This window comes from Astyanax mexicanus, chromosome 1, assembly GCF_023375975.1.
Source record: "Astyanax mexicanus isolate ESR-SI-001 chromosome 1, AstMex3_surface, whole genome shotgun sequence".
Lineage (NCBI taxonomy): Eukaryota > Metazoa > Chordata > Actinopteri > Characiformes > Acestrorhamphidae > Astyanax > Astyanax mexicanus.
In genome coordinates, this window is record NC_064408.1 from 50,283,114 (window position 1) to 50,571,471 (window position 288,358).

Sequence of the window (288,358 nt, forward strand, 5' to 3'; positions counted from 1 at the left end):
TAAAAAGAGTTTATTTCAGGTAATTTTTAAGAATTTCTATTGGTCCATTCATCAATAAATTTTGGCACAGTGTAAGGGACAGTTTGTTCAAATTATGTAGTAAACTAAAAATCGATAAAAATAGAGATAAGTGTTTTTCATAGGACAGCGACGATATACTGAATTACCACAATACAAAAATGCTGCCACTGTCTCTGGCCAAACCTTTCTGTGGTCAGGTGATTATGAACATACATGAAATAAGATTTAGCTCATTTAGAAAGGTCTTTTCTGTCTTCTCAGTCCAAATTTTTGAGATTTTGTCATAGAGAAAAAAATACATTACAACTTTAAGAAAGCTCAAGCAAGCAAAAGATGATTTGACAAAAGTAAAGCTGTTTCAGTGTGTATTGTATCTAGAATCTAATTGCACTTAATTGACTGGGCAGTCCATAGAACATTCATAAACCATAGAAATCCTGACAACTAAATGTAATTGCTCAGACTCAGACTGACTGCAAAATGAGAGCTGAGTAAGAACTGCATTCTAATTATTCTGAAATTGTGGCTCTTTGACAACATTCCTGAGTCTGCACTTCTACTGGACTGGCTAAACAGCCTGCAGAACGAAACCTGTCCTGTTCCAGAAAGAGGTTTTCTACACAACTACTTTGTAACATATGTTGTCAGCTGTTCAACACAAACATTAAAAAAAACATTATAATGGAAAACATTATAAAATGTCATCCTCATACTGCCAAAGAGGGCATTGTACCATGTAAGTAATCAGTGTTTACATAGCGCTGAGTGCCCTTGTTAAGGACATGCTCAGAGATCTGTATGAGAGTCAGTGGACTTACCAACAAATACTCTTTACTTTAATCCTTGTTTAGGTCAATTTTTAATCACGTAGCATGATAATATACTGCAACAAGAGGGGAGAACATACTGAACCATGTATACACAAACACAATGAAAGTACAAGCCTAACCTGGACTTAGAAGTCAGTCAAAATCACTAACAAAGTAAAGCTAGAGGGAGTGGTTTAAGGGCTCATTTATACTTCCTTTGCATATGAAAATGATAGGGTCTATTTCAATTGTTGTAACCATCACAGCCCACAAACTTCTTTGCATTGCCAATTTACGTTGGCACAGAAGTAATCTATTCAATAGAGCAGTTCCTGTACCAAGCATGTTAACAGTGGAGGAGCTTCTGATAATGTACTTTCTACAGAAAAGATGAAAATACAGAAGAATTAGTTTAGTAAGCTTGACCCTTGACCTACACACAGAGGAGAATCCAATTATGAGAAAGAGTTATGGAGCCAACTGCAAGTTTTTCTCCTCTTTGCATCTTCTCTGAAGTGTGGCAACATGGAGCCTTAAAACCAATCTCTCAATGACCTAAAAACAAAGATTGTTCAACATCATGGTTTAGAGGAAGGATATAAAAAGCTCTCAGAGATTTCAGCTGTCAGTTTCCACTGTGAGGATCATAGTGAGTGAGTTAAGACCTGAAGTGACAGACCATGAAAAATCTCAGATAATCAGAGGAGAAGGATGGTGAGAACAGTTAGTCAACCACAGATCAGGTCCAAAGACCTACATCATCATCTTACTGCAGATGGAGTGTCTGTGCATCATTCAACTATTCAGCGCACTTTACACAAGGAGAGGATGTATAGGACAGAAATGCAGAAGAAGCCTTTTCTGAGCACACGCCACAAACAGAGTCACTTGAGGTATGCTAAAGCTAAAGCACATTTAGACATTAAGTCAGATGTATTTTAAAAATGAAGTGCTGTAGACTGATGAATCTAAAATTGAGTTATTTGGAGGGCGGTTATTTATGCATGGTGGAAAAAAACAGCATTCCAATACAAACACTTTACTGATCTTCACAGTAAAATGTGATGGTGGTTCATCATGCTGTTGGGCTGTGTGATCAGTGCAGGTACTGGAATCTTGTTAAAGTTGAGGGTCTCTAGATTACAGTCAATATCAGCAGATTCTTCAGAACAATGTTGAAGAATCAGTGAGAAAGTTGAAGTTGCTCCGGGGCTGGATACTTCAACAAGACAACGACCCTAAACTCTAAACTCTGCTCTGAATCTACTAAAGCATTCATGCAGAGGGACAAGTACAACGTTCTGAAATGATCATCTCAGTCCTCAGACCTTAATATTATTAAAATCTGTGGTGTGATTTAAAGCAGGCTGTTCATGATCAGAAATCATCAAATCTGACTGAACTGGAGATGATTTATAAAGAAAAATGATCCAAAATACCTTCAACCAGAAGCAAGACTCTCATTGGAAGCTATAGGAAGAGATAGAGGCTGTTATTTCTGCAAAAGGAGGAGCTACTAAATATTGATGTAATTTTTCTGTTGGGGTGCACAAATTTAATTAGTCTAATTAGTTTAAAGAATTATTGCACACTTTCTGTAAATCCTATAAACTTCATTTCACTTCTCAAATATCACTGTGTTCATCTGCTATATGATATATTTAACTCAAATTGCTGATCCAATCAACCAATGATTTATAATTATTATTATTTTTTTAATTATCAGGGGAGCCCAAACTTTTTCATACCACTTTACATCCTATGTTGTGTTGTGGGTTGGATTATTATTGTGGAGGCAGCTTATATCCATGTTTTGTTGCTGTGTAGTAAAGCTCATGAAGATCCTGACTTACATAAAAGCTTGTTAGGCTTGCTTTCTTAAATCCCCTATTAAGCTATTACAAACAATGCGATGTGCAAGGTTATATGTTCAGAATGCTCACAGCTGTTATCAAAGGGCTTGTTAACAGCTAATATGTTCCTTGTTCAAAACCTGCAATATGCCTTTAGAACAGATGGTAAAGCAGCACCAAAGGGCAACCAGGACCAACACCAATATCCGCATACAGAAATTCAAGGCCTGCTATGCAATACATATATTCAAAAACATCTCCAAGACAATGACCACAGGAGATAGCATCACCTCACTGCCCTCAACAGCTTCTATGCTCATTTTGAACCCTGGAACACAGAGACAGCAGTGAGAGTAACAGCTCCTCCTGGCAGCAAAGCACAGTCTGTGACTGCAGCTGATGAAAAGAGAGAGCTGTGAAGGCAGAACTTCGGCCCTGGCAGCTTTCCAGGTTGTGAGCTCAAAGAGTGTGCCAATAAATACCTAATGTCTTCACAGACATCTTCAGCATCGTCCTGACACAGAAGACAGTTTTGACCCTTTTAAATCTGCCCTAATCAATTTATTGTCAAAGAAGACTTATGATGATGAGTCTTCTTCACTACAGGTGTTCAAGGCCATTTGTGGAGACGTTTGGAGGTGCAACGCAGGGAACTTCAAGCTTTAAAAGGCCATGTATGTGGTGGAAAGTATGGTAGCCTCAAAACACTTAATGGCATCTAGAGTAAGGGCCATAATTATTAACGGTAAAAAGTATACATGTATTCTTTTTCATGTATCTAGATTAATGAACAGTTTCTTCCCATAGACAATTCAACTACTGAACAGCTCAGCACATTGTTCACTACTAAATTACATGAATATTACTATTCCTCATATTAGGGCTATTCAGCTCTGGAAAAAATTTAAGAGACCATTTCAGTTTCTGAATCAGTTTCTCCAATTTTGCTATTTATAGATTTATGTTTGAGTAAAATGAACACTGTTGTTTTATTCTGTAAACTACAGACATTTCACCTAAATTCCAAATAAAAATATTGTAATTTAAAGCATTTATTTGCAGAAAATGAGAAATGGCTGAAATAACAAAAAAAGAAGCATAACTTTCAGACCTCAAATAACGCAAAGAAAACAAGTTCATATTTATAAAGTTTTAACCTGTTTTTTAATCGCAGTTTTTTTTTTTTTTTTTTGCATCTTGGCATGTTCTTCTCCAGCAGTGTTACACACTACTTTTGAATAATGTTATGCCATGGTCAAAAATAGTGAAAAAGATTCAGCGCTTTAAATCTCAAATAATACAACAAAATCAAGTTCATAATTATTAAACAAACAAAAAAAAAAGATAATGGCTTTCATGCAGCTTGGTAATTTATGGGAAATGACTACTTCCTGTCCCATGACTTTTGGCATGTCAATGTATATCCAGGACCTTTTTTTTTTTAAACATCACTCACATTATCATAGTGTTTTTACCCTCACAGTTCTGACAATTCCTAACAAAGGCTTTTAAGGCCATGCTTCACAGTGAGAGGTCAATGGAGTACCACCACTGGGCACACTTTCACATTATCACTTCACAGTGTCTTATTACTGGCCTCATTCAAACCAAGAGCAGTTAACAGCCTTTTTATTAAAAAGTTTCAAAAAAATAAATTACAACCAAAATTTGCCATTTGGTGTCAAACTTGTGAAATTGAAAAGTGTGATGATAAGCACGTGGGCAGTGGTAATTTATAACAGTGTTGGGAGGGCAGGGAAAGTCATTTCAAGTTGGAGACAAAGAGGACACAGAAGAAGACGACGAGGGAACTTATTTCATCCACCACTGATCAAATTCCCCTTTGATGTCAGCGTGATTTAAGAGCTAATGAATATTTCTTTTAGCGTATTCTCATCATACGCCGTAATGAGCTTCTAACAACACATGAATCATAGTGCCTGAGTTTGGATGTTTCATATTCAGAAACATCGTTTCTCTAGGACAGCTAAAGTGGATGCTGAAACGCTCGGCACTCGGCGAGAGCCCTTCAGCGATCTGATTGTGTCATTCGAGTCTGATCAAACGAGAGCCGTGCTAGTTAATGCCAGCTCTGAATCACAATGTGATCATTTTTTAATCAAAGGTCAACAGCAGATATGCAGAATTATTCAGTCAGACGAGATTGTGATTGGTGTGATGGGGATTTAAGACTGGAGGAGAGATCTTCACAAAACCATCCAACACAGTTACACCACCAGCATGACTCATGAGTATAAATTAATCAAATGTGGATGACTAGGGTGAGTCAGTCACTTACATCACGTACATTAACCAAAATGTTTTATTCCTGCATTGATTATATTCTTTAGTAAAATGAATGGTTCTATCTAGGTTGGATATAGGAGTGGACATAGTCAAGGAATCATACAATATAAAACTGGCCTTGAAATCTTTAAACTACAGTAAATGCTGTGTTTGGGGGGGAAAGAAGGACAGGGAGTGATTCTTTAATTTGTGTGTATTGAATTAAGGACAAGTGAAACCTCTCCATTCTGAACAACCTTAGAAAATGTGAGCCCATTCCATATATACACGTTTGCACAGATATATACGGTTCTTCTGTGTGTACTTGAGGAGTAAAATTTTGGCAATTTAGAAAAAAGGCCTTGATTTTGCATGAAAGAATAAGAAAATCCTTTGGAATTACTTATAAAATAAAGATTTATGAGTCATTTCGAAGGAATGTTATAGTAAAACACAATGTAAATAAAGAGAGAACACAAATAGTGTGCACAATGCAGGCTAGAAAAAGTAAGTAGTGGTGGTTTTTTTTTTTTCTTAAACTAAAAGAAAAACCCACAGAACCTTTAAAATGTTTGTAAATTTCTTACTGCACTTCTTCATTTTAACTCATAAAGTCCCTAAGTGACGTATACAGATTTTTCCAAGAGCATCACACAGCAGCGTGTGAATGTGCTTGGAATGCTGGGAATTTGGAGACTGGAAAAAAACAAACAAAAAAAAAAACAAACAAAAAAAAGATCAAACTCAGTTACACACACTTTTTTTTTAAACTGTGTTTTTAAAATGTAAATTTCCAATACGACGCATAGGTATAAAAAATCAAATGTAGACTACTTGGGTGAGTCAGTCACTTGTATATTAACCAAAATGCTTTATTTCTGTATTAACTATATCATCGCTGTCCAATGAAAAACACTTATCTCCAAAACAGCAACTTTATAGGAGAGAGAAAAAAACCTTGTAAACTTTCAATGGAAGTCAATATAAAAACCGTTTATTTCAGATTATTCTGAAGAGTTTCTATTGGTCCGTTCATCAATAAATTTTGGCACAGTGTAAGGGACAGTTTGTCTGTTCAAATTATGCAGTAAACGACGATATACTCACATATAAACAGGTTCTTTAGTTAAAAAAAAGTTACATGGTTTTACATGGTATGGTTTTACATAGGTCAAGGGTGTTGAACTCAACCACATGAAGGACCATATTAAAAAAGGTAGGCACTTGTAGACCTTGAAATATTACCTTAAAGTATTAAAAAATATTAAAATGATCTATATGCATAACAATAGGCTATAGGTACATGTTAAATGTCCTCAGGAGGTAGATCCTTTAAAAGTATAGTATATTTGATTGAACAAGGCACCTTTTAATTTGCATTTTGGAAAGAACTTGCTAAAAAAAGTCACTTAACCACTAGGTGCAACTGCTTTTTGTGGGAGGTTGATCCAAATGCACATCATTTGCAGTGCATGCTGGGGATTGTAGTGCAGTGGATTTTAAAACAGGCTAATATTAATAGAATAATAAACACAGGGGACCTGAGACCTAAATCACATGATTCTCAGGGGTATTATTTCCACGCTACAATCATGCTTTTCCAGTGTGCAGTAATAAAATAGAAGATAACGTCTAACAATTTAATTGCACATTGCACCAGTAAGAGCAGAGTGTGAAGGTTCAATTAGCAGGGTAAGAGCACAGTTTTGCTCAAAATATTACAATGCAAACAACATCATGGGTGACATACCAGAGTTCAAAAGAGGACATATTGTTGGGGCACGTTTTGCTGGCGCATCTGTGACCAAGACAGCAAGTCTTTGTGATGTATCAAGAGCCACGGTATCCAGGCTAATGTCAGCAAACCACCAAGAAGGACCAACCACATCAAACAGGATTAACTGTGGATGCTGTAAGAGGAAGCTGTCTGAAAGGGATGTTCGGGTGCTAACCCGGATTGTATCCAAAAAACATAAAACCACGGCTGCTCAAATCACGACAGAATTCTATGTGCATCTCCACTCTCCTGTTTCCACCAGAACTGTCCGTCGGGACAGTAAATTATTGTGGTCTAAAACCAGGTGTTTCAGTTCCATTGTCCAACCCCTGTATATATACTCTATAAAAAGAGATTTTTTTCCAAGCTGATGAAGGGAAATCTTCATGCGTAGGCGACCGAGAGAGGCCAGAAAATATTTCATGACGTTGAAAGACAAATGGGGGAAGTTGTTGATTTAGAAAGGAAAGGAAGTAAAAGCAGAGATACATCATACTTAAGGGCTTTCCACATTATAAATGCTTTATATCAAAGCCATTATTGCTTTTTTATGGCGTCATACTTTTAATGCCATACAACTAAAGCAACAAACTTGACGGGGGCGGACGTCTCTCCCTGCCCTTTTTTTCCTCGTGTTGAAATCAGACATTAGCCTAAAGGGAACGTGGAGCCTCCTGATTTCTGTGACATTTAGATTGATGGGCAGACAGATATGGATGAGTACTTTGAATCTTCTCGTTCTGTCTCTTCCTCTCTCTCCTCACACAATGCAGCGGTAATAACTCACATTAATATTGCTGCTGGGGTTATAATCGTGTTATCTGGTCAACACTGAAAAAGACACAAAATTAAGATAAATGAGGGGAAGCCAATCTCAATTTTCCAGTAAAGCTAAAATTATGGCAGATAAATCAGGAACATGTGCCTTCAACCTGAGAGAGAGAGAGAGAGAGAGAGAGAGAATACTTAAATAGGGAATCAGAGATAGAATGGAAACTAAATCAAACTAGGAAAAAGTTCAGAACATTCACTTACATTTCTCCAGTAGTGTACAGTACTTTCTCTGTCCATTGTTAACTAGTCATGCAACTGATGAGATGCCCCAGTAGGGGTTCCATCCCAAGCCAGCAAAGCAAGAACCACTGCAAGGTCGTGATCTGATGCAACAATAATGTTACCAACTGATATAACAAGTTCTTTTTCACTAGGTGGAAGAACCTTTCTATACTGCGTCACATGAATATTTTATACAGCTCTACAGTAGTTGGATACAGGACAGGACATTGTGTATGAATCATAAAAAAAAATCATACGGGTCTTTAAATTCATAAGCTAAATGTTTTCATTTGGAGAAAAATGTGTAGCAATGGTTTAACAAGTTCTTTGTCTACTAAATAAATGAATCTGAAATGAAACAAATAAGATGAAGTTGAAGTGTAGACTTTTTTAGGTTTAATTCAAGGGGATGAACAAAAATAGGCTACAAAGTGTTTAGGAATTCCAACCATTTTTCTATAAAGCCTCCTCATTTCAGGGGCTCAAAAGTAATTGGACAAATTAACTTTATCATAAATAAGTGACTGCCTGAAGTCTGGAAAACCCATGAACATCACCAAACTCTAGGTTTCATCCTTTATGATGCTTTTCCAGGTCTTTACTGCAGCATCTTCCTTTGTTGTTGGTTTCTTGATCTTTCTTCCTTTAGTTTTGTCTTAAACAAGACAAGACTTAATGCTGCTTGTTTAGGTTCAGATATGGTGATTGATTCGAACACAGCTGAATATTCCACTTCTTTACCATTAAAAAAACCTCCTGGGTTGCTTTTGTAGTATGTTTTGGGTCATTGTCCGTCTGTACTGTTCAGCTCTGTCTAATCAATCTAACTGAATTTGGTTGAATCTGAGCAGAAAGTAAATCCCTGTAAACACTACAGAATTCATCTTCTGCTTCTGTCTTCTGTCACATCTTCAATAAACACTAGAGATCCAGTGCCACAGGAAGCCATGCACGCTCATACTACCACCACCATGTTTTACAGAGGAAGTGATTAGCTTTGTGTCGAGCCGTTCCAAGCCTTCTCCATACTTTCCTCTTCTCATCATTCTGGTACAGATTGATCTTAGTTCCACCTGTCCAAAGAATGTGTTCTTCAGATGTTTTCTTGGTAAAGTTTACTCTGGTCTTTCTATTAATGGTTTTCAGCTTGTGGTGAAGCCTCTGCATTTGCTCTCATAAAGTCTACTCTTTCTGGTAGACTTCTGGGAGACACTGATACTTCTACTGCCTGCAGAGTGTTCTTACATTGGTGGGAAGTTGTGAAGGATTTTTCTTTACCGTGGAAAGGGTTCTTCAATCATCCACCTGACCACCATCTTCTGTAGATGTCCAGGATTTTTTGAGTTTCTAAGTTCATCACTGTGCTCTTTTTTTATCAGAATGTACAAAACTGTTGATTTGGCCTCTCCTAATATTTCTGATATCTCTCTGATGTATTTCTTAATTTTTTCTTAGGCTAATGATGGTCTGTTTCACTTCTATTGAGAGCTTATTTAATGTTCTCCTCTGTTTTTTTTTTATCCTGAACTAAATGTGTGCTACAGAGATGAACAGTACCTCTGCCTATACTTGTCTATAACTGTGAAACAATCAGACCACACTTTCTAGAAAAGTAGGTATTCCAAGAGGTTTACTGACTTTTTTTTGCCACTGTAGTACTTTGTTAAAATAAGTCAGTGTCTTTGCGGAAACTTTATGGGGTTTTTAATATGATACTGAGGAGAAACCCCTCGGGGTGCATCCAAAATATACCTCCAGGTAAAGTTTTTTTTTTTTTTTTTTTAAAGAAAGTATTTTCTAAAGCACCTTAAGGGGTTCCTCCACATTTGTAAAATGAAGAAGCCCATGACCTAAGGAACTGATACTTTTAACAGTGTACAATACCTGCATAATTTCTGAGAGAACTCATATGATCACATACTGGTACATTACCAGGGAAATACACTGATGTGTAGATTTCAGCCTGTTAAAAATAAATGTAAACAGTTCAGCTTTGCCATTAGAATGACATTTGTACAAATCTAAAGAGAGAATACACTAAAATTACTGTTGTGGCCACCAGAGGTGTTGAGCAATGAAATACAAATACTTTGTTTCCTCACCTAAGATTCAAATTTGATTATCTATACCTTAATGGAGTAACTCATTTTGAGATTTTTACACATTCATCTGAACTTTCTACTTCTTACATTTAAAAAATAACCTGTTTCATTTCAGCTTGTTTTCAGTCTGGCTTTTTATTCTTAAAAAAAACCCTATTTAGATGAATTTCTCCATTCAGATAAAATGAATGTAATTGTGGTTGAGTGAGAATTATAAACATATACCATTCTCACACCCTATTGGACTATACACGATCCACCACACCTGCACATAAACATAGCACGAACATAGCAGACGTATGTAGCCTAGTATGAAGATGATCCGTGTAGAGATATATAACATTATTGCTGAAGTATATTTTCAGCTTATATATTTTCTTTATTTCTCTTCACTAATGTATATAACCATTCTTCTAGGTAGACTCCTCCTATGGCTGTGTATGTCTAGAGTATGTTTAATTGTTTCCAGATGTATACCATAATACCCTATTTAAGCAGCTCCCCAAGACAGGGGAGGGAAGAGCAGCAGAAACATTATCTCTCTCCAGGGCAGGCCTAAGACCGCCTTGAAGATATTGTCTTAGTATTTGTAATAAATAATAATCTAAATAATAATCTAAATAATGTAAATAATAATCTTCCTCACTTTCAAGCATCTTCCCAGCAAAGAGACAGCGATAAACGGCAGTTGTCATCATGGCTTTTGTTCTTAATGGTATTTAACTCTTACATTACTTTTACTTTTATACTTTAAGTAGTTTTAAAACCAATACTTTTACACTTTTACTTAAATAAAAACCTTGTGTTGATACTTTAACTTCTACAGAAGTATTTTAAACCCTAAGTATCTATACTTTTACCTATAGAGTAATGAATGTGAATACTTTTCACAGTGGTGGTCACTTTAGCACAAAAAGATGAGACAGCAAACAGCTTTGTGCAAGAAGAAACAAACAAATAAAACCTGGACTTGAGGTGCAAACCTCCACATGGCTTCTTTTAACACTGCAAAGGTTTCACTCAAACTACCTTAAATGGTGCAAAGGTTCTATTCAGACAGTTGTACGAGGAACAGGACGTAACTGCTGCAGCATTGATGTGTAATGGAAACTGGACAGCCTAGTGTTGTCAGACATGTCTGCAGTAGCCTATAGTACCAACCAAGACGCGTGGTGTGTGGAATACAAACTAAAACTAGGCTATCTAAACGGATCATTACACAGAACCTGTGAGTCATTCTCTAGCAGCATTTAAAGCTGCAGACTTAAGCTGTATTAAGCATTAATGGCGCGATCAATTAAAGCAACAGTGTTGGCTTTTGGAGAAGAGCTGTTCAATTCTAATTGAAACGTTAAAAGAAAATGATCTTATAGGATTGGATCGTGCTGAAAAGCCGTCAGATTTGTGACACTCAGCAATTGAAAATGCCGGAAAGAGCTTTTAATCGGGGCTCCCCGCCATCGGCTGCCACAAGCATCTCATCAAAGACAGTCCACATCACTAATGGCCTCTTAATGACATGGGTGTGTAACCTTGAAAAAGCACGGGAGTGAAGAGATAAGAGCTGGGTGAAGCAATGAGAGGGAGGGGAAAACATTAAATGAAAGCTAGAGAAGCTTGAAATCTTAATCAATAGACAATTGCTCCAGGTTTAGCGCAGGATTGCCTGGGACAGCAAAACGACGCATTAAACCCAGGTGTGTTTGTCCAACACATTTCTATGGGACTGTTTCATTTGCACTTTGAGGAACAGGCCACTTTGGCGGCAGTAATGGTTCATTCAACATCTCCTGTGCGGAAGACAAACAGTAATTGTACAAGGGACAGCAGCCTCTTACACTGACTTCTGGAGCCTCTAACCGATTTCACAAACACTTCAGAGGCAATGAAAACTATTTCTAGCTTGTGTTAAAGCTAGAAGATCAAAGTAAAAATAGATTTACACAATTTAATGTGATCTGTCAAATGAGTTAATCTATGAACAACATTCTTGCACCGAGGAATCAGATGTTTTTTTTTTTTTTTTCAAGACAGCCTTCTACATTCTGTGCTGACAATAGACTTAACATTCCAGAACTGAAGATAGAAAAAAAGAAAAGTTTGGGGATGAACGGTGCTGGGAACACTGTGTAAGAGACTTTAATTGTCTTGCATTGACATTTATTTTGGTCATCGGATCAGAATCTAATAAACACATTAAGTTTGGTTTGATAGGTCATGAATTAATCTTGGTCTCCTGTATGCAGCAGGATGTGGATCTGAAAATGAAGAATATTGATGAGGAAATGAGCAAAGTGAGCAAAGTGTCCTCAATAATAAAACATACTGTTCTGTAAGTTGGCATGAAGCCCTTGAGGACCGGTTTAAGAAACATTGCTTTGTAGCGTGTTAAACAAAAATATCTATGAAGGCCTAAATAAGTAAGATTTCACAATACTCATACATTTTACATTCACATTTCACTATTTTTTGTTGTTGTCATTGTTTATTACTAAAAACAAAATGCTTAAGGAATAAATATTGACTTTATTTACTGAATACATGATCTACTCTGGAAGATCTGACCCCACAATTTGAGGCACTATGCAAAATTATGTACAGTATATACAGTATAAACTAACATGCACGGTTCCTTACACTCACTTTTTAATAGCAGACAGTGTGAACCCAAAATTTCACTTTTTGTCTATTCTTCTTTGCATTCTTCTTTGTATTCTTCTAGATCATATAGCTTAAAGCCTCCATGTGAATTTAGTAGAAGAGGCATTTCATTAAAATACATTGTAATGAAAGATAAAAAAAAGTAGCCAGTTATTGTAAAACAATTGTGTTTGCCCTTTAAAATCACAAAACAGAACCTATCCAAACGTCCTTTACAAAGTTTACATACCTTTGTAGTTTTGGCATAAACACACACACATGTTCAAAGTTGACACACGTGTGTAAATGGCTACTAAAGTTAACCATCTTTATCTGTGATCTGTTTGCTACTAATCAGGCTGTGTAAATAACACCTCAATGAGTTTCTGGGATCCTGACAGACTCCTGCATGTTTCCGCTACTGACGTTGTTGGATTATGAGCCACAAGCAAAGCAAAATAATCAGCAAAGGATCAGCAGGAAAAGATACTCAAGAATGTTAATCAGCAGTGTTCAAACTGTAAGTAAAAAGTTTAAATTAAGGGGTTCTTATACTGCCCTCACCAAGAGTACCTCTTCTTAAATTAAGCATTAAAAGTTGAATAACGCCTTTATTGTTAACACAGATTCAGTATATAACCCCTTAACAGGCCAGGGTTTTTGTCAATTGATATTTTACCATTAAATCTTGAGGATTTCTATTCAAGCATTCATAAAAAAGCTTTGATGTTTGATAAGGAACATTACTGGAAAGCAAATTTGTTTAAGTAAATGTCAAAATATAATGAATAAAATCATAATATTGGTTCATGTCCTCCAAACCTTTAGTTTCATTTTTGTTTGTCTAGTTTTTACATCTATTTTGCAGAATTTGGGTTTGATTTCTGTTACTGAAGTGGAGTAAAGAGAAAAACAGGCAGCTTCTCTAAATGTCCTGTAGGAGATTTCAAAGTCCTCAGAATGTGAATAAGTTATTTTACTGCAGAGAAAAAGGGTTTTGTATCACCTGCACCTGTAGCCCATATATGGGACAAGGCATTTTAAGGGGATAAACTGGACAGGGAACAAAAAGAGTAAAACTGAAACAAACTAACAGAAAAACAGTGCTTAAACAGTCACGCTAGACATGTAGATTAAATACAGGCATTTATTTTCAATTAAATACACATTCTTAAATCTGTATTTATGCAATGACTCATTCCAACCATATATAATTGCTTGATCAGAAGCTTAAGACAAAGTCAATTTAAAGGAACCACTACTCTAAATTACAAAGGACAGGCAGTACAATTCTGTTGAAACAACATTTTGGAGAAATGAGACCAATATTCTACATTTTGACAGGAGTCAACAAGGCATATAATGAAAAGTACACCACACACTACTGTCAAACACTGATGTTTAGGGGATATGTGAGCTAAAAAGACACAATGAACTTGGCCAAAACTAATCGCAAATTGAATACAACATTTTTATCAAAAATTTATCCAAAGTGAAACTTTGCACTCATCAGCCTGGAAGCTGAGTACTGAACACACTTGGATGTTCCAACTTGACAATGCTTCAAAACACAAGGCAGAATCAAGTGAAGAGAAGGTTCTGGAGCGGCTGTCTCAGTCTCCTGACCTCATGAGTCTCATGAATATCACTGAGCTACTTTGGAGAGATCTGAAAACACGCAATTCATGCAAGAAAGCACAAGAATTTAGAGGAATTGGAGGCATTTTGCCAAAATGAATGGGCAGATTTGCTATCTGAAAAAAGTGCCTCATCCACAATGTGATGTCATCATTATGATTAAAAAAGGGCAAGTACTAGGGGTGTGATAAGACACTAATATCACGAGACGAGACACGATACAGATGAGATACAATACAATTTTAAAGGAATTTGACAAAATTACACAAATCAAACACAAACTTAAACTGGTTTCTCTCACACATTGATTCTATAAGAAATAGAAATAAGAATAAGATATATAAAAATAAAACTTTTCTAGGTCTTATATAGTGCAAACAATAAGTGCAAACCACAACCAGTCATATTAAGACTATGGTTTGTGATTTTTTCACCTAAATCTCTTGTAATTTAACTATGCATAACCATAACCAGTCATATTAAGACTATGCTTGAAGTGCAAACAGAGACAGAACATGTTTTTAAATACAGTACAGAGCTAAGGGATTAGTACACCTGCCTATGAAACAGTCACGTGTAGGATTTACTTACAGTATTTACATATGGTTTGTGTCTTGTTGGTCACTCTGTTACCGTGTATTGTTTCCACTGGAGCGAAAATGCAGCCAGATATACAACTTAAAAGTAGCAGAAGCATCTTCTATACAAATACCCCAATTTTCCTCTACTGCTGAGAGCTGCTCTCACTGCTCAGCCGACACACTCGCTGCTATCGCTACTGGGTTGCCAGATCCCTCTTGAAAAGTCCACACTAAACTGTTTTTTTTTCCCCGAGAGACAGGTTTAAGCTTGACGAGAAATATAGTCATGTTTTAATCTCGCAAGATCTCGTCGCACCCCTAGCAAATACTATTGCTTGATAATAAATGGCTTCACCCAAACACTAAACACTGTGTTATCATTCAAATTCTCTGACAAATAGCCAAAAAAAATCACTAATTCTACCAGGATATGTAAACTATGTAAACTGTATATTTTTCATTTGTCAGTTCAGGTAGTTTTCCATATGATGGAGTTCTGAGGGAAGATGGGTTTGGAATGAGACAGTTATGCTGTAGAGCTGCTCTGACGGCTCGTGTTCATTATTCAGTCTCAGCACACTTTCTCCCAACTTCTTTCCTTTAAGGACAATTTCATGCCACTTTTTCATGTGATACTGCTCGGTAAAAGCGGTTGGAGAGAATTTAGGCGGCACTCCTCAGGCGCTCACTTGATGAGCTATCAAAGTAAAATGAAGCGGGAGTAAATTAGTATCCCATAACTTGGGGGGAGGTAAGTAAAAGTGGGAAGAAACCTTTTAGAAGGAACCTGAGGTGGACATTAAAATCTGAGAGTGCACAGTCAGGAACGGCACATTAAATGATACATTTTTACCTGAAACCTTTTGCAAAAACTCACAAACAACAAAGTCAGAGAAATAAATACACTTAGCGTGGTGCTAGCGCACGTAGCATTCATTAACTGACTAGCTGAGTGAATATATATGAGTGGATTGTGCCTTGAAGGCTCCTGATTGCATTATGTTACGTTAGTGATAAATGTGAACATTCATTTTTCTGTTGGTAAAAGTATAGATACTTGAGTTTAAAAAATGTCGGAAGCAGCTGAAGTATTAACTTTAGCTTTTTACTCAAGTAAGTGTCATAATAACTGTAATATTATATTAAAATGTTAATGTTAAATAAATAAGGATGCACTAGGCTGACTGTTTTAGTGCATATATGCCAACTGAAAATGGATGCATTTTAAGACCATGTACAAGGGTTGGACCACAGTAATTCATTGTGGTGAAGGACAGTTCTGGTGGAAACAGGAGAGCTGAGATGCACATTGAATTCTGTCGTGATTTGGGCAGCCGTGGTTTTATGTTTTTTGGATACAATCCAGGTTAGCACCCGAACATCCCTTTCAGACAGCTTTCTCTTGCGTCCACAGTTAATCCTGTTGGATGTGGTTCGTACTTCTTGGTGGTATGCTGACATTACCCTGGATACCGTGGCTCTTGATACATCACAAAGACTTGCTGTCTTGGTCACAGATGCTCCAGCAAGACGTGCACCAACAATTTGTCGTCTTTTGAACTCTGTTCTTTCACCCATAATGTTGTGTGCATTGCAATATTTTGAGCAAAACTGTGCTTTTACCCTACTAATTGAACCTTCACACTCTGCTCTTACTGGTGCAATGTGCAATTAGTGAAGATTGGCCAGCAGGCTGCTCCAATGTAGCCATGAAACCTCCCACACTAAAATGACAGGTGTATCAGTTTCATTGTCCAACCCCGGTAAATATATTATGATATATGAAGCTTTGTTGGTAAATTTCACTCGAGTTCTCTTGGAGTGTGGGGGGCGTGACGTGTGCAGGTGTGAAGGATCGAGTGTAAACCAATAGGGTGTGGGAATGGTATGTTTATACTTCTCTACATCCAATCACAATCAGATTCACTCTTTCTAGATGGAGAGATTTATCTGTACAGAGTCATTTTAAACAATGAAATGCCGTTATACGAATACCTTTATTGTCATTAGGATACAATATGAGAAGACTAAATAGAATAAAAAATAAATAAATCAGTTAAAAATGTAATAAATACATATGCATGATAACTGCGAGGTTACAATTACAAACAATATACCCAAACAAACAGTCCGATGATATTCAAGTGTAATATTCTCATTCCAGCTGGAAGAGTCCCCAAGTTACTGATAGACATTACTAACAGTTTCTGGGGTCTGATTAAGAATTTCAATCACCATTGGGTAAAAGCTATTCCTTAAAGTGGCATTCTGTATATTATTTAGTTTCTAAACTGAAAGCAGACGCATTTCTGAGTGGAGAAGTGATAAAATATTGTGTTTAATGGTATCAGTCTGCTGGAACAACCATCCCTGCTAAGCCAAATATATATTCATTCTAAAAACCTGGGTGTCGGGTCTGGGTGCACATGTACAGTTTTACTGAATACGAGCGTCTGGTGGAGCGACGGAGACTTCAGAAGAGGAAACTCAGAGCTCAGTAGCTTATTCACTCACAGTAAAAACAAAGAAATGAATGAATGAGTGAAGTTTCTGACTGAGCGCACTCTCTCTCGCTCTCTCTGACTGAACATAACCTGGAATCGGATTCATTCACTCTGAAAGAAGACCGCATCACACTCACCCAGTTCAAAATGTGCAATTACCCATTCTCACCAGAGAGGACCCTAAATCCCAAAACTTACTGACATCAGCTCTAATCTAGCAGTGAATGTAAATAAGCTTGAATGAAACAGGAGTAACTAGGCTATTTAAAAAAATATAATTAAGAAGTAAAAAATTCAGATAATAGTGTGAAAATGTTAGGAGTATCTAAAAAGTGTCTAAAAATTATTATCTAAGTAATATTTACTCCAGTAAAGTATGGATAGCCAAAATTTCTACTTAAATAAAGAAACAAATTTGTATTTTGCTTCTTTACATCTTATTAAATAACATTATAATCAAGCAAATTTTTAGGATGGAACATAGTGAAGGATTAAGTTTGGTAAAGGTCACATAAATTGAGATGAAAATGGAGCTGGACGTTTCCTCCTATAAGAGAAAACTGATAAGACTCTGAACTCATCAAAAATAAACAGGAAATCTCACAAAATGTCGCTTTCATTTTGAGTCAAAATGAGTGGCGCTTGATGTCATTAATCCACCCCAGCACAATTTCAGTCTGCATATTTGTGCCATAATTAGGAGCCGAGAACCATTCCTTATAATTATCAGCAAAGTCACCCAGTAATATTACAGGGGAGGGATCTCTTAAATAATGGTTGTAATTAAGCTCGATTTCAGGAGATCAGGGCAACGTCTCCATGCATAACTAATTACACACAGCTTTCAGATCACTGCAGTATATAATATTCATAACTCCTCTCTCAGATATTAGAAAATGAATTTCCATCTCTCTGATAATAACCGGGGGGATATCAAATATAGTCTTCATATTATTTTGCGGTCTCAACTGTTTCTTCTGTCAGTATTCACAGAGCATTCAGAGATATTGCTCTATGATCATATGTGTCGAAGCCTATGTTCACACAGCAGGTACAGGGACTCAAATCAGATCTTTTGCATCATATAGAACACAGATGTGTCATTTATTTGTGTGACAGTGTAAACAGCAAAAACACACTGAATCTGATATTCAGTGATATGTCAGTGATAATCTGACACTGTGATTTAGGCCATGGTATTGAAATTTGATACATATCTGATTTGTGGCAACAGCCAGATCAGAACTTGTGTAATTTCTATGTCAAAGAGAAGGGGACAAAAAAAAAAGGTTGGGAGGAAGGAAAAACGGACGACAGCAATGAGGGAGGGTTTCAGTGATGATAGTGAGGTAACAAACCTCATAAATGAATTGGGGGATATCTCTGTTATCTCTAATCATAAAAGAAGGCCTTTTTATGAAATGTCTGAACACAGTTACAGGATCTGGCAAAAGCATCAATGGAAAATACCAAGCTTAAAAGCTATATTTAAAGATGTCAAAGATGCAAAACAAAGCAGTGTCCATGACTGAAGGTCCATGAACAGGATTTTTTCAGAGTAAGCTATCATGCTCTATGCTCCTGTGATTCTGGCAAGGATGAAACTGAAACTTCACATGAAGCCCATGTTGTTTTATGCATGAGCATCAGCTACAGCTCTGGAGAAAAATAAATAAATAAGAAAGCACTTAATGATGATGTTTTTCTTTGATTTGACCAAATTAAAAACCTCTGGAAAATAATCAAGAGGAATTTTTGCCCCAGGAGTGATATAAATTTATCCAAAAGCAGTGTGTAAGACTGGTGGAGGAGAACATGCCAAGATGCATGAAAACTGTGATTAAAAACCAGGGTTATTCCACCAAATATTGATTTCTGAACTCTTAAATCTTTATCAAATGAACTTGTTATCTTTGCATTATTTGAGGTCTGAAAGCTCTGCTTCTTTTTGTTATTTCAGCCATTTCTCATTTTCTGCAAATAAAGGCTGTAAATGACAATATTTTTCATTTGGAATTTGTCCGTAGTGACAGATATGGGTCAGATTAAAAAGATTAATTAGACATATAAATAAGATTTTAGACCTTTTTTAAAAACTCAATAAATATAATTTAAGACCTCAAAATGTAGTCAGTGTACTGATTTTTTTTATTGGCATTCAATGGGTTTCTTTTAACAGTGCAAACCAGCATATATTTGGAATATAACACATAATGTTGCTAGCTAGCCGCTAATGTTAGCTAGCTCTCTGCTAACCTTAGTTCTCTCCTTGGTAACGAAGCTAGCTAGCCACTAATGTTAGCTAGCTTTCCGCTAACATTAGTTCTTTTCCCGGATTACATGTTTATGGTGAGCAACTGTGTTTTCCCACCGGCATTAAACGCACTGTTTGAAAATTTTGTACCTACTGCAAATTTACAGTCAATTTAGGACAATTTAAAACTTTTTAAGGACCCGCGGGAACCCTGTAAATGATCGCTCAGAATTTACTTTTAAAATAAACTGTAACTTGCGTCTCAACTCACTGTAGGCAGAACCGTGCCTCAGTCTAAAGCATCAAACCCTCCTCAGATTCACTCCTACGTGTTCTGTACTTACAGGTATTGGGAGATTGACAGCTTACAGTGCTAATATCGCTCCAGCGCCGACACCCACTGTAAATTCTCTCGCTGCTTAACGGAGAGCAGTCATTCCGTCAGTGCTAATTCAGTGCGTGTGTCATAGCTTCACATCAGCACCTACAGGAACGAGCCCACCGGCTTCCCCATAAATAACACGCATGCTGTTATAAAACACGGCCATAACACAACTCAGAGAGAACGAGACCTCCATCAGCAAGGTCACATCCAAGATCAACGACACAGCAGCAACAGCCAGTGACCCCTCTGGACACAGAGAAGCGCTTTCAAAAGTAGCCTCATGGTCATGTGGTGCCCTCAGCCGTTTACTGCAGGTCCTATAGGCTCTCATGTCTATAATACCTCTTCAGCAGTGCCAGTCAACATACAGCCATCACGAGCTCTGCAGACGTGTCTGAATTCAGGGGAACGTGTCTGACTGCTTGTGCATCCTGTGTGTGGAGGATGAAGACAGCTGTTGTAAAGTGAATAATGCTCTATATTAATGCCAAATTAATGAGTTTAGAATAGGATGGGATGTCCAACAAGCTCTTATGTATGATGTTAAGGATTTTACATACAGTAAATGGCTTTTGGCATGTGATTTATGTTTTGCAATACTGCATTCATTTTTTTTTTATCATTTTTGTTTAAAGTATTAATTAGATTACATGTAAGGATATAAACAAAAATTACTCTATAATTAGACCCCACCCCAGCTATCCACCAACGTCAATAGACCTTAATTTCAGGTTGAATGTTGTTCATCAGATCAACATTAGATGACCAAAAAATATAATAAACAAACATCAGGATACCATATAATACTGTTACGTGCCTGCAGAGACTGTTCTGATTGGATAAAAAGTAACCTTTTTTTTTTACTCAGATTTTTTAAAATATGACAGTTTGCCAGAAATGTTATTAAAGCAACCGTATTACTCTTTTTGCTTATATCATCACAATATATTGTGATATACTGAATCGTAAACTCTGTATTGTAATATGTATCATATTCCAGGGAGACCCAGCACTCCTAAAAGTGAAAGCAAAAAGTTGCGTTTTTTGGTTTCTTAACAGAAGTGTGTCTCTGGTAAGCTATTCAAATAAAATATTCAAATCTTAGAAAGTAGATCGTAAAACAGAATTTTAAGAACGAAAATACAGTGCTGTCCCCTTGCCCAGCGAATGATAATTCACTTTCTCTCCGCTAAGCGTGTGTTGGACACAAAAGCACACAAAATTACATTGTGTGTGCATGTCTGGGTGTGGGCAGTCAGTCAACCCACAAAAAGGGAAGTAAAAAGGGAAGGTTCAGGTGAAAGTGTACGGTAAAAAAAAATTAATTAATGAACGTGAGCAGAATTACTGAAATAAAAACACGTCAAAATGTGCTCTCAACAGCTTAATCTTCTATATATTCTATTTCAGATGACACAATCACCCCTCTTGGGAACTGTCCTTCAATTCATTTACACTATGTTAGGGGTGTAACAGTACAGAGGCTGGGCATTCTGTTCTCACCTACTATCATCTTGAGAGGCTCCATCCTTTGGATCTTGTTAAAACAAATGAGAGCAAGAGAGAGAGAGACAAGCGCCTAACCCTGCGTTCACACTGGAAAACGACAGGCGATCATTCGTGTCCTACGGCAGGGCCCGATTTTAGCACAGCGAAAATTAGTTCTGCATTACGTTCATTGGTTCCACAAGTCTATAGACTGCCTGACTGTACAGTGTATTCTGCGTGCGTTTATGTAAACGAACCATGACCCCGTAACGTGACGGTTCGTAAAGAATACACATACCCTTACACCCCTAGTACATGTTTTAAAAGGAGGGCAGTGGGAGTGGGTTAGTTGGGTGCTCAGTACTATTAAACCCTTGATCATAGAAATCATCCATTTCATATAAGTTCATGCCAAACCACAACCATCTTCAAACACTTGTGATTCTTACCTTAGATCCACTGTATTTTGTAGGTTTAGGACTATGAAACTAGACAATGGTTAATAGGTCTCAGTCCATATTTTTTTAATTCAGTTTAAAATGTCTAGTTGTAGTCTCTAGTATGAATGAATGTCCTGTGGGCTCCGGTGATTCGGTGTAAGGCTGCTTTAGTCCTGTGGAGGAGTGAATTGGGAGGAATGATAGAATTGTGGGTCTTGCTCATGAATATTCATACTTGTCAAACATGTCGCCTCTGATTGGCTAACTGCACTGCGACGCCAGGAGGCAGCGAGACACACAACAGTTAGAAACAGTTAGTTTTTACACTAATAACAGTCTTTACAATGCCATGTGTTACTTTACAACACGTTATACCCTGCTAAGTGCAGTTCAGCTACTGACCTAATCTTAGAGTCTCTGTTAAACACGAAATTCACAGGAGATCCTATGTAAACCTAGTTACTTACACACAGAGGTGGGTAGTCCAGGTCCAGAAAGTAAAAATCTACCCTGGATTTTTACTTTTAACCAACTAAAAAGAACTGTTCTAAAAATACACACCTACCTATCTCTATTCTACTTCGCTGGTGGTGTTCCATAGACAAATTCTATTTATTTGTTCATTCCTTAGCTCTGAATTACTGGGTTAAGCGTATAACACTGATGTGATATTTGCACAAATAACACAGGAATGAACTGCCATGCTGTTCCAAGCTCTGTAAGCTCCTGTCTGACAAGACGACGTCACTGTCGGCTTCAGCGCTGTCTGTGGGCGGTCGCAGGTCAAGGTGGGCGTGGCCATGAATACTAATTCACGGGTTGCCGTAGACACGAGTGCTTTTCCTGATCGACTCGTTTTTCTGAGTATTTTCTTTATTTTATTAGCTACTGCAGACAATGGAGGCTGAGGAAAAGTTTCATATGCAGCATCATATACAACAAGAAACAGTGGATTTTAGCATAAGCAGACCTTTAAAGATTTCTGTGCAGCTGGGATTCTAAATGTCATTATTAAAAAACTCTATTTTAGAAATATGTGAACGAACGTTCTCAGGAGGTGGGGAAGTACTTTTGAACTGAGCTTCCCAAACACTGCTTCAATCTCAAAACAGAGCTATGAAAATATGACCATAATCACAACTAGCATCTCGTATACTCGGCCGATTTAGTACACCCAGCGGGGTTCCACGCCCCACCGAGAAACTCCCATTTCTGCCAGAGATGATCAACGTTTACTACGGCGGAAAAGGAGAGAAAAGAGCGCGCTCACTGCCTCTGCTTAGCTGTTCCCGCAACTCCATTCCAATCTGTCTCTTTTCACGCTGACACGTCATTAATTCACACCGCAATTTACTGTCAGGACCCAGTTTCGGTTCATTGTTCATGCTCTGATCAAGATCATCCCACTCCACTTTCTGACAACTCGCGTTGTAAATGTCGCACAGAGCGCAGGTTGTTTACATCGTTGTAAATTTCCCAAACGCATTACACTGGATGCGGCGCGACCACAGAACAAAGAGGGATGGATTATTTTTTCATAAATCCTGACATCAATTAGAATGCAGCTCGTATTCCTCGGGAGGTAGCTTGTTCCCGACACCGCTAGTAATGAGCTTTTAATGTTTTCATACGGACTGAAAATTGCTCCTCAGTAATTAAGAAGTAGTCATGCTATGATGGAATACCTTTAACATTTAACATGAAAGAATGAAAAAAAAAAAAAAACACACACACACACAAACAGGAAGGCATTTTGGGTAAAACAAGTTCTTATTTTTAAAGTCTTTGTCGTTTTCTTTAAAAACATAATTAAAAGGTAACTGGTGATTGGATGGTTCTCACATACACACAAACTACTTTTTCACTGCAGGAACAAATTGTTATTAAAACCACATCAGAGCAGATTTATGAAGAGCCTGCCCACTTGACTAAGCTACAGGATGCTGGAGAGAGCTTATGAATAATTCCTCCATGAACGGGGGGTGAAAAAAGCTAAACCACTTGTCCAGAATATTTCTTCAATTTTAGAAAATAAATTGAAAATTCATTAAAAGAACAAAAAAAAAAGAAGCATATTTTTACATTTCCACATCAGTAGGAATTAAGTAAAGGATTTAGCATTACTGCTACTGTGAGCTGACTGACTGATTGATGAGCTGATGCTGGAGTTATCACAAAAGCATGTGTAGAATGAGTAGAGTTGAAATTAAAATTAAAACAGAAATAAAATCATAAAACATATACAAACTCAGATTTTGCTCAATAGCTCCATATGAGCCCATTCATTCATTTTGAACTCACTCTGGAGCGCCATCTGGTTGCCTGATAAACCCAGAAGAGATTCTTAAATGGGTTTTCAGCCACACATCACCACCGGCCTCATCCTACACCGAAGCGTTAGCAAGGCCCAGCTAACTAATCAGTGGATCCAAATGTCATTAAGCACTCCCACCATACTTCCTTGTCCCCAAGTACGATTAGCTAGCAATGCTGAGAAAACCAGGCCCAACCCTGGTTTATCCTCTGTGCTCAGAACAGTTGTGCTCTTGGTCTTTAAATAAGTGCTGGTATCTGGGATTACTGGGTGTTTCAGATCTTTCAAATATTAGATATCTTTGATAATATCTAAATGGCCCAGCAGGGGTTGATCAAGTTTCTACAAGTGTCCAAAAAGCTTGCTGTGGATCCCAGCTAAATCCAGAAGCATCCTGAAGTAGTGATGGGAATTCCCGCTCTTTCTAGGGAGCCGGTTCTTCTGGCTCAGCTCACTAGGAAAAGCCGTCTTTTTTGGCTCCTTACATTTTTTGGTTGCTTAAATCAAGTTATTATTACTAAATTCTGTGTAAAATGAATTACTAGTGTAAAAACATACATGATGTGTATTATTTATTTGGCTTTATTTATACAAAAATACATACCAAAAAAAAAATGTGTATATTATTTGTAAATGTGCCATACATTATATATACTTAAAACAGGTGATGTTTTTTGAGGGGTCTTTGAGGGGTTGATTCTGTTTCTGTTATGATCTGCCCTGTTTTGGAAGAGAGGACAGATGTTGCTACAATACAGAGTTTATGTGATATCATATATGTAAGACGTGGGTAGATTGAGCACTACCCTTCCATGTTGAATGCTCCTATTGTCAATCAGAATGTGAATCAGTATCACACTTTTATTTTTTTAATGTTTCACTGTATCTAAATTATAGACTTTTCTTCTTTCTTTTTAAAGAAAACTAACATCTCTGTGAATATGTTTTTTTTCATACTTTGATCTTAATATAGAGTATATTATTCATAATATTATTTTATTAAGTAAATACATCGTTGAAAATACTTGACTTCAATACCAACATTTTATATCTTCTTACTTGACTTTACTTCACTTTTAAAATTCTTTAGAGTTGCTAAGAATAAGAAATACCTAAAAAGTGTAGGAATTTGTGATGAGCTTTCACTGGCTTCTCGTTAATATTTCTCTATTTTTATATATTTTTTTCTTCCTTAATGTATATTTTTATGCTGTCTTCTATTGTGGTTTATATGTATCATCTTGAAACTTTAAATTAAATTAAATTTATACTTTTTAATTGGTCGAGATTCACACTGTTTAACTGTAACTAATAAACCATGTTTATCCAGTGCTCAAAAAAGAGCACTCCCCTTCCCGTCGTTCTTAGAGCCGGATTGTTCCCGACTGGCCCATCACTGTCCTGAAGCTTTCTCAGCTGCCTCTGTTGTTCTCCTGTGCTGTCCTGCAATGTCCTGAAGGCAGCAGGAACTGCAGAGTTAGGAGAGTTTTATTAGTTTTTATGTTTAAAGGTTGTCACCATGGGCTTGACAAAAACAGCCTTTCATCAAGACGACATTACGACCATCATAAACCCTCCTTGCACTCGAAATGCTTTCAATGTTTAATCATAGAAAAAATAAAGAAATAAAAGCTATAGCCTTCCTCTCCAAGGTTGTCTGCCTTTAAATCAACAAACGCCTCTGTGTGCCAAGGTCAGGGGAGAAAAGCATTTAGGGGGCACCTTTGGTGCCATTTCCATCCGAGCCAAAGTGCTTGGTGAGCATGTGAGCTGAATAAAGCTGGGATTCAGATCCCAGGTCTTGTGGGACGCTATTGTGCAGTCTGACAGTGATCTATGGCCCAAAGGGAAAAGGAGAGCTGAAGACCTAATGTTGTGTTGAGTCTGCATAAAGCTTTCAGGAAAACAGCTCTATTTGAGAGGAGCTACAAGGAGGATTTGTGTATCTCATTTCTTTCAGTGATCACTCTGTGACCTTACAGGCAACTCTGAACTTGCATCTGAGCTCTTCTGTAGCTCTCAGTCAACAGAGCCGAAAAGAAAAGGAAAAAAAAAAAAAAGTATGGGTGCACTAAATATTTGGCAACCAAAAAATTATACTAGAAAACGTTTTTCTTTTGGTGTTTGGTCAAGTAAGTAAAGAGACATAATAATGTATTAAGTCATACTGCAGTGCAGGAATCCATCCACACTCCCTCTCCTTGCTTCTCTATAGAAGCCGACAAGTGGCAAGTTTAAGTTCATTTTTACAGTTTATTTACTTGCACAAATTACATGAAATAATTTATCATTTACGATCACTTATCACACATAGGCTACATTTACATTACCACAATGAATTGACTCAAATCCGATTTTGAGTCTCAATGTGGTTCAGATCTGATTTTTTTATGGCTGTGTGAACGTGATTTTTTCAAATCAGATTTGAGTCACTTCTATATGTTATCCTAAATCGGATACGTATCTAAACAATGTACATGCGGCATGAATGTGAACGGTCAAATCGGAATACGTGCTTTTCTCTTGTACCCACACATCTCTCGGTGCAGCAAAAACAGCAAAAGCAAACCGCCTAGTCATTTTTCACCTCCTCGACCTGAACATGTACTTCAGATCAGCTGTTTACTCTCCACTCCAGCAAAAGATGCTCCACATATGAGCTGCTAACGGATTCATTTCCCTTTATAAAGCTACGAGTCGTCTCTTAAATATGACATTTTTTGTTGTTGGTGAAGAAGGCAACGTTTATACACATTATCAATGTGCGCATGTAAGACGTTTCAGGGATAGATTTATTTACATTACACACAGATAGAGATTATTTACATTTGTAAATGTGAACAGTCAAGATAGCCGAATCCGATCTGAGCAAAAAAAAAAAAAATAATAATTTAAGCAATGCGGCTTATAATGTGAACATAGCATTTGTATCCTTTTACTGCCACTTCAAAAATGGACTGTTTTCCAGCTAAAAGATATGAGCTGTGCAGGGCTAGGATAGTAAGCCCTGCACAGCCGGGGCCCCCTGACCTCAAGGGCCCTTTTCTTTGTATTATTTTAGGTCTGAAAGCTCTGCATCTTTTTGTTTTTTTCAGCTATTTCTAATTTTCTGTAAATAAATGTTTTAAATGACGCTATTTTTTATTTGGAATTTGGAAGAAATGTTGTCCGTAGTTTATAGAATAAAACAACAATGTTCACTTTACTCAAACATAAACCTATAAATAGCAAAATCAGAGAAACTGATTCAGAAACTAAAGTGATCTCTTATTTCTTTTCAGAGCTGTATGATGAATTTTTAACTTAAAAAAACACTTAAAGCCTTTTTGCCTAACTTTTGCCTAAAATAAAGAATGGCCCACACTATGAGATGGAAGACATAAAGAAGCTGTGCTATGAAGTGCAGCTAAAGACCAGACACTATTCTGTTTGATTTTTCTTTACATTTAGTTCATTACTGTTTCTGAACTATTAAACTAAACTTAATTATGGCATGCATGTGTGATACATTATTAAATTCATATAGCTAAACCTTATTCTGCACAGTGTTTAGCATTCAGGTTTCTGCCTTTGGCCAAATGTTTCATTTTGTACAGTTTCGGTTTCACAAAAAAATTCAATAAAAAAAAAAAAAAAATCACTTACTGTACAAGCAGGACAACAAAACTACAGAGTTGATAGTAAATGTGATTTTTGCAGCTGGACTCTTTGCTTGCTATTGTCTCTTCACATGAGGACCACAGAAGTGCCCATGCTCGTAATGCAAGCAAAACACACTCCTGAGCTCAGTGATAGCTAACAACATCGATCCACTACAATCACAGTAGAGGATTACTGAATGATGCTTTCAGGCATGACAAAAAGTCTTTTCAGCTGGTAAACAGATTGAATAACACTTTGCAGGATGTGTCACAGGTGACTATAAACAGATGAATACACAAGCACCACCTCTCCACGAGGGATCGCCAGGAGATGCAAATATTCTTGAGTTTAAAAGCCTGTACAGAAGATTAAACTTGAGATAAACATACACCAGAGTGATATAGAAGAATAGGAACTGCTTATCTAATGCTCTTCATCCTCTTCCATTTCATCTGTAAACATGAGGGCATGTGCATATTGCATATGGCTGCTACTGGATCAGTTATCATGACTCTACTCATGTTGGGCAGAACATACATCAATATAGTTCATAGCATATTAAAGCAGCAGTCCTTATGATTTTTTTCTTTAGTGAGGAAGGAGAAATATTGAAATATATGGGGTCAATGTACAGTATGTGCTTCTGCAATCACACCTGCAAGGCCCAATAGGTTTATTTGAAAAACAAACATGCTACTGCTAACTATAATTACCAAAATTCATAGGATCAGATTATAAAAGTCAAACACATATATACAGCTCTGGAAAAAAAATAAGAAACCACTTAAAATGAGTTTCTTTGATTTTACCAAATTGAAAACCTCTGAAATACAATCAACTTGAATATGGATGATCACAAGCCATCAAACCAAACTGAACTGCTTACATTTCTGCACCAGGAGTGGCATAATGTTATCCAAAAGCAGTGTGCAAGACTGGTGGAGGAGAACATGCCAAGCTGCATGAAAAATGTGATTAAAAACCAGGGTTATTCCACCAAATTTTGATTTCTGAACTCTTGAAACTTGAATATGAATATGAACTTGTTTTCTGTGCATTATTTGAGATCTGAAAGCTCTGCATCTTTTTTATTATTTCAGCCATTTCCTATTTTCTGCAAATAAATGCTCTAAATGAAAATATTTTTATTTGGAAGAAATGTTGTCCGTAGTTTAAAGAATAAAACAACAATGTTTGTTTTACTCGAATATAAATAGAAAAATCAGAGAAACTGGTTCAGAAACTGAATTGGTCTCTTAATTTTCTTTTCAGAGCTGTAGTTCTAGTAGAGATTAGATATGAAAGGGCATATAAAGCCATTTCTAAGGCAATAACACTCAGGTAAACCACAATAAGAGTCAAACAGAGTGTGGTGAACAAATAGTTATATTTAAACTGAGAAAACCTCAAACAGAATTTGTTTCATACATGCTAAAAATGTTCTTTAGCATCTTCTATTAGGGTAACAAATTTCTACAATTAGAACATTATACGAGTAGTCAAACTTGGTGGTGTTGTTGCAATGGTGAAGAAATGATAGCTTTAGTAACTGTTACCAGAAGACTCTAATCCTACGCTCATTTTCACTAGTTTCTACCTTACTTTAAAGACTACTTACACACCTACATTGCCGTTTGCCAACTAAACGCTAAATCTTTTCCCTCCTTTTTCCCCATTGTTACCAGTTTAAAAGGGTTAAGTAGATGCAGAGGTGTGCATGTAAAGAATAATCTTACAAGATCAGGGCCTACAATGTTGTCATCACTTAAGAGTTTAACTCTCAATCAATTGTAATTGTTAAATTCTTGTAATGGTTTAATTTGTTTTTCTTCTTGTATGCTTGCCTGTGAAGACTTCCTTTTAGCAATGAAAAAATCAACATAAGCGGTGCCACTCCTGACCAATCACCTGTCCTTAACATTTACACACCCACTCTACTGCTTTCAGATGCCCGTATTTTTTTAATTTCTACCAAGTCTTTCTTCTTGCACATTTACCTTGAGATTAATCTGGTGGTATATAATTTAGATCAAGTGCATTGTTATAGTTGATAAAATCATGGATTCTGTTCCCTAACACAAAGTTTTTATCCCATTTTCTCCTCAATTTACAAGGCCAATTACCCAACCCACTCATAGTAATGCCCCAACACCAGGAGGGTAAAAGGACTAGTAGCACATGCCTCCTCCGATACATGTGAAGTCAGCCACCGCCTCTTTTTAAACTTCTGCTGATGCAGCATTGCCGAGTAGCATCACAGTGCGCTCAGAGGAAAGCGCAGCGACTCGGTTCTGATACATCAGCTCACAGTGCCTTGTGCTGATCGACATCACCCTTTGGAGTGAGGTAAGGAGAGAGCATCATCTACCCACCCAGAGAGAGAAAGGCCATTTGTGCTCTCTCGGGGCTCCAGCAGCTGATGGCAAACTACATGACCGAGATTCGAACCGGCGATCTCCTGATCATAGTGGCAGCATCTTAGTCTGCTGGACCACTTGGAGGCCCACCAACACAAAATCCTGCAGGGAATGATCAATAATTGATCATAAACTGAAATATAACTGGGCTATATATGCAAAGGCATCCACTTGAGTAAGTCAATCTCAACAGAACAGCTCAAATGATTTAAAGCAATCCTGCAAAATGTTAACTGCAATTAATGTTGGAATATGGAAGAGGGAATACAAACTAAGGAAATCCTGAGGCACACATACTTTTTATTTTTTCTTTGTAGATGTAAATAGTCTTTTAACAGTCTTTCGTTTGAAAGCTATTGTTCAATGTATTGCTCTGTTAAAAGCGTGGAACCAAAACAACAAAACCTGCGACTCTGCACCGTAGCATTTCACAAACTAAAGGCAAACTATGTTTAGCCCAGTGTGTCAGAAAACATTCATTCAGTAATAAATTCAGTCAGTAATAGCTTTTTTTTTGCTGAGAGCTTCAAAACATTAGGTTTTAATTATTTTCCACTCGTTAATTCACAGCTGTGACTGCCAATAATGTGGAATGGAGCCGCAGCTTGAGCGGCGATCTGAAAAATGAGACAAGCACTCTTTCTGAAGTGAAAACGAAAGCAAATAGCACGAGGAATTGCAATAACACCAGGGAACAATCATACAAACTGACAGCACACTAACAGTGGAAATTGAATCAAACAAAAGAGAGTAGTATTGCCAGTGAAGCCTGTGAGCTAGCACCCATTCAATGTGAAGCAGCATTCCCCGCACATTATCCAAGCACACAAGAGCCTCAAGCTGCCCCTGGAGGTGAGTGTTGTTTTTTTTTTTTTTTATATTCATAGTTCCTCCCTGGATGGCTGGGGACAGGATATGAGAGATGCAGAGATGACAGAAGGAAAGGCAGGCTCGCTGGGGCCGAGACAATGCGCTGATGATGGCTATCAGCAGGTGTACAGGCGCCGGGAGCCCGGGTCAGGAACCGAGGGAGCAGCGGCAGCAGCAGAGGCGGTAGCGGCAGGAGGACAAGCCCGGCGCTGTGATTCATGGCTTCCTATCATTCAGCAGAAGCGACATTATTGCCCACACAAATATCTCGACATGTCAGTCCAGCATCACCCTTTTTACGAGGTGCTCACGCTCCAGGAAGCAGAGGAGAGGGGGAGGGGGAAAGGCAGGAAGGAGGAGAAGAAGAGATGAATGCTGAAAATGCTGAAAACTAAAAAAAAAAATAATAATAATAAGATTTATAAAATAAATTATGAGCAAAAAAATGTTTCCCAAGAGAGACGTGTGGAGGATAAGAATCAGGGCCATCAAAATAATAATAATAATAATAATAATAATAATAAAATACTAAATAATTACTAATAAAAAAAATACTGTGACAGAGTTCCAAGGTCATTAGATGTACTGTTGACAGGGAGATGAGTAGATGCAGAGATGTGCACGTAAAATCTGCTGTCATCTTTTTCATGAAGTAGGGCGTCCTACTTGCAACTTGCAACTCTACTTGTCTTAGTTGTTGGAGCCCCTGCAATATTTACATTGGTCCCAGGAAAATATGTGGACATTTAGGTCACATTAAAGATTTAAAGTTTTTTTTATACTTATTTTTTAAATGTACAGACTTCAAATCAGTACACACATTTTTTTTTTCAGTAATAGTTAGATTAGAATGTATATTAGTTGAAAGTATATTAATTTTAATGATAGTTCATTACATGGCTTATTACTGTGACAGAATACATGAGCAGCACCAGGCGGATTTTTTATTTATTTTTTATTTTTTTGATATTCCCGCCTCAAGAATGCAGATTGCTAAGACCTTCATGGCCAATATTCCTATGCAATAAAAAAGTGATTTAATACACTGGATATTTACTATTAGCTGCTTATAATAAGAGGAAACCATTATAATAAATAGATGTTTAACAAAACTATATGCACATTTGAAATGTAAATAAAATGTTGGGGAAAAAAAAAATAGTAAAGATAAAAAAAATGAAAGCTAGGGCAAATTCAAGCTATTCCTCAATAGATAACACTTCAGGTTAGCGCAAGGTCAGTGCAATTTTTTTTTTTTAGAAACAATAGGGTGCAATTTTAGGCACAATTTGCGTCAATGGAGAGATCTAAGGGTTAAAAACTCCAGCAGCACTGCTGTATCTAATCTTATTGTACCAGCACATCACACAGTAACACCTCATACACCACCAGCACCATGCCAGTGTCCCTGCCGTGTTTTACTGTCTCTTGGCAAGCACCAAACACATCCGATTGTCAGACACAGAAGCGTGAACACGTTTACACTGCTTTAGACTCCAGTGGAGGCGTGCTTTACACTTCTGCATCCAGTGCTTTGCACTGCATTTGCTGATAAAAGGCTTGGCTGCAGGTGCTCGGCCATGGAAACCCATTCCATGAAGCTCTCTACGCACTGTTGATAAACTAGTCTCAGTCCTGCAGTGACACTGAGGCGTCTGCAGCAGCGCTCCTGTGTCTGATCTAATCTTACCAGCACAACACACACACTAACACACCACCATTATGTCAGTGTCACTGCAGTGCTGAGAATGAATGTATGCACCTTTTTTCATTGTGCACACTTTCATGAGCTAGTTTCTACTACCCTTATGTAACAATTGCTGGTTATTTCATTTCAGATGGTTTCAGATCGTATCATATTTAAAGTAAGTGCAGTCTGAAGTAGCTACTGCTGTGAACACTGATCATAAAGTAGCTAGCTATGCTAACCCAGCATCCCAACAGGCTATTTAACGACATACGGAGCAGTTTTTTTCTTTTAGCACAGCTAGATAGCTAGCTTTTGAAAACAACACAAAAAGATTGTTGTAAAGAACCATATATTTCAGACCACTGCCTTTCAAAGAAGACAACCTGGGTACATGGAAAAAGCATTATATCTAATAAATACATAAATATATTAAATGCATTCATCTGCTGTTGGTGTTTTACGGAAGGGACACCAACAACAGGACATTAGCGAGCCTGTCAGGTATGTATTTAGCTTATAAGAGCTAATGTAAGAACCTCCCTATGCTCCAAATGTTGATAGGCCCTAGTACCAGTTCAAACGCAGATGTTACTAAAATAAAATGTGTTTGTGAATAATATATTGTCCCAGAAACTATTGCGATAAACGATAGTCATTTAAAGACCATTTAAATAATGATAATAAAACAGTGTAACAAAGCAGTCATACCCTTTTAAAGACAACAACGTTGTAATTACCGTATTTTTCGGACTATAAGGCGCACCGTATTATAAGACGCACTATCAAAGAACGCCTATTTTCTGCTATTTTTCCATACATAGGGCGCATCGCATTATAAGGCGCGTTAAGTGACACTAGAAAGGGTGCCTATATCAAAGTGAACAGGGGTGGCGCCATGTTTCCCTTCCCCCACCGGGGGTGGTCGCTTGCCGGTGGAGCGTCTCAGTATATATAAATCTAGCTCTTTCAAAGTCAAACGAGTGCTGGATATTAATCTACACAGATTCCTCTCCTGAAAACTGTTTATTTGGGTGAGTAACGTGCTTCAGTTTATTTACAGTAAGCTTAGATTTCCAGATGTCCACTAAGGCTTGCTGCACCAGCGTTAGCATAGCTATCCGCTAGCACGCTAGCTAGTCACCTAAACTAGTAAAGTTAACCCAAACTTAAACGACAGCGTTACACTGAGTAATCCTGCGTGTTCTGGTAAGACAGTGAGATATTAGCTAGCGATTCGTCCCCCGTAGCTTGTTTTAACACGGCAAACAAGCAGATTACAGGCTGATAAAACTCACCTCTGAGAGAGTTAGCGCTTAGCATCTAGCTAATGCTAGCCAGGCAAAGCAGCACAGACTTACAGGCTGATAACTCACCTCTGAACGGTGAACGCTTAGCGATTAGCATCTAACTCTAATAATACTGCTCCAGCAGTATTAAAAGTGCTAAATTTAGAAAATACTGATCTCTGAACAGTGAAAAAGCTAGCTAGCTAAGCGGTTAGCATCTAGCTAATGCTATTGCTGCTCTGCACGGAGTGTGTGTTTACTGCTCCTTACACCTGACGGGTAAAATTTAGATAATACTGATCTCTGAACAGTGAATAAGCTAGCTAATGCTATTTGCTGCTCCAGCCTCGGAGCTGCACGGCTCTGGACTCTGTATAGCACTGAAACTCTGTATAACGCTGCACGGAGTGTGTGTTTACTGCTCCTTACAACCTGACGAGTAAAATTTAGATAATACTGATCTCAGTGAATAAGCTAGCTAGCTTAGCAGTTAGCATCTAGCTAATGCTATTGCTGCTCAGCCTCGGAGCTGCACGGCTCTGGACTCTGTATAGCACTGAAACTCTCTATAACGCTGCACGGAGTGTGTGTTTACTGCTCCTTACAACCTGACGAGTAAAATCCATACAAAAGGCGCACCGTATTATAAGACGCACTGTCAATTTTTGTGAAAATTAAAAGTTTTTAAGTGCGCCTTATAGTCCGAAAAATACGGTAATTATAGTTTGATATATATATATATATATATAAGTAAATATATAAAGGATGTGCTTGTGAAACTTGGTTTGGTTTTCCAAAGAGATCGAAAATGGGTGGAAAACAAAACCCTGAAAAGGTGCACAAAAAAAGGCGGGAAACAGAACAAAGGAGATGCCACAAAATGACATGTACAGACAAAAGACAGCTTTCAGCTTCAAATAAACCAAACTAAAACACAATCAAATTCAAAACAGATTGAGCACAGCTCAGTCATCTAGTTTTTGCTTACTTTTGAGATCTTTTATATCTTTTTTTATGGCTTTCTTTTCAGATCTGTTTGCTTTATTTTGTGAGCACTTATTTTTCCCCTCTGTTGCCCAGCTCCCCTGCTAGTTGCCAGTGGTGCAGCACTGCCCATTACACCGGAAACTATTGTTGGTAAAAATGTGGCGAACAGGTTAAAATGTTTATTAAAATTATTGAGGTGATGTCCATTTACGGTATGATATGTTGATTTGAATGTAATTATCGTTACATAACCAGAGAGTATTTCTTCGTCCTAGAACCTATTGCTCTGGTTCTCGAATATTTTGTTTTACATACCAAACCAGCATATACAAACCAAGTGACCTTTTTTTTTCCAGACCATTAATGTGTTGATTTTAACTGACTTCTCCAAAAAAAAAAAAAAAAAAAAAAAAAACACCACAGCAATAAGTAGAGGGCAACACGTCAAGCCTACCATCAGTCTGAGTATCATTTTGTTCATAACATTTAATTACCTAACCTAAATAATTTCATTAAAAGATCTACGATTATTAAATAGTGTTTAATATTTAAAACATTTTGAGGTCATTGCACATCTCATTTAACCAGATAAAGAGGGGAGACATTGGAGATGCTATGAAAAGATGTTAAAAAAATGTTAAAGCAGGTCAACGCATGGCTTCTTTATCAGTGAGTGATCTCAATCAGCCTTAAGAGAGTAATCTCACAATTTAGATTAATGGGGAGATTTAGAGTTTAATCATGTTATGATCAATTTCACACTAGCCTATTAGCTGTGGGGCTAAAAATGACACAACAAAAGCATGTTGATCATTGTAGAACATGTGAAGAGTGCTGCTGATTGGATGCCTCCTGGACTGGAGTATGGCTCTACCATGGCTTTAAGAAGCTGCATTCCCCTATAGAATGTACTGTAGATGTTCACATCACTTCACAAGGAGGGAACATACACTATTACTATCGCTGGGTCCAGACCAGCAAGACTGTGGGGCCAGAACGGCATTGAGTTTTCTGTTCAAGAACCAGTGATTTTGCGGTTGAAAAGCATAGAACCATTCGGGAACTTGCCACTAGCACCGGCATCATGACGAAGGAAAAGCGCCCAAAAGTAGCCAAAACTATTTGCTCCCATCTTCCTTTGCACATTTAGAAACTAGAGCGACATCACATTCTTAATTCATAGGGTTTCATACAATTACGGCACACCTTTTGCAGCTATAACAGTTTTAACTCTTCTTTAAAGGCTTTCCACAAGGTTTAAAAGTGTGTTTATGTTTTTTTTTTTAACCATTCTTCAAGAAGTACATTTGTGAGGTCAGACATTGATGTTGGACGAGAAGGTCTGGCTCACAGTCTCCACTCCACTTAACCCGAAATGTGTTCAATCTGGTTAAGTTCTTCCACACCAAACTCCCTCATTCATGTTTTTATGGATCACTGGTGAGCGGTAACCTTGGAATAGGAAGAGGCCATCCTCAAACTTTTCCCGCAAAGTTGGAAGTTTGAAATTACCCAAAATCTCTTAGTATGATGCAGCACTAGGAGTTTCACTGGAAATAAGACGTTGATTATCCCCCCTCCACCAAACTTTACACAAGGCAGTCACAAACACAGTACTGTTGTCCTGGCAACCACCAAACACAGACCAGTCCATCAGATTCCTAGACTAAGAATCCAGTGGTCCAGTGGTAGCGTGCCCATGTGTCCGTTGAAGTGATTGAAACACCCAAATTAAATTATTTGAATGAGTGAGTGAATTATTTTTGCAATAAAAAAACCTGCAGAAGAAACTGAAGTGTATTTTTCTCATGAATGACATTCTGAATTCTTTTCCCCCTTTATAAATGACATTTATATGAAAATTATTATGTTACAAATGAATAAATGAAGTTACACTAATAGAGCGGCTTTCTAGAAACCCAAGGACACTTTAACATCATGTTTTACACACAACCACTAGTGAAAAGCAGCGGCCAATCACGTAGAGCTTACTCTCTACCGGAAACGTCCATCCACCTGGAGGACTGCATCAAGCACTGAGGAGCTGAGCCAGGACAGAGTGTTTGGGTTTACAGTCATATATACATCCACCAGGAAAATTTTGAATATCCAATTAATCCAATCTTCATATTATTGGACTGTGGGAGGAAACCAGAGGACGAAACCCACACAGACATGGGGAGAAGATGGACTACACCATGTACTTGATCACACCAATAGACACTATATTTAGATATTAAAGACACATATTTATAAGAGAAACAACCACACTGGTTTATTTGTCATTGACAGGACTTTTTCTCTTTCAAATGTCACATCAGAACAGGATGGGAACTTTTTTTCTCGTAGCTTTGCTACAGGAGACATGTCCATTAAGTCTTTAAACTTGTACAGACCTTTTGTCAATCTGTAGTCGGTCACTTCACTTCTCTAAATCCCACAGTCTGATTGTAATCTCACTTTGACAGGGTGAAGGTGCCACTAGGGATTAAAAGTACTCTGGGAAGAGAAGCTCTGAGCTGAGGTCCCTGCGGTACTCGTGGGATTAAAAAGTGCTCCGATTCTCCACAAGTACAGAGCAAAAAGGGGAAATTCGTCCGACAGAGGGAGGACATATCTCTCCAGCTGGGCCTGGAGGTCCCTGTGCTCGGTCTCCGCTCCTCTTCCCGGCCTGACTACAGCAAGCTGCTCCAGGAGCCTGAAAAGGTAGATAGAGTTCTCATACCTGCTCCAGTGAACCTGCTGCTGCTGCTGTCCATCACTGGAACCCTGCAAAACAACACATCACATTTTAATGGGGGTCAGCTGAGTTCACAAAGTACTTAAGGTTACAGCTCGAAAACAAGTAAGAACATTTTTTTTTAACCAAGAGACGACAGACAGCAATGTCTTAGCATAGAACATAAAGGTGAGTGAAGGGTGCACAGTGTCAAATCAACAGAGTGTTAAATTAACACCATGAGTGTAGCTCTGGGCCCTATTTTAGTGGTCTATAGCAGGGCTGATTTAGGTGATTTTCATTGTGACTTTGCTGTCGTAACGACGGAAAAAGTATGCCTTGCGTGGCTCGAAACATGCAATAGGCACTAATAAAAAGTTTTTTTTTTTTTTTTTTGCAATAAACAAATCATGTGTAAAAGCCTGATACGCTTTGACTTACGCTCTAGTGCATTGCTATTTTAAGGGCGCAGTTAGCTGGAGGTGTCAAACGCTTCTCAGCAGAGGATACTGACCTGCTCATTCATGCTTGTTCATTCTGTTTAATGTCGATATAAAAGTTTGCATAGCTGCCAACAGGTACGCACTATGGGTTTGTGCCTGTATGTGCATTGAGGAAGTGCCTGTTTACAATTCACTGGCAAGATGGCAATGTCATGTTGTCTAAGTTGTATTTAGTCAGTGGCGCACCTGTGTTTTCTTTTTTTTTTATAGTTTTATTTCTAGTTTTTTTTTTATTCCATTTTCTCCCAATTTACACAGCCAATTACAATGACAAATCATTAGGACTCCCCCTAACACAAGTAACACCTACCCACCCAGAGAGAGAGCAAGGCCAATTGTGCTCTTTAAGGGCTCTGGAGGCTGATGGCAAGCTACATGAACAGGATTCAAACAGGCGCTCTAATATTACTAATATAGATAGTAATATGCCAGAAATTCACCTGAACACACCTCACATCCAGAGCACCACACCCATCAGTGTAGATATATTCATAAGCAGAATTGCTATTTAAACAACGCAAGCAACTGAAACGGTCTCTTAATTTAACTGTTCCTGTAAAACCTGAGGTAAAATCCTGCTCATATCAAAACGAGAAAAAACAGCACTTTAATTTACTTTTAAAAGTACTTTCAAAAAGTCTGTCATTTGACATCCATTTTCTTCTGAAAATAAATTGCAACAGAAGTTACATTTCTCTCAGCTCTTTTTTTGTCAGTTCTACACAGATTGACCATTTCACTCAAAGCCATGGGAGCCCCGTGCAGCAAGCCGCTGCTCCCGGGGTTACTGCCTCTGTAAAGTGAAAGTCTGCAACATGAATAAATGTAAATCGGGACAGGCAGTGCTTATCAATCAGGACAGCGACTGCTGGAAGGGGAAACCAGTCAACTGGCTTGCATGTGACGGGTAAGTACCCATCTACATACTCTCCAGTCCCAGACTATTATCAAATGTCCTCTCTTACCAAAAAACTGAGAGTGTTTGCTGCTTCCGTGTAGGCCACTCATGCCCCCCTCCTCCGCCACCAGATAAGAAGTGATGGAAAAAGCAGGAGGAGATTAGGCTTCAAAGCCTGGAACTGAAGAGTACCACAACAGATGTTACTGGCTCTGCTCAGAGTGCCCCGAAGCTGGGCGAGAGAGCGCTGCAAAAAGCTACCGGCAACAAAAGACGCTGAGAGAAATTCAGGCCTAATGGTTTCAAGGGCATCCTGCACATTCAGAGTTAATATTTGATAGGTCCACCTGTTCCAGCTGTAAAGCAAAGGTGGCTGAACATGGCGGGGAAAGCTCTTTATGGGTGTCACTGCGCTGACTGCAGAGAACCGTAAAAGAATGATGTAAAACCAAATTCGTAAAATTTGGGCCGTGTAAAGCCAGCATTGATTCAGGGGATCGAGGACACAAGGCCTGGTGAAGGTGACAAGAAAAACGACCCGGCAATGATGCTCAACGTCGTGTGTAATTGCTCCAGCGAGAGACAGAGGAAACAACAAAACCACTAAAGGGGGGAAAAAAGAGGTTTGAGTTGAAGTTAGGCCTGTCATGATACGATTTTTTTGTGGACGATTTATTGTCCCACGAATTAATGCAATACACGATATTTTAGTAATTTTAAGACTATTAAATGCCACTGACATAATTATAACTATATATATATATATATATATATATTATATTTTTACTTAATTAAGTCCACACTGTGTGTATGGAGTCACAGTTATTGAAGCATGGCTGGCTTAAATACTGTTTACTAGGGGTGTCACGATTCGATTTTATTTCAGATTTTAGAGTCACGATTCGATTCGATTCTCGATTTTCTTTTTTTACAGCAGAGAGGCCTATGCCAGTTTTAGATTAGTCTGTGGTCAGTCATTGGTTTGATTCATCAAATTTACAATGTCTTATTTCAAAAGGTGGGCTTGATATAAGTGATGCAAAGTGATACAAGTGATACACCACATTAGGCACTAATGGTCAATTTTAAATAATTTAATTAAGTGGCTTTTTTTGGTAGCAGCAGTGTGCACTATTAAAACAGCAATGTGCAACATAACAAAATACATAATAAAAAAATACAGGAACAGTCATGTACAAAATAATAGAACAATTAGAGCCTTCACAATCTGAACTCTATCCTACTATAACAGTTAAACATGAAAAATAAGACTAAGAATGACAAGTTTTTTCTTTAATAAAAATATATTATTGACTTTATCTGAGAGAAAGACGTTCCTTAGGGTACCAAAACTATTAACATATTTGAGGCTAGACAAAACAACTGTTATTTTTACATTTTCAAGTTTTTCTTTAAAGAGATGAGAATGTCCACGTTCTCTGGAGAATGTCCGAGGCGTCGGCTATGGTGTGCTGCGCCATTTGCGTAGCGTGCTCGCGTAGCTTAGAGGGAGGTATCGTCGATCATCTTTTTGACTTCGATGCTCGAAAGCATGACATAATTTCGATCAATTACGATAAAATATCAAAATCGTGACACCCCTACTGTTTACTGTTATATATGTGAACAAACATACAAAAAACACAATGGTTGATATCACGATTATCAAAAATGATTAAGTTCATATTCATTTATTGTACGATAAATCGATATTGCAATTATTGCGACAGGCCTAGGTGAACTTAATGTTTGATTATATCAAGAGAATCAAAGCTACACCGATCGTGAAAATGTGGTGAAAGTGTAAAGGTGGGCTGAGTGATATGGAGAGCGTATCTATTTAGGTTAGATCATTGGACGAGTGTATGCTTATTTGGGTTAGATGTGTGTGTGCGTGTGTGTGTGTGAGCTGGAGGATGCAGGCTGCTGCTGCACTGCTTGTTAGCAGCAGCTTTCGTCTCAGCCCTCCAGAGGTGTGACAGCATGTGACATACTTTCCTTGGCAACAATGCCCACCAGCCTAGGGATCCCTACACACATCTTCTTCCCCTAACCCTTCTCCTCCCCCCCCTCTCTCTCTATCTTCCTCTCTATCTCTTTAGCTCTCTTGCTCTCTGTCTCTCTGTACCCTCAGCCTCTCTAGCTGTTTCTCTTCTTTTCACTGTCTCTCTTTGTCTTTCTAGCTTTCTTTTCCTCTCTCCTTTCCTGTTTAGTTCTTTCTTTCACTATCTCTCTCTCTCTATTTTCACTCTCCCTCCTATCCTGCCCTCCACCGCCTATCTATCTATCTATCTTCACTGACTTGAAAAAGCATTCATACCACTTGAACTTTTTCACCTTTTGTCACCTTATAATTACAAACATAAATGCATTTTATAGAGAGTTTAATTGATAGACAAATACAAAGTATTGCAAAATTGTAAAGAGGAATAAAAATGATACATGGTTTTCAAAATATTTGTCAAATAAAAATCTAAAAAGTGTAATGTGCAAAAGTATTCATCCCGCATTTATTTTGAACCCTCACTTAAAAATCCAGTGCAGTCAACTGCCTTCAAAAGTCACTATTTAGTTTCAGTATTAGTACAGCTGTTCTGTGAAGGCCCCAGTGGTTTGTTCGGAACCAGGCATGTGGAACCCATCCGTTCACCTCTTCTTCTCAAATTTGGACTTATCAGACCAAAGCATAGATTTCCACTGGTCTAATGTCCATTCCTTGTGTTTCTTGGCCCAAACAAATCTCTTTTGCTTGTCTTGCCATAATATGAATTTTAACAGTTGTCCAATAGGGCTGTCAGCAGTATAGTAACCTGACTTCTGAACAATGCAACTGATGGTCCAAACCACATTAATAAAGCAAAAAATTCCACTAGTTAACCCTGATAAGGCACACCTGGAAATTATTTCAGGTGACCACCTCTTGAAGCTCATTGAGAGAATGCCAAGAGTGTGCAAAGCAGTAATCAGAGCAAAGGGTGGCTATTTTTAGGAAACTAGAATATAAAACATGTTTTTAGTTATTTCACCTTTTTTTGTTAAGTACATAAAACTCCAGGTGTTCATTCATAGTTGTGATGCCTTCAGTGAGAATCTACAATGTAAACTGTCATGAAAACGCACTGAATGAGAAGGTGTGTCCAAACTTTTGGCCTGTACTGTATATATAAATATATATAAATATAAATATAATATGGAAGTTCAGCTTGTCATGCCACTGCTGGCAGTTTTTGGAGCATAACCTCTCTGCAAGGGCAGGAGAAAAGATTTATGAAAAAAGTTTCCACAGCTTCCTCTTGCATAACAGGACCAAACTTTTGAGTGTTTTTTTACACCTCTTCTCTAACTTATTCAACACACAATATAAACACAGGGCCGGTATGAATAAGACTGTCCATCTTGTAAAATGCTGAATCCTCAGCATTCCTAAAATCCCGGCTGGCTTCAGCATCTTTCTTTTCCTTCGTCATTTTCCCTGCCCACCAGTTTAGTTCACTGTAAGTCTTTATAAGGGTCCCATGATGGCTGTGTCAGTATAGTGCAAAGGTAATTATAAAGAGCAAGACCCTCCAGAGCTTGAGTTCTGACTCTGCTCTCTTCCCAAGAGCTGCATGATTACAGAACAGTGCTTAAAGAACAAGCTACTAAAGCGTGGAATACACAATGTGTAGCACAACAGAGTGGAAAAAAAACAAACATCAGAAAAATCCCATAAAGACAAAAGTACGCTGAGAAGACAATTTTGAAGCTGAAATGTCATTTTATCTAAATCTGGGCGTCCTGGGGCGAGCAGCAATAAGATCTCAGCCTGGGCTTCAGCAGGACTGGTGGGACTTGGGGGGGGTGTGAGGAGAAAATGAAAGGGAACAGAAGGCAAATAATCAGCAGTGTATGGAGACGGCGAGAGATTGGAAGGAAGGAGAGTGAACGAGAGAGTCAGACAGACCAAGAAGGAGGAAAGAGGAAAAAGAGAGAGAAGGTAAGAAGTCTGTGGGTCGTAGTCTGGAAAGGCTTCATTGATCTCTAGGGAACGCTGATGACTCGTGCTGCAGGACAGCGAGACAATACGCTTCTGATTGATCACAGCTCTGTTCTGATGATGCCTGGCTAGAACCAGGTCTTTGATTAGTTGAAGGGTCTGTACCTCCTCAAACTTCTCTGTTAGATATGAACGATATGGAATCTATGGGACTGTTCAACATGTCTGGATAAAGGATTGCAATAATGTAAGTTATACAACATACAGTGCCTCCAAATAATACTCAGGTTTACATATTTGGAGTTAAATTAGCATTGTGACATTTGGACTGTAGATCAGCCTGGACATGTGAAATGCACTTCAGCAAAAAAGAATTTTATTTCTTTGTAGAGCTTAGATTGTCTGCCCAAACCCGACCTGACCCGAGGCCTGACCTGAAATTTCCACCACATTCCTCGGGCCGGGTCTGAGATGTAGGCATCTGTTTTTTAATTGTATTTTTATTTTTAAATAAAGCTCTGGTGTGATAATCACAATGTTGCTAAGTAATCAATTATTATTGTTAACGAAAACGAACCAAATACAAAAAACTGAAAGTGAAAAGAATAATTTATTTATAAGCGCTGTTTTCACTCCCACAGTTGTACAGCGGGGGGTGTTGTGCCGATTCTGTCCGCAAAGCGAGAGTCGGATTCAGCAGGGAGTAGGATTCGGCACAACAGCGGCAGCGCGCCGGCACCTCGCGGTCCGCGGTGTTAGTTGTAAGCGATTGCGCTAGCCGCAAAATACGACAGAAAACACTGAGAGAGCTGCAGAATTATGTATGGAACTAGAATATGAGCACGAGGAGATAAAAGAGAAACAGGAGTGAGAACTTTTACCTGTATCTCATATAGGGTTGCAGCGGTAACCGGTTTCACGGTATACCATGGTATTAAAATGCACGGTTATCATACCGTGTGTGTTTGCTTATTACCGGTAAAATGCAAGCCAGCGGAGAAACTCACCCGCGCATGCGCAACTCTGCTCCGCTTCAGCTGCTCAGCACACAGCGGTGAGAACGGCAGAACGTGCATCAGACTAAACAAATCTCCGTCCGTCTAAAAAAAGGCTAAACTAAAATCAGCAGTGTGGGACTATTTCGGAGACCCGCCGAACGCACCCGAGGATGGTTATCCGATTTGTAATCAATGTGGCCGTAAAGTCACGGCTAAAGGTGGACATCCGTCAAACCTGTTCTCCCATCTCCGAGAACACCACCCCGCCGTGCAGCGCAAAGTATGTGTTTAGTTTATAATTTTAATCTGAACCTAAATAAAATCTCTTTGTAGTCGTGCACAACCCAAAAGCGCTGAGTTATCCGAAATTTGGGCACGTGGGTACAGGCGTGAAGTGCGTGCTACGACGGATTCACGTGTCCGTGTAAAGGTCCTGGCCGGACTGGATGTGAAAGACGCCATTCATTTACATGCGTTCATTTTCAAATTCTGACGTGCCTGTTTTTCATATGTTAAAACCAGACTCGGTGTGAACGCCTTAACATAGAAATCTCTATTGTGAGAATCATGTCAGAAATAAATCCCCTCTTTCTGCAGTATCTGGTTATATACCAACTTGGCAGTAAAACGGACGTTTACAACAGTTGTTGATCAGACACTGACCCAGGCTCAGTTTATCAGATATTAAATAATTTAAACTTAAATAATTGTACTGAATATTTTAAATACAGGATCTTTACTTTTTAGAGTACATGTAATGTGTGTAACATGTGTGTGTGTGTGTGTGTATATATATATATTGTGGCGTGGAAGAGGAAGGAAGACCCGTGAGACTCATGCTGAATGCTCAACAGCTCCTTTATTGAACCAGCTTGCCACTCACTTACAGCCTTTAACAAGACTAGGAGAGCTAAAACCAAACCCCACAGAGCTCAAATAGCCAAAGGCCACCAACCCAGCTGTGTGTCTCCCAGATGGCAGATCCAGAGTGGTGCCCACCCTCTCTGCATAACCCCTCCCAAGGGAGATGCCCCACCCCTGTCATCCTCGCACACAGGAGAACAGAAACCTGCCTGCAGGCAGCCACACACACAACCCAGAGCCGCCACAATATATATATATATATATATATATATATATATATATATATATATATATATTTTTTTTTTTTTTTTTTTTTTATATACACTCTTAATGCCCTTAAGAGTAGTGGAAAAAACTAATTTCCTTCACCTAATGGTGTACAGTTTATTTTTTTTTAAGGAGACATTATCTGTATAGTTGTTCCAGGTTTCTACAATAAATAGTTAATTGAACAAAAAACCTTTGTTGTAATTTCTTTAAGGGTCAGTTTAATAATATATGTAACAAACTGTGATACCGTGATAACCGTTATACCGCTGTATTTTCTGAGACGGTTATCATACCGTGAAAATCTCATACCGTTGCAACCCTAATCTCATACCAGAACACACAAATCTCTTTCTCTCTCTGTCTCTCTCTCTCTCGCACGTGAACTCCTCCGCATTTGACTTGCAGCACTGTGTGTAGCTGTTCTTAAAAATAATTTTGATTAAATAATAGTTCTATGCTTCTATGTTACAGTGTTAATTAAAATAATTCTGATCATATTTCGCAAATTCACACAGCCCGAAAACAGACAGTTTATGGGGCGGGTCGGGCTCGGGCTCATAATGACAGTTTATGGTTCGGGATCTAAGCTCTATTTCTTTGTTTATTGTTTTTTTTTTTAATTGTGAAAAGTTTATTCAGAGGGTCAATTATTATTTAACCCCTCAAACCACCAGAATTCTGTTTGGCTCCCTCAGGCGAGCCCGTAAGGTACCGTTACTTTCAAAGCGCCATGTCAAGGCTCGTCTACAGTTTGCTTATGATCACCTGGAGGACTCTGAGGCGAGACTGGTTCAAGGTTCTCTGGTCTGATGAAACCAAGTTTAAGGTCTTTGGTGCCAACCACACCCGTGACGTTTGGCGACAAGATGGCACTGCATACGACCCCAAGAATACCATTCCTACAGTCAAGCATGGTGGTGGCAGCATCATGCTGTGGGGCTGATTCTCAGCCAAGGGGCCTGGCCACAGCCTACCTGGAGATTTTGGCCAAGAATCCGTTCCTCCATCAAGGATCTTAAGATGGGTCGTCATTTTATCTTCCAGCAAGACAACGACCCCAAGCACACAGCCAAGAAAACCAAGGCCTGGTTTAAGAGGGAAGAGATCAATTTTTTTCAGTGGCCTAGTCAGTCTCCTGACCTTAACCCAATTTAAAACTTGTGGAAAGAGCTCAAGATTAAAGTCCACATGAGATACTCAAAGAACCTAGACAACTTGGAGAAGATCTGCATGAAGGAGTGAGCCAAGATTAATCCAGAGACCTGTGCCGGCCTGATCAGCTCTTAGGAACAAAGCTATAATTGCAAACAAGGGTTTTTCCACAAAATAATATCCACCGTTGGGGTTGAATAATAATGTATCCAAATATTTATGTTAAAATGTATTATAATTTATCTGAGCAACTTTTTATAATATTTTTTGCTTATAATATTGAGGCAACTTTTAATTAATGCTGCTCTTGTTCAAAGTTTAAAGGCTCTAACTTGTTAAGTTTGCAAAATCTGCAGGGGGTTGAATTAGGGCTGGGCAATATTATATCGTATACAATATATCGTGACACAGAAATATCATGATATTAAAAATCCATATCGTGATAATAGGGCTGTTCTGTCTTAAAAGTAGTCTATTATTCAGTGTGAAGCTTTAGGTGTATTTATTGTATAATTGTTTTAGTTTGCAGTTTATATGCATGCACTAAATATTCTGCAATATTATTTGCTGCATTATATTATTTTATGCTATATTATTTATTTTGCCACATTATGATTATACTGACTATACTGTGGACATACTATTATACTATATTCCTGAAATGAATAAATTATTTTAATTTTCCTGTATTGCCAAGTATACCGTTATCGCAAAAATACCCTGAAATATCGTGATATTATTTTAGAGCCATATCGCCCAACCTTGGTTGAATACTACTTGGAGGCACTTTATAGAGACATAGACGTGGGCTGGCAAGACATTTAATCTGGCAACAAAAAATAAATTATACTATCCTTTTATTTTCACAAAAATTGGCAGAACGCCAGATAATCCGGTGCACTTTATGTATAAATTCTAGCAGTCAGGTATTAAGGAGCACTCCACTGTGGACAATCCTCTAGCTGGTTCCTCAGTCTACACCCCGCTAGCACTGCCGTTAGCGGCTAATGCTAATGCTGCTGCACCCAGCCTTAGTGTTGGAGAATCTTCACTGAAAACTCACCCTTAAACAAAATTGTGGAAATCTAAGCTTACTGTTAATAAACGGAAGCACTTTACTTACCTAAATAAACAGTTTTCAGGAGAGAAATCTGTGTAGATTAACATCCAGCGCTCATTTGACTTTAGAAGGGAAACATGGCGACACTCTTTCTCACTTCGATGTAGGCATCTTTAATAGTTTCATTTAATGCACCTTATAATTTGGTTTGCCTTATGTATGAAAACACTCGTCTAAACAATGCACAAATCAGTATTTTATTTTGGCAAGCAATGTCAAAACAAAAAAGTGGCAGCAACAGGTAAATCCAAGTTACGTCTTTGGTAACATGTCTTTGTCCAAACCAAGCGTAATTGATTATTATTGATTTGGTACACTGGTCAATGTAAAAAAAAAAAAAAAAAAAAAAAAAAAAAAAAAATTCTTGATTCTCACTTTGCAATTGTCTCTAAAATGAAAATATCTACATTTTACATGCTTTGTTTAGAGTTAAACAAGTAGCACACAGCGGAACTGATGTAAGAACGGCAGTTTTTCTGTAGAGCTAGGTGAGGCCCTGCTAACACTGATGTGTTGAGCAGCCCAGTGGACATTTTATGTCTCATTTGACAAGATTATTGAGAACATAAACCAACCGGTGTAGCACCCAAGCAAGTAAAACTTTCCAGTCTGTAACTGTTATTAAATTAAAACAAAATCAAAAGTTATATAGTGAACACCACTGTACTCAGAGAAATCACTTTTAAACCTGCATCTAAAAAGTCACCAAGGGTTAAAAAAAAGAATGGATGTCAAAGCATTTTTTATTGAAACAATCCATAGTTTTCTCATGTCTGGTGAGTTCAGAATGCATAGTAGCAGGAAAAGGAATATCATTTCCAGAGCTATTACAAAACAAACAACCATAACTCAACAATCCTCAAGGTGAGAATAGAAAGCAAAAGACTTCAGAACTAAAAAAAAAAAAAAAACAGGCAATGGTACTACTGCATAATTCACTAAGACACATGGTGTGGAAAACATCAGTTTAAAGCTATAATAGACTTTGCTGTAACTGTTGTCCATTTCATCTGTGCAGGATAACTAATTCACAGAGAATTTTAATCTTGTCTGGAGGGCATCAGTGCAGTCTGTGGGATGGTATTGACAGATTAATTTGCCACTTTTTTTTGAGTCTGTCTGTGTACTTGAAATAAAATTAAATCCTTTTGCAACTCAGTAAAAATAATAAAAGAATTAGACACATTTTCCAACATGTCAGAAAGCCTTTATTAAAAACAGCACTGGAGTTAACACAGCTGAATGCTGTATTAAAGAGATAAAACAGGTCTTCTAGACTATACTATATCTGTACTGTTCAGGAAAACAGGCTATAACAAAACCTTAACCTGGAAAAATATAAATAAGATGAAGCACAGGGAGATGACACTCCTAGAGATTTATCCTTTATCCAGGTCTGGACAGGGAACAGTTTCCAAATCTCATCACAAGTGCACAGAACTGGATCTCCATCTTTGGTAGCTCTTACACGCGTGAACAAATGTTTTCCTCCATGAAGCTGAATAAATCTCCCCTGCAAACATGTCTAACTGATGAGAACCTGCAGGCAGCGCTCAGACACCTGACCACCTCGCTGGAGCCTGATATTAATCAGTGGGTGTCAGAATGGTGCTGCATTAACTCCCATTGACAGAGAATATTCGTTAACACTTTATAATACAGCTTGCGTTTTAGAGGGTAAGTACCATGTACTTACAGAGTAAGAACTGTAGAAAACTGTACACTTCATAATACAGCCCACTCCCTGCTGTTTCTGAGTAATTACTGAGTAAAGTACTGTGTACTGATAGAGTAAGAACAGTTTAAATCAGTTGAGGTGTGGGTTTATTAACCATTAATATAAAACCTTGTGGTTTTATAAAACCAAAAAGTTTAGGGAAATTGCAGGTTCTCCTGTGCTTTATTGGTATGCACATTTAAGTACGAGTAGGAGCCCATAAGTATTTTGTATTTACTGATTTATAAAGAACAGTTACACTATAAGGGTTGGAAAAATACAAGGTAAGTTTCATAAAGTTACCTAGTTGTTTTACTTTTACAGTTGTTTTACGTACAGTTAAAATACCTGTAGGACCTGGTAGGTATTTTGAATGTACTGGTTCAATGACAGTAGTAAAAGGAACTTACCCTCTAAAACACGGGCTGTATTATAAAGTGTTACCGAATATTCTTGTGAGTTCCTGATGCAATTTTAACAACAGCATGCTAGCATACATAGATAAAAAATCGAATGTATACTAATTAGTGGACCTCTAGTAAAGATGTCTATGTGAAATTAGGTACTTGGTAAAAAGAGGTTGCTCACTCTTGCCGAAATTCACTATAGTAAACGTTACTGCAATGCAAAGCAGGAATCATAAGCTAACATTGCTACACAGTTGCACTTCTGAATATACCACTAATAAAAGGTCATCTTATCTAAGAACATCTTCACACCTGCAGTTTTTAGAATGTGATTCATTTTCAGGTTTTTCACACTTTTGGATGTGGACCTAAACAGGGGAGACTATATTCTCTCAGGCCCACGCGAATCCAGACATTAAAATATATATATATAAAAAGAGGTTTTTGTCTCAGATTTGGACTTTTGTCCACATGAAAACAGTGTTTTTGCTCACTGACAATGGAGCTTTTTAAAATAAGCCTGAAACATGCTTCTATTCTCTCTGCAATTTGCAGATTAATAACATGTTCACAAGTAACATTTAATGTAACTCATATTATCAAACACAGCAGAAGCACCAAAATGCGCTGCATGTAGTGTTTTTTTTCGATCCACCTGTCCGGAGGTACAGTACCATTCCCGCGAACACAGATTCTGGACCAGGCCTGGACCAACAAGCACCTGTTTTTTTTTTTTTTTTTTTAAGAGAATCCCTTGTGTCTTTAAGTAAAATATTAACCGTTATGAGATCGCCTGTGGATGATGACATGTGGATTACTTATGACAGTGATAAACACTGTTAAATGGTTGAGTAATGTCTGAATTAATTATAAATTGATGCTAATTGTGGAACAGTGCATTTTGAGTAGGTTTTTTTTTTTTTTTTTTTTAAGAAAAATAATGTTATCACCAGGAGGTTAGCTCAATTAAATTAAATTTAAAACGGCTGATGACAATAATGAGCTTGATGAGACAATGGGGGAAGCTGTTACGTTTACATTTTCCTGATATACTAAAAAAATATATATAAATAAATAAATGCATTTCTTTGTGCCCTCAGTGAAACTGTACAGTATTTATTTCAAACTGTGACATACATTTATTGTCTTATGTTTTTTTTATTTTTTTTTTATAAAACCAAATGGATTCCTGCCTGAGGGTTTCTCTTTTTTTTATCCAACTATGTATGCTTATTTTATTAATTATATCATTTATCAAGGGTGGGTCATAATAATGTGCATAAAGCAGTATCTCTGGCAATCGATCCAAAAACTGCTCAATGTTTTCATGCTAGTTGAGTGTTGTTTTGGGTCTCGTGGCCATGGCTACTGAACAGCCAATTAGCAATTCCAGCTCCAACACTTCAGCCCAATGTGAAGTGTCTATTGTCCACTGTTTAATTTGCCAAGAGACATGCTTACAGCTAAATATTCCTAGCAAGCAGTACATTCATATCATTCGTCCATTTTGGCTAAAGTGTGCTGCTAGTGGAACAGCAGCTGCTTAACTGACAAATGACCTTTTGGTGATTGATAAGTCCACGTTCCCGATGTCTGAGATATAAACACGTTCCGGTAAAGCTATTCATGAACCGTATCAGAGTTCAGTGTTTGTTTTGACCCTATGAGTCACAAAATGCTTTAACGTTCTGGAAAACCTTTCGGAAAGAACATCAGCACCTGTCTCAGTGAGGCAGCAGTAGGAAATACTGCCACTGACATTTAGTACATTCCACACAGTGTGGAACATAAACTGAGATCAGGGTTATAAATTTGAGTTTGTGCACTGCTGGAAAAAACATTGAGCAGATTAGGGTGATGACGCAGTTCGTCAGTGAACTTTAACTTGCATTGGTTCAACGTTCTATAAAATCTAAAAAAAAAAAAAAAAAAAGTTACACTATATAATGTTTACCTTCCAGAAGTGAATAAAGTGTAACAAGTATTTAACTTTCGATGAGATTTCAGAACAGAATTGAGATCATGCTAATGTATAGCCTAAAATGCTCAGTGTTTTACTGTGGTGTTAATTGGCTGCCTAGCACGTCCTTTCTAAACTGTATGACTCTGTTATCTGTGAAAACGAAATATGACAACCAGCATCTGGAGATAAAAAATTATAACAGATATTAAAAATATTGGCTGTAACCAAAAATAGCTAAATCAATATAATTTTTTTTTATCAGGTTTTCATTCATTTTTTTTACCATGAAATAATGAAATAGCTTATTTGTAATTTTCTGGATTTTTAAAGCAAAAAAACGAATAAAAAAAATTGACATTTGACACAAATTTGACACCACAATTTTTTTTTTTTGATGATGATACATATTGTGATATTAAACAATGTAGGACCTGTAACGTCAACAGCCCTGCCACTACCTGCACACTGTCTCATGTCAGATATCTGGACCAACCGAGAGCTGAGTCAGTACTTTAGAGTCAGCCAAGCACCCAAAACCCAAAGAAAACAGCAAAACAACAATAATCGTTGCAAATAAAAGCAGCATTTTGGCTATAACTGGAAATATCTATGCAAAACTGTGCCAGACTGAGGTGCACAGCTTTCGACAGGCTGTCAGCCCAGCACGTGCCCAGCCATGTGGAGATAATGTGGTTATCTTTGTTTATGCCCGCTCCCCCTCACCCTGTTTCTCCGGCAGCAGCAGCCTGTCACTCACACAGACACAGAGACAGCGCTGTTCACTCTGAAAATGACAACGTGTATCTATTTCTACTTTTTGTGTCAAGAATCAAAACATTGCAACACGATGTGTTCGACTTAATTGTTACCTGACATCACACGTCCTGTGATGATGTACAATGCTTAAATGATATATCGTGCAGCCGCAATACAAAGCTCTTAATAAATTATGTCAAGTAAAGTTTCATTTATGTGAGTACTGCATAAAAATGAACTTAAACCTGCCGTTTGTAGGCTCCCTGCTGGCGGTCTCCCTCAGTCCCTGCTCTGAATATACAGCAGCGTTCCAAGCAATTTTAGGAGGATGAGGATGAAATGTGGTTTTCTAGCTCTCACCTGTAAAACTGTCCATTTCTCATTTAGAATAAACACTAAAATAAAAAGACTTAAAATAGATATTGCCATTGTTCAGTACAGACTATTAATTCTTTTCACAAACTCGTCTTAACACTGAAATAGTTTTTTTTGCCATTTCAGCTGAATACTTTGGGTTGCCAAATATTCAGTTTATCCCTAATAGTATCTGATTAGAAAAGATTAGGAATGAAGGGAGGACCAGGGATGACCGCATTTAGTACTATTCCTTAAAAGGAGCCACTAAATCCTACGCCATATTTTTTTCCATTAATAGCTGAAATGTGTTCCTTTGAAGTACACAACCATACCAAACATAGCAGTCCTGCTTAAAAATTGTAGACACAATTCCTAACCTTTATAAAATACTTTTATTGTGGTCATTTTTGCCTCTGGGTAGCACCCTCTCACAGGTTCAACTGTGCTATAGGTGAGGATGATGTGTTTGTGTACTTTGGTACAAGGACACATTAAAATATGCAGATCAATCAATCAATCAATCAATCCATAATACCCCAAACATCGCCTGACGTCCAAACATCTGCATCTCACCGCTATTGAAGTCACAATGCTGCTGCTGCTGCACCTCAGCTCTGCTCTAAACCCATACATCACCCACTGCCCCATCCCTTTTTTTTAATCCTTTTTCACATTTGATCTGTGGGTGGAATCATCACAAATCAGGGGGTTGAGTGCCCCTTTAAGACAAAGTAACAGTACCCTTAAAAATTAGCATGGCACATGTTTACATCAGGGTAAAACACTAAAACACATGCAATCTGCCCTTGAGCTGAACCTTGGCTGATCAGCAGACACTTGTGTGAGCTCCGATTTACAGAGAACTGCTGATTGTGGCAGTCTGGTCTGGCATCATTCCAACACGCTGTACATTCTCTGTAGATACAGCGTGCAGGATGATGCACGAAGGCGAAGAAACCCCTGACCTCTTAAGTTTACGATGGTACGATGGGAATATGATGAAAAGGAGAAGACGCAGGAGAAGAGGCAGAAGGGCCGAGGCCTGAGTGGCGCTAACGCCGGTACATCACTACGGGCTTACTGCTAAATCACTCAATCACAGCCCACTATATTTGGAGGAGCGAGGAGAGCGATATGAGAGAGAGCAAAAGCAATATAGAGAGAAAATGATTTATTTTCCCCAACACGGCCTGCCTCTTTTTTTTAGACCCAGGGAGACACAGAGGGAGGGAGAGAGAGAGAAACGGAGAGAAATAAACAGAGAGAGAAAAGGCAGGTGTCAAGAGTAAGAGCTAAGGTTAATCTTGTTCACTCCTCTTGCATATTCCCACCACTTTCATTTGCGAGCCGGTTGCGCTGTGCGTGCCTGGAAGATTCTATTTGATGCTCCACAAAAACAGGGAAAATCAGTGAAAAGGGGGCAGATGACACAACCGCTCCAAGTGGTGTTAAAGCCCTCGCGGAGAGGCGCGGTGCTCCGCAGGCCGCCGGTGCTGCATGGGGGCGGACCTCTCTTTCGCTGCAGAATTAATGCTCATCTAAATGCATAGGCTGTCTATTGTGCCCACGAGCATAGTGTCCCAATGTCCCAGCGCAGGGAGGGCCGCCGTATGCTCTGCTTCTGCTGTCTTTAGTAGGCCAGCGAGAGGAGGAGGAGATCACTGGCCTGATACGCTGCAAACTAGGACACGCAGCGCTTGTTCACTTCATACCCATCAGGAAAAAAAAGGCAGCTCAAACATGGCCTTGACCCTGAGCGACAGAGGTTCCCTGAAAATTGGAGGTACATTTTGGAATCATTCCCATGTCTCCTGAGCCACTCGCTGACTGCTGTTTGTTCCAGGACAACAGGGTCAAAAGGGGTAACTATGAGCAGTAGGCTGGATGGTCATAAGAATTATTTCCTTCAACCTTTCCCCCCCCCCCAAACATGACCATTTCTGAAGTCAGTTTATTCAGTTACGTACATTATCTAGCCACCAATGAGCAAAATAAAATTACCAAGTACCACCTACACACCCACTTCACAGGAACACATTTACCACACACATGCTTATACACAGTAAGCTAGACATGTAATCCACACATAAACATGCCATATCTTTGCTGATTGTTCGGTGGTTATTGTTTCTGGTTAATGCCAGACATTTCAAGTTTCCCGGAAGACACTGGAGTCTACAGCATATCAATAATGGCTCCCTGATGCCTGCAAGCCAGATAAAATCTCCCGTTATCTAGCACATGCACGCATGTAGGAAAAAAAAGAGTGCCAAACAATGAACTACAGTGTTTACTACCTTATTCCTCTATTAACTGTAATGTAGAAACTGTTATGAACTGTTTGTGACAGTTGATTGCTAGAACATATCCTGTGGTGTTCCACAGGGTTATACTCTAGGACCAATCAAACTAACGTTAATAATCATAAAACTGTAGTATATGTAGTCTTTTATATTTTAATGCAAAGAGATTTTTTCTGAGGTCATTTACTTAAGTGTACCACCTTGGGATGCTTCAACTACCACCAGTGGTACCTGTACCACAGTTTGAGGTCCACTGCCCTAGAATAATAATATACAAGTTGAGTTACCTCAGAACCGAATTTCAAGAGATGGACCCAGCCCTGGTCTCCTGCTCCCCAGCCCTGTTTATATAAATTTGCCAGTGTTAACTAAACACTGTTATTAATATAGTGTCCATTTTAACACTTACAGGATCCTCTTTTAGTGATTTATAGCAGTGTGCCGCTTGCAGCTTGATTACAGTATCAATGTGTCTTTGCTATTATAATGACGGGAAAAGTATGCTTTTCCTGGGCATAACGTGCAGTCATTTTTTTTCCGAGTTTCACCTGCTATTCCCTTTAAGAGCCAGGTGCGCTCTGACTTTGGCGCACTGCTATTTTAATGGCCGCATCCATCACTTATCAGCAGAGGATTCTGACCTGCACATTCAAGCTGTAAAGGTTCGCAAGAACGTAATTTAATTAATATAATATTGACCTATATTTTGTGTTAATTTAGTGTCCTTGTACGTTTTCTTAATTGGTTTTCCAATCCTAATCCTGCAGTAGAAAAATAGAGAATGACCCTTTTTCCTATTTTGAATGATTTAAATATTACTAAATCAAGAAAAAGCAACCAAAATTAAACTTAATAAAAAAAATATATATGAGCAAATAAAAATAAAATAGCAAACTTTTTTATTTTTTGTTCCTTATTGTGGCTAAGTAGGTGCTAGGCTGCAGATTTTAGCACAAAGTAAAAGTTGTAACACTGGGGCAGTTATTCTGGTAGCATGGACTATAAATCTAAGATGAGTGTATTGGACCAGTTGTCCACTGTAGACCTGTTTCTGCACTTCATAAGTGCTTCAATCGCCAGTCACTACTGAGCAAGCAGCGGAAAGTTGCTTTAAGTGATGCCAATAATCTATGTTTATGTCAATGAAGAACAATGAATGTAAAAAGATAACCTGGCAAAGAACCTTCATATTAAGTAATGGATTTTACAAAATCTCTCGTTGGTTCATGGAACCAAAAGTGGTTCTTTTACCACTCTGCCACATTCTTAGATAAAAATCTAATAACTGACGCCCACAAAGCAGGAGAAGGTCAATTGCTCAGTACATAATGCAGTTAAGAAATGGCAGTTAACAAGAATGACTGTGGTCAAGCTGAGGTCTGAAAGTCCAAGATAACAGAATACCAGCCTTTGAAAAAGTGTGATGCTAACAAGGTAGTAGTGAACATGCAAAATGTTATAATTATTTTTTTTTAGGTCTTTTTCTTAATTTTTAACTCTTAAATTATTTTTTTCAATTCTTAAAAGCAGTACTTAATTATTCAAAAAAATCTGACTCGAACCGGCCCGAGACTGTGGATGTTCTGTCCGAGCCCAACCCAATTGTTTGACATTTCTTTTGCATTTTTTTTTTTTTTTTTTTTTTTTTTTTTAGCAAAACATGAAATATCTCTTATTCAATTTAATGAAATGGCCTTTAGCCACTTAGCTAAACAAAAAGGATGTTACACTTTAGTCTTTACCTTGTTTTAAAGACATGTGTAGAGTCAAGCCATGGGTTACAGCACATATAAAATACAAGGGAAGCAAACAGGAAAGGAAGATTTGTAGAAATATAGGAATGTAGCTAGAAACAAAAGTTCTTCATCTCATATAGCACAGTAAATTGCTTGGATTTTCATTGAGTTTAAGATGCTTGTGATCTTATTTTGAAACTCTGCATGTGATGAAGACAAACTATCCTTCTCATATTTATTAAAAAGTTTTAGCTGCTGGGACACCACCGATCCATCATCTCGCCTGTAGTCATGCCCACACTAAAGATGGATGCGGGTAATGGGGTAATTTTCCTGGGGAAAATTGGGCAGAAGGAGCATGAAAAAACGTCTTACTTTCAGCATCCGACAAATGAAAAATTTCATTTGGTGTGCAAGAGATCATCAGTAATACATGTGTCGTTATGAACATATCGCACGAATAAACAACACTTGTTATAAGATGAATTTCTCTCGGGTACACTAATATACAGTATCTCTTATAAGGCAGTCTGATGCTTTATGTAGGACTAAATACTGATTAATCTAAATAGTGTTTAACCATGGGCAACAGCTGACCGGCTCACATACTGTAGCTAAAAGTGATGGGTCTGAGGAATGGCAATCACCTTGGAAGAGACAAAGGAAACAAGAGTTATATACTAAAAAAAATAAATAAATACTTTAATGGTCCCCAAGACTACCTTGCCTGGCAGGAAGTGTTGGAGACATCCATTCGGCCCAAAAATACACACCTCTGACGACTTCAAACAGTACTCGCTGGTGTGGCACCAAACCAATGACTCACACTGACAAGACCTGTAAACAACTGAATGGCCCTGACCCAGCTGCCTTACATTGTTAAAGCAACACAGTGTAGGAGTTCTATTTTCCCCTCCGGTGTCTACAGAACAAACCTACTCCTGCTAAGGGTCCAGATTTAGTGCCACGGCTTTGTCCTTGTGGTAAGTGTTTAAATTTCACTTGGTCCTCGTGCTTCATACCGCCTTGAACGCACTGATGATGACACTCAGTGATGGATCCACATGCCATCATTCTTACTTCCCTCACACAGTAGTGGCTATTTGTTCGCGTGGTGACTGTTCATCCTTGCGTTGATTTAGACGGTGAAGGAAGAACGAGGCTGAGGAGTTCCATATTTCTTCTCCACTGTTGCCCACAGACGAGGTTGTTCTTGAGGCTCTGGATTTATAGTGCTTTCGCGGAGGCTACATATACAAAGCAATACAGAATTAGTCCTTCAGCCGTTCACACACAGAACCTTCTCCAGAAATATATAATCACTGCCGACGCCGACTTGCTGACTTTATCTTTCACAGCTCAAAACACAAGCTGTAGACCTTGTATTTATGAAAAACAGTACAAAAAAAAGGAAAAAGGGACCGTCTAAACGGTGGAGCAGACTCGCTGCAGACTTGGCAATTCAAGCCCATGGGACTGAGTGTTTGAAGGCTTGAAGCTCTGATAATGAATGAAATGCAGCTGATAAGAGTCCCGCCTCTGTCCGAAATGTCCCCGCTTTGGTCTCACTCCAGAAGAGCAAACAACTTCCACGAATTGATTTTTCTCCGGCGGCACTGTTTTTCAAGGCATCTTTTTTTCTTCTTGCACCCCAAGAGTGATATGCTCACGATACAGAGATTTACAGGACAGAAAATCGATTCCATCTCTTCCAAGAGCGCATTGGCAGAGCGTTATCTGTCATGATCCAATCGCAAGCGTGGAGGTTTGTTTCTGCCATTAAAGAGACCAGAAAATATGACGCGCTTTCAAGAAAAAAATCCATCAAAAGCAATATTAAATGAGTTTCAGATGTTTTAGAGCATGCTCACTACTGTAAACATTTATTTTTTTAAACCAGGATGCTGCTAGTAAGCAAGAGCTTGTGTGAAACCCAGTGCCTCGCCGAACTCCAAGCTCGGGGACACGAAGTCAGCGGGTAGGTAGTGAACGAGGGAAAAAAAAAAATGCAGGGAATCCAGCAGTTCAAAGGGTGAGTTTTTATTTACAGTGCGTGCGAAAAAATACAAACAAAAACTGTGAAAAAACAAAAATAAACGCAGTTAAAATTCCTGACTAGTTTCAGTACAGGTAAGTTAAACTAAGGCTGCAAGGCCATAGGTTCCAAACTCAGTGCCAGCTCAACCCTCCCCTGTGCCCCCTCTCAGCATCAGGTCAGTCATAACTGAGCCAGCCCCCCAACCAAAGCTTACCCAGTCCCCCTTAACCAATTAGCTCCACCCCTAATTTAATGGATTACACCATTTCTATACCTACAGGGGAAAACGGCTAGACTACAGAGGTTCAAAACATAACAGACATGAAGAAATTATAACTATTTACATAAGGCCTTAATAAAGAGAATGAATTTATAAATGTCGACATGAACATATATCAATGCTAACATTACTGTTTTTGATATATTATCTTTTTAGGATTACTCCCTGAGGTAGCCAAGGGCCCTTCAGCTTGCCCCAGACACAAAAAAAAAAGGTATAACAGGTAAGTAATACAGGCAAGTATCTACGCTGGTGATGAAGACGACTATTGTCTTCATCACATAGCCTAAATAATAAGTCCTATGCGAGTTCCTACCATATATTTGCCTATTTAAAGTGTTTTACAATAAAATACAAAAACAAACAGATTTGCACAATGAAAGACATCACATGTTTATAGATAATTATTTTCCTGTTTTAACCCCGGCTAGTAGGAACCCAAGAGGTTAAGAATTCAGTTCTGCTGCATCTGTAATTCCGCCTCAATCGATAATGAAATAGAGAGGGTTTTCCCCAGAGTTGAACAGTTCAGTCCTGACAAAATGTAGCAAAATGTATATTTAAACAGAAACGCTGCTCCTGTGAACACTATTACGTAGACCAAGCTGTAGTGGCAGCATTGTTACAGGTAACACCCAGTCAATTAACAAAACCTTAAGACAAAACCCTTTGTTTAACACAGAAACCAAAGCAAAATGGTGCACACTCTACATGTTTCAAATGTTGACACCTCCTATATAGTAACAGCAAAACTGAAAAAGTCTCCTTTCAACCCTGTTGTCCTGACACAGTGATTTCATTTTTTGTGGAGCTAGAAATTAAGAGTCTCAGCCAGCAATCTAAGCTAACACTAGCATTATAATCTGGTCTAATGTGCTGTCAGTGCTAGCTTTGCTTTAACATTAAACAGCTATTGCAGTTTAATGTTTTATTTTGTATTTACAGTCAATGTAAATCAGAAGAAAAAACAATTGGATAAAGGAGCAGGAAATGATGGCAGGCAATCAGGAGGAGTAGTCGCTTTCTGCTACAGCACTTGAAGGTAGAAGTGGAGGAGAGGAAAAGGTCTTTGGTTCCAGGAATTAGACAATATGCAGTTTAAGCACTTGTATTGGTAGGGTGGTGGACATGCATCATGATTTAAATATCAATATGAACAATATAAAAGCTGCACAAAAACTGAACGTTCAGAGAGGATGTCTGTACCTACAAACTTCTAATTAATTAATTCACCAGTTCATATAATGTAATGTAATGCATGAAAGAGAGTAATGCTTTGAATAATGTATATTAAATATTGAAACTGTGTTTAGAAAGTCCTATCCTCTGCCAAAACTATTAAGCTGATAAAAATATATTTAGGTTTTTCAGAAAACCACATGACTTGGAGCAAATCAAATATTTTACCAGTTAGCAAAAACAACTGGAACTTACAAAACTCCTAAATTCACACTTACAAATATTAAACATTTAAAAAATACATTTATTTGCTAACAGATCTAAAAGTGGCTGGAGATCCCCAAAGGACCTGATGAACAGCTGCTGACAGGGATGCTTGGATTTCTCTGCTTGCTCTATTGCCTCTATGTGACTAAAAACCTGACTAAATGAACAATGATGATGATAAATTCCAGATATAATTTATAATGTCACTGACAAGACATCTCACATTAATCTCTAGTTTTTAATGGTTAAATCTTAGCACTTCTGTGTGAGATTATGCTCTTTTTTAGATTATTACACGGTGTCAAGCTGAGGAGGATGAGTTTTCTCTATTGCTTTTTCTTTTTGTTCTGCTCTAAGGGAGTGTTCTTTGCCAAAGTGTCATCCTTGGTTTGCTAGTCTGGGGCTTGGACCTGATCTCTGCTAATGTCTAGCCCACGCTCAGGATAATCACGCTGGTTTTGAGGCAGATTTGCTCTTCCTTGCAAGTCTCTCGATTTCAGGGTGATACTGGTGAATAGTGATCTTTCCTTTAGTGTGTGGAGTAGGGCTGGGTCTTGAAATTCAATACCAAAAGGACACTGACCGAAATGCCTTGGTACTACAGAGTACTAAAAGGTGTATAAAAAAAAAAAAAAAAAAAAAAAAAAAAAAAAGTCGTCCCTGTTTAAAAAAAATTGCATAAATGCGCCAAAGGCTTAGAGAGAACGAAGCCCGGTACAAACAACTTCAACAGCGCTGAAATCTCTCTCAACTCATTACTGCTGTCTCTCACACACTCACGCTGTCTTTCTTTCCCCTCTCTCTTGCTCACTTGCAGTCTTCCCCTCTCTCTCTCTCTCACTCTCTCTCTACCTTCTGATATTATAATACAACAAAAAACGTCTGCCAGACCTAAACCACACTATTATTACACTATTATTATATAATAATATAATAAATATAATCTAATGCTGACATTTCTTAAAAAGAACTCTTGAAAACTGAAATGCATCCAGTAATATTCTTAGTGGGAAAATATTACTAGTTTAATCAGTTAAAGTAAAGTAAAGTTAAAGCTGTTAAATAAATATATTATGTGAGAATGATTACCGTATTTTGTATTTTTTTGTAATATGCTTAACATAACAAAACACATTTTCCAGGTTGATGTCAGGTTGATTAAATTGGGTAATGAAATTTATATCTCACCTTAAGACCAAGACTGCACCATTTAGCAGTTTTTGCTGTTGGATGCTGCTGTATTGATACAATATATAGACTTTACGAGTAAGTGTCTTCCTTTTTATCTTAATTTATAACACACTGTCTATAAAGTACTCTTTTGTAAACGTAAAATTAAAACAAACTGCTGGGGGAGATTTTTAATTATACCTGGTAGACCACCAAGTCTACTCCTGTCAGACAAGCTTTTATTCTTGTGAAAGATGAGAAAAGGTAAGGCTTGCTTCTTCCTCATGCTGAAAAATGATTAACTTTAATTTAACGGCTGTTTTGAATGGAAATGAAAACAAATAAAGAGTGTTCTCTGATGTTTGCACAGCACTATTTTAATTGGAGCCAGCTTTGTCTGGACATGTATAATAAGCACAAAGGAGGCTTTTCTTCACAACTGGACATCAGCAAGAGCACAGATATAATTATAGACAAAATATTATTATCTGTGACTAATTAAGTGAGTAAAAACTCTACTAAGTCTCCAAAAGGCACATTTCTTTAATATAGACATTGACATAAGAAGTAATGCATTTCTGCTAAACCTGGCATGTAGTTATGTCTGAGGCTACTTTAGGGCAGTATAACCTTTTGTTGATGTAAATGCTGAGTTTGTGCACTTCTGTATGTCCAAGTCCACTTGTGTGTGTGTGCAATTGGTGGGGGTGTACAAGCACTGAGCGTGCACGACACACCTGCTTAGCTAAGATAGCAATAAACGTCTGACGGCTGACCGTTGTCAGGATTTTAATCAATCAGTTAGTGGAGCACCTGTGTTTTCTGTTGCCACGGTACCAATAAACTCAGTCTCTATTTTCAAGTCGCAGCTGCAAGGTGTAAAAGTACAACAGTAGGCAGGGTGTGAGATAACAATGAGCATGGAAACACGACTTGCGCAGGGTGTTAGACAGGCAGTGGGGTGATTAAGATGATTGAGGCCCATTGGCTACATTTTGAATGGACCTCTTATCCTAAACACTTTTACACACACACACACATAAAAAAATAATAATGCTATTTATATTAATGACGTCAATCCCTTAAAAAAATATCTGTTTAGAATTGTATGAATCACAAGAATATTCTGTGATTAATCATAATTAAAGTCATGATTTATTTTTTAGACATATCTCAGGGTAGTTTTGATGATTTTTAAATTGGAATATTTTAATATGCGGAGTTTAACTAAGTGCTTTAATAGAGGGAAGAAATGCTAGTGTTTCTTACCTCTAACAGGTAATGGTACAATTAGGATAATTCCCTCATTTTTCCTAAAAAAAAAATAAATAAATACATGTTCAAACTTTTTTTAATGTTACTTTTGAAAGACCAACATATAAAACTCAATAGTTTTACATAACACTGAAACATAACATTGCAATTTTGTTTTAGTTTTGTTTTTGCAGGGGGTGGTTGCAAATATGTTGATGACACTAATTAAGCCAAGCTGAAGAAGTTTCATACTAAAAAAAATACTTTTAACATTTTTTCCAGATCTTCAACCTTTAAAACGGGCCAATTTGACCCCTAACATAACAGGAGGGTTAACCGGGCATAAAGGGTTAAAAGCAGCCATGAGCACGAGAGGTCTCTGACTGAAGCGTGAAGCTAGGCGAGGCAGGTGAGGCAAGATAGGGAGGGTTGGGGCAGTTAGGTGAAATTTAATTAATTAAAAAAAGAAATGTCCAGGAATGTCTCTGCCAAATGTCAACACCCCCTTGCTCTGCCTGGTTGACAGATTTATTGCCAATCAAGCATAAACAGGACCAGCTGTGATGCCAGCTTTACGCAAACCAGGAGTGTGCAGGATCTACAGACCCAGCTTCAAATGTGCCACAAGATGACATACATCTTGTATCCAGACTAGAAGTGACCTGGACGAGTAACAGATCCCCCCACTTTTTAACTTTACAGTGTTTCCCAGTAAACTTAAACGTTCACTCTGACATGATAATCACTTACACATATCAGCATCACATTCACACATTTATTTATTAATTAATAAGTAATAGAACAGCGCTGGCTTATCAGATTTTTCTCTGTACTGAGCAGAACTCATACTCTATCTTGTTCAAGTAAGTGAAACTTAACTTTTTCAGTTTTACTTATATTTTATTTTTGGATAAAAATTTAAAACCATGCATCTATTTTTAATGGCCGCTGCGATAAGGAAAAGGAAAAATGCTAACAAATATGACCTTAAAGCAACGTAGCATTACGTTCCTTAGTATAAGGGCCGAGTCAAGCATAATTTCCCACACTGCACCACTGCTCAGATACTGTACATTCATCTCCATTGGACACCTGTACCATAACAGAGGTTGCACCAATGACACAGCTAAAAGTGCACTAAAGCTACAGTACAGCAGTGCTCCAGTTCCCTGTTTGTCATTGTAAGGCTCGGTTAGTGTGTAAATGCTCTTTAAAACACTATCTACCTTGTCCGCACTAAAAAAAAAAAAACAATCTTGTTCTAATCTTAGCACTTTGTTCACCACGTTTCCCAGTACATATCTGGCTGCTAAGGAAGTGTTTATCCTCATGTTGCAGGTTGTATGCTTCCCATGAACTCTGGGGTCAGGATGTCCTTTACAGAGTCCTTCAACCCTACAGGCCACAACTTAAATTTCCAAGCTGCTATATTGCTTAGACATGACCACAAAGGATTTCTGGAAAAGTAGGCTGTGTTGCACAGACCTGTCAAAATACATTTTCCTCTATTAAACCCAATCATTGCTGGAAGAGGCAAGGTGGCAAATATTGCCTTCTTGGTTTGTGTGGCTTTCTTTTTTTATTACTGTTTTAATTTGCTATGTCACTTCAAGCTTTTCTCAGAGTGCTTTACACCATGTATGTTTAGTCTTACAGTTTTCACTGCAATGTAGTAGCTTGTTTTGTAGTTGAAGCTAACACCAATGTTGGATTAGATTTTATTGAACAAAACAGAAAAAGGGCTGCAACAGCTAATCAATGTTGCCGATAACACTGATAAAAGAAAAGGTAGCCAATAAATCACATCATAGATTAATTGGCTTAAAGATATTTACATGATTCATTTGTGTTCATGTGGCTAAAAGAGGATAATGTCAAGGCCTGTTACAATAACTACTTTTTGGGTGATATATAATCCCAGAAATAAATACATTAAGCAATCTGTCATTTTTACTCATATAATGATAATAAAAAATTGCACAATGATGCAATTACGCCCTTTGGAGTGCTTGTTAAAACGTTCAGTAATGCTTTAAAATAAGGATCACAATTTTGTATGCTTAAGAGCGTTGGAAACGATAATGAATTTATGTGTGTTGTATTGTAAAGTGTTAGCAAAGAAAAAAAAAGCAAACATTTACTTATTAAGAATGTTTAAACATTAGAATTAATGTTTAAATATCCTAAATAAATAAAACACAATAACATAATAATAATAATAATAATAATAATAATAATAATAATAATAATAGTAATCTAGATACTGTATTTCTTACACTATATTCTAAATATTATATGCCATATTATAAAGCGCACTATCAATAAACGTCTATTTTCTGGTTTGTTTTTATACATTATAAGGCGCAAAAGGATTATAAGTAGCATTTTATGCAACACTAGTAACTGGTAGTAGGAACAGGAGCGTCACCAAGTTTTCATTCTATTTCAGCAATGTAAAGCTAAATTAAGCAAACAACTGTAATTCCTAAAAAATAACATTTCAGACGAATCAGAGAATTTAGATTTAAATCTACACAGATTTAATAACTGTTTATTTGGGTGAGCAAAGCGCTTCCGTTTATTTACAGTAAGCTTTCCAGTAAGATTTCCAGATTTCCACTAAAGCTGGAGCATTAGCATTAGCAGGTAACCACTAGTGGCTAAAACACTGAGTGTTTCATAAAGCCAGGGAGATATTAGCTAGTGGTTCGTCCAACACAGCTTATTTTAACACGGTAAACACGCACACTACACTCCGATAATACTCACCTCTGAACAGCAAAAGAGCTAGCGCTGTGGTTAGCGGCTAATGCTAATGCTGCTCCAGCAGTGCTAGCCGGGGTTACCAGCAGGCTACAGGCCGATAATACTCACCTCTGGACGTTCAAAAAGCTAGCACTTGGCGCGATTAGAAGCTAATGCTAATACTGCTCCAGTCTCAGTGCTGGAGAGCTAAACTGAAACTCCTGGATAGCGCTGCACTTCAGCAGAGCGGCTTTACTGCTCCTTACAACCTGACTGATAAAATTCATACATAAAACGCACTGGATCAAAAGGTGCACTGACAATTTTTGGGAAAATTAAAGGATTTTAAGTGTGCCTTATAGTGTGAAAAATATGGTAAATTGACACCCCAGCTCATTTACATAAATTAATCACTTTTTATTAAGTAAATACAATGGCCAATAATAAGGTCAGCAAGAATCATGTTCAAATGTCCAAATATTTTAAGATAAATAATTTTAATAATAATAGTGACCGTCTAGTAATGTAATTTTTATCCCTGTTAGATTTCATTAGATTATGACTGAACAAAAAAAACATACTTTATTTTCTTTATAGATACATAAAAAATACCAAAATAATAATATAAATAAGCTGTAGACGCAGTATACTTCATAACACTGCTTTGTCTGGGTGCATTATTGCTTAGTTGCATTATTTCTTTGTTTATGCTAAATTAATATTTTGTGGGTGGTGCAGAAGATCTGTAGCTGTGCCCTTGATGGAAGACCTCTTTTTGTTTGTTTGTTTGTTGTTTTCTGCAAAATATGAGAATATTTGAGAGCTGACAAATCTATTATTTATCAATTCATTCACATAATCAAAGAAATGAATTTCAAACTATTAATTTCTGCATCTATTAAAGAGAGCACCGGTTCATCAGTTTGGTAGGAAATTGGCTTCAAATAACAGAAGAAAAGTGAGGCAATTGACATTGACCATCCAGCTGCAACCTACATGGCTGAATAATTCCAGCAATATAGTCAACAGCTAACCGCATAAACAGCTGAGGCTGCACCACTCGACACAGTGTCCTGAAAGACACAGCCATAAATAGGAGCGTACAGTGTCAGGATCCTGTTACTAGAAATGAGTAACATCAGTGCTGAGAGGACAGTATTTGAAGAAATGCTGGCTCCATTCAATAATCAGTATGAGACACTGGCAATTCTAAAGCTATAAAATAATACCAGAGCAGTAATATTACAGGACTTTAGGTCAGCCAGCTTAATAGCTTTGACCACACACACGGTCTCCCGTCAATACCATGCCGTACACGTTGCTCACAAGTCATTATCTGGCTATGGATTAGAAACAAAAGGGCAAATGTCAAACCATTATTCATCCAAGTGCGGCACAAAGAGATGCTGGCAAACGATGCTCAATACACGTGAAAAACCAAAATCACCTGCACCACAGAAATATCACAACACCTGTGTGAGAGCTCTAGTGGCCATAGCTAAAGAGTGCTCTGGTTACAAACCAAATACAGCCATTAGCAAAGTGCTGTACAGACTGGTGAACTGGTAAAGTCTGTCAAGTCTGTAATGTTTTTATAGTTGGAATAATAGAAAATTCTTTATTACACAGTACATTCTGATTAGGGTATTTAGACCAATGTGATTTGTCAGACATGTTGGTCTGGCATAGTCTTAGAGTGATCTCACACCTGACCAGAATCCGCACCAAGGTTTGTGTCTTACTTTTGTGTTACTTTTGTTTATATTTGGTTAGTATACTGGTATTGGTTAGTTTTGGTTTCACACTGCAGTTCAGTAAGTGGACTATAGAATTTTACTATATTTGCTGAATGTTAGTTTACATTACATTACATTACATTACATTTGGCAGACGCTTTTGTCCAAAGCGACTTACAATAGTCAAGTACAAAAGTAATAGAAGTTACTTGCCTGCTTTGCCAGGTGTTGTGACAAATTCTAGCTCTCAGACTCCTATTTGCGTACATCTTGGCTCCACAGCAGAATAATGGTAAAAGATTCTCCTCAGATTCCTTTTATTTTCTGTTTATGAATAAGGGTTAATCTACTGTACAGCAAATAAATAAACTCCCAATCTAAGCATTTGTGTTCATACTGCTGCATGACACGCCTGGCCACAAAGGGGAGTCGGATTTCAGCACAACAACATTGGAATCTGTTAGTGGATGCAGATTTAAAACTACTGATTAAACAATATATTTCTATAACTACACTAGAGTTGGGCGGTATGACGGTATTTCGGTATACCACGGTATTTAAATATGGTAACAGTATTGTAAAATAGTGACGGTATAATAACCACGTGACGTGCCAAACCTGAACTTTGAAAAACGGACGTTTAAGACATTCTGCGCATCCACAATGAAAGAGCAGTAGGAGGGGTAAGCAGTTGGATCTCCCTGATTGGTTATGGGGTGTGGATTCTCACTGAGGAGATCATACAGCAAAAACTCAATAAACTCTACAGGTTTCACTAATTTTCACCAAAATTATCGCCACAAATAGCCACATTCGTGCTGAAGTGACAATAAATCCCTAACAACTAACCAACCACTGAAATGATCAGATTCATCAGTTTATCCTGCAGCATGGGGTGTTCAGTGTGAGTTACTCAAAGTTACAGCTGTTTCCTTAAATATTCCTCATCTCCTGTTTCTCTACAAAACAGTTTTTTTTTGTCACTCGCGCTCATATTCTAATACCGTACAGAATTCTGCAGTTTCCTCAGAGTTTTCTGTCATTATTTCGCAGCTAGCTCGAGCGCTGTAAATATAAGCAATTCCGCGGACCGCGAGGCGCTGCGTGCTGCACCGCGCTGCCGACATCTGAACCCCGGCTCCCCTTCGCGAGCAGAAACGGCACAACCCCACCCGCTGTTAAGCTGCTGTAGTGGATACAGCGCTCATAAATAAATTAACAAACACAAAAATTAGGGTATTCAATCTGTAATTTCAGTTCGTTTTTATTTTTTACTTTTAATTTTCTTTTTATTAGTTTCAGTTAAGGGGAACTTTCACTTTCAGTTTTCGTTATTTCGTTCGTTTTCGTTAACAGTAATACGTTGTTATATGGTGATTATCAGGCCGTAGCTTTATATAAAATAAAAATAGTATTAAAAAACAGATGACTATTTCCTGGAGCCTGGACTGACCCGAGATTTTCCATTACTTTCCTCGGGCCGGGTCTCTTCCGGGCTGAGAAATAAAAATCAAAGTATCCTGCTATTTAAAAGAATGGAAAATTTAATAACAATAATAATATAGTTCTGCATACTAGAGTTTAGATTGTCTGCCTGAACCCGAGCGTGAACGCGAGACTGAACCCGAGCGTGAACGCGAGACTGAACCGGAGCGTGAACGCGAGACTGAACCCGAGCGTGAACGCGAGACTGAACCCGAGCGTGAACGCGAGACTGAACCGGAGCGTGAACGCGAGACTGAACCGGAGCGTGAACGCGAGACTGAACCGGAGCGTGAACGCGAGACTGAACCCGAGCGTGAACGCGAGACTGAACCCGAGCGTGAACGCGAGACTGAACCGGAGCGTGAACGCGAGACTGAACCGGAGCGTGAACGCGAGACTGAACCGGAGCGTGAACGCGAGACTGAACCCGAGCGTGAACGCGAGACTGAACCCGAGCGTGAACGCGAGACTGAACCCGAGCGTGAACGCGAGACTGAACCGGAGCGTGAACGCGAGACTGAACCGGAGCGTGAACGCGAGACTGAACCGGAGCGTGAACGCGAGACTGAACGCGATCTCATCCGCGCGTTTAAAGCTCCGCAGCATTTAATAAAAACAAATTAATAGATATAAAATAGGAAAATAACTAAGTAAACTTAGCTCAAAATGGTAAAAGAAATATAATCTAACGAATTCTAAAATAACAAAAAATAAATAGTGTACACACAGGTACAAAAATAAAATAATATACATAAAAAAATCATCCGCGCGTTTAAAGCTCTGCAGCATCTAATAAAAACAGAAAAATAGATATGAAATAGGAAGGTAACTAACGAAAGCTCAAAATGCTAAAGGAAATATAATCTAAAGAATTCTAAAATATCAAAACACACAGGTACAAAAATAAAATAATATAAATAATACAAATTAGGACTGCATGATTATATGTCCACAGTCATCGCGATGTGCGCGTGAACAATAGTCACATTGCAGGACATGTGATGTCACTTAAGGCAATTAAGTAAAATACGTCACACGTTGCAATGTTTGAATTTTTGACACAAGAAGTAGATACACAGCGCTGTCTCTATGTCTGTGTGAGTAACAGGCTGCTGCTGTCTGAGAAGTGTGAGGGGGAGGGGAAGTGCGAGGGGGTAACACAAGGTAAGCACATGGCCTCTATCCACATGGTTGGGCATGTGCTTGTAAATGCGCGTATTGAAAGCTGTGCACCTTAAATGTTCAGTTACAGCTGAATTCACACCTTTAATCCCTCTTATTTATCTTTTAAAACATACATTTTTAAAAAATGTCTAATTAAGAGAATGATTACTGTTGTTTTGCTGTTTTTCTCAGGGTTTTGACTCAGCTCTTGATTGGTCCAGGCGCAAGACAGTGTGCGGATGTGGGCGGGGCTGCTGTCGTCATAGGCCCTGCATTGTTTTATATCGCGATATATATTGCCAAAAAATACATTTGCAATGTTATTTTTTTTCCAATATCGTGCAGCCCTAATACAAATGCCACAAATGCAAATGCAAAAAAAAAAAGGTTGACAGGACAACAGACTGGACATGTCAATTTCCCACACTATTAAAAATAAAGTTTTAAATAGTTCTTTAATAGATTTTAATATAAAACACTGTTTCTGAACCATGTTCTAAAGCCTGCACTGTGCATACACTGCCCCCCGCCCCCCCTACATCCATAGAGAATACACATAATGCCATGTGTCATTCACACATGTGTCAGACAGAGTACTAAAACAACCAAACAAGATGCCAAGATCAGTTCCTGTGTGCCCTGAGCATTGAAGAACCTTGCTGAGTTCACAGTCATTCTCTCTCTAGATGCATTTTGTTTAACACACAGGAGGAACACAGGTAAGAGTGGTAGAAGGAAATGAGACATCCAGTCACAAGCTACTCATCCCTAAGCCTCCTTCTAGAAACAGCAAAGCAAACTGTTAAATTTACATGGGAGCAACAAACGAAAGTCAAGATTGAAACCTGTCTTGGGAGAAAACTCAGAATAAGATAGCCCTCCTCAGGCATGGTGGCAGACAAACACGCTGCTTTCCTCATAATGGCACCAGTTGCACCAAGAAATCTCTGTAAATGCGCCGCCAGCATGCCCCAAGAGTGTTTTGAGAATGACAGGTAATGTCTAAATGTCATAAAAAAAATCCAGCTGAAGCCTGAGTTTCTCATTGCTTTCAGACAGGTGTAGGCTAATGTCTTAGCTCCTGGTTTGATTGATGGATTAATTAACAAAACGGGCTCTCTCTATCTTACACCCTGAGCAAGGTGCGTCGTGATGCTCATTGCTATCTTACACTCAGTCAACAGTCTATTCTCATACTTTTTGAATATACAGCTCTGAGAAAGAATAAGAGACCACTTAAAGTTTCTTTGATTTTACTAAAGTGAAAGTCTCTGGAATATAATCAAGAGAAAGATGGATGATCACAAGCCATCAAACCAAACTGAACTGCTAGAATTTTTGCACCAGGAGTAAAGGCATAAATTATCCAAAAGCAGTGTGTAAGACTGGTGGAGGAAAACATGCCAAGATGAAAACTTGGGTTAAATAAATAGATTCCAAGTACTGATTTCTGAACTTTTTATATGAACTTGTTTTCTTCGCATTATTTGAGATCTGAAAGCTCTGCATCTTTTTGTTATTTCAGCTATTTCTCATTTTCTGCAAATAAATGCTCTAAATGACTCTTTTTAATTGTAGGAGAAATGTCCATAGTTTATAGAATAAAACAACAATGTTTATTTGACTCAAACATATACCTATAAATAGCAAAATCACAATCAAGTCTCTTAATTTTTTCCAGAGCTGTATATAAGCAAATGGCTGTGTTGGCAACAAAAAGCACAGGTGCTCTGCTGACTGCTTTAAACCCTGACAACAGTCAACCATCAGCCATTTATTGCTATCTTGGCAACACAAGTGAACCGCACAATCCCAACACTTATACACCCCTGTTCAATACCATTGTTAAAAGAAAGACATAAGAAGTGTTGTTTGCAGTTTGCCAAAAGCCATGTAGGGGACACAGTAAACATGTGGTAGAAGGTTCTGTGGTCAAATGAGACCAAAGTTAAACTTCTTGGTCTAAACGCAAAGAGTCTCTTTTGGAAAAGTAACACTGCTCATCACCCTGAACACAGAATCTCCACTGTGAAACATGGTGGTGGCAGCATCATGCTGTAGAGATGCTTTTCTTCAGCAGGGGCAGGGAAGCTGATCAGAGTTGATTGAAAGATGGATGAAGTTAAATACAGGGCAATCCTGGAATAAAACCTCATTGTTAATTCCACTTCACAATTATGTTCTACTTCTTGTTGGTCTGTCACTTAAAGCTGATGTCTGTAAGTTGTGGGATTTGGGAGTTTGAGGGTCCTCTCTGGTGAGAATGGGTAATTGCACTGAGCATGCGGAAGAATCATTTTAAACTGGGCGGGTGTGATGCGGTCTCTTTTTAGAGCAGATGAATCCGATTCCAGGTTATGTTAGTCAGAGAGAGAACATGCTTAGTGAGAAACTTCACTCCTTTGTTTCTTTGTTTTTACTATGAGTGAATGAGCTACTGAGCTCTGAGTTTCCTCTTCTGAAGTCTCCATTGCTCCACCAGCTGCTCGCGTTCAGTAAATATGAACTGAATCCTCTTTCAGAGGCTGTGCATGTGACGTAAGCACGTAAAGACGCGTAGCGTGGCCAGAAGAACTCCTGCTAAATGCGATCCGACACCCCAGTTTTTACAATGAATATATTTGGCTTAGCAGGGATGGTCATTTCAGCACACTGCTATCATTAAACACAATATTTTATCCCTTCTCCACTCAGAAATGCTTCTGCTTTCAGTTTAGAAACAAAATAATTTGGACTGCCACTTTAATAAAATACAATAAAATACATTTAAGCTTGTGGTTGTAAGGTGACAAAATGTGAAAAAGTTCAAGAGGTGTAAATCAGGTGCCAATATTCTTTCCTTCCTCTTGGCTTTAACTGTGAAATGTGGCAGTTTGTGAGAAACTCCCCTAAGGGCTGTTGCTTAGGACTCGATTATTATGCATAATCTGTTGTTAATTGCATGTTTATTTTGTCAGTGCAGATAGTGAGGTTTGAGGGCTTTGATGATCATTAATGATTAACGACAGAAAAATTAGTAAAAAAAATGTAATTGTGTGGAGTCTCTCATGTTTAACAAATTGCAATTAACCTACAGGAGAAACAATACCCTTATTTCACAGTGATGTCACCACAGAGCTCCCCTGTGGCCTGTAGTAAATGTGATTATCAGTTATAGTGAATAACAGCTTCAGGCATGTTGTCAGACAGCTCTGTTACAGAGTGACAGAATCTGCTGTTGCACGGTAATGAAATGTAGTTGTAGAAGGTAGTGTTCAATATCCCATAATATCCTCATTAATTCTAACAGTGCTTTATACAGGGATCCAGCATTTACAATACAGAAAACTTGGATCTATTCTTTGATCAGGGTTAGGATAAAAAAGGATGTTTTTGTTTTTGGAATATAGAATCATTTGGAATTTAAAAAAATGTGTGTAAGCAAAATGCTCCAGTAAAAAGCCTGTCACAGTTACCGTATTTTTCACACTATAAGGTGCACTTAAAATCCTTACATTTTCAAAAAAATCGCCAGTGCGTCTTATAATCTGGCCTCCGCTGAAGTGCAGCTTTATACTGGAGTTTCAGTTTATTTCTCATGCATCGAGACTTGAGACTGGAGCAAAATTAGCATTAGCTGCTAACCGTGCTAAGTGCTAACTCTTTCAGAGGTGAGTATTATCGGCCTGTGCCTTGCTGCTAACCCTGGCAAGCACTGCAGGGGCAATATTAGCATTAAACGCTAGGTCTTTCGATGTTCAGAGGGGAGTATTATCGGGCTGTAGCTTAATGTTATCTCGGCTAGCACTACTGGAGCAGCTTTAGCATTAGTCACTAAACGCTCTAAGCGCTATATCTTTCACTGTTCAGGAGGTGAGTATTTTGGACTGTAACCTGCATGTTTACCGTGTTAAAACAAGCTACATGGAACGATCCACTAGAAAAAAAATAGACCAGAAAATAGACGTTTACTGATCGTGCGCCTTATAGTGTGAAAAATTACGGTACGCAAGGCATGTTCCAACAAGATCCAAAAGAATGGCAGCCTCTCATGATGACAGTATGAGAATGAGATTACTCATGTGGGCTGTTAAATAAATACATTGTGTAAGAATAATGATCACTTTTTTATTTTTTGGTTAGAATTTAGAAAAGGTACTGAAAAAAAGTATTGTGTGGATATCGGTATCTAACCGGTTCTGGTATTAGGGGTGGGCGATATGGCCCTAAAATAATATCACGATATTTTATGGTATTTTTGCGATAACGATACTCTTGCCGATATGACAAAACACTGAATTTAAAAAAACATATTTCAAGGATACACTACTTCAACAAGATGAAAAAAGATGAAAAATGCTATTATAGCATATTATATGATATTGAACACCCCAAACTAAGACAATAAAAACATACAAGAATTGTATTTGATTTGTAACTGAAGTCAATGATCCAGAATGTCATGATACTAATAATGCACGCCAAATATCTCCATGTATCCAGTAAGTAAAGTAAGATAAATGATACTGGACAGATATAATCTGTCTCTAGTAGATATATTATGGGAAACGAGAACAGTGTGAATTTTTATTTTGCTAAAAACAGCAAAAAATAGTATCCTGATGTGATAATTAGGGGTGGGTGATGTGGCAAAACATTTTAGGGTATAATATCGTTCACGATATACAAAAATGTCGACAATATTATGGTGTACGAAATGACCCCAACTGGTATCAAACATTTTTTAACGGTATCCAGCCCTAAGTATGAGTAAACCCTAAATGACAAAGATTTAAGATTAGGTCATAAACAGCACATTTTCTACCATTAAAGTGTGTTAACTTAGAAGACAGCTTGAAAGATCAGTGTAGACATATCATGCATGTCTAGTTTGTCACCTACACAACAATTCTCCCTTTAAATACTAGTACTTATTACACATACCAGTAATTTCACAATGAGTGTCTTTTTTTCATTTGGTGGCAGAGGGTTCATCTTTTATTCATAATGGGAAATGTATTACTTGGAAAAAGTCAATACATTCACCTAGAGAGGTCTGACTACTGGAAAATTAGATTTTTTTCTCCTAAGAGAATTAGTGAGCACTAGCATATAGCAGCAGACTCGGCTTTTGTCCTCCCATCCACAAAAGTGTGTGGGGAAAAAAAATAAAAAAATAATAAACAGAACAGCTCCTCACATATATCAATATAACGTCCGATAAATTACAACCCTTAACTTCTGTTAAAACTTTTCCATGATAAAGTTTACACACCCCACACCCTCTACATCTCCTTCCTTTATCTTTTTAAAGCTGACCTCCAGCCCAATATCCCAGAGCCAGTGTTGGGCACGTTACTTTGAAAAAGTAATTAGTTATAGTTACTCGTTACTTCTCCAAAAAAGTAACTGAGTTACTAACGGAGTTACTCCACTATAAAAGTAATTAGTTACCAGTAAAAGTAACTATCGCGTTACTTTTATTATTTGCCCGTCAAAAAAAAAGGAAATCAATTATGCATTTACTATTATTATTAGAAAAATAACAAATGAAAATGAACCCAAAATGTTGACAAAAATATTCAAAAAAATAAAACGAAATTCTCCACACAACCAAAGAAAATTACTAAAACTTGTAATACTGAAAAAAACCCGGAAAAAACGGAAAAACGCGTCTGGGGATGAAATTAAACAAACCAAGCCACACTCAAAGGAAATATGTATATATAATCATTATGAGCCCGACCCGATCCGACCCATAAACTGTCTGTTTTCGGGCTGATTGAATGAGCGGAATATAATCAGAATTATGTTAATTAACACTGTAACATAGAAGCATAGAACTATTATTTAATTTAAATGATTTTTAAGAACAGCTACACACAATGCTGCAAGTCAAACGCGGAGGCGTTCACGTGCGCCCAGAGCTACGTGATCTCCTGTTTCTCTTTCATCTGCCTGGCGCTCATATTGTAATCCCATTCATAATTCTGCAGTTTCTCAGTGTTTTCTGTTGTATTTTGCGGCTAGCGCGAGCGCTTTACACAAGAACTAACGGACCACGAGGTGCCGCGCGCTCGGCACAACAACTCCCGCTGTACAACTCCGCTTATAAATAAATTAAACACAAAAATGAGGGTATTCTATCAGTAATTTCAGTTCGTTTTAGTTAGTTTTATAAACACAAAATATCGTTCGAGATAGTTATGTTTTTCCTTTTAATTACCGTTTTTATTAGATTCAGTTAACACAAATGTTTTTCACTTTCAGTTTTTTATATTTCGTTCGCTTTAGTGAACAATAATAATTGGTTACTTAGCAACATTGTGATTATCACACCAGAGCTTTATATAAAATAAAAATAGGAGCCCGATTTCGGGTCGGTCCTCGGGTCAGGTCGGGTTCGGGCAGAGAATCTAAGCTCTAAAAGAGAAAGCAGCAGCACCACAAAAACCGGAGCAGCTAAAAAGAGTTTAACATCCATAATTCGGAACTTGGCCTGTCCACGGCAATCACTGAATTAATTAGAGCACGCAAATAGTCACAAATGTGCCTCACTTCACCATGCCAAACCACGTAAACCTACAGGCACAGCGGCCAGAAGCTCAAGTTCACCGGAAAGAGGAGGGGTTAACCAGGGCAAAGCAAAGTTAAAACAAACAAAAAAAAAAGTTAATAGAGCAGCTAAAGTAACGTGCAGTAACGGGGTGTCGGAAATGGTAACGGCGTTATAGTTACAGTCAGAGTAATTAGTTAGATTACTCGTTACTGAAAAAAAGTAACGGCGTTACTCCCAACACTGCCCAGAGTTCACAAGATTGGTCTTTAACTCGTGTGGATGATACAAACATGTTTTCCATTTAGATGATCTCATGGTAAAAGCACTTTCAAAGTGAAATAAAGGAAAAATAATTAACTTTAAGTATGCCCAACACGATTTAATTTACTAGCACATTAACATTTCTAATAGAAAATGCAGAAAACCTTCTGCTAGAGTCTATAGAAACAGTTCTATACTCTCTTGTGTGTCTTGTGTGGCACCTTTATTTGCTTTAAATGTGTTTTAAAGTCCTCGGGTGTCTCTGTGCTGAACATTAAACTGTAATTAAAATGACTTGCCTGCCAATGTGTGCATCACACAGCTAAGCCTTGAACATTTTCAAAATATCTTTTAAATCAGAGCCTAAAAGCAAGCTTAACTGTCCCATATTGAATGAATATTCAGTACCAGTAAAGGTATGAACACCTTAAATTTAGTTTAGCTTTTAATAGCATGTGTGGTGCAGACACAGAATAAAAACAGAAACTCTGCGTTAGGTAGAAGGTGTGGCAGCAAATAAAGTCTGGTGCAGCCAGAGACTGTAAAAAAAGATGGACGCGTGTTGCCGTTCCCATTCATTCAATGAAAATGGAGCCAAAATCTTCCGGTATGTTGGCGATCCTGAAACCCGAGTCTGCGCAGTAGAGACCAGAGGAGGGAGAAAGACTGTGGAGAGAAGCCTACTCATTTAAATAACCCCGCCCCTGAGGGCTGCTTCCACAGAGATCACACAGTCTATGGTCCTGCCCATACAGTCATTGGTCTCACCACGGCTAGGTGTAACCCAGCCCTTTTACAATAACCACACCTTTTTTGAATAGAGCTGAATAACGTTTTAAAAAACGAATTCTGTGGAGATATAAATATTTAACAATATAAGCAGAGGTTACACTAGCTGTTCCATTTAAATAATGGAGGTAGAATTACAGTATATTAGAAAAAAACGTGATTGAAAGTTGTCTGTTTTGCCATTGAAACCTATGGGTATGGGGTGGGGTTACACAGCTTTCTGAAACCGAACAGCAGGGGGCGCCCTACCTGTGGTGGCTTCACTTTTGAGAGACGATGCTCTGTCCAGCTATACACAGTCTATGGGTGCAGCTGATGTGTAGGGTTAAATAAAGTTCACATCATTTAAAACTGTTTGTTCCACATTTGGCCGAGACTCAACACGACCAATCACAGAGGAGCTTCATACTTTCTATACATTGCAGGTACACATATACAGTCACTCCATCAAGAGCACCTGGTGGACCAAGCATCTAATAAGGCCTAGCTCCTAATAAGAACACACTCTTTTCTAGTTAAGACTGGACAGAGAATTGTGTACAGTGCTGACGTGTAGGAATAATAAATAGATAATACGGCAATCATTTTTTTTGTCAAAAAAATATTTTCTAACTCAAAACAACATCCGCTATCGTAATGAACATCAATGTGTCAATGTGAGAGCTCATGTTAAGCTTATTTTTTACAAAAGCAGGGAAACATAATATACATTCTGTCGCTGTCCAACTAAAACATGCATCTTCAAAACAGCAACTTCACATGAGAGAGAAAAAAATAACCTTCTTAACTTACAATGGAAGTCAATGTAAAAAGAGTTTATTTCAGGTCATTTTGGAGAATTTCTATCAGGTTTCATTCACTTTTTGAATAACAATTTTCATGATTTTTCATGAATTTTCCATGCCTTCATGGCAAATTTTCTTGACCATACGAATTTTAGATAATCAGCACAGACATGCAAAATTAAACTAAAACTATAATCAAAATGAATTATAGTAGGCCTGAAATTAATCTTTTTGACATTTAAGGGCTCCATTGTGTAGCACTAAATGATTGAATGAACTCTGAGCTGACGTATTTGTTAGATCAAAATAGATTGTGTGTCAATAAACAGAAACACAAAGATTTGTAGACCAAATTTCTATGACTTTTTCCAAAACTTTCTGGGTACCTTTCTTTTTCCAAAACTTGTCCAGGCCTGAAAATTTTCAAATTCCATGACTTTTCCAGGTTTTTCAAGACCATACAAACCTTGTTCTATTGGTCCAATCATCAGGAAATGTTGACACAGTGTAAGGGACAGTTTGTGTTTAAATTATGTAGTAAGCTAAAAATCTACAAAAATGGAGAGAGTTGTTTTTCATTGGAAAGAGATGAAATACACTGCCTGGCCAAAATAAGTTTCATTTAGTCAGGTCTAGGCTCAGCAAGTGCTGAAAGAATGAGGTCAGCTGACTATCTGAATATACTGAATATAGATCAGGTTATTCCATTAATGGATTTTTTCTTCCCTGATGACACGGGGATATTCCAAGATGATAATGCCAGGATTCATGGGGCTGGGATTGTGAAATAGAGGTTTTCACACATGGATTGTTCCAGACCTTGTGCTGGATGTGCTGGAGAAGACTTTGTGCAGTGGTCAGACTCTACCATCATCAACGCTGCAAGATCTTGGTAAAAAAAATTATGCAACCCTGGATTAAAGTAAATCTTGACATTGCAGAAGCTTATTGAAACAATGCCACAGTGAACGTATGCCGCAATCAAAGCTAAAGACAGTATTTATTTATATATTTATATATTTATATTTATTTATCTATCTATCTATCTACATCAGTGCTTTGGGCTACAGTAACATAAAACAAGACAAACAAAGTAATTATACTTATTTCTTTATGTCTGATTAAGTCCTTACATGTTTCCCAGCTGCCCTTCACATTATTCACTTTATCTCTGAATGGTCATAATGCTTTGGCTGGTGTATAAGAGGCCAGTATGTTCATCAAGTTTACAGGATCCCAGCTTACAGACACTGACTGTAAGAGTTTCTGAGATTTATATGACTAACTGTGCCACCACTCAGAGAGCTAGAGTAAAGAGAGAGAGAGAGGGAGAGAAAACCCTGGGAGAAACATAACAACAGAGCTGCTTAATCCCCCACTTTAGTCTCTTAAGGCGACACTAATCAAACAACTTTATTCCCTCTTGCTGCTGAAGTCCTTAATGAGACCTGCCCACTTCTCCATCCTCCATCACTTTGATCACCATTATTTAACAGCCGGACGCAATCTTCTTTACTGCACTCGACCTGATCTTCCATCACATGCTGCGCAGTCCACAATTCATAAGCACATCCACAATAATGTTTTTTCTGCCTCTGAGTTTCTGTGTGAAATACTTAGAAAAGTGCAAAATGTTACTGTAGTTATGAATCATACAGGAATAACCTTTTTTTTTTTTATAAATAGTCTTATTATTCTAAAACTTCCTGATTCGGGTTGTAAATTAATGCAATAAAACCTATAAAAAGCTTCTGCATTTTAAATAGTTTTAACCTGCAAGTACCTTTAAGAAATAAAGAATGGCTAATCAATTGATTGGTAAAAACATTTACTAATATAAAGTAGCAGCAAATATTTCTAACAAATAACTGTTTAAAAATATGGTAGAGAAACTGCTCGGTTTTCATCTCAAAAGTAACGGGAGATTTCTTTTTGAAGAATCAGAAAATATCAGAGATAAAATTGTGTACAGTGCTGACGGGTACAAATTGTCTTGCCTTATTTGTCAACAATTTTATTTTTCAGGGAAAATATTTATGAGCCTCAATGTCTTTGTAAAGGAGCTCATGTTAAGACACTTCTTTTTACAAAGGCAGCGAAATAGATCATCTCTGTTCAATGAAAAACATGTATCTCCAAAACAGCAACTTTACAGGAGAAGGATAAAACCTTTTCAACTTTGTGAAAAATGTGATATTCATCTGAAATTTTCACGCTAGTGGTGGGAGGTTGATCAAACTAATTTGATTTAAATTTAATTTTAAATCAAAATTTAAATGGTGCTGTAAAAATTTAAAATAAAATAAAATTTTATATTATATAAAAAAAAAAAAAAAAAAAAAAAACAAGATTATTTTTTTACAATATTGACCAGCTCTAATTCACGCTCCTGAACTGACATGCAAGCAAATGCTTCAAGCTAAGTTTTGGCTTAATCTTTTTCAGCATCATCGAGCTATCAGGTAGTCCCAATGTCTGACAGCAGGGCTCATCACAGGTTTCATGTTCAAGGACATCCATCGGAATTCCAGATGGAGGAACATAATTCTTTACTACAGAGAAGTGCTTTACACCTCTGTATCCAATGATCTGAATTGCGCTCTGTGCTCTGTAAACCATGTTTCCAGTCACTTACACTTTGTTATAATACCACTGACAGCTGACTGTGGAAAAGTTAGCAGCGAGGAAATTTCACAAAGTTGTATCCTATCACGAAGTTGTACCATGCTATAAGCAGATTCATTTGGGATAATAAAAAGCCCAGATTGAAATTCTCCACTCTTCTAAAACCTAAACATCTAGGGGGTGTATCCCTGCCAAATTTAAGTTTATACTTTTGGGCAGCTCAGGTAAAACAGATGTGTAGTTGGTTTTCTAACAGACAGGACTCAGTATGGGTCAGTATCTAAACATTTCTTTGCCATCCAAGATCCTTAACTTCTCTACCCTTTGTTTATAACTTTGATAAAATATCATATCTCTCTGATAATTTTGCCGTGTACAATACGCTGCTTTCTTGGAGAGATGCTAGAAAATATATGAAAATCCCTAATTGTATCTCTTTATGGTCACCACTCACCCTGAATCCAGACCTACCCTCTCAGCTTAGGGACACTGGTCTTAATAATTGGAAATTAGGGGCATAGAGGATTTTTCTAGTTTATTTACAGCAGAGGTTTTAAACTCATTTGAACAACTCAAAGCACAGATTGGACTTCCCAACACTGAGCTTTATAAATTCTTTCAAATCACACATTTTATCCAGTCCTGTCAGAAAAGCGGCAAATTTAGATTTCAACTTAACGAATTAGAGAAACAAATTACTTTGTACAAAGTTGTACCATGCTGGATTTCACTGAGCTCTTGAGAGCGACCCATTCTTTCACTAATGTTTGTAGAAGCAGACTGCATGCTTTAGTAAGGGTGGGCGATATAGCTCTTAAATAATATCACAATATTTGTTTATGGTATTTTCGTGATAACAATACTCTTGGTGATATGACAAAACATGAATAATAAAAAAAAAACTACTGCAACAAAATGAAAATTAAATTGTATTACTGCATATGATATGATATGGCTCACCCCTAACTTAGATATTAAAAAAATACATGAATTTTATCAGATTTGTAACAGAAGTCAATCATCCAGAATTCCATGATACTAATTATGCACTCCAAATATCTCCATATATCCAGGATTAAAGTAAAATAAATGATACTGTTCAGATATAATCTGTCTGCAGTAGCATTCATTGGGCTGGAATTGTAAAAGAGTGATTCAGCGAGCATGAGATCATCATTTTCACACATGATGAGGATTGTTCACCACAGAGTTCAGATCTTAACCTCATTGAGAATCTTTGGGATGTGCTGGAGACAACTTTGTGCAGTGGTCAGACTCTACCATCATCAATGCTACTGCAAGATCTTGGTGAAAAATTAACGCAACACTGGATTGAAATAAATCTCGTGACGTTGCAGAAGATTATTGAAATAATGCCACGGTGAATGTGTGCCGCAATCAAAGCTAAAGACAGTCCAATTAAATATTACAGCGTGACCTTTTTTGGCCAGGCAGTGTACATTTATTACAAGCAAACTCTTGTTTGGCTTAATAGTAGATATGTAATGGGAAATGAGAACATTGTGAATTTTTCTTTTGCTAAAAACAGCAAAAAAGTAGTACTCTGATGTGATAATTAGTGGTGGGTGATATGGTTCGATATTTCAGGGTATAGTATCGTTCACGATATTCAAAAATGTTAATGATATTATTGTGTACGATACAATATGGCACACTTGTTTTAATACACCTGTGGCCATGAAATTGACTGGAACACCAGAATTCAATTATTTGAATGGATGTCAGATTCAACATGATTTTTGCTGTTTCTACTGCCACACAGAAAACACAGCTGTGTCACATATGATGAAAAGGAGAGAGAGAGAGAGAGAGAGAAAGCTCAGTGTGATGCTTGCTCAATCAACCATCTAAGCATCATCTAAGTGCTCAGAACCTTTTGAGAAACCCACCCCAGATTTAGGCCACTTTTAGCTGTTGTGTGAACGTAGCCTAGGTTCCTCAATGTTTTACTACCTTTGATCTGAGGAAGCTTTTCTATGTCACTGTCAACTTTGGCGTTTTTAATAAAAAAACATCTGAATCAATAGATAAAGATAAAGCCATAAATAGAGGTTTATTAACACAGTTTATTAAAAGCTTTGCTTATTATTAGCATTTGCATCAGAATCAAATAAATACAATGTCTAGGAATATAGGCTATGAGAACTCTCTGTATGCTGTAGGTACTCCTGAAGGTTTATGCAAAGGTGGTGTCTACCTACTGATGATTTTCTTGGTTGTATGTAAAAAAGCTGTCATGATATGCTGGCTTCAGATGAATCCTCCAACTGAGGACCTATTTATAGGAACTGTCACCTATATACCATAGATCCACAGAAAAGAAGATTCACTCTTCATTTACAGAAAGACAAGGGGGAAACAAGAAGTAAGACACTTCTATTCAGGACAAAAAAATAGATAAGGGTAACCCCTCCATCCTCAACTGTCCTCCCTTCCTTTAAATTAGGCATTACTGTTGAAATCTCAGTGTAAGATACTGTACCAGAATCAGTTCTTCACTGATTACTGATACCAGGTGAGACCGTGGTATCAGTATCCTATGTTACAGCCTGCGCAATATACGTCACAATGCTCATTGCTATCTTACAACAGTATAGTTTCACACCTTCGATCAGATTGCCGCATTAAATAACGAAATACAGCTCTCAATTCTTTACATTGGTTTTAGCCACATGTTTCACCAGCAAGGATTGAATTTGAGGATAAACATACTGGTAACAAGAGAAAAGAAAGCCATGTAAACCAGAGTAAAGAGTCAATTCTGAATTCTGAAGAAAGAAACCACTGTAATAACAAGCAGAATTTGTATCGGTTAACCAATGAAACAACAGCAAAAAGGCAAAGGTTACAGGTAGGTTTGCCACCTTTCAGAAATGAATATAAGGAACGCCTTCCAAAAGAACTGAAAAATACAAAGATATATATATATATATATATATATATATATATATATATATATATATATATATATATATATATATATATATATATAGAGAGAGAGAGAGAGAGAGAGAGAGAGAGAGATACACACAGCTCTGTAAAATATTGAGAGCACTTCAGTTTCTGAATCAGTTTTTTCTGATTTTGCTATATATAGGTATATGTTTGAGTAAAATGAACATTGTTGTTTTATTCTATAAACTACGGACAACATTTCTCCCAAATTCCAAATAAAAATATTGTCATTTAGAACATTTATTTACAGAAAATGAGAAAATAACCTCAAATAATGCAAAGAAAACAAGTTAAAATTCATAAAGTTATAAGATTTTACAAATAAATATTTTGTGGAATAACCCTGGTTTTTAATCACTGTTTTCATGCATCTTGGCCTGTTCTCCTCCACCAGTCTTACACACTGCTTTTGGATAACTTTATGCCACTCCTGGTGCACAAATTTAAGCAGTTCTGCTTTGTTTGATGTCTTGTGATCATCCATCTTCCTCTTGATTATATTCCAGAGGTTTTCAACTTGGTAAATCAAAAGACACTCATCATTTTGAATTGGTCTCTTAATTTTTTTTATATTTATTTATGGACATTTATGGAAGTAAAGAATAAATCACTTCGCATGTTAGTTCAATATGGGACGCAACATAGAATTGCCAGATAAAGTACATTCTGCATTTTACAGGACAAGTGGCAACCCTGGTTACAAGGCAAGGGTTACAGTATCACAATTCACTGTTTGATAAAGAATTTGAGAGCAGAAATAAAAAGCACTATGTTCTGGAACACCAGATTGGAAACTGCAGAGCCACAGAGGTCTGGAATCTCTTTTTTTATGGATGACTGATACCAACTCTAAAAAAGTGAAGGAAAGATGATCCAAACCATACAATGTGCAATAGTCACATTGCAGGATGTGCAATGCCACTTAAAGCAAATAAATCAAACATGTCATGTTGCAATGTTTTCATTCTTGACACAAGAAGTAGATGCACAGTGCTGTCTCTGTGTTTGTGTGAGTGACAGGCTGATGCTGCCTGAGTAGCACAAAGGGGAGGGGGAGCGCGATTGCAAGGGGGTAACTGCATGAACTCCATCCACATGTGTGGGCACGTGCTTGTAAAAGCACGTGTTGAAAGCTGTGCCCCTCAGTTCAGCACAGTTTGGAGCAGATATTTCCATTTACAAATCCCAGAAAAATAAACGCTCGTATTTACCATTTAAAAAGCCATTTAAATGCCTGTTTAAAAGCCCGATTACTGTTGATCTGCTGTTTTCCTTGGGTTTTGAGTGCACGGCGCTGACTCATCTCTTGATTGGTCCAGACGCGAGACAGTGCTCGGGTGGGGGCGGGGCTGGTGACGTCATGGGCCCTGCATTGTTTAATACTGCGATATATATTGCCAAAAAAAAAAAACATTTGCAACGTAAAATTTCTCCAATATCGTGCAGCCCTAATACATACATTGATCTTATATGCACGCATTCCTTCTACTTATTGATCATTAATCCAGCTGGAACTGGCTAACGCAGCTAAAGTTCGCTTATATGCAGGCGGAATACGTGACATTACAGTTCAAACGGTTCAATAACTGGCCGAGGGGGCGGGGCATACGCGCTTTCTCACCGCTTTCCTCCCGTAGAGTCTCCTTGTCCTTCGCCCTTCAATTATTCCCTCAAATCAATTTCACTGCTTCATCATCTGCTCCCATGTTGACTCTGATGTTCTTAATGGCATCGGCAAAACACTCAACACTCTAAAAAGACGTGGAGCCAGGAGACGCGGACCCCGCTGAATGATTGCATCCCCACACAATCTGACACTCCAAGAGTTTGTCTGGAAAAATGTGTCTCACTTAGTTTTTTCTTCTTCTATACCTTGAAGTTCATCTTTGGGCGAGATAAAGCCGGATGGCAGTGAAGCATTACTGCTCTGAGAAAGGGGACGCTATTTCTTTTTCTCCCCTTGAAATGTCAGAACCCCACCGACCACTCCATTGCAGAACCACCGCGGACCTGAGCAGAGTTCAAAGCAGAGCTTAGCGCTGCAGATAAAGTGAGGACTGCTGACCCTGGCGTTTGACTTGGAAATGGAGGTGTTTTATGGGTTTGTGCAGAGAAGAGACAGGCACACTGTTCAGAACACTGAGATTACTGCAAATCTAACAGCTCTCTGTCTCTCCAGTCCTCAGAGAGGCTACATAAACAACTTATTGGGTGTCAAACACACACACACACATAAATACACACATATGCACTTTGGAGTGCACTTAATTGAAGAAGAATACACTTACTGCTGGATGGTATACCTGTATTTCCAGTAGAGTGGTTTTAATTTTACTTTTAATTACTTTTTCATGTACCACCACCATACTGCATCATGACACAGAAAAAAAAACAGTTTTATCGCTTCAACAGGGAGCAAATGATATTATTATCACTGGAAGATCAATGGAACAGCACAGCAGAGGAACAGCATGCTAGTTAGTGTTAACCAGGTTAGCATAGCAAATTCTCTGTTAGCAAACAGCTGGGAGAGTCTCTCCTGTTATTTAATTTTTTTTTTTACGACCCCGGGAACGGTCCATAGCACCAACCACAGATCAACATCCAGCGCTCTTTTGACTTTAAAAGAAAGTGGCTTTCTTAAGAATTACAGGTTTGTTTACTTAGCTTAGCTTAGCGACATTCCTGCTACTTACTAGCAATATATAAAGCACCTTATAATCTGGTGCACCTTATATTTTACAAAAAATACGGTTGATTTTCTTATCTGGAAGCATTTAAAATGTTGAAAATTATACAGTAAATTAAGTTTGTGATAAAAACTGTTTCCTTTAACAGCATATAATAATTTTGCTGTTAACAATTTTTTAATGTTAAAATAAATGCAGTTATGTTTTTTAAAGTAGTCTAATACTTGCTGTGATAGAAAAAAATATGGCAGTCTTTTATTGTACAGTAAAAGTAGTTTGTAATGTCCTGCATATGCTTGGACTAAAAGCATGTCAGTGAATAAGCAATGTACGTATTGATAGATCACTTATGTCAATTTAATTATGCGTGTCTCACAGCAAGTGGAACATTTCAGCACTACAGTGAGAGCTTGAGAGTTTAAAGCATGATACTCCATATTTATGGGCTTATATACAACTCTGGATTTAAAACACCCAGAAAGTGTGACGGAGCTCTCAGTACTGCTTGAAAAAACAAAGCTGATCTGTCGTAAGTGCTACAGTCAAAATAAACTCTTTGAGGCTTTCACTATCCTTTAAAACTGAATTTTTCAGAATGTCTGCATAATTAAATGGCTGAGATGTAAACAAGTCATTCAGAGTATTTTAATGAGAACTACTGCGTTCTGTAGAAACTTACTGAGTTAGAATTGTTCACAGTGATGGAGATTTTAGAAAATCATTATATTAAATAGTTATGAATGCTTTGCCTGATTCCACAGACATTGTTTTGAAATAGTTTTAAGACGAGAATTTTTTTAATCAACTCAAGGTGGAAAGGTATATTTAGGCCATTCTAAGGCAAAAGTTTTTTTTTTTACTTTTGATTCTTTTTTACTATAAATTATAAACTATAGTTTTTGACACATGGGAAAGAACGACTGCACTGTATTAAGGAGAGGATGACTGGGGTCATGTATTGTGAGATTTTGGGGAACAACCTCCTTCCCTCAGTTAGAGCATTGAAGACGGGTCGTGGCTGGGTTTTTCAACATGACAATGACCCAAAGCACACAGCCAGGATAACCAAGGAGTGGCTTGGAGTAAAAGTGTTACTATTTAAAAGTTTAAGAAAAAAATTGGGACACTTCCCATCAGATACTTTAATTTAAGCATCCCTTTATTAACTTCTGTCATATAAAACAGTATTCATCAGTCCTGATCTGATATGAAAGTTGATCAGAATCCACCTGTGTGTAATCAGGTGATAGCCTCAGAGTTCTGTTTAAAGCACAGAGAGCATCATGAAGGCCAAGGAACACACCAGGCAGGTCCGAGATACTGTTGTGGAGAAGTTTAGAAGTCAGATTTGGCTACAAAAAGATTTCCTAAGCTTAAAACATCTCACAGAGCTCTGTGCAAGCGATCATATTGAAATGAAAGGAGAATCATACCAAAATCAGACCACCCTGTCGTCCCTCTAAACTTTCAGCTCCAACAAGAAAAAGACTGATCAGAGATGCAGCCTAGAGGCCCATGATCACTCTGGATGAACTGCAGAGATTTACAGCTGAGGTGGGGGCTCAGTTGTACACTGCACAAATCTGGCCTTTATGGAAGAGTGGCAAAAAGAAAGCCATTTCTCAAAGATATCCATAAAAAGTATCATTTAAAGTTTGCCACAAGCCACCTGGAAGACACACCAAACATGTGGAAGAAGGTGCTCTGGTCAGATGAAACAAAAATCAAACATTTTAGCCACAATTCAAAACGTTATGTTTGGCGTAAAAGCAACACAGCTCATCACCCTGAAACACACCATCCCTACTGTGAAACATGGTGGTGGCAGCATCATGGTTTGGGCCTGCTTTTCTTTAGTTAAAATTGTTTCCTAGTTCAAATTCATGGGAAGATGGATGGAGCCAAATACAGGACCATTCTGGAAGAAAACCTGTTGTAGACCTGAGACTGGGACTGAGATTTGTCTTCCAACAAGACAATGATCCAAAACATAAAGCAAAATCTACAATGAAATGATTCACAAATAAACGTATCCAGGTGTTAGAATGGCCAAGTCAAAGTCCAGACCTGAATCCAATGGAGAATCTGTGGAAAAAGCTGAAAACTGCTGCCGTTTAAAAAACGCTTTCATCTATTACTAAGAAAAAGGCAAAAATATCAGTCTCTCAATATCAATCTCTCAACTGATAGAGACAAACCCCAAGCGACTTGCAGCTGTGATCGCAGTAAAAGGTGGTGCTACAAAGTATTAACGCAAGGGGGCAGAATAATATTGCACGCCCCACTTTTCAGTTTTTTATTTCTAAAAAAATGCTTAAACTATCCAATACATTTCATTCCACTTCTCTGATAACAGAGTGTAATCTGATAACACTGCCCAGATCTTCTGGCAAATAAAATGCTCATGTTTTTGCTGTAGAAAATGCAACCCGAAGTATGAAGTATGAAGTCTGAAGATCAGAATTATCCCAAAACATTTCACTGGATGACAGTTAACTTTTCAACATTATGGTATGAGGCAGCACTTTTCCAGAATATGAATTCAATTGTGCATGATGGTACAAACAGCTCTTTCTAAGCGATGGAATTATTCACACCCACAGTGTTTAGCTTTAATCAGCTCAAAAAGCTCCAGTTGTCTACTGAAATACATTATTCAGCATCTCTAAACATTAAAATCTTACACTCTTACTGAGTTTAATTTTTCTGCTAGAGCTCTGCAACAATTTACTGCAAAACAACACAGCCACAAACTGTTCAACCTCATGCTTCTTCTAGACAGATCTTCACAGAGGCCTACTAATAGGCTATAAGATCTCGATCCATCTTGGCCTTAGCTGTTTACTTGCAAATTGGAAACAGTTTTGGAGTTTCATAAGTGGGATCATGCAAGGGGTGAGAAGAAAGGCATACGCCAGACTGTTGAAAAGAAATCAGGAGAGAATGGGTCTGTGGAAGCACTGTCGCGATTGTCTGAAGAGAAATATAGTGGGCAGTGCAGCCGTTGCCCTTTTATGGCTCCCGTTTCCACCATCCTCTCTCCCCTGGCCTCCAGCCTTCGACGAGCTCTGCATGTCTGATAAGCCTCATTTAAGATGCTGCAGCCAAACGTAGGCAAATACACAGACTTCCTCATCCCTGACACCTAGCACAACCACACGGTATGGTCATTAAAAAAAAAAAAAAAAAAAGGGAGAAAGGAAAGAAGCTATAGTTTGCTGAGGGACAGTTGGTCAATGAGAGAGAAAAAAAAAGAGAAAAAGACAGACAGCAATTGGAGGGGGGGTGGTGGTGTTTGCTATTGTTTTACAAAAGCTCCTGTCAAAGGAAAGGGCAGCGCTGTTTGTAATAATTACTTCATTAATCCAGGCAGACGGACAGATTTCATATACCCACAAAACCACTGGCCCGACGTGAACTAAAACACAGATCAATCATTATTAATTCACATATCAGCAGAATAATGCAACGTAACAATGTAATACTGATACTTGTTTTAATCCTCATTCAATTTTGTTAGAAGACCAGGCAATTTGTAAACCTGTCATGTCTTCACAACCAAGTATTGGATTAAACAATGCTATAAGGCTGCACATTATACACAGTCAAATGCAGTGTTTTTATAACGTTGTTCGACATTTAAACACCAAAAATAAAAAAAAACCCTGATAGGATTTGTGATTTGCAAAATGATTTGACTAACGTATCTCTTTTAAATAAATGTTAATTGTTCAATTGTAAAGGTTAATTTACAACAGTACAAATATTAAGAGCACATAGGTGGTGCAATACTTCATATAAAAAAGGTTTACTGAGTATATCATAGTTCTTCAAGAGGAAGAAACCATTCGCAGGTGCCAAGCCTTAGACCAGGGGGTGCTTATTCCTGGTGCTAGAGATCTACCACTCTGAATATACAATCCCATTCAAAAGTGTTCTAACATTGAGGTCAATCACATTATTTCAGCTGCAAACTAAAACATGAATTTGACATTAAAAGATGAATATGAGACAAAAGATGCACATTTCAGCTATTAATTTAAATTCTGGATTTTTCTTGTGAACAAAAGTATTGAAATATGTGACTGTCAGGTGTGTTCTGTTGCCCAGGTGTGTCCTGATACATTAATTATTCAAACAATAAAAAGCGCTAAATGTCTACACTCAGTTTCAGATTTGGGTTTTATCTGTGCAGACTGTGCATTTATAGTTAAAGCAGTAACCTGAAACAAGAAAACATGAAAACCAGAGAGCTGTCTATGAGTAAAAAAAAAACAAGCAACTGTGAAGCTGAGAGATGGAAGATCAGATCAATCAAGCATTGCACAAATATTGTTCATAGCCAGAACAACATTATGGAAAGTCCTGAAGAAGAAAGACGTCACTGGTGTACTAGGTAACAGATGTTAAACAGGAGTTAGACCAAGGACAACCACAGCAGTTGATTAAAGAAACATTTTGACCCCCAAACAACATCAGCAACAACCTCCAGAGGGCGGGAATGAAGGTATCACAATCTACTGTTCACAGAAGACTTAATGAACAAAAGTACAGAGGCTTCACCAGAAGAAGAAAACCACTAATGATCAAGAAAAACACGCCTGTGGACTGATTATGGACTGATAAGACAAAGATTAACCTTCACCAATGTGATGTGATGATCAGCTGTGAAACACAGGGGAGGTAGTGTCATGATTTGGGCTTGCATAGCTTCTTCTGGGATGGGTTCAATACTCTTCATTAATGTATAATGAACTCAGAAGTCTACAGAAACATTTTGTCTGTGAATTTAAATAGAGATTAAACTAAATTGATTGAGAGATTATTCATCATGCAGCAAGATAATGACCCAAAACACACTGCAGCCTGGAAAAGCATCACAGAAGAAGAATGCAGAAGGTTAGTGATTACAGAAATTATCCAGTTACTGCAAGCAAGGATTTGCAGCTAATAGTAAGTCTTATACTCTTTAATTTACATACTTTTCAGGTTCAGACAGAAAATGCTATATTTAACTGTAATTCAGATGTAAATACCTGGAAATAAAAGCTAAAATGTTGATCTTTTGTCTTTTGTTCATCTTTTAATGTGAAACCCAATTGAATTCAGTCTAAAGCAGATATAAAGGGATCAGTCTCATTGTTCCAATACTTTTAGAAGGGACTGTATCATATCTAACACACACACACACACACCTGAGCCTAAAATGTCTTTAAAAGCCTTTAATACCTGGATCGGGTTTGTGAGTTAGCAGAGTGGTGGATCTCCAGAACCAGGATTGAGCACCCCTGACTGACAATATGGGGCCGTTTCCTGCTTCTTAATGTGTTACACCATATGCAAAAAAGTACAACACTATTTATTAGAGATGGGACGATCGATCGGCAGTGTATCGGTATCGGCCGAGTGTATGGTATCGGCGATTGGCTGATATTCCTCTGATTTAGCCGATCCGATTCAGGAGTTTAGGGTTAGACAGTTAAGCAGTGCTGTGAGTGGATGAACTGCTCACTTACAAGAAGCTGCAGTTCCTCACCCAACCACTAGTCGGAGCGGCAGCACAAGCCCTCACTCAGTTCTACAGCCCAGCCACGGGCTGCACTCCAGCCAGTCTGGAGCGTTTTTTACACTTTTCTTAAGTTCATCTGTATAGGAAAAAAAGGTTTTAACCCCACTAACCGGATAATACAGCTCTCTACAGTTCATCTTTCAGCCCAACCAGTGAGTCAAGCAGCTGGGTTAGCTCACAAGCTAACAGCAGCAGTTTAGAGCTGCCGTCACGGAGTCACTGCTCGGATTACATTATAAACAGGTCAGTTAGCGCTGCTAACCTCTGAATTATAACTACGGAGTTTAGTGGAGACGGCCGCCAGGTTAGACTGTTGAAGGCTACTGAAGACTATTAAAGGCTATTGGAGGTTATTGAAAAGGTTATTGGGGGCAGAAATCAGTACAGGCTGGTTAAATAAGTGATTCACGTCCTCGTCCCTCGCTGCAGAGAATACACAGCGCTGTCACAGATTCGTGCTGTACTGTTTATTAACATCAGAAACAGTTTTCGTTCTTTTCAACTATTTGTGAATTTAGTTAAAAGTTTTATTGCTGTAATGTTACTTACTAAAAATATGGAGTTTAAATCAGGTCCGCGCTCGTAATTACAGTTTATGAGGGAGGGCAGAGTCAGGCTGGATTTTTTTGCCCAATCTAAGCTCTAGCTAGAGCATTAGATTAACGTTACTGTTGTTCTTACTAAAATATTGTATTATTATCTATTTATTAACAGTAAATGAGATATATTAAGCAATAAGCTGACTCCAAATACAGGCTGAGGCGGCTGATGTTGGGATACACATTCCTGCGGTATTGACATATAAATATAAAAATTTTGGTGTCTAATAAATATTTATATTTATTTATTATAACATATCTCTCTCGAAAAGCGTTTATTTTGGTCAGTAACACTCTTCTGTTTATTTTCTATCAGTGTAAATTACCAGTGTTTGCTTAGGCGTGGATGTAATTAGGGGAATCTGTACCAGGTTTGCCTGGCACCTGTGTGGCATTATTGTGGCATTTGGCCCCGCCCAAGATCGGTATCGGCGATCGGCCGATCGAGATGAAAGACGATCGCCGATCAGAATCGGCCCCAAAAACACGGATCGGTCCATCTCTACTATTTATTGATCTTTTATTTTTGAGAATTGATACAGTATTGCAAAACTGTCAAAATTGCAAAATTGTGCTTCTTTGATATTTTGACAAGACATTATTTTTAATAAATCCCTTATTAGTTATACATTGGGGAAATTCAACCTTCGCCCTTAACACATCCGTGCAGTTAACACAATCATATACACTAGTGAGTACATTCAGAAAATACATTGATAATTGATAATCCGATGATCTAACCACTGGGCCACCACTGCCCATAATTGAGTCTTATACAAGAAAAAAGAAGCCCTTTTGCTTCTAATCAGTTTAGCTCCAGTTTGTAAGTCAGTTGAGGTAGTCAAGTTTTTTTTAAGAGGACAAAACAATTGATGGTTATTAAAAATCAGTTGCCTAATGTTAGTTTAAAGCCTAGGCTTTTTAGGCACAGGAAATATCTCCACCTTTAAAGTACTTTTACAGGCTAGTGAGCTTGTAATTGGCTCACTTCAAGCCTCACTTGTATGAAGCATGTCTTGCACTTCTTAATGATGTGTCTGCTGCAGTAACTCATGTCCTGATAATGACAAAATGAGATCATGTCATGTTGCCCTACAAAGAGATATTAAACATCTTCTCTTTTGCCATCCATGTATCATTGCTTGGGTGCAAAAGCAGGTCTAGCTCTGTCAATGATGCTACATGAATATACAATCGGTATGAGATATATAAGCAATTAAAAATAGCTATATTTAAAACCTAGTTAATTGGATACCTGCTTTACATTCACACAATTAATACAATTTAACATGTCATACGTTATTTGACAGCAGCGTGTGGTAAAAATGGCACATAACCACCTTTTTATACTAAAACCAATCTTCTTTGCACTTAGTTCTTCTGCATTTTTTTGCTTATTATAATTTTATTTCTAATTTTATTCCATTTTCTCACCAATTTACAAGGTCAGTTACCCAACCCACTCATTAGGACTCCACCTATTACTAGTGATGCCCCAACACCAGAAGTATGAAGACTAGCACATGCCCCCTCCGATACATGGAAAGTCAGACTTCGCCTCTTTTTGAACTGTGAGCAGCATCACAGTTCGCTCAGAGGAAAACACAGTGACTCGGTTCTGATACATCAGCTCACAGACGCAGCCTTGTGCTGAGCAGCATCACCATTTGGAGTGATGTGGGGAGAGAGAGCGTCATCTACCCACCCAGAGAGAGCAAAGCCAATTGTGCTTTCTCAGGGCTCTGACAGCTGATGTCAAGCTGCCTAATTGGGATTCAAACCAGTGATCCCCCGATCATGGTAGCAGTGCTAAGCCCGCTGGACCACTCAGAGCCCCTCTTCTGCATTTTTAATTCGGTCTGTTTTTAATTGAAACATTTACCAAATACATATATCTAGAAGTAACACAACACCATGCTCACACTGAAACACTATATTGTCCAACAGAAGTAATTTCACAGCTCACACACATTGTTAGTTAGTGGATATCTGATCCACAGTTTCACAATAGCAGTATCTAGTACATCAAATAGTATTCACCTGAATTTGTGTGCAGAATATATATCTAAAGGCACAAGTTACTGGACTTTGTCTCTAAAGGGCTTCGACGTGCTGAAGATAAAAGACCACATGGGGTGCCAGTGTTGTCAGCATATAACAAGAAAGTACATCTCCAGTGCCCAGAAGCCATCAAAACACTCAGATGGATACATTCAGCCTGACAACACACCGTGTCATCAGGTACATATCATCACCAAATGGTGGCAGGAACCTGACAGCAAATTGTCACTGCTGTAGTGGCTTCTGTCCAATTTGACACAACAGTGCAAAGCAATCATTTCTACATGCTACAACGTGCATGCACAACACATCCGGCATCTTCCAGAACTCATACCCAAGAAAAGGCATACTGTCCTTAATGCTAAATGTGGCATAAAACCCTCTAGCTGCTTAGCGTACACTGATAAAAACAACAAAAATCATCTTGTTTATCTTGTTAAATGTGTTTAAGCTTTTTTTTATTCAGGGACTGTGTGCTAAAGTGTTAGCTGCATTTCTGATTTAGAAGACTAATGCACCTTGTGCAGGTAAGAGAATAAAGACTTTAACAACACTAACCAGATCATCTCTCAAGAGTGTATCTTTCAGGCCATACAGTGAGTAGCTATTAGCACAGCAACACACCAGTGCTTATAATTCTCGATTAGTGGATCAAGTTTAAAGATGAAATACGAAACACAAACTCTAATGAAAAACACTGATCTATACTACTGTTTTTGTCCTTTTTGGGAGTGATACAGTGAACATAAAATCACTATATACTATATAATAAATAGGGCACTGTTTCAGAACCAGCTCATATCAGTGATAATTACTTGTGTTATTTCTTTATTTAACGGATGTATTTTTTCATTTTCAACTGTATTCATTCACAGATCATAATCTTATCTCAGTGGGATCATCCTGAGGATGTTTAGACGTGGCTTTTTAGGGGGTTAAGTGAAATTTGAATGTGATACGATCATCAAACTGCATGCTAATTTTACACTCTAAGGCGCACCGGATTATAAGGCGCATTGTGCGACACTAGGAAGGAACAGGGGTGTCACCATGTTTTCCTTTTGATTTGCAAAGCTCAGCTAAGTAAACCAAACTATAATTCCTAAAAAAACAAAAAAAAAAAAAAAACATTTTCTTTCAGTGCTGGATGTTAATCTACACAGATTTCTCTCACTAAGGCTAGCCGTGGTTAGCGGCTAATGCCCTCCAACAGCGCTACACTAAAGAATTCTAAGTGTATCCTAAGATATCAGCTAGTGGTTCGTCCCACATCGCTTGTTTTAACACGGTAAACGTGCAGACTACAGGCCAATAATACGTAGCTCTGAATGGCAAAAAAGCTAGTGTTTGGCATGGTTAGCTTCAGCGGAGTGGCTTTACTGTTCCTTACAACCTGACTGGTAAAATTTATATGTAAAGTGCACCAGATTATAAGGCGCACTGATGATTTTTGAGAAAATTATTTAATGTTTTACTCATTGTTTCAAATTAAAGAGTTGGAAAAGAGTCCTGGGGATTCTGCTGTTGAAGTAATTAGTGTTAGTGTGTGCTTGAGCATTGAGCACATAGTTAGTAGAGGATTGTGTAAAACTGTCACGAGACTGGTGTAACCCTGACCTGACAGGATTTTCACTCTTGCGTTAAAAAGGCAAGGGAATACACAACATTTTATTAAGGAAGAAATTAGGCATGCTATGAAATCAGGAATTCATTTGAAACATTTAACACCTGGATAAGTACCCTTAATGTTGCATCTGTGATTACTAACTTAAATACTGTAGACTCCAAATAACAGTCTGTTCTTTTTTTATCCTACAAAACAAAACAGAATCCTACTGTTAGCTAATTGTGAAGTGTGCTGGGGGCCTAATCAGTCCCGGAGCATGGATCATGTTACTTAAAGTCATTACCTAAAGTGTATTTATAATCTTTACAATCTTCTCTTTGCTTTGCAAGTGTACTTTCAAACTAAATCTCACAGATGTGACATTTCTTTCTGTTTGGTTGGTATGCTCAGCTAAAGCTGTGTTAAGCAACATATGGCATTTCTTGCCCCTGGGCTTCTTCTGCAGCCACAAAGTCTAACTTGCGCTTTGAGACACTACTAAAGCAAGTGAACTGAGGCAGCAGAGCAATACATACACATGAAGCAGATTGCAGATATTGAGAACCACTGGTCTATACACACTTGATACTCGTAATAATTAGTTATAATTCACACTTCATAATTAGTTGTAATTAGAGCCCCGTGCCGGTAAGGGGTGGAAAAAAATTCCAAGATCTCACAGTTTTGTTTGTGATATGTAGCATCAAATATAGATATTTTTATTAAAACATAGATGCTTCAAACTCCCTAAAACTCTTACATTGATTAAATATTGTTCAATTCTGTGAAACTAACACTAATAAATCCATAATTCCTGGTATTTACTAATAGGAGTATTTTATTCTCTTCAGAAACGCAGATGAGGTGCATAGAGAACAGTATCAATTTTGCTAGAAAGTACTCAATGCTTTCAAGCAAAATCACATCTTTAAAGGCTATACACTATTTTTACACTTCTAAATGTCTGTTAGAGAAGATTGTTAATGTTTTGAAGGAGAGACGTGGGTTTTATAAAGGAAAAACATTTAAAAGACCACAGTCCTCTACATTTGCATTTAATGTGTTCTTTTAAAGTGTTAAACCTGTGCCTTTCATTTTTGTATTAAATTGTATTCCTTTATTGGATTGTTTTTGGTGTTGTTTAGTGCATACAGTAATGTTGGAGCACGTTTTAAAAGGCCCTCACAATAAACATATTTTTGCTGTAATACCTATAATTACTATGACTATAATTTGAGAAAAGAAATGTCTGTTGGTTCAAAGTATATATATTTTTTATGTAAGCAAACTCATGAGTTATATATCATAAGCAGATACAGTTTAATCACATCAAACGCCCCAGTAGATAAAAACTCAAAACCAGCAGTCCCCTGAAATCCCTTTAAACTGGACTAACAGAGGAGAAGAGCATCAGCCGAGAGGAGTCCAAGAACCTGAAAGACACTCTATTAGAGATCATAAACTATATGGACAAAAGTATTGGGACACCTGCTCAAGCATTGTTTCTCCAGAGTTTAGGATATTAAACAAGAGTGTGTCCTGTTCCTATTGAAGTAACTGACTCAAGGTCATTCCACCGAAAGGGGTGCCATTTGCTTATCGTAACTCTTAAAAAGTAAACTTTATTTTTTTATATTTTTTAACTCTGAATCTAATGTACACATGTATTTAGCTGTTCAAAACATGTACCTGTCAAACTCAGGCAGCTTTACTTTTTAAAGAAACCTTTTACAAGGTTTCTTTGGTGTGATTCCTTTTAAAAGTCAGGTGCTATTCAACTTATTGGCGTATTGACATCTTAACAGCGCAGCGCTTTTGCACATCTCAGCAGAGGATACTGACCTGTGCGTTCACGCTGTGAAGGTACACTAGCAGCTCATTTAAGGGAATAGCAATGTTATTTTATTCTTTATTAGGTTTTGCTTTTTAAAACGCTACTCCTCCCACTGCTTTCGACATGGAAAGCAGGTTTTTAACATGAAAATAGACTGTTAATGTAACGCTGAGTGGAAGGAAGGACGAGGAGAGCGGACGCACACGCAAGTAGTATTTATAACACAAAGCAAACAAATAAACAATAAATCAAACAGGAACTCGTAGAACAAACTAAATCCCAAACAGAACAGAAACGCAGCCGAGACAGACTTATAACATGCACAAGAACCGACAAACTAACACTGACGACAAAGGAGCTTAAATACAGACACAAGACAGGAAAGGGAACAGTAGTGATGTCAAACTTGAAACGCGGAATCGAACTGAATCGATTCATTTGAATCATGGTATTCCGAAACACTGTTTCAAAGTCCGTATCCAAAAGGGAAAGCCACGTGACTGTTCCTAAAACGGGGTTCGTTATGTCACGCAGTTTCGAAACGTTTCAAATCTTTTCGCGCGTTTTAGTCCGCGCTTAAGTTCAAGCAGCTGCTCTGATCTGCCCAGAGGAAAAGAAGACCCTATGGATTACTGGCTCAGACACTCTGCCGTCTTTCCTCATTGGTTTCAATTAACAAAAAAATATCTCTCAATTCCAGCAACCCAGCAGTCCAAGCACTGTGGAACAGATCCTGTTTATTAATAAAAACAACGGATTACTTGTAATGTTTAATAAATAAAGTATTGCACAAGCATTTCCCTATCTAGGACCTTCTGTTCGTGACCTCAAGCTGAAATGAACTTGGGTTCTGCAGCAGGACAATGATCCAAAATACACCAGCAAGTCCACTCTGAATGGCTGAAGAAAAACAAAATGAAGACTTTGGAGTGGCCTAGTCAAAGTCCTGACCTGAATCCGATTGAGATGCTGTGGCATGACCTTAAAAAGGCTGTTCATGCTTGAAAACCCTCCAATGTGTCTGAATTACAACAATTCTGCTAAGATGAGTGGAGCCAAAATTCCTCCACAGCGCTGTAAAAGACTCATTGAAAGTTAACGCAAACGCTTGGTTGCAGTTGTTGCTGCTAAGGGTGGCCCGACCAGCTATTAGGTGTAGATTTTGATTTTTTTCCTCCCTTAATAATAAACACCTTCATTTTAAAATAGCATTTTGTGTTTACCTGTGTTGTCTTTGACTAATATTTAAATTGGTTTGATGTTCCGAAACATTTGAGTGTGACAAACATGCAAAAAATCAGGAAATCAGGAAGGGGGAAAACACTTTTTCACACCACTGTATAGCTGCTTAAACTGCAGGCCTTTAACACTGAGCATCTACTTATAATCAATTTATATCCTGATTCTACATTAGCTATAGCTCCCCGTTATCTCTCTGTACAGTTGTTTTTGTTATGTTATTAATTTGGGCTGTCCAGGTCCAGGACCAGAGGAGGATGGGTTCCTCTTACAGAGTCTTGGTTCTTGGAACAAGGCTCCTGTATCACTGTAAAGCAGTTAACTAAAAGTTTTAGTAACTAAAACTAAATATGTACATTGAAACAATGACATAGTCCACTCACTGCTCATTTGTGTTTATTTGAGTGACAATAGATCTATACAGACATCACTGTTCTCTGATTTCGTTGTGTTTGGGCAAAGATCTAAGAGTGAGACAGCAGTTAACGTTGCACTTTTATCCCATAGTGGCAAAAAAAAAAAAAAAAAAAAAAAAAAAAAAAACGCACTTGCCCACTTTCCTACTTCGAAAGCACACTAATTGGGTGCCAAGGGGGAAGGTGATCTTTACAGGGCTCTCTGGTGGCTCACAGAAATGCTCAGTGACCTTACAGTGAAATCGTTATCACTGCGCTCATCACGTTACAAAAGGTGGGACTTCCACTTTCGTACCAGAAGCACAGAAAGCAGGACGAGGAGTTCTCTAATGCTCGCAAACGTTCAGAGTCTAAAAAAGAAGAGAAAACAGAACCAATGTGGGAAAAGAGAGCAGTGAGTTGGATTCAATCAACACGAGCCACTTTGAGCTGCATTTCAATTATGCACTCTTTTCTCTGGCCAGGAACTGGCAACACAATTCACCTCCCTCAGGCCACAAAGCTAATTTTACCGACATCAGCACAACATATGGCGGCTCTGGGCTAGCGAGCAATGCTGGAGGTGCCGTCACTGTTTGGTTATCTGTTGGCAAAGCGGTTAGGTTGTCTATCCAGCTGTCCTAATAACTAGCATACTTTTGGGGATGTTCTCTCAGAAATAGAGCACAAAACGAAGAGACAGAAAGCACAAACACAAGCGAAGGGCGAAGGATAACAGATGTCTTCTTATTGCTGGGAAATAAAACACATTTGTTTCACACAATGAAGAATCTCTGCCAGAAAAGCGAATCCATATGGAAGCTAAGCATTTAGTTTGCGTTAGAACTGGCTCTGCCTGCCAATGGACTGATCTAAACTAATCTAACTGGCACAGCTCTGATCTGAGATTAGAGCAATATTTAGGGCCGTCATTTCACTGATAATCAGAACCATCATTTTTACTCACTGAATTGTTTGTGCATATTATAAGAAACTTCCTAGACTCACTACCGTCTGACCCACATCCACACTAGATTGGTCAACATGATAATAATGTATCAAAGCAATCAATCAAAGCTTCAGCAGCAGCCTTGTTCTCATATTGTCCCGCTCGCTGTACTGTAAGAACTGGATAAGTAATAGGGGTGTAAGAAAATACTGATATTGTATCATATTGTAATATTTGTAATCGCAATATTGTATGTATTGATTTTCAAAAACAGTCCATATTTTTTTTCCATTATTTGTTTACATGTAAAGATGGGTAGCAGACAGTGGTTCATTGTGTTTTGTGTTTAAACTCTGACCACGAAATACCACTTTTGTGCTCAATAAAATAAGCAAACATGAGTGAACCTAATAGTGTGTTTTTAAACTGTTTTAATTAGATTTAAACAACTGTAATACATTGCCTTGCTTACAGTATTGCAAAATATGAATATATTCAATCATAATGCCTGTAATGATGTGGTTAATATATATGTTACACACACACACACACACACACATATATATATATATATACACACACATATATATGTACATATATGACACGATGCTCAATTGGTACTAATGGGCCCAAAGTGTGCCAATAAAATATCCCCCACACCAATTCAGCACCACCACCACCAGCCTGAACTGTTGATACAAGGAGGGATGAATCAAGGCTTTCATGTTGTTGATGCCAAATTCTACCCTACCATCCGAATGTCACAGCAGAAATCAAGACTAATCAAAACAGTGTGAATTGTAGCCTCAGTTTCCTGTTCTTAGCTTCAGGAGCCGCACCCGGTGTGATCTTCTGCAGCTGTGGCTCATCCGCCTCACGGTTGGAGGTGTTTCTGCAGACCTCAGTTGTAACGAGTGGTTATTTGAGTTACTGTTGCCGTTCTATCAGCTGGAACCAGTCTGGTCACTCTCCTCTGATCTCTGGTATCAACAAGGCATTTGCTCTCACAGAACTGAACCGCAGCTCACTTGATTTTTTCTCTCTCTTTTTCTGATCATTCTCTGTAAACCCTACAGATGGTTTTGTGTGAAAATCCCAGTAGATCAGCAGTTTCTGAAATACTCAGACCAGCTCGTCTGACTTCAACAACCACGCCACGTTCAGAGTCACTTAAATCACCTTTTTCCCCCCATTCTGATGCTCAGTTTGAACTGGAGCAGATCGTCTTGGCCATGACTACATACCTTAATGCATTGAGTTGCTGCCATGTGATTGGCTCTTTCCCCATTTGCATTTTTTGAGCAGTTGGACAGGTGTACCTTATAAAGTGGCCGGTAAGTGTATATTTATATTCGCTTGGGTGGCAACCCTAGCACACAGGGTGGGAGGGAGTGAAGGATGGTCTACTACTTTGTCTGTGTATTTTTTTATTCTGGCAAGCCCCCAGTAAAAAAAAAAAAAAAAAAAGAAGAGGCAATGGCAGTCTTTTAGGCAGTGGCATTTTTTTCATTAGAATGATCAGGCGACGCCCAACCACAGCGTAAGAAGGAGGAGTTTCCGGTGCAATAAAAACTACTTCTGCCTCTGAATACCTTAGACCAATCAGTGTCGAGATGCGTGCCCCACAGTATGGCCTATTTTGGGGTGATTTACAACTTTCTTGAAATCGCCCAGATCTCTCTTAATCAATTCCATGTTTCCCATGTTTCAGGCTCTGCAGTCTCAATGTGTTCTAGGAGGGCTTGCTTTAGCATGCTTGCGTCACACGCGTCTAGGGCGGGGTTTCCAAAGCTGTCTGGGCTTCCCATACACTGTATAAAAGTGTTCAGTCACTGTAGAACCGAAATCTTTTTATTCAAGAATGATTACTTACAATTAAATCATGGGTATATCAGTCCACAAAATACTGTACAGCAAAGCAGATCATAGATAAACACTGATACTAGTGCTGGGCGATATGGGAAAAATCATATATCACAATATGGAAGATTTTAATATCACGATAACGATATATATCACGATATACCACATTTATATAAATAAATTGTAAACAAATTAACAAACACGAAAATGAGGGTATTCAATCTGTAATTTCAGTTTGTTTTAGTTTTTTTTTTGTTTTAGTTTTTATTAGTTTCAGTTTCAGTTTTCGTTATTTCATTCATTTTTGTTAACTATAATACTTGGTTACTTATGGTGATTAAGGTGATTATCATACCATAGCTTTATATAAAATAAAAATAGTATTAAAAAACAGATTACTACATCACAGGCTATTTCCTGGAGCCCGACAAGCCCGAGAAAAGGGATGGGAAATCTCGGGTTGGGTCCGGGCAGAGAAATAAAAGTCAAAGTATCCTGCTATTTAAAAGATAATATAATAATATAGTTCTGCATACTAGAGTTTAGATTGTCTGCCTGAACTTAACCGCGCGTTTAAAGCTCCGCAGGTGGACTAATGGGTGCGCAGCTCGCAGGGATTTGCCGGTTCTTCTACAGCCTGCCAGTCAGACTACAGTGTCAGCATATAAATCCGGTGCGTTTTCGTACAGGACAAACCATTCAAACATGTGGATGAGATCTCCGCACCTGATTAAAAAAAATCACACAGTGTCTGTCTGGCTTAAAATAGTTAGATACAGCTATTAAATGCATAAATCAACATTCATAGAAAATACCAGTAAGACCAGTAAGGCAGCAACAAGCTAGAAGCTAATAAGCTAATAACATTTAATAAAAACAGAAAGTAAATATAAAGTAGGAAAATAACCAACTAAACTAAGCTCAAAATGCTAAAAGAAATATAATCTAACAAATTCTAAAAGATCAAAACGAAATAGTGAACACTCAAAGCAGTAGCTTAAAGACAGAATGTAAAGCTTTACCAGCGCTATGAGACGCAACAGCTATAGAACAGAAGGAGCAGCGGCAGCGTGACGGTTCTAGTGAAATAATTAAAATGTAAAAATACACAACAGAGCGCCGTGTACCACATACAATCAGTCCAAGATCCTCACTAAAAATAGAAAACCATGATAGAAACCCAACCCTAATGCCAATACATTTTATCCTAGCCTACTTTATATATTTGCATGAATAATTGATGAAATTACTGTAGAAATGATAGGGACGATAGAAGGTAAGTAGCATCACGATGTTTATCGTCATATCGCACATCACTAACTGATACTGCTGTGTAGTGACTACTGGCATTTATATGCCACATTAGGTGGAGGGGACAAAAATAAAAAAAAACTAATAGTATAATGCAAAGTGACTGTCAAGTTAGTCAGCTGATTTATTTGCAAAGTGAAATTTGACTGTTGTCTAGTTAGCTAGCTGTTCATTTTTAGCAGGTCGCTAAATCGGTCACTTTATTATGTAATAAAGTAGGTCTTATTCTTCCCCTCACTGCCTTTTATCACTTGTTTTTTATCTCTTTATTTATTATATTTCACTACTTTTACTTTAGGATTTAAAGTGACTGAAAATAAACAACCTCATAGCTACAGCATTGCTGCTAAAAACTGCTTTATGCAAATCTGGCATGTTCCAAAACTACTTGGAATATATCATTTACACTTCTGTTAAAAGTTATGATAGTTTTTTTTTTTACTTCTCCTGCAATTATTTCATTTTGGAGATTTAATATAAATTAAATAGGTTATTATGAAATAAATATATATATATGACAAAACTTTCCACACAAATAACGTGATGTACACACACATACACAGGTTCAACTGGTCACTCAAACACTGAAACAAAAACTATGTTTCTGATTCTCCAGTTGGGATTGTAATGTAAAGTTGGTATACTCAGTATCAGTAACTTCTAGTATTATCAGGTGTTTGTGAAAAATACCTTGTTATCTGTGATACTGCAGGTTATTACAGGTAAATCTGATGCACAGTCGGATGACTCAGTGTCATGGTTACTTTTAGGCTTTGTTTTTTTGTTTTTTTTTTCTTGGTCACAAAACGCAGAATTAACTCTTTCCTACAGAGTTAACCCTCACATTCTCTAAATAATACTTAGTCATTGTCTCGTTATCATGTCTCACTCTGCATATTTATCTGAGAATATTTCAAGTTTAGGGAAAATCTAATTAATAAATAATTAGTCGTCTCAAGGTCAGTGTCCACTGCAATGATTTATTGTTAGACTCCTTTGATTGAAGTGTAATAATAAAGTTTAATTAAAAATGTTTGCTTTTCTCTGTCCTTTCCGCTGCTGTCAAAAAGTGGGACACCGAAGCCAGAGTACATAGTATTTCCAGTGCTGTGACATACTAATGTAAGCATGTCCCTCAGTGTTCCGGAAGAAACAACATTTATTTTACTCATCAAGCTGTCTGTTGTTTTTAGGGTTCATTCCCCACAGGTGCACAGAACTCAGCAGACTAGACCTTTAGGCAGAAAAAAAACTCCTTTTCCTTCCTAGTCCTTCTGGATCAGAGCCAAATTTACAGAAGTTATAAACGTTTGGTCCTATCACATCTGAGACTGATATGTACGGCATTTGAAATTGAGGCAAGATGCCAAATTTAGTGCAAATCTAACAATTATGGTCACCATTAGCCAACCAGTTTTCAGCACTGATCCTCATTCTGCTAAAAGTGATGGACCCACAGCTTGCAGCTATATTTGTATTTGTTATTTATTTGAGATTATTCTTTTGAAATAATTTTAATAGTTGTTTTGTTGATGTTTTCCATAAATGTAATTTTATAATTACATGACAGTAAGTATATATGGCTACAATCACATTACCAGGCTAAAGTGACTCAAATCAAATTTTTTGCTCAATGTGACTCAGTCAGTGCTTATTTTTCAAATCAGATCTGAGCCACTTCCATATATGGCCCTAAATCGGATACGTATCCGGTCCATGCAACATGCAACATTAATGTGATCAATCAAATCTGAATTTGTGCATCTTTTTGCTTTGCATTGCCAAAAAGCTCTATTTTTGTTTCATCTGTCCCAGAACGATTGTGGCTTTGGCAAGATCAGTCGTTCCTTTTTAATGTCTTTTCTTCAGCAATGGTTTCTTCCTTGGCCTTCGCCCAAAAAGCTCTGCTTGGTGTAGTGTGCAGCATATGGTACTGATGGTTGAAACCATGACTCCAGACTTTTCCAGGTTGGCCTTCAATTCTTTCACCAATTACAACAACCTGTCATTTTTCCTCTTTCCTCCACGTCCACGTTCTTAATAACATTGCGCACTGTTGAAACTGGGATACCAAGGTCTTTGGAGATGACCTTATAACCTTTGAAGGTCTTGTGTTTGCTAATAATAGCAATTCTGATGTCTTCAGACAGCTCCTTTGTCTTCACCATTGTAAAAGAACATGGCCTAGTGTATGGCTTTTTAAAACCCTGAAGTCATCATTCATTGACTTATTCATGTCACATGGGCACAGATAATTTGTCACAGGCAATTATCAATTTGCAATTTACCACAGGTGAGTGAAAATGTGTTGCCATATTAATTTAATGTAAAGGGTGTCCAGTGTCACAGCAAGCTTTAGATTTTTTCAGTTTTTCCCTCTTTTAAATGTGAGTGCTCTATACAAAAAAACTGTTTCAGTTGATTAATTTTTTCAGTGGATATTCCTCAATATGTACTTAAACTTTATGGCTGCCAATAATGATGAGCAGGACTGTACAAGCTGGCATCTTTCTCTCCTTAATGATTTTTTCAGTTTTAAACCCAATGTCAACGTCTAGTAAAGTTGGGAGAGGGTGAGTGGAGGGCTTTGTTTTTTGCTGGGTTCCCAAAGTGACCAGTAGGGGTGCAGGAAAAAATCGATTCCAGCTCGAATCGCGTTTCTAACATTGAACGATTCAGAATTGATTCTCATTTTCAAAAAATCATTTTATTTATTTTTTTTTTGCGGGTGCAGCTACTGTCGCACGGAGCTTTTTAACTGTACCACCACAGCTACTGTCGCGCGGAGAGCTCACCTACTGTCCTGCGGCGCTCTTTAACTGCAGAGCTCAGCTACTGTCCTGCAGAAGTCTTTAACAGTTAAGAGCTCCGCAGGACAGTAGCTGAGCTCCGCAGGACAGTAGCTGAGCTCCGCAGGACAGTAGCTGAACTCCGTGAGACAGTTAAAAAGCTCAGCGCGACAGTATAAAAAAAATGCATTAAAAAAAAGCTAACAGTTAAAAATCTCCGCGAGACAGTAGCTGAGCTCCGCGAGACAGTTAAAAAGCTCCATGAGACAGTTAAAAAGCTCCGCGAGACAGTTAAAAAGCTCCGCGAGACAGTTAAAAAGCTCCGCGAGACAGTTAAAAAGCTCCGCGAGACAGTAGCTGAGCTCCGCGGGACAGTAGGTGAGTGTTGCGAGACAGCAGCAACAGGACAGGGAATGTTTTTGCTCTTACTGCCTCTCCCTATTAGGCTACAGAGAGGCGTGTAGTGTCATGTTACAGTGTTTGATGTTGCGCCGCTAAAGTATGGAGGATGAAGAAAAAGAAATCCAACCGATTCGAAAGAATCAGAAAAAAACGAATCGTGGCCCCAAAAATCGATTCTGAATTGAATTGTGGAATTCCCAAATATTCGCAGCCCTAGTGACCAACTCGGATGGTAGTAAAAGTCAGCCACTGCGTCTGTATTCCCCAGTCACTGCTAACACACTGAACAATTCAACATGCTTAGAGGAGAACACTAACCTCCAGCTCTGTTACAACAGCTAATAGACAGAGAACACAATTAATACTGTCTAACTAATCTTCCCACCTAGAGAGAGTAAAACCAGCTGAGCATGAAACTGGCTCAACATCTCATGATGATATCAACTCTATAGCCTACAGCTGCTCTACTCATAAACCCTCAGCTTAGAAGGTTAGGTGCTGTGCTCATGTGCTCCAGTATCAACACGTGTATGAAACCCACCCACAAGGGAGTAGAAGCGGGTTTGACATTGTTTAGGTGACATGAATCAAAGCCCACCCTATCCTCTAAAATATTATCTGTGAACTGATTCTATAAAGACAGTACATTGCTGTATGTATAGTGACTTAGATCAACATTTGTGGAATTATAGTAAACTGAAAATTAGGGGTGGGCAATATGGCCCCCAAACAATATCACGATATTTCATGGTATTTACACGATAACGATACTCTTGGCGATATGACAAAACACTGAATTAATATGTGTACATATATTTATATTTAAAATAAAATAAATTGTATTATTGCATACGATATGATATGGCACACCTCAACTGAGATATTACTGGTAAAAAATACAATAATTCTATCAGATTTGTAACAGAAGTCAATGATCCAGAATGTCATGATACTAAAAATGCACTCAAAATATCTCCATATATCCAGGATTATATTTATGATTAATTAAAAAGTAATGATACTTGACAGATATAATATATAAGTAGATATATAATGGGAAATGAGAACAGTATGAATTTTTCTTTTGCTAAAAACTGAAAAAATAGTCTGATGTGATAATTAGGGGTGGGTGATGTGTCACGATATTTCAGGTTACAATATCATGCAGAATATTCAAAAATGTTGGTGGTATTGTTGCATATGATACGATATGGCACATCCCTACTGCAAATACATAAACAACATAAGTGCGTCAAAATATCTAAATGTTCAGGAAAATCAGTCCAGGGCCCTGAAAGGTTCTGTCAAGGTAAGATAAAATATGCATTGACTCAGGAGCCTTACTAATAGGAAGCACAAATGGAGGGTATGACAAAAAAAAAATCATGACCAATTAAGCAATAGAAAAAAAATCAACAGATTAGTTGACTACAGAAAATAGTCTGAATAATTAAAAATCAATTGCTCTTTCAAACGCGTAATTTTACAATTATGGTGCTGTATTGTCATATTTGCATTATACCAGTGGGATTAAAATGATCTTAAAAAGTGCTGCACAATATATTGTTTTAGCATGGCATTGTAACTTTTGTAAGCATTTGTAAATGTCACGTAATGCAAATATTATATCAGATATTTCATGATACAGCTTGCTTGATACAAAACAAAAATGCCCACGTTTGCAACAATTTTATGGCCTACCTATCAGAGGCAGACTGTATCGACTCAGTACAAGTAATTTTATTTTAAGCTTCAATACAGAGGGGCATTATTAAAATATATTGCTGTCAACATTAACACCTAAATGTATGCAATCAATTATTTTTGTTTCCCTCCCAAAAATACAAAGAAATACTAGGCTTAATTTTTTTTGTCATGATTTTAATAATGAATAATGACAGAATATTGCGGCGATTCATATAATTATTCGTTTTTAGCAATTGTGATCAAAACTTGTAATGAATGTGTAATGAATTATGATTCATTTGAGAATATTTTCAAGATTAAAGAACTGACACCAATTAAAATCCTATCATTTACGAATAAATCTACACTGATTGGTGTGCTGGTCTGGAAGTGAGGTGTGTTCAGGTCAATTTCTGGTGTGTTGCTATCTTGGTGGTGGAGAAAACAGGTGCTCCACTGACTAATTTAAACCCTGACAACAGTCAACAGTCAGACGTTCATTGCTATCTTGGCAACACAGGCATGCGTACATTCCACACACACACACACACACACACACACACACAGCCAAGTTAAGTAAAATCACATCAGTTACCCACCCTTTCTTGATCAAATAATGTTTCTCACATACACAGCAGTGCACAAAGCAATCTTTTAAATCAACAATAAACATAAATAACAGAATATTTAGTAAAATAACATTGCTGTTCCCATGACCTGCTCACGCACCTTCACAGCATGAGTGAACAGGTCAGTTTCCTCTGCTGAGAAACGCAGAAGGGCTGCGCCTTTAAAATACCAATCCGCCAAAGTCAGCGCACATCTGATTCTTATAAGGAATCGTGCATGTTTGTGCACTCCCATTATTAATTAAGAGAAATAGTACATGCCTTTTTTGTGCTTCGAGCTGAGCAAAGCGTATTTTTTGCATCCTCACGATACCAGCTGACAGCTCAACTATAGATCGCCAAAATAGGGACCCTAATATAATTTATTGAAATTATTTTCAGAAAAAAATATATTGTCTAAAACGGATTATCTCAGATCTAAAACAAACAAACAATCCTTCCAAAGGTGAGAAAAAAGGAAATAAAAAAATAAAAACACCACCACCACCATACCTTGCACAGCATCTGCGGTTGGACACCAGCAAAGGTCAAGAAGGAGGGGGAGCAGTCATATGCCTCCTGCCAGCCCCCAATGAGGGGTTAAACTGAATCTAAACGCTCACATAAATCAACGCCAAGCAGCCACTAAAAATAACACTCAGCCTGACAGGCCCTGCTCTCACTGCTGTCGCAGAGATGGGGAGAAAGACGGCAGAAATATGAATATGGAGGCAAAGAGAGGCAGACATGGCAGGAACCAGAGAGAGAGGGAGAGATGGAGGTAGGAAGGGAGGGAGCGAGAGAGAGGGAGAGATGGGGGAGGTGATAGAAATGTGTTGAGGGGGAAAAAACACACACAACAAAACAGCGTAAGTGTACAGCAGGAAGTAGCAGGAATTCAGTGAAACGTGACCCGCGAGAGCCTCTCGAAGAGCACATCTGAATAAAACATCATAAGCAGTGTGGTAGGAGCCGCACGCCGTGTTTGACATCAGTGAGGAACAGAAAGGTGAAGACACATTCAACAGCCATCTACAGCAGCCCTCTGCAAACAGGCCCACCTGGCTACGAATCAACAGGAGAGTTTGCTGACTTCTGCCATTTGATTTTCAGGACGAACATGTGTGGGAACGTTTCCCTTCTCTAGTGTGAGCGCTGGCATTTCAGAACCCTCCCCTGGTGCATTTCTTCATTTAGACACAGGCTTCACAGCCTGCCCATGTGTGCTCAGAAGAGCAGCTCCATTCAACGGTCTCAGAGCGGCCATGTCTGACAATTTTCTTTTTGCATCATATTTTTATGTGCCAAAAACCAAAGGTCATAATCCCTTTTTCACACCAGCTCTCTCTCTCTCTCTCTCTCTCTCTCTCTCTTTTCGTCCCTTTATTCACTTTAACCTGAAGAGGGCAACAGTTCTGGGATAGGTTCTGAGTGGCAACAGTAAGAGTGTAGGAGGATAAAAGCCTGAAAAGTGAAGGCTTGAAGTGTTTTTCATAAAACTCAAGATACAGTATGAAGTTTTCAGGTCCAGTTTTGGCGCAGCTTTCCACTGAACCCTAGTGTGAACAGTGCTTTAAGTACTTCAAAAAGATGTTAGATTTCACACTTGTTTCAATCGTAATGTTGGTGTTCTATCGTAAACAGGTTCCTAAGGATTGACAGAACAATAACTCTTTACTATAAGGATCACAAATAACAGTAATAAACACTGTTAAATGATTTAGTAACGTATTAGTATCAACTAAGTATAAATTCACACTACTTAAGACGTTATTAAACATTACAAAATTCTAATGCAAAAAGAATGTTGTAAATAATAATGAATTGAGATATTAGTTTAAAAAGGTGTAATGATTACTAATAACATGTAATTTAATATTCACACTATACATAAGAACGGTCATGAGTGCTGTTAATTAATGTACTCTTATGGTAAAGTGTTACAACTATTTAAGGTCATATTTCACTAGTCTGGCACTAGATTCCAAGACACCAAATTAAGCCAAAAACACATCAGAGTTAGGGCGTTTTCACACCTGCACTATTTGTTCAAGTTAAAACCAACTCTGGTCCGTTTGTAACTTTTGTTGCGGTTCTATTGAGCAGGTGTGAAAACAGTAATGGCACGGTCTCGATCCAGTCCCAAACTAACTCTGGAGCGGTTCACTTGTGGTGAGAACGTGATCTGGTCTTGATCTGATTTAGCTATTAAATATAGTCTATTTATTTGAGCTAAACGGCGTATAATACACAGTTTAAACTGATATATTAGCCAGATAGCGCCAATTAACATAGCTATTAATAAACGCTGTGTCCATGCACGTTCGGTCTGTGCTGCATTCACTGCTCACAGCCGCGTGACTCCGTTTACTATTTCTACATCTGCGTTGCATTTCCAAACGTTTCAGTTTTCCGTGTTAAAGCGCAGATATACACGCTGGAACACAGAATCTTCTCACTATATTTACTTTTTTTGTATATTTATATTTATTATAATAATAATAATAATAATAATAATAATTATAACAACAACTTGCAACAATTATACAGTACAGAGTTAAACCAAAAGGAAAATAGGGAATGTATATACAAATTCCACCAATTAAATACAACTAATTAAAAAAATAATAGAACACTTAAAATGTTTATTAATTAAAATAAAAAAAGACATAGCGTCAAATGGAAATAATTTGAAGAAAATATCATAAAAAGTGCCATGCTAACACTCTAACACTAACAGATTGCGATTACACAGGTTATTAACAAAGAGTCTAGGCTTAAACAATAGAGAGGGCAAGGCAATAAACAAAGGAAATGTGTTGTAGAAGAGCTAGATTACTAGATTCAATACTCTGCAAGGAACAGAGCAAACTGAGGGGCTTTTATACTAGACAGGCCAGGTGGAAACAGTCAGTAACTGGGGGAGCAGGAACGCCATACAGTCACGTGATCAACAAAGTCAGGGAAGTCTGGGGTGTGCATGCTGTGATGTGATGTGATGTCTGAGTAGTTCAGAGTCCAAAGCAGGCAGATTGACAAAGAGTAAAAATACTATACATTAAAATAAATTTAAAAAAAAAGTAAAAAAAAAAAAAGTAAAAAAAAAAAAAAAAATGAAATTAAGTTAAATACAGTGTCCAGTTAAAACAAACTCCATTATAAAGGAATGTTTTAATTATTAATTTTTTTAATGTTTGTTGAACCTGTCTCTCTAATACTTTTTGCCACAGTTTAGGGGGAGCAGGTGGTGAAGGCTAATTCTTCAGATTTATTTTGGGGGGAACTTTGGTACGTTTAGCAGGCTAGCGGTAGAGGAAGTGAGAAATCGTGAAGGGACAAAACGACAGGGATGGTGCTAAACCATGTAAAGCCTTTTATAATTATAGTTAAATCAATTCTAAGCGATACTGGGAGCCAGTGCAGTTTTGTAATTGCTTTTTCTTTAATTTATGTAAAAGTGTAAAAAAGTGGCAAAAAACACCTTTGGTCTTTAAAATTTGCATATTTAAAGTGCTATTACTATTCACTCTAGGAGTGTAACTCTGCTTTTACACTTGCAGGCGACAGAGCGACAATCAACCAGTCATTTTTTGTGGGGAAAAGCGATTTGTTGCTGTAATTTGGTGACAAGTGGCAATCAACACGGCACCACAGTGAAGAGTCGCAATTTGTTACAAATGGATAATAATATGGTGAAGTCACATTCAAATACAACTGGCCCAAAATTCTTTTTGGATCAAGCCGATACTAACCCACACACAATAATGCAAGAGGCCTAGAGCACAAGAGAAACATTTGATGTGATGTTATAGACTTGGTAGCACCTGGAAGGGTGCATGCAGGGTAAACATTTGGAATATCTTAGCAGCTAGTTTGAAAAATGGTTATGTATGCCTGCGTCATAAATATACAGTACCAGTCAAAAGTTTGCACACACCTTCTCATTCAGTGTTTTTATTTTTATTTTCTAACACTGTAAATGAGTACTGAAGTCATTCAGACTATGAAGGAACACAAAGAAATCAAATAGTAACTTAAAAAGGGTAAAAACAAACCAAAATACTCTGTGAAGCATTTATTTGTTCTTATCTGGGGAGCTATTCATTTGCAGTTTCTCATTATTAAATGAATGGTGATGCAGTTGAAAAGCGATAACTCATTTTCTCTGAGAATGAATTGTTCATACAGATGAAATTTTTTAAGGCCAGCAAAGTTCACCCAGCAGTTATGTTCCCGAACCCGCCTGTTTCCATGTTCCTACTGCACAGAAAACCAAGCAGGCAGAAAGCAGAGCTAAAGCAGTGCAATAACAGGCTGCAGTTGCCAACACGTTGACACAACAAAGCACAAGTGACTCATCAGAGTCACACTTAGTATATGAGAACAGACTGCCTAGCCTTAAAAGGCATACAGATAACAGATTTATTTTGTCAATAAATTAAGCTACACAATTCTTTAAGCATCCACTAAACAGTTGCACCAAATGACAAACCAACACTTTTATGACATATTTATGCCACGAAAATCTTATTTCTTCAATCCCTGACATATTTTACTATAAATGAGGAAAAAAAAAAAAAAAAAAAAAGTGAACTATTTTCACACATTTTCGCACCGGATTATACAGCTTATTTTAAGCGACATTAGTAAGGAAGGGTATAATGTGTGTCACACAGTAATCTGCACAGATATTTCTCTTTAAAAAAAAAATGTTGATTTGGGTGAGAAAAGTGCTTCTGTTTATTTACAGTAAGCTTAGATTTCCAATGTTTTTTTTAACAGCACGGTTAGCAGCAGCACTAGCCGCGGTTAGCAGCACTTAGCCCTAGTAAATGCTACCCGACAGCACTACACTGAGGAACCCTAAGTGTTCTGGTAAACCAGGGCGCTATCAGCTAGCGGTTTGTGTTTTTTAAGACAGTAAATGCGCAGACTACAGTCCGATATACTCAGTTTTCAATAGCAAAAGAGCTAGCGCATAGCATGGTTAGCGGCTAATGCTAATACTGCTCCAGCCTGGAGAAACTCACTTAAATCTTCTGTATAATGTGTCCAACTTTAACGGAGTGGCTTCACTGCTTCTTACACCTAGACTAGTAAAATTCATACATGAGGTGCACTGGATTAAAAGGTGTACTGACAATCTTTGGGAAAATTAAAGGATTTTAAGTGCACCTTATAAATGTGAAAAATATGGTAATCATTTTTAAACAAAAAAAAAATCTGTATTATGATGGAGTTATTCTGACTAAAAAACTGCATTTTGTAACTGTTTTGCTATTTACTGTGAAGCTTTTAGGAGTTTTTGTGTAATTGCTTATATTTGCAGTTTATATGCATGCACTAAATATGTTTTATTTTTGTACATTTTCATACATTTTATGTTTTATGTTACACAATTAATTTTGTTCTATTATTATTATTTTATTGACAAAGTACATAAGTTACTGTAGTTTACAAAACAGACAAAAGTTAACATATAAGTTTGGGTTTCTTTTAATTGTTGAAAACTTATATCACATTATATCAGACATCATATTATAATTTACTTTATCACGTCTTTTGTAGCAGCAGTATATTCTTGAAATTAATAAAACATGTTTTAAACTTTGTCATATTTGAAGCCACATCCGTCCATAATAATATCATTTTATAATATGTAATACTGGAAATGTTTTGAAAGCAGGTTTATATTAATTTTACTATTTATAGTACAGTTTTAAAGGTTTTCATGTTTGTTAATATGCATGTCATTGACATTCTGCATTGTGGTAGATTTTGTCTAACAAGAAAGTATTTTTATGTATCTTTTAAATAATTATTGTATCTTTTTTATATTTAATATGAAATCATTAGATATCTTGGTAAGTTGCTGTTGTTGCAAAAATGACTTTTTTTTTTGTTTCCCCTTAAAGGTTGACAATGTAACAATAAATAAAATGTTTTTCAGTATTTTGTTATATCACCAAGAACAATGTTATCACACCAAGCTCTGCCAGAGCAAGTAAAACTTCTGCTCCAGTGTGAGGCTGATCTGTGGCACAATTTGAGGTGATGCATCGCCAAATGAGTTTATAAGAGTCATCTCTCTTTTATTGGTTTTGGCTGTTGGTTTAAAAAAGAACGAGAGGAAAATCTAGAGGAGGAGTGATGGATCGGCTGGAGGCCTAAAGCTCGGACAGGTTCACTCAGAGATCTCTCCCGTCCAGAGAAACATAAAGACAATTAGGACAGAACTGAAAAGTAAAAGTGAGAGCTGCTTGAGAGTAGTCGACTTCAGGAAATGGCAAGCCTGCAAATTTCACAAGCAGAGGCAACTGCATTAACACTCACTTTAAAAATTATAAATAGTTTAAAAACATGGTAAAGTGAACTCTGCTCCAGTGTCTTTGTTTCCCCTCATTTCTGCACAGTTAACCACAAACTCCTTGTTTGTTAAATATATTTAAATTTCAAACTCTTTAAAACACTGTTTTTTTAAGTATGTAGCATAACTGCAGTAAACAGTGTTTATCTAGATGCGGCTCTCTCTTAATAGATCTACTAAATTTATAAGTGGGGCACTTATTTATATCATGCATACGCCTCAAAAGCAGTGTTACAAACAGCTGTTCTCACTACATTCTCCGGAAAAGGTGCAAGACAGTTGTCTAAAGTACACAGATTTATTTAAGTACAGTGGCATGCAGACGTTTGGGTACACCTGTCCAAAAGTTCTATTACTGTGAACAAATCATGACCTAATATACAAAATACATAAAGTTAATGAAGAAACATTTCTTTACCATTTTAAGCAAGATGTTGTACAGTTGCAAAATAACAAAAAAGGTCTGTATGAGTAGTCAGACTATATTTAGGTCATTCTGAATAGATTAATTGATAAGATTGATTCACTTTTTCCTCTACCATTAAAGCCTGACCGATCAAACAACATACTTAACAGCTGAAGACTTGTTCGTTTGAAGATTTGGTTCTTTTCCAAATTCTGCACGCCTTTACTCCAAGCATACAGTACCTTTGCTCCCTTATACAGTTGTTCAGATAAGTAATTTCAGTTAAATATATCATAAAGCAGAAAAACACAGTGATATCTGAAAAGTGAAATGAAGTTTATAAGATTTACAGAAAGTCTGCAATAATTCTTTAAACTAAATTAGGCAGGTGCATAAATTTGGGCACCCCAACAGAAAAATTACATCAATATTTAGTAGATCCTCCTTTTGCAGAAATAACAGCCTCTAAATCAGGGGTGTCAAACTCATTTTGGCCGAGGGCCACATTGGCATATTGGCTGTCCTCCGAGGGCCAGATGTAACTTATAAATATAATAAAATGTAACCAAATGTAATATATGTAAATGAATGTAATTACTCCTTAATGTTAAATAACTCTCAATATATTATTTATTCAATCAAATATTACAGTTGCATGGAAAAAATGTTTGCTTGTTGCTCTATTAACATAAATCCTTTTAATTTGTCATGTCATGAAATCCAAAAACTCCATCAATCAAGAACCAAACTATTCAAGTGAATAGAAATGACATCAAGTTATATTAACTTTGAAATTATTAACTGAAATAAGGCTTAATAAATATAAAATCAAAAATTGTGAGCTGTTAAGAACATAGCATTTCCTCAGATTTAGCAGTTCCTCATCCAACCACTAGTGGGAGCTGCAGCAGCAGCACCACAAGTCCGCAGTCTTTACTGAGTCAGAGCTACAGCCCAGCCACGGGCTACAGGGCTCAGCTCAGCCAGTCTGGAGCGTTTTTACAATTTTTAAGTTCTTCTGTGTATGAAATAAAGATTTTTGTAACCGAATAATACAGCTCTCTACAGTTCATCTTTCAGCCCAATCAGCTAACAGCAGCCGTTTAGAGCATGAGTCACTGCTGGGATTACATTATAAACAGGTCAGTTATCGCGCTGCTAACCTCAGGATGTTTATAACTACGGAGTTTAGTGGACACACCACGGCTGCAAGGTTAGACTGTTGAAGGCTACTGAAGACTATTAAAGGCTATTGGAGGTTATTGAAAGGGTTATTGAGGGCAGAAATCAGTAAAGGCTGGTTAGATAAGTGATTCACGTCCTCGTACTTTGCTGCGGTGAAACTGCGACTAGCGCTGTCCCAGTGATGTTTATTAACGTCATTAAAACAGATTTTGTCAGCTATTGTCTTATAAATATTTACACAGAACTTATATCTCTCCTAAAAAGCGTTTATTTTGGTCAGTAACACTCTTCGTAACACAAAAGGCATACCGGTCTTTCGCCTTGAAGCACAGCCGTCCGTCTGCATCAACTTCTTTTTTTCTGGACATTATGGGATAAACATTTATATGTCTCAATTCCACCCGCGAAGTTACACCTTCCCTCCGGCAGGGTTTCCACATCAATGACTACACTGCCGTGTAGTGGCAGTAAGCCGTAACTTTGCGGGTAATACAATCGACAAGCATTGTGGGAAATGTATTTTTTGGTCAAAGAACGCTTCTGACCTATTTATTATAGACACTAAGATCTTACAAGCTCTCGCGGGCCACATAAAAAGACGTGGCGGGCCACATTTGGCCCGCGGGCCTTGTGTTTGACACATGTGCTCTAAATGCTTCCTATAGCTTCCAATAAGAGTCTGACTTCTGGTTAAGGATATTTTGGATCATTCTTCTTTATAAATCATCTCCAGTTTAGTCAGGTTTGATGATTTCTGAGCATCAACAGACCACTTTAAATCACACCACAGATTTTAATAATATTCAGGTCTGAGGACTGAGATGATAATTTCAGAACATTGTACTTGTTCTTCTGCATGAGTGCTTTAGTAGATTTTGAGCAGAGTTTAGAGTTTAGGATCATTGTCTTGTTGAAGTATCCAGCCCCAGTGCAATTTCAACTTTATCACTGATTCTTCAACATTGTTCTGAAGAATCTACTGATATTGACTGAATCCATGAGACCCTCAACAAGATTCCAGTACCTGCACTGAACACACAGCCCCACAGCATGATGAACCACCACCACATTTAAATGTTTTTATATTACATTACATTACATTACATTTGGCAGACGCTTTTGTCCAAAGCGACTTACATTAGTCAAGTACAAAAGTAATAGGAGTTAAAGGTAAAACATTGTTTAGATTGGGCTTAACGGAGGTCGAAGGGAAGTAAGGGGATAGAAAAGTGAAGGAGGGGAAGAAGGAAATAAGGTTAGAAGTAGTTAGTGTGTTAGAGGTGTTAGGAGAGTAAGTGCTCTTTGAAGAGCTCTGTCTTCAGGAGTTTCTTAAAGATAGCGAGAGATTCTCCTGATCTGGTAGTGGAAGGTAGTAAATGTGGGGAGCAGTGAAGTGTTTATCTTGAAATGCTGTGTTCTTTTTCCGCCCTACATATAACTCAGTTTTAGTTTCATCAGTCCACAGCACCTTATTCCAAAATGAAGCTGACTTGACTGTCTAAATGCTCTCCCATACAGCCTCTCCTTGTGTGAAGTGCTCTGAATAGCTGAATGATGCAAAGTGACTCCATCTGCAGTAAGATGATGATGTAGGTGTTTGGAGCTGGTCTGTGGATTGACTATGACTGTTCTCACCATCCTTCTCCTCTGATTATCTGAGATTTTTCTTGTTCTGTCACTTCAGGTCTTAACTAGAACTGTGTCTGTGGTTCTCCCATTTCCTCACTATGTTCTTCACAGTGGAAACTGACAGCTGAAATCTCTGAGATAGCTTTTTATATCCTTCCTCTAAACCATGATGTTGAACAATCTTTGTTTTCAGGTCATTTAAGAGTTTTGTTTTAAGGCTCCCATGTTGCCACTCTTCAGAGAAGATGCAAAGAGGAGAAAAACTTTCAGTAGGCTCATTAACACTTTCTCATAATTGGATTCACCTGTTTATAGGTCAAGGGTCAATGAGCTTACTAAACTAATTTTGTGCTCCAATAATTAATGCTAAAGGTTTTCAAATCAATAAAGTGCCCAAATGTATGCACCTGCCTAATTTAGGTTAAATAATTATTGCACACGTTCTGTAAATCCTATAAACTTCTATTTCACTTCTCAAATATCACTGTGTTCATCTGCTATATGATATATTTAACTGAAATTGCTGATCTGAACAACCAATGATTTATAAAAGAAAATCATGAAAATTATCAGTGGTGCTCAAACCTTTTTATACCACTGAAGTTTAAGTATCGGTACCCAGCCCTACTCATTAGACACCTAGGGACTTGCGTAAGTTTCCTGTAAGTTTCCGCTACAAGGTGCTGCAGCATCAGGAGCATTCTCACAGGAAACATCACAGCCTGGTTTAAACACATCACCAAGCAGGACAGACGGGATCTCCAGAGGGTGCTGCATTCAGCTGAGCACATCATTCAGACCAAACTTCCTTATCTGAACAACTACAACAAGACTACTCGACCAAGGCCAGACAGATTGTGAAATACCTCAGCCATCCCAACAACGGACTCCTCTCTTTATTTCAGTGAGAAAAACACTTTCTCCTAAGTTTCCTTCGGGTTCAATAAAGAATCTGTCTGGCTGTCTGTCTATCTAAAGAGACGATGAGAAAGAGCTTCTTACTGGAAGCCATTCAGAATCTAAACCAGAACAGCAACCAATGCTTCTCAACACACATATTGCATATAATATTGTTCTGCTAAACATTGGTGATAACTGCTTAGAATTGTTATATTAACTGATGCTCTAAATAGTTAAGTGGAGCTAAGAGGTTTTTAGCTGGTTGCTACGACACATGCTAAATTGGTGCTACAATGTGACAGGATTATTTTAAGGATTATATTATATATTTCATTGTTACATTTGAAGGGTGGCAAAATGTTTACACCACAATTATTCCTGTCATTTCTCAAAAATCTGTTGTTATACTAATTAAACTGCTGTAAACAAGCTCTCATCACACAATCAGACTAAACAATCTGGAGCTGGCTTAGCTGGGCTGATATGTAAAAAACTATAGGCATCATCAATATATACAGTGGCATTAAATACAGCTTTGTTGTATTTTTTCTCAGTAGCAGTAGCATTAAGGTGTACATAATATTTGCATCAATATGCAAAGTAGTACATTTACAATATACTGCAAGTGTATTAAAAAAGGTGTTTAAACAGCACAAATACTTAAATCTACTCAAGTTTGAAGAAGTCTATGCTTGTATCTTGTATTTAAATATAGATTAATTACAACTAAAATATTTTTAAGTTGCCATAAGTTGTTTCAAAATAGTACATTTACTATGTATTAAAATGCATTTTTTAATTAAAAAAAAAAAGTGTGAACTTTTCTACGTTAAGTATACTTAAAATACAAAATAAAATATACTTAATACACTTATCTTTTCTGCAGCAGGTCAATGAACTGGCACATACCAGAAAGTCCACCTCTGAATGACTTAAGTAAAGGTTTTGGAGTGGCCTAGTAAAAGTCACAGTTCATGCTGGAAAATCCTCCAATGTGTCTGAATTAAAACAGTTCTGCAAAGAAGAGTGGACCAAAATTCCTCCACAGAGATTTGAAAGACTAACTGACAGCTTTCACAAACAATTGACTGCAAGTTATTAGGTTTATGGGGGCAAACAGGGCCAGGTTGGTTCAGATAGATTTTTCCCTTAATAAACAAAATTATTGTTTAAAAAATTGCCTTTTATATTTATTTAGGTTATCTTTCTCTGATATTAAAATGTGGATGTTAATCTGTAGATTTTATCAAATGTACATATTATTAAAATGCAAAAACAAAAGAATGTGCAGAATTTTTTTTTTTTTTTACAGCACTGTATATTACGTGGCGGGCCAAAAAAAAAAAAATCTGTTTTGTAAAATGAAGTGTAATGGGATGGAGTGCTACAGACTAGTAGCTCTCCAGCCCAGAGGGTTGTTGACCCCAATTGCAGAACAGTTGATCTCAAAACCAGTAAACTTAAGAAGAAAAAACACACACCACTCCTCACGCGGGATTGAACCGCGGGACAAGGCCGGGAAAAATATATATAAATCACGATAGAGAGGAGATAGAGAGCCCAAGAACGGGCCAAAAAACATGCAGAAACTAAAGTCATCACAAGCGACAGAGCGAAAGGGGAGGAGGGTAAACAAAAGCTCACCAGAAAATCATTTTATTTTTTTATTTTTTTCATTATCGTTTGTTCATTATAGTTCAAACAACCTCACGGGCCAGATGTTTTATGCTTGTTGGCCACATCTGGCCTACAGGCCACCTATTTCCGACCCCCATTATTGGATACCAATATAGCTATGCAATTCTTTAATAACTAAGTAATCAAATATAATATTTAAAATGCTAATAAGCAATGTGTAGAGATTTCAGCGCAGTTGAATTCTTTGTATTGAGCGCATCTGTGGCACTTGCACTTGTACAAGCTGTCAAGTTGCTTTGGAGTCACACCACTCCTCCAGCAAAATTTCCAGTGTAAACACTGATCTGCGACTGTCTGCTGTCAGCGCAGCAGAGAGCTGTTGTCTCACTGTCTCCCAGTGGCTTTGGCTGTGGTTCATATTTGTGAGAATCACAGAGGCATGAAATTGTGCGACGTGCCAAACGAAATCAAAGACTTCTCGTGTAAAACGTTCAACAAAAGTAGAATTTGTTCACGCCCAGTGGAGAGCGCCGTGCGATCATACTGTTCCTTAATATAATGCTGGGTGCAGACATGACAGATCCCCTTTCTGTATCACAGAGAGGCTCAGCAAGAAGAGATACTGTAAGCCTCTCTTTCTCTCTCTCATTCACACATTTTCTTTCACAGGGTCTCAGCTAATTTAACACAATTTGCAGACAAAAATAAAGAGTTGCACCTTATTATAAATGAAATTATAAACGTGGAAAGAGGACCACATGCTCTCTCCTTCAGCAGATGGTTGAGGTCTTACCTGACAGGAGGTCCAGAGGTGCCCGGCCAGGTGGTTGATGTGGGACAGCAGGAGTCTGACGAGCACGGATCTGAACGTGCTGCTGCCTCCCAGAGAGATCAGGCACTCCGTCAGTGTCTTCTGCACCGCAAACTACACAAACAACAGGAACAAGATGTTATCCAGACATCGATGAAGACCCTGACCTTCAAATGAAGAAGAACATGATTGATCACTGACCCCAAATGCAGCTAATCAGCTAAATCATGTATGATATTCAAAAGCAATGCTAATGCTGCTAACAAACAACAAACAGTGGAAACAATGGAGTTGAGGTAGGACAGGTCCTCAGTAGGACTGCCCTATGAAGAGTCCTTCTCAGTCCGCCTCTTGATAATATGTATGCAACTATGGAACAGTCTAACGAGGCTTTGTTTTTTTTTTTTAGGGTTTAAAAAACAGCAAGAAGGGAAAACAGAGCTTCAGAGTCAGTTTGAATCATATGATGAAGAAAACACACAAAATGGATTCATTTAATGATGGGTAACTGTAATTACCAAACTTTGTTTTCTTATATCTCACTAATGCTGTACTAATCAAGACCCTGGGTAAATACTGTTTTTGCACAATGGATTTGTGATATACTAATCAAACTTTAGGACAACACAGCTCAATGAACAATTTTATAATTGTCATTTTGACACATTTCTACACCATTTTATTCATGCATTTCCCAAGAAGTTTAAAAATCAGACTTCTTGTTTTTCAACTTTAGGTTAGATTATCTTTTCACACTTGTTCTAGGTCACACGAGTTTTCACTGAGAGAGCTGATGTTTTTTTTTTTTTTACATTTTGATATAAAACATATTATAGTATTAAAATAGTATAGTATAGTATTGTTCATTGAGCTGTGTTGTCCTAAAGTTTGACTAGTATATCACAAATCCACAGTATTTTAACATTTTTATACAAAACATATTATAGTATAGGCAAGTGTCTTTAAAGGTTTTTAAGAATTTAAGAAGAGATTAAAAAAAATGGTGCCATCTCAGTCCACCTCTTGGTCACACATATGCAACTATGGAACAGTCTAATGAGTTTTTTTCTTTTTTTTTCCAAAATGTTTTCCCATTTTTTCCCCCCAATTTACATGGCTAATCACTCAACCTACTCATTAATGGATTCCCCCTATCACTAGTGATGCCCCAACACACCAGGAGGGTGAAGACTAATGCAGACTCCTTGTGCTGAGCGACATTACCCTTTAGAGTGATGAGAAAAGAAAGCACCATCTACCCACCCAGAGAGAGAGCAAGGCCAATTGTGCTCTCTCAGGGCTCCAGTAGCCGATGGCAAGCTGCATGAACAGGATTCGAACCGGCAATCTTCTGATCACTAATGAGGCTTTGTTTTTTTTTTCATCATTTATAAATCATTTTAAAACAAACTGCAGTTTTAATTTACTGGCATTTTTTTGCCCAAATTCGTGGACCTATTTTTTCTTTTTCCATTACATTGGAACACACCCAACTGTATTGTGGGTAAGCCCTGACAGAGCCCTGACAGATACATCAGTTGTGTCTTTCAAATCATACTGAATGCATTTCACAGATTCTTCACTTTGGAACAGCTTTCTATGAGCAGCCAGGAGATGATGCAGCCCATCTAGGATGTAGCCTCGACTCTGGAACGCAGCTGTCACCAATGACATCTGTCTGAATGCATGAATACATCCCTCAAGTAGATTATATGTCTTAGAACACACTTTAAAACACATTATTTCTTATTTTGGAAAAATATCTCTGGAGAGCAAAATGATGAACTATAGTTTTACCTCAGTACATCATTTCTTTTGGCGCAATCCAGCTCAGTTCCTTAGCATAACTGATGTATTTTTAATGCAGAAAGTACTACAAGAGCTGGGTTTAAAAACTAGATTCTTCAATTTAAATCTATCTTTATTTAAAAAATCTGACAGATTGATATAAACTCAAGATTAAACCTGAGTCAGCACATGACTCACAGCCAGGTTCTGCCTCTTGTCCTCTCTGACTTGTGGTCCATCAATGTGGTCCATTAATGGATTCCGTCTGTGTTTTGTATGAAACCGAACAATGGAAACTCACTTAGGACACTTACGTCACTTAGGACACGCCCTTCACTTGAACACGACAAACAGGCTTATAGCCTTATAACCTGTAGAAAAGCAAAGTGTGATTAAAAGTAGTAGAGGCTACGATATGTAGATTGGTAGAATAGTATTAGTGTTAACCTGCCACACTGATAAATGCCCACAGTGACAGCACCAGGACAGCGCAGGCAGCTGTGAACCCAGACACATCAGAATCAAACCAATTCAGGAATAAAAACTAGTACCATTATTGGTTATCAATGGTACCCACAAGTCTGAAATGTACTCTGTAATGGTGGGAGCTGTCAGAAAGGACCAGTGCTACCCATCACTCCATCCAACCAGCGGTTTTGGTGCATGTGAAAACCAAAGCATCTTTTGTATTATAAACACTAGTGTCAGTTCACAACATGGGGTAGGTAGGTAGGATGGATTTGGGTAGGTAGGTAGGTAGGTAGGTAGGTTGGTAGGTAGGTAGGTAGGTTAGTAGGTAGGTAGGTAGGTTAGTAGGTAGGTAGGTGCATAGATAGGTAGGTAAGTAGATAGGTAGGTAGGCTGGTTGGTAGGTAGGTAGGTAGGTTAGTAGGTAGGTAGGTAGGTAGGTAGGTAGGTCAGTAGATAGGTAGGTAGGCTGGTTGGTAGGTAGGTAGGTAGGAAGGTAGGTAGGTTGGTAGGTGGGTGGGTAGGTAGGTGGGTGCATAGATGGGTGGGTAGGTAGATAGGTAAGTAGGCTGGTTGGTAGGTAGGTAGGTAGGTGCATAGGTAGGTAGGTAGGTAGGTAGATAAGGAGGTTGGTAGGTAAGTTGGTAGGTAGGTAGGTAGGTTGGTTAGTTAGGTAGGTTGGTAGATACTTTATTGATCCCAATGAAAATGAAGGAAACAGTTACTGATGTACATTCTCATCACCAGATGGCAATTGACTAAAGCTATTATTATGTTTATGGTGTGAAATTATTATGATTTCCTGCTTGCCTTGTAAAACTGTTTCATCTTTTCAAATGTGCAATTACCAAAGCCAGTAAATTATGCTCGTTTATGCACATTTCATCTTATACCTTATTATACCAAAATAAAACTTAAAATCTAAAAAGGGAAAGCTAAAAATATTAGGATTCACAGGCACTTTTAGTAGGTGTGTTTCGATGTCTGTATCATCAGATACTTAAAAATGTGGAATCAGTAAAGGTGGTATCAGTGCATATCTAATAATAACAACTGCATTTTTAAAATGTTGCCTCGTGTTTTTCTCTGCTTTTCTTCAAGCACATTCAAACACAAATTCAGCTCACCATTCTCATTTGCTTCAGGGAAATGGAATGGGGAAATACATTTTAATTAACTTATCTTATCCTTTACCTTAATTACTTAATCTTTACACTATGTTACTTTAATTTAGTCAATCGAAATATTCTTCTAAATTATGAGAGCTTGTTCTCTTAAGATTTAGGTTTAGATCCAAATATCCTACCTAGTGTAATATTACAGGGAGTATTTAGCCTATCAGTCTATCTGATGTTCTGTTTTATTTAGGCTGCTGTAGCTATAAATATACACTATGGTAGGATATTTTGACATGGTGACAAACAGCAAACACATCTGACCTTTCAATACATTAGTTTGATTGAATACTCCACAGATCCAACACCACAACCCTCGCCTTCATCCACACAGTGTAAATTTTACAGGCACCGAGCAGCTACAGCTTATTGTGTAATTATTCTCTTACTTTGCTAGTAGCTTCTAACTCCTAATAGCTGCTGTTGCCGCTGCTGCTGTGTCTCCTTCAGCACTAAACAAGCTCAAATCCAATTTGTTTTATGAATTTCAACTCACTGCTGACTTCAATTTACACTTATCGTTTCATTTTAAATGAACTGACGTGTGTTTATACATTCATTTATTACCATCACATGTTGATGTGGTCTGTGGTACTGTGTCTCCGCATCTTATCCTATGCTACATACTTTTAGACAAAAGTCATGGGACAGGAACAAGCATCATGTCCCTTGACCTTTTTAAGAAAATGTTTATTTTTTTTCCCACTTAGAAATATAAACAGGTACAGCAGGGCCATTAGAGAACATCTATGAGATATATCTAACTGGTGGATCACTAATTTCCATTATTGTGTTTTCAAACCTGAAAGTCCAGACTTTTGTAGGGAAGTCTGATGTCGGCACAGCATTGATTCTTTTAATTTGTGTGTTTTTTAATGGGTGGGAATATGATGAGATCTCTAAGGGCGGGATTAAAACAGCAGGATTTCTCTTAAGGTTCTCTGCAGTGGAGTCACAGACACACACAGAGACAACTTGTTGAGATTTGGTTTTAGGTTGCCAGGTCGATATGGAACCCTCAAGGGGACCTCCAGATTAATACAGAACTCTCACTGGGGGGAATTTTAACAATAGTTCTAAGGTTTCAAAAAGATTCATGCAAGATCATACAGGAGAGAAGTTGTTACATTTATGCTAAAACCAGCTGCAGTACTTGCATACTGTTCTGTATTTTACTGCATATGATATATCATACATAATTCATAGTCAGAGTAAAAAAAATAGTTTTTTCTTCAATTTTGTCTTAAACCAAAAACTGGATACCCTAAAATCTGTAAGCAAACATGACCAAAACAAGTCTGAACAAGTTGAAAATGCTGCCTATTATCCCCAAACTACATGAGATGACTGCTGTGACCTGGAAACATGTTGTTCTGCACATTATGAGTGTGAAATGAAGAGAAACAAGAAAGTTATTATTATTTTTTTTTTTTATGGTGTGGAATTTCCATTCAAAAACCACCAGCGGGTGACTCGTCGTCTCACGCGCAGAAGAGGAACCTCATTCTGAAAGCGAAAACTCCAATTAGTCCAGGTAATGAAACCCCAGTAGCACAATTAAAGCAGCGACGGTGCTCAGTGTAACCTAACGGTTATGATTTATGAAACACGTTCAACTGGTGATAAAGGTCCCTGGGCAAACTAATGAAAAACAATCAAAAATGCGCGTGGAGGAGTGATACAGCTGTGAGGAATGAAACAGACTGTAAAATTAGACTGGATCCAGCCGTGCCGGAAGCTGGAATATCGAGGCTACAGGAGCACAGCGGTAACTAACAGCTAATTTCACTGAACACTAACTTTGTAACATTTAGTCAACAAGCCTCCGCAGTGCTGCATCGATGAGGAAGGATGCGTTTCCCGTTTGCGCTCCTCAGTACTCTGCACTGACTGAAGCGTTCGGCTATGATGCGAGCGGGCATCCGTCAGGCCCGAGACGCGTGCAGTACTCGCTCTCCTATAGCATCCACAGCATAGGCTACATTTATTTTTTCATGCATTTTAAAGCAGGCCATTCTCTGCGCTATTAGTTGCCTATGGCTCCATTCAGATATAACCTGACAGAGGAGTAGCTGAATTTTATACATAAAAAAAAACCCTAAAAGGTTTGTGCCACCTGTAACTGCAGCGGAGGGAAATCGACTGGGCGAAATGGCCGTCTGAGAGAGGCAATAAGAGGCTGCTCAATTTCAGAATGAGCGATGGGGGTCAGCGATGATGAAAGGGGTGGGCTGGGGGAGGGGGGTTTGAGTAAATGCGCACCAGTCGCGGTAAACATTGCACTATGCTGGTATTTTAGCTTTTTTACATAACTCAAGTTCTTCCATAAAATGTTCAGCAGCGGGATTTTATCTGAGGGACAGAACTCGAGATCTATGATCCTCACAGGATCAAAGAAAACACCAAAATTCAACCAAAATACATGTATCCATATGTCATCGTGCTACACTTTTATTTTTATACATTTTACTTCAGAAGAATTACCTAACTACAGTATTTTTCACACTATAAAGCACACCGTATTATGAGGCACACTATCAATTAGCCTATCAATGTCTATTTATTGTTCTATTTTTATACATAAGGCGAACCAGATTATAAGTCGCATTTTAAGAGACACTATAAGGAACCTTCAATTCAGCAGGTCTCGCTGCTGGGTAGTGGTGGTGGTGAGGGGGGTAGCTAACTATGTTAAATAAAGCTAAGATAAGTAAACAAAAGACTTTCTTTTGAAGTCAAACGAGCGCTGGGTATTAATCCACGTAGATTTCTCTCTGGAAAAATGTTAATTTGGTTGAGTAAAGCACTTTTTTTTATTTACAGTAAGTTTCGATTCCCTGAATTCAACTGAACTGAAACTCCTGTATAATGGTCTAATTCAGCGGAGTGGCTTTATTGCTCCTTATAACCTGACTGTTAATTTATACATAGACACACTGGATTAAAAGGCACACCGACGATTTTTGGGATAATTAGGTGCGTCTTATAGTGTTCGAAAAACACAGTAAATGATTCACAGTTCACTATAAGACAACGAATAATTCACCTTTCTATAGAAATAAATAATCAAAGGGTTAATAAATCCTTAAAGTAGCACCTGGACTTAAAGAAAGAATACAAATAAAGTTGAAGCTACTGCTTTAACTGTCATGTCCAACGACTCACTGCAAGGAAAAAATAGACAGATCAGTAACTCTCAAAAATGAAGCTACCACAGGTCTTGTGCCTCAGTGCAGACTGATTGCATCTCCACATATTCGTGTTTTAATGACAAAAAAGTCAATTTCATCTTATTTTTTCCTCTTACCATCTCCAGTGTCTAATTCCAACAGTTTGTTTTTGGTGAGCTAATACTAGCATTTTTGTGTCCTTTTTAAACCTAAGGTACAGTTAGCGCGAAACACTGTCTGCAGCGCTCACAGCTGTGAGCAGTGAACACAGCACAGACTGCGCATGTGCATGGACACTGCGTTTGTTCTTAGCTGTGGTAATTAGCGTTACCTAGCTAATATATCAGATTAAACTGCGCCTTATCAACAGTTTAGCTCAAATAAATGGACTCTATTTAATAGCTGGGTCGGATCATGTTCTCACCACAAGAGAACCGCTCCAGAGTTTGTTTGGGACTGTACCGAGACCACCTCCTCTAGCAGGTCTCGGTCTGGTTCTTTTGATTTACACTTGAGTGTGATTACTGTTTTCACACCTGCTCAATCGAACCGCACTAAAGTTACAAACGGACCAGAGTTCGTTTTAACCAGACCAAACAGTGCTGGTGTGAAAACACTCTTAGGCAGCATGTGCTCCCAAGACATGGACTGCCCCAATGTGTAGGCAGCATATGATCCTTCATGGGCAGCATCATTAATTTCCACAAATTCTGAAGGCAGGGTGAGATGTAGCCTTCCATGCGAAGGCAATCCCATGATGCCGGATTTCCGAGTACCAAGCACGGCTGGCAGGCTAAGCTAACCCCCCGCTAGCATGCTAAGCTAACCCCACTGCAGCGCTCGCAGCATCAGGCGGTTGCATGTAAAAGGTTTAACTGTTAGACGAAACAACTGTAGATTAACCTGTTTGAGTGATTTCATGTGTAAACAATTGTGAAATTATGATGGTGTTTTCCATGAAGTGCTGCTACTAACCCTGATTATTTAGTCCCCAGGAATGAACCTGATTACCGGGCTGGGTTCTTATAGAGGCTCTTATATTGGGGAGATTAACTCCGCTCAGAGCGGCTGGTTTCAGCGTTAGCTCCTTTTATTAAGGTTTTTTACTTTGAATTTAGTAAAGTTTTCTCTCTTAACATCTTTCTTTTTATTATCACTATGCTTATTGTAGTATCACATCTGAACTAGTAGGTAGGAATTTACTATTGTGTGAAACATAGTCCAGTTTAATAATTTAGCTTTAGTGGCTTATACAAACTATTTATTTTATGGCTACATTACTCATGCATTTCTACAAAGCATCTAATCAGAAACAAATAAAATAAATAAATGAAACTGACCATACTCTGAGTATAAAGTGAGGGAACGTGTATAAATGAAAGTAAATCATGAATATTTAGGTGTATCTGTATTATAAGTACTTTGCTGCAGAAATGCATTAAAAAGTGAAATATCTGCCCCTGTTTGAGATGCCTTCTGAGGTAAGTGGTTAATAACTTAAATGTATACTGGATGTGATGACAAATGCTCCAAAGCGTGTCCCGAATGCGCTGCTGCATAAGGTTCATTATTGGTTAAAACCTGCCGAACAAGAGAGCTACCTAGGCAGCTCCCTTTAGAATGGAACGCAGCTTCTGTATGAACAAGGGGTGTAACAGTACAGAAAATTTACGGTTCAGTTCACACCTCTGTATAAACCCCTCGGTTTGGTACGGTTGGTGGAAAAGATTAAGAGGATGGGCATTCTGTATAGTCTCACCTTTATTAACTCCATAATAACAATGAATCTTTATAATAATCATGTTTAGTTTTTTTGGGATGGAATGTCGTAACGGGGATCGAGCTCTTTTATTAAATGCATGAAACAGCATTACTTTAACTGCTTAAACTACTAATATTTTTGCCTAAGCATATTACGAGACAGAGAGAGAGAGAAATTTTTCTTTTCATTGTCACCATTCCATGCTGACCCTCTCGCAGCAGCTCGTGGTATAAAATAGACTGTAGCATATTTTGTTCTTCTCAGCGATAAACAGAAAACAGCTTCAGTAATTTGATAGAAATATACATTGTATGTAATAAAATACATTAGCTGTAATTTTCTGTTAAAATATTACACGAAAGCGGTTAGCACGGTTAGCGGGTAATGTTAATGCTGCTCCAGCAGTGCTAGCCGGGGTTAGCAGAAGGCTACAGGCAGATAATACTCACCTCTAAATGGCAAAAGAGCTAGTGCGGTTAGCAGCTAATGCTAATACTGCTCCAGTCTCAAGTCAAAACTAAACTGAAACTTCTGCACTTCAGCGGAGTGGCTTTACTGCTCCTTACATCCAAACTGGAAAAAATCATACATAAGGTGCCCTGGATTACAAGGCGCACTGACGATTTTTGGGAAAATTAACAGATTTAAAATGGGTCTTATAGTGTGAAAAATACTGTACCCTTATTTCAACTCAGAAAATGATGGTGAATCAGACATGGTTGGTGTGCTGCCATTGTACAACAGTTGTGTCTGCAGGGTGTGTTCCAAAATGGATTGGGATGGATGAATGGGGATGGATGGATGGATGGGGATGGATGGATGGATGGATGGATGAATGGGGATGGATGGATGGATGGATGGATGGATGAATGGGGATGGATGGATGGATGGATGGATGGATGAATGGATGGATGGATGAATGGATGGATGGATGGATGAATGGATGGATGGATGGATGGATGGGGATGGATGGATGGGGATGGATGGATGGATGAATGGGGATGGATGGATGGGGATGGATGGATGGGGATGGATGGATGGATGGATGGATGGATGGATTGGGATGGATTGGGATGGATGGATTGGGATGGATGATTTAGGGAAATAAAATATGCTACATATATTTACATTTTACAGCAACGCGCTACAGGATTCATATAAACAACCTTAAGAAGGGCCATTATGTCAGACTAGATGGAACATACTATAAATAAATATATAAATCGCACGACTGTCTATTTAAAATCAGTAACAAGAAATGTAATCCTAGGCATTTAAATACATAGAGAGAGTTCTGCTTTGGATTAAAAGAAGCTCACAACCCAATTTAAAATAAAACACTACACTTCCAAGTGCATGAATGTGTAGAGGAAATACTGCTGCTAATGGTGAGGCTTTTCACAGAAATAAGCAGGTTACGTATTCAGGTTTTGATGTTAAAGGGAAATGAAATCATGCAAGCTGGTTAATTAATTTTGAAAAAAGCTAATAAAAGACGTTTGAAATAAGACCCTGTATCACTCTTCACGAATCCTTGAGCACTGGCTTTCATTTTACACAGATGAAAAGGACACCTTAAATAACCTCCTCGTTTTTTCCGCCTCCGTCCTATTCAATTTAGTCCTTCACTACTGAGTTTGAAAATCACACTTTAACATCTAATGGCTGAAATTGAGGGGCTCGGGACGAGTGCGAACAATAAAGCTTTTTTAGCTGGGAAACCCGAGCACCCTTTAATGCGGCGACAGGAAAAGCGAGGAGGACATGTTACCTTGCCTTTTCCTCCGTCGGCCTACGCGCTTGGCACATCCGTCAGGAGCGGGGCTGAGCGGGAGATTAGCTCTATCTAAGCTCCGACGGGTGAATTAGCCAGGCACGCAGGAGAAATCATTTCCCAAACTTAGGCTAATTGAAAATAATAAAACTTTAATTAAACTATGAGCAAAGAAGTCAGTCAGCCAGCCGTAGCACTAATGGGTGAAACGGGTGCACAATGTCGTCTCGTTGCTTACAAGGAGCCAAAATAAGACGTGTTAAATATGCCGATTTGTTCATTTCCAATCCTCTGTTCCTCATCAGAGGAATAATGCTGGCAACACTGGCAGTTTAACCACGGATGAGAGGAACATTACACCCATGCGCACACACACACTTCTACAAACACACACACACACACACACCCAAATCCACATTCCATCCAGACCAGACAAACGGCCCTTAACAAACACTGCCAGTCAATAGAGCCTCAGCCATCTGTGACACTGAGGTCACTAAAGACGCTGTAATCGTTAACTGGCCAGTATCTCAGAACCAGTCCAGAGTGCCAGCAGCAGAAGCAGCGGCGGCGGCAGCACCAGTAGCAGCAGTGGAGAAGCTGGCCCATCATCAGCATACTAATGCTAATGAACCAAAAAACACACATGCACACACACGCATACACACAATTGACAATTGAATCGGGGCTTGTTAGCGGCTCGGACTGGCCCAGCAGGCAGTCTGGGAGCTGGAAGGGCTAAAGAGAGAGAAATCAACTGTTCTATGATTACAAAACGAGCACGTCTCGCTTTAAAGGGCTCGGTGCGCATCCATCACAGTGGCAGTCTCGACTCTAACAGGCCTCGTGATATACGTCTGTTACAAGCGGTCCCGAGGCTCGCGCCCGCGACCGGAGGCGGCGAGCTAATCTCGCGGCGCCGTTGATGAATGCACGTGGTCTTAGAGGACGCTGCACCCGCTGCCGCTCTGTGTGCTCTGTCGCGTTAAAAAGAGTTACAGTGTTTTTGTACGCGTGCGCCGATCCAATCAACCGGCTCCCTCCCTGACAAGGGAGCGTATTTTACGAGGCACGTTATTTCTTGATGCATTCGCTGTCCCGAGGGCACCGGGACCACACCTGCGCCTCCTCCCTCCCGCGGACGGCGGCAACAGGAGTTTGGGAATTATTTTAGTGAGATTAGTATTTCAGTAGAAACTGTGTAGTCTGCGTAATGCGTCACACCTGAATAAACCCGTGAGGTGTAATCATTATCTAACCGCTCCAGCGCGCACCGTAAACCAACATAAATCTGGAGCCGACATTACACCTCCAACGCCATTCAGAGGCACCGAGGCGAACTTGTCTCATCTTTGATCGAGAAGCTGACGTCCTCTCAGTCTCAGGACGCTGGGCTGACGGCTGATTGCTGTTGGGAGCGGCCAGGCTTTACACCAGGCCCTGGAGAGCATGGATGGACAAAAGCAGCCAGGAGAGTTTTTTTTTTTTTTTTTTTTTTTTTATAAAAGCAGGTTTTTTGTAAGTAAGCTCAGAAATGTGATCATTAAGCAAAAAAAATACAGAATTCTGTACTACAGTCTTGAATAAATAAATGAATGAATAAAGTTACATCTATATAGTGCCTTTCTTGAAACCCAAGGACGCTTTACAATAACGTTTTATTATGACAACACAGCACTTAACCACACACATACACGAAGCAGCAGCCCCCACAAGTAGATACGATCGTCCATCTGGAAGACTGCACTGAGCACTGAGGAGTTAACCCACGACAGAGTTTGTTTAAAGAATTAGTGCACACTTTCTGTAAACCCTATGAACTTGATTTCACTTCTCAATATGATTCAATTCATCCACTATTTGATATATGATTCTGCCAACACTTTCTGGAATACACAAGTGAAAATGGTTTCACACGTTAAAGCGTTAACGCACACTGTTCACTGCAATCAGTAACACGTTACTATTTTTTTAACGTTTAAGTTAATTAAGGCGCCAAGTTTGACCCCTACAGCCGTCGTAATCTGTCTATCTATTCAAGCACACTATATTGATTTTAGCTCTCCTCAAACAAGTATATACTATCATTTCTTTTGACACCATTAATATAACTTACATATAATTGCATTTTACATTTCTTACATTCATTCTAGGCCTGGACAATAATTCGATATCGGTATTTATCGCGATAAGAAATGTTTCAATAACGGTGATATCATTTTTGTAGTATATCGATATGTATTATTTACAGATCTGTCACGGACATGCGATTTACTGGCGTCAGCTCGCCGCACAGCTGAACACAATCAGCTTCCGTAGCTGGACTATCTCTGTGCGTGATGACGTAATCACATAGGCACGTAGCCAGATAGGCTAGGCTAGGCTAGATTTGGCTAGGCTAAGCTAGGCTCGGGTCCGCTACGCATCTAAAATGCCTCGCGCTGGAGCCAAACGGAGCCGGCACGAGCGGATCCAAGGTTAAGGTAGGCTCGGTTTGCATCTGAAATGTTCCGCGCTGGAGTGGAACGGAAAGGAACCGAGCCTAGCCTAGCCTCGGGTCCGCCTACGGGTTCGCTCGGTCCGCCTACGGGTCCGCTCGGTCCGCCTCTGGTTCGCTCGGTCCGCCCACGGGTCCGCTCGGTGAGCGGCCAGTTGCGGGTCCTCTTTGTCAGCCGCGGGTCCTCTTGGCTCCCAGCGCGGGACATTTTTGATGCAAAATGAATGCCCCTGCCGCTTCCACAAGTGATCAATTGAAGGAGGGAGGTCTAATTCAGTGGTGAGGATTTGGTTCGACTCTCGGAAGGTCTGCTAAACTTCAGTTTGCTGCAAATTGTGCCGGAGAGTGGAGCCGACCAGCAGCGGTAACGTTAAAACATCTAATCTGTTCCACCACCTCAATCAGTTCCACTACATACAATATTTTCCTTATACTGGCTGAAGCACTTTTATAGCTTATGTTGTAAGTTATTTAAGTTATTTAAAGTTTATGAATCCTTTAGGTTTGTTTATTTGACGGGGATATCATGTTCCTTTTATGTTCACAAAGAGTTGTATTTTGGCTGAAGCACTTTTGTAGCTTATATTGTAACTAAGTTATTTATAGTTGATAAAGCCTATAGGTTTGTTTATTTGACGGGGAAGTCTTGTTGCTTTTATGTGTATAAAGGCTTCTTGTGTTCTTTATCCTAGTTGGAACACTTTTGTTTTGATCTGTTAAATTTGTTTACAAAAGACTAAGAAGCTCTGCTTCTATCCTAATTTTAAGTTATTTTTTATTGGTAATAGTTATATTGGCTTATGTTTGATAGGGATGTCATGTTTTTATTTTGCTATATGCAAATAAAATTGAGCATTGATTTATCTTGACTATTGTTTATTTCTTAAGTATTATAATGTTTTCGTGAAAGGAGGTTTCAAAGACTTAAATTAAGTAGACAGTAGTAGGTACTAGGGGTGTGCCATATCATATATCACGATATTATACTCTGAAATATCGTGCCACATCACTCATCCCTAATTATCACATCAGGGTACTAATTTTTTTGCTGTTTTAAGCAAAAGAAAAACTCACACATTTCTAATTTCCTATTAAATATTTACTAGAGACAGATTATATCTGTAAAGTGTCATTTATTTTACTTTAATACTGGATATATGGAGATATTTGGAGTGCATTATTATTATTAGTATCATGTAATTCTCAATTATTGACTTCTGTTATAAATCTGCTAAAATTATTGTTTTTTTTTAATATCTTAAAGGTGTGCAATATCATATCGTATACAATAATAAAAAAGTTTTTTGTTTTTTTGTCATATCGCCAAGAGTATCGTTATCGCGATAATACCATGAAATATTGTGATATTATTTTAGGGCCATATCGCCCACCCCTAGTAGGTACGTATTTCCATTGCAGGGATTCTTAGCAGTTTTCTGAGGCCTTCTAAGTATTTATATCGATATCGGAATTATATCGTATCGACCGAAATTAAGGAATATATCGTGATATGAATTTTGCCCATATCGTCCAGCACTAATTCATTCTTTTATTTACATTCAAATATCCACTATAAAAATGTATGGCTGAAGAAAAACAAATGTGATTAAATCACAGTTAATCACAGAATTTTGTTGTGATTAGTTGGATTAAATGTTTTAAATCGATTGACACCACTATTTCACACACATAATACAAAGGAAAAGTTTACAGCAACGTTTCCTGCTCCAGTTCAATTGGGACTGAACGAATATATACACCTTCTGAGAGAGGTGGAATACTTGACAATTTTAATGCCCATCATGTAAAAAAAAAAGGGGTTGTAGTCCAAAAGTCCAAGACTTTTTTTTAAGGTCTCCTTTTTGCACCTTTTAAACCTGAAGCTTAATAACTAGCTGATGAGCTGAAGCAGGTATGATACAGAGCAGTGCTGTACTCAATCATGACCTGATTGGGTTGCCCCTCAGGACACACAAACACACGGCCTTCATGCTTTCACTTTAGGGACACGCATTACAAAAAGAAAGCCTGTGTTTTCAGCCATTATCAAATGCTTCCACAATTGCTGCAGATGGCAATGAACAAGTCAGGGACTTCAGACCAGAAAAAAACTCAACAAAGAGTGTCGTCAAACTGCTTTGGAGGAAAATGCAATTATAGAGAGCTTATTACTTTTATTACCCGTCATTCAAAACAGCCGCTCATTCTTCCATTCACACTGCGCAGTCATTAAATGCTAAATCAGGATCGACACCAAAAGGTACACAATCCAATCTCAATCTATCAGCACAATACATCTCCGCTATCCTCCTAAGAATTGCAAACACAATCTGTTGCCTAATTTAGCTTAAATGGTAAACGACAATGCATTGCAAATCTATCTATTAATCCTCTCAAAGGAACAGACAACTCATCCTCCATAGGGAGCAGAAGACAAGCCTCTTTTGATGCTTCTGAAAGCAACGTGACGGCATTCTTTAAGTGGAAACATATGGTTATCAGAAATTCAACAATTCCAATGTGAAGTGGAGCTGTGCGGGGCAGAAAAGCACAGACAGAATACATCTCCTCACTCAGGAAGTAGAGCTTCAGCAAAATCTGAATCAGGCAGCGATAAGGCAGAGGCTGGACTGAACTCAATTAACACAGGGCAATCCAATAGAAGGGGAATCACAGCACTCTACAGTCATCCTGAACTCAAACAAGCCTTTATCAACGGCCAATACACATTTTATTTAGTCCACTAATGTTCTTTTATCTGCAGCTTTGGTAAAAAAAAAAAAAACTTATTTTGGAAAACAGTTTTTTTTTTTTTCCACTTTGATTAGGCAGTGTTTCTTACATTTTTGTTTATACTTTGTTTTGTGGTGGTCGAGTGAACTGCATCCCTTTTATTACTATGCATTAATTCCTTAATTTCAGGGCTGCAGTTTATAACAAGTTTATAACTGAAGCCTTATGCGAACCATGTCCAGAATAGGGCTGCAACTAATTTACTGACTGACTGACTGACTGACTGACTGACTGACTGACTGACTGACTGACTGACTGACTGACTGACTGACTGACTGGATGGACGGACGGACGGACGGACGGACGGACGGACGGACAATTCAATTCCGCGTCAACAATTTTTTATGGTCGACGTTCTCGATTACATTGACCAATCATTACAGCCCTAGTCCAGATGCAGAGGTGACATCATGGTTCTAAGGCATCTGTTATGGACCTTAATACAGAAGAAATGGGTATTTTTTTATTCAGATCTTTTCTGGATAAAATGGATGCATCAAACTAGTTAACAGTAAATGGACGAAAAGGGATCGGCCAGACAGAATAGCAACAAGTCCAAAAGCCAGAAGTGCACTGATACTGCATGCCTTCAAGATGACATTATTTTCAGGGACATTTCAACAAGACAATGCAAAACCGCAAAAGCATGGCTGAAAAAAGGGGGTCTGTTTTCCAGTAGAGAATGTGCAGCGAATTTTAAGTTGTATATGTGACAACTTTTATTATCTTTTACTGTTACAGAAGACAAGCTGGCAAGAAGAATGGGACAAAATATCAAATCGCTTTTTTTTTCCAAACTTGCTTTTGGTATTTGTTACAGCAAAATGCAAGACACACTGTTTTTACAGTCTTTTTTTTGCTTTTTTCCATATTGTTTTCCAACATTTTCTGAGATGGGGTTGCATTTAGTGTTTCTATTGTTGTCTTGCATGTTCTGGTTTCTTTGTGTCAAAAACCAAAAGGTATGAAAAACGCATGAAGAAAAAAAAACCTCTCGAGAAGCCTTGTGACGTGTGGAACATGCTTTAATGGGCTATTCACTTTGTTGAAGGCTTTTAAAGTCAGTCCTCTGGCTGGGAAACAGACAGAGCTTAGAAAAACGGCACATTTAATGCTTCTCAGTTCCTATAGATGCACACAATTCTGATGAAACAAGCCTTAGGAGTGAAAGGAAACAAAGATTGCTGTGCATGTATCTTGTCATTGTGTCTGTCAGTTTAATCCACAGTTGCATGTATGGAATAGTAGGAAAAACTACTGGGCTAGAAAACCACCTTGCATCACTGCACACACAGGATCTTATAGTATCTCAAGTTTTCTTTCTTTAAATCTATCGAATCTACAAACTTCCACACAGTGTTGCCCTTAAAGCACTGCTGAGTGTGCCAGCGATGTGATTTGCCACGATACATTATGTTGAAGGTCATCTTGCTTTCAGGTCAATGGGATCATTACAGTCATCAGCACTGACAGGGAATGAGAATGCTTGAGAATGGTGATGACGATGGACATTCTGAGAAAAGCTCGGCTAAACTGAAAGAGACAGTTCCTTGAATAAAATCAATGTTTCATATGCTGCATATAACCTACAGTTTGCCATTGAGAACAGGTACTGTATTTTGATTGGATGCCCTATATTTACATTACTGGTGCACCAATATGGGAGTTGATGGTGCTGCTATCCATATGATTTCCTTATTGTGCACCAAAGGTCTTCAACCCTACTCCTGCAAAGCTACCATCCTGCAGGTTATCCCTCCATCCCAAATCTAACACACCCTATTCAATGGATCAGCACTTTTGGAGGCAGAAATTAACCAGATCAGGTGGGATTGATTCGTGGTTGGTGCTAAAGTCTGCTTGAAGATACATAACATGTATATAAAAAGCATATAAAATGCATTTATATTACAGAGCAATATCACATGTATTTAATTTTTTTTAATGCAAAACAATTAAGCGCATTTATCGTATTTTTCGCACTATAAAAGGCATTTAAAATCCTTTATTTTTTCCCAAAAATCATCATTGTACCTTATAATCCGGTGCGTCTTGTGTATGAATTCTACCAATCAGGTTGTAAGGAGTAGTAAAGTCACTCTGCTGCAATGTAGAGTTATACAGGAGTTTCAGTTTAGTTCTTCAGCACAGAGACTTGAGACTGGAGCAGTATTAGCATTAGCTGCTAACCGCGCTAAGCACCAACTTTTTCGCCATTTAGAGATATTATCAGTCTGTAGCCTGCTCCAACTCTGGCTAGCACTGCTTTAGTAGTATTAGCATTAGCTGCTTTATTTATTGTTTTGATCCAACCCACTGATTTGAGCTGCAGTTTAATCTAATATATTAGCCAGATAATTACCACAGCTCTAAACAAACTCTGTCTGTGCTGCTGCTCCATGCTAAGCTGTTTTCACTTTGAACACCGTATATGTGCAGCGTTTACTGCTCGCTGCTGCACCACTCCACTTACTGCGGAGACATTTAATTGAAAACATTGTGCTTAAAAGACCCAGGGCAGCTTCACACTGCACAGATATTTGCGCTGGTCTGTAACACAGAAACTTATTGCTGTATTTAGCTTCTTTACCTTCTATATCTACCTTCGAAGACAGATCTGACCAATCAGAGGAGACACCGCGCTTAGGTGGTTTGTTGATTTGCATTTTGGTGCATTTAGGTTCATGCCTATGCAAAATCAATCAGAGAGAGAGGGAGGGAGAGAGAGAGAGGGAGGCAGAGAGAGAGGAAGGCAGAGAGAGAGAGGAAGGCAGAGAGGGAGAGAGAGAGAGAGAGAGGGAGGGAGGGAGGCAGAGAGAGAGAGAGAGAGAGAGAGAGGGAGGGAGGCAGAGAGCGAGAGAGCGAGAGAGAGAGAGAGAGAGAGAGAGAGAGAGAAATAAAGCTCTATGACCGGGTCTGAGCTGAAAGTACAGAGCGCTGCAGTTCAATTGTTCAGCCAGACAATAAGATCAGTGCGTTGGGCGGGGACGGGGCAGATTACGGTGGAAGTATGGCAAATTTGGTGTTTTAATCAACTTAAAAAAATAGTTACTCATTACTGATTCCAAATTAACAGCTTGCATTAATGCCTTAATGTTGACAGCCCTTGTAATAAATTGTTTTTGATTATGTCTTTTTCTTTCAAATCTGTGGGAAATACTAAAAAATTAGCACTCATGAGCTAGCACTCATCTTAAAAACCTAAAAGACACACTGCTTCAACCCCCCCAAAAGCGATCAGAGACATTGAAGAATCTTTAAAGCTATCCTACAGTAGTTGTCTGCATTTAAAGAGGAAACATTAGCTAGCTGAGTGAGTCAGTGATTCAGTGCACTAGATTAATTAAATGCTTTAAACCTGATGTTTTTCTCTGGGCCTTTCTTACCTTATTGAGCTCACTGTTGCTGAGTAGTAGATCAAGTAGCTCCTTCAGCGAGTCCTCCATTTGTCCCAAGTGCTGAGCAGAAGGTCTTCCCTGCTCCAGGGCCTGTGCTGCCGCCCGGGAGGCCTGCAGGAGTAGAGGCGGGTCTGGGAGAGCTTTGTTGCCACTGGCCTGTTTGAAGGCCTCTATCACAGAGCTGAGCAGATAGAGTACTGAGTCCCAGACCACAGCACCATCTCCGTCCACTACCAGAGCAGGGCCGGACCACCTGCGCAGCCCACTTAGGTGCTGCAGAAACTGCATGCGCTTGGACAGAGCATGCTCCAGGGTGCCAGTACTGCAAGGGAAGCTGACACAGCTGTGGCTGGAATGTATGGAAGATGAGGGAACTGTGGAAGTGTGGCATGGGGTGGGCACATCGAGAAGGTCGGGTGTAGGATGTAGAGTCTGTGTGTTGTTGCTGGTCCCACAGCCAGAGTCACTCTCTGAAAGCTGGGCATCAGTGGGATCCTGGTATAGAAGCTTTAACACATCATCACCTGCGCAGAGAATTGGATCAGCAATCATTAAATGAACAACATGGGAATGTTAACTCGTTCAGGAACACACAAGAAATATCCTTCAAAATTTACAGTGTCACGCCTGGAGCCACACTCCAGGTGTGCCTGCGAGATCCAGTCTCCAGACTACATTACCCAGAAGCACCTTACCATGACTTCACACGATCACATGACTCTGCACTGCATCTCCAGGAAGCTAATTAATAAAATTCTCAACACCTGAACACCTGTGAACTGTATAAGTTCTGTATAAACAGAACTTCAGCACACACACTCATTGCCGAGTAACTGTTTGGTTTTCCTGCATTATAAAGCATTTTACCCTACTTAGCTCTGTGTATTACCTGGACAGTTTATCTCTGACTCTGATTTTTGCCTTTTCTCCAGTACTGCCCTGCTGTGTATGACCCCAGGATTGTTTTATGGTTTATGGTATGTGCTTTCTATATAGCTGCTGTTTACAGTTACTGACCCTGCTCATTTTGACTACCCTTTTGTATTTTAATTTCTTTAACGAGCCCTGTCCGAATATGACAGTCAGATTAACTGATACGGACAAATTACATTTCTAAATCATTTCTAATTAATTTAAACTTAGTTTATGTTTTTTTAGGTTACGGGCCTAAATATATTTATAAAGATGTCTCTCTGAGTAACCACTGTGCACTGTTGCACTGACTTGCTTGGTTGACATATAGTTTGGCTTATAAGCTTAAAAATCTCAACAAAAAAAAAAATTAGTCACTGGGCTTAACTGCTCCAGACCCAGCTCTGCTGAAAAACTACATTTCTCACATAACTTTCTGTGCCCTGCATATTTTACTGTCCCCAGAAAACATTTTCATAGAAAGTAGGCAACTTTCTCTTAAACACAACTGCAAAGTGAGTTTTCTTCTTTACAGTGACCATAAATATAACATACAACAATTTCATACATTCAGAATGCATGCATATAAACGACAAGCATAAACACTTATAAACACTTATAAAACTTACTAACAGAATATCGCTATCGTCACAATATTGTTGCATACGATAGTGTATAGAGCTGTGTATTGAAAATAACGTATATATACACAATATAATGTACAGTATAATGTGTATTGTGATTAAAAGGGGTTTACATTCAATATATCACAATATATTGTTTAATAGTTTCCCCATCTCCAGTGTTTACTGCTTCTCTCACCAGCCTGGTGGCAGTCTAAGCACTCTAGTCTAATTTAGCAGGTCTGTTTTGAGAAGTGACTCTCTACTGATGTAAGAGAGGAAGCAGAATCTTGTTGCAGCCACAGAAAAGCATATGCTGAAAGAAAAGCACTGAAAGGGAAGAGAGCTGGAAATAGAGCTAAGCTAACCCAGCCTGGATCTGAGAAGAGCTAGGGGGGAGGAGTCGTCACTCCGAACCTAATTAAACTTCAGCTCTGTAGTGTTTACCTACCCTGCCTGTTTTTCTATCCCTTGGAAAACGCTGTACTTAAGCGCACTCATTCCATTAGAACATCTGCCTACTGACAGAACATAACATGACTGTAACATACACTATTAATGTCGTTACCCAATTATATTGTTGAAATATGCCACCTGAAACAAGTCACCAATGCACTGAATCAGATAACTGACTGATAAGATTGATTTTTTTCAGTAGGGGTGTGCCATATCATATCGTATGCGATAATATTGCCAACATTTTTGAATATCGTGAACGATATTATACCCTAAAATATCAGTGCCATATCACCCATTCCTAATTATCCCATCAGGGTACTACTTTTTTATTTTTAGCAAAAGAAAAATCCACACTGTTCTCATTTCTCATTATATATCTACTAGAGACAAATTATATCTGTCCAGTATCACTTATTTTACTTTAATCCTGGATATATGGAGATATTTGGAGTGCATTATTAGTATCATGACATTCTGGATCATTGACTTCTGTTACAAATCTGCTAAAATTCTTGTATTTTTTTTATATCTCAGTTAGGGATGTGCTGTATCATATCGTATACAATAATAAAATGTAAGTTTTGTTTTGTTGCAGTAGTGTATTTTTTATTTTTTTGTCATATCACCAAGAGTATCGTTATCACGATAATACCAGGAAATATTGTGATATTATTTTAGGACCATATCGCCCACCCCTATTTTAGAAGCTGACTAAGCTACAGCTCAGTCTTGACCAGTGACTGTAGGAAACCATGACCAGCACCACATCTTTTAAAAGTGAAGCAAACACAGGTCTAGCAGCTTTATATGTATTATGTAGTTCCGCACATTTCCATGTGTTTTAATGACAAAACAGCCATTTTTAGCTATTTTTTTTAAATCTAATTTTCTTCTCTCTACTGTCTTTCTACTTCCAGGATCTAGTTCCGACAGTTCTTCTCCCTGTGCTAATATTTGCACTTTTTACCCCCCCCCCCCCCTTAGCAATCTATTGTAAGAAGCCAGGATTACACTTAGTGTAGTGTAAGTGTTTGACAACCTATGTGTCTCACTGACCCTTGTGATCTTTTGACTTAAGACATACAGTGTTTCACAAAGGGGAGTACACCACTCACATTTCTGCAAATATTTAATTATATATTTTTTTAAGAGATAACAGTATAGAAATGAAACCTATATAATTATATAAGTGTATACTACTCATAGTCAGTATGCAGCTTGTACAGCATTATATATTTACTGTCCTCTGTCATCTGAAAATAGCTTAACACACGGCCATTAATCTCTTCAAATAGCTGGAATTAAAAGTGAGTACACCCCACAGTATACATTGTGCCCATTGTGTCAACATTTTTTGTGACAATCATTATTATCCAACACTGCCTTAAAGGAGAAATCCAGTGTGAAATGGACTTGGGTTGTAGTGAAACATGATAACTAGTACAAACTTTTGCAAAATAGCCCACTTCCGCTCACCCCGATGCCGATGCTCCCAACAGGCTTACAATGCTAGCGATACGGGCATAGAGTTACCCATGAAAAAAATCACTATTTTTACACAATAAATTGCTTTAATTTCATTTCATACCGGATTTCTCCTTTAACTCTCTTAGGCATAGGATTTATCAAAGCTGCACAGCTTGCTACTGGAATCCTCTTCCACTCCTCCATGATATTATAGATACTAAACATCCTGTGCTCCTCATCCTATCACTTGAGGATGCCCCACATGGGCTTAATTGGGTTAAGGTCTAGAGACAAAATTAACAGCCCCCCCCCCCCTTCACACCTGAGACCTTATAACTCTTAACAAGTTACTTATCTCCAGGGTGGGAAAATGTCTATTTGGGCACAATTTGTCCATTTTCACTCAGGGGTGTACTCATTTTATTGCCAGCGGTTTAGAAAAGAATAGTTTTGTGTTGAGTCCTTTGAGATTAAAATCTCTTTTTTCAAGGGAGACAGATTTAGCTGTACATTGACTTCGTATTGTATAAAACTGTTATATTTTCTGTGTTGTCCAAATAAAAGATATATTAAATTATTTACAAAAATGTGAGGGATGTACGCACTTTCGGAAGATGTTGTACAGTGAAACGTACATGAACTACACTTCTACTGTTGCTTTTACTGTTATTCAGTATGCTGTATTTTGTCCAGTGGAAAAAATCTACATTTCTTCTATAATGTAAATCAAATAAAGGCAGCCAGATCTGAGAAAAAAGAGGGCAGGTCTATCACATGTGTAGGTGAGTCTGGCGTGTCTTTGGGTCTCCACTGCAGACTCTGGCAGTCAATTTGACAACATGATGGACAATTTTGGCTTTATTTTAATAAAATGGAAGGAAATGAAGCCACAGCATCCATGTTTTCTACAGTTAATGGTCACAACAGTGTCCCTATATGCCTCCTTATTGCACTAAACTCACATTTCACACTCCCATAACTTATTACCTATTGACTGCTAACCATTATCTCTAGCACTACCTTAACTACTAGCCAGTAACTACTCGCCTACATTTAGCACCACATTGATTGCAATAATATCAAGTAAAAATGTTGCCTTAGTTGCCTTTGTGTTTTTCACTGATGATTCTAGTAACGCCAATGCTACAACCTAACTTAAATTTGAACATTTGAGCATTCTCCCTCAACTTTAAAAGACCAATCAAATAATATTATTATATTTAGTCATTATTATATTTAGTCACATTCTATATTTTTACTCAATTTAATTGAAAAAAAAATAATTAGTGTATAAAAACAGCTACAATGCAAAAAATACCTACTCTATTTGTGAATAAGATCCATTAATAGAACTGGCATTTAAAAGTCAGCGCAGGACTCGGCACTTTTTGGGGTTCTTTAAGTCTAAAATAAGACGCTGTAGCTTGAAAGTGAGAGCAGGTCGACAAAGTCTGCTCCAGGTGTTAAAGCAAAAGAACAGAATGTAAAAAAAAAACAGAATATAATTAGTCAAGAAATGTGAAGGACTGACACACACACACTCACCGCGTTCAGCCTCAGCAGATTTTCTTGGTTTTGACAGCAGCTTTGTGAGCAGGAGTTCTTGTCTAAGTTGTAACACTTCCTCCTTGAGGTCTTCAGCTTTTGCTTTCCAAGTTTCTTCTTGCTTTTTGAGTCTGGCGGCCAGGATTTCTGCATGCTGTCTCCCACTCACCCCAGGGGGCTTGCTTTTTATTATAGCCACTGCCACAGCAAGCTTAGCGGTCCTGAGGTCCCACGTTGCTTTTCCTGAAGCAGAAAAGCAGAAGAAGTACACAAGTACTACTTATACACCATTTACTCTTTGATGCTTCTTTCAAAATGCATTTCAAAAGAGCTTGCAATAATGTTATTTTGACTTGAATTTAAAATAATTGAGCACACTTGGGACTGAACAATAGAGCAGCTAACACCAGCTAGTTAATTTATTCTCCTTTTCTGAGGCTGATTTTCAAAACCTTTCAAAATCTGCTGCATTAGGTCCGTCACAATTATGAGGCTGTGAACTTATATAAATTATGATATAATATATGGACATGACCATATTTTTTGCAATATTGTAATTTTGTGTTTACTATGCTTAATGTTAATAAGTCAGTATTTTTTGTAGTGTTTTATCATACTTCCATTTTTATATTTAAGGTATATAAAGATATATATGAATACCCCTTATTAAATAAAAAGTCAGTTGCTCTTTTGAAGTGTGTAATTTTGAAGTATGTTTCATTATATCAGTGGCAATGACATGGCAATCATATTTTTTTATCACAATTATTTTAAGCATATTATGTCATCCAAAAATTTATTATTGTGAGAGGCATACACTTTTACTGGAAAATGAGGTTATCTTAATGCTTAGATCATGCTATATATTGATATTTCACACTGTTTTATAATTTGATTTGGGAAACCAAACTAATCACTTTAGTTGGAATTCCTTTAAAACTGTCTATATATCTGTATAAATATGACCTAAAATAATCAGATTTTCACAAATACTAAAAATATATAATAAGAACCATATTAAACAAATAACACAACATATAATACCTAGTGATTTATTTATTGAGGAAAATTATCCAATATTACATATTGTTGAGTGGCAAAAAAGATGTGAACCTCTAGGAATAGCAGTTAGTTTAAAGGCGAAATTAGAATCAGGTAGTTTCAATAAATGGGATGATAATCTGGTGTGATTAGGCGGAGCCTGTTTTATTAAAAGAACAGAGATCTATCAAAGTCTGCTCCTTACAACACATTTGAGAAAGTGTATCATTGCATGAAAAACGAAGATTCCTGAAGATGTCAGTAAAAAAGCTGTTAAACGTTACAAAACCATTTGACTTCATTGATGGAACAATGAATTGTGAATTATATTAGAGAGGGGGGGGTCACACCAGATATTTAAAACAAGGTTCACATATGTTTCCACTCACAAATATGTAATATTGGATAATTTCCCTCGATAAATATATGTACAGCTCTGTAAAAAAAAATCGATTTTACCAAATTGAAAAACCTCTGGAATATAATCAAGAGGAAGATGGATGATCAAAAGCCATCAAACCAAGCTGAACTGCTTGAATTTTCACACCAGGAGAGGTATAAAGGTTTTTAAAAGCAGTGTGTAAGACTGGTGGAGGAGAACATGCCAAGATGCATGAAAACTATGATTAAAATCCAGGGTTATTCCACCAAATATTGATTTCTAAACTCTTAAAACTTTATGAATATGAACTTGTTTTTTCTGCATTATTTGAGGTTTGAAAGCTCTGCTTTTTTTTTTTGTTATTTCAGCCATTTCTCATTTTCTGCAAATAAATGCTCTAAATGACAATATTTTTATTTGGAATTGGGGAGAAAGGTTGTCTGTAGTTTACAGAATAAAACAACAATGTTCACTGCACTCAAGCATAAACCTATAAATAGCAAAATCAGAGAAACTGATCCAGAAACTGAAGTGGTCTCTTACTTTTTTCCAGAGCTGTATATAGCGATTATTTTTCGTCTCTTTTGTCTCATCAGTTGCAATTTTTGATGATATTTAAGTCTTATTTATGCAGAAATATAGAAAATTCTAAAGGGTCCACAAACTTTTAAGCACCACTGTTACATAAAAAAACATGCATGAGTTTTTACACACTGATTAAAAGCTAGCAATTAGCAATGAATCAGTGATTTGTTCTGCTACAGGAACCCCAAACTAAAAAGAATCCACACATATCTCTGCCTGATAGGTATCATAACTGCTGTAGATGAAAAGTTTGGCTTCTTTTTGATCATTTTTCATTCCACCTTAAATGCTGCAGAGGTCACTGGTGACTGTAGACCCTGCTGAATTTAATCTATTTAAGATGGAATTGTTATATTAGTCTAATTTAAGTTGTGGCTAAGCTAGCTAGATAGAGTTAGCAAGCTAAATAGCTTTAATGACATATTACCTATTAAATCATTACCAAACCACACTCAAAGTAAACTAACTATCTTAACTAAATAGTTAATTAACTAGTTAGCTTAGCCATGCTGCTAGTTAACGTTAATTAGCTTAGCTAACTAAGCAGCTAGGTTAGCTAAATCAACCCATGCTGTATAAGTTAGCTAGCTGCTAGGTTAGTTAGCCTGTGAGCTAATGTTACCTCTACAGGGATAAGTGGTCATTGTGTGCTGATGCTCCGGTACAGGACTCTCTGTCTCTGTGGTGAATATGAGAGGATGAAGGTGCGGTATGATCCCGTGGGATGTGAGGGGCGGTCAGGGTGGTCTCAGACTGCCGCGTGCTGGGGGCTTTAAACCACTGAGCTCTCCTCAGCTCCTCTGAGTCAGGGTTGCCAGGTCCAACAAAAATATCCAGCCCAAGTCAGTCTTAAACCACCTTTTATAAGCTTAAACCATAGACTGTGTACAGCTGGACAGAGCATCGTCTCTCAAAGGTGAAGCCACCACAGGTCGGGCGCCCCCTGCTGTTCGGTTTCAGAAAGCTGTGTAACCCCACCCCATACCCATAGGTTTCAATGGCAAAACAGACAACTTTCAATCACGTTTTTTTCTAATATACTGTAATTTTATCTCCTTTATTTAAATGTAACAGCTAGTGTAACCTCTATTTATATTGTCAAAATTTTATATCCCCACAGAATTCGTTTTTAAAACGTTATTCAGCTCTATTCAAAAAGGTGTGGCTATTGAAAAAGGGCTGGTTATGGGCGGGACCAATAACAGACCATCAGCTCCGCTCCTCTCTGCAGTCTGTGACCCCGAGACAGCCCTCAGGGGCGGGGTTATTCAAATGAGTAGGCTGTCTCTCCACAGTCTTTCTCCCTCCTCTGGTCTCTACTGCGCAGACTCGGGTATCAGGATCATCAACATGGCGGAAGATTTTGGCTCCATTTTTATTGAATGAATGGGAACGGCGACACCGCGTCCATCTTTTTTTACAGTCTCTGCATTAAACTAGCCCAAAATATATCTTTGCCACACGTTTGAAGCAAATGGCAAAATAACTTTGAGTGTACGATTTAGTATTAGTTTGTTTATAAGAGATTTATTATCAGTATTGCTCTTTATCTTAAAGTCATAAAAAATATTTTAACATTAGATTTTTATAACAGTTTTATATCCCAGTCAAGAACATTTAATAGTAACATGATCAGCAAAACTCACTTCTTCCACTTTACCTTTTTTGTTCATTCTTTAAAGTAGCCCAAAAAACGCAAAGAAATGAATTTTCACCCGAGTCCAATTTGGCGGGAAAAACCGCGAACCTGGCAACCCTGCTCCGAGTTCACACAGCTGAGGGCGCTTACACACATCCTCAGCTGTTACAGATACAGCTCAACAGCACTGTAGAGCTGAAACTTTGCAACTCTGACCTTTTTAATCAATAAATATTAACTTAATGTATTACTAACTAATTCTGGTGAATTAAGGTGAATTAAGGGTGATTGGGACAGATACGATCTAATGTTTTTTTTACACAGGGTTTATTATTTTGCCTAAAGGGAAAAACGTTTTTGCTCAGTAAATATTACACAGTAAATATTTTACTAAATACAACTTTTAGTGTTAAATTAACATTTGAAGAAATAATTTTGACACTCACAGTTAATATAAATTTGCTGTGTAGCTGTAAAACCACAAAATCAAAACGAACATACAGCTCTGGAAAAAAAAATGAGACCACCTAAAAATGATTTTTACCAAATTCAATTACTCTGGAATGCAATCAATCCAAACTGAACTGCTTGATTTTTTGCACCAGGAGTGGCATAAAGTTATTCTAAAAGCAGTGTGTAAGACTGGTGGAGGAGAATTGTGAATTGTGGTTATGATCCAGGGTTATTCTACCAAATATTTATTTATGAACTCTTAAAACTTCATGAAAATGAAACTGTTTTCTTTGCATTATTTGAGGTCTGAAAGCTCTGCCTCTTTTTTGTTATTTCTCATTTTCTGCAAATAAATACTATGAATGACAATATTTCTATTTTGAGTTTGGGAGAAATGTTGTTCGTAGTTTATAAAATTAAAAAAAAAATGTTAATTTTACTCAAACATTTACCTATAAATAGCAAAATCAGAAAAACTGATGTGATCTCTTAATTTTTTCCAGAGCTGTATTTGGTATTTGGTGAGTGATTTTTTTGGCTAATTTGTTCCCCCCTTATTTCATTATTTTAAATAATAATAAATCTAGGTCTTTATGGGACTTCTAAGGTGACATAGTTAAAAAATTGTGTGGCCACAACTCATTAAAGCATGGAAACGAGATCCTAATGCATGGCCATGACTTATTAAAGCGTGGAAATGAGATCCTAATGCATGGCCACAACTTATTAAAGCATGAAACCGAGATCCTAATGCATGCCCACAACTTAGTAAAGAGTGGGAAAGAGATCCCAATGCATGGCCACGACTTATTAAAGCATGGGAAAGAGATCCTATTGCATGCCCACAACTTAGTAAAGAGTGGGAAAGAGATCCCAATGCATGGCCACGACTTATTAAAGCATGAAAACGAGATCCTATTGCATGGCCACAACTTATTAAAGCATGGAAACGAGATCCTAATTCATGGCCATGATTTATTAAAGCATGGGAATGAGATCCTAATGCATGGCCATGACTAATTAAAGAGTGGGAAAGAGATCCTAATGCATGGCCAGGATTTATTAAAGCATGGGAACGAGATCCTAATGCATGGCCATGATTTATTAAAGCATGGGAATGAGATCCCAATGCATGGCCACAAGTAATTAAAGCATGGGTATAAGATCCTAATACATAGCCACGACTTATTAAAGAGTGGAATAGAGATCCTAATGCATGACCATGACTTTTTAAAGAGTGGGAAAGAGATCCTAATGCATGGCCACGACTTATTCAAGAGTAAAAAAAAAGAGATCCTAATGCATGACCATGACTTTTTAAAGAGTGGGAAAGTCATGGCCATATAAGCCATCTAAATGACTTCATTATCTTGTTCCTATGCCTTAATAAGTTGTGGCTACACATTTTTTTTTAAATTATGTTACCTTAGGGGCTCCTAGTTATTTATTAATAATGATTTATTTCTCATAGTTGTGCCTTATCGAAAACAATGTTATCTTACTTTATATGTATAAAATAATGACTAATGTAGAAGCATGTACTTATTTCCTTATATTTCATGAGAGAATGAAAGAGAGCATTTGTGCATGTAAGACAGAGATATAACCTGCTGGTGTGTGTGTGTGTGTGTGTGTGTGTGTGTGTGTGTGTGTGTGTGTGTGTGTGTGTGTGTGTGTGTGTGTGCGTGTGTGTTTATCGTGTCACACTTCCAGTCCAGAGTAAACAGAATAAATAAGCTATGTCTCCAGAGTCAGACACTGAAGACCACCATTCAGGGACATGGATATTCAGACAGAAAACTTTACAAACTTTGGAGTGTCGTCTTTTTCTCTTATCGTAAAAAGCAGATGGTCCCTTAAAGCAGCTCAGGCTTTACTAAACAGGGGTTTTATAGCAGTTTATCAGCGGCGGAGGTGTTGGAGTACAGGCTGCAGGTTGGTAATTAGGGGCTGTGGAGTGCTGATTACCTGGCTCAGGTGTGTGAGGAGCTGGAAGACAGAGGGACTGCAGGGCTGGGTATGGGGAGGACTGATGCACAAGTACTGGGGCTGTAGTGCAGGAGCTGTCCGCAGTGCTGAACAACTGCACTGTGCACAAGCTACTAGTGTATTACTAGTAGTGTGTAAGGAACCGGGGGAAGAAAATGGCAGATTTTTTTTTTTTATTATTATTCTTTAGAGGTTCAGGTTAATACAAGAAACAACGATAGAAGACAGCATTAAAAATAATTACAAACTAGAGAAGGGAAAAGAGGAAATAAAAATAAAAATAAATAATAATATGTTAACCAGAGGCAAGTGAGAGTTCATCACAAATTCTTACAGTTCTTTTACATTTCTCGTTTTTAGCCATTCTAAATGATTTCAAAAGTAAGGTAAAGTCCAGCAAAAAAATATCAAATTTTGGTATTGAGGACAAGCATTTGCATCGGTGAATGTAGTGTTTACTTAACAAAATGAAAATATTAATGATATACTCTATATCTAGTTCGACGAGTGAAAAAAAAACAACAAATTATATCTCCAAGGTTAAGTTTCATAGACATGTTGGCTTTCTTTAAAAAGAAAGAGGCAAAGTCTCGCCAGAACTTAGAAACGATGGAAAAATAGAAGAAAAGAGGTGATACTGATTCACAATCTGATGACAAAATGAACATTCAACATCTATAGTTTTAAATTTTGCAATTCTCTCATTCGTAGGATATATATTGTTTTTTTTTTAAATGCACTTCTCTATCTTTACTGGGGATACAAAATGTATAAGGTAAAAGCCATGCTTTTTTTCCTATTTATATCTGGGATCATAGTATTCCAAAAAAAATCCCTCTAGGTGTAACATATTTCCTTGAATGAAAAACACTCCTTATTGATTTATTAGTGCATTTTAGGTCAAAAATACAGACATTGCCTACTAAAAACTTACGTTCCTCTTTCCTGACCTTTTCATATGAAATGTGACTTTTCATAACATGAACAAGACCATTTGGGATCGCTTTTATAACCGAATTGAATTCTTTATAAACAACAGGGAAACAGTATTTATCCATAAAATTACAGTAAGTATAAAGGTTCCCCTCTCATCAAATTAATCGAGCAGATACTCAATTCCTTTTCTGTGCCAGTTCTCAAGATAAAGTGATTAGAAATTGTTTTAAAATAATCTTTTATTGCAAACATAAGTTTCGCCTGCTGTGTTTGTTGTTCATGCAACTGGCTCTGGTTGTTACGTGGACTTTCACTATGTATAGGCTTAAGTTCAGATGCCTGTTTAGAAATATCCTGCAGTCAGCAGCAGCTTCACAGCTTTCACCTCATTGAGATTTACACTTGAGGACAATTTACTGCAACAAAATGGCTTTTGGGTAATGTCTTGTTCTGCTCATAGACTAGGAGGGTTTGGGTTATCTAACGTTTATATTAACTACTGCCAAAAATCTATTAGAAATGTAAAGTTACATTCTTTTAATAAAAAGACACCATTGTGAGAAGTGCTCTCAGTAAAAAATAAAATAAAAACACAGGACCCAACGCTACAAGTTTTTTTTAAAAAGTGGAGAAAATGTAAATATACAACAGAGTTGATAATAATAATAATAATAATAATAACAATAATAATAACAATAATAATAATAATAATAATAATAATAATAATAATAATAATAATAATAATAATAACCAAATATGTTGTTATATTATTTTAAATATTAGGTGATAACTCATCATTTTTTGTCATATGTGTATATAATTCAGACATTGCACAAATAACTTTTCTAACAACAGTAAATCTAATGTGGATGTAATGTGAAACATGTTTCGTTTGTAAAGTGATCTTTGGTTAAATTTAACTAAAAAATAAACAGAAGTACAATTACAAAAAAATCATGTTATGTTTATTTGTGATTAAATGTAATTCTGCAAATGTTTCCTAAGTCACTATAGTGGGGTTTGATTCATATTAGCAAATGTGCCTTTAACTGAACTTAACTGAAAAGTCTGGACTGTAACTGAACTGTGATTAAATGCGAGTTTAATTACCTTTCCAACCTTGTAAATTAATTTTATAATCATTTATGATTCAGGTTTGATTTGGAATAACCTTTTTTTTACAGTAGTGGTGAATGACTACAACTCTAAACAAATGTTTATCTTAAAAATGCTAACACATGTCCATACATGCCGTCTTGATTACGCAACTTCTCAACTGCTGACAAAACTTATTGATGCTCAGGATTGGATTTTTTTTTACAGCGTTCAACACAAATACAGATTTTTACTTTCCTATTTAACCAGTTTAAGCCAGTTTAAAGTAAAGTTTATTTTAAATAAAACGTTATTTAATTGGCTTTCTTATGGAGGTATTTAGCCTTGAGCATGTACCCTCTATTCACCACAACACCACAAAAAAAATCTGAACTTATTTTTTTTATCTCTCTCTACAATTAACTATTTCACACCTAACCACACCAGTGGACTTATTGTTAATGACATATCAACGACTGAATCATGCAGAAATGTGGGTGGAAAATAAATAAACTCATATATGTTTATTTATTTATTTTAGCCGCCGCCAGCACCTTTGATAAGGCAGGAGGATCTGGCTAGTATAATTTATTTATAAAATCTAAAACACACAATATGTATAATAAGAATCCCCTCTTTAAAAGCAAGGTGTTTTACTGTACTTTAAGAGTTTTCTTGCGACTTGCCTATCAGGTTTGTGTGTGTGTTTATTATTATTATAGATTGATTGATTGATTTGTAGAAGGTAGCTTATTGGCCGAACCCCAGGGCTTTATGACCCAGTAGATGATGAAGTCTATAGTCTGGGATCACAGCGCCCCCAGCGCGCGTTCTCGTCTCCCCTGAGCGCGCGGTGCGCATAAAGCCCAGCGCGAGGCTCCAGCAGCGTCATATGAAGTTGAGAAGTAGGTTGAGGAGCAGCGGGAGCGGCACGGAGGGCGCGCAGCCTCCTCTCACCGCACTGATGGGATTAAAAACGGACGGAGAGATGGAGAGAGAGATCGAGGCTTTCCTGGGCGGCTGTTTTCTCCGGGGTGCCCCGGCGGCTCTTTTACGCGCGGCTGAACGGTAAAGAGGGGCGGGCGACCATGGGATACAAGCGTGCTCCGGTTCGCGTCTCGGCTCCGCGTGCGCCCGCTGTGGAGTACTCCTGACCACACGCGGAAGGACGCCGAGGAGACGCGCGCGGACACTTTCCGCCTTCTATCCACTTTTCCGCTGATGCTCGTGCGCTTCGCCGAGAGCGCGGGACTCGTTCCGCGCCCCGCGAGGGCGAGATGACACGCAAGAGGCGCCGCGCGCAGAGCGAGCACTGCTTCTAGAACAGGAGAAAGAAAGAAAGAATAAAGAAAGGGAAGAAAAAACAGCTCTTTCTCGCTATGGAGCTGAAAGCGACCGCGGTGGTGTACGGAGAGCCCCTCAACATCACATCCAACCACACCGTCTCCAACCAAACGCGCGCGCACGGCGACGCGAGCGGAGGGGCTGCTCCCGCGCTCGTGCAGGCGACCGTGGCCACGCTGCTCTCCCTGCTCACGTGCGCCACGGCGCTCTCCAACGCCTTCGTGGTGGCGACCATCGCGCGCTCGCGCAAGCTACACACGCCGGCTAACGTGCTGATAGGCTCACTGGCCTTCACCGACCTGCTGGTGTCCGTGCTGGTCATGCCGGTGAGCATCGTGTACACCGTACGGCGCGTGTGGACGCTCGGTCGCGTGATCTGCGACCTGTGGCTCTCGTCGGATGTCACGTGCTGCACGGCGTCCATCCTGCACCTGTGCGTAATCGCGCTGGACCGTTACTGGGCCATCACGGACGCAGTGGGCTACTCCAAGCGCCGTACCACCCAGCGTGCCGCCGCCATGATCGCCGCCGCCTGGGTCATCGCCGTGTCCATCTCGCTGCCGCCCTTCTTCTGGCAGCAGGTGCGCACCGAAGATGAGATGACCAGCTGCACCGTCAACACGGATCATGTCTTCTACACCATCTACTCCACATTTGGCGCCTTCTACATCCCCACGCTGCTGCTCATCGCGCTCTACGGGCGCATCTACGCCGAGGCCCGCAAGCGCATCCTCAAACAGTCGCCCAAGCGAGTGGGCAAGCGGCTCACTTCGGCGCGCCTCATCAGTGACTCGCCAGGGTCAGTGGCATCCACCACCTCACTTAACTACGGCACGCATGAGACGTCCACGTCCGATGCCACCGTGGCCGCCTCCGCCGTGGCCAACCACCAGGTGAAAGTGACCGTGTCCGACGCCCTGCTGGAGAAAAAGAGGATCTCTGCAGCCCGCGAGAGGAAGGCCACTAAGACTCTGGGTGTGATCCTGGGCGCCTATATCATGTGCTGGCTGCCCTTCTTCATCTACACACTGCTGGTGCCCATCTGCACCACCTGTACCTTCTACCCGGAGCTGTTTGATGTCTTCACCTGGCTGGGCTACCTGAACTCGCTCATCAACCCTATCATCTACACCATGTCCAATGAAGACTTCAAGCAGGCCTTCCACAAGCTCATCCGCTTTAACTGCTTCCGGTCTTGAGGTATCCAGCCAAGAACAGATGGATAAGATGGATAAGATGCCAGAAGGTCAGTGGCAAAATATGGATAAAAATGCCTGTAAGGAGGCTCAGGTTAGTCTGAAAGCTTCCTATTTTTTGGAGAAAAGAAAAGTGAACAGAAGTGAGTTTAAGCTTCTGGTCATGTCAAAGCAATGTCCATTTAGAGTGGAAGTTATTAATGGAGTTGACCTACACAAGATTCTGGCCAGGTGGAACCATTTTGAGAGGAGGAATGGCCAGATTTTGTACAAGAATAGATCTTGTTGGAGACTACAGTAGATATAGGAGCCCCATCACGAACTTGAGCGACATCCATGTGCCAGGGTGTGGAATACTAATCAACAAAACTTAAAGAGGTGTATGAGCTTGACCTATATGTCCAGATGTATCATCTGTCCAGTTGTTACCATTTTTGGATGAGGAATGGTCAGAAGTGGAAAAACTGACATTGGAGACAGTGCTGACCATGGGGACCCATTAGAAACCTAAGCAACATCCACCTGTTGTGGTACTCAATCTAACTCGATAAGATTAGGCGGTCTGATATGTCCCAGCATGTATGGACTGGGCTGAGTCTGATTAAGAGCACAAAGGCCCAACAATAAGGGCCTATAAAGTCTATCAAAGAGGCTTCAGAGGATGCCTGATGTTCATTTTGTCTGCTCATATCCAAGAACCCAGGTGGGATTTCCCCATTGAAAGAAACCTGAAATCGCCTTCAGTTGTAATGTGCAGATGAATGGTGGGCAAATCTGGGTGGTGAGGCATTCTACCAGTTCATTCTAATGATTGTAATGAAAAAAAGCCAGTAAGGCCTGCGGTATCTGTGTGTGTGTGTGTGTGTGTGTATGTGAGGTTGTGTGTGTATATGTGAGGGTGTGTGTGTGTGAGGGTGTGCGCGAGAAAGTGAGAGACTGCTGTGTGTGTGTGTGTGTGTGTGTGTGTGTGTGCATACATCGTGTGAAGATTTTCTTACACATCACAGTGTACGTAATTTTTTGAATGTCTGTTCATATGGATTTAATGTCTGTTTTAATTTATACTTTTTTTTTTTTTCTTTTCTTTTTTTCAAGCTTGTGAGTCGCTTTTCTTAACACATCTTGTCTAAAACACCACCAGGCCTGGCGGTGTTGTCATTCTAACAGCTGATGGGTCAGACGGGCCAAAAACACAAGTGACAAGTGTGCAAATGAACTGCGGTCACTTGCAATGTAGAGCACAATTTGACTTGTCTGATAAAAATCAGATCAAGCTGATTAACAATGCAACACACTTCCGGCACAGTAAGGCCTCAGCACGGCCTGTACTGGAAAGAGGTCATTTCATGAGAGCTACTGCTGTACTATAAGCTTCTGTGCATTTAAGCAATGTCCTGTAACTACCTTGGCAATGTGGGCTAAATTCCAATCTAATGGAAATCTAAAGAGCTGCTGCTATTACAAAAACATGAAAAAAGAATAAGAATAAAAAATGTCACCGACTTTCATGATTATGGGTGTTTTTATTAAAGCCATGACCAGCAGGTGGGTTTTCACTTTTCCATACAAAGCAATCTGGGAATGTATTTGAGCTTCAGCGTGCTGGAAAAGGTTGAAAGGCTCGTATTTCATATTTTTCTAGTATTGTATTGATTTCCCTGAAGTCCACTTATGGCCTTTTCATTTTTGCTCAACCGTTTTCCAGCCTCTTTTCATCACTTAGAATCAAACAGATCAAACAGGCTGCTTTTGTTACTGTGCTTTGGGAGTGGTACGTGTAATGGAGCTCCGTTCTGATAGACTGCTGTATAGTCATTTAAAGCAACTCTATGGAAAATTGGCATTACTTGCTCCTGGGCTCCCCTTACAGTCAGAAAGTGTAATTTGTGCTGCTACATAGTGCAGTTAGCAACATGCTAATCCCAAAGTAGCACTAACAGCTAGCAGGTCAGTGAATCATCACAATGACTTGTGAGTGTAAGGTAAAAATGCTAGACGTTGTTGCTTTAAAAAGCTCTTCAGTCTAATACACTCTTTCTAACTTCAAAGAGGCTTTATCTATTTGCCCTTGGCCATTTTGATTGTGCTTTTAAAACAGATATTTGATTAAACTGTGTTCTGATTGGTTGCGCTGCATTGTGCCTCATTCAAAATGTGGTCTGGGCTGAAACACTCCTCCTTATGGTTTTAGTGTAGCCAGAGCAAAGCCACTGCAGGCTCAATAGACATGGATCTGTATGCAAATGTGTTGTTCCTCAAATAGGCTGATTTTGCAGCGTTGGTTACATACCGTATTTTTTGCACTATAAGGCACACTGGATTATTAGGCGCACTATCAATAAACGTGTATTTTCTGATCTATTTTCATACATAAGGCACACTAGATTATAAGGATTATTTTGCAACACTAGTAAGGAACAGGGGTGTCGCCATGTTTCCCTTCTAATTCAGCGGGTCTCCATGCTGTGTGGAGAGACCTGTAAAATTAATCTAATCTAAAAGTTAATCTAAACACTTGTTCTCTCCTGAAAACTGTTTATTTTTTAAGTGAAGCACTTTAGTTTATTTACAGTGAGCTTAGATTTCCAGATTTCCAGTAAGGCATTAGCAGCTAACCGCTAGCACTAGTCCTATTTAGCGGCTAATGCCGCCCAACAGTGCTGCACTGAAGAACCCTGAGTGTTCCGGTAAGCCAGGAAGATATTAGCTAGCGGTTCATTCCACGTAGCTTGTTTTAACTACAAGCCTATATAGGAGCTAGCGCTTAGCGTGGTTAGTGGCTAATGCTAATACTGCTCCAGCAGTGATAGCTTGGATTAGCAGCAGGCTACAGGCCAATAATACTCATCTCTGAATGGTCAAAAAAGCGACTAATGCTAATACTGCTGGAGAAACTAAACTGAAACTCCTGTATAACGTTGCATTTCGGCAGAATAGCTCCTTACAACCTGACTGGTAAAATTCATACATTTTTGGGAAAATTAAAGGATTTTAAAGGGGACATGAAACACTTCAAGTATTTAGTATAATTCACAAGATGTATTTTCACTCTAACAAATTTTATAAGTTTAACAGTTGTCAGTGAAGCGGAATTAAAATAATAAGCAATCTAAATGTCATTTTTTTAAGTAAGGGCAGCGCCATCTTGTCCCAGCGCTGAAAGTGACGTCACGAGGTTGGTTCTCGCACGCCTCACTACTATAATCTATGAGAATACTGTAATTTAGCTCCTCAATAAATAATAAAATCCAAACCAAAACTCAATGCAGAGCGGGGGGCACTTTTGTATTGCCCCTGTGTGTAGTAATACTGGGAGTAGTGAAATTTAATAGGGTGAGGAATGAGAAATATTTACTTTCACTTTCATACCTTCAGTGGGGCTCGCAGCGCTGAAGCGTGAGAATCCTCCGGTTAGCTGCTAGGGGTTAGTGGCGAGCACTTTCTAGACCAGGACTATGTGAAGGAGAGGGGTTTGAGTCAGGAGCATTAGCGCCGGATAAATAAGCTGAAGTCCGAGGCTTTTTTCCTCCGTTTTTTATTTTTCCTCTGATCAGCTGGAATGTACAGACCGTCCGACTGATGGTAACGTTACTATGAGAGCAGCAGCTGTGAGCCGCACCAGCCAAACAACACGCTCACCCAGCAGAACAGCGAGAGGTACCGTTACCGAAAATCTAGATAAAATGACAATTTAAAGATAACATAGCTAGCGTTAGCTACTTAGCTAGCTATCTTATTCTAGCTAGCCAACGCTAGCTAACTAGCTAACACTAACTAGATGAAGCTAAGTAACCCAGTAAGCATTCTAACTTCTAAACTGAACGGTTTATCAACCAAACAGCGCCTGGATGTTTCAATATCCACTTAAATCATGTTCGTTTCATTCAGTCTTAATGAACTCTGGACTTTGCATGTTAAATAGCTAAATGTATATAAAATAGCTGGTTAACTGGATGGTAGTACCTGCTGTGGACGCGCTGCAGGGTTCTGCACGGCTCCACGTAGAGAGAGAATAAACACTCCCAAAACGTCTCGCTCTCAGAAAAGCATCTCAAAAGTTCTGCTCAGGTTTATACAGGAAAGATCTCTGAGCAAATGCTCCATGTTAGCCTAGTTTAGCTTCGTCTTCATCCATAATCTCGACAAACAATAAGCTCTTTTCCTCTAGCTATATGCCTGGGATCTTAAACCAACCAACCTCGTGACGTCACCAGTGCTGCACGGGCAACATGGCGGCGCCCTAGCTCAAACGTAACAAACATAAATATATTATAATTTAGTGTGTAAACATTTTATATAAAAAAATCCCCCCCAAATAAATTCCATTATATTTAATACCTTAGAAAACTTGTACAAACTGAAATGTTTCATGTCCCCTTTAAGTGCACCTTACAGTGCAAAAAATACAGTATTGGGACTGGTAATATACTGTGTTGTATGTTTTTGACATTTTGCATTTTGAATATGTGAGTTTAATGATTATGGGTTAATCCTAAAACTCCCAAGCATTTTAGTGTTTATTCACCATGAAATCAACTTCATCAGTTGAGTCAATGTTGAATTATGTTTTAGTTTTGAAAGATGAACCAATAAAACAATGTAGTTTCACTCTACATTGTATACTTTAAAATGATAGATGTTTCATAGTTTAGTAGAGACAGTGGTCCTATGTAGAGCCATGAACACTCAATAAACCATTCGCATGATGAAAAGGTTCTTCAGATTAAAGCAGATGTGTGTAATGTGGTTCAATACAACTGTTTTGAAAAAGATGTATATAGCACCGAAAAGGGTTATGTTAAATTGTCAAGCTTTTAACAGTAAAAGTACCATACTCTTGTGGTGCTATACCCACTTCAAGAGGGAAGCATAAACATTTTACCCAATTAGAATAACCATAAAATAAAATGTAAAAAAAATACCTTTAAGCATGCAAATGATTCTTCTGAGTGTTCATGTATCTTTACATCATTTTAGGAGTGTGCAAAACTGGAAAATGATTGAATTGATAATACCATTGACATTATTTCAACCATATTTCATTGTTGAGTTTCTGTCATGTGCCAGCTAGGAGTAATTTAATGAAATATGAGTCCATTCTGAGTCATTTGAAGAGCATGTCTGTTGGTGCATTCATCTAGAATAATTTATACAGTGTATAGAACAACTACATCAAAATTTAAAAGATAAAAAAGAAGCAGCAGAGAAAGACTGAGGACATAGACTGAAAAGTGCTTGTTTAGAAAATATCAGTGTTATCACAATTTCTAAAAAGCGAGGTAAATTTATAAACGTCCTCAGACTGTTTAACTGAATAATCGTGGCAGCATTCACCAGGTGTGGAGAAGCCAAAATTCCTCCCAGCTCTTTTAATCAGTTCCTGCCAACAGAGTCAGAGCATTAATGTAAGCACAAGAAAATAGAGGAGACCTTAATTAACACTGAGCCTCTCGTCTGCATTTCTCGGGTTTGTTCTGTCTCGCTCTCTCTGTCTGGATCTCTCTCCACAATCTGCTCCTTGTTGGGTTAAAAATGCAAAAGGTCAGCCAAAAAGGTTTTGGAATATATATTTGTATGTACTGTGTGACCTTGTGCTGCGATAAATGAGATAAAATGCTCTGATGTTGAACAATCTCGTGGTTCAGGTGTTCAAACTGCATCATGTGGTTCCCATTTGGGAATTTAGCTCTAAAATAGAGTCCCTTTTAAATTTAATGAACTGTATTTGTGATGTCAGAAACCCCTTCACACTAACCCAAATCTGTTTATTCTACCTACAGACATTCAGCTCCGCTCGTTCATGATAAAGGCTATGAGCAGTGTTTAAGGTTTAGTCTTTTTGTGAGTAAGGCACAAAATTAAGCAGCCAATCAGAGCAAAGTTTATTTGCATGAGTCAGTCATTAAAGAACAGTAGCAAAGACAGCTTGTTTACAGTAATGGGTACAGAATGATTTAGAATTTTTGTACATTAAGCAGGCACATTGAAAAATGAACATGTTTAACCCTAAGAGGCACAGTGTCCTCTGTAAAAAAAAGCTTGCAATTGTGTTTAAAGAGGGATAAAATCTTAATTGTTTGTCAGTTATACTATATGCACACAGACAGTGATGTATGAACTGTATTTATTATACTGTATTTACTGTATTTATCCCCAAAGTCTTTGTTTACCATTATTTGTGTACAGTTGTCCTGGTACAGTTTTTCTTTTTGTCCCCTTTTCCCCTTATTACTTTTTCGAATATGCATAATGAACCAAGAGGTGTCGAAGGATACATCAGCTGCGTCCTTCAAATAACTCAGAACGTTGGCACGTTTTTTGGCTGTGTAAGATGGATCCTTCAGTTTTGAACAGCTTCTATGACCCAGCAGCTGAGAAATGCAGCCCACCAAGAATGTAGGAAAAAGTAAGAGACCACTTCAGTTTCTGAATCAGTTTCTCTGGTTTTGCTATTTATAGATATATGTTTGAGTAAAATGAGCATTGATAAAGAGCTTTCAGGACTTAAACAATGCAAAGTGTTCAAAAATCAATATTTGGTGGAATAACCCTGTTTTTTAATCACCTGTTTTCATGCATCTTGGCATGTTCTCCTCCATCAGTCTTACACACTGCTTTTGGATAACTTTATGCCACTCCTGGTGCAAAACTTCAAGCAGTTCAGCTTGATTTGATGGCTTGTGATCATCCATCTTCCTCTTGATTATATTCCAGACTTTTTCGATTTGGTAAAATTAAACTCATTATTTTTTAGTGGTCTATGACATTGTGTTTCTGCCTTCAGCACTTATTGTAGTGTGTTGCTGTCACAAATGAAAGTTTAGTCAGCATTGAAATATGGAGTTGACTTTGGAACGCAGCTACTGTGTTATTAAATAAACATTCAAGTGATGTAGTCAGCACCACTTATTGCACTAGTTACTGAGAGAAACCACTTCAGAAATTACATATAGAACATCTAGAACATCCCAACCCAAATCCGCTTTAGTTTAAATCTGACATTTTGGAAAAAAATTCTCCCTGCGTTCCTGAAAGGGTTAAAACATTCATTTGCTAAGCTAATAACATCCAGCCTTCAGGACTTTAGTTGGCTTTTCACTGGCACATTTACTTTATGTTGATTAATGTACACTGTTAATCGAAAGTAAATGCGCCAGTGATAAATAAATAAATAATAAGTGGATCTCGAGGGGGAGAAAATGAAATCTAATATGTAGGCCCTTTAACGTAACGTTTAATATGGAGGAGGGTGTGGACGTGGCTCATTTACCCTGAGGACTCTCTTTAATACAGATATGTGGGTGATTTAAGCATCCTTGGGATTGTGCTGTAAAAATAGAACATACTATTATGTGTATTATTATGTTGATTATGAGATGGATGGAGCTGGATGGATTGGGGTTGGATATCGCTGCAATATGTATGTAAACATGAAAGGGGGGGTTCTTGGTGTGTGTTTGAGCTCATTAGACAGCGCTTATGAGGTGATGGAGGTGTAAATGAGGGTCTGGATGGGGGAGGCATGGGAAGGGTAAACAATCACATTTGCCTTCAACAGCCTCCAGATAAACACCAATATCGTGTGACGCAGGGGAGAAGAGGAACCTGGACTCTCTCAGACACTAAAAACCTGCAGAGGAACTGTAGCTCACATCTCTAAATGTGGAATTTAGAGTGTGACATTCATTACAAATGATATTTACTTTATATTCCTGTAAAATGCCAAATCGTTAGAGGCAAGGTTTGTTGTTGTGCTAATTGCAATTAGCAGCAGCTGCATAGTTAGCAGTATCCCAATATGACTGGGTCTTGACTCACAGATTCATACTCTTCTTTTACAGGGAGAGGCCGACCATTTTTGAGGAGCCACCAATCAAAATAACCCACTGTTTTGGCAATGTCCAGTTTTGAAATATTGGTTTATATAATGTATAATACCAATATCTCTTCTATTTAATTCTATTTAATTCTTTTTTACCTGACTTGTTTGCTAATTTCTCTTTTTCTTTTTGGAATTATACAAGCTTTTTTTTTAACTGCTGTGCCTTAAACGCTGATATTGCATTTAAAAGTTTGCATGCACTTCATCATGTCATGGACGTGAATGTAATGGCAATATTGCACACTGCTCATTTTCTGGTATAGAATGAGTGACATCATATATACGTACACTGTCTTTATCCTTGTTTGCTGCACACATTCACTGTGGCATTGTTTCAGTAAGCTTCTGCAATGTCACAAGATTTATTTCAATCCAGTGTTGCATTAATTTTTCACCAAGATCTTGCAGTAGCATTGATGATGGTAGAGTCTGACCACTGCTCAAAGCCTTCTCCAGCACATCCCAAAGATTCTCAATGAGGTTAAAATCTGGACTCTGTGGGGAACTCTCTCAATCCATGTGTGAAAATTATGATCTCATGCTCCCTGAATCACTCTTTCACAATTCCAGCCCCATGAATCCTGAAATTGTGATCTTGGAATATGGCTGAGCCATCAGGGAAGAAAAAAATCATTAATGTAATAACCTGGTTTATATTCAGTATATTCAGGTAGTCAGCTGACCTCATTCTTTCAGCACATACTGTTGCTGAACCTAGACCTGTAGACCAACTGCAGCATCAACCCCACATCATTTACTTACTTTAATCCAGGCAGTGTCTTTGTCAGACAAAAACATTTCATGCACAAATTTTTTATTTTGTTGTTTTTTTCATTTGAAATTTACAAAACGTTAAAGCTATTCAAACTGGGTCAAATGTACACTTAAGGAACATCAAATACATGGTTAAAATCCAACGGTTTGAATCCCTTGAGCAAAGTACCTTGAGCAGATAGATGCATGCGGTAGCAATCATCAAGCATTATCAAGCATGTTGGTATGCTGGCATGGATTCAACTTTTAAGGAGTGTCCTCATATTAATGTTAATGTTGACCCACTTCATCCATTCCACAAACATCTTGTGGATGATGTGTCTTTATTTTAACTGTCTAGCTAATGGTTTGAAGTTGTCCTAAATAATTATTTCCTCATCTATCCATTTTGTTTACCACACTGTTTAGCAGTGTCACTAGCAGCAAGACAGTTTAAAAGCATGATGCTACTTTCCTCCAGAAGGCTTTCTCTTTATTTAAAGTTTGTAGATGCTTTAAAATGCTGATTTTGGACCAAAGGCTTTGTTCTTGGACAGCACCCTCTCAGTCCATGGTGATATAAACTCAAACATGTGCTTTGGTGTTTCTTCTGCTATTTCCTCCTAGCTAGGTGTGACTGTATGGTCATCATTTTACAGACAATAGTCTGACCATGAACCGGTGACCTTGGAACTGAAACATGGATGAAGCAGGCTAGCATTAAGTTAAGTTAAAAAGCCATAACATAATGATACGTATATGCATGATAAGCCTATGTAATTTTCTATTTTGATTGGCGGCCTTGTAATTTGCCTCATTCAAAAATTCCCAGGCTGAAACACTTCTTATCATTTTGGGGGCTAAACTACGGTGGAAATACAGCTCTGGAAAAAAAAATTAAAAGACCACTTCAGTTTCTGAATCAGTTTCTCTGATTTTGCCATTTATAGGTTTATGTTTGAGTAAAATTAATATTGTTGTTTTATTCTATAAACTATGGACAACATTTCTTAAAAATTCCAAATAAAAATATTGTAATTTAAATAATTTATTTGCCAAAAATAAGAAATGGCTGAAATAACAAAAAAGATGCAGAGCTTTCAGACTTCAAATAATGCAAAGAAAACAAGTTTATTTTCATACAGTTTTAGAAATCTATATTTGGTGGAATAACCCTGGTTTTTAATCACAGTTTTCATGCATCTTGGCATGTTCTCCTCCACCAGTCTTACACACTGCTTTTGAATAATTTTATGTCACTCTGGTGCAAAAAATCAATAAAAATTCAGCCTGGTTTGATGGCTTGTGATCATCTGTCTTTCTCTTGATTGTTATATTCCAGAGGTTTTTAGCATAGCAAAATCAAAGAAACACATCATTTTGAAGTGGTCTCTTGTTTTTTCCAGAGCTGTATATATTTTAAGATATGTTTCGATTAGTGTCATCTGCTTGAACAGAGTTTGTTTGATGGCATGCAAAATTAAGGAAGTTGGTTTATAATTTATTATTTATAGATACTAACGATTTACTGACAGCTTGAAAGTTCATTTGGTAACACTTTACTTGGATGGTCCTTTTTATGGCTTCATTGATGCTCAACTGACATTCAACTAACATTCAACTGACTGTCTATTAAATGCAACTTAACCCTGTGTGGAAAGCTAAATGATTAAAAATAGAACGTAACCCTATGCCTAAACTTTAAATCTAACCCTAAACCCAATCCTAAAACATTAAGATAAGCGTTTGGGTTAGAGTTGGATGTAAAGTTACATTCAATAGAGAATCATTTACTTTCACCTTACAGTTCAATCACGTTAAATAAACATGCAGTTGAAGGTTAGTTGAATGTCAGTTGAGCATCAACGAGGCCATCAAATGGACCATCCAAGTAAAAAGTGTTACCGTTAATTTAAGCAGGGGCAATAGACTGTATTCAGACCAGACACAACATTTAAAATCCACTTCCTTGATTCTGCACTCCATTGAGCTGGTTTCATTTTTGTGGCTGAAGCGTATCTATTACACTAATAACTGAGTATTGACCCTACTCTCAAGTTGTGTGGCTTTTTATTTTTCCTCATTGATCTATGACAGGCTGTGATTGTGTTATCTACATATTGACTGGCATATAAAAAAGGATGTTGATCTGCAGGTAAAGGAGGGTGCAGAACACAGGCGTTTATAAAGGCTATTGTGATGCTGTGAACTCTGGGCCATGTGGGACGTTCCTTGCATTCATTAGTCGGTGCCTACCAAAAGTCCTACTAATTTATATCACCTAAAAGGGACAAATTATACCTCTTTATACATAAGATAGAATAGGTCTATTGGGCTAAACAAGACATGTACATGAATTTCTTTGCACCAAATCACTCTCACATAAAAAAGATCCTTTTCAGAATGAGCCGTTTAAGAGCTCTGACACTTTTATGCAAATACACTGTTGATGGCCATGCCCCATGTTTACACTGGGCATTTACAACATCTTAGTGCTAGCTTGTACTAAGTGGCAAAACATGAAAAAATCTAGTTCAAACTTAACTGCGATAGAAACAGAAAACGTATTATTTAAAAGTACTTCCATCTACCTCATCTGCTGACTTGTCATGGACAGATCCATCTTTCAGAACAAAATGGCGGATCTTCAATTGATCTAGTGTATGAGGCTCTTAGAAGCATATAATTCCTGACAACAAACTCTTTCAACTGATTCACAGAAAACAGTTAACAGGGGCAGTTGAGACCATAGAGAGGAAAATACAAAAAGTGAGTTTTGAATAATATGGCCCTTTTAAAAGATCTGCTGCCACACCTTGGTGATTTTCAACCTTGACATATCGAGCTGTTTTGGTGATATGAGGTGGATCTACACAATATTAGGCTTTGGTTTCATTTATATGGATGAGCAGTGAATGCAAAGAGCCTCTGTTCTGATTGGCGGCCCTGTGTTGTGCTTAAAGGTTGGTATTTATTTGACATCTACAGTGTGAGATAACAGCTGTATGTATCAGTTTTGATCTTATTCTGAGGTCTGTGTTAAAAAAATACTTTGATACTTTTATAATTTCAGTCGCTCTCTCCCCATAATAGATGTGACAAATACTACTCTGCTGGTAACTGTGGAAATTGACATATTATGTAGAGCTTCTGATCCTCAGGCTAAATTCAGTACTTTGGCAGCAGTTGCTATCATATGTTTTAGTGGTTTGATCCTGAATTCTTCTATTCTGAGCCCCTTTATAACTCTGTAGGTCTACCACTGTCTGTGTTTAGGTTGCTGGGTGACTGGTTGCCAGTGGAGGCTTAATAGACTGATAGAAAAGCGAGATAGAATGATATTAATAAGCGCTCAGCAAAAATAATACAGACATTTCAATCAAATTCATGAACTCCTGGATGCCATCTTTGGCCGTTATTGTTCTCGGCGAAGAAACAGAAATTAATATCCTGCTTCTACGATGCAGATATGTCTCAGGCACACTTGGGCAATTTCCAGCCTCCCACATGAGGCGACAGTTTCCATGGTTTCAGCCTTTATTAGGAATTAACAGCGGGCTCGATGGCCGCCACTCCGCCACGTTCGAGCCAGCGAGAAGCTGCGACTAGCAGGACCATGGCCTGTTGTTCCAGGTGACCTGTTAATTGAGTGGTTTTGTGTGCTCACCCACAAAACGACGGGCCAAAGGGACACAAACCACTGAAGGCAGCGCTCAGCCTGCCTGCTCAAAACACTACACAAACAGCAAATCGCTGCTATAATAGGAAGACCTTGTAAATCCTTTTTCATAATTTGAAAAAGGTCACTGTCATTTAATGTCACACAACATTTAATGTTGTGTGAACATTTTATGACAGACACACATTGCAGTGTTAGCTTACTAACGTTATGTCAAATTGGAATGTCACTGGTGTTTTTTTAATGGTCTTGGACATAAAATGATTTAGATGCAACCAAAGTCTCCCAGAGATTTGGCGTGAAATGCTCAGTTTAAGAGAAACTGACCAAGTCAGAACAGACCACAGTGGTGATGAAAGAGTTTTAAGGTTCTGAAAGCTTTCTGAAAGGGTTATGAATATATAAACCACTTCAAAATGATCAGTATGTCTGATTTTACTATCTATAGGTATATGTTTAAGAAAATGTAATATTGTTGTTTTATTCTATAAACTACGGACATTTCTCCTAAATTTCAAATAAAAATAAATTCATAGTCATTTAGAGCATTTATTTGCAGAAAATAAGAAATGGTCAAAATGATGAAAAAAGATGCAGAGCTTTCAGACCATAAATAATGCAAAAAATAATAATAATAATCATGGTAATTTACAAACAACAATACTGATGTTTTAAGAGTTCAGACAGCAATATTTGGTGGAATTACCCTGATGATTATTTACAGCTTTCATGCATATTGGCATGCTCTCCACCAGTCTTTCACACTGCTTTTAAGTACACGCTCCACAAGTATTTAAGAAGTTCAGCTTTGTTTGATGGCTTCTGACCATCCAGCTTCCTCTTTATTAAATTCCAGAGACGTTTCAATAGGGTTCAGGTCTAAAGATTGACAGCAATTTATTGACATCAAGTGACCTACAAAAAGAATGGCAAATGGCAGCTGGGGTAAAGTGCACAGAAAGAACAGTTCGAACAAGTCTGGAGATGCTTTAACATGGCTATGAAGTTTTTGTTAAGGATCCATGAATCAAGCCACATACAAGGATATCCTGGAGAAACACTTGCTTCCTTCTGCTCTGGTAATGTTCCCGAACTCTGAGGACTGTTTTTTCCAGCAGGATAATGCTCTATACCACACAGCTAGATCATTCAATGTGTGTCTGAATGACCACCAAATCAAGACCCTGTCATGACTAGCACAATCTCCAGACCTGAACCCCTCTGAAAACTTCTGGAATATAATCAAGGGTTGGATGATCACAAGCCATCAAACCAAGCTGAACTGCTGGAATTTTTGCACCAGGAGTGGCATAAGATCTCCCAAAAGCAGTGTGTAAGACTGGTGGAGGAGAACATGCCAAGATGCATGAAAACTGTAATTAAAAATCAGGTTTACTCCATCAAATATTGAGTTATGAGCTCTTCTTGAGAATTACACATGTTCCTGTTTTTTCTTTGCATTATTTGAGGTCTGAAAGCACTGCTTGATTTTTAAATAAAGTTTGTGAATAAATGCTCTAAATGACAGTAGTTGATGATGGGGTAGGAGGGGGAGTTTGTGAAATATTTTGAACCTTAAAAAGGGCCACGCAGTAATAAAGGGTTTAGAACCCCTCATCTGATATAATTCATCCTAATATATTTATTCTGGTCTGGTGGGTTTGTTAGATGTGTATAGAGTATACTCAAAAACACAACTCGATTCCACACAGCAAATTACTTACATTACATTAACCTACATTAAATGCCGCCTATTTCTCCGCATTTTCTGTGCAATTACACAGTTTGGCCAGAGAGGTCACTAAATCGTCACATTGTCAAAACCTACGGACTGTTACTTTAAAAATTGTTGATGAATATGGCTTAAAACTGTCTGAAACTTACTGAAATTGTACCACTATCACATATAGACCATTGAAGACATTTGAAGTTTCACTAGTGAGTTTTGTATAGGCTATGTTAAAGATATTCATTTTGTTGTATATTAATGTATTTAAACATTACTATTTATGGTTTGAATACCTTAAAAAATAAATATAAATAAAATAAAAACACCACTTTTTAAACAAAGTCAACCTGCTGGCTCATTCACATTAATGATTGACCGACTCTTTCCAAATAAACACTATGGGAAATATTAAGGTAAAAAAAAAAAATCATTGAGTTTTTGCCATTTATTGTCAAAATAAAAATAGCTATTGTAACAGACTAGTAGTAGTTTAAAGAAAATAGTAGTAGTTAAAAAATAGTTTTGATGGTAAACAAAATGGCTAAATTTGTTTTGTAGTCAAATTACAACCCATTGTTCCATTCACCAACAGTTTTTTTTTATTTACATCCCTCTAAATGACTTAATTTACATAATGCCTAAATTAGTTACTAGTTCCAGTTTTTTAAGTTTGAATTTCCCTTGAAGGTAAGTTTCTTTTCTCCTACAACTCAGAATTCAGCTTGTCATTTTAAAAGCGCTGACTATTTTCAGCCCGTCAGAGCAGCGAGAGTTAAAGAAGTCATCTGCAAGCTCCAAAAGTACTGAGCTAGAAAGATACTTCCGTTGAGACGGCACCTTTCAGCGGATATATATCTTTTCTAGTAATAAAGTAGCATGAGGTCGACACACTCCTGCCCCTGAGGCAGTCAGTGGTGTGATTTGTTTCCTCTCTAAACCCTCCTCCACCCTCCTGTCTCCTCTCAGCTCGGCTTTTTCTCCCCGGAACAGCGTATACTCTGAGCTCCCAGGGCTGAGGCACTTTTATCAGTTCCCATCTGACTGCATCATCTGCTCTAGAATAGTTAGATCCGCAGACTTTGCTTTTCTGACATTTAACCATTTAAAGGTACCAAATAATAATAACAAGGTTGGAAGTAAGGTTTATTTTATAGCATAGACCAAATACAAATATTGTGGATAAGCAGTATTTAAAGTCCCAGCTGCACTCGTATTTACAGTTATTTACAGTTGAATCAATGTTGAATTATGTTTTGATTTTAAAAGATGAATCAATGTTTATATTGTATAATGTTTAGATTATTCCATATTTCATTTAAAAATGATATTAATTAAAAAGTAATGTTCTTCAAGTATTTAGTACAGACAGTGGTTCTTTATAGAACCATCAGCACTCCAAAATCATTTGCATGCTGAAAAGGTTCTTCAGAATGCAGCAGAAACAAGACAAAAAATTGGTTCACAAACTTTAAATTCTAGTATGTTGTTGTTTTCTATATTTTTGACTTTAAAATTTAGACGTTTGAAGTGGTATTATAGACTGCCTGGCCAAAAATAAAGGTCACCACCTGGATTTAAGTAACTAAACGATGTGGGGTTGCTGCAACAGTATGTGCTGAAAGAAGGAGGTCAGCCATTTAACATTAACCAGTTTTTCAACAATTTTTTTTATTATTGAAACTTCAACTGACATTGTTTCATTGAATGTTGGTCATGTGCCAGCAGGGTTTCATGTGGACAATAAGAACATTCGGTTCTTGCTTCTTTTATAGTTTAAAACTGAGCACTTTTTTGTCGTTAAAATAAAATAACTAAAATAAAATAACAATAGGAAAGATAAAATAAAAATAGATTTTTTTTTTATTTTGGGAGATTTTTTTTATTTTATCTTTCCTATTCTACGTTATTTTATTTTAAGGGGCCTTTATGATCAAAGAAATGTAAATCAAAATAAAGCACATTTCAGCTTTTTAATAAAAATCATCCAGAAAAGTGAATAACTGTTTTCTCCCAAAAGTGGTTGATATATGGTTGTTCTTTGGGAGATCTTAAATAACAAAAAAGGCCCAAAGCAAAGGTTTCGACACCCCTTGTATCAGTACTTGTTAAAACATTGTTTGTCAAGTATCACAGCTTGTAAATGCATTTAGTTCTTGCTTGAAGGTTTTTTGAACATACTTCCCTGCAGAAGGCTTCTAGTTCTATGGGATTTCTTTGCTGCTGTGCTGCAGTGTTTTTTAAAAGGTCCATTCACAGATTTCAGAGGTCGTTTAGGCTGGGTGCTGTGAGGGTCATGGTAAAACCTTCAGTTTGCAACTTGTCAGGTAGCGCATTTTAGATTTTAAAGGTCTCGTTTCATCGTTTTTAAAATCATTTTAAAATGTCTAGTTGTGGTCTCTAGTATGAATGAATGCTGTGAGCTGTTTTTTTGTGTAAAAAGTGCTCAAGTGTTTCTATTTAACCGTGCTTTAGCTCACAAAATTAGAGGTCTCTGAAGAAAGACAGGTTTTGGCTCTTGTTCATTAATATTCATACATGCAAACATATCGCCTCTGATTGGCTAACAGCACTGCAGCAGAGAACGCCTATCTGCCTTCCCCCCCACAGTCAATTTTACAGCTCTAAAACTCAAAGAACAAAATTATTTCAGGGATACATCTTTAGTTATAAAGATATAGCACTGAGTGCTAGGTATAGTTAACCCTTTAACCTATCCCCACAGCTGGGCAAATAACCACTGCAGCCGCGACGCAAGTCTCCCCCCCATCGGACATAGACACCCTAACGTCTCTCTGATCAACTGATCATATGCAGCATGAATATACAACTCAGAGAGACCTATAGTTTCTACTAAGAACAAGAAAAAGTGGATTTTAGCAGAATGAGACCTTTAAAAATCACTATTCTGTTGTAGAAGCCATTTTCTTTTCATCTTTAGTTTTTTACAGATGGTGTGATGTTTTCTTCCAGAACTGGCTGGATATCTGTTATTCTGCTTACATATTCTGTGGGTTCTCTGTGCCTTTGGATGCAGCACTATTTTAAAGCATTATTGATTCACCCCTGTACTTTATGCCTTAAGATCAGTTCATTTTCCACCTACCTAACATTTCATAGCGTCAGACATTTTGACAAGTTGTGCCCAAACCATGGAATGTTACTGTGCAGTCTAATACAAAAGTCTGTGCACTGTTGATCGAACTACACATGCTGTTTATAAGTGGAAATATGTGAATAAATTAAATGTTTTACTGGAAACAAACCTACTGTATTTTTCGCACTATAAGGTGCACCGGATTATAAGGCACATTAGGAATAAACGCCTATTTTTTGGTCTATTTTTATACATAAGAATACACATCGGATTATAAGGTGCAAACTATTAAGGATGTCTACGTCGAAGTGCGCAAGGGTGTCGCCCCGGTTAGCAGTGCTACCCAGCCCTGGTTAGCAGCACTACATGCCACCAGATTATAAGGTGCACTGACAATTTTTGGTAAAAAATTAAAGGATTTTACCTACGCCTTAAAGTCAGAAAAATATGGTACACTGTAAAAAATTTCTGTAGTTTTTACAGTATTTTTTTACAGTAATATACTGTTTTTTTTTTTACAATATGTAACTGTATTTTAGAGTGCATCGTGGTTGTGCAAAACAATTACAGGAATTAACAGTAATGGATGAGCACAACTGCAAGCAGGGTCGTGTTCAAAGCAGTTTCACAGTAATGCACTGTAAAAGTCTTGCATGGATTGCGCGGGAAGACAGGAGAAGAGAGGACAAGACAGCCTGGAAACGCCTGTTTTTCACAGCTGGTAAGTTCAAGTTTATATTACTTAAAAGTGGGGGCTCGGTGTGTGGGACTGGGGATGATATAGCTAACCTCTAGACTGGAGAGGCATTTTGTAGTGCGCTAATTAGCTAAATGCTAGCGTGGGTACTCGGTGTGTGGGACTGGGGATGATAAAGCTAACCTGGCTAGCTATCTAGCCTGGTGAGGCATTTTGTAGCGAGCTAAATGCTAGCGTGGGGACTCGGTGTGTGGGACTGGGGAAGATAAAGCTAACCTGGCTAGCTATCTAGCCTGGAGAGGCATTTTGTAGCGAGCTAAATGCTAGCGTGGGAACTCGGTGTGTGGGACTGGGGATGATATAGCTAACCTAGCTAGCTATCTAGCCTGGAGAGGCACTTAAAATATGGTAAACTGAATAATAAAAGAAATAAGCGTATAACCAAGCAAGCTATTTTGCTACTCTGTTCATGCCACACAAAAATAAGTGAGAACTGTGACTTTTTTATCTTAATAAATGAAGACGTTTAAAGTCTGAGAATTAATTAATTAATTTGAGTGGAAAGTAAGTGGGCTTATATTTTAAGAAATACAAAGGCAAAAAAAAGTTTCTATGTTGGTAAAACTAAAAACTATTGTTAGAACAACTTCAATTTATAGATCTTTATTTTAATTTAATTTAGTTGGGTATATTAAAATTGAGTAGATGTAACGTAAATAGTTTGAGTTAAATGGGGGTGAAAAAATAAGTAGATTGGTAAATTGGTGTTTTTAGTTATACTGTGATTATTTATTTAAGTATATTTTAAGCAGCTTAGACAAGTTCCATTTACTTAAAAGAACAGAAAGTTTTGAAAAAAAAAAAAAAACAGAAAGCGGATTGATTGCAACTTGGGTAAGTGGAAATTTGACATTCATATGGAACTATGTTTACTGTTTTTCAGGTGATGATCTCACAGGAGCGGTGGTACCTCCCCATCCAAACTTTGTGGCTGGAATTGCGGCCTTGTTTGCATCCTATTACAACTTCAATTTGCTGTACCAGGAGCAGGCGTCATGCACGCTTGAATTCATTCAAAGGTAAGTATGTCCTTGCCTGTGTTTTTTTATACATATGTGCTGGACAGAGAATAGGTTCATATGGATCCAGGGCAAATGGGTATATGTACATCCAAAATAAATTTCATATACTTGATGCGAGAGCTCCACAAATGGCATCCCTGTATTTTTATGGTTATTAATAATATTATTATTAAGTGATACTAAAGTTTTGCACTAAATGCACTAAAGTTTTTTTTGGGAAACAAACAAAATTAAAAAAAATACATGGAGGCCATTTGAAAAGCTCTCACTTGAAGTATATAAAATTGTCTTTGGATGTACATATACACATCTGCACAGGACCCATGTGAACCTATTCTCTGTCCAGCACCAGGGCATACATTTTAACAGTCTTGTCTGCAAAACTTGTTAGTTTGTTAGTTATACTGAAACTAATTGTAATTGTTTAAACAGGTAGAATCACGTGTGCTTCTGCTTTATTGGAATAAAAACCTACAGGGTCTGTGTAACATTTCATTTAAATTTTCTGACCATTTGAGGCTAAATTAGACAATAGAAACTTGTGTATGAAACTTTTCATTTGGTGAATTTCTTTCTAGTTTTTCCATTCTATTCCTCGCAGTCTGATTTTGAGTAAAAATGGGAAAAAAATATTTTAATGCTATTTTCTGATTTATATATTTTTTTAATTAATTAATTTTTCCATTTTTGCATCTTGTACTTAATGTGGTAGGATTGTACCACCAGCCTGGGGAGAACTCTATACCTGTTTGTTATTGGTCTGTGTTGAGGTGCGGGACTTTATCCATAACAAGCAAGCTAATCAGTTCTTTAAGTGGAAAGGTGGGACTTTATCTGCTGGTTATACTACATGTGAAGGAGTGTTGATAAAATTGTTGTGCTAGTTGGGAACTCTCCTCTCCTCACAATAAGGCAGAGTCTTACTGACCAATCACAGACAGGCATTGTGTTCTCCCCAGGCTGGAGGTATAATCCTACTACTTAAAAAAAAGTAAAAAAAACCCAAAACAAAACAGATAAACAAGTAAAAATTATTTTTTTCCATTTATCTGGAAATTTACATTATGAGGAGCAGAATGCATTTCATTTCTGCTCCTCATAATGTTAAATTTTAGGATAAATGGAAAAAAATTTTATATGTTTTACACCCATTTATATTTTCAAATTTAACCTCAAATGGTGAAAAATTGAACTGATAAATGTTCACTGACCCTGCAGCCACACCAGCCCTTCGTTGATAAGAAAAAACTTTAAAAATACTATTTAACTTGGAATTAAAGTTTGGTTGGCAGATAAAAGTAGTACAAGTCCACCACATATACACTGCAGTAGACTTGGGATGGTGATGGTTTAAAGTAAGACTAGGTATAAAACCTCAATTTAGAATTGCATCTTATTTTAAATGTGAAACATGCAGCCTATCAAACATATACTTTGATATAAACCATGGGGCTATGTTATGTTTTATTTTAGATGCTTCATTGGAATTAATCCAACCATCGGCAAGAAAGGTGGGAAGGTCTCGGCGAAAAAGAGCAACACTGTCAACCCACATGTGTGTACGCTTCTCAAATGCTTAATGGACTTTGAATGGCTGTCTGTGTGAGTATGGAATGAAAAGTTCTCAAACGAAAGAACCAAGGATCTTTGTGGACATAGCATCCCAGTTGTTCATATGTTGTTCATTGTGTATTCAGAATGCGTTGTTATTGGATTAGTTAAGTTGTTTTGCTAAATTATATTTCATTCAATGTTTGGTAGAATCTGTACACCTTTCAAACACCTTTCTATGCCTAATTGCTGTAATAGAAAAATCTACCCTTGTAGTTCTTATTTTGGTACATGTTTATGAAATACGTTCTCCACTTGTATGCAGGAATATGTATTTTTAAAGGCCAATTCTACTGATTTTTTAAAATGTTTGCAGAATTAAATCATTTGTTGTACATGAATTTCTTCAGTGTTGGTGATAAATATGAGAGGTCTATTAAAAAAAAAAAGATAAAAAAAAAATGTTTACTGTTTAACTTTCTACTATAAGTCTCCAGATTGTTATGTCATGTTTGTACAGTACAATTGTAGTGCATCAGAGAGAAAAAAGTGCCCTGTACCTGTACTTCTTTTGAATTTTATGAATTTATGAATTTTAAACAGATTGTTTTTAGTCCAACCTTATCTCAACATTATTAATAAATGTTTGACATTGTAACAGTGTGGTTGTCTTTATTTGTGAAGAAATTCTAATGCAATTGAATTTAATTTATTGATGAAAATGGATGGCTGGATGGCTAGGATATGATTAGCATTTTCTAATTTTTCAGGGTAAATCTTATTTACTGCAAATTACTGTATTTTTAAGGTTTTTACAGAATTTTACTGGCAACTTTTTTGCCAGCTAATTACTGTAAATTCTACAGTAATCTTTTACAGTATGGATTACAAGAAGTTACTGTAAAAATATACAAGAAATGTTTGTAATTTAAATACAGGAAAAAAATGTAATCTGAGTTACAGCAACATACTGTAATTGCTTTTACAGTAATTAACAACACTTTTTACAGTATATTACTGGCAACTTTTTTGCCAGTTAATTACTGTAAATTCTACAGTAAATTTTTTACAGTGTACATACATTTTTCCTGCACAATTTAGATGCAATTCTCATGTATTTACTGAATTTAATATTTCTAATATTAATTTAATAATATTTTTAAATTTATTTATCAAAACCTCTAAAATTATAATGTACGCACAAAGATATGCTTACTTCTGAAAATTCCAACGAAAGTGTGAAGTGATGTACTTTTGATAGCTAAAAAACAAATCACATTCTCCGCTGAAAGAACAAAGAAACCTTGAGAGGAACTTAGGCTCAGAGAGTGAGCCTATCCTTTTCTGGTTGGTACCAAGGTTCTTGGAAAGGGGAAGTGTTATAGGCATGTTCCTCCTCCTAAAACATAGTTATTTAATAACACTCCCTCTCTCCCTTCATCACTCCAAAGGGTGATGCCGCTCAGCACAAGGCATCTGTGAGCTGATGTATCAGAACCGAGTCGCTGTGCTTTCCTCCGAGCGCACTGTGATGCTACTCAGCAATTCACATGTATCAGAGGAGGCATGTGCTAGTTTTCACCCTCCTGGTGTGTTGGGGCATCACTAGTGATAGAGGGAGTCCTAATGAGTGGGTTGAGTAATTTGCCATGTAAATTGGCGAGAAAATGGGGGAAAAAAAAGAATAATGTACTTTAATCACATCAAATGGGGCTGAAGTTTTTGATTTTATCATCATGCTGAATCACAGCCTAAAGCATGGTGTGTGTCAGACTGCTGTGTGGTCACAGGATTTACAGCTATCATCATGAAGGTCTGTTGATGTGATACTGCTCAGATAAGGCCTCAGATTTTTTTTATCCTTTTAAGGAGGAAGGAAGGAAGGGAGAGAACTCAAAGAAGGTGAAGACTTTGACGATTAACGAGCCACCTGGAACGCCTTGGCACTGCAAGGAAGGGAAGGTCGTCTTTTTGAGAACTGGGGACGTTAATCCAAAGCGAGCCGTAACCTCTGGAGCAAGATTATGATGTGAGTCATGACTGTAGTTTATGCATGCCACTCCGCCGTCTGGCATTTTGACTGAACGGTTACTCAGCAGAGAGCGCTGGTGGGTTGTAGGGCAGATCGATGATGTTCTAAATCATCTCTCAGCTTGTGCGGCTCATCGGCTCTCTGATGCTGCTCTGGAGTCCTCTATTTTACTCTGATGACCCCCGTCAGAGCTCTTCTCCCAGCCTTATTTTGCTGTGCCTCACACAAACCCCACCCCCCACCTCGTCTCTTACTCAGTGCTGGACTGTCTGGCCGTAAAACATCTCTTTGGAGGAGTGCTGATGTAGGATCTGACCCTTTTCATGTTAAAGACAATTAGGAACATAAAAGGACATTCTAGATCAGCATTCCTGCTCTGAGACTATTCAGCTCTGCTGGGCATGGACTGACAGAGGCCAAGCGTGCAGCGTGTTTTATGTATTTTCATTAAACAGTGAGTGTCTTGGGTAGGTTATATTTATATCCTTGCAATATAAATTCTATTTTAATGTACATAATAGCTTATGGCTATTCGGAAAAGTAGCCTGGCCTGGAGTTTGTGTTCAGAGTTGTACAGCGGGGGGTGTTGTGCCATTTCTGTTTATGAAGCGGAGTCGGATTCAGCAGGGAGTCGGATACGGCAGAGCAGCAGCAGCGCGCGGCACCTTGTGGTCCGTAGCATTAGTTCTTGTTGCGCTAGCCGCAAAATACGACAGAAAACACTGAGAAACAGCAGAACTATGTATGGGATTAGAATATGAGCGCCAGGCAGATGAAAGAGAAACAGGAGATACAGTGTGTGAGAACATTTACCTGTGAGTAGCTCATACCAGAACACGCAAATCTCTCTCTCTCTCTCTCTCTCTCTCTTTCTCTCTCTCATTTCTTAGATTGATCTCTCTGATGAGATGTGTGAAAACTAATAAAAACTAACAAGCCCACTCTAAAAACAAATTAAAATTTACTGAACAGAAAAAATAAAAACAAAATAAAATTAAACTATAATAAAAATGAAAAATGTAATCACGTAGCTCTGGGCGCAAGTGAACGCCTCCGCGTTTGACTTGGAGCACTGTGTGTAGCTGTTCTTAAAAATCATTTTGATTAAATAATAGTTCTATGCTTCTATGTTATAGTGTTAATTAACATAATTCTGATTATATTTCGCTCATTCAAACAGCCAGAAAACAGGTTCGGGGTGGGTCGGGCTCGGGCAGAACGTGAACGGGCTCGGGCTGGGTCGGGTCGGATTTTTTGGGCCCGATATAAGCTCTACTTACTAGTATCGCATAATGTACCTTGTAATCTGGTGCACATTATGTATGAAAATAGATCAGGAATTAGACATTTATTAATAATGTGCCTTATAATATGGTGTGCCTTATATTTGGAATGTTTTGCAGGGATGAGCTTATAATGCATGCAAAGAAATGAAAGTCAAAGTTAATATAAGAAACTCTGAATTTAATTTCCAGACTGTCCTAACAATTTTTCAAAAGTTTTTTCAAAAGTTTTTCAAAAGTTTTTTCAAAAGTTTAGAAGCATAATTATGCTCTCCAAAAAAGTCATTTTGTACAATTTACTTACTTAATTGAACAAAATTCTGAAAACATCCACTGAGAAATATGTGTTATGAATGTCCGCAGAGTCTTCAGCTCCTTAGACACAACCCTTTTAAAAAAAAAATTCACTTTAATCAAAACAATTTCTAACAATGTGGATTAATCCTTTTCCAGTCAGACTGTTCTCATCTCTAAGATAAATGAGATTCATAGAAGAAGAGTAATAACTTCTCAGAAATCTCAGAAATATTTCAGCAGTCAGAACAGAATGAACTGCTTTTCTCATTTGTTTATAAAACTCCACCAAAGTTAATGTCTAGTGGTGTTTCTCTCCTAATGTCTCCTAAAGAAAGTTTAGGAGAAAGATATCAAAACAAATGAAATGGTATTGAGATTAATTATTTTATCATTTAATAGAGATAAGACATTATTCTTTTGGTAGAGTATGACATTATACTATAGTACAATTCACAATTTAGCTAATGTTACCTACACAGATTTACAGTTCCCTCCATTCCGAGGGCTTTTGTTGTTGTGTGTATTACATATATAGTCCTAAAAATACATGTGCTACAGTAGGTTCTTGAGAATTTTTCTACAAAGTATTTTTTTATATTTACCAATTTAATATTTATTTTTTTACCAGTGTAAACCTTTTTTATATCTACAGCTCTTTAACAAAATTCGGTAACACTTTATATGAACCCTGTATTCATAATGCCTTATGAATGAATTTATAATGCATTATATGACATGCATAATACCTTATAATGACTGTAATAAGCCTGTATAATAGTTAATTAGTACTTGCATTCATAACAGATTATAAACTAAAACTTTTAAAGAAAGGGCTTATAATGCCTTATAATATCTGTTCATAAGAACATTGAACAATGTAGTGTTGTAATGCACTATAACACAGATTTTGTAAGGTCCTGGCCCTGTTTCCTGTCTGTCCTCGTGCCTGTGTTGTCCCACGTGACCCGTGCCCCTGTGTTCTGCCTGTGTTTTTCCACTCACCTGTGTTCTTTTGTAACTCCGCCCCTTCGTCCCAGGTGTTTCATGTTTCCTGTGTGTGTGCACCTCTATTTAAGGTCCGTGTTCCATTTCCCCGGTGTCGATCCTTGTACGTTTTTACGTCTGTTAGTGGTCCGTGTGTTTCCCCAGTTTCCTCAGTCCAGTTTTCAGTTATTCCCAGTAAGTGTATTCCCGGTGTGTTTTGTATTTGTTTTCTTGAATAAATCCCGTTTATGTTTGCATTTGCGTCCGCCTCCTCGTCCTCCCTGCACCCCGCACCCTGACAGATTTGGTATATTTTGGTATAATGCATTATAATAGCTGCTATGATTTCTCAAATTAAGCTTTTATAAATGTGTGTAACACATTATAAAGAATTATATACAGTCATTACTGACTTTAAGTGAAGTGTTTTCATATGCTTTTTAAACGTGAAGTATAATATATTATGCCTCACTGTAATGTCTTATAGAGCATTATGAGCGGCTGTAAGTGAAGTGTGTTTTCAAATGCCTTTTCAAATGCCTACAGTAAGGCATAATAACAATAACTTGTTTAAAAACATGTTTAAAACACACTTCACTTAAAGCCAGTAAAGAGCACTCATAATGCTCTATAAGACATTACAGTGTAATAAAATTTACTTCCCGTTTAAAAAGCATATAAAAACTCACTTCACTTAAAGTCAGTAATGATTGTATGTAAGGCTTTATAATGTGTTACACACTTTAATAAAAGCTTATTTTGAGAAATCATAGGAGCTATTATAATGCATTATACCAAAATAAACCAAATCTGTGTTATAGTAAATTACAACACTACATTGTACAATTCTCTTATGAACAGACATTATAAGGCATTATATGCCCTTTCTTTATAAACCCTTATACTTGTAGTTTATAATCTGTTATGAATGTCACTGTAAGTACTAATGAGCAATTATACAGGCTTATTACAGTCATTATAAGATATAATGCATGTCATATAATGCATTATGAATGCATTTATAATGCATTATGAATGCATTTATAATGCATTATGAATACAGGGTTCATAGGAAGTGTTACCCAAAATTCTTCTTTATGAAGCTAAAAATTATAATTCTATGTCATTCCATAGATAATCATATGTAGCAACTTTATTTTAAGATAATAAAGGCACCTAAAAAAATCAAAGGCCCTAATATTGAGCCCTGTGGAACCTCATGATAGAATTAACCCTTTATCAGTAGTCAGTGAGAATGTAGCAGGATTTGTCTGGATATTTGTGATAGTGAGTTGTAGACAACTCCTACTACATATGACCCTCATGCTACATTTGCACTATATGATGGTAAACAGACAGTAAACTAATTAGTAAATTGGACAGTCAGTGGAATTGATTGAAAGTATTGATTGAAAGATATAAAAATAGAGTATATTTCCATTTAAAGGACAGACTCCAAATCTTCATAGTAGAAGTGCAGCCATACCCACAATTCCTATTCTTTAACCAATACCCAATTATAAACACTAGTATAATGTTTACGACACTTCAGGAAAATAACAGCAAGCACCATTTACCCTTACACAGCCACCGAGAGCAATAACACCAAGGCAACACATGCTCCCTCAGGTTATGCACTGATAAGAGGTGTGGAGTGAGTTTCTTTTTTTTTTTTTTAAAGCTAACATGTTAACACAGCATGGTGCACATAAAAACCTGAGCAACACCGCTGTGCCTGATACACTCATATTAGCACCACACACACACTACCGTGACACCATGACAGTGTCACCGCTGTGCTGAGAATTTGGTCCACCAACCACATTATATTGGATCAATAGCGGCAGACAACTGGGTACAGAACAGAGGGGTCAGAAGCATTTTTAATGTGGGGAGGGACTCACTGAGTGGAGGGAAAGCTAATTTTGAGTTTTGGTTTTAAATTTAATTTGTTTTAATTAATATTTTGAACAGATTGTTAAACACTTAATTTTAAACAGTGAATAAAGAGTTTATAATGCAAAAGCTGAATACTTTATGACAGCTCCTGCAACATGATATTTATGTGTCAGTGTGTCTTTGCTATCGTAATGATGGGAAAAGTACATCTTGTGCGGCTCAAAATGTGCAAAAGGCATGTCCTAACTCTCTCAAATAATCATGGAGGTTTTGCTTGGAACGTGCAATAAACCAGCATAAATCAGCATGTCACTTGATATTCCCTATTAGAGCCAGGTGTGTTGAATTTGGCAGATTGCTATTTCAATGGTGCAGCTACCTAGTAATGTCCAATGCTTTGCAGCATAGAAAACATGCTGTGGGGGTGTACATGTGTTGGGCACATGCTTGTATTGACAATTCACTGCCAAGATAGCAGTGAACATCTGACTGATGACATCTGCCTAGGTTGTATTAAGTCAGTGGTGCACTTGTGTTTTCCATTGCCAAGATAGCAATATTTAAGTATGTCAGAAATTTACCTTAACACACCTCACTTCCAGACCATCATCATCGTAGATATATTCACAAGTACTGTTGCTATTTAAACGATGCAGGTAGAAGGCGTGAAAATAGATTGGTAGCGGGCTGTAAGATAGCAAAGAGCATTGCGATGCGTATTGCCCAGGTAGTAAGATAGTGCCCTATGACTCAACTGGTGTTGATTAAGAGGAGGTAATGGTAATGTAGGTATAGTGTTTAATTTCTAGACACTTAATATCATTTTTATCTGTTAGTCTGTTTCAAATGAATTGGGCAGTGAAGGATAGGCAGAAAGTGACCACAAACATGACCAAAATCTAATTTATGTAAAGCAGCCCTTGTACCTTGTATCAAGCCATGAGTAGGCGGAAGCTTTTACAATATGCTGAGATATTGAATGACTATTGTATAATAACCGAGAAGCAGCACAAAAGCACACGAATCACCTGATGTTTAATACACTAGTGAGGTCAGTATTACTATAATAATGGCTGCCGTGACGACATGTTTTTTCAGTGCCGTTGATTCATCTTCTCCGCAGAGGTGCACTTGGGTCCACTTAGCAGGCCATTGTGTCCTACAGGTGTTCCTCATCCTGCAGCAGCTCCACTCCTGCTCTACATCAAGCACTGGCTATTTTTGCCTCCATACTGTGCTGGAACAATAAGCCACTAATTAGATAGAAAAACAGAGAGAGAGAGTGAGAGAGAGAGAGCTAGAGGGAGGAGGTGTACAATAAAGCGGTTAGTCCACATCTCTTGTTTCAGTTAAGTGTACTTGTGTTTATTATTATATATTCTTTGCAGTTCATTTTTGCTCCTGATTTAAAATAACAGTTTTTTTACCTCATGAAAAAATTAAACAGAGTGTTTTTTTTCTCACGTTGTCTATAAGTGTGTTTTCATACCTGTAGCTTTTTTTTTTTCTGGTAAGTAAATTAGTACATTTGAAGCATTTTACCCTTGGTTTGGTTTGTTGACACATTTTGGAATTTCACAATAAAAGGATATAGAACTTGTTTATTGTAAAAAAAAAAAAAAAAAAAAGAGGTTAATGTTTAGCCCTGTGGGACTTAACAAGATAACTAGCCCTTTATTAATGGTAAGTGAAAAAATAAATGTTTTTCCCTGAATATTTGGGTTTCACTCTTCATCTAGACATGACTCTGTAGATATTCTACACATCTGCCAGTTTTCCCAACTGTTGTCATTAACCAGTGAAAAAGATTCTTAAAAAAACTGAAATAGACTAGACTTCCTTCTGAAAAACAGGTCCCAAATCCTCATAGAAGACTGTTCATACCAACCATCTACTAGTAGTAGATTATACTCTACGTGTACAAGGCCTTTTTTTATTGGCTGCCCTGTTTTGTCCAGGCTGCAAGGTTTCCTATAACGTCAGTTGTAAATAAGGAGAGCTAAACCAGTTTACAGTATTTTTCGCACTATAAGTCAAACAAGGGCTGGATGTTAATCTACACAGATTTCTCTTCTGAAAACTGTTTATTTGGGTGAGTAAAGTGCTTCCATTTATTTACAGTAAGCTTAGATTCCCAGATTTGCACTAAGGCAGCAGAATTAGTATTAGCAGCTAACCGCTAGCGCTAGCCGCGTTTAGTAGCTAATGCCACCCGACAGTAATACACTGAGGAACTGAGGAGTGTTCCAGTAAACCAAGGCAATATTAGCTAGCGAACAAGGAAAACACGCAGACTACAGTCTGATATACTCACCTCTGAACAGCAAAAGAGCTAGCGCTTAGCACTGTTAGTGGCTAATGCTAATGCTGCTTCAGTCTCAGTGCTAAAGCAAAACTAAACTGAAATTAAGAAAATAAAAGTGCAGAATCTGAACAAAACAAAAAGTGTTTTTACACTATTACCTCCAACATATGTATTAAAGCCTCTCTGAAAACAACTGTAAAACAACGTCTTAGACGTCAAGTTCATGTTGATAACATTCTGAAATCTACACTACATCTGAAACCTAAGAAATGTTGCCTACTCAGATTTCTGAGGAAGCCACTCAGTCATGTCTGACTTTATTAATATAACCTCCTGTGTTGTTGGGCTAAAATGCTAATTGCTAACTATAACTCAGCTAAACACTCTTCAGACACAGACTCAGCTTTTAGAAGCTCACAGATGTCTGTAAAGTTTCACTAAAACTGAGAATTTAACAGGAAACCACTTGTAACAACTTGCAGATTATGAAAAAAAAAAATAAAAAACAATAACAGTGGATTTCCCCTCTAACACAACAACAGTGCATTAATGAACACAGCAAACAACTGACGTCAGTATTTACGCAGAGCTTTATCTGCTCACAGGCCAAAAATAGAGTGTTCATGACAGAACACCTTGCTGGCTCCCGCAGTGTGTGAGGGGATGAGTGAAACAAAACATGCAACTGATTTTGTTTCTACAGTGAAATTCCCTTTTAATTGGTTTACACTAAAATTTCACTTCTCAATTTATTAAGCAAATTTGGAGATTTTTTTCAAACATGGAATTAGATTACGATTCCAAAACTTCCACCCCTTTCTCCTCCTTCTCTTCACGTCCAGAGCCTCCTGCAGACAAATTACAGTTCATCTGCCAAAGTGGAAGAGTCCATTAGAACCCAGAAAGCAGACAAAGAATGCATTAGCCTGCTCTAGTTGTTTTTTTTTTCTTTTTCAGTAAACAATGAAAATGCGTGGGCATTAGCTGTGAGTTTCTGCCACTGCCAACAACACCATCAAATCTGCCTTGCTGCCAAAAGGGACATATTTGTAGCCATAAGGGGACGTTCATGCACACCGATGGATTCCCATGTTTCAATCTTGAGATCCTCAGAGCGGTCCAGAACTCACACGGGTAATTGGGCTAACAGGCCCAGGCTGCCCTGGCCTTGCTATGCTGACGTTAAATGAAGATGGTTCACTGGGAAGCATTGGGACATTCATACGTTCATACGTTCACACACTCTACAGCTCAACATGCCACTCAGGACTCCCATTTACCCTTATCTCCTTCAGCCCACAGAGAAAATGGAGGATATCCATATCCTGAAATCGTTTGAACAGGAATCTGGCCGTCCAGATAGCCATTTCTGCACCCAGCCTTCTCCTGCTGTCCTTTGAAGAGGAAAAGGTTGCCTACACATCATTTCATCAGTAAGGAACAAAAACCTCTACTCCTCTCCTTCCTCCATTCATTTACCAGTGCTCAATATCACACAGGCTGCAGTTACAATATATACTAGCTCAGGAACCTGTTCATTATATTAAAAAACACCTACTTTCTATGTCCACTTTATTAGAAACACATACAGTACAGTGGTATGTACCTTTGTATGTATGTAAGTTTATACACCTGTTCAATTTAGTTTAAATAAATATTGCACACTTTATGTAAATCCTATGAACATCATTTAAATTTCAAATATCTCTGTGTTAATCTGCTATATGATATATTTAACTGAAATTGCTGATCTGAACAACCAATCATTTATAAAGGAAAATAATTTAAAAATTACCAGGGGTACCCAAACTTTTTCATACCACTGTTTTTTATGTTTACTCACTGGCCACTTTATTAGAAACAGCTACCTCATTCTTTCACTCACTGGGCAGAAACTGATCAGAAACTCCTACGCTGTTTTCACTTACTGGCCAATTTATGACCTTCACCCATCTTACAAATTCACATAATAAAGCCAGGTTCATAAGTAATTAGACAATAACTGGATCATTTTGTTTCTGTACATCACCTCAATGTATTATAAATGAAGCAATTAAGGTGTGATAAAATTAAAGCTGTAGAGCTTGAATTTAAGATGTTTAACAAGACTATAGCATGAATCGTTTAGAAATTACAGACATTTTCACAGGTTCTGAGGTAATTGGAGAACTGGTAAGCACCAGGTTGTTGTTTGATAACAGATTAAAGAGATAAAAGGTCTGCAGTTAATTCAAAGTATTGAATTTGCATTTGGCAGCTGTTCATGGGATCTCACCATGTGCTGTTTAAAGAGGAGATGATGCAGGTGAAGGAGACATTAGTTAATTACAGATTAAAAAGAGATCATTAGTCCATTTCTGAAAAAAAGAAGGAATGGCGCTTTACAGTGCAGATAGAAAATAATCCAACATGTAGCAAGAAAAATAGCAAGAAAGCAACCCAGAAACCTTTTAAGGTAAATAAATGTCTCAGTTAGGTCAACTCAGTCAAGTTCTCAAATAGCTTACAGAATGTTTTTTTTTTTTTCCCAGCTTAATCACTTTATAAATTTCACTTTCCTGTCACGCGTACTTCTTAGAAAGAATGGACAGTGGACAAGGTGGACAATTTTAGGCATTTGATGAAAACATGTTTGACCATTTTGAATTGTTCATGATGACCGTGTTCTACTTTAAATATTCGTTTTGATTTTCAAAAAATATATTAATTTCTGTAATATTTTACCATGGCAGGGTGGAGAACTTGACATTTACCTCGGCTAAATAGTGTTAAATGAACCAAAATACTGGTTCTTATCTTATCTTGACCTTTATTTTTTCTTTACTTAGTTTAGTTCTTGCCACAATATGGATTAGAACACACTTATATACATTACTATATACCAAATCTACCTCTTCACAACTTTACAACTGATGCTCTCGAACACATGGACGCAGGAAATTCAACTTAACTCTTAATAAGTTCTGTACAGTTGTTAACTAAAGCCATTCCAAGTGACTCTACTCATAAAGCTGACTGAGAAAATCCAGCCAAGATGTGCAAAACTAAGCGAGAGGTGCTACTTTAAAGAATAAAAAATATAAAACATATTTACTTTTTTGTTTACTAAATAATTCCACATGATTTGTTTTTATAATTTGGTTGACTAGTATTCATTTACAATACAGAGAATTTTAAATAATGAAAAAACACAAAATTTACCAAAATTCCAAAACTTTTGACTGGTACTATATATCTTTATGTTATATTATTGGTTATAAACACAAATACTGCATTTTCAGGACAAATAGAATTTAGCCCTGCCTATTGATATTGGTGTTATAAGCCTAGAATAATTACTTTTAATAAAATTAGGTTGGAAAATGATCATTTAAAAAAAAAAATTACAGAGGATTGAAATTACTTTACTCTCCTTCCCAAAAATGACAGCAAGTACAATAGATATATAATATAAAAGAATGGGACACACTATATGTACAATACACAAATAGACATACATAAGACAGAAGGCAATAGTGCAATAGTGATGGGGGTGAAAATAAGATATATAAGATGCAAACCAAGCACCCTTTATCATACAGTAACCATCAGTACTTATTTATTAAATAAAAAATGAATATTGCTGAACGCTCCTTCAGGCTGAGAGGAGAACAGATATAAGAGACACCTTAAGTGAGAACAAGCCTGTGGTACAGAGGACCATTGAGCACAATGGCTTAAAAAAACTGCAACCTAAATCCACAGTATTGTCAGATTAGTTTAATCCAGAGAGGCTTTCAGGTGTTATCTGAAGCTATAATTGAGGGGGATAGATTCATTTCTTTTTGTCAGGAAGTTTTTCACATCTTCAGCGCAGACAGCAGGGAGAAATACGAAAGACAGGGTTAACTGCTAGAACTGATGTCGCCTATGATTTGCTGGCTCTGCGCACATTTGACGACTTTTATTAGTAATTTTAGAGTCCCAAATTCATCACTGCAGCGGGTTATATAAATCGAGTAAAATAGCATCAGTCATCTCACATGTAATTTAGCTCTAAAAGCAGCCTAATTATGGAGCTAATGAACCCCTTCTGCACAGATTTCACAGCGACAGAGAAATTATTAATATGGTAAAATTTGAGGCCACTTATAAATCCATACTGTGTAATCCATACAGTGCCACTGTTCATTTCAGTTAGGATATGTGTATTCTTTGCCAGGACGTGCATATGTGTATGTATCCTGTAATGTCTGCTAACACTTTATATAGCCTTATAATAAATAGCCTTCTGGCTGGTCCACGTGATCTTTAGCAGACTGAGGACGAACAGCAATGTTCTTCTAATGGTGGACTCATGAACATTAACATTAGTTGCTTAGAAGTTATCCTGGGTCCTTTGTGATCTCACCACCTGTTACATGCCTTGCTTTTGAAGAGACCTTTGTTGGACGACCCATATTTTAAGATAATTGGTGTATGAAAAATATAAGAAATGTATAATATATGATTAGATGTTCATATACTGAATGTGAATGTGAATTTAAAAGAACAATTTAAACATTTGTAGAGAAGTAAAACAAGGATGTCCTCTTAGTGCGTCTATTAACCCTTTAATCACTAAAATAAAAATGATACTAGTTTAAGAGGAGTTAATATTGGAGATAAAAAATATTGTAATAACAGTGTACACAGATGCTTTCAGTATTTTTTCAATTATCATCATTTTCATAAAAAAAAAAGTAGGCATATATTTTAATCATAAAATGTTTTTGTCTTCAATATTTCCACCTACTAATGGATAGACTAAACAGATTGTCAAAATATGTTGTAATTTGATATGGAACACCACTAGAGAAGTAGCTAAAAGGTCAAATGTTATTTTAAAGTACTGAATTAGGGGGGCTTAGGAGCTGCAAACTTAGGAATTAAGGAATTGCTGCATGTGAAATCATTGCCGGGTGTATTAATAGACAGGCAACCTGGGTGGGAAAAATTAAAAATGGGATAGAAAAGAGAGGGGGAGAAATATCTAAATTTAAAACATTATATTAGGATTTTATATTCACATCTTTATCAATATTGATTGGGTTAATGATAAATGTAATCAAATATATATATAAAAAATGTAATTTTGTATATGGTTTACTATGAATTACTATGATCATTTATAGAGATTTGCAATCACATGAGAATAATACAGGATGTGAAACATCTTGAATTGGTACACAGTCTGTCTTACTGTGGATTGGTGGGTCCAAACTCCTTAGATATGGTTTTGTAACCTTTTCCAGCTTAAAGAGCATCAACAACTCTTTTTCTGATGTCCTCAGATATTTTCTTTGTTCACGCCATAATACACTTCCACAAACATCTGTTGTGAAGAGCACAGTTTGATAGATCCCTGTTCTTTAAATAAAGCAGGCTTCACATACTTTTGTCACTTACAAATATGTAATATTGGATCATTTTCCTCAACAAATAAATGACTAAGTATATATTTTTTTTTTGTCTCACTTGTTAAACTGGGTTCTCTTTATCTACCCTTGAAAATATTTAGGACTGAAAATTTGATGATGGTTTAGGTCATATTTATACAGACATATAGAAAACTCTAAAGGGTTCACAAACATTCAAGCACCACTGTATGTTTCATTTTGGTGTGTACACGAGATATAGAAGAAAATACAGGATGTGATTGTGGATGTGGCATGTGAGCAGATCTAAGCTCATATTGAAGTTGCTTGCTTTTCTGTAGGCATGACATTATAAAAATATTCAATAGATTTGCAAGTATAAACACTTTTTCAAAACATTTTAATTAAGAATTGAATCATACCCTCCTTTTAAACCTTTGCTCTAAAAGCTCTTTTAAAAGCCAAAAGTTCCCAGACTTTTGACAGGCAACGTTTTACTGTCAGAGATGCTGAACAATTACTGCCACAGCCTTTTCATCTCATTATGCATTTTCCTCAGTCACATGAATGGTCCATAAAATGCCCTTGCAGTCAATTTTAGTGTGCGTGAACAGATGTGGGTATGCAGGAGGGTTTCATTTAGTTGGGCAGACATATTGATCTGAAATGTCATCTCGCTCTGTCTGCGGAAAGTGGCAGAATGAACGTGTCTACTATTGTGCTGTACACAGTGAAATTCAAGTGCTTCCCCTTTTTGACCTCAATTTTTTTTTTGACAGAGCCGTTAATACATTCTCCAAGTTCCTCCTGATCTGGAGTGTTACGCATCCGTGGGCCAGGAGTAAAGCGTGCAGGAGATTTTAAGATGAAGAAAAAAACTGTTCCTGTAGTTCAGCTCTGAATGCCTACTACTACAACATTCAGGGAGTGAGAGTGATGGACTTTTAGTGTCTCTTCCTCAGTGAGCTTAACTCTCAGTGCTTTGTTAAAGCTGATGTGCATAAGTTTGGGGATTTGGGAGATTTAGGGCCCTCTCTGGTGAGAATAGGTAATTGCACCGAGCATTGTAATCACTGGAAACTGGGCGGGTGTGATGCAGTCTCCTTTTAGAGCAGATTAATGTGATTCCAGGTTAAGTTCAGTCAGAGAGAGAGAAAGAGAGAGCATGCTCATTCAGAAACTTCACTCTTTCGTTTCTTTGTTTTTACTGTGAGTGAATGAGCTACTAAGCTCTGAGTTTCCTCTTCTGAAGTCTCCATTGCTCCACCAGCCGCTTGCGTTCAGTAAAGCTGAGCTGGATTCTCTTTTAGAGGCTGTACGAGTGAAATACGTACATAAAGACACGTGACGTGGCCAGAAGAACTCCCGTGAAAAGCGAACCGACACCCCAGTTTTTAGAATAAATATATTAGGCTTTGCAGGGATGTTAGTTTCAGCACAATGGTACAATTAAACACATTTTATTAGTTCTCCACTCAGAAATGATTTCAGTTTAGAAACTAAATAATACAGACTGACTAATATAAACCCTTTAACGACAAGAACGTGTTGGGATACCTTCTCATTCACTGATTATTATTATATAAGAACATTGCTGTGAGGATGATCACTGTGCCTTGTCTTGTTATGGAGTTATATTTAAAGCTTTAACACTTCTAGGAACACATCTGAGAACTGATGTGATGAATAAAATCTGTACTTGTGTTTTCAACTTGTTTTGAACTTGTAACCTAAACAATGCCGTTTTAATAAGAGGACTTAATAAAATCTGTATTTGTATCTTTTATAAAATACTATAAAATATATAGTGCAAACTATAATTTCGATTTATAGTTTACATTTGATCCGAACTGGCATGTAAAAGTTTTATCTTGCAATGTCTTAAGCATGGCAACACGTACACTTCTCTCAGAAGAGCTACTGCAAAACTGATCTGTGCACTTGTAAAAGTGCTTCACTGTGAGAGCCGAGAGAGGGGCAGAAGGGGAGAGAGGAAGTGGGGATGACACTCTGGTTATTCATGATCAATGTGAGGAGCTTATTTTAGCACACAATCATGATGATAAACTATATCTGTACATGATTATTTTACCCAGTAACTCTTAATCAATATGTACCATATTTATATTAAGAACACAGGTAAACATCTTTTATCACTGCTCTGGAAAATATGGTTTATACCAAAGAAGTATTGTTACTAACATTAAACAAGTAACCAATTTATTTGTCTGCAGTATGTAAATAAATCAAATTCATTTACATAATACTATAAAACATTTTTTTTAATATTTAATTTGTATTATGACTACAGATTAAAGAATAGCTGGGCTAATATTCCAACGTGATAACTAAACATGACAATTTGATTGAACTAGTTACACTTAAAAGTACAGAAGAAATACATCAGCAGCAATATTTATGACACTCTGAATACACCCAAGTTAAACATTCTATAACACATAAAATAATATACATACAGTGCAGTATCTCACAAAAATGAGTACTCCACAATATTTTATTGTATATTTTCACAGGATTAAAGATGACGCTTCGATACAATGTAAAGTAGTCAATGTACAGCGTGTATAACAGTGCTCACACAATACATCCCACACTACATCAACTCTGTCTGCATGACTCTGTCCTAGTAGGTGATGAACTGGCCAAGTAGGTTATCCTCAAAAACCTATGGCAACCTATAAAGCTCTAGTGAACTTCATGCCCAAGATAGCTAAATCAGTGCTGGGAAATAATGGCGGCCACATAAAATATTGACACCATGGGCACATTTTTTTAGCCAGTAGTTTATGGCTGTGTGTTGAGTTATTTTGTGGGCACCACAAATTTACACTGATATGCAAGCTCTACACTGACTACATTAAAGTGTCATATCACTAAAGTGTCATATCTTTAGTGTTGTTCCATATCCCATGGGGTGTACTCACTTGTGTGAGATACTGTAGGTAAGCTACTATACTATTCATAGAGAAATCACTTTACCACAGGCTCTGATGTTCTCAGTATAAAGATGGCTACATGCACAGATGTACAGTAGATTTGTCTGCTGTACTTTAAACCACTTCCTCATTATCTGGTTAAAGATGTTTCTCACATGTTCTCAGTATAAAGATGGTACAGGGTGATTAATAGCTACTGAGTGAAACTCTAATGCACAGATGTACATTAGATTTAGATTTATTAGCATGATTACTGTACTTTAAACCACTTTCTCATGATCTGGTTAAAGATGTTTCCACTGTTTATTTTTAATATATAAAAAGGGGTACAGGTTGAATAAATATGAATCCATTCTAACTGTAATAACTGTAAGAACTGAAAGAATTTGGGAGAGTTTTGTCCTATAGTATACTGTGTCATTTTTGATTAAAGAAATAACCAATATTTTATCTTAATATTTTATTTAAATTGTTAGCATCATTATGTTATCCAGTTTTACTTTATTATCTCTGGTTAATTATTTAGATTGGTTCATATGTAATCATGCACTATAAAAAATATGAACTCTCACCAACTTAAACATTTCTAGTGACCCGTTGCACCTTTTAGTGTGTAATTTAAGTTCTGTGAGATTTTTTCATTCTGCTGACAACCCTAGGATTTTGGTCCAATTAAAAAAAAATAGATATGTCAATGTAATATATGTGGACCAAATACACCTAAGTTGCTCCAAATTTATATTTTGCATTGTGTCAGCTAAAAAAATCACTTTGTGTTGTTGGTTGGCCTCATTTAGGTTCTATGAGTTCTCCTGACTCTCTTTTAAGATCACCTAAAACTTGTGTCAGTCATTATTAGGGATGCAACGCTACAGTGTGGCAACGGTTTGGTTCGTTTCGCGGTTCTAGGGCCACGGTTTCGGTTCGGTTTCGATATATATTTATATTATATAGCTCCAACATGCAGTACGTTTTTAGCCCTTTCTATTTCAAATCAACACGGTGCTTCTACTCACAATTGTAGAGCCAATATTAAACAGAAAAAAAGGAACAGATAAATTAAAATCACAACATTTATTATAAAAAAGGAACACTTATTCTCACCCTTAATCAAAAACAGGCAAATTTAAATAAAGTGCAGTAATATGAGATGTAAACATGAATATCATTCAATAAACTCAGCCAACAAATATAGTCACATATTTTAAGAACATACTAAACTGATATCACACTGTGCTTTATCTGCTGACTGTGCTTTTACCTTGTTATCAAAATCAACCCTGAAGCCAAAATGCGGCGCTCCATTGCGCTGACCGCAGCGCTCCCTCGCGTGGAGCACAGCCCCACCGACCACGGCACTCCCTCGTGTAACATACAGTCAATATAATGCTAAATAGGGGTGATAATAATTCATTTCACCCCTATTTAGCATTATATTAGATAATAATTAAATAATTTATGTATTTCTCCTTTCTCCTCTCGCTCATACTCTTAAGTTCTCTGCCTCTCCTTCAAGTCTACACTTTTAATCCCAGTTTTCATGCATCTTGGCATGTTCTCCTCCACCAGTCTTACACACTGCTTTTGGATAACTTTATTCCACTCCTGGTGCAAAAATCCAAGCAGTTCAGCTTGGTTTGATGGCTTGTTACAATCTATCTTCCTCTTAATTATATTAATTATATATATATATTTTTTTTTTTTACAGTGTAGGTAACACTTCATACATCCCAATATAGGCTCTAAGGCTTCTTTTAGGAATTGGTACAAAAACTGTACATTTAGTCAGTATTATTGATTGAGTTTCACAAGCATTGTTTATACATCATGACAAAAGACAAAACCTACGGTGCCTGTCATCATCTTAGATCAGGTCAACCTCTAGGATGTGCACCACTCACTCGTGATTGGTGGAAAGATGGATGATGAGGTCTGTGAGTTAACACAAAATGTTTTGGGGTTTTGCCCAGAACAGACTGGAGTTTAGACTGGGGGAAGCTGAGATATGCTGGCTGAGAGCTTCAGAGCACTTAGACAGTATGTGTGCTGGTAACTGATTAGAAGGGGTGGATAGCTTTCTGACCACAGGCAAGGCAGGAAGTTCAGCCTGCTTATCTTGCATTAGTCAAAACTAAAACGTCACTGTTTCCTTTAACTTTTATTTATTTATTTATTTTTCACTATCCATTGCGTTCCAAAACCCCTGTTGTGTCTGGAAGATTTTTTGAATAAACTAGAAAAGCTTTTTTTTTACTGTAACTTTTTTTTTGCTTATGATGTATCACACCAGACACATAATAAATCATGAATGGTTTGGGTTCATCCTGTTCATTACATGATGTTTCACTGTATCACACCAAAATGATACCAATTTTTAAGACTGCCAGTTCAAAAGTAGATCAGCTGATCCCAATGCTATTGTTGCAATTCACTACTCTCTACAATAACTGTTTTAATGAAAACCTTCAACAAAAGATGAATTACTACCATAACAGTAAAATGTAATTGCACTCTTAAATGCACTTTATAAAAAAATGCTAAGTTTGAGTTGAAATTAATAACAGACTACTGTGCCATGTCATGAAGTTTATTTATATCAAATAATTAAATATTTTGTTTCAAATAATTAAAATCCATTTATACAACATAACGAGACTGACAGGGATATGGGACATTTCCCAGTGCACCAAAAACCACCACCAAACAAAACAACTTCACTCTGTATAGCTATATAACTATATCTCAAACACATTGCATACTTTAAAGTACACAATTAAGTTCATACTACTTTACAAACACTGTAAAAAACCTACGTCCCCTAATAAATAGAAACAATTAACTGTACAAACATTAATGAAATACAACAATCTACACCCTGTAGCAGAGCTATATGATTTCAACCTGCCAACTGGGAAACAAACCCAGGAGGAATATATTTCCTGTAACACCAGCTATCCACAGTTTTTTGTTTTCTAAAATAAGCTCCTTTGATTGATCGCACATTATACATCATCCACACTGTGATACGCATGGGTGCATCCTCACTCCTGCTGCATTGCTGAGTCTGGACCCGACATCTGTCCCAACAACCAGCCATCATGCACGTTTTGGTACATGCCTAAGTGCAAACAGCTGATCTGACATCAGAATTTTTTGTCACTCAATGTTTTTAAATGATTTGTGCTCTCTGAACTGTTTGTAGTCAACATGACACGACAACACTGCCACACTTTAAGAGTTGCTAAGCATTACAGACACTCCACATTGCTTTTTTATTTATTGCTAATAACCATTAGCATTTGTACAATGAAAGGTTATGCAAAAAGAACTAGTCTGTACTGTCTGAAAGCATTTTGTCCTTGAAGACGAACAATTACGGTGCCTCGACAGTAGTTCTCAAATATTTTAAATCAAAATGTTTAAGTACCATCTACTAAGGCTACTGTGTGGGCCTTACCCATGTTACAATCTGCAAATTATTGATTATTGTTTCTTGAAAATGCAGTTATCCTACTGAGATATGTTAGAAAACCTGAGTAGGAGGGAAATAACAAAGCTTTGAGAGGATGTAGTGAACTACACAGTCTACATGGCACCCCCTTGAACCATAAGCCAATTATTTAATAATTATATAGAAAGCCTACATTATTATTAAATAATTATTGAAATATGTTACTTAACTTAAAGTAAGCACAGAATGCCATATAATCAAGTATTGTAAGTTATTGATTGATGTGTAAATATGATATGAATGTGACTTTAGTGTAAAAATGCGCAAATATGGTTTTACATGCCTTTTTACAACCGTATTATTTTGCCTTAGAATAAGAATAGCAGATTTTTTTTCAAATAGTAAGTCTACTTACGTTAGTATGTTAGCTAGCTAAATGTGGATGTAGCTAGCATTCCGCTAACCTTAGTTCTCTCCTCGGTAACGTTAGCTAGCTTACCGCTAATGTTAGCTAGCTCCCTGCTAACTTAGTTCTCTCATGGTAAAGTAAGCTAGCTCATCGCAAATGTTAGCTAGCTCCCTGCTAACCTTAGTTTTCTCCCCGGTAATGTTAGCTAACTCATCGCTAAAGTTAGTATGTTCTTTCCCATCAGTATTAAACGCACTGTCTGAAAATGTAATACTTACAGCAAGTTTAAGACCTTACTTATCAAGATTTTTTTTAATTTAAGACATTTTAAATTATCTCTGATCTCAGAACTGTTTGCAGTCAACATGACACAACAACAGTGCCACATTATAAGAGTTGCAAAGCTTTCTGTTTTTTACTATTACTAATACTATTATTAATTATACAGAAACTATCGTGAATCATAATTTGGAGTTCCACAGGGTTCAATTGAAGGGCTTATGAAACTGTAAAGAAGATATAAACTTACATACAGGTTCTACCAGATTAAGCTCCAAACCAAAAACAAACCTGATAATGTGAAAAATATTATTAGGTTATTATTTTTATGCATGAATAAAATTTTCTGAGGTCATCTGGTTTACCCCGTAAAATGCTGTGCACTACCAACAGTACAAGTACCACAGTTTGAGAACCACTAGCCTACCAGAAGTCACCGTGTTGTGGGTGATGATTCAATCCTCTCACATGATTGAATCTTTTTTTTTTTTTTTCGAATCATTTGGTCAATATGATTAAACCTCCCAAAAAGTCACACTTTTGCCATTACTAGTAAATATGCTCAGATAAGGAAAGACAGGGCAGAACTTTAACTCTTCAGCTTCAGCTCTCCAGGTTTAGCTTTAGCTCTAATCAGCCAAAAGGAACAGCAGATTTATCCTAAAGTGGTAGAGTAAAAAGTTGAATATTATTAGGAAATGCAAATAATTGTATTTTAATTAAAATGAACAAGACTGAATAATCCTTATTCTCAAAAAGGGACAACCCCGCCTAGTTCTAGTACACAGAAGGACAATGTTTTAATGTTTTTTTTAAACAGACGTGCCCTACAACACGTTCCTCTTTTTCTTATCAATTCACTCTGTATGTAATTTCACAGTTGCATATTAGAGGCCATCTGAACTGCCCGCTGCACCACGAGCAAGTGCACGGGAGAAGGAGAGATAGAGCGATAGATGTGCTCATTTCCTGTGTACTTGGAGGGAGTAAATATCTGCTGGGTGAGTCAGGAGTGGCTCAGCATGGCGGAGGCCCAGCGTCTCCCAGCTGTCTCTGTGGAATGAGGGATGAATTCTCGCTGGGCTCTCCCTCTCTCCTGCCTTATCTCTCCCACGCTGCTGCGTTTGATTGGGCCGCAGAGGGGAGTAGAGCACAAATGTCCACGGTGTTTGCAGGTGTCGAGGTAATGTCTGGTACAGGGAGATCTTCAGTGGAAATGTGACACTGCTCTGGGGAACATGTCTCACCAAATATACTCAAAAATTTGAAGTAAGTTTTTTTAGTTTTGCACTTATCTACCAGTTAATATTGTGCACACCTAATTATTTACACATCAGGGGTCTTAAAGTATGTTGAACTAGTATTACTCCACAACTCCAAAAACCAAACACTTAAATTAAAATACAGTACCACTCAAAAAACTTGGACATGCCTTAATTTTTTTAAAATTAAATGTAAAATAATTGTATTAATTAAATTATTTAGTAAACAAAAAAAAAAAGAAAAAAACAAACCAGAATATGCTTTATATTTCATTCTTCAAAGCAGCACCTCTTTCTTTTTTTAGATGACAGTTTTAGGTGCATTTTCTCAGTCTGTTTTTATGAGATAGAGTCACCTGGAATGGCTTTAAGTTAACAGCTGTGAAGAACTTGTCAAGAGTTAATTATTAGAGTTAATTTCTTGCCTCTTAATTTCTTGTTAGATAGCATAAGTTATATAGAGTTGTATAGAATAGAGTTGTGAAGAGGTAGAGTTAGTACACAGTGAATAGCTCTATTTGAGTAATGTTCTAATCCATATTATGACAAGAACTACACAACTAAATACAGAAAAAGATACTTTTATTCAAGAACTTTAAGAAAAGTATTCTCAACTGCAGTTTAATAGACTATCAAAAATGTAACGATGAAACTGGCTCTCATTAACACATTCACCCCAGGGAAGAAAAAAAACACAGGATAAGTTTATTAGAGATACCAGCCTGTAAGTTAACAGCACTGTAGTTTTAATATCTCACTTTGATCTGATCTGTCTGACTGAATATACAGTAGATACTTAAGCTCATATACAGTGCCCTCCATAATTATTGGCACCCCTGGTTAAGATGTGTTCTTTAGCTTCTCATAAATTGAGTTTTGTTCAAAATAATATAGGACCACGATGGAAAAAAAGAGTGAAATACAACCTTTAACTCAAGTGAATTTATTCAGTAGGAAAAAAATCCCACATTAAGAAATAATTATTTAACATCAAATCATGTGTGCCACAATTATTAGCACCCCTGATGTTAATACTTTGTACAACCCCCTTTTGCCGACAAAACAGCACCTAATCTTCTCCTGTAATGTTTCACAAGATGGGAGAATACAGAAAGAGGGATCTTTGACCATTCCTCTTTGCACATTCTCTCTAAATCATCCAACGACCTGGGTCCTCTCCTCTGCACTCTCCTCTTCAGCTCACCCCACAGGTTTTCAATGGGGTTGAGGTCTGGGGACTGAGATGGCCATGGGAGGAGCTTGATTCTGTGTGCGGTGAACCATTTCTGTGTAGATTTGGCCACATGTTTAGGGTCATTATCTTGCTGAAAGACCCAGTGACGACCCATCTTCAGCTTTCGGGCAGAAGCCAGCAGATTTTGTTTTAAAATGTCCTGGTATTTTAGAGCATTCATGATGCCATGCACCCTAACAAGGTTCCCATGGCCTTTAGAAGAGAAACAGGCCCACAGCATCACTGATCCCCCGCCGTATTTCACAGTGGGCATGAGGTGCTTTTCTGCATACTCAGCTCTTGTGTTACGCCAGACCCACTTAGAGCATTTGTTGCCAAAAAGCTCTATCTTTGTTTCATCTGACCAAAGCACACGGTCCCAGTTGAAGTCCCAGTACCGCTTAGCAAACTCCAAACGTTTGCGTTTATGATTGTGAGTGAGAAATGGTTTCTTCCGTGCATGCCTCCCAAACAGCTTGTTGGCATGTAGATAGCGCCTGATGGTTGTTTTGGAGACTTTGTGACCCCAAGAAGCTACCATTTGTTGCAATTCTGTAACAGTGAGCTTTGGAGAACTTTTTATTTCTCTTATCATCCTCCTCACTGTGCGTGGTGGCAAAATAAACTTGCGTCCTCGTCCAGGCTTGTTTACCACTGTTCCAGTTGTTTTAAACTTCTTAATAATTCCTCTGACAGTAGATATGGACAGGTGTAGGCGAGTAGCGATTTTCTTGTAGCCATTGCCTGACTTGTGAAGGTCAACACACATCTGCCTCACTTGAATGGTATGTTCCTTTGTCTTTCCCATGTTGAAGATAAATGGCCTCTGTGTCACGTCATATTTATACCCCAGGGAAACAGGAAGTTGTGAATTACTAATTAAATGTTCCTACATACTCTGATCAACTTCGTAAACTACTGTAGAAGTGACAGAAATACTTTTATTAAATTTATTTCCTAAGAATTGTTAGGGGTGCCGATAATTGTGGAACAGGTGATTTTATGAAGAATAATTATTTCTTAGTCAGGGATTTTATTTCCCCCTTAAAATTTACTTGAGTTAAAGGTTGGACTTTACTTTTTTTTCCCATCGTGGTCCTATATTATTTTGAACAAAACTCAATTTATGAGAAGCTAAAGAACACATCTTAACCAGGGGTGCCAATAATTATGGAGGGCACTGTAGAGCCCAACATTAATTAGTAAGCTTTTTGTATCATTATTTAATATTGTGGCGTCTGTGTGTGTGTGTGTGTGTGTGCCAGCTTCTAGTGTGCCTGTGGGGGCGGGGTATGGTAATCCGGGGCCAGCGGGGCATTATGGGGGCATGTTTTGGGTGGGTTAAGTGGACCTACCATCTTTGTGTTGGATAGCTGGGTTGGTGGCCTCAGGGCTGTTTGCGCTGTGGTGGCAGTTGGGTTTCACTCTCCTAGCCTTGTTAAAGGCTATAAGTGAGTGGCAAGCCTGTTAATAAAGAGCTGTTGAGTGCTTGCAATGAGTCTCCCGAGTCGTTCTTCCTCTTCCACGCCACAATATGCTTGAATTTACATAGTCTCTTGACTTGTTTTTTTTTTTTTACTTAACTTAAAAAAAGGCATACAAAAGTACTGTAAGTTATTGATTGATGTGTATACATGATAAGAATGTAATTTAGTGTAAAAATGCTTAAATATGGCTTTACATGCCTATTTACAACCTTATTATTTTGCCTCAGAATAAGAATAGCAGGTTTTCTTTTTAAGAAGGGCTTGGGGTGGGAGGTTATTTAATTGGTTTGCTTATGTCACTTTGACCACTTAGGGTAAAATGCAGCAAAGCATAGCTTTGTTTTTAACACTAACAAAAGTACATTTAGATTATATTTTGTACTTATTCTTGAGTCTTACTGTTAGTCCTGTCACTGTCTGTCTGCCTGCCACGGACTCTAATGCTCCAGAAAGAGACTTCATTTCCCATGAAGTACCTGCTTGATGCATCGGCAATCCAGCTCACCCTGCTATTGATTGCACACACCTGGACTCATGACTATATAAAGCTCACACTGGCACTCACTCCTTGCCCAGTATTGAACCTACCTTGCATAGCTATTCTACCTCACATTTCTTTGTGTTTTGACCATTTGTTTCCATTTTTGCCCTTTAGACTACTCTCTTGCTTAGCACCTTTTTGTTAGCTTTTTCGGTATTGACCTATTTTTGTATTCTGAACATCCCTTTTGCCTTGCCCTTTGTACCTCTTTTGGAGTATGACCTGTGTATGACCTCATCGCCTGTGCACTCTGGTATGTTGTTTGTCTACGCTGCCAATTTTTTACAGACTCTGCTTGGCCATGACCATCCTTATTTGTCTTGTCCCTTGTTTTTAATAAATGATCTGTGGTGTATCCACACTTGTCTGACCTGTGTTTGGCTCCCGTGGCATTTACCACATTGTGTTATCCTCCTGTAATTCTCTAACTGTCCTTTTGGTGTCCAGTCTAGCTGAAAAGGCTGCTTTTTATGGAAAGGCTTCGCCACTGTGTTTATTCACTGTGTTTTGTTCATGATGGATTTTCTTTAGAAGAAAGATGTAATTATTGAGGTTCACACTTTGTCATCTATATGTGTCAAAGTCTCTTTATTCAGTTCTGTAAAGAAAAATACAGTTTCTCATTCTAGAACATCTTTCAAACATACCTGTCCTCTTAGCAATACCACAGCCATATGAAAAATTCATCCCACTGTACTCACACATCAATAATGTATAATAAAAGTCTGCTTCTATATTTAATATGTTAATAATCCACAGAGATCCCATAAAACATTATGCGAATGTGGCATACCCCATCCTGTGTTCGCATTTTTAAATTTCACTAATAAAATAGATCTGTTGGATCACATTTGTGTGTGGCACATTTTGAAAGCGCTTTGTTATCATCAGTAAATACAAATCTTTCATTGCTTCCACAGAGTTCCTCAAGGCTTCATCTTAGCTCCCCTTCTATTTGTATTACCTGACTTTCGCAACCCCCCCCCAAAAAAAAAATAACAAAAACAAAACAATTTTAACAAAGCATTATTAGTGTGATTGCAGTAATGCAATCACAGTATTGATCTTCTTAAGTCTTATTCTTCTTCTTCTTCTTCTTCTTCTTATTATTATTATTATTATTAGTGTGATTGCAGATCACACTATTGATCTTCTTAAGTCTGTTTCTTATTATTAGTGTGATTGCAGTAATGCAATCACAGTATTGTTCTTCTTAAGTCTTATTAGTGTGATTGCAGTAATGCAATCACAGTATTGTTCTTCTTAAGTCTTATTAGTGTGATTGCAGTAATGCAATCACAGTATTGTTCTTCTTAAGTCTTATTCTTCTTCTTCTTCTTCTTATTAGTGTGATTGCAGTATGCAATCACAGTACTGTTATTCTTAAGTCTTATTAGTGTGATTGCAGTAATGCAATCACAGTATTGTTCTTCTTAAGTCTTATTCTTCTTCTTCTTCTTCTTATTATTATTATTATTCCACCTGTTTTTTGTCCGGTTAACTAGTGCCGCAGTTTTCGAAATATCGACTTCGTTCAAAAGAGAAAACGTGCGTCCATATCGGGAATGGTGGGCTTGTATACAGCTTTCCGATCGGACTTACGTTTTTCGTAAAAACTTCGTAAGTACGCGTTTTTTTGCCCATAGAAAATGAATGGGCAGAACTTTGCACGTCCGTGGACGTCGCAATTTTTGAAATACTAAGATGAAACCAATTGAGGACCTGTAGAACTTATTGAGCTCTTTCCGAAAATATGCGTTACGAAAAGTTACGACGTACGGATTTCGTACGAATGTCGTACGAAGTGGCCCCATTGGAATGAATGGGGCCAATCGGAGGACGGCAGCTAGATCGAAGGACAGGTAGCTAGAACTCCAGTACTGTGAGTGTATGGAGCAGCTATGGGATAAAACAGCATTAGGTCAAAAGTTTGGACACCCCGGCCCCCCAGTACTGTGTGTAATGGAGCCACGGGTCAAAAGTTTGGACACCCCGGCCCCCCAGTACTGTGTGTAATGGAGCCACGGGTCAAAAGTTTGGACACCCCCGAACGGCCAGAGCAACCTAGCGTGCATAGCTGATTGATGTATTTGCACGTTGCGTAGCAACGTGCAAACACCATTTAATCAAATTTATGCATATACATCACCTAGCAACCACCTAGAAACACCATAGCAACCACCCTGGATACCATAGCAACACCTTAGCAACCGCCTAGCAACACCATAGCAACCACCTAGCAACCATCTAGCAACACCTTAGCAACCAGCCCAGATACCATAGCAACACCTTAGCAACCGCCTAGCAACACCCTAGCAACCACCTAGCAACCACCTAGCAACACCTTAGCAACCACCCCGGATACCATAGCAACACCTTAGCAACCGCCTAGCAACACCCTAGCAACCACCTAGCAACCACCTAGCAACACCTTAGCAACCACCCCGGATACCATAGCAACACCTTAGCAACCGCCTAGCAACACCCTAGCAACCACCTAGCAACACCTTAGCAACCACCCCGGATACCATAGCAACACCTTAGCAACCGCCTAGCAACACCCTAGCAACCACCTAGCAACCACCTAGCAACACCTTAGCAACCACCCCAGATACCATAGCAACACCTTAGCAACCGCCTAGCAACACCCTAGCAACCACCTAGCAACCACCTAGCAACACCTTAGCAACCACCCCGGATACCATAGCAACACCTTAGCAACCGCCTAGCAACACCCTAGCAACCACCTAGCAACCACCTAGCAACACCTTAGCAACCACCCCGGATACCATAGCAACACCTTAGCAACCGCCTAGCAACACCCTAGCAACCACCTAGCAACACCTTAGCAACCACCCCGGATACCATAGCAACACCTTAGCAACCGCCTAGCAACACCCTAGCAACCACCTAGCAACCACCTAGCAACACCTTAGCAACCACCCCGGATACCATAGCAACACCTTAGCAACCGCCTAGCAACACCCTAGCAACCACCTAGCAACCACCTAGCAACACCTTAGCAACCACCCCGGATACCATAGCAACACCTTAGCAACCGCCTAGCAACACCCTAGCAACCACCTAGCAACCACCTAGCAACACCTTAGCAACCACCCTGGATACCATAGCAACACCTTAGCAACCGCCTAGCAACACCTTAGCAACCACCTAGCAACCACCTAGCAACACCTTAGCAACCACCCCGGATACCATAGCAACACCTTAGCAACCGCCTAGCAACACCCTAGCAACCACCTAGCAACAACCTAGCAACACCTTAGCAACCACCCCGGATACCATAGCAACACCTTAGCAACCGCCTAGCAACACCCTAGCAACCACCTAGCAACACCTTAGCAACCACCCCGGATACCATAGCAACACCTTAGCAACCGCCTAGCAACAACTTAGCAACCACCTAGCAACCACCTAGCAACACCTTAGCAACCACCCCGGATACCATAGCAACACCTTAGCAACCGCCTAGCAACACCTTAGCAACCACCTAGCAACCAGCTAGCAACACCTTAGCAACCACCCCGGATACCATAGCAACACCTTAGCAACCGCCTAGCAACACCTTAGCAACCACCTAGCAACACCTTAGCAACCACCCCAGATACCATAGCAACACCTTAGCAACCGCCTAGCAACACCTTAGCAACCACCTAGCAACCACTTAGCAACACCTTAGCAACCACCCCGGATACCATAGCCACACCTTAGCAACCACTTAGCAACACCTTAGCAACACCACAGCAGATACCAGCCAGCACTGCAATCACACTCGCAGTTTCTGTAGGAACTGCAATCTAGTTATTATTATTATTCCACCTGTTTTTTGTCCGGTTAACTAGTGCCGCAGTTTTCGAAATATCGACTTCGTTCAAAAGAGAAAACGTGCGTCCATATCGGGAATGGTGGGCTTGTATACAGCTTTCCGATCGGACTTACGTTTTTCGTAAAAACTTCGTAAGTACGCGTTTTTTTGCCCATTGAAAATGAATGGGCAGAACTTTGCACGCCCGTGGACGTCGCAATTTTTGAAATACGAAGATGAAACCAATTGAGGACCTGTAGAACTTATTGAGCTCTTTCCGAAAATATGCGTTACGAAAAGTTACGACGTACGGATTTCGTACGAATGTCGTACGAAGTGGCCCCATTGGAATGAATGGGGCCAATCGGAGGACGGCAGCTAGATCGAAGGACAGGTAGCTAGAACTCCAGTACTGTGAGTGTATGGAGCAGCTATGGGATAAATCAGCGTTAGGTCAAAAGTTTGGACACCCCGGCCCCCCCCCAGTACTGTGTGTAATGGAGCCATGGGTCAAAAGTTTGGACACCCCGGCCCCCCAGTACTGTGTGTAATGGAGCCACGGGTCAAAAGTTTGGACACCCCCGAACGGCCAGAGCAACCTAGCGTGCATAGCTGATTGATGTATTTGCACGTTGCGTAGCAACGTGCAAACACCATTTAATCTAATTGATGCATATACATCACCTAGCAACCACCTAGAAACACCATAGCAACCACCCCGGATACCATAGCAACACCTTAGCAACCGCCTAGCAACACCCTAGCAACCACCTAGCAACCACCTAGCAACACCTTGGCAACCATCCCGGATACCATAGCAACACCTTAGCAACCGCCTAGCAACACCCTAGCAACCACCTAGCAACCACCTAGCAACACCTTAGCAACCACCCCAGATACCATAGCAACACCTTAGCAACCGCCTGGCAACACCTTAGCAACCACCTAGCAACCACCTAGCAACACCTTAGTAACCACCCCAGATACCATAGCAACACCTTAGCAACCGCCTAGCAACACCTTAGCAACCACCTACCAACCACTTAGCAACACCTTAGCAACCACCCCGGATACCATAGCAACACCTTAGCAACCGCCTAGCAACACCCTAGCAACCACCTAGCAACCACCTAGCAACACCTTAGCAACCACCCCGGATACCATAGCAACACCTTAGCAACCACCTAGCAACCGCCTAGCAACACCCTAGCAACCACCTAGCAACCACCTAGCAACACCTTAGCAACCACCCCGGATACCATAGCAACACCTTAGCAACCGCCTAGCAACACCCTAGCAACCACCTAGCAACCACCTAGCAACACCTTAGCAACCACCCCAGATACCATAGCAACACCTTAGCAACCGCCTAGCAACACCTTAGCAACCACCTAGCAACACCTTAGCAACCACCCCGGATACCATAGCAACACCTTAGCAACCACCCCGGATACCATAGCAACACCTTAGCAACCGCCTAGCAACACCCTAGCAACCACCCCGGATACCATAGCAACACCTTAGCAACCGCCTAGCAACACCTTAGCAACCACCTACCAACCACTTAGCAACACCTTAGCAACCACCCCGGATACCATAGCAACACCTTAGCAACCGCCTAGCAACACCCTAGCAACCACCTAGCAACCACCTAGCAACACCTTAGCAACCACCCCGGATACCATAGCAACACCTTAGCAACCACCTAGCAACCACCTAGCAACCACCTAGCAACACCTTAGCAACCACCCCGGATACCATAGCAACACCTTAGTAACCGCCTAGCAACACCCTAGCAACCACCTAGCAACCACCTAGCAACACCTTAGCAACCACCCCGGATACCATAGCAACACCTTAGCAACCACCTAGCAACACCCTAGCAACCACCTAGCAACCACCTAGCAACACCTTAGCAACCACCCCAGATACCATAGCAACACCTTAGCAACCGCCTAGCAACACCTTAGCAACCACCTAGCAACACCTTAGCAACCACCCCGGATACCATAGCAACACCTTAGCAACCACCCCGGATACCATAGCAACACCTTAGCAACCGCCTAGCAACACCCTAGCAACCACCTAGCAACACCTTAGCAACCACCCCGGATACCATAGCAACACCTTAGCAACCGCCTAGCAACACCCTAGCAACCACCTAGCAACACCTTAGCAACCACCCCGGATACCATAGCAACACCTTAGCAACCGCCTAGCAACACCCTAGCAACCACCTAGCAACACCTTAGCAACCATCCTGGATACCATAGCAACACCTTAGCAACCGCCTAGCAATACCTTAGCAACCACCTAGCAACATCTTAGCAACCACCCCGGATACCACAGCAACACCTTAGCAACCACCTAGCAACACCTTAGCAACCACCTAGCAACACCTTAGCAGATACCAGCCAGCACTGCAATCACACTCGCAGTTTCTGCAGGAACTGCAATCTAGTTATTATTATTATTCCACCTGTTTTTTGTCCGGTTAACTAGTGCCGCAGTTTTCGAAATATCGACTTCGTTCAAAAGAGAAAACGTGCGTCCATATCGGGAATGGTGGGCTTGTATACAGCTTTCCGATCGGACTTACGTTTTTCGTAAAAACTTCGTAAGTACGCGTTTTTTTGCCCATTGAAAATGAATGGGCAGAACTTTGCACGCCCGTGGACGTCGCAATTTTTGAAATACGAAGATGAAACCAATTGAGGACCTGTAGAACTTATTGAGCTCTTTCCGAAAATATGCGTTACGAAAAATTACGACGTACGGATTTCGTACGATTGTCGTACGAAGTGGCCCCATTGGAATGAATGGGGCCAATCGGAGGACGGCAGCTAGATCGAAGGACAGGTAGCTAGAACTCCAGTACTGTGAGTGTATGGAGCAGCTATGGGATAAAACAGCATTAGGTCAAAAGTTTGGACACCCCGGCCCCCCAGTACTGTGTGTAATGGAGCCACGGGTCAAAAGTTTGGACACCCCGGCCCCCCAGTACTGTGTGTAATGGAGCCACGGGTCAAAAGTTTGGACACCCCCGAACGGCCAGAGCAACCTAGCGTGCATAGCTGATTGATGTATTTGCACGTTGCGTAGCAACGTGCAAACACCATTTAATCTAATTTATGCATATAAATCACCTAGCAACCACCTAGAAACACCATAGCAACCACCACAGATACCATAGCAACACCTTAGCAACCGCCTAGCAACACCTTAGCAACCACCTAGCAACCACCTAGCAACACCTTAGCAACCTCCCCGGATACCATAGCAACACCTTAGCAACCGCCTAGCAACACCTTAGCAACCGCATAGCAACCACTTAGCAACACCTTAGCAACCACCCCGGATACCATAGCAACACCTTAGCAACCACCTAGCAACTGCTTAGGAGTGACCTACCAACCACTTAGCAACACCATAGCAACCACCCTGGATACCATAGCAACACCTTAGCAACCGCCTAGCAACACCCTAGCAACCACCTAGCAACCACCTAGCAACACCTTAGCAACCACCCCGGATACCATAGCAACACCTTAGCAACCGCCTAGCAACACCCTAGCAACCACCTAGCAACCACCTAGCAACACCTTAGCAACCACCCCGGATACCATAGCAACACCTTAGCAACCGCCTAGCAACATCCTAGCAACCACCTAGCAACCACCTAGCAACACCTTAGCAACCACCCCGGATACCATAGCAACACCTTAGCAACCGCCTAGCAACACCTTAGCAACCACCCCGGATACCATAGCAACACCTTAGCAACCACCTAGCAACTGCTTAGGAGTGACCTACCAACCACTTAGCAACACCATAGCAACCACCCTGGATACCATAGCAACACCTTAGCAACCGCCTAGCAACACCCTAGCAACCACCTAGCAACCACCTAGCAACACCTTAGCAACCACCCGGATACCATAGCAACACCTTAGCAACCGCCTAGCAACACCCTAGCAACCACCTAGCAACCACCTAGCAACACCTTAGCAACCACCCCGGATACCATAGCAACACCTTAGCAACCGCCTAGCAACACCCTAGCAACCACCTAGCAACACCTTAGCAACCACCCCGGATACCATAGCAACACCTTAGCAACCGCCTAGCAACACCCTAGCAACCACCTAGCAACCACCTAGCAACACCTTAGCAACCACCCCGGATACCATAGCAACACCTTAGCAACCGCCTAGCAACACCTTAGCAACCACCTAGCAACACCTTAGCAACCACCCCGGATACCATAGCAACACCTTAGCAACCGCCTAGCAACACCCTAGCAACCACCTAGCAACCACCTAGCAACACCTTAGCAACCACCCCGGATACCATAGCAACACCTTAGCAACCGCCTAGCAACCACCTAGCAACCACCTAGCAACCGCCTAGCAACCACCTAGCAACCACCTAGCAACACGTTAGCAACCACCCCGGATACCATAGCAACACCTTAGCAACCGCCTAGCAACACCTTAGCAACCACCTAGCAACCACTTAGCAACACCTTAGCAACCACCCCGGATACCATAGCAACACCTTAGCAACCGCCGAGCAACACCCTAGCAACCACCTAGCAACACCTTAGCAACCACCCCGGATACCATAGCAACACCTTAGCAACCGCCTAGCAACACCCTAGCAACCACCTAGCAACACCTTAGCAACCACCCTGGATACCATAGCAACACCTTAGCAACTGCCTAGCAACACCTTAGCAACCACCTAGCAACCACTTAGCAACACCTTAGCAACCACCCCGGATACCATAGCAACACCTTAGCAACCACCTAGCAACCACCTAGCAACCACCTAGCAACACCTTAGCAACCACCCCGGATACCATAGCAACACCTTAGCAACCGCCTAGCAACCACCTAGCAACCACCTAGCAACACCTTAGCAACCACCCCAAATACCATAGCAACACCTTAGCAACCGCCTAGCAACACCTTAGCAACCGCCTAGCAACCACCTAGCAACCACCTAGCAACACCTTAGCAACCACCCCGGATACCATAGCAACACCTTAGCAACCACCTAGCAACACCTTAGCAACCACCTAGCAACACCATAGCAGATACCAGCCAGCACTGCAATCACACTCGCAGTTTCTGTAGGAACTGCAATCTAGTTATTATTATTAGTGTGATTGCAGTAATGCAATCACAGTATTGATCTTCTTAAGTCTTATTCTTCTTCTTCTTATTATTATTATTATTATTAGTGTGATTGCAGTAATGCAATCACAGTATTGTTCTTCTTAAGTCTTATTCTTCTTATTATTATTATTAGTGTGATTGCAGTAATGCAATCACAGTATTGTTCTTCTTAAGTCTTATTCTTATTATTAGTGTGATTGCAGTAATGCAATCACAGTATTGATCTTCTTAAGTCTGTTTCTTATTATTATTCCACCTGTTTTTTGTCCGGTTAACTAGTGCCGCAGTTTTCGAAATATCGACTTTGTTCAAAAGAGAAAATGTGCGTCCATATCGGGAATGGTGGGCTTGTATACAGCTTTCCGATCGGACTTACGTTTTTCGTAAAAACTTCGTAAGTACGCGTTTTTTTGACCATTGAAAATGAATGGGCAGAACTTTGCACGCCCGTGGACGTCGCAATTTTTGAAATACGAAGATGAAACCAATTGAGGACCTGTAGAACTTATTGAGCTGTTTCCGAAAATATGCGTTACGAAAAGTTACGACGTACGGATTTCGTACAATTGTCGTACGAAGTGGCCCCATTGGAATGAATGGGGCCAATCGGAGGACGGCAGCTAGATCGAAGGACAGGTAGCTAGAACTCCAGTACTGTGTGTAATGGAGCAGCTATGGGATAAAACACCATTAGGTCAAAAGTTTGGACACCCCGGCCCCCCAGTACTGTGTGTAATGGAGCCGCGGGTCAAAAGTTTGGACACCCCGGCCCCCCAGCACTGTGTGTAATGGAGCCACGGGTCAAAAGTTTGGACACCCCGGCCCCCCAGTACTGTGTGTAATGGAGCTATCGGTCAAAAGTTTGGACACCCCAGAGCCCCAGTACTGTGTGTAATGGAGCCACGGGTCAAAAGTTTGGACACCCCAGAGCCCCAGTACTGTGTGTAATGGAGCAACTGGTCAAAAGTTTGGGTACCCCGGTCAGCTCTGCAATCACACTCGCAGTTTCTGTAGGAACTGCAATCTAGTTATTATTATTATTATTATTATTATTAGTGTGATTGCAGTAATGCAATCACAGTATTGTTCTTCTTAAGTCTTATTAGTGTGATTGCAGTAATGCAATCACAGTATTGATCTTCTTAAGTCTTATTAGTGTGATTGCAGTAATGCAATCACAGTATTGTTCTTCTTAAGTCTTATTCTTCTTCTTCTTCTTATTATTAGTGTGATTGCAGTAATGCAATCACAGTATTGTTCTTCTTAAGTCTTATTCTTCTTCTTCTTCTTATTAGTGTGATTGCAGTAATGCAATCACAGTATTGTTCTTCTTAAGTCTTATTCTTCTTCTTCTTATTATTATTATTATTATTATTCCACCTGTTTTTTGTCCGGTTAACTAGTGCCGCAGTTTTCGAAATATCGACTTCGTCCAAAAGAGAAAACGTGCGTCCTTATCGGGAATGGTGGGCTTGTATACAGCTTTCCGATCGGACTTACGTTTTTCGTAAAAACTTCGTAAGTACGCGTTTTTTTGCCCATTGAAAATGAATGGCCAGAACTTTGCACGCCCGTGGACGTCGCAACTTTTGAAATACGAAGATGAAACCAATTGAGGACCTGTAGAACTTATTGAGCTCTTTCCGAAAATATGCGTTACGAAAAGTTACGACGTACGGATTTCGTACGATTGTCGTACGAAGTGGCCCCATTGGAATGAATGGGGCCAATCGGAGGACGGCTGCTAGATCGAAGGACAGGTAGCTAGAACTCCAGTACTGTGAGTGTATGGAGCAGCTATGGGATAAAACAGCATTAGGTCAAAAGTTTGGACACCCCGGCCCCCCAGTACTGTGTGTAATGGAGCCACGGGTCAAAAGTTTGGACACCCCGGCCCCCCCAGTACTGTGTGTAATGGAGCCACGGGTCAAAAGTTTGGACACCCCCGAACGGCCAAAGCAACCTAGCGTGCATAGCTGATTGATGTATTTGCACGTTGCGTAGCAACGTGCAAACACCATTTAATCTAATTTATGCATATACATCACCTAGCAACCACCTAGCAACACCTTAGCAACCACCTAGCAACACCTTAGCAACCACCCAGGATACCATAGCAACACCTTAGCAACCGCCTAGCAACACCTTAGCAACCACCTAGCAAACACCTAGCAACACCTTAGCAACCACCCTGGATACCATAGCAACACCTTAGCAACCGCCTAGCAACACCTTAGCAACCACCTAGCAACCACCTAGCAACACCTTAGCAACCACCCCGGATACCATAGCAACACCTTAGCAACCGCCTAGCAACACCTTAGCAACCACCTAGCAACCACCTAGCAACACCTTAGCAACCACCCCGGATACCATAGCAACACCTTAGCAACCACCTAGCAACACCCTAGCAACCACCTAGCAACCACCTAGCAACACCTTAGCAACCACCCCGGATACCATAGCAACACCTTAGCAACCGCCTAGCAACACCCTAGCAACCACCTAGCAACCACCTAGCAACACCTTAGCAACCACCCCGGATACCATAGCAACACCTTAGCAACCGCCTAGCAACACCTTAGCAACCACCTAGCAACCACCTAGCAACACCCTAGCAACCACCCCGGATACCATAGCAACACCTTAGCAACCGCCTAGCAACACCTTAGCAACCACCTAGCAACCACCTAGCAACACCTTAGCAACCACCCCGGATACCATAGCAACACCTTAGCAACCGCCTAGCAACACCTTAGCAACCACCTAGCAACCAACTAGCAACACCTTAGCAACCACCCCGGATACCATAGCAACACCTTAGCAACCGCCTAGCAACACCCTAGCAACCACCTAGCAACCACCTAGCAACACCTTAGCAACCACCCCGGATACCATAGCAACACCTTAGCAACCGCCTAGCAACACCCTAGCAACCACCTAGCAACCACCTAGCAACACCTTAGCAACCACCCCGGATACCATAGCAACACCTTAGCAACCGCCTAGCAACACCTTAGCAACCACCTAGCAACCACCTAGCAACCACCTAGCAACCACCTAGCAACACCTTAGCAACCACCCCAAATACCATAGCAACACCTTAGCAACCGCCTAGCAACACCTTAGCAACCACCTAGCAACACCTTCGCAACCACCTAGTAACCACCTAGCAACACCTTAGCAACCACCCCAGATACCATAGCAACACCTTAGCAACCGCCTAGCAACAGCTTAGCAACCACCTAGCAACATCTTAGCAACCACCCCGGATACCATAGCAACACCTTAGCAACACCTTAGCAGATACCAGCCAGCACTGCAATCACACTCGCAGTTTCTGCAGGAACTGCAATCTAGTTATTATTATTATTCCACCTGTTTTTTGTCCGGTTAACTAGTGCCGCAGTTTTCGAAATATCGACTTCGTTCAAAAGAGAAAACGTGCGTCCATATCGGGAATGGTGGGCTTGTATACAGCTTTCCGATCGGACTTACGTTTTTCGTAAAAACTTCGTAAGTACGCGTTTTTTTGCCCATTGAAAATGAATGGGCAGAACTTTGCACGCCCGTGGACGTCGCAATTTTTGAAATACGAAGATGAAACCAATTGAGGACCTGTAGAACTTATTGAGCTCTTTCCGAAAATATGCGTTACGAAAAGTTACGACGTACGGATTTCGTACGATTGTCGTACGAAGTGGCCCCATTGGAATGAATGGGGCCAATCGGAGGACGGCAGCTAGATCGAAGGACAGGTAGCTAGAACTCCAGTAATGTGAGTGTATGGAGCAGCTATGGGATAAATCAGCGTTAGGTCAAAAGTTTGGACACCCCGGCCCCCCAGTACTGTGTGTAATGGAGCCACGGGTCAAAAGTTTGGACACCCCGGCCCCCCAGTACTGTGTGTAATGGAGCCACGGGTCAAAAGTTTGGACACCCCGGCCCCCCAGTACTGTGTGTAATGGAGCCACGGGTCAAAAGTTTGGACACCCCCGAACGGCCAGAGCAACCTAGCGTGCATAGCTGATTGATGTATTTGCACGTTGCGTAGCAAACGCCATTTAATCTAATTTATGCATATAAATCACCTAGCAACCACCTAGAAACACCATAGCAACCACCACAGGTACCATAGCAACACCTTAGCAACCGCCTAGCAACACCTTAGCAACCACCTAGCAACCACCTAGCAACACCTTAGCAACTTCCCCGGATACCATAGCAACATCTTAGCAACCGCCTAGCAACACCTTAGCAACCGCATAGCAACCACTTAGCAACACCTTAGCAACCACCCCGGATACCATAGCAACACCTTAGCAACCGCCTAGCAACCACCTAGCAACACCTTAGCAACCACCCCGGATACCATAGCAACACCTTAGCAACCGCCTAGCAACACCTTAGCAACCGCATAGCAACCACTTAGCAACACCTTAGCAACCACCCCGGATACCATAGCAACACCTTAGCAACCGCCTAGCAACCACCTAGCAACCACCTAGCAACCACCTAGCAACCACCTAGCAACACCTTAGCAACCACCCCGGATACCATAGCAACACCTTAGCAACCGCCTAGCAACACCTTAGCAACCACCTAGCAACCACCTAGCAACACCTTAGCAACCACCCCGGATACCATAGCAACACCTTAGCAACCGCCTAGCAACACCCTAGCAACAACCTAGCAACCACCTAGCAACACCTTAGCAACCACCCTGGATACCATAGCAACACCTTAGCAACCGCCTAGCAACACCCTAGCAACCACCTAGCAACCACCTAGCAACACCTTAGCAACCACCCCGGATACCGTAGCAACACCTTAGCAACCGCCTAGCAACACCCTAGCAACCACCTAGCAACCACCTAGCAACACCTTAGCAACCACCCTGGATACCATAGCAACACCTTAGCAACCGCCTAGCAACACTCTAGCAACCACCTAGCAACCACCTAGCAACACCTTAGCAACCACCCCGGATACCATAGCAACACCTTAGCAACCGCCTAGCAACACCTTAGCAACCACCTAGCAACCACTTAGCAACACCTTAGCAACCACCACGGATACCATAGCAACACCTTAGCAACCGCCTAGCAACACCCTAGCAACCACCTAGCAACCACCTAGCAACACCTTAGCAACCACCCCGGATACCATAGCAACACCTTAGCAACCGCCTAGCAACACCCTAGCAACCACCTAGCAACCACCTAGCAACACCTTAGCAACCACCCCAGATACCATAGCAACACCTTAGCAACCGCCTAGCAACACCCTAGCAACCACCTAGCAACACCTTAGCAACCACCCCGGATACCATAGCAACACCTTAGCAACCGGCTAGCAACACCTTAGCAACCACCTAGCAACCACCTAGCAACACCTTAGCAACCACCCCGGATACCATAGCAACACCTTAGCAACCGCCTAGCAACACCCTAGCAACCACCTAGCAACCACCTAGCAACAGCTTAGCAACTACCCCGGATACCATAGCAACACCTTAGCAACCGCCTAGCAACACCCTAGCAACCACCTAGCAACCACCTAGCAACACCTTAGCAACCGCCTAGCAACACCCTAGCAACCACCTAGCAACCACCTAGCAACACCTTAGCAACCACCCCGGATACCATAGCAACACCTTAGCAACCGCCTAGCAACACCCTAGCAACCACCTAGCAACCACCTAGCAACACCTTAGCAACCACCCCGGATACCATAGCAACACCTTAGCAACCGCCTAGCAACACCCTAGCAACCACCTAGCAACCACCTAGCAACACCTTAGCAACCACCCCGGATACCATAGCAACACCTTAGCAACCACCTAGCAACACCTTAGCAACCACCCCGGATACCATAGCAACACCTTAGCAACCGCCTAGCAACATCCTAGCAACAACCTAGCAACCACCTAGCAACACCTTAGCAACCACCCCGGATACCATAGCAACACCTTAGCAACCGCCTAGCAACACCCTAGCAACCACCTAGCAACCACCTAGCAACACCTTAGCAACCACCCCGGATACCATAGCAACACCTTAGCAACCGCCTAGCAACACCCTAGCAACCACCTAGCAACCACCTAGCAACACCTTAGCAACCACCCAGGATACCATAGCAACACCTTAGCAACCGCCTAGCAACACCTTAGCAACCACCTAGCAACCACCTAGCAACACCTTAGCAACCACCCCGGATACCATAGCAACACCTTAGCAACCGCCTAGCAACACCCTAGCAACCACCTAGCAACACCTTAGCAACCATCCCATATACCATAGCAACACCTTAGCAACCACCTAGCAACACCTTAGCAACCACCCCGGATACCATAGCAACACCTTAGCAACCGCCTAGCAACCACCTAGCAACACCTTAGCAACCACCCCGGATACCATTGCAACACCTTAGCAACCACCTAGCAACACCTTAGCAACCACCTAGCAACCACTTAGCAACACCTTAGCAACCACTTAGCAACACCTTAGCAACCACCCTGGATACGATAGCAACACCTTAGCAACCACTTAGCAACACCTTAGCAACACGATAGCAGATACCAGCCAGCACTGCAATCACACTCGCAGTTTCTGTAGGAACTGCAATCTAGTTATTATTATTATTCCACCTGTTTTTTGTCCGGTTAACTAGTGCCGCAGTTTTCGAAATATCGACTTCGTTCAAAAGAGAAAACGTGCGTCCATATCGGGAATGGTGGGCTTGTATACAGCTTTCCGATCGGACTTACGTTTTTCGTAAAAACTTCGTAAGTACGCGTTTTTTTGCCCATTGAAAATGAATGGGCAGAACTTTGCACGCCCGTGGACGTCGCAATTTTTGAAATACTAAGATGAAACCAATTGAGGACCTGTAGAACTTATTGAGCTCTTTCCGAAAATATGCGTTACGAAAAGTTACGACGTACGGATTTCGTACGAATGTCGTACGAAGTGGCCCCATTGGAATGAATGGGGCCAATCGGAGGACGGCAGCTAGATCGAAGGACAGGTAGCTAGAACTCCAGTACTGTGAGTGTATGGAGCAGCTATGGGATAAAACAGCGTTAGGTCAAAAGTTTGGACACCCCGGCCCCCCAGTACTGTGTGTAATGGAGCCACGGGTCAAAAGTTTGGACACCCCGGCCCCCCAGTACTGTGTGTAATGGAGCCACGGGTCAAAAGTTTGGACACCCCGGAACGGCCAGAGCAACCTAGCGTGCATAGCTGATTGATGTATTTGCACGTTGCGTAGCAACGTGCAAACACCATTTAATCAAATTTATGCATATACATCACCTAGCAACCACCTAGAAACACCATAGCAACCACCCTGGATACCATAGCAACACCTTAGCAACCGCCTAGCAACACCATAGCAACCACCTAGCAACCATCTAGCAACACCTTAGCAACCACCCCAGATACCATAGCAACACCTTAGCAACACCCTAGCAACCACCTAGCAACCACCTAGCAACACCTTAGCAACGACCCCGGATACCATAGCAACACCTTAGCAACCGCCTAGCAACACCCTAGCAACCACCTAGCAACCACCTAGCAACACCTTAGCAACCACCCCGGATACCATAGCAACACCTTAGCAACCGCCTAGCAACCACCTAGCAACACCTTAGCAACCACCACAGATACCATAGCAACACCTTAGCAACCGCCTAGCAACACCTTAGCAACCACCTAGCAACACCTTAGCAACCACCCCGGATACCATAGCAACACCTTAGCAACCGCCTAGCAACACCTAGCAACCACCTAGCAACCACTTAGCAACACCTTAGCAACCACCCCGGATACCATAGCAACACCTTAGCAACCGCCTAGCAACACCCTAGCAACCACCTAGCAACCACCTAGCAACACCTTAGCAACCACCCCGGATACCATAGCAACACCTTAACAACTGCCTAGCAACCACCTAGCAACACCTTAGCAACCACCCTGGATACCATAGCAACACCTTAGCAACCGCCTAGCAACTGCTTAGGAGTGACCTACCAACCACTTAGCAACACCATAGCAACCACCCTGGATACCATAGCAACACCTTAGCAACCGCCTAGCAACACCCTAGCAACCACCTAGCAACCACCTAGCAACACCTTAGCAACCACCCCGGATACCATAGCAACACCTTAGCAACCGCCTAGCAACACCCTAGCAACCACCTAGCAACCACCTAGCAACACCTTAGCAACCACCCCGGATACCATAGCAACACCTTAGCAACCGCCTAGCAACACCCTAGCAACCACCTAGCAACACCTTAGCAACCACCCCGGATACCATAGCAACACCTTAGCAACCGCCTAGCAACACCCTAGCAACCACCTAGCAACCACCTAGCAACACCTTAGCAACCACCCCGGATACCATAGCAACACCTTAGCAACCGCCTAGCAACACATTAGCAACCACCCCGGATACCATAGCAACACCTTAGCAACCACCTAGCAACTGCTTAGGAGTGACCTACCAACCACTTAGCAGCACCATAGCAACCACCCTGGATACCATAGCAACACCTTAGCAACCGCCTAGCAACACCCTAGCAACCACCTAGCAACCACCTAGCAACACCTTAGCAACCACCCGGATACCATAGCAACACCTTAGCAACCGCCTAGCAACACCCTAGCAACCACCTAGCAACCACCTAGCAACACCTTAGCAACCACCCCGGATACCATAGCAACACCTTAGCAACCGCCTAGCAACACCCTAGCAACCACCTAGCAACACCTTAGCAACCACCCCGGATACCATAGCAACACCTTAGCAACCGCCTAGCAACACCCTAGAAACCACCTAGCAACCACCTAGCAGCACCTTAGCAACCACCCCAGATACCATAGCAACACCTTAGCAACCGCCTAGCAACACCTTAGCAACCACCTAGCAACACCTTAGCAACCACCCCGGATACCATAGCAACACCTTAGCAACCACCCCGGATACCATAGCAACACCTTAGCAACCGCCTAGCAACACCTTAGCAACCACCTAGCAACCACCTAGCAACACCCTAGCAACCACCTAGCAACCACCTAGCAACACCTTAGCAACCATCCCGGATACCATAGCAACACCTTAGCAACCGCCTAGCAACACCCTAGCAACCACCTAGCAACACCTTAGCAACCACCACAGATACCATAGCAACACCTTAGCAACCGCCTAGCAACACCCTAGCAACCACCTAGCAACCACCTAGCAACACCTTAGCAACCACCCAAGATACCATAGCAACACCTTAGCAACCGCCTAGCAACACCCTAGCAACCACCTAGCAACCACCTAGCAACACCTTAGCAACCACCCCGGATACCATAGCAACACCTTAGCAACCACCCCGGATACCATAGCAACACCTTAGCAACCGCCTAGCAACACCTTAGCAACCGCCTAGCAACACCTTAGCAACCACCTAGCAACCACCTAGCAACACCTTAGCAACCACCCCGGATACCATAGCAACACCTTAGCAACCGCCTAGCAACCACCTAGCAACACCTTAGCAACCACCCCGGATACCATAGCAACACCTTAGCAACCACCTAGCAACACCTTAGCAACCACCTAGCAACACCATAGCAGATACCAGCCAGCACTGCAATCACACTCGCAGTTTCTGTAGGAACTGCAATCTAGTTCTTATTATTATTATTATTATTATTCCACCTGTTTTTTGTCCGGTTAACTAGTGCCGCAGTTTTCGAAATATCGACTTCGTTCAAAAGAGAAAACGTGCGTCCATATCGGGAATGGTGGGCTTGTATACAGCTTTCCGATCGGACTTACGTTTTTCGTAAAAACTTCGTAAGTACGCGTTTTTTTGCCCATTGAAAATGAATGGGCAGAACTTTGCACGCCCGTGGACGTCGCAATTTTTGAAATACGAAGATGAAACCAATTGAGGACCTGTAGAACTTATTGAGCTCTTTCCGAAAATATGCGTTACGAAAAGTTACGACGTACGGATTTCGTACGATTGTCGTACGAAGTGGCCCCATTGGAATGAATGGGGCCAATCGGAGGACGGCAGCTAGATCGAAGGACAGGTAGCTAGAACTCCAGTACTGTGAGTGTATGGAGCAGCTATGAGATAAAACAGCATTAGGTCAAAAGTTTGGACACCCCGGCCCCCCAGTACTGTGTGTAATGGAGCCATGGGTCAAAAGTTTGGACACCCCGGCCCCCCAGTACTGTGTGTAATGGAGCCACGGGTCAAAAGTTTGGACACCCCCGAACGGCCAGAGCAACCTAGCGTGCATAGCTGATTGATGTATTTGCACGTTGCGTAGCAACGTGCAAACACCATTTAATCAAATTTATGCATATACATCACCTAGCAACCACTTAGAAACACCATAGCAACCACCCCGGATACCATAGCAACACCTTAGCAACCGCCTAGCAACACCTTAGCCACCACCTAGCAACCACCTAGCAACACCTTAGCAACCACCCCGGATACCATAGCAACACCTTAGCAACCGCCTAGCAACACCCTAGCAACCACCTAGCAACACCTTAGCAACCACCCCGGATACCATAGCAACACCTTAGCAACCGCCTAGCAACACCTTAGCAACCACCTAGCAACCACTTAGCAACACCTTAGCAACCACCCCGGATACCATAGCAACACCTTAGCAACCGCCTAGCAACCACCTAGCAACCACCTAGCAACACCTTAGCAACCACCCCGGATACCTTAGCAACACCTTAGCAACCGCCTAGCAACCACCTAGCAACCACCTAGCAACACCTTAGCAACCACCTAGCAACACCTTAGCAACCTCCCCGGATACCATAGCAACACCTTAGCAACCGCCTAGCAACACCTTAGCAACCGCATAGCAACCACTTAGCAACACCTTAGCAACCACCCCGGATACCATAGCAACACCTTAGCAACCGCCTAGCAACCACCTAGCAACACCTTAGCAACCACCCCGGATACCATAGCAACACCTTAGCGACCGCCTAGCAACACCTTAGCAACCACCTAGCAACACCTTAGCAACCACCCCGGATACCATAGCAACACCTTAGCAACCGCCTAGCAACACCCTAGCAACCACCTAGCAACCACCTAGCAACACCTTAGCAACCACCCCGGATACCATAGCAACACCTTAGCAACCGCCTAGCAACACCTTAGCAACCACCTAGCAACCACCTAGCAACACCTTAGCAACCACCCCGGATACCATAGCAACACCTTAGCAACCGCCTAGCAACACCCTAGCAACAACCTAGCAACCACCTAGCAACACCTTAGCAACCACCCCGGATACCATAGCAACACCTTAGCGACCGCCTAGCAACACCTTAGCAACCACCTAGCAACACCTTAGCAACCACCCCGGATACCATAGCAACACCTTAGCAACCGCCTAGCAACACCCTAGCAACCACCTAGCAACCACCTAGCAACACCTTAGCAACCACCCCGGATACCATAGTAACACCTTAGCAACCGCCTAGCAACACCCTAGCAACCACCTAGCAACACCTTAGCAACCACCCCGGATACCATAGCAACACCTTAGCAACCGCCTAGCAACACCCTAGCAACCACCTAGCAACACCTTAGCAACCACCCTGGATACCATAGCAACACCTTAGCAACCGCCTAGCAACACCTTAGCAACCACCTAGCAACCACTTAGCAACACCTTAGCAACCACCCCGGATACCATAGCAACACCTTAGCAACCGCCTAGCAACCACCTAGCAACCACCTAGCAACACCTTAGCAACCACCCCGGATACCTTAGCAACACCTTAGCAACCGCCTAGCAACCACCTAGCAACCACCTAGCAACACCTTAGCAACCACCCCAGATACCATAGCAACACCTTAGCAACCGCCTAGCAATACCTTAGCAACCACCTAGCAACCACCTAGCAACATCTTAGCAACCATCCCGGATACCATAGCAACACCTTAGCAACCACCTAGCAACACCTTAGCAACCACCTAGCAACACCTTAGCAACACCATAGCAGATACCAGCCAGCACTGCAATCACACTCGCAGTTTCTGTAGGAACTGCAATCTAGTTCTTCTTATTATTATTATTATTATTATTATTATTATTCCACCTGTTTTTTGTCCGGTTAACTAGTGCCGCAGTTTTCAAAATATCGACTTCGTTCAAAAGAGAAAACGTGCGTCCATATCGGGAATGGTGGGCTTGTATACAGCTTTCCGATCGGACTTACGTTTTTCGTAAAAACTTCGTAAGTACGCGTTTTTTTGCCCATTGAAAATGAATGGGCAGAACTTTGCACGCCCGTGGACGTCGCAATTTTTGAAATACGAAGATGAAACCAATTGAGGACCTGTAGAACTTATTGAGCTCTTTCCGAAAATATGCGTTACGAAAAGTTACGACGTACGGATTTCGTACGAATGTCGTACGAAGTGGCCCCATTGGAATGAATGGGGCCAATCGGAGGACGGCAGCTAGATCGAAGGACAGGTAGCTAGAACTCCAGTAATGTGAGTGTATGGAGCAGCTATGGGATAAATCAGCGTTAGGTCAAAAGTTTGGACACCCCGGCACCCCAGTACTGTGTGTAATGGAGCCACGGGTCAAAAGTTTGGACACCCCGGCCCCCCAGTACTGTGTGTAATGGAGCCACGGGTCAAAAGTTTGGACACCCCCGAACGGCCAGAGCAACCTAGCGTGCATAGCTGATTGATGTATTTGCACGTTGCGTAGCAACGTGCAAACACCATTTAATCAAATTTATGCATATACATCACCTAGCAACCACCTAGAAACACCATAGCAACCACCCTGGATACCATAGCAACACCTTAGCAACCGCCTAGCAACACCCTAGCAACCACCTAGCAACCACCTAGCAACACCTTAGCAACCACCCCGGATACCATAGCAACACCTTAGCAACCACCTAGCAACACCTTAGCAACCACCCCGGATACCATAGCAACACCTTAGCAACCGCCTAGCAACACCTTAGCAACCACCTACCAACCACTTAGCAACACCTTAGCAACCTCCCCGGATACCATAGCAACCGCCTAGCAACACCCTAGCAACCACCTAGCAACCACCTAGCAACACCTTAGCAACCACCCAGGATACCATAGCAACACCTTAGCAACCGCCTAGCAACACCCTAGCAACCACCTAGCAACCACCTAGCAACACCTTAGCAACCACCCCGGATACCATAGCAACACCTTAGCAACCGCCTAGCAACACCCTAGCAACCACCTAGCAACACCTTAGCAACCACCCCGGATACCATAGCAACACCTTAGCAACCGCCTAGCAACACCCTAGCAACCACCTAGCAACCACCTAGCAACCACCTAGCAACACCTTAGCAACCACCCCGGATACCATAGCAACACCTTAGCAACCGCCTAGCAACACCCTAGCAACCACCTAGCAACCACCTAGCAACACCTTAGCAACCACCCCGGATACCATAGCAACACCTTAGCAACCGCCTAGCAACACCCTAGCAACCACCTAGCAACACCTTAGCAACCACCCCGGATACCATAGCAACACCTTAGCAACCGCCTAGCAACACTCTAGCAACCACCTAGCAACCACGTAGCAACACCTTAGCAACCACCCCGGATACCATAGCAACACCTTAGCAACCGCCTAGCAACACCTTAGCAACCACGTAGCAACCACTTAGCAACACCTTAGCAACCACCCCGGATACCATAGCAACACCTTAGCAACCGCCTAGCAACACCCTAGCAACCACCTAGCAACACCTTAGCAACCACCCCGGATACCATAGCAACACCTTAGCAACCGCCTAGCAACACCCTAGCAACCACCTAGCAACACCTTAGCAACCACCCCGGATACCATAGCAACACCTTAGCAACCACCTAGCAACACCTTAGCAACCACCCCGGATACCATAGCAACACCTTAGCAACCGCCTAGCAACCATCTAGCAACACCTTAGCAACCACCCCGGATACCATTGCAACACCTTAGCAACCACCTAGCAACACCTTAGCAACCACCTAGCAACCACTTAGCAACACCTTAGCAACCACCCTGGATACGATAGCAACACCTTAGCAACCACTTAGCAACACCTTAGCAACACCATAGCAGATACCAGCCAGCTCTGCAATCACACTCGCAGTTTCTGTAGGAACTGCAATCTAGTTAGTGTGATTGCAGTAATGCAATCACAGTATTGTTCTTCTTAAGTCTTATTCTTCTTATTATTATTATTATTATTATTCCACCTGTTTTTTGTCCGGTTAACTAGTGCCGCAGTTTTCGAAATATCGACTTCGTTCAAAAGAGAAAACGTGCGTCCATATCGGGAATGGTGGGCTTGTATACAGCTTTCCGATCGGACTTACGTTTTTCGTAAAAACTTCGTAAGTACGCGTTTTTTTGACCATTGAAAATGAATGGGCAGAACTTTGCACGCCCGTGGACGTCGCAATTTTTGAAATACGAAGATGAAACCAATTGAGGACCTGTAGAACTTATTGAGCTCTTTCCGAAAATATGCGTTACGAAAAGTTACGACGTACGGATTTCGTACGATTGTCGTACGAAGTGGCCCCATTGGAATGAATGGGGCCAATCGGAGGACGGCAGCTAGATCGAAGGACAGGTAGCTAGAACTCCAGTACTGTGTGTAATGGAGCAGCTATGGGATAAAACAGCATTAGGTCAAAAGTTTGGACACCCCGGCACCCCAGTACTGTGTGTAATGGAGCCACGGGTCAAAAGTTTGGACACCCCGGCCCCCCAGTACTGTGTGTAATGGAGCCACGGGTCAAAAGTTTGGACACCCCCGAACGGCCAGAGCAACCTAGCGTGCATAGCTGATTGATGTATTTGCACGTTGCGTAGCAACGTGCAAACACCATTTAATCAAATTTATGCATATACATCACCTAGCAACCACCTAGAAACACCATAGCAACCACCCTGGATACCATAGCAACACCTTAGCAACCGCCTAGCAACACCCTAGCAACCACCTAGCAACCACCTAGCAACACCTTAGCAACCACCCCGGATACCATAGCAACACCTAAGCAACCGCCTGGCAACACCTTAGCAACCACCTAGCAACACCTTAGCAACCACCCCGGATACCATAGCAACACCTTAGCAACCGCCTAGCAACACCTTAGCAACCACCTACCAACCACTTAGCAACACCTTAGCAACCTCCCCGGATACCATAGCAACCGCCTAGCAACACCCGAGCAACCACCTAGCAACACCTTAGCAACCACTCCGGATACCATAGCAACACCTTAGCAACCGCCTAGCAACACCCTAGCAACCACCTAGCAACCACCTAGCAACACCTTAGCAACCACCCCGGATACCATAGCAACACCTTAGCAACCGCCTAGCAACACCCTAGCAACCACCTAGCAACCACCTAGCAACACCTTAGCAACCACCCAGGATACCATAGCAACACCTTAGCAACCGCCTAGCAACACCCTAGCAACCACCTAGCAACCACCTAGCAACACCTTAGCAACCACCCCGGATACCATAGCAACACCTTAGCAACCGCCTAGCAACACCCTAGCAACCACCTAGCAACACCTTAGCAACCACCCCGGATACCATAGCAACACTTTAGCAACCGCCTAGCAACACCCTAGCAACCACCTAGCAACCAACTAGCAACCACCTAGCAACACCTTAGCAACCACCCCGGATACCATAGCAACACCTTAGCAACCGCCTAGCAACACCCTAGCAACCACCTAGCAACACCTTAGCAACCACCCCGGATACCATAGCAACACCTTAGCAACCGCCTAGCAACACCCTAGCAACCACCTAGCAACCACCTAGCAACACCTTAGCAACCACCCCGGATACCATAGCAACACCTTAGCAACCGCCTAGCAACACCCTAGCAACCACCTAGCAACACCTTAGCAACCACCCCGGATACCATAGCAACACCTTAGCAACCGCCTAGCAACACCCTAGCAACCACCTAGCAACCACCTAGCAACACCTTAGCAACCACCCAAGATACCATAGCAACACCTTAGCAACCGCCTAGCAACACCCTAGCAACCACCTAGCAACACCTTAGCAACCACCCCGGATACCATAGCAACACCTTAGCAACCGCCTAGCAACACCTTAGCAACCACCTAGCAACCACCTAGCAACCACCTAGCAACACCTTAGCAACCACCCCAAATACCATAGCAACACCTTAGCAACCGCGTAGCAACACCTTAGCAACCGCCTAGCAACACCTTAGCAACCACCTAGTAACCACCTAGCAACACCTTAGCAACCACCCCAGATACCATAGCAACACCTTAGCAACCGCCTAGCAACACCTTAGCAACCACCTAGCAACATCTTAGCAACCACCCCGGATACCATAGCAACACCTTAGCAACACCTTAGCAGATACCAGCCAGCACTGCAATCACACTCGCAGTTTCTGCAGGAACTGCAATCTAGTTATTATTATTATTCCACCTGTTTTTTGTCCGGTTAACTAGTGCCGCAGTTTTCGAAATATCGACTTCGTTCAAAAGAGAAAACGTGCGTCCATATCGGGAATGGTGGGCTTGTATACAGCTTTCCGATCGAACTTACGTTTTTCGTAAAAACTTCGTAAGTACGCGTTTTTTTGACCATTGAAAATGAATGGGCAGAACTTTGCACGCCCGTGGACGTCGCAATTTTTGAAATACGAAGATGAAACCAATTGATGACCTGTAGAACTTATTGAGCTCTTTCCGAAAATATGCGTTACGAAAAATTACGACGTACGGATTTCGTACGATTGTCGTACGAAGTGGCCCCATTGGAATGAATGGGGCCAATCGGAGGACGGCAGCTAGATCGAAGGACAGGTAGCTAGAACTCCAGTACTGTGAGTGTATGGAGCAGCTATGGGATAAATCAGCGTTAGGTCAAAAGTTTGGACACCCCGGCCCCCCAGTACTGTGTGTAATGGAGCCAAGGGTCAAAAGTTTGGACACCCCGGCCCCCCAGTACTGTGTGTAATGGAGCCACGGGTCAAAAGTTTGGACACCCCCGAACGGCCAGAGCAACCTAGCGTGCATAGCTGATTGATGTATTTGCACGTTGCGTAGCAACGTGCAAACACCATTTAATCTAATTTATGCATATAAATCACCTAGCAACCACCTAGAAACACCATAGCAACCACCACAGATACCATAGCAACACCTTAGCAACCGCCTAGCAACACCTTAGCAACCACCTAGCAACCACCTAGCAACACCTTAGCAACCTCCCCGGATACCATAGCAACACCTTAGCAACCGCCTAGCAACACCTTAGCAACCACCTAGCAACCACCTAGCAACACCTTAGCAACCTCCCCGGATACCATAGCAACACCTTAGCAACCGCCTAGCAACACCTTAGCAACCGCATAGCAACCACTTAGCAACACCTTAGCAACCACCCCGGATACCATAGCAACACCTTAGCAACCGCCTAGCAACCACCTAGCAACACCTTAGCAACCACCCCGGATACCATAGCAACACCTTAGCAACCGCCTAGCAACCACCTAGCAACACCTTAGCAACCACCCCGGATACCATAGCAACACCTTAGCAACCGCCTAGCAACACCTTAGCAACCACCTAGCAACCACCTAGCAACACCTTAGCAACCACCCCGGATACCATAGCAACACCTTAGCAACCGCCTAGCAACACCTTAGCAACCACCTAGCAACCACCTAGCAACACCTTAGCAACCACCCCGGATACCATAGCAACACCTTAGCAACCGCCTAGCAACACCCTAGCAACAACCTAGCAACCACCTAGCAACACCTTAGCAACCACCCCGGATACCATAGCAACACCTTAGCAACCGCCTAGCAACACCCTAGCAACCACCTAGCAACCACCTAGCAACACCTTAGCAACCACCCCAGATACCATAGCAACACCTTAGCAACCGCCTAGCAACACCTTAGCAACCACCTAGCAACCACTTAGCAACACCTTAGCAACCACCCCGGATACCATAGCAACACCTTAGCAACCGCCTAGCAACCACCTAGCAACGCCTTAGCAACCACCCCGGATACCATAGCAACACCTTAGCAACCGCCTAGCAACCACCTAGCAACAACCTAGCAACACCTTAGCAACCACCCTGGATACCATAGCAACACCTTAGCAACCGCCTAGCAACACCTTAGCAACCGCCTAGCAACACCTTAGCAACCACCTAGCAACACCTTAGCAACCACCCCGGATACCATAGCAACACCTTAGCAACCGCCTAGCAACACCTTAGCAACCACCTAGCAACCACTTAGCAACACCTTAGCAACCACCCCGGATACCATAGCAACACCTTAGCAACCGCCTAGCAACACCTTAGCAACCACCTAGCAACCACCTAGCAACACCTTAGCAACCACCCCGGATACCATAGCAACACCTTAGCAACCGCCTAGCAACACCTTAGCAACCACCTAGCAACACCTTAGCAACCACCCCAGATACCATAGCAACACCTTAGCAACCGCCTAGCAACACCTTAGCAACCACCTAGCAACCACTTAGCAACACCTTAGCAACCATCCCGGATACCATAGCAACACCTTAGCAACCGCCTAGCAATACCTTAGCAACCACCTAGCAACCACCTAGCAACATCTTAGCAACCACCCCGGATACCATAGCAACACCTTAGCAACCACCTAGCAACACCTTAGCAACCACCTAGCAACACCTTAGCAGATACCAGCCAGCACTGCAATCACACTCGCAGTTTCTGCAGGAACTGCAATCTAGTTATTATTATTATTCCACCTGTTTTTTGTCCGGTTAACTAGTGCCGCAGTTTTCGAAATATCGACTTCGTTCAAAAGAGAAAACGTGCGTCCATATCGGGAATGGTGGGCTTGTATACAGCTTTCCGATCGGACTTACGTTTTTCGTAAAAACTTCGTAAGTACGCGTTTTTTTGCCCATTGAAAATGAATGGGCAGAACTTTGCACGCCCGTGGACGTCGCAATTTTTGAAATACGAAGATGAAACCAATTGAGGACCTGTAGAACTTAATGAGCTCTTTCCGAAAATATGCGTTACGAAAAGTTACGACGTACGGATTTCGTACGATTGTCGTACGAAGTGGCCCCATTGGAATGAATGGGGCCAATCGGAGGACGGCAGCTAGATCGAAGGACAGGTAGCTAGAACTCCAGTACTGTGTTTAATGGAGCAGCTATGGGATAAAACAGCATTAGGTCAAAAGTTTGGACACCCCGGCCCCCCAGTACTGTCTGTAATGGAGCCATGGGTCAAAAGTTTGGACACCCCAGAGCCCCAGTACTGTGTGTAATGGAGCCACGGGTCAAAAGTTTGGACACCCCAGAGCCCCAGTACTGTGTGTAATGGAGCCACGGGTCAAAAGTTTGGACACCCCAGAGCCCCAGTACTGTGTGTAATGGAGCCACGGGTCAAAAGTTTGGACACCCCAGAGCCCCAGTACTGTGTGTAATGGAGCCACGGGTCAAAAGTTTGGACACCCCAGAGCCCCAGTACTGTGTATAATGGAGCCACGGGTCAAAAGTTTGGACACCCCAGAGCCCCAGCACTGTGTGTAATGGAGCCACGGGTCAAAAGTTTGGACACCCCAGAGCCCCAGTACTGTGTGTAATGGAGCCACGGGTCAAAAGTTTGGACACCCCAGAGCCCCAGTACTGTGTGTAATGGAGCAACTGGTCAAAAGTTTGGGTACCCCGGTCAGCTCTGCAATCACACTCGCAGTTTCTGTAGGAACTGCAATCTAGTTCCACCTGTTTTTTGTCCGGTTAACTAGTGCCGCAGTTTTCGAAATATCGACTTCGTCCAAAAGAGAAAACGTGCGTCCATATCGGGAATGGTGGGCTTGTATACAGCTTTCCGATCGGACTTACGTTTTTCGTAAAAACTTCGTAAGTACGCGTTTTTTTGACCATTGAAAATGAATGGGCAGAACTTTGCACGTCCGTGGACGTCGCAATTTTTGAAATACTAAGATGAAACCAATTGAGGACCTGTAGAACTTATTGAGCTCTTTCCGAAAATATGCGTTACGAAAAGTTACGACGTACGGATTTCGTACGAATGTCGTACGAAGTGGCCCCATTGGAATGAATGGGGCCAATCGGAGGACGGCAGCTAGATCGAAGGACAGGTAGCTAGAACTCCAGTACTGTGAGTGTATGGAGCAGCTATGGGATAAAACAGCATTAGGTCAAAAGTTTGGACACCCCGGCCCCCCAGTACTGTGTGTAATGGAGCCACGGGTCAAAAGTTTGGACACCCCGGCCCCCCAGTACTGTGTGTAATGGAGCCACGGGTCAAAAGTTTGGACACCCCCGAACGGCCAGAGCAACCTAGCGTGCATAGCTGATTGATGTATTTGCACGTTGCGTAGCAACGTGCAAACACCATTTAATCAAATTTATGCATATACATCACCTAGCAACCACCTAGAAACACCATAGCAACCACCCTGGATACCATAGCAACACCTTAGCAACCGCCTAGCAACACCATAGCAACCACCTAGCAACCATCTAGCAACACCTTAGCAACCACCCCAGATACCATAGCAACACCTTAGCAACCGCCTAGCAACACCCTAGCAACCACCTAGCAACCACCTAGCAACACCTTAGCAACCACCCCGGATACCATAGCAACACCTTAGCAACCGCCTAGCAACACCCTAGCAACCACCTAGCAACCACCTAGCAACACCTTAGCAACCACCCCGGATACCATAGCAACACCTTAGCAACCGCCTAGCAACACCCTAGCAACCACCTAGCAACACCTTAGCAACCACCCCGGATACCATAGCAACACCTTAGCAACCGCCTAGCAACACCCTAGCAACCACCTAGCAACCACCTAGCAACACCTTAGCAACCACCCCGGATACCATAGCAACACCTTAGCAACCGCCTAGCAACACCCTAGCAACCACCTAGCAACCACCTAGCAACACCTTAGCAACCACCCCGGATACCATAGCAACACCTTAGCAACCGCCTAGCAACACCCTAGCAACCACCTAGCAACCACCTAGCAACACCTTAGCAACCACCCCGGATACCATAGCAACACCTTAGCAACCGCCTAGCAACACCCTAGCAACCACCTAGCAACCACCTAGCAACACCTTAGCAACCACCCCGGATACCATAGCAACACCTTAGCAACCGCCTAGCAACACCCTAGCAACCACCTAGCAACCACCTAGCAACACCTTAGCAACCACCCCGGATACCATAGCAACACCTTAGCAACCGCCTAGCAACACCCTAGCAACCACCTAGCAACCACCTAGCAACACCTTAGCAACCACCCCGGATACCATAGCAACACCTTAGCAACCGCCTAGCAACACCCTAGCAACCACCTAGCAACCACCTAGCAACACCTTAGCAACCACCCCGGATACCATAGCAACACCTTAGCAACCGCCTAGCAACACCCTAGCAACCACCTAGCAACACCTTAGCAACCACCCCGGATACCATAGCAACACCTTAGCAACCGCCTAGCAACAACTTAGCAACCACCTAGCAACCACCTAGCAACACCTTAGCAACCACCCCGGATACCATAGCAACACCTTAGCAACCGCCTAGCAACACCTTAGCAACCACCTAGCAACCAGCTAGCAACACCTTAGCAACCACCCCGGATACCATAGCAACACCTTAGCAACCGCCTAGCAACACCTTAGCAACCACCTAGCAACACCTTAGCAACCACCCCAGATACCATAGCAACACCTTAGCAACCGCCTAGCAACACCTTAGCAACCACCTAGCAACCACTTAGCAACACCTTAGCAACCACCCCGGATACCATAGCCACACCTTAGCAACCACTTAGCAACACCTTAGCAACACCACAGCAGATACCAGCCAGCACTGCAATCACACTCGCAGTTTCTGTAGGAACTGCAATCTAGTTAGTGTGATTGCAGTAATGCAATCACAGTATTGATCTTCTTAAGTCTTATTCTTATTATTATTATTAGTGTGATTGCAGTAATGCAATCACAGTATTGATCTTCTTAAGTCTTATTCTTATTAGTGTGATTGCAGTAATGCAATCACAGTACTGATCTTCTTAAGTCTTATTCTTCTTCTTCTTATTATTATTATTCCACCTGTTTTTTGTCCGGTTAACTAGTGCCGCAGTTTTCGAAATATCGACTTCGTTCAAAAGAGAAAACGTGCGTCCTTATCGGGAATGGTGGGCTTGTATACAGCTTTCCGATCGGAATTACGTTTTTCGTAAAAACTTCGTAAGTACGCGTTTTTTCGCGCATTGAAAATGAATGGGCAGAACTTTGCACGCCCGTGGACGTCGCAATTTTTGAGATACGAAGATGAAACCAATTGAGGACCTGTAGAACTTATTGAGCTCTTTCCGAAAATATGCGTTACGAAAAGTTACGACGTACGGATTTCGTACGAATGTCGTACGAAGTGGCCCCATAGGAATGAATGGGGCCAATCGGAGGACGGCAGCTAGATCGAAGGACAGGTAGCTAGAACTCCAGTACTGTGTGTAATGGAGCAGCTATGGGATAAAACAGCATTAGGTCAAAAGTTTGGACACCCCGGCCCCCCAGTACTGTGTGTAATGGAGCCATGGGTCAAAAGTTTGGACACCCCAGAGCCCCAGTACTGTGTGTAATGGAGCCACGGGTCAAAAGTTTGGACACCCCAGAGCCCCACTACTGTGTGTAATGGAGCCACGGGTCAAAAGTTTGGACACCCCCGAACGGCCAGAGCAACCTAGCGTGCATAGCTGATTGATGTATTTGCACGTTGCGTAGCAACGTGCAAACACCATTTAATCTAATTTATGCATATAAATCACCTAGCAACCACCTAGAAACACCATAGCAACCACCCCGGATACCATAGCAACACCTTAGCAACCACCTAGCAACTGCTTAGGAGTGACCTACCAACCACTTAGCAACACCATAGCAACCACCCTGGATACCATAGCAACCACCCTGGATACCATAGCAACACCTTAGCAACCGCCTAGCAACACCCTAGCAACCACCTAGCAACCACCTAGCAACACCTTAGCAACCACCCCGGATACCATAGCAACACCTTAGCAACCGCCTAGCAACACCCTAGCAACCACCTAGCAACCATCTAGCAACACCTTAGCAACCACCCCGGATACCATAGCAACACCTTAGCAACCGCCTAGCAACACCCTAGCAACCACCTAGCAACACCTTAGCAACCACCCCGGATACCATAGCAACACCTTAGCAACCGCCTAGCAACACCCTAGCAACCACCTAGCAACCACCTAGCAACACCTTAGCAACCACCCCGGATACCATAGCAACACCTTAGCAACCGCCTAGCAACACCTTAGCAACCACCCCGGATACCATAGCAACACCTTAGCAACCACCTAGCAACTGCTTAGGAGTGACCTACCAACCACTTAGCAACACCATAGCAACCACCCTGGATACCATAGCAACACCTTAGCAACCGCCTAGCAACACCCTAGCAAACACCTAGCAACCACCTAGCAACACCTTAGCAACCACCCGGATACCATAGCAACACCTTAGCAACCGCCTAGCAACACCCTAGCAACCACCTAGCAACCACCTAGCAACACCTTAGCAACCACCCCGGATACCATAGCAACACCTTAGCAACCGCCTAGCAACACCCTAGCAACCACCTAGCAACACCTTAGCAACCACCCCGGATACCATAGCAACACCTTAGCAACCGCCTAGCAACACCCTAGCAACCACCTAGCAACCACCTAGCAACACCTTAGCAACCACCCCGGATACCATAGCAACACCTTAGCAACCGCCTAGCAACACCTTAGCAACCACCTAGCAACACCTTAGCAACCACCCCGGATACCATAGCAACACCTTAGCAACACCATAGCAGATACCAGCCAGCACTGCAATCACACTCGCAGTTTCTGTAGGAACTGCAATCTAGTTATTATTATTATTATTATTATTATTCCACCTGTTTTTTGTCCGGTTAACTAGTGCCGCAGTTTTCGAAATATCGACTTCGTTCAAAAGAGAAAACGTGCGTCCATATCGGGAATGGTGGGCTTGTATACAGCTTTCCGATCGGACTTACGTTTTTCGTAAAAACTTCGTAAGTACGCGTTTTTTTGCCCATTGAAAATGAATGGGCAGAACTTTGCACGCCCGTGGACGTCGCAATTTTTGAAATACGAAGATGAAACCAATTGAGGACCTGTAGAACTTATTGAGCTCTTTCCGAAAATATGCGTTACGAAAAGTTACGACGTACGGATTTCGTACGATTGTCGTACGAAGTGGCCCCATTGGAATGAATGGGGCCAATCGGAGGACGGCAGCTAGATCGAAGGACAGGTAGCTAGAACTCCAGTACTGTGAGTGTATGGAGCAGCTATGGGATAAAACAGCATTAGGTCAAAAGTTTGGACACCCCGGCCCCCCAGTACTGTGTGTAATGGAGCCACGGGTCAAAAGTTTGGACACCCCGGCCCCCCAGTACTGTGTGTAATGGAGCCACGGGTCAAAAGTTTGGACACCCCCGAACGGCCAGAGCAACCTAGCGTGCATAGCTGATTGATGTATTTGCACGTTGCGTAGCAACGTGCAAACACCATTTAATCTAATTTATGCATATAAATCACCTAGCAACCACCTAGAAACACCATAGCAACCACCCCGGATACCATAGCAACACCTTAGCAACCGCCTAGCAACACCCTAGCAACCACCTAGCAACCACCTAGCAACACCTTAGCAACCATCCCGGATACCATAGCAACACCTTAGCAACCGCCTAGCAACACCCTAGCAACCACCTAGCAACCACCTAGCAACACCTTAGCAACCACCCCAGATACCATAGCAACACCTTAGCAACCGCCTAGCAACACCCTAGCAACCACCTAGCAACCACCTAGCAACACCTTAGCAACCACCCAAGATACCATAGCAACACCTTAGCAACCGCCTAGCAACACCCTAGCAACCACCTAGCAACCACCTAGCAACACCTTAGCAACCACCCCGGATACCATAGCAACACCTTAGCAACCACCCCGGATACCATAGCAACACCTTAGCAACCGCCTAGCAACACCTTAGCAACCACCTAGCAACCACCTAGCAACACCCTAGCAACCACCTAGCAACCACCTAGCAAAACCTTAGCAACCATCCCGGATACCATAGCAACACCTTAGCAACCACCTAGCAACACCCTAGCAACCACCTAGCAACCACCTAGCAACACCTTAGCAACCACCACAGATACCATAGCAACACCTTAGCAACCGCCTAGCAACACCCTAGCAACCACCTAGCAACCACCTAGCAACACCTTAGCAACCACCCAAGATACCATAGCAACACCTTAGCAACCGCCTAGCAACACCCTAGCAACCACCTAGCAACCACCTAGCAACACCTTAGCAACCACCCCGGATACCATAGCAACACCTTAGCAACCACCCAAGATACCATAGCAACACCTTAGCAACCGCCTAGCAACACCATAGCAACCACCTAGCAACCACCTAGCAACACCTTAGCAACCACCCCGGATACCATAGCAACACCTTAGCAACCACCCCGGATACCATAGCAACACCTTAGCAACCGCCTAGCAACACCTTAGCAACCACCTAGCAACCACCTAGCAACACCTTAGCAACCACCCCGGATACCATAGCAACACCTTAGCAACCACATAGCAACACCTTAGCAACCACCTAGCAACCACCTAGCAACACCTTAGCAACCACCCCGGATACCATAGCAACACCTTAGCAACCGCCTAGCAACACCCTAGCAACCACCTAGCAACCACCTAGCAACACCTTAGCAACCACCCCGGATACCATAGCAACACCTTAGCAACCGCCTAGCAACACCTTAGCAACCACCTAGCAACACCTTAGCAACCACCCCAAATACCATAGCAACACCTTAGCAACCGCCTAGCAACACCTTAGCAACCGCCTAGCAACACCTTAGCAACCACCTAGCAACACCTTAGCAACCACCCCGGATACCATAGCAACACCTTAGCAACCGCCTAGCAACACCTTAGCAACCACCTAGCAACCACTTAGCAACACCTTAGCAGCCACCCCAGATACCATAGCAACACCTTAGCAACCGCCTAGCAACACCCTAGCAACCACCTAGCAACCACCTAGCAACACCTTAGCAACCACCCCGGATAACATAGCAACACCTTAGCAACCACCTAGCAACACCTTAGCAACCACCTAGCAACACCATAGCAGATACCAGCCAGCACTGCAATCACACTCGCAGTTTCTGTAGGAACTGCAATCTAGTTATTATTATTATTCCACCTGTTTTTTGTCCGGTTAACTAGTGCCGCAGTTTTCGAAATATCGACTTCGTTCAAAAGAGAAAACGTGCGTCCATATCGGGAATGGTGGGCTTGTATACAGCTTTCCGATCGGACTTACGTTTTTCGTAAAAACTTCGTAAGTACGCGTTTTTTTGCCCATTGAAAATGAATGGGCAGAACTTTGCACGCCCGTGGACGTCGCAATTTTTGAAATACGAAGATGAAACCAATTGAGGACCTGTAGAACTTATTGAGCTCTTTCCGAAAATATGCGTTACGAAAAGTTACGTCGTACGGATTTCGTACGATTGTCGTACGAAGTGGCCCCATTGGAATGAATGGGGCAAATCGGAGGACGGCAGCTAGATCGAAGGACAGGTAGCTAGAACTCCAGTACTGTGTGTAATGGAGCAGCTATGGGATAAAACAGCATTAGGTCAAAAGTTTGGACACCCCGGCCCCCCAGTACTGTGTGTAATGGAGCCACGGGTCAAAAGTTTGGACACCCCAGAGCCCCAGCACTGTGTGTAATGGAGCCACGGGTCAAAAGTTTGGACACCCCAGAGCCCCAGCACTGTGTGTAATGGAGCCACGGGTCAAAAGTTTGGACACCCCAGAGCCCAGTACTGTGTGTAATGGAGCCACGGGTCAAAAGTTTGGACACCCCAGAGCCCCAGCACTGTGTGTAATGGAGCTGCGGGTCAAAAGTTTGGACACCCCAGAGCCCCAGCACTGTGTGTAATGGAGTCACGGGTCAAAAGTTTGGACACCCCAGAGCCCCAGCACTGTGTGTAATGGAGCCACGGGTCAAAAGTTTGGACACCCCAGAGCCCCAGTACTGTGTAATGGAGCCACGGGTCAAAAGTTTGGACACCCCAGTGCCCCAGTACTGTGTGTAATGGAGCAACTGGTCAAAAGTTTGGGTACCCCGGTCAGCTCTGCAATCACACTCGCAGTTTCTGTAGGAACTGCAATCTAGTTATTATTATTATTCCACCTGTTTTTTGTCCGGTTAACTAGTGCCGCAGTTTTCGAAATATCGACTTCGTTCAAAAGAGAAAACGTGCGTCCATATCGGGAATGGTGGGCTTGTATACAGCTTTCCGATCGGACTTACGTTTTTCGTAAAAACTTCGTAAGTACGCGTTTTTTTGCCCATTGAAAATGAATGGGCAGAACTTTGCACGCCCGTGGACGTCGCAATTTTTGAAATACGAAGATGAAACCAATTGAGGACCTGTAGAACTTATTGAGCTCTTTCCGAAAATATGCGTTACGAAAAGTTACGACGTACGGATTTCGTACGAATGTCGTACGAAGTGGCCCCATTGGAATGAATGGGGCCAATCGGAGGACGGCAGCTAGATCGAAGGACAGGTAGCTAGAACTCCAGTACTGTGAGTGTATGGAGCAGCTATGGGATAAATCAGCGTTAGGTCAAAAGTTTGGACACCCCGGCCCCCCCCAGTACTGTGTGTAATGGAGCCATGGGTCAAAAGTTTGGACACCCCGGCCCCCCAGTACTGTGTGTAATGGAGCCACGGGTCAAAAGTTTGGACACCCCCGAACGGCCAGAGCAACCTAGCGTGCATAGCTGATTGATGTATTTGCACGTTGCGTGGCAACGTGCAAACACCATTTAATCAAATTTATGCATATACATCACCTAGCAACCACCTAGAAACACCATAGCAACCACCCCGGATTCCATAGCAACACCTTAGCAACCGCCTAGCAACACCCTAGCAACCACCTAGCAACACCTTAGCAACCATCCCGGATACCATAGCAACACCTTAGCAACCGCCTAGCAACACCCTAGCAACCACCTAGCAACCACCTAGCAACACCTTAGCAACCATCCCGGATACCATAGCAACACCTTAGCAACCGCCTAGCAACACCCTAGCAACCACCTAGCAACCACCTAGCAACACCTTAGCAACCACCCCGGATACCATAGCAACACCTTAGCAACCGCCTGGCAACACCTTAGCAACCACCTAGCAACCACCTAGCAACACCTTAGCAACCACCCCGGATACCATAGCAACACCTTAGCAACCGCCTAGCAACACCTTAGCAACCACCTACCAACCACTTAGCAACACCTTAGCAACCACCCAGGATACCATAGCAACACCTTAGCAACCGCCTAGCAACACCCTAGCAACCACCTAGCAACCACCTAGCAACACCTTAGCAACCACCCCGGATACCATAGCAACACCTTAGCAACTGCCTAGCAACACCCTAGCAACCACCTAGCAACACCTTAGCAACCACCCAAGATACCATAGCAACACCTTAGCAACCGCCTAGCAACACCCTAGCAACCACCTAGCAACCACCTAGCAACACCTTAGCAACCACCCCGGATACCATAGCAACACCTTAGCAACCGCCTAGCAACACCCTAGCAACCACCTAGCAACACCTTAGCAACCACCCTGGATACCATAGCAACACCTTAGCAACCGCCTAGCAACACCCTAGCAACCACCTAGCAACCACCTAGCAACACCTTAGCAACCACCCCGGATACCATAGCAACACCTTAGCAACCGCCTAGCAACACCCTAGCAACCACCTAGCAACACCTTAGCAACCACCCAAGATACCATAGCAACACCTTAGCAACCGCCTAGCAACACCCTAGCAACCACCTAGCAACCACCTAGCAACACCTTAGCAACCACCCCGGATACCATAGCAACACCTTAGCAACCGCCTAGCAACACCCTAGCAACCACCTAGCAACACCTTAGCAACCACCCTGGATACCATAGCAACACCTTAGCAACCGCCTAGCAACACCTTAGCAACCACCTAGCAACCACTTAGCAACACCTTAGCAACCACCCCGGATACCATAGCAACACCTTAGCAACCGCCTAGCAACCACCTAGCAACACCTTAGCAACCACCCCGGATACCATAGCAACACCTTAGCAACCGCCTAGCAACACCTTAGAAACCACCTAGCAACACCTTAGCAACCACCCCGGATACCATAGCAACACCTTAGCAACCACCTAGCAACACCCTAGCAACCACCTAGTAACACCTTAGCAACCACCCCGGATACCATAGCAACACCTTAGCAACCGCCTAGCAACACCTTAGCAACCACCTAGCAACCACCTAGCAACACCTTAGCAACCACCCCGGATACCCTAGCAACACCTTAGCAACCGCCTAGCAACACTCTAGCAACAACCTAGCAACCACCTAGCAACACCTTAGCAACCATCCTGGATATCATAGCAACACCTTAGCAACCGCCTAGCAACACCCTAGCAACCACCCCGGATACCATAGCAACACCTTAGCAACCGCCTAGCAACACCTTAGCAACCACCTAGCAACACCTTAGCAACCACCCCGGATACCATAGCAACACCTTAGCAACCGCCTAGCAACACCCTAGCAACCACCTAGCAACCACCTAGCAACACCTTAGCAACCACCCCGGATACCATAGCAACACCTTAGCAACCGCCTAGCAACACCCTAGCAACCACTTAGCAACCACCCCGGATACCATAGCAACACCTTAGGAACCGCCTAGCAACACCCTAGCAACCACCTAGCAACCACCTAGCAACACCTTAGCAACCACCCCGGATACCATAGCAACACCTTAGCAACCGCCTAGCAACACCCTAGCAACCACCTAGCAACCACCCCGGATACCATAGCAACACCTTAGCAACCGCCTAGCAACACCTTAGCAACCACCTAGCAACACCTTAGCAACCACCCCGGATACCATAGCAACACCTTAGCAACACCATAGCAGATACCAGCCAGCACTGCAATCACACTCGCAGTTTCTGTAGGAACTGCAATCTAGTTATTAGTGTGATTGCAGTAATGCAATCACAGTATTGTTCTTCTTAAGTCTTATTCTTCTTCTTCTTATTATTATTATTATTAGTGTGATTGCAGTAATGCAATCACAGTATTGATCTTCTTAAGTCTTATTCTTCTTCTTCTTCTTCTTCTTCTTATTATTAGTGTGATTGCAGTAATGCAATCACAGTATTGATCTTCTTAAGTCTTATTCTTCTTCTTCTTCTTCTTCTTCTTCTTATTATTATTAGTGTGATTGCAGTAATGCAATCACAGTATTGTTCTTCTTAAGTCTTATTCTTCTTATTATTATTATTATTATTATTCCACCTGTTTTTTGTCCGGTTAACTAGTGCCGCAGTTTTCGAAATATCGACTTCGTTCAAAAGAGAAAACGTGCGTCCATATCGGGAATGGTGGGCTTGTATACAGCTTTCCGATCGGACTTACGTTTTTCGTAAAAACTTCGTAAGTACGCGTTTTTTTGCACATTGAAAATGAATGGGCAGAACTTTGCACGCCCGTGGACGTCGCAATTTTTGAAATACGAAGATGAAACCAATTGAGGACCTGTAGAACTTATTGAGCTCTTTCCGAAAATATGCGTTACGAAAAGTTACGACGTACGGATTTCGTACGAATGTCGTACGAAGTGGCCCCATTGGAATGAATGGGGCCAATCGGAGAACGGCAGCTAGATCGAAGGACAGGTAGCTAGAACTCCAGTACTGTGAGTGTATGGAGCAGCTATGGGATAAATCAGCGTTAGGTCAAAAGTTTGGACACCCCGGCCCCCCCCCCAGTACTGTGTGTAATGGAGCCATGGGTCAAAAGTTTGGACACCCCGGCCCCCCAGTACTGTGTGTAATGGAGCCAAGGGTCAAAAGTTTGGACACCCCCGAACGGCCAGAGCAACCTAGCGTGCACAGCTGATTGATGTATTTGCACGTTGCGTAGCAACGTGCAAACACCATTTAATCTAATTTATGCATATAAATCACCTAGCAACCACCTAGAAACACCATAGCAACCACCACAGATACCATAGCAACACCTTAGCAACCGCCTAGCAACACCTTAGCAACCACCTAGCAACCACCTAGCAACACCTTAGCAAGCTCCCCGGATACCATAGCAACACCTTAGCAACCGCCTAGCAACACCTTAGCAACCGCATAGCAACCACTTAGCAACACCTTAGCAACCACCCCGGATACCATAGCAAAACCTTAGCAACCGCCTAGCAACACCTTAGCAACCACCTAGCAACACCTTAGCAACCACCCCGGATACCATAGCAACACCTTAGCAACCGCCTAGCAACACCCTAGCAACCACCTAGCAACACCTTAGCAACCACCCTGGATACCATAGCAACACCTTAGCAACCGCCTAGCAACACCCTAGCAACCACCTAGCAACCACCTAGCAACACCTTAGCAACCACCCAGGATACCATAGCAACACCTTAGCAACCGCCTAGCAACACCCTAGCAACCACCTAGCAACACCTTAGCAACCACCCCGGATACCATAGCAACACCTTAGCAACCGCCTAGCAACACCTTAGCAACCACCTAGCAACCACTTAGCAACACCTTAGCAACCACCCCGGATACCATAGCAACACCTTAGCAACCGCCTAGCAACACCCTAGCAACCACCTAGCAACCACCTAGCAACACCTTAGCAACCACCCCGGACACCATAGCAACACCTTAGCAACCGCCTAGCAACACCCTAGCAACCACCTAGCAACCACCTAGCAACACCTTAGCAACCACCCCGGATACCATAGCAACACCTTAGAAACCGCCTAGCAACACCCTAGCAACCACCTAGCAACACCTTAGCAACCACCCCGGATACCATAGCAACACCTCAGCAACCGCCTAGCAACACCTTAGCAACCACCTAGCAACACCTTAGCAACCACCCCGGATACCATAGCAACACCTTAGCAACCGCCTAGCAACACCTTAGCAACCACCTAGCAACCACTTAGCAACACCTTAGCAACCACCCCGGATACCATAGCAACACCTTAGCAACCGCCTAGCAACACCCTAGCAACCACCTAGCAACCACCTAGCAACACCTTAGCAACCACCCCGGATACCGTAGCAACACCTTAGCAACCGCCTAGCAACACCTTAGCAACCACCTAGCAACCACCTAGCAACACCTTAGCAACCACCCCGGATACCATAGCAACACCTTAGCAACCGCCTAGCAACACCTTAGCAACCACCTAGCAACACCTTAGCAACCACCCCAGATACCATAGCAACACCTTAGCAACCGCCTAGCAACACCTTAGCAACCACCTAGCAACCACTTAGCAACACCTTAGCAACCACCCCGGATACCATAGCCACACCTTAGCAACCACTTAGCAACACCTTAGCAACACCACAGCAGATACCAGCCAGCACTGCAATCACACTCGCAGTTTCTGTAGGAACTGCAATCTAGTTATTATTATTATTCCACCTGTTTTTTGTCCGGTTAACTAGTGCCGCAGTTTTCGAAATATCGACGTCGTTCAAAAGAGAAAACGTGCGTCCATATCGGGAATGGTGGGCTTGTATACAGCTTTCCGATCGGACTTACGTTTTTCGTAAAAACTTCGTAAGTACGCGTTTTTTTGCCCATTGAAAATGAATGGGCAGAACTTTGCACGCCCGTGGACGTCGCAATTTTTGAAATACGAAGATGAAACCAATTGAGGACCTGTACAACTTATTGAGCTCTTTCCGAAAATATGCGTTACGAAAAGTTACGTCGTACGGATTTCGTACGATTGTCGTACGAAGTGGCCCCATTGGAATGAATGGGGCAAATCGGAGGACGGCAGCTAGATCGAAGGACAGGTAGCTAGAACTCCAGTACTGTGTGTAATGGAGCAGCTATGGGATAAAACAGCATTAGGTCAAAAGTTTGGACACCCCGGCCCCCCAGTACTGTGTGTAATGGAGCCACGGGTCAAAAGTTTGGACACCCCAGAGCCCCAGCACTGTGTGTAATGGAGCCACGGGTCAAAAGTTTGGACACCCCAGAGCCCCAGCACTGTGTGTAATGGAGCCACGGGTCAAAAGTTTGGACACCCCAGAGCCCAGTACTGTGTGTAATGGAGCCACGGGTCAAAAGTTTGGACACCCCAGAGCCCCAGCACTGTGTGTAATGGAGCTGCGGGTCAAAAGTTTGGACACCCCAGAGCCCCAGCACTGTGTGTAATGGAGTCACGGGTCAAAAGTTTGGACACCCCAGAGCCCCAGCACTGTGTGTAATGGAGCCACGGGTCAAAAGTTTGGACACCCCAGAGCCCCAGTACTGTGTAATGGAGCCACGGGTCAAAAGTTTGGACACCCCAGTGCCCCAGTACTGTGTGTAATGGAGCAACTGGTCAAAAGTTTGGGTACCCCGGTCAGCTCTGCAATCACACTCGCAGTTTCTGTAGGAACTGCAATCTAGTTATTATTATTAGTGTGATTGCAGTAATGCAATCACAGTATTGTTCTTCTTAAGTCTTATTCTTATTATTATTATTATTATTATTATTATTCCACCTGTTTTTTGTCCGGTTAACTAGTGCCGCAGTTTTCGAAATATCGACTTCGTTCAAAAGAGAAAACGTGCGTCCATATCGGGAATGGTGGGCTTGTATACAGCTTTCCGATCGGACTTACGTTTTTCGTAAAAACTTCGTAAGTACGCGTTTTTTTGCCCATAGAAAATGAATGGGCAGAACTTTGCACGTCCGTGGACGTCGCAATTTTTGAAATACTAAGATGAAACCAATTGAGGACCTGTAGAACTTATTGAGCTCTTTCCGAAAATATGCGTTACGAAAAGTTACGACGTACGGATTTCGTACGAATGTCGTACGAAGTGGCCCCATTGGAATTAATGGGGCCAATCGGAGGACGGCAGCTAGATCGAAGGACAGGTAGCTAGAACTCCAGTACTGTGAGTGTATGGAGCAGCTATGGGATAAAACAGCATTAGGTCAAAAGTTTGGACACCCCGGCCCCCCAGTACTGTGTGTAATGGAGCCACGGGTCAAAAGTTTGGACACCCCGGCCCCCCAGTACTGTGTGTAATGGAGCCACGGGTCAAAAGTTTGGACACCCCCGAACGGCCAGAGCAACCTAGCGTGCATAGCTGATTGATGTATTTGCACGTTGCGTAGCAACGTGCAAACACCATTTAATCAAATTTATGCATATACATCACCTAGCAACCACCTAGAAACACCATAGCAACCACCCTGGATACCATAGCAACACCTTAGCAACCGCCTAGCAACACCATAGCAACCACCTAGCAACCATCTAGCAACACCTTAGCAACCACCCCAGATACCATAGCAACACCTTAGCAACCGCCTAGCAACACCCTAGCAACCACCTAGCAACCACCTAGCAACACCTTAGCAACCACCCCGGATACCATAGCAACACCTTAGCAACCGCCTAGCAACACCCTAGCAACCACCTAGCAACCACCTAGCAACACCTTAGCAACCACCCTGGATACCATAGCAACACCTTAGCAACCGCCTAGCAACACCCTAGCAACCACCTAGCAACACCTTAGCAACCACCCCGGATACCATAGCAACACCTTAGCAACCGCCTAGCAACACCCTAGCAACCACCTAGCAACCACCTAGCAACACCTTAGCAACCACCCCGGATACCATAGCAACACCTTAGCAACCGCCTAGCAACACCCTAGCAACCACCTAGCAACCACCTAGCAACACCTTAGCAACCACCCCGGATACCATAGCAACACCTTAGCAACGCCTAGCAACACCCTAGCAACCACCTAGCAACCACCTAGCAACACCTTAGCAACCACCCCGGATACCATAGCAACACCTTAGCAACCGCCTAGCAACACCCTAGCAACCACCTAGCAACACCTTAGCAACCACCCTGGATACCATAGCAACACCTTAGCAACCGCCTAGCAACACCTTAGCAACCACCTAGCAACCACCTAGCAACACCTTAGCAACCACCCCGGATACCATAGCAACACCTTAGCAACCACCTAGCAACACCCTAGCAACCACCTAGCAACCACCTAGCAACACCTTAGCAACCACCCCGGATACCATAGCAACACCTTAGCAACCGCCTAGCAACACCCTAGCAACCACCTAGCAACATCTTAGCAACCACCCCGGATACCATAGCAACACCTTAGCAACCGCCTAGCAACAACTTAGCAACCACCTAGCAACCACCTAGCAACACCTTAGCAACCACCCCGGATACCATAGCAACACCTTAGCAACCGCCTAGCAACACCTTAGCAACCACCTAGCAACCAGCTAGCAACACCTTAGCAACCACCCCGGATACCATAGCAACACCTTAGCAACCGCCTAGCAACACCTTAGCAACCACCTAGCAACACCTTAGCAACCACCCCAGATACCATAGCAACACCTTAGCAACCGCCTAGCAACACCTTAGCAACCACCTAGCAACCACTTAGCAACACCTTAGCAACCACCCCGGATACCATAGCCACACCTTAGCAACCACTTAGCAACACCTTAGCAACACCACAGCAGATACCAGCCAGCACTGCAATCACACTCGCAGTTTCTGTAGGAACTGCAATCTAGTTATTATTATTATTCCACCTGTTTTTTGTCCGGTTAACTAGTGCCGCAGTTTTCGAAATATCGACTTCGTTCAAAAGAGAAAACGTGCGTCCTTATCGGGAATGGTGGGCTTGTATACAGCTTTCCGATCGGACTTACGTTTTTCGTAAAAACTTCGTAAGTACGCGTTTTTTTGCCAATTGAAAATGAATGGGCAGAACTTTGCACGCCCGTGGACGTCGCAATTTTTGAAATACTAAGATGAAACCAATTGAGGACCTGTAGAACTTATTGAGCTCTTTCCGAAAATATGCGTTACGAAAAGTTACGACGTACGGATTTCGTACGAATGTCGTACGAAGTGGCCCCATTGGAATGAATGGGGCAAATCGGAGGACGGCAGCTAGATCGAAGGACAGGTAGCTAGAACTCCAGTACTGTGTGTAATGGAGCAGCTATGGGATAAATCAGCGTTAGGTCAAAAGTTTGGACACCCCGGCCCCCCAGTACTGTGTGTAATGGAGCCATGGGTCAAAAGTTTGGACACCCCGGCCCCCCAGTACTGTGTGTACTGGAGCCACGGGTCAAAAGTTTGGACACCCCCGAACGGCCAGAGCAACCTAGCGTGCATAGCTGATTGATGTATTTGCACGTTGCGTAGCAACGTGCAAACACCATTTAATCTAATTTATGCATATAAATCATCTAGCAACCACCTAGAAACACCATAGCAACCACCACAGATACCATAGCAACACCTTAGCAACTGCCTAGCAACACCTTAGCTACCACCTAGCAACCACCTAGCAACACCTTAGCAACCTCCCCGGATACCATAGCAACACCTTAGCAACCGCCTAGCAACACTTTAGCAACCGCATAGCAACCACTTAGCAACACCTTAGCAACCACCCCGGATACCATAGCAACACCTTAGCAACCGCCTAGCAACACCGTAGCAACCACCTAGCAACCACCTAGCAACACCTTAGCAACAACCCGGATACCATAGCAACACCTTAGCAACCGCCTAGCAACACCTTAGCAACCACCTAGCAACCACCTAGCAACACCTTAGCAACCACCCCGGATACCATAGCAACACCTTAGCAACCGCCTAGCAACACCCTAGCAACCACCTAGCAACCACCTAGCAACACCTTAGCAACCACCCCGGATACCATAGCAACACCTTAGCAACAGCCTAGCAACACCTTAGCAACCACCTAGCAACCACCTAGCAACCACCTAGCAACACCTTAGCAACCACCCCAAATACCATAGCAACACCTTAGCAACCGCCTAGCAACACCTTAGCAACCACCTAGCAACCACCTAGCAACACCTTAGCAACCACCCCGGATACCATAGCAACACCTTAGCAACCGCCTAGCAACACCCTAGCAACCACCTAGCAACCACCTAGCAACACCTTAGCAACCACCCCGGATACCATAGCAACACCTTAGCAACCGCCTAGCAACACCCTAGCAACCACCTAGCAACACCTTAGCAACCACCCCGGATACCATAGCAACACCTTAGCAACCGCCTAGCAACACCCTAGCAACCACCTAGCAACCACCTAGCAACACCTTAGCAACCACCCCGGATACCATAGCAACACCTTAGCAACCGCCTAGCAACACCCTAGCAACCACCTAGCAACCACCTAGCAACACCTTAGCAACCACCCCGGATACCATAGCAACACCTTAGCAACCGCCTAGCAACACCCTAGCAACCACCTAGCAACCACCTAGCAACACCTTAGCAACCACCCCGGATACCATAGCAACACCTTAGCAACCGCCTAGCAACACCCTAGCAACCACCTAGCAACACCTTAGCAACCACCCTGGATACCATAGCAACACCTTAGCAACCGCCTAGCAACACCCTAGCAACCACCTAGCAACCACCTAGCAACACCTTAGCAACCACCCCGGATACCATAGCAACACCTTAGCAACCGCCTAGCAACACCTTAGCAACCACCTAGCAACCACCTAGCAACACCTTAGCAACCACCCCGGATACCATAGCAACACCTTAGCAACCGCCTAGCAACACCCTAGCAACCACCTAGCAACACCTTAGCAACCACCCCGGATACCATAGCAACACCTTAGCAACCGCCTAGCAACAACTTAGCAACCACCTAGCAACCACCTAGCAACACCTTAGCAACCACCCCGGATACCATAGCAACACCTTAGCAACCGCCTAGCAACACCTTAGCAACCACCTAGCAACCAGCTAGCAACACCTTAGCAACCACCCCGGATACCATAGCAACACCTTAGCAACCGCCTAGCAACACCTTAGCAACCACCTATCAACACCTTAGCAACCACCCCAGATACCATAGCAACACCTTAGCAACCGCCTAGCAACACCTTAGCAACCACCTAGCAACCACTTAGCAACACCTTAGCAACCACCCCGGATACCATAGCCACACCTTAGCAACCACTTAGCAACACCTTAGCAACACCACAGCAGATACCAGCCAGCACTGCAATCACACTCGCAGTTTCTGTAGGAACTGCAATCTAGTTATTATTATTATTATTATTATTATTCCACCTGTTTTTTGTCCGGTTAACTAGTGCCGCAGTTTTCGAAATATCGACTTCGTTCAAAAGAGAAAACGTGCGTCCATATCGGGAATGGTGGGCTTGTATACAGCTTTCCGATCGGACTTACGTTTTTCGTAAAAACTTCGTAAGTACGCGTTTTTTTGCCCATTGAAAATGAATGGGCAGAACTTTGCACGCCCGTGGACGTCGCAATTTTTGAAATACGAAGATGAAACCAATTGAGGACCTGTAGAACTTATTGAGCTCTTTCCGAAAATATGCGTTACGAAAAATTACGACGTACGGATTTCGTACGATTGTCGTACGAAGTGGCCCCATTGGAATGAATGGGGCCAATCGGAGGACGGCAGCTAGATCGAAGGACAGGTAGCTAGAACTCCAGTACTGTGAGTGTATGGAGCAGCTATGGGATAAAACAGCATTAGGTCAAAAGTTTGGACACCCCGGCCCCCCAGTACTGTGTGTAATGGAGCCACGGGTCAAAAGTTTGGACACCCCGGCCCCCCAGTACTGTGTGTAATGGAGCCACGGGTCAAAAGTTTGGACACCCCCGAACGGCCAGAGCAACCTAGCGTGCATAGCTGATTGATGTATTTGCACGTTGCGTAGCAACGTGCAAACACCATTTAATCTAATTTATGCATATAAATCACCTAGCAACCACCTAGAAACACCATAGCAACCACCACAGATACCATAGCAACACCTTAGCAACCGCCTAGCAACACCTTAGCAACCACCTAGCAACCACCTAGCAACACCTTAGCAACCTCCCCGGATACCATAGCAACACCTTAGCAACCGCCTAGCAACACCTTAGCAACCGCATAGCAACCACTTAGCAACACCTTAGCAACCACCCCGGATACCATAGCAACACCTTAGCAACCACCTAGCAACTGCTTAGGAGTGACCTACCAACCACTTAGCAACACCATAGCAACCACCCTGGATACCATAGCAACACCTTAGCAACCGCCTAGCAACACCCTAGCAACCACCTAGCAACCACCTAGCAACACCTTAGCAACCACCCCGGATACCATAGCAACACCTTAGCAACCGCCTAGCAACACCCTAGCAACCACCTAGCAACCACCTAGCAACACCTTAGCAACCACCCCGGATACCATAGCAACACCTTAGCAACCGCCTAGCAACATCCTAGCAACCACCTAGCAACCACCTAGCAACACCTTAGCAACCACCCCGGATACCATAGCAACACCTTAGCAACCGCCTAGCAACACCTTAGCAACCACCCCGGATACCATAGCAACACCTTAGCAACCACCTAGCAACTGCTTAGGAGTGACCTACCAACCACTTAGCAACACCATAGCAACCACCCTGGATACCATAGCAACACCTTAGCAACCGCCTAGCAACACCCTAGCAACCACCTAGCAACCACCTAGCAACACCTTAGCAACCACCCGGATACCATAGCAACACCTTAGCAACCGCCTAGCAACACCCTAGCAACCACCTAGCAACCACCTAGCAACACCTTAGCAACCACCCCGGATACCATAGCAACACCTTAGCAACCGCCTAGCAACACCCTAGCAACCACCTAGCAACACCTTAGCAACCACCCCGGATACCATAGCAACACCTTAGCAACCGCCTAGCAACACCCTAGCAACCACCTAGCAACCACCTAGCAACACCTTAGCAACCACCCCGGATACCATAGCAACACCTTAGCAACCGCCTAGCAACACCTTAGCAACCACCTAGCAACACCTTAGCAACCACCCCGGATACCATAGCAACACCTTAGCAACCGCCTAGCAACACCCTAGCAACCACCTAGCAACCACCTAGCAACACCTTAGCAACCACCCCGGATACCATAGCAACACCTTAGCAACCGCCTAGCAACCACCTAGCAACCACCTAGCAACCGCCTAGCAACCACCTAGCAACCACCTAGCAACACGTTAGCAACCACCCCGGATACCATAGCAACACCTTAGCAACCGCCTAGCAACACCTTAGCAACCACCTAGCAACCACTTAGCAACACCTTAGCAACCACCCCGGATACCATAGCAACACCTTAGCAACCGCCGAGCAACACCCTAGCAACCACCTAGCAACACCTTAGCAACCACCCCGGATACCATAGCAACACCTTAGCAACCGCCTAGCAACACCCTAGCAACCACCTAGCAACACCTTAGCAACCACCCTGGATACCATAGCAACACCTTAGCAACTGCCTAGCAACACCTTAGCAACCACCTAGCAACCACTTAGCAACACCTTAGCAACCACCCCGGATACCATAGCAACACCTTAGCAACCACCTAGCAACCACCTAGCAACCACCTAGCAACACCTTAGCAACCACCCCGGATACCATAGCAACACCTTAGCAACCGCCTAGCAACCACCTAGCAACCACCTAGCAACACCTTAGCAACCACCCCAAATACCATAGCAACACCTTAGCAACCGCCTAGCAACACCTTAGCAACCGCCTAGCAACCACCTAGCAACCACCTAGCAACACCTTAGCAACCACCCCGGATACCATAGCAACACCTTAGCAACCACCTAGCAACACCTTAGCAACCACCTAGCAACACCATAGCAGATACCAGCCAGCACTGCAATCACACTCGCAGTTTCTGTAGGAACTGCAATCTAGTTCCACCTGTTTTTTGTCCGGTTAACTAGTGCCGCAGTTTTCGAAATATCGACTTCGTTCAAAAGAGAAAACGTGCGTCCATATCGGGAATGGTGGGCTTGTATACAGCTTTCCGATCGGACTTACGTTTTTCGTAAAAACTTCGTAAGTACGCGTTTTTTTGCCCATTGAAAATGAATGGGCAGAACTTTGCACGCCCGTGGACGTCGCAATGTTTGAAATACGAAGATGAAACCAATTGAGGACCTGTAGAACTTATTGAGCTCTTTCCGAAAATATGCGTTACGAAAAGTTACGACGTACGGATTTCGTACGAATGTCGTACGAAGTGGCCCCATTGGAATGAATGGGGCCAATCGGAGGACGGCAGCTAGATCGAAGGACAGGTAGCTAGAACTCCAGTACTGTGAGTGTATGGAGCAGATATGGGATAAAACAGCATTAGGTCAAAAGTTTGGACACCCCGGCCCCCCAGTACTGTATGTAATGGAGCCATGGGTCAAAAGTTTGGACACCCCGGCCCCCCAGTACTGTGTGTAATGGAGCCACGGGTCAAAAGTTTGGACACCCCCGAACGGCCAGAGCAACCTAGCGTGCATAGCTGATTGATGTATTTGCACGTTGCGTAGCAACGTGCAAACACCATTTAATCTAATTTATGCATATAAATCACCTAGCAACCACCTAGAAACACCATAGCAACCACCCCGGATACCCTAGCAACACCTTAGCAACCGCCTAGCAACACCCTAGCAACCACCTAGCAACCACCTAGCAACACCTTAGCAACCATCCCGGATACCATAGCAACACCTTAGCAACCGCCTAGCAACACCCTAGCAACCACCTAGCAACCACCTAGCAACACCTTAGCAACCACCCCGGATACCATAGCAACACCTTAGCAACCGCCTAGCAACACCTTAGCAACCACCTAGCAAACACCTAGCAACACCTTAGCAACCACCCCGGATACCATAGCAACACCTTAGCAACCGCCTAGCAACACCTTAGCAACCACCTAGCAACCACCTAGCAACACCTTAGCAACCACCCCGGATACCATAGCAACACCTTAGCAACCGCCTAGCAACACCTTAGCAACCACCTAGCAACCACCTAGCAACACCTTAGCAACCACCCCGGATACCATAGCAACACCTTAGCAACCGCCTAGCAACACCCTAGCAACCACCTAGCAACCACCTAGCAACACCTTAGCAACCACCCCGGATACCATAGCAACACCTTAGCAACCGCCTAGCAACACCCTAGCAACCACCTAGCAACCACCTAGCAACACCTTAGCAACCACCCCGGATACCATAGCAACACCTTAGCAACCGCCTAGCAACACCCTAGCAAACACCTAGCAACCACCTAGCAACACCTTAGCAACCACCCAAGATACCATAGCAACACCTTAGCAACCGCCTAGCAACACCCTAGCAACCACCTAGCAACCACCTAGCAACACCTTAGCAACCACCCCGGATACCATAGCAACACCTTAGCAACCGCCTAGCAACACCCTAGCAACCACCTAGCAACCACCTAGCAACACCTTAGCAACCACCCCGGATACCATAGCAACACCTTAGCAACCGCCTAGCAACACCCTAGCAACCACCTAGCAACCACCTAGCAACACCTTAGCAACCACCCCGGATACCATAGCAACACCTTAGCAACCGCCTAGCAACACCCTAGCAACCACCTAGCAACCACCTAGCAACACCTTAGCAACCACCCAAGATACCATAGCAACACCTTAGCAACCGCCTAGCAACACCCTAGCAACCACCTAGCAACCACCTAGCAACACCTTAGCAACCACCCCGGATACCATAGCAACACCTTAGCAACCACCTAGCAACCACCTAGCAACCACCTAGCAACACCTTAGCAACCACCCCAAATACCATAGCAACACCTTAGCAACCGCCTAGCAACACCTTAGCAACCGCCTAGCAACACCTTAGCAACCACCTAGTAACCACCTAGCAACACCTTAGCAAGCACCCCAGATACCATAGCAACACCTTAGCAACCGCCTATCAACACCTTAGCAACCGCCTAGCAACACCTTAGCAACCACCTAGTAACCACCTAGCAACACCTTAGCAACCACCCCGGATACCATAGCAACACCTTAGCAACACCTTAGCAGATACCAGCCAGCACTGCAATCACACTCGCAGTTTCTGCAGGAACTGCAATCTAGTTATTATTATTATTCCACCTGTTTTTTGTCCGGTTAACTAGTGCCGCAGTTTTCGAAATATCGACTTCGTTCAAAAGAGAAAACGTGCGTCTATATCGGGAATGGTGGGCTTGTATACAGCTTTCCGATCGGACTTACGTTTTTCGTAAAAACTTCGTAAGTACGCGTTTTTTTGCCCATTGACAATGAATGGGCAGAACTTTGCACGCCCGTGGACGTCGCAATTTTTGAAATACGAAGATGAAACCAATTGAGGACCTGTAGAACTTATTGAGCTCTTTCCGAAAATATGCGTTACGAAAAGTTACGACGTACGGATTTCGTACGAATGTCGTACGAAGTGGCCCCATTGGAATGAATGGGGCCAATCGGAGGACGGCAGCTAGATCGAAGGACAGGTAGCTAGAACTCCAGTACTGTGTGTAATGGAGCAGCTATGGGATAAAACAGCATTAGGTCAAAAGTTTGGACACCCCGGCCCCCCAGTACTGTGTGTAATGGAGCCACGGGTCAAAAGTTTGGACACCCCGGCCCCCCAGTACTGTGTGTAATGGAGCCACGGGTCAAAAGTTTGGACACCCCCGAACGGCCAGAGCAACCTAGCGTGCATAGCTGATTGATGTATTTGCACGTTGCAAACACCATTTAATCTAATTTATGCATATACATCACCTAGCAACCACCTAGAAACACCATAGCAACCACCACAGATACCATAGCAACACCTTAGCAACCACCTAGCAACACCTTAGCAACCACCCCGGATACCATAGCAACACCTTAGCAACCGCCTAGCAACACCTTAGCAACCACCTAGCAACACCTTAGCAACCACCCCGGATACCATAGCAACACCTTAGCAACCGCCTAGCAACACCTTAGCAACCACCTAGCAACCACCTAGCAACACCTTAGCAACCACCCCGGATACCATAGCAACACCTTAGCAACCGCCTAGCAACACCCTAGCAACCACCTAGCAACCACCTAGCAACACCTTAGCAACCACCCCGGATACCATAGCAACACCTTAGCAACCGCCTAGCAACACCTTAGCAACCACCTAGCAACCACCTAGCAACACCTTAGCAACCACCCCGGATACCATAGCAACACCTTAGCAACCGCCTAGCAACACCTTAGCAACCACCTAGCAACCACCTAGCAACACCTTAGCAACCACCCCGGATACCATAGCAACACCTTAGCAACCGCCTAGCAACACCTTAGCAACCACCTAGCAACCACCTAGCAACACCTTAGCAACCACCCCGGATACTATAGCAACACCTTAGCAACCGCCTAGCAACACCTTAGCAACCACCTAGCAACCACCTAGCAACACCTTAGCAACCACCCCGGATACCATAGCAACACCTTAGCAACCGCCTAGCAACACCCTAGCAACCACCTAGCAACCACCTAGCAACACCTTAGCAACCACCCAAGATACCATGGCAAACACCTTAGCAACTGCCTAGCAACACCCTAGCAACCACCTAGCAACCACCTAGCAACCACCTAGCAACACCTTAGCAACCACCCCGGATACCATAGCAACACCTTAGCAACCGCCTAGCAACACCTTAGCAACCACCTAGCAACCACCTAGCAACACCTTAGCAACCACCCCGGATACCATAGCAACACCTTAGCAACCGCCTAGCAACACCTTAGCAACCACCTAGCAAACACCTAGCAACACCTTAGCAACCACCCCGGATACCATAGCAACACCTTAGCAACCGCCTAGCAACACCTTAGCAACCACCTAGCAACCACCTAGCAACACCTTAGCAACCACCCCGGATACCATAGCAACACCTTAGCAACCGCCTAGCAACACCTTAGCAACCACCTAGCAACCACCTAGCAACACCTTAGCAACCACCCCAGATACATAGCAACACCTTAGCAACCGCCTAGCAACACGCTAGCAACCACCTAGCAACCACCTAGCAACACCTTAGCAACCACCCCGGATACCATAGCAACACCTTAGCAACCGCCTAGCAACACCCTAGCAACCACCTAGCAACCACCTAGCAACACCTTAGCAACCACCCCGGATACCATAGCAACACCTTAGCAACCGCCTAGCAACACCCTAGCAACCACCTAGCAACCACCTAGCAACACCTTAGCAACCACCCAAGATACCATAGCAACACCTTAGCAACCGCCTAGCAACACCTTAGCAACCACCTAGCAACCACCTAGCAACACCTTAGCAACCACCCCGGATACCATAGCAACACCTTAGCAACCGCCTAGCAACACCCTAGCAACCACCTAGCAACCACCTAGCAACACCTTAGCAACCACCCCGGATACCATAGCAACACCTTAGCAACCGCCTAGCAACACCCTAGCAACCACCTAGCAACCACCTAGCAACACCTTAGCAACCACCCCGGATACCATAGCAACACCTTAGCAACCGCCTAGCAACACCTTAGCAACCACCTAGCAACACCTTAGCAACCACCCCGGATACCATAGCAACACCTTAGCAACACCATAGCAGATACCAGCCAGCACTGCAATCACACTCGCAGTTTCTGTAGGAACTGCAATCTAGTTAATACTATGTTTCCCTATCATTATTTTTATTATTATTTTTATACTATTTTATTTTTTAATTATTGAATTAATTATATGTATTTTGTCCTTCTTTATGTGAAACATTTTGATCTGCCACGATGCACAAAATGTTCTATACACATAAACTTTCATTTCTTTATTTAGATTTATATTTTGTCATATAAGAGGACAATTCCATTTAAATGACTTACAATAATAAACAAACAAAAAAAAAACAAGATTTTCCCCAAATGTTTGATTTGCAGTTGTTTGTTGGAAGGGGTCAAAGTTAATCTTGTAAGCTCATTTTAAACCTGCTATATTTATTATTGGTACAGTCAATAGCTTCTCTTTCCAGGTTGAATCATTTCTGCTGAGCCTTTAGTAGAAATGATACTCTCCACTGTATCTCTTTATTTTTGTTACTTTTGACCCAAAATATTTAATTCCAGACACATAACTACTAAAACTACAGGAACAGCGTGTTGTATCACTGTCTCTGCTTTTCTGAAGTAGAAATTTCATGCATTTCACGCATTTGTCACCTCTCGTCTAGATTACCAAACTCATTATTTTTATGTCTTCCTGCCAAGTCCCTCAATAAAGTGTAAAACATCCCAAATTCTGCAGCCTCAATATTTATTCACACGAAGAAATCTGTGCAGAATACCCATGACGTTCCTTTCTAATTATACTGGCTTGCTGTCAAATACATTTGCTCATTGTAACATATGGCACCAGATGATTTTTCTGCATTCTACCGTTTTAGACTCCTCCATTCCTAAACTCCATCCTCTGCAGCTATTCTGCTTTCCTCTTCTTCCTTTTCCCGTCTATCATGGGAGCGAGATCATTTAGTGCCGCTGTCCTCAAACCGCGCACATCCTCCTCCAACATCAGTGTGCTTAAAGTCTCTCATCTTTTAAGACTTAACTTTAGACATACCTTTTCACTTAGTAAAACCACGGCAATATTAAATATTAATCACGCTGTATTCAGGACTCATACAGCCAATATACTATAATAAAGCCCTGCTTCTCCTTTTACTTTGTAATATTCTATTCTTTGAAAAATAGACATTTTATTTTTGTGTAGCAGCCTTGAGTCAGAGAAATAACTTTCCTAAAGAGGATTATTGGTATTCATTTTTATGACCCTTAACTTCTTAATTTCATGTTATTAGCAGCTTCACTATTATTCTGACATGTGAAAAACAGGAAAAATAAGCAAATTCTTTCTAAGCGTAGGTGTGCCCAACCTTTGGCATGCTACTTATGCACAAAGAACAATTACAATATGACATAATGTGAAGGATAAATGAAAAACTATAATTTTAACTTGTGTCTTGTACCATGAAAGTAAAAGAAAGAGCATAAGGCCAGTTATGGAAAATAAAAGGAGACAGAAATGCCTATAATCATTATTTTGAAAACAACTCAGAAATAAAAACTCAACAAAGTGCTTTTGTGTGATGAGTAGGGGTTCCTTTAGAATTGTATTATTAACTGGGCATTCATATGCAAAATTTTACACTTACTGGCCACTTTATTAGAAACACCTTCCTTGTTATTCCACTTACTGGCCACTTTATTAGAAATACCAGTTTAAAACTTTTATTAGAAACACATACTGTATACTTTTTATACTGTTATTATACTACTGCTGCAAATAGCACTTCACATAAATATTAATACTTTTCTATTAATACTAATATTAATACTTATATTTACTTATAATTATAATTATAATATACTTATAATTACTATATATATATATATATATATATATATATATATATATACAGTGAAGGAAATAATTTCTTGATCCCTTGCTGATTTTGTAAGTTTGCCCACTGACACAGACATGAACAATCCATCATTTTAACAGTGAGAGGTAGAAAATCAAAATACAATCCAGAAAATCACATTGTATGAATTATATGAATTTATTTGCATTTTTCAGAAAGAAATAAGTATTTAATCCGTCTGGCAAACAACACTTAATACTTGGTGGCAAAGCCCTTGTTGGCGAGAACAGCAGTCAGACGTTTTTTGTAGTAAATGATGTTTTTTGTGCACGTTAGGAGGAATTTTGGTGCACTCTTCTTTGCCGATCATCTCAAAATCATCAAGATTTTGAGGCTGTTGCTTGGCAACACAGAGCTTCAGCTTCCTCCACAAGTTTTCAGGTCTAGAGACTGGGTAGGCCACTCCATGACCTTAATTTGCTTCTTTTTTTAGCCACTTCTATTGCCTTGGCTGCATGTTTTGGGTCAATGTCATGCTGGAAGACCCAGCCACCACATATTTTTAATGTCCTGGCGGAGAGAAGGAGGTTGTCACTCTTGTCACTCAGGATTTTATGGTACGTGGCATAATCCATTCTCCCATTAATGCGATGGAGTGGTTCTGTGCCCTTAGCAGAGAGACACCCCAACACATATTGTCAGGGGCGTAGCAGCAAATTCTGGGCCCTGTACACCCTCTATGTTAATGGGCCCCTATCCATGCCAGTAAACAAAGGAAAGTGAGCGAAAAAAAAAATCTGGATTTTCATGGGCCCCTCTCCCTACTCGGGCCCTGGGTAGTCAGGTCCACTTTTCCCCCCACTACCACGCCCATGCATATTGTTCCCACCTTCATGCTTGATAGTGGGGACTGTGTTTTTTGGGTAAACAGGTGACAATTTAAGCTGTCTATAATGCAGGTAACGAGTTGATTAGGAGCGTCTAACTGGTCAGAGCATCTAACACGTCTAACATCACAAAACCCATTCTTACTTAAAATGTAAATTGCAATTAAAAGAAATTAATTGATTCTTAGATTGATAAGAACTGTATTTACTGCAGCTTAGCCTTTAGCATGTTTAGCCTATCCATTTAAATGAGCGTTGAGCAATGAACTGATATTTGGAATTAGATAAAGTACATAATAGCCAATTAGTAGAGAGGTTTTTACATAGATTCATCTTAAAGGGATAAGGGATTAGGGATTTAGAGACCTCTCTGGTGAGAATGTGTCACTGCACACAGCAGCATGTGGAAGAGTACTTTTAATGCATGTCATGTGTAAAAAAAAAACTGCTGAGTTTTTGTAGAAAGAAATTACATCAAACACACCTACCAAAACACTCTGATTTAGAATTAACATATTTGCTGTAGCAGAGCTGGTTTTATAAGGACACTGATACCATCAAATAGAGTATTGTGTTATGAATTCAAAAGAACAAAGTGTAAGACTGCTAATGCTAAGAGACAAAAACGATTATAGAATGTTACAATAAAGTATATCTATTTGTAATCCCAGAAATAATTGATTATTCTTAGTCTTATCGCTTTGTTAAATTACATCTGTGCTATTAGTTTTAAGGAATTATTAAAGTGATCGCAAAAAGATCAAACAGCAATTTGGCACTGTATAATTCATAATTACTGCAATCTAACAGCGTCTATCGTGTTACTTTGCTTGGCAAGACAGCAGCATCCTCTGGCAGCATTATTTGGCTTCATCGACACACAGCACAGTGGCATTGTGACTTCACACGGCCTCATCAGCACCAAGTTAACATCTGCAGCAGCCAGCCACGAATAATCAGGAGCAAATAATGCAGCCTGCTCCAGAAATAGGCCTTTCATCAGGGCCAACAGCGTGCCGTTTTCTTGCTGCTTTCATTAAACACGAAAATAAGATTATTGCAATGTTACACTCATCGCAGTGATAATGAGTGCATGGATCTCTCTCTCTCTCTCTCTCTCTCTCTCTCTCTCTCTCACACCTAGCCGTCAGCAGCTCCTAATTTGTGCTTCACGTTTCAGAGCGAAGGACGTTCACACAGTGGCAGCTTCGGAATTGACAATTATTCTTGTTTTCATATGGAGAGGCATCAGTGAACCCACAGCGCGGTGTCACGACTCATGCTAATCAGCATTTTGTAAATCTTAGTCTGAACGGGAAACTAGGAATGCTTAACTAATCCAAGACCAATCCTAACGTGAGCGCCTCAAAGCATATTACACGGCTAAAGCCAGACTTATCAGCAGTGAGTGGCTCTACAGGATTCTCTACACATGTGAATTTCAAAAAAAAAAAATCCAAAAAAGAAACAAAGGAATGAGGCAGTAAAGCATGCTCTGCCTGAGGATCATAAGTTACAGGTGCATCTTTTAAAAATGTAATATCTTTAAAAAGTTTCTTTATTTCAGTAATTCATTTCAAAATGTGAACATTATATGTTATATAGATGTTTTACACATAGAGTGATCTATTTAAAGTGTTTATTTAAATAAATATTTATTTATTTAATATTTATTTTATTTTATTGTTGATGATTATGGCTTACAGCCAATGAAACCCCAAAAATCAGTGTCTCAGATCATTAGTATATTATATTAGATCAATTGGTACTTTTGACAAGTGTGGGCACTTTGCTAAGTCCTGCTGAAAAAATGAAATCCACATCTACATAAAAGCTGATACTTAATACAACTTGATATAACACCTTGGATCAACATTAGCAAATCACATGTCTCTCTAAACCATCACTGATTGGTGAAACTTCACACTAGACTCAAGCAGTTTGGACTGTGTGTCTCTCCTCTCTTCCTCCAGACTCTGCTGCCTTGATTTTCAAATGAAATATAAAATTTACTGATGATCAGTGATGGTTTGGAGAGACATGTCATCTGCTGGTGTTGATCCACTGTGTTTTATTATCAAGTCTAAAGTCGGTGAGTGTTTTCCCACAAAATCTTACAGCACTACATGCTTCCCTCTGCCGACAACTTTTATGGAGATGCCGATTTTATTTTCCAGCAGGACTTGGCATATCATTTTCTGTTTTCATTCATCAACAATAAAATAAAATAAAAGTTTAAAATAGATAAATCTGTGTGTAATACATCTATATACTACATTACTGAAATAAAGTAACTTTTTATTGATATTTAATTTTTTTGAGATTCACCTGTAACTTGTGATTCTGGGCCAGAGCATGCTTTACTGTCTTTCTGTTTTTGTTTTTTTTTTTGGATCTTTTTTTCTCCCTAATTGAGTCATTTACAATTCCAAAGAAAACATTTTTTTTTTTAATAATTTTATTTCTGATATTTCTCCCAATTTGTTTATCCAATTCTCCCACCCCTTTGTGCGTCCTCATCACCGGTGGCACCTGCGACTCTTGGAGGATGCGGACGAGCACACGCCTCCTCCGACACGTGTGAAGTCAGTCACCCCTTTTTTCGAGCTGCTGCTAATGAATCACTGCCTGAGCAGCTAGCTCACTCGAAGGAAAGCACAGCGGCTAGTTTCCGATACATCCGTTTCCAGACGCCTCGTGCCGCCCGGCACCACCTTTAAGCATGATGGGGAGAGAGCGCCATCTACCCACCCGGAGGGAACACCACCCCTTACAAACTCACTCTGCACCCGACATACTTACACTACAGTCACTCTGCACCCACCCAGACCCTTCTGATCACGCACGTTTACATTCACATATTATCCTATTGTTTAGTTGTAAACAGCAATGCAAACATCTTGAGTATTTATAGTTTATATATATTTAAAATAAAACATTTCAGACCTGAATTACATATGTACGGTGGCCACCGTAGTAAGAACTTCTAAAGTCTAAAAACGCTGGCTGGTCTGAGGAGGTATAGAGGTTAAAAGAAGCATAAAATAAAAGGCCCTGAGTTAAAATTGGATGGTGTAAATGGAGTCACTGCAACATTAACTGTTAGGAATATGGCACCATTATGTTCCCTAATTACAGGTGTCAGAGATGTTACATTGAGGGTACTACCTCAGGGACACAGACAGGATGTACACTTTAAGACTGGTACATGTAAATGAGCTTTTTCCCAGCTGGTTGCCTTGTGAAGCTCCTCAATAATAGTAATAATAATTCCTCTGTATAACTTCACCTCATTTTGGATGGACAGAATGCTGTTATATACAAAAATGTTCAAAAGTATATTGCTGTAAAAACACAATTCTAATATGTTAATGATTAACAGATTTCAAATAAATGAATTCTCACTGATTCTGAAAATCTGAAAGAAAGAAAAACAAACAAAAATATTGCAAAAGAAAAACTGTGGAACATTAATAATTTATGATGTCATTATTATCAACAGTACCTCATTTTTTAAAGGTTGACATCATATATTGTTTGACAGAAAATTATTTTAAACAGATAAATATATATATATTTAGCATTGTGTAAAGTCCTGCGAATTTAATAACATCAAAGAACAATACATTTTAAAATGATATCTTTTTAGCTTTGTTTCTAGATGTGTACTATCACGCTGGCCAGACAAATGCAGATATCAAAAACAGTATTTATTTAAGAGACTAGACAAAAAGGGACTATATACAATATATCAAGAATGGTCAGGCAGTCCAGGTAATACACAGTAAATACAGTAATAATAGGGATAAGGCAACTAGGCAATCTATAGAATAGGAAGGCAAAAGAGTAAACAAAGACAAAAACAGATACAACAGTAACGGAATAGACGAAACAGGGAAACGCGTTGTAAGAGAGCTAGGTTAACTAGGTGCAATTCTTAGCAAAGAACAAACAGAAACGAGAGGTTTTTATTCACAAGTGAGCAGGTGAAAGCGATCAGTAGCTCGGAGAGTGGGAACGCCAGAGCATTATGTGATCAGTGGTTGTGAGAGTTCGGGTTTGTGTGCATGCTGGGAACTGGAGTCCATTGCAAAGAGTTCAGAGTCCAGAACAGGCAGGCTGACAGCTTCAGGACTGACATTTACTGTATAGACTAGGACCTAAGTGATAGGACTTTAAACTATGTTTACACACATATTACATATTACATTAAATTCCTTTATTTATCAGATTAAATCAGTACAATTAAGACACTTTTCCACAATATTGGACCTTTTGAGATTAAGTATCAAAATGTTAAAATCCTGAACAGCCAAAGCCAGGACATAAAACGACTTTGTTTGTATGGGAATGTGAATGATATCATTTTGTCTCAGTCTGATTTCACTTAAAAACGACACTTCAGTGTGTAAATACACATTATAATACTTGTGGTGATAGCCACTGAGTCATGCTGAACAAATCTGTTATTTTGTCATTAGTTCCATCACAACAGCTATTTGCTTTTGTCGCTAATTTCTTGCAACCTGCGGCTATTAAAGCATGAGAAGCGCTTTATAAACACTTGAAATGACACAATAATGAAGCAGCTTGTTGGAGCTGCTGAGAATTTAACATGAGACTTTTTGAAAAGCTTTTCAAAACAGAAAAAGAGAACAAAAGGCGAGCGCCGGCTATCGCTCCGCGGTCTAAACCAATGTGCTGGATGAGATACATTTCATCTCATTGCGATTTATTGCACTTCTATGCTTATTCAAATGATCAAACAGATCACTGTGGCCACATGGCTTCACTACACTAAGCTCAATCCAAACCAGTCCTGAGGGGCATCAGCTAATGCCTGATTGATCCTTTTCCTGCAGCTCTGAGAAGCAAATATACAACAAACACAGTCTAAATAAGTCCAACTGTGCAGGTAAAGGGTTTTGGCATAGGTTCTAAACAACAGCGTTTTTACACCTGAATCTCCAAACTAGTTTCTACACACAAAAACTGTGTGTGCAGTTTGAGAGCGAATAAGTAACTTTACCAAATTGCGTTTGTGGAATGCTGTCAGTTCAGCAAACATCTACCAGGTGATGTGCTGAATTCCATCTCACAGTTACAAAACATACAGGAATCATAAGAGTAAGTGTTTGTATCTATACTGCTGCATGACACCCCTGCATGTTTCAGCACAACACCCCTTTTCCTTGGTTTGTTTGATGTCTGAGGACAGCCTGCCTCAACTTCCTGAAATTGATCCAAAATTACAGAGAATATATTTTACTTGTGTGATATTTTCCCATCAAATCAAATAATAGTTTGCAGTTTTTTTCTTGTGTCAGTATAATTATTCCAAAATAATATGAGTTAATGTACTAGATGTAAAATCAGAAGAGATTGTTGAAAATTATTTTTAGACTTTTTTAGATTTTTTTTATAATAATATATAAAATCAGAATATTTCAATGTGCTGAGTAACTGACTTTAACCCTTTCCAGTTTAAGGACATTATCTCGATTTTTGAATATTTTCTTAATTTTGCCTTTAAAGGCACTTTCATTTAAAATTACATATTTTATATCAAAATATTCACAGATATTCGCAGAAATGACCTTGAAAATAAAAGTAAACAGCACTGAAATCTGCAGTGGAACTCTTCTTAAATGACTTCTGATCACGCCCAGGAAAGCCCACTTTCAACGTCTTTCGCTGCATCAGCCTGATTTTTTTTTTACACGCTGCCTAATGCACTAAAGTTTCCAGCATGCTAATAAACACTTGCACCTCGAACTTCATTGGTATGCCAGGGCGAGGATGACAGTTTGAAATATTGATGCATTTCCCTGCTTACCCTAATCACTGTATTCATAATAATGATGACTGGAATGAGATTTAGAATAGTGAGCATGGATTGTTTAGGGGAGCTCCTCCTCCCCCCTTCCAAAATGATTCTGCCTGCTTTGCATGATTTAATTTGCAGAGTTCAGCTTGGCTGGTTGAGTATCAGACAGTGATGGAGGTACATTTGTATCTGGCTCAGGCTTGCATGACGAGGCATAATCAGGTTAGCTGTACCAAAGGTCACACTGCGAGTCCAGTGGTTGGTAAGTTGGAATTCAGGATAACTCTTGTTGTAGGAGTGTGTTAACATCAGTGTTTTCCACTATTTTGGTTGTACACAGCATAGAAATGCATAATTAAACACTTAGTCTTAAAAGAAAGGAGAAAAAAATTTGATTGTGATTAATCACAGATTTTTTTTTTATCGATTGACACCACTAATAATAAATACATGGATCAAATCATATTTTGATAATATTTTCCTTTATATTGAGCAACAGTATTTGTAGTTTTTTTTTTCCAATTTGCACACAAACCAGCAATTTTCTTGTGAGTTTACTGTATAGTGTGACTATACACAATTTATAACCACAAGCAGATGAAGGGAATAATGTTGTGGAAAGTATGGAATAAAATCTGGAATAGACAGTAATTAAAAAGTCACTTCTCCTGCCGATAGTTTGGTTATGAGGGGAATAGGCAGGCAGGAAGTCCTGAGAAAATCTGACAAGGACAAAACTGTTATGGCCAATCAAATATTTTGGTCGGATGATCTTGCCAATGTTAAGGCTTTTGGATTGCCCAGTCGGACGTTTTGAGTACCACCTGATGTTGGGCTGAGGAGTAAAAAAAATTGATTCATTTGCAACAGATGTTGGGCCCAGAGATATGTAAAGGCAGAAAAGTCTATCCAGACAACACTGAACCACCAGAACCATCAAAAAAAAACCTTACTTAGCAATATAACATACACATTCAAGCTGTGCAAGTAGCTCATTTAGAGGAACAGCAATGTTATTTTATTGTTTATTCTGCTTATTGTTGAGGTAAAACTTGGGTTTGCGCTCTGTAGCTTGTCTGTGTGCATTTAACGAGTGGGGGTGTATCCACATTGGGTGTTCACAGTGCGCATGGCGCTCTTATAGGAATTGACTCTGATGATTGATTGTTGTCATGGTTTTAATCAGTCAGCGGTAAACCTGTGTTTTCCGCCTCCAAACACACCAGAAATGTACTTGAACATACCTCACATCCAGACCACCACGCCCATCAGTGTAGATTTATTCCTAAAATCTGAGAGTTTTTTAATATACAAAATCAGATCAGGAGTATAAAACATGTGTAGATGTTTGACATGAGTATGAAAAAAGATAGAAGGCTCATATAAGCAAAGAATAAGGCTTTCTGAAAACAAGAGATATGTTTTCTTGTTCATGTTTTTGTCTGGTCCTTTGACTTATCGTACTTTACATTTTTTTAGCACTGAATCATTTAAATACAGTTGCATTGTAGGAAATTTTAAAGCCAAGCTATATAATCACAAATACAAGACTCCAATACACTCCATGTGTGCTTCAGCTGAACTGAACCTTTTTTTTCTTGAGTTGGAGTTTGATTGTGAAATAATGTGTAAGAAATTAAAAAATATATATATATTGGTAAAGTGTGGTTCAGCAGCTACCACATCACCAGTACACATGTCTTTCAAGCCAACATTAAAGACATTTATATAACTGTTTACTTTTCTTTAAAGTCACAATTACAGTAAATGTCTGTGATTAATGTCATCTTGTGAAATGGGAACACTTGTTCCCAATAAGATCAGCAACCTCATACTGGATTATTACAACAATTTCCAGTTGAGGGTTACCTCTGGGTCCATAACATCCGAGTGGCACAGGCTAGAGAAGGGGATAATAACAGGCTGCACAATCTCAGTAACCCTTTTTGCACTTCCCGTGAAATCTGCGGAGCAGGAGTGTCGTGGGCCACTGACCAAGTCTGGAGTGCGGCAGCCACCAATCAGAGCTTACATGGACGACCTGATGGTTACAACATCATCAGTCCCTGGCTGCAGGTGGATCTTACAAGGTCTTGAGAAGCTCATCTTATGGGCAAGAATGAGCTTCAAGCCATCAAAGTCAAGGTCCCTGTTCCTGAAGAAAGGAAAAGTCTTGGACAAGTTCCGCTTCAAGATTGCAGAGTCCACAATTCCGACCCTGTCAGAAGCACCAGTCAAGAGCTTGGGAAAGCTCTTTGACTGCAGCTTAAAGGACACAGCGGCCATCCACAAGACCTGTGAAGATCTTGGTGCCTGGCTCACCAAGGTTGACAAATCTGGGTTGCCAGGTCGTTTCAAGGCTTGGATCTACCAACATGCCATTCTACCCAGAGTGCTGTGGCCGCTACTGCTGTACGACGTCTCCTTGTCAACTGTGGAAGCTTTGGAAAAGAAGATCAGCTGTTACTTGCGAAGGTGGCTTGGATTGCCGAGAAGCCTAAGCAGTGCTGCCTTGTATGGGTCCACAAACACCCTACAGCTCCCCTTCAGTGGCCTCTCAGAAGAGTTTGTGGTGACCCGGACAAGGGAGGTCATGCAGTACAGGGACTCCAGGGACCCCAAAGTGGCAACAGCTGGCATCGAAGTCCGGACAGGCAGGAAGTGGAGTGCGGCCAGAGAGCTACAGGCAGCAGAGTCACGGCTCAGGCAGAAGGCCCTTGTGGGGACGGTGGCAAGAGGGCAAGCAGGCCTGGGATACTTCCCAGGTAGCAAGGTGGACAGCGCCAATGGGAAGGAGCGACAACATCTCCTCCAAAAGGAAGTGCGTGCTGGTGTAGAGGAGGTTAGAGCCAGCAAGATGGTGGGACTCAGCCAGCAGGGTGCCTGGACTAGGTGGGAGAAGACCGAGCAGCGTAAAATCTCATGGCCAGACCTGAGAGGCGGGCTGATGTAAGCCGCATCAGTTTTCTGGTTCAAGCTGTCTACGACACACTGCCAAGCCCTGCAAACCTGTACACCTGGGGTAAGAGTGAAACACCTACCTGCCCACTGTGTGCTGGGAGAGGATCGCTTCAACACCTCCTCAGCAGCTGCCCCAAGGCTTTGGCCGATGGCCGTTACCGTTGGCGCCATGACCAGGTGCTCAAGGCAGTTGCAGAAGCCGTCACCTCAGCGATTCAGTCCAGCAGACTCTGCCCAAGGAAGACCAACATCGCTTTCCTGAGGGCTGGTGCTCATGTGGGAGCTCACTGTGCCATGGGAAGAACACATGGTGGAGGCACATGCAAGAAAGCAGGCTAAATACCTAGACCTGGTGATGGAGTGCAGAAGTCAGGGCTGGAGTGCCTTCTGTGAACCTATTGAGGTGGGATGCCGTGGGTTTGCTGGAGGCTCAACCTGCAAAGCTCTGGCAGGGCTAGGAGTGACAGGAGCTGCTAAGCGGGGAGCCATACGCTCCATTTCAGAAGCCACAGAGAAAGCCACATGCTGGCTTTGGATAAAGAGCGCGAGCCCGTGGATTGGTGCTGCTGGGATGCAGTCCGGGAATTGATCAACCCCGGATGGGTCACCTGAGTGAGGGAGTCTGATGTTGAAAGACCTGAAACCCCCAATGACCCCAGGAACATCACTGATGATGCATCCCAGCGTATCCTAGAGATGTATTCAAAACCTAGTATTTGATTTTAATATAAAATTTTAAGTAAATGTGACAGCAGCACTCAACTGAGGAGCTACTTAGCTGTTAAGAGAAGCTGCAAACTTGCATAATATAAACAGTAATTTCTCAAAAGTAAAGATAATAATAAAATCTCTGAACTGAGTGTTTATGCAGTTTCTCTTTTATGTGTTTTTTTTTTTCATGTCTATTAGAAAGGAAATGCTTTTAAGGTTAAAAATGTGGCAGCTTGCTCTGCCAGCTTACTTGGGCTGAATTTTAAATGGGTCTTTGCTGTGTTATTTTGCCCTGCTTAGGTCATGAAATAAGTTCCTCAACATTCAAATGCAATAAATGCTCAAGAGATACGTTTGTGATTCAGTGCACACATTTAATGTAAAACCATATGTTGGTAAATTGGGCAGAGCACTAGGGAATAGGGGAAATGTGAGGTTCAGCCCTGAAGTAAGGTTAAATTACTATGGTCCAGTGGAAATAGGTTTTATGGTCAGCAGAAGTGGTTCTTAGAACATTAATTGCTTTTGCTTGGGCGTATTGTCGTATATGGATTTAATTTTATGATAAATAAGGTAATTTAGGCTGTACTTTTTTTTTACCTAAAGCTGGAATTACACTACATAATGTCCACGAGTCTGTCCCAGCTGGCTGTAGTCTGCAGACTCTGGTGCAGTCAGAGTAAAAGTATTGTATCCAACAAACATTAGATTTTTTTTAACCTGATTAAGTGGAAATCTGGTATTGTAAACTTTTCAACGAATCCTGTCTTCTGCTCATATTGGCACAACAAAAGTGACTATAAACTGTTGTATTCATAGATATTAAATCGTTTCAAGGTGTATATTACAGAAGAAACCATTTATCTATAGCAAAACAGTGCTTCACATAAAAATGACAAACAAACAGACACAAATTTACAGACAATGTTTTTTTATTCCATCGTATAATAAAGTCGCTACTGCTGCACTATTTATAGCTGCTAAACTAAAATTCATCAAAAATGGAGATACTTGTTTTTTATTGGACAGCATGGATATGCTAAGTGCCTTATTGGCTTTACTTCTTGTTGTGGGAAACAACTAACCCACTAGCCCACAAGAGTGCCCCTTCTTGCAATAAATATGGATGATGTTCCCTTTCTAGATCATCTATGGGTGCCTTTCTGACCTAGGGTAGAAAGAGTACCTTCTATGCCACCCCAAAAAGACAGTGTCCAAAAGTGTTCTTTTCCAGTTGATACAATGGGATGCACTGCAGTTTAGTCTTCTCCTACATGTATGAAAACATGACAAAGTGTCTGGTTCAGTGCTTCCCTACAGAAGAAGTGCTCAGCAGTGGATTAAACTTGATGTGGTGCCCTATTTCTGCTCATCACAGTGTGTTAAACTGTATTTGATGGTGCAAGACTATTTGATTGTTGTCATTGGTGGCACAAATAAAAATAAAAAACTCAGTTCCATTCTTAAAGGTGTCCTTGCTTTACTTTGTCTTGTTCTTTGTGAATACTTCAGGTCTCTGAGTTGTATATGGATGCTGCACATTAAACTCTTCCTAAACCTCTGTCTGCAGTAGCTAGTAAATCGATCAGGAAAAGCACCGTGTCTACCTCAACCTGTGAATTAATATTCACGGCCCCGCCCACCTTGACTTGTGACTTGTGGCTAAACTGTACTAATCAGGGTATCACACATGTAAAGTAACATATGACATTGCAAAGACTGTTATTAGTGTAAAAATGTCTTTATTTTTAATCATTTCTAACTGTTGTTCGTCTTGCTGCCTCGCAGTGCTGTTAGCCAATCAGAGGCGATATTTTGTATGTATGAATATTCATGAGCAAGAGCCGAAATCCTATCGTTTCTCCTCTCTACCCCCCTCTTCCACCGGACTAAAGCAGCATTATACCAGATTCACAAAAAACAGCTCACATGACATTTATTCATTCTAGAGACCACAACTAGACATTTTTAATTAAATAAAAAAGAGATGGAACGAAACTTTTAAACTTGCACCCATTCAATCCTTTTTTTTTTTTTTTTAAGTGGAGTCTCCTTCTAGAATGTACAGCCGCCATTTTTGGATTCATAGTTCATATGAGCATAGTAAAGTACATATTTTCTGGATTACCAGCTTTTCAACCACCTTTACCATCAAAGACCAGCTTAAATCAGTTGAGTGTGATGGCTCATTTGGTCTATCAACAATTTTAACAAACTTGACAAAGCTTGTTGTTGTACTGCTGTGGGCGTGCATGGTCACCCTGGTCTTGGTAAAGCTGATCAAATATTCTCAGTCAAGAAACTTTTCAAGCTTAAAGTGCAACTGGGAGAGATACATAACTAAATGATTTAGGAAAGATAAAAAAAAAAAATCATAAATTGTGTGTAAATGACCCCATAAATGGGGTGACTCCATGCACATATTCTGTTATAAACATATTCCCCAACTCATGACATAACTGACAGTGCTTTTGATCATAGTGACGTATTCTGCTTTTGACTGTCAACTTGCTTGACTCATGACATCCCGTCTGCAGCATACTCATACTCTGCCACCACTAACAGGCAGTTTCAGCAAGTTGCCTCATCTTGGTGGTCAGACCAATGAGAAGCAGTAGTGAGATTTGCCCTGCAGCGCTGCACTGACTGCTATCAGCTGTGTGGATGTTGAGGCAGTACACACTCCTACAGTGACAACATGCTACACACATTACAACTACTACTACAAGAGTGACACTGTAACAGCACAGCACTTCACACAAGATAGGATGTTCCTCAAATTCCAAATATTCTCACAGTGAGTCATATACAGCATTATGAAATCCTCCCAGCTAACACATTTTGGTCAGTAGAACATTTTCTGAACTTCACAATCAATGTTCTTAGAACATTCAGTCTGTCTTAGAATGTTTTATGGATGTTATTAAAATGTTCTTATTTAACATTTTTAAAAGTTTCATTGTGTCATTATTTATCTGCTGGGGACTTTATGTTCTAAGAAACGTACTAAAAATGTTGTGATGCAAAACATTATTATATTACATGTTTTCAAAAAAAAAAAACATTCCTGGAACATTATTTCTGTAACATCAGAGGCTAACTTTCCTGGAACCTTTTCAAAATGTTGCTCAACATTCTTCTTACATCTGTTAGCTGGGCTTTAGCTATGTCAGTATAAGTGTATACTGTAACTGCAGTGCTGTTCAAAACTTTTTGAGGAAAAGTTTGGGCATTCTTCATCAAGATTTGTTTTATTATGAAAAGCTATGTGAATAGAATATTGCAATCCAAAATTCATAAAGTTAAAAATTAAATATTTCTTTAAAATTTAAAGCAACCTTATGGCAACCTTTTACTTAACAAAAATGGATAAAAAGGTCATAAGCAAACTTTCAAGTTTGTTAAAGCTTTTAGCTACAGTAAGAGTATTTCAGTTGTTGGGGAATTTTACAGATTCTATGTATGAAAGTCGTTTAGTTCAGTGTGATTTATGGACTGCCTTTTTAAGATCTATGCACAAACTTTTAACAATGTTTAGCTAAGAGGTGCTGTCAGGAAACTGACCCAGGCAGGGTGACGAGGAAAGAGGACACAAGTGCAGGTAAGGGCTAAATAAATAAATAATTTATTAAATAAATAACAAAGAAACAAGGAATAAGTAACACGAAACAAAGATACACAAATTACCATTAACCAAAACAAATCAGAGAACATAAACTAAGCCAACAAGAGATAATAATAACAAAATAAACAAGGAATATATATACAAGAAAATAAACGAGGAACAGAATAAGTACTAAACTAAATAAGGCAGGGATATATACAGGGAATGTACTAGAAACTAAACACTAAGCAGAGGACTGGGAAACGAGGAAATAAACAAGAAACTAGAAAACATACACAAGAGATTAACTGAGGTAAACACGGAGCAATGACTAGGGCTATGAGACATGGAAGAACACAGAGAGACAAAACAACAGAGGTTAGTGCAAAGACCGACGGAGACAAAGTGGCAGAGGAGGGCTATTTAAAGAAACAGGAAACACACTATAATTGGAAACACCTGGGGAAGGGGCGGAGCTACAAATGAGACAAGTGGTGGAAAAGTACTGAGACGGAAGACACAGGGGAGCACAGGTCACGTGTGGAAGACACACAGAGACATGAGACAGGGCCAAGACGTGACAGGTGCAGAGTGGTCCAGTGGTCTAAAGCTCTGCCATTATGATCGGGAGATTGCTGGTTCAAATTCCTGTCCCTTGCCATCAGCTGCCGGAGCCCTGAGAGAGCAAAATTAGCCCTGCTCTCTCTGGGCGGTTAGATGGCACTTTTCCCCACATCACTCCAAAGGGTGATGTTGATCAGCACAAGGCGTCTGTGAGCTGATGTATCAGAACCGAGTCGCTGTGATTTCCTCCGAGTGCGCTGTGATGCTACTCAGCAATACTGCAGCAGCAGCAGTTCAAAAAGAGGTGGTGGCTGACTTCACATGTATCGAAGAAGGCATGTGCTAGTCTTCACCCTCCTGGTGTTGGGGCATTACTAGTGATAGGGGATATACAGCTGAATGGGTGGGTCAATTGGCCTTACTAAATACGGAGAAAATGGGGGAAAAATTTAATAAATAAAAAAAGAATGTTTAGTCAGAAAGAAAAATATACAATTAAATTATTGTGATTGAAAGAAATGTCTTTGTTTTTTTTTTTTTATTAAATCTCATTATAGTGGACATCAGGTATTGCATCAGAAATGTAAGTCATAAGAGGTTAAGAACTGATATTGTATTTATTCAAGTGGAGTTTTGTTAACATTACTTTTTAATGAATGAACATAAAACAGGATGATAAACGAAACAATCTGAACACTAAACAGTCTCCCTCAGCCCTCTGCTTTCTAAGTATGGAAAAAGGGTAAAAATGGGAGGTAGTGATTCTTCTAGTCCACTACACTGAGAGCACTGAATAAAAATTGTGATTTAAAGGGATAATATGACTGTAGAATTATAAAATCTTACACTACTAAAGTTAAGTTAAGCCCTCACCACAGTCGACAAAAATCAACTGGCAGTTTACTGTGGGTCAGCGGATGTGTTACAGCCATCGAAAAAAAAAAAAAAAACTTTAGTTCACTGTAGAATATGAGATGTGCTTAGGATCATTATACTGATATGGAAGATGTTCTCTTTTCAGAAAGTGTAATGCTTGCATTTAATATGGCTGGTATTCAAGTAAACCTGTTCTTTTCTCTACCAGCTACCAACGCAACATTACTAAAGGCCAAAGCATGACTGATCTACAGTACCTATTTTTCTACCTAGTTATTCTCTTATCAAAAGAAACCACCATGTCTTCTCCAAAAATACCACTCATTTTCACTAAAACCTTTATTTTTAACTTAATCATTCCACAGGCTTATTTGTATGTTTATTAAAACCCATCCAATCATGTGATGCTGAATAATATTGTGTTGAAGGTGCAGTATATGGTGTAGTACACACAGTCCTGCTCACCATTATTGGCACCAACAAAGTTTAAGCACATAATGTGAAATATATCTTGCAGTTACAGAGAAGCTTGGTAGCAAAAGTTGCCAAACTGTCATCAATCCTCATTCATCTTGATCTCTCTGCTGCTTTTGACACATTCAACCACAAGATCCTCCTGTCCATCTTCACCAGTCTTGGTTTCTGTGGTTTGCATCATATGTGGGGGATCATTCCTACCAAGTAATGTGGCAGGGGGGCAACATCTGCTCCATGCAGGCTCTCCACTCGGGTTCCACAAGGCTCAGTGCTTGGTCCTCTTCTTTTCTCACTCTATACTCACTTTCTGGGTGAAATAATATCTTCTCATGGATTCTCATACCACTACTATGCTGATGACACTCAACTAATCCTTTCTTTTCCTCCTTCTGACACTCAGGTTTCATCCCGCATCTCAGCATGTCTCAGTGATGTCTCGTTGTGGATGAGTTCTCATCACCTGAAACTTGACCCCAGCAAGACTGACCTTCTGTTCATTCCAGGATCTACAGGTCTTCACCACAATCTCTCCGTCTCTTTCTGCATCAGATTTAAAACCCAAATGCTGGCCTACAAATCCAAAAACTGGACCAGCTCCTTCATACTTGATGGCCATGGTCAAAGCCAGATCTGCACCAAGAGCTCTTAGAGCTTCCAGTACGGCTCGGCTCGACCCACCATCCCTCAAAACCAACAGAAAACAAACATCCAGACTCCTCTCTGTGCTGCAGGACCAAGGAGGTGGAATGAACTTTCACTGGATGTCAGAACAGAACAGAGTCTCTCACGGTCTTCAAACACCAACTGAAGACTCATCTATTCAAACAGTTATAAACTTAACTTAAAAAAAAAATCTAAACATTCTAAACATTATCAAGCTTGGTTTATGTCTTGATCCCTAGTCTTTACAAACTAGCTATGAATATTTTGAAGTAAACAACAAAGCACTGTTGTAAGTTGCTCTTGATAAGGGCGTCTGCTAAATACCCTAAATTTAAATGTAAATAGCCTTGAAGAAAATAAATGAGTGTGTGAAATCTTTAGGTTTTTTTTTTAGAGAAACTGTGTTTGATGAAAAAAGGAAAAAAAAAACATTTAAAATTTAATATTGAAAAAAAAAATCAATAAATTACTAAAGCATTCTGTGGCACTGGCATTGGCACCATTTACACTAAATCAGTATGGAAACACATTTCCATAAATCACAAATCACCTGTGATAAATTGTTAGAGCCCACATGACATGAATTCCCCAATTATTGATGCTTTAAAAAGCAACATGTTACTCCCTGTTCTCTTGTCACAATGATGAAGACCAAGGAGCTGTCAGAGGACATCAGAATTGCTATTATTAGCAAACACAAGACCTCCAAAGGTTATAAGGTCATCTCCAAAGACCTTGGTATCCTTGTTTCAACAGTGCACAATGTTTTAAAGAAGTCTGTCAAGTATGGAACTGTGAAGAACCTCCCTGGACATGAAGGGAAGAGGTAAATTGATGAGACTTTTCTTCAAAGGTTGGTGCAGAAAGTGAAAAAAACATCATGTCAAACATCCAAAGACCTGAATGCCAACATGGAACAGTTTGGGGTAATGGTTTCACCAAGTACTGTATGCTGCACACTGAACCAAGCAGAGCTTAATGGGTGAAGGCCAAAGAAGGAAACCATTGCTGTAGAAAAGACACAAAAAGAACAATTCATCACAGTTCTTTTGGGAACATGTTCTGTGGACAAAATAAACAAAAATAGAGCTTTTGGCAACACACCAACAGTTTGTTAAAAGGTCAACATACAGTTAATCATTTTTGGCTGAGAAGGATCATTTTTTATAAAAGATTATACAACAGTTAGTTCCGACCTCAAAATCTGATTGGTAGAGAAGTGTACTAGCCGTGATGATATTCATGATAACATCACGGCCTTCTCACACTAAAACTGTATCACTCCGCCGACGCACGCTGGCTGTCTTTTGTGGAAAAAAGGGAAAGAAAATCGCTCGGCTAATGCCTTCTGACAGCCAGAATGCTAACCAGCAAGGCTAAACTAAGTTAAAGCTGAGCTAAAGCAAGCTACGCTAACCTAACCACAGTCCAACCGGATAGCTAAAACCAACACCACCCAGCAAAACAAGCAGAAATGCTCAAAAAATGCGCAGCGTTCACCTGAAGACGATTCCACGGAGCAGGAGAGGAGAGTATTAGCGTTATTTAACGCTCCTAACGTTACCATCTTCGCTTATTCCAACTTTTGCTTTCAAGCTAACTTTCGTGGTGTTAGTCTGTATGAACCATACAACGTTTTGTAGTTAAGTTTCAGTTCTGTTACAGTTGTGGTGGAACTACTTTTTGGCGGAAGGCACAGTCCACATTAAAGCATATTCATTCTTACTTTCTTAAAGTTCTTTGATTTGTTTTCTTTATTCATTTTGTAAAAAAAGAAACTGTTTTATAAAAGCAATAGATCACTCGAGGTCGTTTGTTATCACAAATAATATCATGGCTGTGATGATCTACGACCGAATCACAGCCGGGATGTTATTCGTGATAACACACTCCCTCTCGTGTTCTATTGCTTAGTTAAAACATATTCATTAATGCTGATCTTTACATATTAATTTCCATATTTTTTTTTAAACAGTAAGAGGTTTCTGCAACAAGAAGGGAAAATGCTGACTTAGACACCACACTACGTGACATCCTCATACACCCTGTGCAGCACTTTCTCTAGAGAGCCACAATTGCTAGTTGGTAAACACCCACATGAGGAGGGGCGGAGTAAGGGGGTCTTTTATCCATGAACATACACGCCAGTATTAATCAAGCACAAAAGAACACCAGTGGATCTTAACACAAGGACAAAGGCCTGAAAAGGCCAAGAACCGTCTCTGGGATGATTAAGCTATTTGTATTCTTCTGTATCTACAAGGACGCTACGAACAAGTAGCCTCATAAGCATAAATTGTTGCCTTGAATGCAAATATTTGTATAATATCAGCTAAATTCCTAGAAGCACAGGTCTTAATGAGTCAGTGTTGTGTGAATATAGCTGAGCCTTGGCAGCACTTTAGATTTAGGCTAACTCTTGTAAACATAATCTCATTCATTCCATGCAGACTAGAGGACCTCGACTCTAATGACCTTCACTGTGGCTTATTAAGCTATGGACAGTAAATGCAGTCATATCCCCACTTTAGCCCACCAAGTTGGGTTCATTAAAAAAACACTATCAAAGTTATAAACTGTCCCTTTTCTTTAAAGTTCTTAGACTTCTTAGGCATTCTTCTTAGTTCTTAGGCAGTAATTATCTGCAATGTGGCTCTCAGAAATGCTGTTTTCTTCCTTTAGGGCCATCGTTTTTCAGTGTATGAGATACAGCAGCTTCTGGGCATATAAGCTAAAAAATGTGATAGACATGTGGTCTTAATTACATTTCTAAGTAATTTATGGTTTGACTGAAGTGGATACAGCAATTTACTGATCAATGATCGATACAGTTTTTGTTTTAATGAGAAAATACAGTTTAAAGTAGAGGTGTCAATCGATTAAACAAAATAATCGAATTAATCACAATAATATTCTGTGATTAATCAAGATTAATAATACTTTTTCTTCTTCTTAAGATCTTAGCATTTAGTAACATACTTTCAAGTGTGCATGAAGGAATTAATGTAAGATCTGCTTAATATTTTTAGTGTCACCCTAAAAAAAAAAAAAGAATTGTTTTGATCACAACAATATTCTGAAATATTTTTTTAAATCATGATTAAAAAAAATAATGTTGGTACTGTAGTATCTCGAGCTGTGATGTCATGTAGATGCATGAAATAAGTCTTCGCTGATACCGTTCTTTGTATATAAGAAAATTTATTACAAAAAAAAGAATAATTAGTACAAAAGATAACAGCATCATATTCAAGCACCTAGGTTTGCTTGGAGAGAGTTCTTTTCCCAAATCTGATCTGTAGCTCTCTGGCTGGAATTGCTGAAGTCCAGCCTTTATGTTTGAAAACACCTCACAGCTGGAAACACTTAACATACGCTCCTATAGCGCACATACATAGAACATACACAAGTTAGTCTGACGCAATGCATAGGAGGGGAAAGAAGTGCTCCCCCACACTAGCCTATGCTTGAAAAAACAAATGTGTTTAAGTTAGGGCTTACTCCATCAGTTCCCTGTGGTCCAGTGGTCATTCTGTGTGGAAAATATATATGATAATAGTGAATAACCCTGCTTAATGGTAAATAACCCTGCTTGCAAATATGTATGCTCAAATACACTTCAGTACTTTTCCTTACTTTTTGGAGTTACCTTACACAATGCATTTTTTAATAATGCATTGTGCTGTGCCTGGCAGACTAGTGTTTTTACTATTATTAGTATATGTAAATATTGCTTTTAAATTACAATATTGTTCATATTGTTATTCTAGAAATAATGCAGAATACTACACAATAAAGTATAGCAAGAAGTGGCAGGTACACCTATTATTAGATAACATCTAAATGATTTTATTTTATTGATTCACACACAGTTAAAAATATTTAGATGTTATCTAATAATAGGTGTATCTGCTTCAATTAATCACACTTGTTCTTGTTAAGAAAATGAAATAATCTTTGTAAGAAATGTAAAATGCAATAATATTTATGTTAGTGGAGTCATTTAAAATACTAGCATATAAAGCCAGCATGGAGCGCTGGAATAAAGAAAGCATGACCAAAGTGGGCACCAATAAACCACGCGAGCATGTTGCCTCCGCTAAATGGGTCAGAGCTGCCTGCTGAGGGAGCAAGAAAGTTTATATATTGAGAAAAATCTGTGTTGCAGTTCGCATATCTGTGCAGTGTAAAGATTTGCTGCTGCGAGGGTTTTCAATGGGATGTGCAGCGTAGTAAACATAGTGTCATGGCTGAGAGCAGTGAACGCAGCACATGCTGCATTCCTACTGTGTAAACAGCATGAAGCAGCAGACACAGCATTTGTTCACAGCAGTATATTATAAAGCTAATACAGTATATCAGATTAAACTGCACCTTATCAGCAGTTTAGCTGTAAGCCTAATTAAAAAGAAGTATTTGATGGCTGGGTAGAAAAAAAAGGCAGATTATGGCAGATGTTTGGGTCAACTTGGTGTTGTAATAAATTGCATTAAAAAATTATTGTGATTCCAAATGATTACTGATTCCAAATTAATCGTGGCCTTTAATACTTTAACAATGACAGCTCTAATTTCTAACTGTTGTGTTTGTAAAGTTTGTGGGAATCAAGTGGTCTTGCACCTTGCATTCTGTTAAAGATATCCTCCAGGTTCTGGAAACACCTCCCTGAAAAAAGTTCTGCACACAAAACCAACTGGCGCTTTTTTTGTCAGAATGATTTAAAGTTGTGGGAATAGAAAGTCTGTAATATCTTGTTGTGCTGATTGCACTGCCACAGGGAGTTTGTGTCTGAGGAGACACAAACACTTGTGGGATTTTTTCCATTATGATGATGTGTGGTTATGACTTTTTGTGGTCTGTGTTAAATTGAGGGTGATGTGGACCCCTGGGTATCTGAAGCTCTATACCCTCTCCATAGGCCCCTGTTAATGGTGAGGGACTGGTGTGCCCCTCCAGAGACCTGCCAAAGTCCACAATCATCTCCTGCGTTGTTATACTGTAACATTGGAGCTTGTTTTTCTGGGACCAGCATATGATGTTCTCCACCTCCGTCAGGTTGGTTGTTAGAGACTGGGCCAACTGCTACTTTACCGTACGTGACCTTGACAATGGTGTTGGAGCGGGAACGGCCACACAGCCTTGTGTGTGCAGAGAGAACAACAGGGGACCTGGTACATATCCCTGTGGGATACCCGTACTGAGAGCCCCTTTCAAGTATCAGATAAAAGCAAAAAGGTTCCAATGACATTTATTGGCTGTGACATAAAATTTAATTGAGCCTATATTATAGTGTACTCTTTGTCAATCGATCCAAAACATATCTTTAGAACCAAGCATTTTATTAAATCCATTTCATGTGCGCAAACTACATTGATTTTTAAAGGCAGTGCGTTAGCTGAAACAAAAATATGCGTATGCGTTCAAGCTAGGCACCCAGCAGCCTATGAGGAGGAGCCAGAAAGCCGTGTGACCAATTCCGTTATAATTTCAGAAAGTCCTTTTGAATCTTGCAGAAAAGGTCAGTCAGGATGAAACAATGCAGATACAAAACGCCACACGGAATAAACAGCGTCTCGCTCCGAACTCCAGCCCCTTCCACGACGCATTGATTCTTCCTGCTGAGGAGGAAGGAGAGGAAAAGAGTGAGGGAGAGAGGGGGGCTTTGATCTCTAGCGTTCTTCTAAATGCACGGAGCAGCTTGAGATGCAGCGGGGGATCGACGCATTGTTGTCTAATGCCGAGTGTTTACCCGGTTCCACTACAAAGCATTTCCACGCTTCACAGTGCAGGGTTTATTCAGATTTGGACGCTGTTAAACAGTCATGATAAGAATGTTAAAACACATCCACCAAAGTTATGCCATCCATACACTGCACACATGGAATTTTATACTTTGATGTGCCGTAGAGTTCTGACACTTGATTCACATATTTAGGTGATGTATGGGATACTTTATATAGTATTGGGACATCTGCTTATTTAAATAGTTTTTCCTAAAAACAAGGATATAAAAACAAATAATTTATCCTGTTTTTCTTGGAATAGCAGTTTCTACAGTCCAGACAAGCACTTCTACAAAACTTTGCATACATTCTGTGAAAACGTTGCGATTAGTCACAAGAGCATTTTTTCATAATGAGCAAAATTACAGGATGGAGCACCATCATTCCAGAGAGCACAGTTCCACTGCTCCACAGTTTAATGCTTTATACCTCTCTATTCCAGTCTTGCATCGGGCATGGTGCCAAAAGCTTCATGTTTCATGAGTCCTATTCTCTTTGTAAAGCTTCTCTACAGGAACAAGACAAGCTGTGTATATGCATTTTCATATGTGTCAGCAAAATGTGGAACCTAACATGCTATTTTTTATTTTTTAAGATCTGTCAATACGAAACATTTCAAGAACAAAAAGTATCCTCAAGTGCAGTCACAAAGACTAACATATGATATGATGATGAAACTGGCTCTCATCAGAACCACCCTAGTAAAGGAAGGCTGACACAGATGTACAAATGCACACATACACATACACATACACATACAGCTTATCTAGACCTTGTCAAAAAGATAAAAGAATAGCCAATAGAATTGGACTCTCTGGAGCAATAAAAAAAACAGTACTGTTACTAATGCCAGGTGCAGGATAAAGGAGTATAATGTCCCCCAGAACTGTGCTGTAGAGCAGAAAAGCTATGTTCTCTGGAATGATGGTGTTCCATTCAGCACTTTTGGGATGAGATGGAATAGCAAATATTAACATAACATCCTGACCTCACTAATGTTCTTGCTGGTGACTGCAATTAGAGAACAGAAAGTCTTCCCAGGACAGCAGAGGCAGTTACTCCATGATAAACTCATTTTTCACAGCCTTGATCTTGGAGGAAGCAATAGAAGTGCATGTATCCCAATAGTTTTGTTCCTACTGTATATGGTATGTTTTATCCATTTTATACAGTAATCTTTTAGGAGTTCTAATTTAACAACTGTTAAATGTTAAACGCAGAAATCTTTTAAAAATGCATGTATTATTTAAAAATGTTGCATTTATACACCTGCAGCCCGACATTTTGTCAGAAACCCGACTGTTTCCCAGTGACTTTGTGAGTGCTCAACTGTAGCCAAACAAAAAATTGTTTAAACCCAATTATTGCTCAACAAAATGCTGTTTGGAACTATCTGGAGCCTGTTGCTATTTGATCATTTTACGTTTGAAAAAAAAAAGACCAAAAAAAGAAAAAATTTAATTTGCGCATTAAATCTGAAAGCTGATTAAAGCTGAAACTAGCCTTATCAACCAGATAGGCGGGAGGTAAAATAACATAAAATACCGTATATCCTTAGTGATTTGCATTATATAAATGCACCATGTTAGTCATTTTTACTGGACTGTGTGCTCCTAATAAAAGATTCCAAAGCATTTTACCTCTGGTAAAACAAGCTGTAAAAATAACTGGTTGAACTAATCCTATGCAAATCAAATTGAGTATAAATATATATATATATATATATATATATATATATATATATATATATATATATATATATATATTTTTTTTTTTTTTTTTTTTTTTTTTTTTTTTTTTTTTTCAAATACTGAGGCTTTTGTGAATTACAGAAGTGCATGAAGATGCATGCAGTTTCATCATTTATGACACAGATTGCTCACATCAGTCAAACCTGTAGTAAAAGTCTGGTGACCCGAATTATCTCCAGTGATGGGGAAAAATGTAAGAATGCTGTTTTCTGTCTGTAATGCACAGAAAAAAAGACTATAATATTCTACTGTAAAATCTATATAGCAAATAAATACAATAAACTAAAATATTAAATTATTATTATTTATTTTATTTATTTGGATCATATTGCTTTGGAAGCCTGTGTGTAATATTCTATATTTCATATTGACCTTTTCATTTTATAAACCATCCCTAAACAGTAAAATGAAACATAATAAATTGTTCTAAATCACATCAAATGAGTAAAAATTAGCTCTAGTACTGTTTTTCATTTTTTTCAGTGCAGTGGGCGGGGCCAAGTTACTGTTTCATTGGTTTAGAAACTTGTTCATTGGCTGGTTCATGGTCTTATCTGAGATGAACAACAGCTTTTAAATAGTATTATGTGCAACACATATTTTTTCTTCATAAAAATGAAGAAAATACATGATGTCCATTGTAATGGATGCAGGGTCTGAAAGGGTTAAAATACTCCTCAGAGGCTCAACTCTTCTCCCAGCTTCAGTCAAGTGATTGCGTAGCATAGCCTGTAGCCTAAATACAGTACATACCTGTTATGAACATTACTGCTTCACTACAGTTTCACTATGTATGATTATTAACGTGAAATGAATATTGGTTATCATTTTATTGAGGAGACAGCAGTGCATAAATCGAGTAGCCACTGCCACCTCAGTCATATATATGCTGAAATTTCTTATCCTACATGAATAGGTCATATACAGGGGTTGGACAATGAAACTGAAACACCTGTCATTTTAGTGTGGAAGGTTTCATGGCTAAATTGGAGCAGCCTGGTGGCCCATCTTCATTAATTGCACATTTCACCAGTAAGAGCAGAGTGTGAAGATTCAATTAGCAGGGTATAAGAGCACAGTTTTGCTCAAAATATTGCAATGCACACAACATACCAGAGTTCAAAAGAGGACAATTTGTTGGTGCACGTCTTGCTGGCGCATCTGTGACCAAGACAGCAAGTCTTTGTGATGCATCAAGAGCCACGGTATCCAGGGTAATGTCAGCATACCACCAAGAAGGACCAACCACATCCAACAGGATTAACTGTGGACGCTGTAAGAGGAAGCTGTCTGAAAGGGATGTTCGGGTGCTAATCCGGATTGTATCCAAAAAACATAAAACCATGGCTGCCTAAATCACGACAGAATTCAATGTGCACCTCAATTCTCCTGTTTCCACCAGAACTGTCCGTCGAGACAATAAATTATTGTGGTCTAAAACCAGGTGTTTCAGTTTCATTATCCAACCCCTGTATTTTCTTGATGTCATGTTGTGAAAATACTCTTCTCTAAAGTAACTAATAACATATGAATATATCTTAATTACCTGACATTTAAAGTTAGATATGAAGTTATGTATAATCCTGGCCAAACCCAGCAAAAATAATTAGGACCTGTTAAAACCCAAATGAGTATTCCTGTGCTGGTAGGTTTAACCTGCAGTCGAATATCAGTTTATAGGTATATCAGGCAAATCTCCAACATAAAGCAGCAGCTATTACACTCTCTGATAGATTAGTGCCCAGTAGAAATCATCTCACTTATGCCTGACAAGACAGCTAAAGCTAAAGAAGATGATTCTGACAAATGTGTTTAAACCTTTCAAAAATTTGTTTGATTCTCAATCTGTAATTGACCACTTTAATAAACTGTTAATAATTATTGTCTCCTGCAAATATTTGAGAAACTGTGTCCAAACTCCAAAGTGAATAATCAGCTCATTTTCATTTTCATTCTCAGATTTTTATTAGAAAATGTGATTTTTAGTCTGTGTAAAAGATAATATAAAGAAAGCCTGCTTTTTTAAGCTAGAAAGCCTGATTTTTGGTTCTTAAAAGTTTGTGAACCCCATAGAATTCTGTATATTTAATACAAATTTTATTCCTTATTTCTATCCCATTTTATCCCCAATTTACATGGCCAATTACTCAACCCACTCATTAGGACTCCCCCTATCACTAGTGATGCTCCAACACATCAGGAGGCACACCATGCTTCCTTCGATACATGTGAAGTCAGCCACCAGCTCTTTTCCAACTGCTGCTGATGCAGTAGTCAGCGCGCTTGGAGGAAAGCCCAGCGACTCTGTTCCGATACTCACACGACACCTTATGAGCGCCATCACCCTTTGCACTGATGCGGGAAGAGAGCACCATCTACCCACCCAGAGAGAGTAAGGCCAATTGTGCTCTCTCAGGGCTCTGGTAGCTGATGGCAAGCTGCATGGACAGGATTCGAACCAGCAATCTCCTGATCATAGTGGCAGCGCTTAGCCCGCTGGACCACTCGGAGCCCCCAGAATGTTCTATATGTATACATAATTCTGACCTAAAACTTAATCAAGATTTTCAAACTTGTCCTAAATGTAGATAACAAAAAACAAATGAAACAAGTGAGGCAAACTTATTAGATCTGCTTATTTACTTCTGAAGGAAAATGATCTAGTATTAAATATACAGTGAGTCCAAGAAGTATTTGATCCCTAGCTGATTTTCTTCGTTGGCCCACTAATAAAGACATGATCATTCTATACTTTTAATGGTAGATGTATTCTTACATGGAGAGACAGAATATTAAAAAGAAAATCCAGAAAATAAATCTAAGGAATATATATTAATTGATTTGTATTTCATGGAGTGAAATAAGTATTTGATCCCTTAGTATTCATTAGCAGTTCTGGCTTTTACAGACCAGTTAGACACTCCCAATCAACTTGTTACCTGACCTGAAGCCACCTGTTCTCACTAATCACTTGTGTGAAAAACACCTGTCCACAGAATCAGACAGATCACACAGATTTCAAGTCTCCAACATGGGTAAAACCAAAGAGCTGTCACAGGACCTCAGAGTCAGAATTGTTGACCTTCACAAAGCTGGAATGGGCTACAAAAAGATTAGTAAGGTGTTGGATGTGAAAGTAACAACTATTGGTGCAATTATCAGAAAGTTTAAAGAGTATAACATGACAATCAACAGACCTCGGCCCGGTGCTCCAAAGAAGATTTCGCCTCGTGGGGTGGCAATGATGCTGAGAACGGTCAGAAATCGTCCTGCAACCACTCGGCAGGAGTTAGCAAATGACCTGAAGGCAGCTGGGACCACAGTTTGCAAGGAAACAATTGGCAACACTTTGCGCAACAATGGATTCACATCCTGCAGTGCCCGAAAGGTACCCCTGCTGAAGAGAGCACATGTGGAGGCGCGCCTCAAGTATGCCAATGATCATTTGAAAGATGAACCAAGTTATTGGGAGAAGGTTTTGTGGTCAGACGAGACCAAAATTGAACTTTTTGGCCTCAACTCCACCCGCCATGTGTGGAGGAAGAAAAATGCTGCCTATGACCCCAAGAACACTGTGCCCACCGTCAAGCATGGAGGTGGAAGCATAATGTTTTGGGGGTGTTTCTCTGCCAAGGGTACAGGGCTACTTCACCGCATCACTGGGAAGATGGATGGAGCCATGTACCGCACAATCCTGAGGGACAACCTCCTCCCCTCTGCCAGGGATCTGAAAATGGGCCGTGGTTGGGTCTTCCAACATGATAACGACCCTAAACATACAGCAAAGGATTGGCTCAAGAAAAATCACATTAAGGTCATGGAGTGGCCCAGCCAGTCGCCAGACCTCAATCCGATCGAAAATCTATGGAGGGAGCTGAAGGTCAGAGTTGCCAAGCGACAGCCCACCAACCTTCATGATTTAGAGAGGATCTGCAAAGAAGAGTGGGCCAAAATTCCCCCTGGTGTGTGTGCTAAACTTGTGGTTAACTACAACAAACGTCTCACCGCTGTGCTTGCAAACAAAGGCTTTGCCACTAAGTATTGAGTGTGTTTGGCAAGAGGGATCAAATACTTATTTTCCT

General features: G+C 40.1%; 2 protein-coding genes and 1 long non-coding RNA gene across 3 annotated transcripts; 2 read left to right on the plus strand and 1 right to left on the minus strand.

Annotated features, from left to right (window-relative positions):
- Nucleotides 1-37,289: 37,289 nt before the first annotated feature.
- Nucleotides 37,290-149,421, minus strand: mei4 (meiosis-specific, MEI4 homolog (S. cerevisiae)). The gene is made up of 5 exons (XM_022664975.2): nucleotides 149,070-149,421; nucleotides 146,440-146,682; nucleotides 141,422-141,957; nucleotides 122,591-122,722; nucleotides 37,290-37,809 (listed from the first exon to the last, which is right to left on the minus strand). Exons 1-5 carry the CDS (start codon nucleotides 149,089-149,091, stop codon nucleotides 37,522-37,524), a joined length of 1,221 nt encoding a protein of 406 aa, XP_022520696.2. The 5' UTR covers nucleotides 149,092-149,421; the 3' UTR covers nucleotides 37,290-37,521.
- A 5,995-nt stretch (nucleotides 149,422-155,416) lies between these two features.
- Nucleotides 155,417-158,602, plus strand: LOC103031645 (5-hydroxytryptamine receptor 1B). The gene has a single exon (XM_007255244.4). It carries the CDS (start codon nucleotides 155,939-155,941, stop codon nucleotides 157,100-157,102), a length of 1,164 nt encoding a protein of 387 aa, XP_007255306.3. The 5' UTR covers nucleotides 155,417-155,938; the 3' UTR covers nucleotides 157,103-158,602.
- Nucleotides 158,603-175,897: 17,295 nt separating this feature from the next.
- On the plus strand, nucleotides 175,898-178,224 carry LOC125802229 (uncharacterized). The gene is made up of 2 exons (XR_007439246.1): nucleotides 175,898-176,012; nucleotides 177,489-178,224. It is a non-coding gene; the product is annotated as an uncharacterized LOC125802229 (long non-coding RNA).
- Nucleotides 178,225-288,358: the final 110,134 nt, after the last annotated feature.

What these genes read in the sequence shown, in the direction of transcription:
- mei4 (XM_022664975.2), bottom strand. Translation starts at nt 149,091, where the DNA reads ATGACCACTTATCCCTGTAGAG. An exon ending in ATCTGCTGAGGCTGAACGCG is followed by an intron (nt 141,958 to 146,439) that starts GTGAGTGTGTGT and finishes TTCTCTGCGCAG; the next exon opens with GTGATGATGTGTTAAAGCTT. An exon ending in GCAACAGTGAGCTCAATAAG is followed by an intron (nt 122,723 to 141,421) that starts GTAAGAAAGGCC and finishes TTGTTTGTGTAG; the next exon opens with TTTGCGGTGCAGAAGACACT.
- LOC103031645 (XM_007255244.4), top strand. Translation starts at nt 155,939, where the DNA reads ATGGAGCTGAAAGCGACCGCGGTGGTGTACGGAGAGCCCCTCAACATC.